The following is a 288,358-nucleotide window of genomic DNA, read 5'->3' as shown; positions in this document are numbered from 1 at the left end:
CAGCAACAAGGAAATTTCACTGGAAAAATCCAGCAATGAGTTTAAATAGTAGGCTAAGTACGTAACGTTTATTTATATTTACCAATGTCAAGCAGATGTCATAAAGTGTTTTACAATAATACACAAAAGCAACACAGCTATATAAAATACAGCTATTGGGCCAGTGTAAACAGGTGGGTCTTCTCTGCTTTTTAATGGTGTCAACAGTGTGCACAGACCAAAGAGTGAGTTCAGGAGCCACAAACTTAAAAGCAGACTCTCATTAGTTGTCAGCCTGGAGGGTTGGAACAACCAACAAGCCCTGAGCAGTGCTCAATGGCATTTTAACAGAGGTGTGCCTGCATGGTATACATTGCTTGTCTGTCTATTCTATATGTTTTATGTCTCTACTCCTGTCTTTGTTTACATATTTCCACTTTACAGCAGTTAGAAAAAAAGCTGAAGAAAACAAGGAAACTTAAGAGTAATTTGAAGAGAGGAAAAGTCTGAAACCAATTGTAAATATTAATAATAATAATAATGTCAAGAATAAAATCATTACCCTCAGGCTAACTCTATCATTTACATCATTCAGCGCTTCATTGGCTTCCTCATTTCTTTATTCCTTCCAACCACATCTCACATATCTTTGATGTGGGGTGGGGCTGCTTTTACCCACAATATGCTTTGATGGTATGTGCTGTGCTGCTGTGTGTTGCGCAAAGCAACTTAAAGGAATTATTTTTCTTGCCATAATCATTCCTCCTGTTCATATTGGCTATTAGAAGATCCCCTCATAATACACTCACAATGTAAGTGATGGGGGACAAAATCCACAGTCCTCCCTCTGTGCAAAAATGCACTTAAAAGTTTATCTGAAGCTAATATGAAGCTTCATCCATCCAAATTCCAGTCAAATCAAGTAGATATCTTTCAACATTACAGTGTTTTTGTGCCAAATCCCTCTTTTTCATACTATACTTCCACCACAGATCAACTTTACAGTGCATTTTTGCACAAAATGTCTGTGAGGACACACCATGGATTTGATCTTTTAATAGCCAGTATAAACAGGAGGAATGATTACAGCGAGGAAAACCTCTTTCAGTCTTTATATGGACACCTGACTTGACCTGTTTTCAGACAGACTTGAAAAACTGTGAATCTATCCTTTAATGACAAAAGTTGCAATTAAGACATGACTAAAATTAAATACTACATAAGGACCAGACATCTCAGCTCAGCCCAGGTTCATCCTCAGTCTGAACATTGGTCAGTATTTATCTGACTCTTGTCCACCGTCATGCTCTTTCCCTTGTTAATGTAAATAGTTATTCATGAATAGCATGAACGCAAACTGTGCTACACGCCCAGATATGTACTCAAGAGTTAATTAATATTTAATGAATCGCAGATGGACAGGTTATGATGTGGATAACATACCTGGCCATTCCTTCTTGGCACATAAATGTAATGTTAGTTAATTTTTTAAGATTTATAGCTTTAATTATACCTACAGCTGACCTTGATAAGTCATATGAAAAAGAGAAAAATATCTTGAAATACATCATATTGCTTGTTTTTCACTTGATATAAGAAAACTGTTCGAATTGGAAAAAAGATGAAAAGAATGAAATGTTCCTGTCCTACTAGCTTGTGATTAAATAAAAGGAAACATTAGCATAAGACACACAAAAACAGCAAAAAAGGGTTTTCTCATTTTAGAGCTATTTTCCTTATTTGTAATGAACATACAGTATATTTTATACTTAATTAAACCAGGGAAACCCATGTTTACATTTGCATCACAGATTTGGCCTTTAACACATGAAACCTGTTTTTTTTTAATATAACAAAATGTGTTTCTTTGCTGTGAAGAGTCACTTTCTGATTTATGTGCCATGACCCAGATAGATCTGCAGGATTGTTGTCTGTCAGGGTTGGGTTGATGTCTGTAATTACATGGTGGAGATATTATTTAAAATTCTTTGTTGTAACATAAACAAAACAATGTCACACCTCGTTAGCTCTGAAAAACAACTCATGTCACCTGGGCTGGTGGTGGACAGGTTAGCAAAGTCATTTGTTTGCATGCAATGGCATTTTATTTCTTGAAGATGATTTTCAACTTGCATAAGTCATGTGAAACCCCCATCACTTCAAAGCATGACCTCCTTAAAAGAAAGAGTTCCTCATTGTTTAGCTCAAACACGAGGCATTTTTCATTTCCTGAGTATCTGGGCCTTGAAACGTGCCTCAACCTGAAGAATAAAATGTGAATATAGTGGCAATATTAAAGTAACCAAAACAGGAGCTGAATCACGTTTAGCAAGTATGCCACTGTAATTTTACAAGTAAAATGTAAAATTGGATGCTCTCATTGGGCCTCCCTGTATGAATGAAGGTTGAATGAATGAATGTACAAAGATATGAAACCTCACATACTGTATACTGTATATATGTAAATGCCATGTTTTTACAGTCTGTATACTTTGTGTTTTAATTTTAGTTATTCATGAGCCACATCAAAGACAAACTTACATCACATTGTTTGAACAGTGTGATGTTTCGAGTTTATTTTGTCATTTCAGGCGATCACCAGGAGGCGCATCCACATCTGTAAATTATTATTATCTGCACAAGAATATGAAAAAAAAAGCATGCAGGTTGCTGTCTTGTTCCTATTTCTTCTTTAATTCTACATGGACATGATACTGATTTGACCAAAAATGGTCTTCCTCAGGTAAAGGTGAAGATTTTAGTACACAAGGGCTACAGCTAGAGATTATTTTCATCATTGAATAATCTGGCAATGATTTTCTCAATCAGTTTGTCTATAAAATGTCAGAAAATAGTGTTATAGTTATATAACTTATACTTATACTTAACTTATAGTTATATATAGTTATAATTTTCTAGAGTCAAAGGTTCAAATGTCAGTTCAAAACCTCAAAATATTGAATTTACTAGAACTTTGAGACTTTGAGAAAGAAAGCATTATATCATCACATCTGAGACACTGAAACCAGTTTTTCTGGGGTATTTTTGCTTAAAAAATGCCTAGAACAATTAATAATATATATAAAAATTAATAAAATATATAAATGGGATGACACATGCACAAAGTCCCTCAAGAAGTACAAATAATTTACACACATAAAAACAATCTAAAAATACAAATGGCATTGTTCGAAAGTAAGAGTAAAAACGAGCCAGTTTGTGGCTGGCAAAAGTCTACTGACCATTTCTTGTACTGTGGCTGTTCATAAGTCTAATGGCTTCTGAAATAAAACCAAATTTTCTTCTTTTTGATTTACATACAGCGCAATCTAAAAGACAATAGCATCGCATAATAATAGCAAGAGGACGAGTGTGAGCTTTTTGATAATATTTCCTCATAAAGTTTTTTTGAGGACTTGTTCAGTATTAAGCTGTATAAGGGATCTGTGTGTTTTGTCAAGAATTTCAGAGCTGAGGTTAACAATATTATTCATTCATATAGAGGCTGTGTGTCAATTAAAGTTTTTATTCCATTTACATTGGAAAAGTAAAATATAAATAGGTTAGCAAGCAGGAAACATTGTGAATATGACAACTCTTACCTATCTGTTGGGTCAGTAAGACACCACAAGATGGCAACAATCAACTTAAAAACTGCTTCACTCAGTGTTGCTCTGCACTGCCCACACAGGGCACTGGCACTCCTTAAGGCAAATATACTGATGATTATTTATTACATTGTCATGTCAAGTCAAGTTTCTTTATCAAGCAAATTTAAAAACAACAGGAGATGACCAAAATGTGTTACATAAAAATACTAAATACAGTTAAAATAATTAAAACAAAACAAAAATAAATAGATAAGTAACTATAATAGACAAAGTTAACAATTTTATCACTCTATTAAAAATTAAGGGGACTCAAAGATGATTCTGCAGAGGTGTATCTTTAGCTGAGATTTGAAAGTGGGGATAGATGTGGAAGACCTGACAGCGAGGGGCAAACTAGTAACTGATCAGAGGATCTGAGTGGTCTGGATGTGGAATATGGACTGAAGAGATCAGAGTTATAGGTTCCTGCCAAACCATTCAGAGCTTTAAAACCAAAGCAGCATTGTGATGGAGCCTGTCAATTTGTTTTAGTATTTGTGGACAAAGACATTGATAGAACTGAAAATATCACTTGTCCTCTCAGTTTCATCCTGAATCATGTGTTTACCTGTTCACATTTGTACTGTATGCATCAGCTGCTTTGGTGTATATTAATGACACATGTTAAATTGTTTTCTGAGTGCTTGATAAAGTCGAGGAACACCTTAACAATGTGGACATTAAAAATCAAGACTACAACGATTTGTGTCTGAGCAATTCAAGAAGCTTTTTTTTAGCACTTAACTGTGCCATTTAGGTGTGCCAGTAGTCCAGTATGCACAATACCAGAACACTGGAAATGGAACAATTACAGTGAATGGCCACCATTAGGAAAACCCCTAAACCTGTTTCTGACAAGTCAAAACAACCACCATGAAGACCATGAAGTGTTTTTTTTCTCTGTGAAGTCACTTGAGCCAACAGGAAAAACAGAAACATTTGTGGCTTTATTCTTTTACCATACCCAAACAGATTTGGTTTCTGGAAGGTTCTCAGGTTTTACAGTATATAACCAAGTCATCCGCAGAACTTTATAATGGGCCATGTGGTTATAAATGTAGTTATGTAATTTATTAAGGGTTCTCCACACCATTTATCTACCAAATAAAGAGTTGTAAATGCTATGCTTCAACAACAGGATTTTGGTGAAACTGTGCATTGGGGTGGTCTTTCTGATGAATTGAAGAGTTGAAAAAAAAAAAAAAAACAGAAAATCATGGGATAATACTAATCAAATCAAAAGATTTTTTTCATAACCTGGAAATCCAAACCTTCTAAAAAATGGTTTCTTGTGTAAAAGCCACAAAACTTCTTAACCCATTTTGAAGTATGCCTCATGAAAAAGTATCACTGTGACACAAATGTGACTTTTTGTCTGGGTTGAGAGAGGATATTGTAGCAGTCTTCAAATCAATGTTAATGGGCTTGTTTTTAAGTCAGCAGGTTGTCTATTGCAATAGGATTGGGATCAGGACCTCGCCCGATCCATTGCTGAACCATTTACTACTACAAAATGAGCAGCATTTATTTGTGTGCAGTATTTGGAATTAACCAGCTAAAAAACACTTGTTTAGTTATTTAAAAAAAAAAAACTTCACAAAGTGCTTTATTGAGGAACAAGGACACAATATAAAGCACAACAAAACAAACAAAATTCTTACAGTAGTATTGCATAAAATGGTAAAATTACACATGAAGCATAAAAATATAATTTGACTTTGGTTCATTTGATTGTTTTGTCTCTTTCATTCAAAAATAAATACAAACAAAGATCAGGATCTAAGCTTAGCTATTGTGCCTCCTCATACACATGACACCAGAGAGATCCGTCCAGGCACTCAAAACTTAACTTAACATATTTATTATTTAGCTTAATTACATATCCACATATTACAATGACAGTAATAGTACAACAATATACTTAAATCTCCCATGTTAAGCAACAGATGATAAGGACAAGGGGTGTGCCCAAATACAAATACGTTATTCGGCAAAGCACAAATAGAGGGGTTTTTTTTACGAATATTTATTTCATACAAATATTTTTAAAATTATTTGTTTTCGGGAAGAAAAAAAACATGTCAAATACCAGTGTGCAGGTCGGTTACATTGCTATCTCAATCTCTCTCCTCTGCTCCACTATTAAGTACATTTCCTAATTTGGGTGTTCCCCAGAGATAAATATTGGGCCCTCTCCATATCCCTAATAAGGAAACAACACAGCAACTATGGAATTTAACATTTCATTTATTGACTGTCTTGGGACAAATCTCATGTTGTCTAGTGCAATATACAAACACTTTCAGAAAATCATAAAAAGTAGTTTTTTGATATTTCGGATCCAAGATTATTTAAAAACATACAAATAGTGCAAATAGTGCATTATTTGTGCTGTCCTCACCATACAACACTTTACAGTTTTTAATGCTGCAAAAATCTGACAGTTTATCAGTTATTGACTTTGATTTACATTTTTTAAATCCCTGATTTTTGACATATGCACACAATCATGATTCAAGTGATATTTTGCCCAACATCCCACCACATTTTCTCATTTTTATTCACCACAAAAAGATCAGTTTCATCCTTCTTTACATTTTCTAAACTTCATTCATTCCTTTTCACATTTCAGTGCAATAAATACTTTAGTGTAAACACACAAGAGGCAAGTGCAAAGAAAACTATAAAATATTTGAGATGTATAAGGTAACTTCATATCCCTCATAAGCAGCCATTGTCACACCATGATTCATGTCAAGTGTAGTGACCTGGTGTTGCTTATGCACACACACAAATTACTGTTTTTAGGAGTTGTGTTCTTTTTGTTCTGTCCCTGAGTTGTTTTCTTTTATAATGTATTTTGTTTCCTCTGAAGCACTTTTTGATGAACTGGTTCATCAAAGGCTTTTTTTAATGAATAAATAAATGAATAAATAAATAAGTAAACTTGATTAAACATAAACATAAATAATATACAGTACATAATAGGACATTTTTTGGTAAAATCTCACGTGCAGTTGATATTTCAAAGTGATCAAAAGTTTGGGTGGTGCACAGAAAGTCTGTGTTTACACCAGAGTGCCAACGTCGTGACGTCTGTACAACATGACAGGCATCTCATCATCACTGTCCTCTGGCTCAGAGTCTGAGTTGGAGTTGGAGATGGACTTGACATGGGAGGAATTTGAATGAACATCAGTACATGTAAATACCACCACACATACCACATACCACACCTGGAATACTTCAAGCAGGTGACTAAACCATTTGTTCTAGTCTAATGACAGTAGCATAAGGGTGCAGTTTGACGTATGTCAGTAAATTAAGTCTCCACTGGCTTTATTATTGAAAGAAAAGTATCTATAGGACAATTGAATGTTCAGTACTGTGATTAGTGTCTTACATAGCACAACCCTGAATAATTGGTGGGAGGTACATCCTAATCAAGCTGTCCTTATAATCAATTCTATGAATAACAACAAATGCTGTTTGATATAGGACATATCAGCTCAGCCGCTCACTGTGCAAATGTGGATAGAATTACCAGTAGAAAGCATGATTGGTGACCCTTGTTAAATTGGTAGAAAACAAAGATGTGTCTGATTGTCCTGTCGGTTTCCTGTTTTTTAAATGTTATTTTTTGTTGTTTTTTATTGTCACTTTGAGGCCTAAATGATTGCTTTATTGGACTTCATTTGCAGGAGTTTCTCAATACTCAATCTAAGTATTTGGAACAACATTTCAATATGGCCTGAATTGAAAGTGTACGTCTGAATCTTATCTTTAAATAACTGAATAGTAGAGATGGCACAGCTTTGTGCCATTTGCCAGCAGTACTATAAAACCAAAGACTATAGATAATTATTATTACTGGTAATTCTAGTATCAGTACAAGTGTTTGTTGTAGTAACTGTAACTATAGTAACAGTGAGTGTTGAATAGAAGTCAAAAAAGTAGCAACTGTAGTAGTAGTAATAACAGTAACACTTTTTTAGTTATAATATCAGTAGTAATTTACCTTTTTGCCTGGTAGGTATGAATCTTGGCTCTCAGGCTTTGATTCTCTGGGCTCTGTGTCCATAAAGGCTATATAATGGATCAGGGTGTATATTCTGGATAAAAACAGAACAGAAAAGTTATATTTTTAACATTTTTAACATTATGAGCATCAAAAACATGTTGATAACTGAATAGTGACTTGGTGTTTTGTACCTGTGGTACAGCATGGCAAGGAACTGGATCACAACTGACACAGCGAAGCCCAGAATGAACATGAAGGAAATGGGATCGATCACAATGTTTTCTCCAGTGTATTGCAGTTGGAGGTCGAATTTGGGGATCTGGATGGACAAGGACATGTTGAAGAGCTGGAGGGTAAAGGTCGCCACCAGCCACATGGCATTCACGGTGAAGAAGACGAAGTTTATCTGTGTGTTATGACAAAGATAAGATTCATTTAATTACATTGCACATTGGTTTCCTGTTAAGTATGTAACAGTTCCTCACACTGACTGTACCTTGTTTCTCAGCTCTCTCAGGTCACTGGCGATTTTTTTCTGTCTCTCTTTGTCATCAGGCAGAGGTTTCAGGTACTTTTCCTGCAGCTCTTTCCAGAATGCCTCCTCTTCCTGCAGAGAAACACACAGCTCAAATCATTACTCTGAACATACATCATATTTAAGCTGCGTAGTGATATAGGTAGGGCAGGGAACTAGCTTTGTGTATTTATTTACTGGTATTCCCAAAGATATACTATCGTTGTCACTGTTTGAGTTTAGCAGCAACAGTATAAAATACATGTCAAATGAATGAAGCATACCACAGAAGAATAACATAAGGCAGTTAGGGTAATTTTAATATTTGTGCATGCATGTACAGTCAGTTTTTGCCTGCTGTACTGAAACTGAATACGATGAGCATCATTTAGACATTAGACAAAGGTGATTAAAATATAATTTGAGGCAGATAATCATACTTAAATGATAAAACAAGACATACGCACCTGGCTGAGCGTGTCCTCCTGCAGGTGCATGTCAACAGACAAAGTCTGTAAGTCTGTGACCCAACCTGAAGAGAAGAGCAACACAGGAGAATATTAGACAACGTGACATCTGAGAGTGTGTTTGAAACCAACATTTTTGCAGCAGATTCAGACTTTTACAGATTTTTGCCAAATCCTCAGGACTTACACTGGGCAGGATAATTGAAAGAAGGCTCCTCTTGCCTGAAACGCAATTGGAAAGATAATCAGTATCATCTCACACTTTTTATAGGTGACACGTTATATTTCAATCGCTGTTTCAACTTAAGAAAAATACTTCTGCTCTTCCTCAAGGATCTTTATGTCCTCCACAATGGTGTTTTGAGGATGAGGTTCAGGCTGTGTGGGCTTGGGGACCAGGTTGTCCTGGCTGACAGTGAGCTGTTCTCCATTAGTTCTGTGGCTGGATTTTTTACATTTGGCCCACGAGAAGAAACGTGCGAAGGTGCTTTTGGCTGCAGGCATGAAAATTTGTTTAAGTTCAGTCAGCTCAAGCACTAATACTTGTTTGGTGTTACTCTATGAATGTAATAAACTTGTGTCTTTTTTATGTTATCTTATCCTAGTTTAATCTGCTATCTACCTTTCTGGGCTGGTGTTTGTGGCTTTGTGGTTGTAGGAGGGGCGGCTCCAGCGGCAGGCTTTGTCTCCCTGGTGCCCCAGGAGACGTTGTTCATGTTGACCATGGAGTAAATAGTGAGCAGGAGGTAGGCACTGGGGATACAGATGATGTAGAGAAAGCCGTGGAACACCAGTGGAAATTCCTGTGGATGCATTATCGCAGTGATGATGTAAATGATCGCCATGGACACGACAAAGATGCTGTTGGGTGTCAAGATGGTTTTGTCCTTCACCATTGAGCCTGATGGAAAGTAGATGGGTGGAGCAATCTTAAGGTTAAAGCAGCTTAAGGTAGGTCTTCATGTGCAACTAAAGTTGCCACATAAATTTCTACATAGTCTATTTATGTTTAACTCACTTATAATGGTCATTGACACCACCAACATTAGAAATGCATATATGACACTCATGACTTCTGCAATAATGATCTGAGTGTCTGTCTTGAGCTTGAAGCAAAGACCCAGGTAGATGGCAGGAGGTATCACAGACAGGACCAGAGCGCTGTTCGCATTGATGTTGAAGATGAAGGTCAAACCTCCTGAAATACACAAAAGACGGGCCTGAGTTTTACATATTCTACTTTCATTTTATTTGCATACATTTCAATAGAAATTCAGTTGATTTCAAAATTATAGTTTACAAAGGATTATGTCCTCATCTACAAAAATGAACCTAACCTGCGATCAAAAGGCAGATGGTTGCGGGCGCCAGTATAGCTGATGCCAGGGCAAAGAGCTGGTAGAACATGAAGAGTTTGGATATGGACTGGTTCCTCTTTGAAATCAGGCTGGTGGCTCCCAGAAGATCCACAACGTTGGCCATTGTGGATGGTCCCCAACGCCGACGCTGATGGTGCAAAGAGCCATTAGCATGTGATAAAATGATGTGAAAAAATACAAGCACTGCATAGGAGCACAGTTTTGATCTTGATCAGTCCCAGCACTCACCTGGTTGTAGAGTTCTTTGAAGTCCTCCGGGGCGTTCGTGTAGGCATCAGATGCTGCATTGTACTCCACTCTCCATCCCTGCTTCAGCAGAAGCGTACACAGCCAGCGGTCCTCACCTGCAGGGTACAGAGACTTTGTTTAAATAAAGGAAGGAGAGACGAATCATGAGGGATGACATCAGGACTGAGTTCCGAGACAGGAAGTCTAAGAAATGGCATCCATTACCTTGGTCATATTGAATGTAGTGGCTCGCCTCCATGGACTTGGTAGAGTATCTCTTCATCACATTGTCGTCCATAAGTGCCTCTGCTCTGAACAGGCTGAAGCAGCCGGGGCTGCATAGCACGCAGCCAATAACATGCTCCGCCGTCTTCTGTAGCCAGTGGCTGACGGCATACTCAAACTTCTGAAACCATACTGCAGGACCTGCCCAGGAAATACAGAAGCTTTATTAACCTCAGTGCAACGGTGCTAGTCACTGTTAGCTTTTCAGGTACAATGGTTGCTATTAGAGATATTTGTTATTTGTGCTTAAAGCTTTACCTTAACCCCTGTCTGTTAAACCTCTCAACTGTTTTTTGTTTTATTGTACTATGTGCCAACCTGAACCAGTGGGGTGAATCCTGCCACATGCTGCCCCAACACGTGGGTACATTTTCAGACGATCGATGAGCAGCATCACAGCAGCCGGCTGGAAGTCTGTGTCCCCGTCCAAAGCAAGGAGGTAGGTGTTGTGCTTCTTTTTCTGGATGAAAATGCACAGTTTGCTCTGTCTTACATTTATACCACAGCCATTTAATTGAGGAATACTGCCCATACATGTAAATGCTCATTAAAAAGTCCACAAAATATATACACAACATTTACAGTGTGTCAAAAGTTGGCTGTGTGTTCTTCTGTGTATATGTGCCTTTCTTCTTTTCTCACCTGGACCTCTGCTTGCAGTTCTTTCTCATCCTTTCCTCTCTGCCAGCATCCGTAGTATTTGCTTGTGAGTTTCCAGCCCAAAAGATAGTAAAGGTACATGACCTAGGAAATATTAAATAACAGTTAAAACAAATACATCTAACAGTGCATTGTAGTAGAAAATATTTCATAAAGGGTTGAGTCTCCAGCAAGTCAGTTTCCTACCTGAGACCACCTCTTCTTGTGGCGGATGAGCTCTTTGTTCTTGAAGTGGACCACAATGATGTTGCCATGAGGCATGGTGACCACAAGACGACCTCCATACGGCGTCCTTACGATCTTCTGATCAGGGATCTGCTGCTGCTCTCTGAAGAACTTCTCATCAATGTTCATGAAGTTGCTGATAACAGAGAACAGGTAATAGTGATTTGTACTTTGTACTATGAAAAATGTGTTAACTACTACTTTTGTTAAGCTACAATTAATAACCTGTGGTAATCTTTAAGACTTAAAGCTCAATGCACCATCATTGTAGATAATTTTTAAGATGGTTCTTACCCATAAACTTCTGTGAGGATTTTCACAAGGTTTATTGCATATTCATTGAGTTCAGACCCATGATGCCCCTGATGCCCTTCAACAGCATTGAATGCATCATCAAAGTAGATATGAGCCTCAAAGGTGAAATCATTGATCTTTGGCTCTTTCTTTGGTCTGTACTTGTCCAGTCTGCAGTGATCAGAAAATGACAAAGAGGAACTGTGAGGAAATCCACTGTGAGGAAGTTAATGATGAAGTTGTTACCAATGTACTGCTGAAACTGGGTGAGCTGAGACCTTAAACTTTAGTAGATGAAATCTGTGACAAAAACATCTTTGATATCCAAAATGGTAGGTTAACTCATTTAACAGACTTTTCCTGCTTTTACATTAGACAAACTTCTAACTATAAGTAGCATTTCTTCAACTGAACTACAGGACTCAAACTCTCTTGGTAATATCCTTAAGTGTTCTAAATCATGAAACTGTATACATGTAATCTCTAGCAGTTTATTCTCTTCTCTTACATCTCTTTGGTGTGAGGGAATTCAAAGAATAATTGGCCTCAAGGAATCAACAGAGAAAGAAAGTAATGAAAATGAAGGTAATATTACATAAGAGAGACAGAGCATAGAGTCTGCATAACTCACCTGAAGATTGAAATAATGATACTAATCATCTCATCGTAGGTCTCGTGCCACATGGTTGCACACAGATATACCATTACTGGCTCAAAGACTGCATAGTCTCTGAAATTAAAAGATTTGCAAATTTGAGATTTTTTTGTTTAGAGGACACACAATTCAATCCCATCTCGATAAACTTCTTCAAGGTCCAAACACACCTTGAAGGCTGAAAGATCTGACTTTTGATGATTCTTGCGAGGACCAAAAGTGGAGGATTACTCCTATGCAGACACCACACACTTACCTCTTCATTCTGTCTTTGGTCTGAATGTCAAATCGGGTGTTGAAGAGTAGGGACTGCTCAATAAAGGTTCCTTCATATAGCCTCCTGATGAACAGGTCCTGGGTCCTCTGGATACGATACACGTTGAGATACCACAAGTGGAGGGTGGCCAACACAAGACCGAGCCACCAAGCCACTGCTGAACCTGAGGAAAGATCAACAAAAAATTTAAGGAAAATTTCAGCTTCTGACATGATGAAATATTTTAGCATATTTAGAAAAGTGCAGAGCTTTCTGACATATCAGTGGTAATTTTAATATCAAATCTGCGACAATTATGAACATGCAGCACTATATAACAAAATAATCCTGCAGGGTTACTTGGTGATAACTGTTGCTTAACTGTGTTTAGTTGCTTAAATTGTGTATGATAAGAGTTTTGGGTCATTTCCATTTCTGTTTAAAAATAACTTCATCATGATGCAAAGATACTGAGGCTAGATTTTTTTCTTTAAAGCAATGGTTCCTGCACACACCTGAGCACTGTGGCTGACAGGTATGTAGAACAAGGTGTGGTGGCCTTAAGAACCTCCACATTGAGCCACATGTAAATTTAAAAAAAAGTTTTGGTCTGGTGACCCTCTTATGTGACCCTCATATTTATAATTTGTGCTAAATTACATTGTAGGTAATACCAGGCTCTAGTTTATTACCTGATAGTAGGCCGATGTCAGTTATACTAGACATGTCCAGGAAGCACAGAGTGTGTGTAACATCTAAAACCAGATGTGGGAACACATTGCCATTCAGGCTTTGGTTTCTTGCATACACAACTTCAGTGCAGTAGCCTGTGAAGTTGACGCTTTCAGTCCCATTCAGACTTATTCTGTAGTCCTGATAGTAAACAATAACAGGGATGATCAGCAGAGCCATCACAGCCAGAGAAGCCAGGTACAGAGGCAGGATGAAGCATCGTCGCAGGGCGTGCATCTTGCAGGCTGCAACTGCAAACCAGTGGCACAGTGCTGAGGAGATGAGCTGGACCCCGATGATGATGGCTATAATCCTTGTCTCACGACTCGGGATGGAGGTCACTATGCCCCAGTCCATCTTGGACAGAGGGACGTAGGCGCCAAGCACACAAGCAGTCACCACGATTCTGAGCAGGCTGGAGAGGATTTGCAGCATGTTCTGACACTTTGTCATGTCTCTGCAAAGCATCTTGAGGGAGACAGAGCCACTGTTCTCACTGATCAATCTGAAGTAGTTATCCCACCAGTTGAAAGACACCAAGAATGACCCACCAACAGCTAGACCGACCCAAATTGCCATCTTGGTATCATTTGGATCCTTCATAATGTATAAGACAAGGAACAGGATGTAACCAAGCAAAATGAGGATGAAGGCAGTGATGGATGGCAGCAGGAAGCGGTTTCTTTCTTTGGCAGTGCACTGGGCTACCACCTGCAGGAGTGCAGACAAGACGCCCACACCGTTCAGTATGGTTACATTGGTCACAATGTCCAAGTGTGGCATGGCCACTATGGTGAGAACTGCTGCACCCAGAGACACCAGGAACTCAAAGAACAGAACCTGAAGAAGAGGCAGAAGAAAGAGATGAAATTCAACTTGGTAAAGAAAAGGGCCAATATATCTGCTAGGCTCTGTCTTTGGCATCAGCTAAAGAGAAAAAAGATTTAGGAAAAGTAGTTGGACTTTGTCTCACCAGGGCAGCAGTTGCTTTCTTTGGCAGCTTTGATGTTTTGTAGCACGCTTTCCAGAAGCTTTTGAGGAAAAGAAGGACGCTGGAAGTGATGAGAGAGCAGCCGATACACAGCAGAGCGACAGGTTTCTGGTCAGCTGGGAGGGTCTTAGTGCCTTCATTGGATAAGGTGATCAGGAGGAGGAAAGAAGTCTAAAAACGAGTAAATGAAAAAATGGTTATGATTAAATCAGTTCATTAATACTTCATTGTGAAATGAGCAGCTGCTACATAGACAATGACTGGGTATAGTACTTTGTGGAATTGAGTTATTAGGACAAAATTAAGTTTATATTCTAGACTTGAAAACAGGTATGGACAACAATTTATTTATTAATAAGCATCTTAGAGTACCTTGAAATGTGCTTTATAAATAAAACGTATATATATATATATATATATATATATATATATATATATATATATGAAAAATTAGTTAATGAAAATAACAAACCTTGCTACATAGCGCCAATCCGAAGACAAGCACAGCGACTACACATAAAGAGATTAACTTCAGCAGCTTTATTAGTTTCCAGGGCGTATGTTCATCTTCAATGACTGGGACCTCTCGACAGGTATCCCACAGCCTCCTGATTAAAGATACCAAAATGTCAAAGTCCAAGGTAATCTGACGGAAGTAGGAAAGTAGTAACATAACAATATATATATATGTATATATATTATATATATATATATATATATATATATATATATATATATATATATATACACACACACACACACACACACACACACACACATATATACATACATACATATACACACACACACACACACATATATATATATATATATACATATATATATATGTATACACATTAGGGATGTGCAGAGAGCGCAGTACAAAATTATTTGTATTTGTATTTGTATTCGAATAAAATTGGACAGAGGCTTAAAAAAAAAAGTGTTACAACAAGTGTTCATGAAGCTTGTTCATGAAGCGTGTGTCAGTAGCTCAGCTTTATCTCTAGGGAACACTCCCAACTCTGGAAGTGATGTCCAAATTAGGAAATATGCATCATGTAGCAGGTGGATGTGACTCCCGTCACTGAGGCCTACTAATAGACATCACAGCGGAGCAGAGGAGAGACACTGAGATAGCGATATAACCAACCTGCACTCTGGTATTTGACATGGTTCATTTTTCTTCCTGAAAACAAATAATTTTTGAAATATTTGTATGAAACAAATATTCGTAAAAAAAAACAAACCAAAAAAAAACACTATTTGTGCTTTGCCAATAATGTATTTGTATTTGGGCACACCCCTACTATACATATATATATATATATATATATATATATATATATATATATATATATATATATATATATATATATGTAAATTGATAGATATAAATAAGCACGTAGATGTAGATATATATGAAGTGGAAACCATACTAATGCTTAAAAATAGAAAGGGCCCTATCTTACGCTAAGCGCAGCACAAGTGTCTTCGTTATTTTAAGACCGACACAATTGTCATTTTCCCGTCCAGCGCCCACTTTTTTAAAATAGCATTTGGCACTTGCGCCCATCAGAGCGCCCATGGGCGTGTTGGTCTAAAAGTAAGGTGTGGTCAGGTGCATTATCGGCGCATTGCTATTTTTGAGGCAGCGGAGAGCGATTGCGCTATTGACCAACAAAAACCTGGTCTAAAGTCAATGGCGCGGTGTTTCACTGTTATTTTAAGGGCGCATTATCAAGACAGTAATGTGCGCCTACACAGGCGGCCGCACAACATACACTCTGCTTGTTACATACACAGGACGCGCAGCAGTGCACAAACATGCAAAAGGTAACAAATTAAAGGAATACAATGTGAACGATTATCATTGTGTATATTAACACATTTCAAAATACATGTCATAATGCTTAGTCATAATATTTATCAGAATTAACTAATCATAGTAATGATGGATTAAATTGTTTAATTATTTGACCAAATCATGGTAATACATGTAGGTATTTAAACAACGGATCAGACACAGATCGACTCTCCTGCTGCATCAATACATGATGACATGAGGAACACATGAGGAAATAAATGAGGTGGAAACAAGTATTAAACTGAGGAAGGAAATAAATCTGGACAGCTCCTAGTTGCTGCCAGCAGCAGGATCAGCACCTTGTAGAGCTGATCAAGCCCTGATAACTGTGTTGATGATTCTTTACATGATTACAATCAATGATTTAATTTTTGAACAATATTTAACAAATATTCTTTAACATTTTTGAGAGTACAGTGATCAGGTTTCCATACTTTCAGCAATTAAAACCCTGCTGATTTGACCTGTTACTCCATGACTGAACAAAACGATTTTAAAGAAATCAAAGCTGTAATTAAAAAAATAAACCTTTTCAAAAACCAAACGAAGATAAATTTGCAACAAATTAATGAGCAGGATCTTAAACTGGTGGTCTGTGGCCACGGGAGGGTCCAGGAGCAGCAGAGGCAAGTGTGCTCGTTATGGATCGTGCGCTTTCACTTTGCGCACGAGCAGATCCGTTTCCTCTGCAGAGAAGCGCTCCTTCTTACTACTTGGCAAATGAGCCATCATAATAGCAATCCGCCAAGGTGGAAGCGCACCTGGCTCTTAAAGGGAATGGGAGATGACACTGTGATTGGTTTATTGCATGTTACGCCGAAAATTATTAATTAATTAGGAAACTATGGACAACCGCTTTGAACCTTGCGCCTGACGCAGCGACCATTTTTCCGCCGTTAAAATAGCAAAAGTGGATTTGGACGCACCCTAAATGCAAGTGCGCCGTGCACTTCAGACCGTGCGCTTTAGATCGTTAAAATAGGGCCCAAAGTTTTTAAAAAGTGTATTATTTGAAAATCCTGCAGATGATTTGTATGCATAAATGTAACTATAAAATTTTACTCTCCATATCTGCAATTACTTTTTTCCCATTGTGAATTCCTCAAAATAACAAATATCTAAATTAAAAAGTAATGAACGGAGCAGCTTTTGACATTTTCTACTTAAAAACATGCATAACTTATTTATATTACATTAAAACTTTGAATAATTGCAAATAATAAAAAAATATTAAATTACAACATTAAAAGAATGAAGTGAATGAGGTGTTACTCAAAGCAACTATTAACAACCAAAATTAATAATATTCCATTATTTTAATATGTTGAATATTTCATTATTATTTTCATGATTTTTAGTTAAATAAATTGCTTTTTTGCAATATATATATATATATATACATATATATATATATGTACAATTGGAGTGAATTACCAGCTATTGCCAAACGCATTTTATTTAATTTTTTTAAATTATTTTTCTAATGAGCGTATACTTACTTGGGCATATCTCTTTCTTCCTCCATGATGATTGTTGCAAATGCATGAGTACCTTTGACAGCTTATAAAGGTTAGCACCTGTAGCTATGACTCATCACACCTGAGCACCAGCCAGGTATTTCATCAATGGGGAGCCAGGAAACAGACGTAGGTGAATGAAGGTGATGGGCAAGTTGTTGGAAAGAAGGAGGGACAATTCCATCTTTTATACTACCTATTTTATGGTCTTTATGCTTCCTTGTTGTGCTCTTGTGAAGCAAGATGTTCCCATATCTGTCCATGCTCTCAGTTGACACAGTACAGCATTATAAATACTTACGACTTTGGTTAGGAGGCAGATTGTCCCACAAAACTCATGTTGAACATCTCATTCAAAAACTAAAAATTTATATTGGATTCTTGTACCGGAACAGGGCTTGTTTCCCTTTTTTTAAAAAAACAAAAAAACAAAAAACACATTATACTATCTACCATCCAGTCCACATTGGATTGTAGAGATATCCTGTATGCTCATGCTGCTGCTACCACCCTTGTTATACCACCCCGCTAGACGCTTTCTACCACAGTGCCATTCGATTCATTATCGCAGACAGCTATCGCACTCACCACTGTAAATTATGTGAAAAGGTCAGAGGTCATCACTGACATATAAAAGGCACCAGCGTACCTGTGTCTTTATTTTTAAGGCCTTGCTATCTAAGTTGCTTGAGTTATTTAACATCCTTAGTTGAGCTAAGAGTTAATAACCATGACATGAAGCCACAGAGCAGGTTGGCTTCAAAAGTTCTTCATACAAAGTCGGAACAGGAGAAGACTGGTTTCAGGTATGCAGGTAAGCAGTGTGTCTGTGAGTGTGTGTAATGATGTAACTTCTTCTCAGCTCTCTCTTGCAAAAGAGATCTTGAGCCCAATTAGATTTTCTGAATAAATAAAGCTTAATAAATAATATATTTTTACTTTTTAACTGATCTTTTTCTCATTATTTTGCATTATGTAAAGCACTTTCCTACACAATTTCCTGCACAAAATGTGCTATATAAATAAACGTGCCTTGCCTAGACCAAAGATCAGGCCACCAAAATCATTAGGAATCACCATCTGGGGAGAATAAATATTTATAAGACATTCCATGTAAATCTAGTTAGTAGTTGTCTGGATATCTTGCTCTGGATCAAAGTGTTCAGATGAAACAATGAGCAAACACATCAGAGTTTCTTGATAAGAGCGTAATTCACCGGAGCATGTTTGGAGCCTAAGTCCAGCAGAAAACTTGTGCCGTCTGGACCTTCTGAAAAGTACAACTAATGGGGAAGCAATTTTACTTCTAAATCAAGGGGAAGATATCTATTATTTAGTTGCAACTTGGAGAAACATGGAGCTTTTTCCCTTTTAGCAACACACAGTTACACAACCAAAGTCGAGTCAAGTCCATTTAATTATGGAGCACATTTAAAAACAACAAATGTTGACCAATGTGTTTTACAAAGAGAGATGATAATCACAATCAAATAAAAACACAGATATAATTATGAGGATCAAAAGAAAATGAATAAAATGTGAGATGGGTGAGCTGTCACATTTCCTTGATGACGATTAAAATGCAAAGAAAATATGGATCATATATATATCATCATATGGATCACCCCTGGGTTTTAACTGGGAACATGGTTTGCAGATCTCCAGTGCACTGGAACAAACTTGCCTTGCTCGACGGCATTTTAACAGAGGTGTGCCTGCATGATTTACTTTGTCTGTCTGTCTGCGTTAATGTATTTTCACTTTGCACCTGCTGGGAAAAAAAAAAAAAAAAGATGTCCTGCACAAGGAAACTGAAGAGTAATTTGAAGAGGGGGAAAGTCTGAAACCAACTGTAAATAATAACATCATGAATAGCATGATCAACCCTCACGCTAACTTACTATCTTTTACATCTGACATCATTCAGTGCTTCACTGGTTTCCTCATGTCTTTATTCTTACTCGCCACACCTCACATATCTTTGATGTGGTGTGGGACAATTTAAATACATTTAATGGAAACACTGTGGACTTTGGCCCCCATCACTCACACTGAAAGCACATTTGGTATTTTAATAGCCAGTACAAACAGGAGGAATGATTACAGCGAGGAAAACCTCTTTCAGTTCATATGGACACCTGACTGTTGTTTTCAGACAAACTTGAAAAACTGTGAACCTGTCCTTTAATGACAAAGGTTGCAATGATGACATGACTAAAATTAAACTACAGTATTTCTATTTTCTTTTTACTTTACTCCCATTGTTCAGTTATGATGTGTATTTAGCGGCTGTGGCACCATTATCAGGCGTTGCAGCGCCCCTCCGTTGGGTTGTGTGCAAACAATTAGAAAACAACATTTTATTCCTATCATTCACCGGCTTTCTCGCTAACACTGCTCGCTCTCCTCGTCCACTCTCTAGCTCGCTTGACCACTACTTCACTATCTCTTTCTCTCTCTCTCTCTCTTTCTCTCGTCTTTGTTAAAATGAGTCAGGAAGCTGTCAGCAAAAACGTTATTGAAACGAAGATAAATGTCCTCCCCTCTTCCAAGTAATTTTTTTGTCTTCCCTCATGGCAGGGTTGTACAGTGTTACAGGTTGCGTTTTTCCAAAAGTTGTTTCTGGTTCAACTTTCTTGCTGCGGCACCCCTGCAACCCCTACCCCTGCAGCCTAAACGCACAACGCACAACCATCTGCTTCTGGCTGGGAGGTTTCGTGCACATTGATATCATGATGGGAAAAAGAAAAGGAAAAGTCATTGACATTCAATGAAAAATGGAGTTAAAGCTTATAACAAACTTGCCAAAAGAGAGCCAGTGAGATGCAGCAGTGAAACAACAAACAGCTGTTCTGTATTTTGAAACAGTCAATAAAATTCAGTGAATAGTGAAGCTGTTTCATTACTTTATATTCATGTAATAAATATACAAATGTCATTTAGATGGTAATCTGCATGAGAAATTAAGGAAGAGAAATTTCTTAATTAATTTTCTATATGTCTATTATAGTGTTCCCCTCAAGGCCCTGCCGTCAAATACATACATACATATGACCATATCTACTTAACTAATACATTAATTTTTCTATCATTTCCCTCCTGTTTATACTTTGTAAAACAAATGAATGAAATCAAAAACATAGAAAAATGTATAGTGAAAACTAAATGTGTAATTGATTAGGATATTCGTAATACAGGATACAATCAAATCAACATCAAATCATCATGAATGAACATAGTTTTTTTTTTTTAAACGATTACATGGATAAATGATAAAAGATAACAGTCCTCGTAAAATCAATCAATTTTCTTAAAAGGCCTGCGGTTTGTCGTGTTCAACTCCCACATGTGGCGGCTTGAATGTGAAGCAGATGGAGACAAGCGCGCTTACTCACTCTCCATGAGGATGCACCATCTCTAAATCATTGCACTTACACTACATGAACTCAGATGACTTACTGTTACTGTTAGCTTTATGCTGCAGCAAAATGTGTTATAAGTAAATGAGAAACCTGGTTTTCTTAATCAGGGTTAAGGTTACGATTAGGGTTGGGGTTAGGGTTCTTTTATTTTTATTTTTTGTGGAAATCTGGGAGTTTTAATGATTTGAAGAGGAGTTAATGTTCTACAGTACATAGTAATGTACTTTTTAAAGCTGGTCTTTAAATATGATTGATGTTAGGCAAAGAAATATGTTAAATTAAAATAAATGTTCATATTTTCCCCACCACAGTTATGTTCCTGACAGTGTGGAAAATTCTTTGAAATAGCATTGAAACCACCGTGTAGGGAGATAACATTTACAGAAAATATAACTCAACTGATAAATGAATAAATATTATCAAAAAAATACAATAAAATTTGCTTATTTTTTGTGAAACATTTCTTAGAGGGTTGGAGTCGAGCTCTGGGAATCGTTAGTATTTCTTTCTGGCTAGGGCCCTTCCAAGTTCTTACACTTGGAGTTTTTACACGTACATTTGCATCACAGATTTGGACTTTAAAACATGAAACCTGTTTTTTTAATATAACAAAATATGTTGCTTTGCTGTAAAGAGTCAGTTTCTGCAGGTTTAATCCAGCAATTTGATTTGATTTATCTGCCATGACCCAGATGTGTGCAAAGGCATTTTAATTCTTGAACATGATTTTCAACTTGCGTCATTCATGTAAAAACCTCATCACTTCAAAGCATGACCTCCTTAAAAGAAAGAGTTCCTCATTTTTTAGCTCGACTATAAGGCATTTTTCATTTCCTGAGTATCTGGGTGTTGAAATATGCCTCCACTGGGAAAACGTCACAGTAACCATCTTTAGTCATCTTTAGAGAGTATGCCACTGTATGCCACTGACCAGAAGTAAAGTCACAGTGACTAGTCTTGATTAAAAAAAACATGAAAAACGTGTCCTACATCTTTTCAGTCATGCACGGATGATATCAATTTAGTGAAGTGTAAATTTTACAGTTAACTTGTTTTTTACTCTAAATTGTTGCACTCAAATGTGTTTACTGCTGGTTTACTCCTGTTCTTATACTCTTACCCTTTTATTTTTATGTTTTATTTGCAGTTTTAATGTTTCTCTAGGGTTACTGGTCCTGCACAAGGAAACTGAAGAAGAATTTGAAGAGGGGAAAAGTCCAAGTCCAACTGTAAACATTAATAATGATATTGATCCCTCAGGCTAACTCACAGGTTTCCTCATGTCTTTATTCTTACTCACCACACCTCACATATCTTAAATGTGGTTTGGGACTCTTTTTACCCACAAAGGACGGGCTCACAATCATTTTTCTTTCCATAATGATTCCTCCTGTTCATATTGGCTATTAGAAGATCCACTAATAATGCACTTACAATGTAAGTGATGGGGCCAAAAACCACAGTCCTCCTTCTGTGCCAAAATGTATTTAAAAGTCTATATTGTTGTATTCAAATGTGTTTACTGCTGGTTTACTCCTGTTCTTATACTCTTTACCTTTATATTCTTATGTTTTATTTGCAGTTTTAATGTTTCTCTAGGGTTACTGGTCCTGCACAAGGAAACTGAAGAAGAATTTGAAGAGGGGAAAAGTCCAAATCCAACTGTAAACATTAATAATAACAGCAATCAACCCTCAGGCTGACTCACAGGTTTCCTCATGTCTTTATTCTTACTCACCACACCTCACATATCTTAAATGTGGTTTGGGACTCCTTTCACCCACAAAGGACGGGCTCACAATCATTTTTCTTGCCATAATGATTCCTCCTGTTCATATTGGCTATTAGAAGATCCACTAATAATGCACTTACAATGTAAGTGATGGGGCCAAAAACCACAGTCCTCCTTCTGTGCAAAAATGTATTTAAAAGTCTATATTGTTGTATTCAAATGCTTTAACTGCTGGTTTACTCCTGTTCTTATACTCTTTACCTTTATATTCTTATGTTTTATTGGCAGTTTTAATGTTTATCTAAGTGTTTAGCTTTTGCTTTTGTGACACTTGTCCTGTGTACAGAGGGCACCCATGCAAAAAGGAGGGATTCTGCTCTCATTGGACCTTCCTGTATGAATTAAGGTTGAATGAATGAATATACAAAGATATGGAACCTCACATACTGTATACTGTATATGTAAATACTGTGTTTTTACTGTCTGTATACTGTGTATTTTAATCTTAGTTATGAGCCACATCAAAGACAAACTTCCATCACATTGATTGAATGTTTCAAGTTGCACAGTTTTTTCATGATCGGAAGGCAGAGAGAAGGTGGAGTGAAATCCACACCTACACGTATGTTGACTTGCAAGGAAATAACACAACAATTAATCAATGCTGAATAACAGCTGTGCAAACTCATGAACAAACCGCAAACAGTCCTCTGCATTTTGTGTAGTCATTTAACCGCAATTAAAGTAGTTTGTTTCCTCTTTGGAATGAGAAGCCTGAAACAATAGATGACACAAGACTGAAATATGATTCATAGTTAAAACATCTGCCTACTAGTCCACCATCTTTAGGCCAGCGGTTCCCAACCTTGGGCTTGAGACCAATGAATCTAAGGGGTCTAAGTTCTGCAGCAAAAAAATGTGGATCATTTGACTCTTGGGGCCTCTACAAATTATTCAAATGAAACTTTCTAAGAAGAGAAAATCTGTTTAACAGATATGGCTAGCCTATTATCGCTAGTTTGCTACATATTATAACCTCCTGACATTGTACTGCATTGTACACTACAAATAACTTTAGTATTAAGTCAAGAGGTTGTGGTGTAGCACAACAAGCTAGTGAAGCACCTGTAAACAGAACCGCATTCCCACACATGTACAGTGGTATCTGCCTTAAGGCGCCTTTAGACTTTGCAACAACAGCAATCATGTAATTTACTGCATGTCACATTGCAAATTGTGCATCATAAAATCTTGGACTGAATCCATGTCAGACTGTAAGCTATCAATTTGTGGCTGTCAATTTGTGTACTGAATGTGCAGTGAATATTAGCGCTATGATGTGAAAAGAAAAAATGAAAATGAAAGCAGCTCTGAAGTTGTCTGATGCAGCAAATTCACACAAACTTCTTTATTTCACCTCCTACGTATTGCTTTTTGCGTGTGATATGGACGCATTAAGGAGAACAAGTGTGTTTTCCCTCTAAACTTTATTCAAAAAACTGCATTTACAAAATGCCACACAGGTGTTTTTATATTTATTCCGTGTCATTTCATGTCGTATTCTGATGGTTTATTTGTAGACGAGGATCGTAACAGCACTCACATAGTGAGAATTTGGTCTTGTCAGAATCTTGTCAGAATTTAGTCTCAGGCTGTCTTTGGTCGCCAAAGCTTCAAATTAGTCATCGATGAACGAGTCTCACAGTGAGATAGGACACTGTTTGACATGTTTCTCTCTCTATTGTCAACTATCATCTCAGGCAGGCCTTTACACAGAACTACTCTACGGACACTGAAAATGTGGTCGCTGTTATTAGTCTGTTTCTGAAAAAACTAACATGACTGTGACCTTAGTGGCAAAGGAACATGTCACACATTGCAGCAGTGTGGTTCACTCATGTGTTTTTAATAGTTTTTGGATCGCCAGCTATATCCTTCAATTGAACAGCTTACAACTTATAGACATGCACTGTGGTGTGGGGTTCCAAGTAGACATTGCTTTGTTTTTTAAAGGGTAACAAGTTGAAAAAAGGTTGGTAACCAGTGCGTTACACCCAACTCTTAACAAAACATGTCCACTCGGGTCTACCAGAGTCTACTGTTTTTTGAAACTACAGCCCTTTTTCTTCTTTTAAACACATTTTCGAGTCCATTCAAGTTTATTTATACAGCCCAGAATCACAAATCAAGTGTCTCGAGGGGCTTTACATCTGTGCAACATACGACACCCTCTGAAAAGGAAAAGGTTCCTTTTTTTTTTTAAAATCAGTAACTCCTTAGATAAATATCAATTGGATTAATTAAGTAAATCAGTTGCATCTTTTCCATTTGATCACAGATATGAAGTAGATATTCACGTAGACATGGAAGTTGTAAAATGTGTGCAGAGCAGCAGGAACCAATTCACTATCAACACATTAGTGTGATTCTTGTCAGCAAGATCGGTATCAGGTGACACGTTTTCAGACTTCTGTACTGTTTCTGTCAATCTATCTGTCGTGTCTTTCCCAGGGAGCTATTGAGGCCATTAAAAAAAAACAAAAAAACATCTTTATTTCCACAGGCCTCTGGCTCCCTCTTGTGGTCAGCTCTGTTAATAGCAGATTATGTCACAAAACCTGCTTCAACTCATCTGTTAAATTAAAACAGCCATTTACAGATTAATCATCACAGCACAGTCACGTTTTACATTTTCAAGTACGTCTTTAATTACAGGATATTCAGAAAATCATTCACCACTTTGAAAATTATGAAGCTTTACTGGGAATGTTCATCTCAGCCGCAAGTGTTTAACAATTTTTAACCATCAGTTGGGGGGAAAAAAATGATTGTGCAGGAATGTCTAAAAGCAAACATAAAAAAAACAAAAAAAAAACAACAAAAAAACATAATTCCTTAGTAAATACAGCTGAAACACCACAACGGTTTATTTATATTTAGTTTTATTCTGTGGAATGTAAAAATATTAACATTCAGCATTTCCAGACAAAGCAACATTAAATGTGTAAAACTGACGTGACCTAGATCAGTCCTGCAGTGAACACTAATGAACCAGGCCATCCATTTCTTTGCTTTTCACTGGCCAAACTATGAAATGTTTAATGATTTAAAAAGGAACATTCACTTGCCAAATGACAGGAAATTTGGTCTTATTGTTAGAAAATTACATGAATTTCAGTGCCGTTTGGAAGGAGCAATTTGTCAGTTTAAGCTATAAGCAAACTCTAAAATGTAGCTGGATGGTCCATGTAGTGAAAGTGTTGACCAGCGAACAGATAGAATGAATCTTCCTGTCCTGACAAAGGCCCTCAGTGAACAACACAGCAGTCCTCAAAGGGTTTTTTTTTTTCCTTCCAGCTCTCAAGTCTCTGCTGATGAACAGTTTTTAAAGACACCTTTCCTTTCAAAAAAAGAAACCGTAACATAAATCAGGGATGAGACCATGAACTGCTAAGAAAACGAAAATCACCCATTAGGTGGCGTTTGTCCCAAAACAGAACGTAATAAAAAACAAGAGATCACACCCCTGACAAAAAAACTTGAACTCTATGTAAAACCGCCTTTTTTTTTTTTTTAACCTTCCTCCTCTCTGTCTCTCTGTTCCCTCCCTTCCTGTTTCACTTTAAGTCGTTTCTGTCCGTTCTGCTGCATCTCACTCGTACTCAGCGATCAGCACCATCATGCCGACTCCGAACAGCAGGGCCAGAATCTCCATCAGAGACTGGCCGAAACTGGAGCGACCCGCTAGCAGTTCTGGGAGCACGGTCACCGTAGCGATGTAAACAAACCCGCCGGCTGTGAAGGGCAGGATCCAGGCCGTCGCCGCGGCGCCCACTCCTTCAGCCAATAGGGAGCAAGCTGTGCCGGCCAGAGCTCCCAGGGCAGTCAGCAGCTGTAGACACATGGCCTGATGGGAAACAGAAAGAAGATTTTTGACTGATTGTCAACATTTTAACACAAATTACAGATATTAATTAATTTATAACATTTTCTTTGGTGTTAAGGGTTCATTAAGGCTGCAAATAACGATTATTTTCATTATCGATTAAGCTGTTGATTATTTTCTCGATTAATCGATTAGTTGTTTGTTCAATAAAATGTCAAAAAAATGGTGAAACACAACCATCACTGTTTCAAAAGCCCAAGATGACATCTTTAAATGTCTTGTTTTGTCACGACCAACCGTCCAAAACCCAAAAATATTCAGTTTACTGTCATGGAAGACTAAAGAAACCAGAAAATATTCACATAGAGAAGCTGGAAACAGAGAATTTTGACATCTTTTCCTAAAAAAAATGACTCAAAACATTTAATTGATTACCAAAATAGTTGGCGATAGAGCTGTAACTAACTATTATTTTCGTTATCACTGAACCTGCTGATTATTTTCTCGATTAATCGGTGAATGTTTTGGTTTATAAAATGTCAGGAAAAAAAAAAAAGAACAATGCCATGACAGTTTCACAAAACCTAATTTAACATATTCAAAAGTGTCTTTTTATTTGTTTACTTTCATATATGACAAACAAAAGCATCAAATGGTCACACAAAGTGAAATTTTGGCACTTTTGCTGGAATAATGGCAAAACAATTATTAAATTATCAAAAAAGTTGTTGATTCATGTTTTGATGATCGATTAATTGTTACAACTCCAGTGTTCGTGTCATGAAACTTTCTGCGTTTTGCTTTGACCTGTTTCTATTTTAATTTGCCGTACTTGTGAGTCAAACTGTGAGCTATCAGAAGAGAAAATAACGACATAAAAGAAAAAGATGAAGAATTCATGGCATCATGTTTCTTTCTTAGTCCTCTTCAACACCATTATGCAAATTTTACAGTTTAATAAAAACTAAATTCCTATGAAAATAAACCTGCATAACATAGTGAACAATTAAGATTAATGACCGGTAATTACACCCTGATTTGCTTGCAGCTCATTCTTGAGGTTTGAAAAAATAACGTTGAATTTCTTGACATCAACAGTGACGTTCAAGGACTTTGGGACTCAAACAAACAAAATCAAAGAGGGAAACTTTAAATATAGCTGGCTGCAAAGTACATTTACCAGCTTTTATATACACCAAAGGGTTTCCCGCAGTGTGGTGGACCACCTCCACCAACAAAGACCACTTCTGGTAACATCAGAAAAATGTTTTCACTTTAATTAAGTAGAATATTAACCTCAGAGGGCAAAGTTCACACAGTAAAGACCATTTCTAAACACTACTGTTCCTGTGGAAAACTCTGTTTCCCTCCTGTATGTTTGTTCTTGGCACAGTGTGTAATTACACTCTTTTATGTTTTACATAAAGCACTTTGAATTGCCTTGTTGTTGAAATGTGCTATGCAAATAAACTTGCCTTACGCTGAGAGCCTGTGAGAACCAAAGGCAAATTCCTTTTAAGTGACAGCAGGATATCGGGCCAATAAACAGATTCTTTCTAAGATGATGGAAATATTCTTTATTATATTTGACTCTTGACTAAATCTACCTTCCTCTTGGTGCAGCCAGACTGGACGAGGATGGCGAAGTCTCCGATCTCGTGCGGGACCTCGTGCAACAGGATGGTGAGGGTGGTGACGGCACCGACTGCTGGACCAACCAGGAACGATGCTCCGATTGCCAGGCCGTCGGTGAAATTATGTGTGAAGTCAGCTGCCAAGTTCAGGTAACCTGACACCTTGATGTCTGCGTTAGAGGACAAAACGGAGAAAAGTTGTAGCAAACACTTTTGAGAGTGGATAAATGCACTGTTTTTCAGCCAGACTGCATCTGGAACACTCTTCTCGTAAGTGGGTCAGGGATTAAGATTCAACAGTGGCACATCTCTGTGCTAAAAGGATCACTAGTTTGTGTTGAAAAGGAGAGGTCACAATGTTCTGAGGGAGATTTCCACAATGCCAACAGCACATATCTTCCCTGACGTGACTGACTGAGGTGAAGCCAAAAGAACAAGTTTCAGCTTCACGGGAAGCAGCACAAAAACTGTTTCCAGCCCCTGCAAGCAAATGGACTTGATACACAAGATGTTGACGCTAAATAATTGATTGATAAAGATCTTCATAACAACCAAGAAAACCTGTTTATGGCTCCAGCAAAACATGACTTGGGCTGAGTACAAAATCAGTCCCTCATATTTTATTCCCTGCATCCAGTAAAAACAGCTTAACGCCGAGTAAGTTCGTAAATTCTAATTACGAATCATCATTTTGCAGGACCATTGGTGTGGTGTGAAAACTACACATTTTTTCAAAAGTAATGAGTAGGGTTTTCAGAAAGTAGTGAGCATGCATTGAACACAACTTTATTCATTCGATTGTGGGATTTTTTTTTAGGGCAATAGTGCACACGTGATACATTACACACTTAAAATTCAATCATTAACGCACTAGGTAACAAACAGGGAGACAGTGCAAGTAAGACTCGCTTTTAACATAAAAAAAGTAATCAATCATTCGATTAATCAGTTGGTCAATCGACAGAAAATTTTACTATTTTGATTATCGAATAATCGTTTAAACATTTGCTGGTTGCAGCTTCTTTTGTGTCATACATGATAGTAAACTGAATATCTTTGGATTTTGGAGTGCTCACATTTTATAGACAAACCGCTTAATTGATTAATGGAGGAAATAATCGTCAGATTAATTGATAATGACAATAATCTTTAGTTGCAGCCCTGATAAGTGTTGTGTCAGTATTCGCAGTATGAAACTAAATGTAAAAAAACGCATCACTGACCAAAAACTTGCATTATTAAGGTAAAACATCATTTTTGATTTTGCAACGCAAATACTGGGCCATCATACAGTATCAGGAAACCAGTATAGTTTGAGTTTGAGTTACTTTTGGTCCATCCAGAGTGGGATGTTTTTTAATACCAGCAACCAAAACTGAACTCTTTGTGGTATTTCACTTCCCATGTGAACACTGATTTGATTATTTGGTGGTCAAAAGAGGTCAGAGCATCAAGGTTAAAAGTAGGCAAAATTCTGTCTAAAAGCATTAGTTTCAGTGCATTATAATTCAACTCATAGTCAATAAAATGCTGCTAAAACAATCGTTATACAGTAACAGTCAACGTTTGACTGGTACTGTGTAACCATTGTTTGTAGGGATCTGTTCATCTATTTTGTTTCCAAAAATCTCATCTTCTAATCTAATCTTTGTGTTTCTTGCTCACCTGTGCTCGTCTCCTCTTTCTTAGACGCCTTCTTGTCTTTTTTGTCTTTCTCCTCTTTCTTCTTCTCCTCTTCCTTCTCTTCTTCGCCATCGCTGACCTTTTCCTTGGGAGCAGCTGAAAATGTTTATTTATTTAAAAAAAATTATTAGTCAATCGACAGATAATAAACCTGCGAACTATTTTGATAATCGATTAATGATTTCAGTTATTTTTCAAGCAAAAATACCAAAACATTCTCTAGTTCCATCTTCTGAAATGTGCAAATTTTCCTGTTGTTCTTCAACGTATGTTGGACAAAACAAGCAAATTAAAGGCATCACTGAAAGCTTTAAGAAATCTCTAGTTTTTAACATTTCACAAACAAACAATCTGTCGATTAATTCTAACACTAGATCAGCGTCTACCGGCATACCATGCGAGTGGCTGTGAGAATGTCCGTGGCCGTGCCCTCCCTTCAGCAGACGCACAAATTTCTCTACAACCAGGAAGGCGATGATCCCACCGAGAACCCACAGACCCACTGACATCATGTGACCGTGGGCAGCTCCTGTGGAGAGAAGAGAGGCAACACTGGTTGGAAATGATGAACAGAGTTTGATCCAGAGTTTACTGGTTTTGGTAAATTACTTTGGTTTAACACCTGTCAATAACCAGATTACCAGGTGACACTTGAACTAAGAGAAAAAGACGTCGTTTTTTTTTTTGTATTCTGAGATGCAAACATGTCACAACTCATCTGCTCTGCTGTCTAATAACTTCATCGCATACCGTGAGAGTGTCCGTGGTCATGTGATTCTTCGCCGGCGTGCGAGTGGCCGTGATCTTCGTCTCCATGGTGAGAGTGGGGCTCTGTGCAGAACAAACATGACACAGGAAACAGACTTTAATCTCAAAAGGCCAAACTGAAGAGACTGACGACACTTTCGCTTGACGTATCTGTGTTGTCGGGGAGCGTCTGTTCGTTGTCATCGGTAGCTGACAGAAAATACTGTGTGTATGTTTAGTACGTTAAGGTTTCGCAGGAGTGTTTTATCTGTTCACATTCACAAATCACTGACAGAGAGGCAACATCAAATATTAGAAAACAGTGAAAAGTCGTAAAACTTGTAGTTAAACTAAGTAACTTCACACTTTCATAGCTCTATGTAAATAGAAAAAATAATTATTTTTATCTCTATTGTTGCTGGAAGCCTAAGCTGAGCTGCTCCTTACACTCAAAGGGTCGAATGATTACGGTTGAGTATGAAACTGAGCTAAAAAAGTCATTAAAAAACAGATTTATGGATCAACTACCTACCCAGAGCATGCGGTATGAGGTGGAGGAAGGCGTCGCCCAGCAGACCACCGGAGGCGAAACTGAGCAGCACCTTGAGCAGGTTCTGGTGCTGGTCGCTGTTGGACTGAACGGGGATCAGGAACAGGATGAGGAAAGGAGCTGCGCTGATCAGCAGGGTGGCTCCAATAGCCTGCGGACAGAGACGGAGGGAAGTTAACGAGTCATTAGTGTCGTCACCCGGCAGGAAAGAATCATCAGTTCATTTAGCAAAAAAACATGTCTGTGGATGTGTGGAACATCATTTATAAAGAACAAATCTGTTTGGATTTGATATTGTTATTGATAAGTAAAAAGATGAGATGCTACTTGGTGGTGTTGTCAATGAAAAACAGATAACTCGATGATGCTTTAAGAGCTTAGATAATGAGCTTAAGGCTGGCTGTTGTGAGTCCATATGATGTGTTTGTGAGCTATGATGGGAAACAGACAGGACTCACAAGTTCCTCAAAAAAGAAGCAGCAAAAGAAGTTTTACATGAACTAGTGAAACTAGTGGTAGTAAACTGAAAACACAAAGCACTGATGAAAAGTTGCAGGCTGCACACATCGCTGACATCGACGGCCCAAAATTAATCTTGCATCCAGAGAACTGCTGACTTTACAACAGTCATGACCTCTGATTTACCTCTGGTGACAGAGATGAATCAGCAATAGTGTTGAGAAAAATTTTACTCAACTGCATTAAACTATAAGGTTCAGGTTGACAAAATAACATGAACACTTACAACAGAATTCAACAGTAAAACAACACACCAAACTACAGCTTTTAAATGTCAATTTCTACAGAAAACCTTTAGTATGTTGATTAAACAGAATAAACCGGCTCTTCTTCCAGCTTTACGCCCATATTTACTGTGGCAGGTTGACATATTTTTATTTGAAATGTGAAAGAGGAAAAGAGGAAACAGACTTTCACAACTGTGAGGCCGCTTACTACAGAGTCAGCGTGACCCTGCCAAACACCCATGACAGTATCTTGCTCATGACAGGACAAAACACTGAATATCTCCTTCCTGTGTCTAACACGGATATATTCCCAGACAGAATTAAAACCCATTGTGTCAGTTGTAACCTGCGTCCAGAGCTCCACCGTGCTCCTCTTCTCTCCCTCCGCCTCCCTCTTCACCCTCTCCCCTCCGTGCGCGTGCCCGTGTCCACTCTCCTCCTTGTGCACCCGAACGATATCCTCATGATGAGCGTGCCCATGTCCGTGATCATGAGAGTGTGCGTGTCCGTGGTCGTGAGAGTGCGCGTGTCCGTGGTCGTGAGAGTGGGCGTGTCCGTGGTGCTCCTCTTCTTCTACGGGAATGTTGGCCTCGGCGCTCCACTTGCTCGCTCCGTGGAACATCTTCACCTCAGGGCCGTGAGAGTGGCCGTGGTCGTCGTCCTCTCCGTGGGAGTGACCGTGGTGATGGTGGCCGTGGTGATGGTGGCCATGATGGTGGCCGTGGGAGTGGGCGTGTCCGTGGTCGCCGTGAGAGTGGCTGTGAGCGATGGCTGAATGGGAGGCTAACAGCAGTGCTGCAGATGTGGCCAGTGTCAGTACCAGCAGACGTAAACAGCCCATATTATTCCCTTTGACGAAAAGAGAAGGGAAGAAGAAAACATAAAATAAATGAAAAGTGGCTGATGATTAAACTCAGAGGTCCTGTTTACATCTACACCCTAAGCTACATCATGTGTCTTGGGTGCAGGTGCTGAATAATAAAGGAAACATTTTCTGTATTGGTATATTGTACAATAACTTTTCATGGTGGGTTGAAAATAACAGAACATGCAGTAGAGCTAAAAGGAACCATCCAGAGCTGCAACAATTAGTCAATAAATCAGTTAATTGCAAACTATAAAATTAATCATCAACTAAGAAAGACAAGAAGTCCAAATTCTCTGGTTCCAGCTTCTTAAATATGAATATTTTCTGGGTTTTTTTTAGTCGTCTAAGATGGTGAACTGAGTATCTTTGAGTTTTGGACTGTTGGTCGAGACAAAAGAAGACATCTGAGGAAGTCATCTTGATCTTTGGGAAGGAGTGATCAATATTTTTCACCATTTTCTGACATCTTATGAGCCGAACAACCAATCGATCAATCGAGTAAAGCATCCCTGTGTGATTTGTGTGACATGATGATCGTTTTTGACACATTATGCTTTTACCGTAGACACATAACACACAACAGCCTCCTTAAAGCGCAGCAGCCTCCCCGGCTGTGAGTGTGAGCGCAGAGCGACACTACATAGTGAAGCGCTTGTGAGTAGGGATCAGTTTGGGAAGGAGCCTAAAATGATCCATCTTTCTCCCTGTGACACATAAATGAAGTGTATATTCACATTAAAAAGCCGACAAGGTGGACACCATATGGTCAAAGTTGCATTTCTACTCACACCATAGCACACCCTGTATGTAGTCAGATGTGTTGCAGATTATCACCATCAGTGAGCTATCCATTCTTCAACCGGTCAGCCAGTTTGCATTTTTAGTGCCAACATGGAAAATATTCATATTGCACTGGAATCAGGCCACTGCGCTGACTGAATATGAGGCTTTTCCAGTAAAATATGATATGATTATTTCCTCAATTAATCCATTAGTTGTTTCGTCTATAAAATGTAAGAAAATGGTTAAAAGTGTCGAATCACTGTTTCCCAAATCACATTTGAGAAGTAGGAATCAGAGAATTTGGACATTTTTTTCTTCAAAAACGACAAACAATTAACCGATCATTAAAATACTTGGCGATTGATTTAACAGTTGGCAACTCATCTATTAATCGATGAATCATTGCGGCTCTTCTGTGCAGCACACGTGGCGATCTTTCTGTGCTGCATTAAAAGGATGAGTTTACAATTTTTCAAGCTTATCTTAAAACAACAGTGAGGTGACCTAATGAACATTGAAACAGGTTTTTCTTGCCGTAATCATTCCTCCTCTTCATACTGACCATTAGAAGATCCCTTCATAATGCACTTACAATGGAAGTGAAAATCCACAGTCCTCCTTCTGTGCCAAAATGTATTTACAAGTTTATCTGAAGCTAAAATGAAGCTTCAGCATCCAAATGAGTCAAATCAAGTAGATATCTTTCAACTTTTTAGTGCCAAAGTCCCTCTTTTTGTTACTATACTTCCAGCTCAACAGGGAAACACAAAGAGGGAATTTGATGCTAAAAAGACTGTAAATGTGTCAGATATCCACTTGATATGATTAACTCAGACTGCTGAAGCCTCATAAAAGCTTCAGATCAACTTTTAATCACATTTTTGCACTAAATGACTGTGTGGACACACTGTGGATTTTGGCCTCCATCACTTACACTGAAAGCACATCTGAAGGGGATCTTTTAATATCCAGTATGAACAGGAGGAAAGATTACAGCGAGGAAAACCTCTTTCACTGTTCATATGGACACCTGACTGTTGATTTGAGACACAGTTGAATAACTGAAAACCTATCCTTTAAGATTATGCTATGCTAGACATAGATGTCCATTAATACTGTTATAAAACAATGCAATGTTATAGTATTTAATACAGCAGTAGCAGGTATCAATGCCTACTGATGTAACATCATGCAGACTGTGTTCACGTTAAAACCGTAAGGAGACATTCATTGTTAACTACCCATGTGAGTTTGACTCAGTTTAAGCTAAATTGTCTTGTGATTGTTTATTTGCTTGCGGCTTCACACGTCGGATGTAAAGCGGATTGATAATCTCTTAACTACAGAAAAGCGTGAACTTTAATCTCACAGTAAACAGTAAAAGCCAGTCATCAAACAGTGACTACTGATCACCGGTTTCCCTAAAGTTGTAAAGAAAGCCTGCTAGCTGGCTAGCTAGCTACAATTCAACTTGCTAACATGTCGCTGCAGCCGGAGCAATATCACTGCAATAACAATGAAAAGCACAAAAGTTAATTCTTACCAGATTGTGCAAATTATCACTGCCTGTTGGGCCGCTGGGTGCCTCTGCTCGGTAAACTGCTGATATTTCTGTCTACGCTGATACTACTTGTAGCTGTGTATTAAGACGTGGCATTTACTCAACTGAACTAACCGAAATCTCGCGAGAACGTGTCCAATTCCAAGTGTGGCTCCTTCTGGCGCTCCCTCGTCGTTGCTACTAGTGAGATGAAAAAAATAGATGTTTTATTTTTTATGAGACGATTATCGTGACACGTGGAGGATTTTATAATACTCCGAAAACAAGTTTAGTCACGAATAAAGTAAAAAATGGCTTTAGATTAAAGGACGGGTAAAGCGGTCTAGACAGAAATCTCGCGAGAAGAAGCTATTATTTTGAATCATCCGAGACAGCATCCTGGAGGACAGTAGGATGCAGATCCGTATGTCCGTTGCCTCGACACTCTTGCTGCAGTTAACAATGTAAATAATTAAATAACAGTCAGGTGTCCATATGAACAGTGAAAGAGGTTTTCCTCGCTGTAATCTTTCCTCCTGTTCATACTGGCAACTAAAAGATCCCCCTCAAATGTGCTTTCTGTGTAAGTGATGGGGGACAAAATCCACAGTGTGTCCACATAGTCATTTTGTGCAAAAATGATCCCTTATATTGTAAGTGCATTATGAAGGGATCTTCTAATGGTCAGTATGAACAAGAGGGATGATTACATGATGAAAAAAAACTATTTAAATGTCCATTTAGGCACCTAAGACACTCTGAAAAACTGTGAATGCATCCTTTAAATAAATAAATATGCGCAGCAGGTTAAAATTAACAGTAGAGAAATGGGTTGTCAGCATTAATAACAGCTGCATAATACCTACATTATATTTTGTAGAAATGTATGTAAAACGTAGATTTGTTTTGGAAAATAAAATCATGAACTACAGTATACTGTAAAAACATTGTTTTACAATGCATTATCATTCCCGGAACTGGAAAGTTATTTTTGTAGTAGGCTTCCTGTAACTTCTTATAACGTAATAAAGTCTGACTTAGCAACTTTTGAGTTTTTCATTACTTCATGAAGTCAGGCTTAAGACGATTTTGTGTTTACTTTGGGGAAAGCAGCACTGGGCAGTCTATGTTGACCTGTTCTGGACAAATGGCGGGCGATTTCTCGTTTCAGATTAAAACAGATAAATATAATATATAATATATAATATATAATATATAATATATGGTGACTGATTTTTTTAAGAACAATATCATCGGTATTCAGTTTGTTATGTCACATTCATACTGGACAAATTACAAAGTTGGATTTGATAGTCCTGTTGAAAAATAATAATACTTATTATCATAATTAGCCTAGTAGAATATTTCCCTTTAACAACATTGGTCTCCTTATTGGTCACATCTGAACTGTGACTCTTCACTGACAGACACGCCCCACGTACCTGTCAGTATAAAAGACACATTTAACATCAGCTGACTCTGGCTCTGGAGCTCTGCCTACTTATCCAAACAAGATGAGGAAATTAATTGTGTTGCTCCTCTTCTCTCACGTTGTCTCATCAGGTAAAATCACATTTATAATTCTAAGTGTTATTCCTGTTGTTGCTGTAAAAGTTGTTTGTTTTATTCCTCTATCTATCTTCGGTATTGCACCACTCTGTCACTGCACACTTTCACTTTCACTTTTTTTCAATCATATCACTGAACTAACGATAATGAAAATGACATACGATTATATTATTATTAAGTCGGTGCATTATGAGTTATTATGAGTTTAGACTTTGTTTGTAAAATGTCAATGTCATGATCACATGTTGAAAAAAGCTTGACGATAGGAAACCACCGCTCACTGTTGCTAGGAGACCGCAATGTATGTTGAAACGACCAATGCTGCTCATTCTGATGTATTAGAGTTACATTAATTAATGCGCAATAACATTCCTACAGTATAATAGGCCTATTTTTCTGTTGCAACTTAGCAAATCCTTGCTGCAACGAGTGTGCTGTAATTGCTTGTTTGTTTAAAAAAATATTGTATACTGGCCATTTACATCACTTGTTGCTCAACATTTACATTCAACAAAAATATTACGTTTGATTTATTTGTGATTTAACAGAAATTAAAAGTTTAGTGGGGGGGGGGGATTGACAACCAATTATCCAATCAAACAAAACTAAACAAAAAAATTGTATAAAATACCATTCACATCCTGAAAACCTTCTTTATCCTACAGTGAAACACTCCCTGAAATATTTCCTCACTGCAACTTCTGGAGTGCCAAACTTCCCAGAGTTTGTGGGCGCTGCGATGGTTGATGAAGTTCAGGTGGGTTACTGCGACAGCAACATCAAGACAGCAGAACCTAAACAGGACTGGATGAAAAGATTGATAAAGGACGACCCACAGCATCTGGAGTGGTATGCTCTGAAGTGTTTAGGTAATCAGCAGGTCTTCAGAGCCAACATTGACAGCTTGAAGCAGCGCTTAAACCAAACTGGAGGTACAATATCTTTATGTTCATGTTTGACTTCTACTGCTCAAATGTGCACACACACATACCTTCTCCATGTTTTTGATAAGGAACCCTAATAATTCACATACTTGAGTGAAACATAAATTACTGCTACCTTTGGTCTAAGTCCACATCCCAAAAACCTAGTCAGCATCTGCAGGTAAAAATGCTGGTGGCTTTATGAAATTATTTACTGATGGATGGACCAGTTTAAGGACATGGCTCTTTTCTATATTTTTCTTATTGTCAACACATCTCATGCACAGAGCCAAAGCAACAATGAACTTATCCTACTTACAAGTATTGTGTGTGTATCCAAAGCCTGATATATGTGCCGTAGACATCCGTTGTTGTCCAGAAACTATTAAAAACACATCAATGAGCCACACTTCTGCACTGTGTGACATGTTCCTTCGCCAGCTATCAGTAGTCTTCGGAGCAGTTTCTAAACAAACTACAGTAGTCATTGTCTTAATGGCAAAGGAACATATCATCCAGTACAGCAGTGTGGCTCACTGACATGTTTTCAATAACAACAGTAGAGGTCTTCGGTACAGAGGAATAAGATATATCAGGCTTTGGATAATCACAATACTTGTTAGTAGATCAATCTATTGTTGGTTTGGCTCTGCACATGAGATTTGTTGACAATAAGAAGAATATAGAAAATCACCAGCCTTATCCTTTAAGAAACACAGACCACCACTCAGCCATGATAACAGTCTTGTTGGTGACAGTGACTCTCCATGACTGTTGGGTTGTTATGTTTCCCTGCTATTTCTCTCCTGTCTACCGGTAGTCATTAGGGTGTTCCTGCCTTTGACACTAAAGTTGTGTTTAGACTGAAATCAGCCCTGCATTGGGTAGATCTCACTCTGTTTCCCAGCAGTCTCTGCTTTCTCTCTCTCTCTGAGTCGTCCACACTGTCCAGATGATGATTGGCTGTGAGTGGCTTCCATGCAGCCAATAACAGTGTAGATCTTCTGTTTTGATGTCTGTGGATATGTGTGCCCATGTGGTGAAGATGTGATATCAATGCTGACTATTCTGCCATGTCTCTCTCTCTCTTAGGCTCCCATATTTTACAGAGGATGAACGGCTGTGAATGGGACGACGAGACAGGAGAGATTGTTGGTTTTAATCAGTACGGTTATGATGGAGAAGACTTCATAGCACTGGACCTGCAGACACTGACATGGATCGCTCCAAAACCACAAGCTCTCATCACCAAACTAAGATGGGATACTGAGAAAGCTCGATTAGAATACAATAAGAACTACTACATTCACAAATGCCCTGAGTGGCTGAAGAAATATGTGCACTATGGGAAGAGCTTTCTGCGGAGAACAGGTGGAATAACTGTACATGGCCAGATGTAATATTGTATATGGACACAACATTCAAGTGCCTTTTCTGTTTTGAATGCATATTAACATTCCTATGAAAATAAAACAATATATAGACACACAACTCAATTATTATGTGTCCCAGTTTAAACCCATCTGTTTCTGTCTGCCTCTCTCCAGAGTTTCCCTCAGTGTCTCTCCTCCAGAAGACTCCCTCCTCTCCAGTCAGCTGCCACGCTACAGGTTTCTACCCTGACAGAGCCATGATGTTCTGGAGGAAAGATGGAGAGGAGCTTTATGAGAATGTTGAACATGGAGAGATCCTCTCCAACCATGACGGATCCTTCCAGATGAGCATTGAGCTGAAACTTTCATCAGTCCCGCCTGAAGACTGGAGGAGGTACGAATGTGTGTTTCAGCTCTCAGGTGTGAAGGACGACATCGTCACTGAACTGAACAAAGCAGTGATCAGAACCAACTGGGGTAAGACCTGCTACCTCTGCCTATGTCTTGTTTATTTTGTTTGTCTGTTACCTAGCAGGATATCTCAAGAAGTGCAAAACAGTTTTCTGTGAAAGTTGATGGAGTGTTAGATCATAGACCCATGAATCAGATTTTGTTGTATATAGTGCCACCATGTGGCTATTTATAAATCACTACCTCTTGGCTTGAGGCTTCTGTTTCTGTTATGCTACGTTTTTCCAGGAATCTGTGGTTCAAGACAAATCTTTTAGTGAGGACAAATGATCCACCAATTTGAAGTTGCATATCAGACTTGACCTGGGGATGTTTACAGTTCATGGTTGCACCAAGGAAAAGGGGAACCCCCTTCAAAAAAGTTTCTTATATTAAGTACTATTAGTTTACAGCTTCACTATCTGTGAAGCTTTCCAAGTTGTTAGTTGACATAATCAGCATTAACACATTGTGCAACTGCAACCAAATTTAGATGACAGGTGCTGACATCTACTCCGTGAGGTCCTGCAAAGTTTGATGGCTTTTCACATCTAGAGATGGAGCTACTGAGTCCATGGTACATAACTTGGTTGCCTTGTGCAGGATAAGGTTCTATATAAATAAATTTGCCTTGCCTTGCCTTATAAACTACTTTAAATTTTTGCTTTTCTGTCCTGAACTTTGAGGTGTAGAAAGTTATTTCCTTGTGAATTCTTTGGTTCGTCGAAAATAAGGCATATTCACTTTTCTCATGAAGGGATTTCTGCCAGTGAACAACTGTACCCATTTAAAACAAAACACTGATGTGCACCTCTTTACTGAAAGTGTATTTGATTTTTATTATTTACAACACATTTGCTTGAGTAATATTGATTGACAATGCTGCTAACTCTGCCTGAATGAACCCAAACTGGGAATGTTCTGTTCCGGTTCCAGTTTATCCCTCAGACTTCCCTGCTGTCGCCGTCATTGGAGGTGTTGCAGGACTGTTGCTCCTGCCTGCTGTCGGCATCGCTGCATTTTTCATCTGGAGCAGAAACTGTCAGGGTGAGAGACATTAATGTTTTACTCCACTAATGAATTTAAAAGGAATACATGTGATAGTCTAACATAAAGAGTAGCTGCATATTTTGTGTGGTACTTTCGGTAAGTGAATCCATTTGTTTGACATTTCAAATGATAATAAAGTGCAAAGAAGGTTTTTTCTGAAATATTTATCATTTTGTAACATTGTTATCTCATCTATATTTCAGGGTTTCAGCTTGTTAACAGTAAGTATTATATCTTGAAATATTTTAATTGATCTTTTTCACCTTGTAGATGAACAAATCATTTCCTGTTCACTTTAAAAGCAAATGTTCTGCATAATGTGGGCACAGTTTTGGGCCAAGGTTTTACTGTTGATGTTTATTAACTATTTGTCTTGACAGGGGAACAGTGAAGATTAGAAGAGGATTCTGAACTCCACTGAATGAAAAGTCAACAAAATCAAAGAGAGAGCATTTTCTCTGAGAGATCAAACATCGAGTACTAAAGTTTCTGAATGAGGTGAAACACTTCTGCCCAGGAACACACAGCCTTCATAAAGAGAGGTAAAGCTAATGACTTCCAGCTAACTGTTGGTCATCAGTCCCCCTCAGTGGAGCTCTGACCCACCAGCATGTTGATGCTGAGTACCTTGGACAGCTCCAGGATCAGGACTCTGGACAGCAGCCATGAGAGTCAACACATCATTGTGTAAACTCTTCAGACTCTGACTTTCTTGACTCTGAAGCTGCAGTGACAAAAACTTGTCAAACCTACAAAACAACCATGGAGACAGTTTGTAGGAAGCAGGGAAATATACAATTTGCATTTGTTTCCAGTGTGTTTGTCACATTTACTTGGCTAAATATCCACCTGTAGAATTTCATCTTTTTCCATCTGTTCAAGCAAGTTTGCTCTCATGTGATCAAGGATCTATTCTCCATGACGTCTGGCAGAGACAGCTACAGTGTGTAGTGAGACAGAAAATGCATTGTGTTGAAAGTTTAATATGCGTCATGACTTATTTGATAGAGTGTGTGTGAGCAAGAGGGACACTGAGAAATAAAAAAAGACGACATTTTCTGATATTCTGATATTTTCATCATACTGGTGATGCCCTCTCTAGTCTCAAAAAAAGTGTCAATGCAGCTTCAAACCGTCACTCTTTAAACTAATCAAAACATCACTTCCACAAGTCTGTTTGCTTCATTTTATTGTAAGACTTGGAATTGAATCAACTTTTGACTTAAATTGTTTAAACATGTCTATTTTCTATTTATAATTTAAGTGTTGAGTAAGTTGTGAGTGAGTTATGATCTAATTATAATTGCTTATTAAGGCAGCATCTAATAAATATTTTCATTATCAATTAATCTGCCAATTGTTTTCTCTATTACTTGATTAATCACTTTGTCTGTAAAATGTCAGAAAATAATGATGATGATCGTTATAATTCCCCAGAGTCAAAGGTGACGTCCTTAAATGTCTTATTTTGTCAGAACAGCAAGACAAAAACCCAAATATATTCAGTTTACTATTATATATGACAAACAAAAGCATTAAATCATCACATTTCAGAAGCCAAAGGCAACAAATATTTTGGCATTTCTGCTTTAAAAATGACAAAAAGGATTATTCAATTATCAAAATACTTGCTGATTAAGTTTCTGTTGATCGACTATTTGATTAATCAACTAAACCTTGCAGCACTATTGCTGGTAGGATGTTTTTGATTCAAATGTTAGCAGTCATTCAGTGTTTGATCTCAGGGCAAAGACTGTGCTGTGGTTTACTGATGCTGACAGCTGGTATGACTGCACTGCAGTATTAGTGAGAGACAGGAAATTATGAGGCCGAACCCTCAATCTTGATCACAACTTAGTCAGATGTTGTTCACCACTCACAGTATGTATTAGACACAAATCAAATAAAAAGTGTCATTATTAGTGTGTGGTTTTGCCACAATGCAAGACAGAATGTCGCATACTTTATGATAAAAAGACATTGGTCTCTTAAGGAATCAGGAAACACAGGTTTGGTACATTCTGTTCATAGTTACATATAGTTCCAGTGTATGGCAGTGTAGTCAGTCGAGTAGCCTGCCCTGAGATGGGTACATTACTATAAAAAATAAAATAAAAATACAATTTATTTGTCTTAAATTAAAATTTTCTCTGTGAGAAAATAACTAACTTTCTAAACCCATCAGACACAAAAACTGGGCAGGTCACATGCTTCATTATTTTTTTCATACAGGTTCTATCTTTGGTTCATTCACTGCTGAGCACCTGCCGCACGAGGTTCATCTGTTTTGGTCACCTCGACTTTTTTTATTGGAATAAGATGAAGACGTTATTTTTATTGCTCCACTTCTGTCACGTCGCCTCTTAAAGTAAGATCACACTTTAATTCTTTCCTTTATATCCCTTTCTGTAACATTAGTTCTACCTTCTTCTCAACTTTAAGACTGCACAAATCGAAATACTGACATTCTCACACAGAAACAGTAAATGATTAATCTCACGTATCACAAAATGAACTGTAGGCCATACACCTGACTTCATTTTAATGCTGTTACTGTAAACCAGAGAATTACCAAATTACCATGCAGCCTGTGAGATTGTCATCAAAGTCACAGCATCTACACAGAATTTCAGATTTCTTCGTTCACCCAAAAGCTGTATATTGAATTACATTTACTTGCACACTCAGCAGCTCATTTGAGTTCTTTCCTAATTTTTTCTCTTTACATTCACGTAAGTGAAGCATGTTATAAAATGTTTGTCAAAAGACGTTTCATTTCCTGTAATCTGTGGTGAACTGTGTATATCAGCAACAGGAAATGTTAAACCACTGTATGGGGGGAGACGAAACTTCAATTAAATTAAAAAAAAAATCCAGCAACTGTCCAGCTCTTAAAGGGAACTGTGAAAGAGGTTTCCCTCACTGTAATCATTCTTCCTGTTCATACTTGCTACTAAAAGATCCCCTTTAAATGTGCTTTCACTGTAAACGATGGAGGCCAAAATCCACAGTGTGTACACAACAATCATTTTGTGCAAAAATGCATTTAAAAGTTTATCTGAAGCTTATATAAGGCTTCATTTACAGTCTTCTTAGCATCAAATTCCTTCTTTGTGTTTCCCTGTTGAGCTGTGGTGGAACTATTTGGCACTAAAAAGACTATACATAGAAAAACGACTGAAGCTTTATATTTGCTTCAGGATAATAAATAATAATAATAAAGAATAATGCAACAACAATAAATAATATATAAATAAATAAAATAAAATGAACACATGACAGTAGGACTGAGCAGCAGCAAAATATTTTTGAAGAGAAAGACATAACAGTAATCTTGATGTCAGAGAGGAGTGGCTGGTTGTAAAAAAAATCCTTGACTGACTGGGAGCTTTGCAGCGATCAACCTCAGATACGTAAATTTCTGGCTTTATCTTTATCACCAACAAACATCTTATTCCTTCTTGTTTCCACTGAAGAACAACAAAAATTAAACTCTGATAGCTGAAGAGCTTTTTACACATGACTTTTTTCTTTCATTTACTTGGTAATTACATTACATTGGAACACTGTGAGACTGATTTGGAGATGAAAATCAAAAGACAGAAAAACATAAAATAAAACGTATTTTTCTTTTGTCTCTGCCTTGACTACCATTAGTGCACATTAGATAAATAAATATGTGCAGCAGGTTAAAATTATCAGTGGGGAAAGGTGCTGTCAGTATTAATAACAGCTGCATAATACCTACATTATATTTTGTTGAAACGTATTTAAAACTTAGATTTGTTGTGTAAAATAAAATCATGAACTACAGTATACTGTAAAAACATTGTTTTACAATGCATTATCATCCCTGGGACTGGAAAGTTATTTTTGTAGTAGGCTTCCTGTAACTTCTTATAATGTAATAAAGTCTGACTTAGCAACTTTTGAGTTTTTCATTACTTCATGAAGTCAGGCTTAAGTAGATTTTGTGTTTATTTTGGGAAAAGCAGAACTGACCAGTCAATGTTGACCTGTTCTGGACAAATGGCGGGCAATTTCTCATTTCAGGTTAAATAAAAAGACCACCGCACGCTGTTGAGACCGCAATGTATGTCCAAACGACCAGTGCTGCCCCCCAATAATATTATTTATATTTTGATATGACTGTCAACATTACATATTTTTTTGTATTTGTTAATATTTGTAAATTTGTATTTGTATCTGTATTTGTTGAGGCAGCAAAATTATTTGTATTTGTATTTGTATTCGAATAAAAGTGGAAAGAGGCTTAAAAATCCTGTTTTTGTATTTATCACGCTTTTAATTTTAGAAAATTAAAGTGTTACAATAGGTGTTCATGAATAAACTACCTTACGAAGGAGGTCCCCACACCAGGTCTTGAACTGGAGTCTCCCAGATCATACACGACTGCGCTGACTACTGAGCTAAAACTTTACTCATCAACTCATTGCAGACAGACCTCTACCTATCTATACACCAACATCACAGAGACAGTACACCATGTAACATGTAGTAGAACTTCAAAGGTGATTCTTGCTTTGCACTTTTCATTTATTGCCTATTTTTTACAACCTAACTTTGTGGAAAGGAGAAGTGGAATAACAGGTTATGGAGAGTTGCTTACCCCTGATAGATGTAACAGTGGAGCAGAGGGGAGAAACTGAGATAACGATTTAACCGACCTGCAAACTGGTATTTGACATGTTTTTTTTTCTTCCCAAAAACAAAAAAAATTTAAAATATTTGTATGAAACAAATATTCATAGAAAACCCACTATTTGTGCTTTGCCGAAAACAAGGACACACCCATGTAAGGTAGTTTATTCATGAACACTTATCATTCTAAAATTAAAAGTGTAATAAAAACAAAAATAGGATTTTTAAGCCTCTTTCCACTATTATTCAAATAAAAATAATTTTGCTGCCTCAACAAATACAGATACAAATACAAATACTGGACTCCCTGCACATTCCTACTGTAATACTATACCTACATTACAAACAATGATGCTGCATTGGTTTAGGAAGGGAATGTATTTCTGATGTTCCGATTAATAGCAAAGAGAGTAATAAGTAAATATGTAAGTAAAGTAATACTTTGATTTCAGGTAATTTTGGTGTATGGGAACTGTTCTCAGTGTTCACTGCAGTGGGTGCCTGAAAACGAAGACACTGTTCACCAAAGTTGACGGGAAGTAGTCTGCTTGCAACAAAAACAGCTGCTTCACAAAAAAGAAAGTAAAGAGAATAACGCTTTAAGTGCAGTTTGCTGCTGCAATTTTCACCTGGATTTTCATATCACTGACTTTTCAAAATACAATTTTCACCAAGTAAAGAACTCATAGCCTATGCTATTATTAAATTATTATTAATACTTAAACATCTAATCATCAAAATTATACATGACTCCAATTAAAGAAAAACTTTGTTAACTATCATTAAGTTTTCTTAATGATAGTTGTTGCACCAACGAAATAAAATCCAAATTATTGCAAATGAAGAGTGCTGTCAGATGGTGTGAGTTCAAGTATCAGTTATACCATAGTGTCCTGTCAAATTCTAGCCATTTATTATCATTTTACGATGTAACAACACTATGGTTAAGGTCTGGTTAGGTTTAGGCACAAAACCCACTTGGTTAGGTTTAGGGAAAGATCATGGTTTGGGTTAAAATGATCACTTTGTTAATATCATTTTAACCTAAATTTATATTGTATTTATTGTATAGCCACCTGCATTAGTTTAGATTACTTAGATTGAGGGTGTTATGAAACCTGGAATGCATTAAGAACAGTATATAATTGGGTGGATGAGGACAGGAAGTGATTATTAGAAGAATGGCAATCATATTTTAAATTATATTCATAAAAACATTATGTAGCCTAAAAATGTTAGTAGGTTGCAGGCTGCTAGGCCATCTTCATGATTTAAAAAAAGGACAAACAATTTATATAAATGAAATAGTCTTACAACACATCACCATATGATTTATATAATTAAACCTGGTTAAACAATGTTAAACCTGAGTGTTGATATTCTCAAAACTCACAATCATCTTCAAAGTCTAACAATTGCAACAAAGTAAAAACAATTTGGATGAATGAAATGGCTTCACAACAACTATCTAATTCCAATCCCACACAGGTTCTAATAGGAGCTATTAGCACCACTAGCTGATGTAGTTGTTATGTTATAAGGAATAATTAATCATAACTTCAAAAGCAGATTATCTCAAATCAAGGACTATTTTAATGGACAACTCAGAAGGTTATTTTTGCTCCTCAAGACTTTTAGTTGAGGACTAGACCTTACTTCCCCTTAGAGTAAACTTGCAGCTCTCATTTATCCTAAAAAATAACTAAAAACGAGAGAATAATCATAATAATGAAAGCACAGCAGAGAGCACGAAGTGATGTGTCATCATTTTTAAAAATAATTCCGTCCAAAGTCTGACTAGAACTGAAACTAAAGCAGAGTATTTTACAGAAGTCTGAACAAGTTACTTTCTATTACTGAACATTTGACTGTTTGTTAATCCAGACACTGAGGAGGAAAAGCTTCACTCTGTCTGACTGTCTCTACCCACGGGCTGGACTGAATCATCTCAAAGGGTGGTCCGGAAACACTTTTTTATTGGAACAAGATGAAGATGCTATTTTTATTGCTCCTCTTCTGTCACGTCGCCTCTCCAAGTAAGATCACACTTTAATTCTTTCCTTTATACCCTTTTCTGTGACATTAGTTCTACTTTCTTCTCACACAGAAACAGTAAATGATTAATCTCATGTATCACAAAATTAACTATAGGAGCTCAGCAGCTCATTTGAGTTCTAACTCAATTTTTCTCTTCACATTCACATATTTGAATCATATTCTAAGGTGTTTGTCAAAAGGTTTCATTTCCTGTAATCTGCCGTGAACACTATATTTCTGCCACAGGAAATGTTAAACCGCTGTATGGGTAACAGCTTGAGTTAAAAACACCACAGCGACTGTCCAGCTGTTAAAGGACAGATTCACAATTTTTCAGGTTCATCTTAAAACAACAGTCAGGTGCCCATATAAACACTGAAGGTGAGGTTTTCCTCACCGTAATCATTCCTGTTCATACTGGCTATTAAAAGATCCCCTTTAAATGTGCTTTCAGTGTAAGTGATGGAGGCCAAAATCCACAGTGCGTCCACACAGTTATTGTGTGCAAAAATGTATTTAAAAGTTGATCTGAAGCTTATATTCAGCTTCAGCAGTCTGAGTTAGTCATATCAAGTGGATATCTGCCACATTTACAGTCTTTTTAGCATCAAATTCTCTCTTTGTGTTTCCTCTGACAGTGTTTCCCTGGTGAGCTGTGGTGGAATCACAGTAACAAAAAGAGGAACTTTGGCACAAAAAAGACTCTAACATTGAAAGATATCCACTTGATTTGACTCATTTGGACACTGAAGCTTCATATCAACTTCAGATAAACTTTTAAATACATTTTTGCACAGAAGGTGGACTGTGGATTTTAGCCCCCATCACTTACATTGTAAGTGCATTATGAAGGTCAGTATGAACAGAAGGAACGATTATGGTAAGAAAAATCTATAAATCTATTTTAATGTTCATTTATGCAGCTGACTTGTTTTAAGGCAGACTTAAAAAATGATGAACATGTCCTTTAAGGCAGTGTATTTATGACTGAGGCAGACCTACGTGTAGGCTATGTAATGGGAGTGACATCACCGACTAAATACTGAGCCTCCCCTTTCTGTTTTAATCAAAATAAAACAATAAAACAGTAAGCAACATGAACCTTACAATGCACATAACATAAAACTCATGCTTTGTTTGTATACTACCCACAACATGGTGTTGACAGTATCTGGGAACATAAAATCTGGGTGAATATCTGATAAAACAGATCTCCTCTAAAAATACTGATTATTACAATAGTATGAAAATTGCTATAATATATTCCTTTTTGGCATACGGTGGTTAGAAAAGGATACAAAAGGATGTAAAACATGTAATTACTAAAAACTGAAAACCTCTTTTTCCTACAGTGACACACTCCCTAGTATTTCTCTTCACTGGATCTTCTGGAGTTCCAAACTTCCCAGAGTTTGTGGGTTTTATGATGGTTGATCAAGTTGAAGTGGTCTACTGTGACAGCAACATCCAGAAAGCAGAACTCAAACAGGACTGGATGAAAAATTTAATAGAACATGATCCAAACCATCTAGACTCTGTATATACTGCAGAGTGTCTGGCAAGTCAAAACTTCTTCAAAGACAACATTATAAGTTGGATGCAGCGATTTAACCAAAGTGGAGGTATATTTACTGTTTTTTTTTTCCAACTGTGCAATAAACACATGGTTTAGTGAACAGCTATCAGTGGAGCCATCATGACTAACTGAATGAACAAAGTGCAGTTTTTGGGGTTTTTATTTGTTTTTTTTTCATGTCATTTTCACTACTTGACTTTTATGGTGCTTGTATTTTCTCTTACTTTGTATATTTTGATTGTTATGCACCGTATCACCAAGGCAAATTCCTCGTATGTGCAAACAGTCCGTGCACCTTTGAGAACACGCGAAATGACCCGTGTACATCCAAAGCTGTGTTCAATTTGTTTGATAACAAGATAAACAAATAGACAATGCATTACTTTGTTTTTACTGCTTTCAGTAATTTTAGCAACATTTCCATTTTTTTAATTCACATTGTGACGACAGTATAAAAACAAAATAATACATTGTATATTTGTTTATCCTGTTATCAAGGAGGGTTCATGAACCGCTAACCTACTTGGCAATAAACCTGTCTCTGATTCTGATTCTCACTGAAAAACACCCTGAAACAACCATAACAACCAGTGTTGCCAGATGAATGATAATTATCATAATTGTACGATTATTTTTTTTTTGTACGATGTAATGCCAAAAGTCCCATAATGAGCGATCATTTTGTGACACTTAGTATTAGTCTAAGCCATCCCATTTTAGCTCAATTCCTGACAGGATCAGGATAGTAAAATATGCATATATATATATATATAGTGTGTATATATATAGTGTATATGTATATGAGTGTTTGTGTATGCCAAACATTTCAGATTCTTTCACACTGTTTCTGCCAGCAGTCTCATTCTGGTTTACTACAGTCTCTGTCTTTGTCTCTCTCCCAGGTGTTCACACTCTCCAGAGGATGTATGGCTGTGAATGGGATGATGAGACTGAAGAGGTTAATGGTTTTGATCAGTATGGTTATGATGGTGAAGACTTCATATTATTTGACCTGAAGACACTGACATGGATCGCTCCAAAACTACAAGCTGTCATCACCAAACACAAGTGGGACAATGACAAAGCAGCAATAGTAAAGCAACGTCATTACCTCACCCAGATTTGTCCTGACTGGCTGAAGAAGTATGTGAACTATGGGGGGAGCTCTCTGCTGAGAACAGGTAGAATCACATGATCCAAGATAGATTCATGTATAGTCTATCCTGTCTCCAATGTACAGTAACATTACAATGAATATGAAGCAACATCACTCTCTCTCAGGTCAGTGTCCTCTGTCTCTTGGTGGAGTGTTGTCTAATCCAAAAACATATTTCCAAAGCATTTTTGGGCAAAAACCATGCAGTTTACCATGGGTTTCAGGTTTGTATGAAAGTGATGTGTTTTGATTCAGTTTTACTCAAAAACTGGAAAGTGGCTCCATGTTTTTGAGCAGCTATTTGAAAGAGGCAACTGTAAGGGTAAGTGTAATGGAAGTATGACACTTTATAGCCAATAAATAAAACTTAAATAAAGTGATATAAGTATATTATGACATTATCAGCTCCAGTTATTATATTTTTTATGATTTTTTTAAATCCAGCTAATAATGTAATAACCAGCCAATAATTTAATAACTTATTACATTATGTGTGAAAAGTTATGTTATTGGTTTAGAAATTTTATTACATTATGGACTTTTATTACATTAATAATGGAAAAATGATTAAAAATGGTTATTGGCAGTTATTACATTAACATTAGTTATTCTATTATTGGCTGCTACATCGGTCCAGTGCATTTAGAAAGATCTCACACACTCATACAGTGAGCGAGTATGTTAGGAAGACACTGTCAGTGAACTGCGTGTGTGTGTGTGTTGTGGGTGAGGGGGAGGCATCAGCGTTCTGGCTGAGTGGGCGTTTCCATTTGAAGAACCCAGAAAGGAATGCAGGTGGAGTCGCCCTTTAAAATGCGTAATGAAAACAGGGGAAATGACAAGAAATTGTTGTGGTATTCATACAGCAGTTGGTGAGATCAGACTAGCCTGCCAGTTCTGCCACATGAACAACTTAACAATGAAAGTTTGAGCAAGCTTTTTTCTTGGAAGGGGAACAAATACTAGAAATTTGGAGAAATTTTCATTTGAAATCCATATTTTGGCCACTGTATAAAGAAAATGACTTTTTTACTTTTCTACTTTTTCTGATTTACACTGGGCACACAAACTCTCTCACTTTCTCTCTCTGCAGACCTTCCCTCAGTGTCTCTCCTCCAGAAGACTCCCTCCTCTCCAGTCAGCTGCCACGCTACAGGTTTCTACCCTCACAGAGCCTCACTGTTCTGGAGAAAAGATGGAGAGGAACTTTTTGAGGAAGTGGAATATGGAGAGATCTTCCCTAACAACGATGGATCCTTCCAGATGAGTGGTGACCTGGACATTTCATCAGTCCCACGTGAAGACTGGAGGAAGTACGAATGTGTGTTTCAGCTCTCTGGTGCAAAGAAAGACATCATCATCAATCTGGACAAAGCAGTGATCAGAACCAACTTGGGTAAGACTGGAATCAGAAGTGATGTGGGAAATGCACACCTGATTTTTACCTCCACCAAGGAGGTCATGTTGTTTGGTTACACAACTCTGTTGGTATTTGTTACTAATAGCAAAGTATGTCAAAAAAACATCTGATAGTTGAAGCAGGTGCACTGCACTTCATGCTTCGGGGTGAACGGCTGGTCTGTTGTGTTGGCTCTCTGTATAAACACTTATCTCGTGCACACGAAGTAACAAAAACGCGGGAACGAATTGTATCTTGTGTGCACACAATAGCATTTCAAGCACTCTATGAGTTAAAATGTGGCCTTAGTATATATATATTTTCTCTCTATGGCCTTTCTGTGGCTCTGTACATTTGAAACAAAGAGGTCCTGCAACTCTTTGTCCAAATTATTTTTTTCATTTTTTTCCAGTTTTGAGAAATGATGATTGTAATAGAAGTAGTAGAATGGTAGCAGTGTATCTTGTAATAAGTTTGTTCATACAGTATTCATGTGTGACAACACATTTGTTGGACCAATAATGATTAAGAACATCGCCAGCTCTGTCTGGAAAATTACTACCTCCTCAGCAGGACTGAAATTTGTCAGCACTGAGCTGTTACCCATGAAAACACATTCAGAACCACACAACATGACTTGTGACGTTCCACAAGAACGATCTAAATGAGCCCAAACTGAATGCTCTGTTGTTTTGGTTTCTGGTTCTCTTTCAGACTTCCCTGCTGGTCCAGTCATTATTAGAGTTGTTGTAGTACTGGTCCTCCTGGCGTGCTGCATCGCTGCATCACAAATCTTCATCTGGAAAATGACAAACAATGGTGAGTGACAAAAATGTAACTCCATATTTTGTGTGGTTTTTCTGGTAATATAGAGCCCATAAAATATAAATATCTCAAATGCACTGACATTTCTAGTGATTCTTCCTTCTCTCTTTTACTATATTTCAAAATCTCACTAATAATAATTTCTCATTATTATTTTGTGGTTTCAACCTGCAAACACTAAGTTTTTCTTTTTTTGCTCTTGTGTACGAGCTACTAATATACCACAAACTCTAAAAGCAAATTCCCTACATATGTGGACACCAGTTAGGTCAGTAATTCACTTTGACTGTCTGTTCCTTTGTCAGCTTGAAGATGAGACGAGGATGCTGAACTCTACTTACTGAGGAGTCAACAGAATCAAACACTGTCTCTGAGAACGCTTCTCTCTACTGACAATCATCTGGAGAGAGTTGATGCTTCTAAATGCTGCATAAAGCTTATGCTTATTCATGCAGATGTCTCCCACCCAGGACTGACAGTACTGGTGGTTGCTCAGCAGAAAAAAAAAATCATTAGCAGTATCATTATGTGAGTGTGTAGAAGAGTTAATGTCTGTATATGTTTTCTGTGCTTTTTAAAAAAAAAATCACATATGTGCATCCAGAGATCCAAGAACAGTGTCTGTTTCTACAAAATGTTTTTAAATGTTAAATCAAATGAATGCTTCACACATTGCACACAATAGGAGGACTGATGGCGACACACACTGTACAAAGTTTATGTCACAAATCATGTTTTATTGTGCTTTTATTAAAACACTGACTGCAATTAGATTTGAGGCTGGGTTTCAGTAACTTTCCACTAGAGAGCAACATAATCTTGAAAACTCTCATTCTGAAATTCCTCTGCTGTGAGAGAGAAGCATGTTATCAAAGAGAAACTACACGTTTTATTTGTTCATCTCCTCATGCAGGTTTGTTCTCATGTGATTAAGGATCTATTTTCCATTTGGTGTTTTAACCAAGACAGTTGCAAATCTGTAGTGAGATACATTGTGTTGAAAATGTAATATTCAACATTCAATTCAATTCAGTTTCCTTCATTATAACTAAGAGATGGTGACTGAGGAAGGATAAAATAAGTGTGTGAGAGAGATATGAAAAATGATTAAATTCCACTATATTTTCAGGAAATTTTACAATGTCTACATAGATACAGTAAATAAATGGCATTTTGTTGTTGCCATTTTTGTCAGAAAAAGAAATAAACGCAGTAAAGTAATTTGTGAAAATTCATAAGAGGCCAATTTTAAGTTAGAATTTAATAAATAATAATAAAGAATGATGCAACAGCAAAAAAACAAACAAAAAAAATGAACACATGACAGTAGGACTGAACACATGTCAAAGATTTTAGAAGAGAAAGACATTATAGTAATCTTGACTGGGAATTCATCAGAGATCAACTGCAGATACATAAAAGCAATTTTTTGTTCCTGGCTTTATCTTTATCTTTAGCTTTAACAAACATCTTCTTCCTTCTTGTTTCCACTGGAGAAGAACAAATGGAAACTCTTTGATAGTTGAACAGTTTTTAACTCATGACATTTTTCTTTCATTTATTTGACTGAGATGGAGATGAAAATCAAAAGACAGAAAAGTATAAAATAAAACATATTTTGCTTATGTGTACCTTGACTACCATTAGTGCACATCTTCGTCGGTGTAGCTCTCACAGGGTACAAGAAGAAACTAGAAGAATCCTAGTTCTAGGATTATAAGGATATAAATAATAATTGCCCGAACTATTGTTGTGCTGCAGGTATTACTGCCTTTTGTAAAGCACTTGATAATCACTGATTTTAAGTCTGTCTCAGAACAACAGTCAGGTGCCCATATGAACATTTAGATTTCCTTCAAATGCCGATGGGGGATGAAAGTCCTTGTTTTGCGCAAAAATGTACCTAAAAGTTTATCTGAAGATAATGTCAGGCCTCAGCAGTTAGTCAAATACAGTGTAAATCTGCAGTTTCAGTCTATCTCAAAAAGAGCCGCTTGTGTTTCGACAGACAGTGTTTTTCTGTTCAGCTGCAGTGGAAGGATCGTAACTAAAAGATGGACTTTGGCACGAAAATGACTAATTTTGAAAGATATTGATTCGACTCACTTGGGCAACTGAAGCTTCATATTAGCTTCAAATAAACTTTTAAATACATTGTTGCACAGAAGGAGGACTGTAGATTTTGTCCTCCATCTCTAACGTTGTAAGTGCATTATAAAGTGATCTCTTAATGGTCAGTATGAACAGGTGGAATGATTACAGCAAAAAAAATGTGTCAATGTTCATTTGGGTGTCTGACTGTTGTTTTAAGACAGACTTGAAAACTGTGAACCTATTCAACAATTGCTTCAGAAATAAAGTTTATTATTATTATTAGTATTATTAGCTCTTCAAGTGAGGAATTGCATCATGTCCAATGTTTCAAATTCTGTGTCACATGACACAATGTGTTTTGGACTTGGAAGCCAGACAAGCAGAGGCAAAGAGCTCTGTTGGAAACAGGCAGGAACAGGTAACAGCCTCAATTCAAACAGAAAATGTATCAAGTTCATGTTGAACACAGTGTGAATCTTATTCAAATAGGCTTTAAAAATATTGATTATAACAACATGTCCTCATAATTAAATGACCGCATAGGTCGATTGTTCCACTCCAGAATGACCTATGGGAGCGTTTCCTAAAGGGCCGCCTCCATGTCTGGGCTTTCCAAAACTGTTACAAATCACTGTTAAAAAATAATTATGGCGTGACAACACAGTGGTTAAGGTCTGGTTAAGTTTGGGCACAAAAAAACACTTGGTTAGGGAAAGATCATGGTTTGGGTTAAAATGATCACTTGAAATGTTGTGTGGGTTAAAGTTACTACCATAGACATAAAATATATATCTATGGTTACTACTTTCTTAAAGTTAGGCAGCCTTCGTCGTCATGACAACAGTAAACACCACAACAGTTGCAGGTACAGTTTTAAAAAAACCTGGATACAGGGAGTGAACAGTGGTCTCATGCAGCCAGATCCACTTTTTGCCATCTACTTAGCCATCCATCCAACCCACATCCGCCGGATATGGAAGTTTGTCACTTTATATAGACGTCATCTGAACTGCGTCCACTACATGGCGTCTGTCACTTAAAAGAAACTATAGGTCATTTTTGGTGACTGAATTTACAACCTATGCTGTTGTTTTACTTGGGAGAACAAGCTGGATTATAGATGTGGCAGAGAAGTTGAATTTGTATCTGTCAAAGTTGAGTCCTTGTTCACCTGTGATGAGTCTCTAACCTTTACTCCAGAATGTAAACATAACCAAGAAACATCTTTGGACCAAACAAAAAGATAAAACCAGCTGACTCTTATTGGATCTTCACCTCTTTATTTCTCCTTTATCTAAACAAGATAAAGGATCTAATCATACTGCTCCTCATCTGTCTGTTGAGATTGTTCTCTCAAGAAAACAACATGGATCATAATGTCATCCAAAAATGACCTATAGTTACATTTGAGTGACAGATAACATCTAGAAATTATGACCAAGAGGAGGGGTGGATGAGGGCAACTGCAAGTCGGGACAGTTTTTTAAGTAACATAAATCCCATAATTTTAACCCAGTGGTTATTATTTTAGCCATGACAACAAAGGTGGTCTAGCTTTGTGTTGAGACAGAACACGACAATGTTTCAGCTCAATTTCCTTTGTACTTGAAGACACGAGTAGTGACTTCAACCCACACCATGTTTCTCTAACCTTAACAAAGTGATCATTTTAACCCAAACCATGACCCTAACCCAGTCTTTTTTGTGTCTAAACCTAACCAGACCTTAACCACAGTATTGTCGCATCATAAATAATAAAGTTTTGTTAACAGTGATTTGTAATGGTTTTGGAAAGCACAGCCAAATGATGTTGTCCTGCCAATTACCGCCAGTAAAGGCACCAGATTAGAAAACAATCCTATGTGTCATTCTGGAGTCACATAGTCAAACAACGTATTTGGTCGTTTAATTACCAAATTTCCAACAGTCTTTGTTCACTATCTCATTCAATAACTCAGCATTGCAGAAACCTTGGTGTCTTTTTTAACAAAACCTCACCCTATAGATAAACATGTTAATTCAATGGTTCAATCCTGTTTTCATCAGCTCAGAAACATTTCAAGGATTAGATATTTCTTTCTACCAAAAATCTTGAAACTGTTATTCGCGCTTTCATAACCAGTTGATTGGATTCACTGCTCTCTGGCATCAGCAAAAAATCCCTCTCCTGCCTCCAGCTCATCCAAAACTCTGCTGCCAGGATTTTAACTCGGTCTAGGAAACATGGTCACATTTCACTGATCCCGGCTTCCTTTCGCTGGCTACCTGTTGCTTTTAGAATAAATTTTAAGACCTTATTGATTAACTACAAAGCCCTGAGAGGCCTTGCCCTAAGCTATCTATCAGATCTCTTATTGCCGTGTGTCCCTTCCTGCTCCCTGAGATCATCGGATGTGTCACTTCTTGTTGTTCCAAGGCCCAGATTGATACATAAAATGGATACAGCCTTTACAGTCAGGGCTCCTAAACTTTGGAATTACCTGAGGAGATCAGGGCTGCCAACTCTGTCTCGTCTTTTAAATCACTGTTAAAAACCCACTCGTTTGTTGCATCTACAGGTAAGATCACGATACACATCATGATCAAGATGTATGATCATGATCTTTTATTGTTTAAATTTGCTTTGCTTTTCTTTTGCACAGTGACTTCTTTAAACTGCTTGTTTTGTTCAAACAACAGTCCAAAATCAAAACTTACTTAATTTACTATCATATATGAAGACATGCTGCAAATCATCAAACATAAGAAGCTGAAACCAGCAAATGTTTGGCATTTTTACATCAAAAATTATGTTTCTTCAAAGGGAGAGCAGTGAATTGGACCTGGGATCCTCTCGGTTCATCTACATTACCTGGAATTGTTAGTTGTCCATCTGTCACTCAAACATTTCCCCCCCCATTTGTTAGTCCGGACAGACAACACCACAGTATATATCAACAGACAGGGGGGCCTGTCTTCAGTTACACACACACAGACTGATTGTCTGGAGCGGCAAACATTTTCTGTCACTGAGTTCCACCCATGTGCAGGAATACTGAGCTGTGGAGCAGATCTGTCCAGGGGAAACCCTCTTTATTTGTGGTGAATGGAGACTTCATCCAGGAATAGTGAGCCTGGTTTGGGAGTGTTACAAACAGCTGTCTGTGGACCTCTTTGCAACATGGGAGAACTCCTCTGTTCTTCTCCCTTCATGACCAGGATGTGCCCCTGGGGGTGGATGCACTGGTTCCTCAGTGTTCTTGTGTTCTTCTGTATGCATTCTTCCCAATAGCTTTGATTCCCCTCCTGACTTACAGGAAGTTCCCTTTCACTGTTCTGTGGCTGTGTTCTTGGCTTTCTTGCAAGACATGGTGGATAAAGGGAAGACTTTCCTCCTTGTCAGGATTTGAGTGTTCTAGTAGTCTAATCTATCCCCTTTTTGAGTCAAAAATATATATATATAAAAGTATATATATGTGTGTGTTTGTGTGTGTGTGTGAATGCGTGCATGTCCCTCAGCTTATGACATGTTGATACATACTGGGCAGTAAGATATGCCCTGTATTTTTGAGAGGTCATTAAGCTCTTTGAAATCTGATATCACAGAGTTGAACTTGTTAAAGTAAATGTTCCTCAGTTGTTTGGTTAGTGACGTGTGAAAGCACTAAAAGTAATATTTGATACTGCCAGTGACGCACACACACAACAAAATTGAAACGGCGACTGGTCTGTCACTGAGCAAGACTCCCCCAAAATCATACCATGAAGACGATGAAGCTTGTTTTTCTGCTCATCTTCTTTTCTGTTACACATTCAGGTAAAATGAACTTTTATTTCAATTTGTTTGACTGTAGTGTGTGTAGAAGGCAAATATAATTCAATTTCACTTTCACACTGGGCAGTTTTACGCAGTTAAGATAAAACTTTATCTGTGCCCTTTTTTCATAAGCCATTAGTTAGGCTTTATTAATAGTAAATAAGTCATTAGCTTATGCTTTATAGATGTTTTTCCCCAGCAGCACACTTGTGTAGTATGGGCAGCGTGCTGGCAAAAATGTAGCCGAGACATTTACTGCTGTGATGTGGACATCTCACCGCTCTCCGCGTGACCAAAGCCAATATTATAAGCCAAAAAACTGTAGCAACAAGAGCTATATAAATAAACAATTAATCTTATTATTATTATTATTATTATTATTATTATTATTATTATTATTATTATTATTATTATTATTATTATTATTATAACTTCAAACACACAGTCTACTGTCAAAAAACTGCTTTTACCATCCTATAACTTACTATGTAAATAAATAAATGCATGCTTTCACAGTTAAATTGCCAGTCACTTGAAGTAATCTGCAATACCACCAAAAATCAAAATACTTCAGAACCATCCACAAAATCCTGCCCATACCTGCTCTACCTAAGCCTGATTCTGTTTGTTTTCCGGTTGTGTTTGTGTGTGTTTCAAATAGAAATTGCGGTTAAAGAGCATTTGCTTAGCCAACCTACTCTAAATATGTATTTATTTATGTATAAATAAAGGTTTCAAAAATATATACAATAATCTTCATTATTATTTGGATTGAAGAAGAATTTAAAGTCTGTTGTGATCATTGACTCAAGATTGAGACTGATTATATTTGATTTTTTTTTAATTGTTAAAACTTTGTTTGTTCTACAGTGAGACACTCCCTGACATATTTGCTGACTGCATCCTCTGGACTCCAAACCTTCCCAGAGTTTGTGGCTGTTTCAATGATTGATGAAGTTCAAGTGGGTTACTGTGACAGCAACAGCAAGAGACCAGAACCCAAACAGGACTGGGTAGAAAAATTTGTCAAAGATTATCCTCTGCACTCAGAGTGGCACACTGATTCCTGTGTGTCTAACTATCTGATTCTAAAAGCCAACATTGCTGAATTGAAGCAGCACTTTAACCAAACTGGTATATTTATTTTTAAATCTGCAAAACCATCCCCACCACCCCAACTGAAGGGCAAGAAATATGATATACTATTAATATTATATATATTGAACATATGCAACATAACATAATATGAACTATGTTCCCAACATCTAGAGGAGTATCTACACACAAAGCTATCTATAAATACATATACAGACATTCAAAGTAACTTTTTGCATGTACCATATACCATATACCATATACAAGCACAAGTCCACAACATCTATTGAAGCATGTGTGCTAGAAGGTCTTGGATTGAGGAAACAACACTGCTTGATGTTTGTCTAAAAGTATCAGGACATATGTGTACCTACACACACACACACACACACACACACACACAATCAAAGTGACCAGAACAGTGTTTTATTTACACATTGTTAACTGTTTAACTAGGTACTACTGTGCTCCACCTCAGTCTCTGTGTGTGTGCAGCTCACATGAAGTCACCACACCTTCAACAGTGTAGATAAAGTGTGTGTTGGTCTCAGTGGAGGCAGTGTGTCTCTGTGGTAAAGACAGGAAATGGACTCTGTTTCCCAGCAGTCTCTGCCTCTCTTTCTCTCTCTGAGTTGTCCACACTGTCCAGATGATGATTGGCTGTGAGTTTCCATCCAGCCAATAACAGCTGAAGGTGTAGATCTTCTGTTTTGGTGTGTGTGGATCAGTGTGTCTCTGTGGTGAAGATGTGATATCAACTGATGATAACTGACTGTGCTGAGATCTCACTCTGGTTTACTGCAGTCTGTGTCTCTGTCTCTCTCTCAGGTATCCACATTTTACAGGAAATGGTTGGCTGTGAATGGGATAATGAGACTAAAGATGTTATTGGTTTTGATCAGTTTGGTTATGATGGAGAAGACTTCTTAGTATTTGACCTGAAAACACTGACATGGATCACTTCAAAACCACAAGCTGTCATCATCAAATACGAGTGGGATAATTACAAAGCTGGATCAGACAACAAGAACTTCCTCATCAACATTTGCCCTCAGTGGCTGAAGGAGTATTTGGACTATGGAAAGAACTCTCTGATGAGAACAGGTAGAATCACATGATGTGATGTAGTTTCATGGACACAATGATATTTATATGCTCTTTTGTTGATAACATGCAGTAACAATATAATCAAAACAACCAACATGTAGAGAATTTTTGCACATAATGAACTGTAACGTTTCTGTTTGTGATGTTTGGTTTCTAAGTTTCTCTCCACCATTCTCTGTCTGTCTTTCTCTCTCTCTCTCTCTCTCTCTCTCTCTCTCTCTCTCTCTCTCTCTCCAGACCTTCCCTCAGTGTCTCTCCTCCAGAAGACTCCCTCCTCTCCAGTCAGTTGCCACGCTACAGGTTTCTACCCTCACAGAGCCGTTCTGTTCTGGAGGAAAGATGGAGAGGAGCTTTATGAGGACGTGGAACACGGAGAGATCCTCCTCAACCATGATGGATCCTTCCAGATGAGTGTTGACCTGAACCTTTCATCAGTCACACCTGAAGACTGGAGGAGGTACGAATGTGTGTTTCTTCTCTCTGGTGTGAAGGACGACATTGTCACCAAACTGGACAAAGCAGTGATCAGAACCAACTGGGGTAAGACTGGAATACTGAATTTGCAATGTTTTTGCCTCAAAACATTTGTTGCCCAATTAAATATACACATGTGATTGCTGTGAATATTCTAAAGATGTTAACTCTGGGTTCTGATTTTACAATTTGAATGAGTTTGAAACAAGTTTATCAGTCCTGAGCATTCTGGAGCTGAGGGTTAGTCCAGGGTTAATAAACAAAACTACTGTTCTGCTCACTGAAACAAATGTAATTTCTTACCTGTTACCTTATGCACATGACCTACTGAAAGTATCTAAGTGGATGCAATAAAATGCAATTCAGTGGTTGTGACAAAAGTGCCAGCACATAGTTAGGAGTGCAGGTTTGCACCGGCAAGCTGACATTTACTTGAGGTAATTTCCTCACCTGCACCAGCCTGGTATCTGGGTAAATTTCCATGCGCTCTATTGGGCGGAAAGGTGCAGTTGAGGGTGCCGTTGACAATCTAGCAGTGCACTGCAAACTCAGTGCGAAGAATGAGTTAGTTTTGTACAGTCACCTGCCCAACTGCTCAGGAAAAGGCTGCTCTTTAATATTTTTGTTACTTTATTTGGTGAGGGCTCACCCAAATAAACCTCACTAAAATAACACAAACACCTTTATCCATGCTTTGCATGTAAAGCACATAAATCTAACCAAATTAAACATAAAAAAATAATTTCAGAAAAAAAATACAACATGTGTTGTGGAAATTCTTTGCTGCTGGTGAAGAACGAAATATAGACTTCTGCCGGCCGACAAAGTTTTATTTTCTTTGCAAAGAAAAGGTAATTCAACATGCAAGCGGTTAATGAAGAAAGACCCCGAGCATATGGAGAGCTAAACATTTATACCTGAGGAACGTCCCCCCCTATCCAAACATGTGTTTTCACACCTTCTGGTCTGCTGTGGGTATCGGAGCCAAACCCCTATAGTGTGTTTCGCACCGGAGGCATCCTGCAGGTGTGTAAATTTGAAGAGGTCCAGACATCATAATTAAAAACACAAAGGGGAAGGTGGGCTGTCTCAAGTGGACAAAGAAATGAAATTACAATTACACATGCAAAATGCTAGACTGCGTTTTTAATTTCACTTGTATTTGATTTATTGTACTGTCATGGAATTACTCACAAGACCATCTACTTGTTGTATGTGAAAGTAAGATTCATTAAACAAAGTAAGAACAATATAGATCTGTTGCTGATCTGAGGAAATGTGTGACCACACGGGAGAGAGCAAGAGCAGGGGCATCCTGTGAGGGCCCCTGCCTAGTGTCCCCACATGGCTGATATACTCAGCCCCAGCTGATAATCATGATGTGACAAAGAACAGGGTGATCATCTCAAAGATGACAGGATGAAAAATGTAAAAAAAATAAATAAATAAATAAACAAAGTGTTAACATTACAATAATAAAGACACAAGAAGTGTAATACAACAAAGACAGGGGATAGGTTCAACATAGATGCAGGATGGACACACAGAGGTCAGATGATGTGATAAAATTCTTCCACAGTAATTAGACTTTTGAGTGCAGATGGTAATTGTATGGATTATTGTGAGCTGCTGCACTCCCAACACACTGTAAATGTTTTGTTCTGGTTCCAGTTTCTCCCTCAGAGTTCCCTGCTGGTCCTGTTATTGGAGGTGTTGTAGGACTGCTGCTGCTCCTGGCAGTCTGCATCACTGGAGTCTTCATCTGGAGAAGGAAAAATAATGGTGAGAGACAAACATACTTTTATTCATCATGAAGCCATTTTAACTACAAATAACAGTGTAACCTGGCTGATGTTCAGTAACTTGACCTCAAACTAAAGACTAAACTAAAATAAAAGCAGGAATCAATCAAGTTAATACAGTGTTTCTTTAAAACATGTATTAGTGTTTGCTTTGTTTGCTTCCATTGATTCTGACATTTTATATTTTGAAATGTTGTAATCTCTCATCTGTATTTCAGGATTCAGGCCTGCAAACTGTGAGTATTCTGTCAGTTTATTTGTCTCTCTCTCTTTATGTACAAATAAATGCAGTTAATACTTTTTTTTTTCGACTACTGACACTTTGTTTTTCTTTTATAGCTTCATACATGTTATCCCTTGAAAGTTCTTCAGTCAGAGATGCAGCTCTTAGCTGATCACAGTGAGTATTTCATCATGTCATCAACAATGTGCAGATAATGTATGAAGAATTTCTCCTTTGTTGTTCCTCCTTAAACTATACTGATATAATACTCTCATAAATATACTGAAAGTCTGTCTTTAAAAAAAAAATTAAAAAAACAGTTATGCTGATTTGACAGAATTTCTCAGGATACATCAAACTAAAGTGTGAATTCATAGATAAGATTTATGAGTTTCAGGTCGTCAGCGGATGCAGTGAAGAATGATATCTGTGAAGATTATCTGAGAGCTGATAGAAGCATTGATGTTGATGTGAATCCTCCACTGCAGGAGTAACAACATCTGGAGAGAACTGATGCTGCTGTCCAGCTGTTTCCTCAAACCTTTGGTGGAGATGAATCACTGCAGCAGCTACCAGACACCAAAGAGCCACAGCATTTAACCTCTAAAGCTGGAACTAAACATCTTAGAACTTCAAATGTTCAACTGCTCATGACAGTTGCATTTTAGAAACACTAATGAAGATTCTGCACTAGGCCACGATTGAAAAAACATTTTAATGTTTTTGTTTCTCTGTGTGTTTCATTGTGATTACTTCCATAGTTTGACCACTGTATACTAACTTCTCTCACTTTAACCAGTGTTAAATATATGTAACTTATGTCTTAGTCTTCCAACACATGTTGCTCCTCCACTCCATGTAGTAGCTTTAACTCTTTTAAACATAAAATTGTAGACGTTTTCAAAATTGTACACTATACAAATACATTTTTGAATATTTAGACACTCCTCCTTTCATTGAAACTTGCATATTAAAGCAATAACACTTCTCAGAGCTTATATTTGTTTTTGGTTTTTTTATAATTGCCATCTTCGCGTGTCCTGTATTTGTCATGTGGATGATAAATGCTAATGGTAATTGTAAGGTTTTTGTGAATGCTTTTTTGTTAATTTGTGTCAGAGGATTAATTAGGGTTTTAGCTTTAGTACTGACTGCAATACTTCATATTGCAAAATGGCAAAACTGATTTGTCTACATGACAGTATACATCTTCTCTAAGGTCATATGATCTGTTTTTGGCTAAATGTGTTCACTTCAGTTAAAGTTTGTCTCTACATCATCTACAAGTTAACTACTGAATTATGAATTCTTAATCAATCATCCTTTCACTTGTGATTTGTAAAACATAATTTTTTGGGGGTCACAGCTCTCAGACGTGTCTCATACAGTAGGTGTAGAAATGATCTCTAGTCTGTACATAAGGTCAAATGAGAATTAGAAAAATATTTTTGATTTATCTTTATCTTTATTTCTATCTTTTATTTTCTTTATCTTTTCTTTGGTGAACTTCATTTTTTCTATAGGAGCTGCTACTTTTTCTAGTGTCACTTTTGTTCAATTTGTTCAATTAATAAATAAAATTCTCCTGAAAACCTGCTTAAGAGGTCTTCCTGTTACATCATACCTGTGTCTACCTCAAATGTTCAGATGTGTAGGCTTAAAGGTTTTGTCCCAAGTTTTGGGAAACACTCTAGTGAAGCTTGTCCCCGATACCTGGAGAGCATGAGCTTACTTTTTAAAATTTTATCAGTTGTCAAAATGTGTGAGGTAAAAGAAAGAGAAAAAGTTTACACTACTACGAAAACACAAACTTACCACAAATTTTGGTTTATTTAAGAATGAGTACTATGACTCTTATGACTGTGAGTGTGTCTTTCCCTATATCACCACTAGAGAGCAATACAACTCTGAAATGTCTCAGCTGTGAGGTCACCACAGAGAAACAGCCGCCAGAGCATTTCCACACCTCCAACATTACAAAAGGTTTCCTGACATAAAGTTTTCAACAATTAAAGCAAGATTCTCACAAACAACCTGTTTTCATGGAAGATCAGACCAATAAAGTTAAAGTGAAAATTAAACTTTAACTGCAACTTTTCCACTGTGTTACTGAAGATTTAAGTATTAAATTATCATCAAATAAATACAAAAAAGGTCTTTATTAACACTGCAACAGATATATAGCAAATTACTTTTGGAAATGGTCACCTGCATAGACCTCTGTACTGTAAATGATAGTCATGATGTCAGAAAAGAGGTTGGTAGTTAAATTTCCTAGACAGGCTAATAGATTTATATTTTCTTATTTCCCTAATGTCAGTGTTGTGTTGATGACAACAGTCTTGGACTTTACCACTTCCTTCTGAAGTCCCCACAGTTGGGTTAATGATATAAAGTGTAACTCAGCACCTATTTGACATCCATGTCAATACAAACACACTATTTTCAGATTAATAAATTTGCTACAATGTGAAAAACTTGATAAGGGCAAACAGGAGAAAATGGCTCAGTCAGCTAGAAAATAGTAAAAGCTACAACTTTGAAGCCAGGGCTTCAGCATGAAAGCCTTATGAAATATAATGCATGGTTTTATGCTATAATGACCATGGGATGTCATCTTTGAGAAATGTATTCATTGTCAGCACAGTGATTTCCCTTCTAGGTGGTTTCATATAAATTTATTTAAATGATGCAAAAAGAGGTACAACAACTTATAAAATTATAGAAAGTATCAAAAAATACCTACAAAATTGTGTATCAGAACTTTGTTTTTTTCTTCTTTCTTCTCCCATTAATCATCTCACGACTTCTCAGATATATCTTGCGACCCTTTCGAGGCACCCAATTAATCAGTTACTCAATTACTTACTTCAATTACTCTGTAACTTATGCTATTTCTGTTCATTTTGGCATGTCAGCAATCCAGAGAAGTCTGTACGTGACCTATCACACAGAAATCTAATTTATGAGGAAGAAAGTAAGAATAAATAAAAAAATAGAAACACGTTTAGCAGGTTGCTTGTTGCCAAGGAAAGATGGGTGACTGAGACAATACTAATGCAGTAGGGTGAGGCCTTTCAACAGTACCTGGTCCGGTTGCTTGTGCATCTGTATCACACCATGATCACTGTAACTTAACCATGTCTACTGTATTGCGTGTATTAGCTGTGTAGCTTTCACAGCATAAAATGAGAAACTCACTGAGGTAGACAAACCCAGTGCTTGATAATCTCCAGCCCCAAAGATTGTACAGATGATATTAAAAATAATATCTAAAATCTCCGGCAATCTGCAGCTGGACACATTATTAGCTCTTCAGGTGAGGAATTGCATCATATCTGATGTGTCAGATTCTGTGTGTTACATGACACGGTGTGTTTTGAACTTTAGCAGCAGACAAGCACAGACAGAAAACCTTAGCAGGCAGGATCAGGTATAACTTTTAGTTTGAATTCTTAAGCCCTTGTTCACATTCACAGGTCTGTGGATATAATTTCATCTCAGTAAAGCACTTTAATGTCTGCTCACAAGTTTTTCAACAAAAAATGGATCAGACCTAATATTTATTAGGAAAAATTGACACTTACACATGCATATCTTTATTCCTAATATATTCATAGGTCCACTACAAAGCAATTTCATTTGATTTTTAGGATTTCAGATGTGCATATGGTGCTGTTTTTGCTGTCCAATCAGAAACACTTTTGGCCAGGGACAGGAACATGTTGAATTGAGCTGTTGTTCAGGAGCCTCTCCCAGGTGAACATACCTTAAATACTTCAGAATGTAAACACAACCAGGAAACAACTTTGCAACTTGAACAAAAGATAAAACCAGCAGACTTTTCACAGATCAGTGTTATAGGACACATTGTGTTTTGGACTTTAAAGGCAGACAAGCAGAGGCAAAGAGCTTTAGTGGAGGCAGGCAGGAACAGTTAACAGAGACTCAAATTAAACATTGTAATGTATAAAGTCCCTTTTGATCGCATTGTGGAGCTAACTAAAATGGGATGTAACAAAAATATAATTATGGTAGTTGTTAAGAGTTGAGTTGACCTGTTGTTAACCTGGGAGGAGTCTCTCCCAGGTTAACACACCTCAAATATTCCAGAATGTAAACACAACCAGGAAACAACTTTGGACTGAACAAAAAGATAAAACCAGCAGACTTTTCACAGATCTTCAGCTCTGGCCGTTTATCTAAACAAGATGAAGACGTTAATGATGTTACTCCTCTTCTGTCATGTTGCATCTACAGGTAAGATTATGGTAATTTATTAGCATGATCATAATTCATTATATATGTGTTTAGTTTTTTTCATATACCAAAAACACTGAAAGAGCACTGTATGTGTTCTCAGTTATTAATGTCAGTTATAACTGTATGCTGTCACCTACTATTCAAAATGATGTATTCAGCAAGATTTGGTTAAATTGCATAGACTAATCTTTAAAATTATATACAACAGCATTTTAAATGCATTAATGTGGTTTTCTTACTCATAGTTATTGTAGGCAATTCATATGTACAGTGAATATAATTTGGTGCAAGTCAGCAAGTTTCTTGTGTGAGCAAATGAAATCACTTTTCAGGAATACAATTCTGTGTCATTGATATGTTCAGTATGTATCAGTATAATTGTTGTTGAAAACTGGCTACATAATTCACATTACGCAAGGCATGAATCTACAATAAATAAAACTAGTAGGGCTTTGTATCTTCTTTTGTGTTAAGGGAACTGACAACTTGTCAAACAATAAAATAATGTAAACAAATAAATAGAAACATTTCTAACCACTGAAATCCTTTTTGTCCTACAGTGAAATACTCCTTGACGTTTTTCGTCACTGCGTCTTCTGGAGTACCAAATATCCCACATTATATCGGCATATTAAACATTGATGAAGTTCAGATGACTTACTTGGACAGCAACATCAAAAGATTACAACCCAGACAGGACTGGGTGAAAAAATTAATGGAAGATGATCCACAACACTGGGAAATTAACACTCAGAACTTCTTTCAGTATCAGCAGAAGTTCAAAGTTGAAATTGACACTTTTAAACAGAGCTTAAACCAAACTGCAGGTACGTGACTACCAAAATGTTTTCCTGTTTTGCTGTCAAGTCAAGCAGATATCACTTTTGTTATAAGTAATGGTACCCTTAAGTGGTGATACCCTTAAGTCTCATCATCAGGTCAAAAGTTCAATACTTTGGTTTATGACCATATCTGAAAATTATGTCATAACTGCTGGATGTGTTACTCATTGGTCATTAGTTAGTGCAAATACAATTTATGCTCCCTCCACAAAAAACTGAGTGGTGTCAATTCAGTCAAGATGTGATATCAACTCCTACAGCTGACTGTGCTGGTATCTCATTCTGCTTCACTGCGGTCTCTGTCTCTTTCTCTCAGGTGTCCAAATTGACCAGCTGATGTTTAACTGTGAATGGGATGATGAGACAAAAAAGGTTGATGGTCATAAAAAGTATGGTTATAATGGAGAGGACATCCTTACATTTGACCCGAAGACAGAGACTTGGATCACTGCAACACCACAGGCTGCAATGACTAAACAGAAGTGGGATGGAGATAAAGCTAATAATGGCTTTTGGAGGAACTTTCTCATCACCATTTGTCCTACATGGTTGAGGAACTATTTGAAAGTTGGGAAGAGATTTCTGCAGCGCAAAGGTAGAGTCACATGACCTGATCTTTTTAATTAAAACATGAAGGTGTTCATACTCCTCTTCTGTTTTTAATGTACAGTAACATTACATACCAACATAGAGACCCACTGTACATATGACTAGCGTACTCTCTTGCTCCCTCCTTCTGTCGTTCTCTTCCCTTTAACCGGTCATTTCATCACATTTTCTTCTTCACATATATTATTAACATTTAACTCACGGTACATCATCAAGTTGGAATTATATTATCAAGATAAATGATAAGTAGAATTTTATGCCTTTATGAGAGAGCTGACAGAAGAGAAATGATAGGAAATGAAAAGAGATTGAGATGAGGAATGACATTCAACAAAGGCCCCCCGTCGGATGCAAAACTGGGCACATTGCAGTTAACCCCTAAGCCACCAGGACATCCCATGACTATTATCAATAAGAAATGTGGTTGAGTAATCCTACCCCTAATAAGGTACAGTATCTCACTAATAATAAGTAGACTACTGTACTGTGCATCATCATGCATAAGACTTTGGCACCCCCTGGTGGTACAGGTAAACTGCATGATGTGAATTTTAATTGATCTACACAGGATGTACTGTTTCCATATCAAAAGTGAGGAGTATCAATAGTTATAATAGTTATATAGTTATAATAGATAATATTGACCTGATTTAAAAATGTTTTTGTAAATCATGCCAACCTAATCATTAAATATAAATATAAATTTCTCTATATTTTTTCTCTCTCCAGAGCTTCCTTCAGTGTCTCTCCTCCAGAAGACTCCCTCCTCTCCAGTCAGCTGCCACGCTACAGGTTTCTACCCTCACAGAGCCGAGATGTTCCGGAGGAAAGATGGAGAGGAGCTTCATGAGGATGTGGAACACGGAGAGATCCTCCCCAACCATGATGGATCCTTCCAGATGAGTGTTGACCTGAACCTTTCATCAGTCACACCTGAAGACTGGAGGAGGTACGAATGTGTGTTTCATCTCTCTGGTGTGAAGGACGACATCGTCACCAAACTGGACAAAGCAGTGATCAGAACCAACTGGGGTAAGACTGGAACACTGACTTTACAATGTTTATTTGCTAGACCACATTTTTACTTTACTTGTATTTTATTTATTGCACTGTCATGGGATTACTCACAAGACAATCTACTGTTTGTATGTGAAAATAAGATTTATTAAACAGTAAGAACAAACTAGAACTGCTGCTGATCATGTGACCATGCAGGAGAGAGCAAGAGCTTTCAGGGAGGACAGGGTGATCAACTCAAAGATGACAGGATGAAAAACATAAAGAACAAAGCTTTAGTATTACAATAACATAAACACAAAAGGTGTAATACAACAAAGACAGGGAACATGTACAACATAGACACAGGATGGACACACAGAGGTCTGAAGCACTAAAGTGGTTTTCACCTGCAGATGATCATTGTATGGATTATTGTGATGCCAAATTAAACCATCACATCAACATGTCCAGTGTCATTAATTTCACCTAGAAAGAGACATCATCTGTTTTTGGCAGTATAATTGAGCTGCTGTATTCATATTAACAACTCTGCACATCCTGGACAATAATAAGTTTCCTCAGTAGAAAACTCTCACAGGATTCCCAAACTGTCTGTGTGTCACGATGGGAAAGTCCTGTGTTTTAAGGGGATGAAAATAACAAACGTGATCGTCAATAATGATGTATGATTATCATACATTATTATAGTAGAAAATAACAAAAATGCATTGGCATACCCTTGATGCACTGTGAATTTTTTGCTTTTGTTCCAGTTTCTCCCTCAGAGTTCCCTGCTGATCCTGTTATTGGAGGTGTTGTAGGACTGCTGCTGCTCCTGGCAGTCTGCATCACTGGAGTCTTCATCTGGAGAAGGAGAGATAATAGTGAGGGAGAAACATACTTTTACTCATCATCAAGTCATTTTAACAACAAATAACAGTGTAACCTGGCTGATGTTCAGTAGCTTGAAAAGCAGAAATGAGTGAAATTAATACAGTGTTTCTATAAAACATTTATTAGTGTTTTCTTTGTTTGCTTTCAAAATTCTGACATTTTAAATTTTGAAATATTGTAATCTCTCATCTGTATTTCAGGATTTAGGCCTGCAAACTGTGAGTATTATGTCAGTTTATCTCTCTCTCTGTGTACAAATAAATGTAGTTAATCGTTTGAATTGAATTACTGACACCTTGTTTTTCTTTTATAGCATCAGACCCATCATCCTTTGAAATTTCTGAGATCAAAGATGCAGCTCTTAACTGATCACAGTGAGTATTTCATCATGTCATCAACACTGTGCAGACACTGTATGAAGAATCTCTCTGTTGCTCCTCCTGAAACTAGCTACAGTATACTGATATAATACTCTCATAAATATACTGAAAGTCTGTCTTTGTTAAAAACTGTTTGGCTGATTTGACAGAATTTCTCAGTCAAGTGATCCAGTATAGTTACAGAAAACAGTTGACACTGAGGTTTTAATGTAATAGTGATTGAATGTTTTACATTCTGGACCAAAATCAAACATATTGCATATAATATGAAATCAAATACTGTATAATATGACCACTAATAATTCCAGGTCCTTTTCTATTTGTTACTCTGTCTTTGCAGCTTTCCAGTAAAGATTTAGAGGAGAATAGTGAACTCAAATAAAGATGCTGTGGCTTCAATATTTTATTCTATTTTGCAACATAAATGTTTATTAACAAAACTTGTTTTAATGAATATTGAGATGTGACGTCACAGGACCCGTCAGAAAGTCACAGGATACATCAAACTAAAGTGTGAATTCATAGATCAGATTTATGAGTTTCAGGTCATCAGTGGATGCAGTGAAGAATGATATCTGTGAATATTATCTGAGAGCTGATAGAAGCATTAATGTTGATGTGAATCCTCCACTGCAGGAGTAACAACATCTGGAGAGAACTGATGCTGCTGTCCAGCTGTTTCCTCAAACCTTTGGTGGAGATGAATCACTGCAGCAGCTACCAGACACCAAAGAGCCACAACGTTACTCCAGTGGGGCATCTTTTGTCTTCAGACATCAAATTCATGTCAGTTAGTCATGTGATGTACTGTCTTTGATGATGATTAACATTAAGTCAACTTATGGGAGACATGATGATACTCAGCACTTTAACCTCTGCTTCTAACGCGAGTCAAACCTAAAACTTTAAATGTTCAACTACTCATGCTTTCACTAACAATTAGTTTGACAGTTTCATTTCAGAAACACTAATGAAGATTCTGCACTAGGCCACGATTGAAAAGACTTAGTTTTTGTTCCTCTGTTTGTTTTATTGTGGGGGCGGCTAGGAGGTCCACTAATTGGAAAATCAGTGTGTTATATTTTCAACAGATCAGCAGTAGGAGACAGTTAAAATTTCTGGACAGGCTAATAGATCAATATTGTCTTATTTCACTAATATCAGTGTTGTGTTGATGTCAGCAGAAACTGTCATTCATATCATTCAGGAACTTTTAATGCAGTTGTTGCATCTGTCAGCAAAAACAAACATCTCAGACAGTCTTGGACTTCACCACTTCCTCTTGAAGTCCCCACAGTCAGGTTACTGATATAAAGTTTAACTCAGCTCAGATGTCAAATGAAGATGAGAAATCATTCATATTACAGAATGTGAAACACACATAAAATGTGCAAATGGATTTACGTAACATATTACCTAAATAAGCAAAAACATCAAAACTACCTAGTGTGAGATGGAGAACATGTCTGGACCAGACAACCTACACCAAACACAGACTAACTGAAGGCTTTTCAGTATAAAAACAGAGGCGTCAAGACAAAAACTTACTGACAGAGACAGACAGACATATGATTACATTACTGCAGAAAACTACAACCCCATAATTATGACACATAAAACATAACTACATAAAAATGATCGTCATAAAAACATGTTTTTTGTGTGTGTTGGTGTTAGTTGTTAGTGATACACCAGTGTGACACACTGGGTCAATATCTGCACTGATATTGATCTTATTCAATGCAATTCAACACAATTTTATAAACCTTCTGGAATAGTATAATTAAGATTTGTCTGAAAAGTGTAAAGAGTGTCAGTTTTGAACATCTCAACATGTAGTGAAGTTATGTGTAGCTACAGCCTCATGTTATCATACAGAAGAATAGAAGAATGAACCTACTCAGTGAGGTTTCCAGATGTTTAACTGAAATACAGATAGAAGTACTGGTAGTGGATCAGCACTCTGTATCAGCCAATATCCTGAGTTTAGGTATCAGAAATGGCATCAGGAGATTAAAAGTAGGATTACTCCATCAATAGTTATATAAATCACTTGCACCCAAGATCAACACACAAAGAGACAGAACCTGTACAGAGTACCTGGAGGAATGAAAAAAAAAGATTGGTCTGATAAATAGATTTAATTTATACTAAACTTGAATATGTCTCTGTATGTCTCTGTCCTCTGTTTACAAAATGTTACCAAATCATGAATATTTCACCTATTTTGTTGGTAATGTGACGGCTCCTCTGCTTTGCTTGCTGCTGCTGTGCTCTGTTTGCAGGGGCGGAAACCTGAGGGCAGGCTGATTAACATGATGGGACACATGTGGGCCAGATGTGCCTCATGTATATATATAAGCTGGAGAAGCTGCCAGTTCAGTCTCTTTCTTCTCTCTCCTGTGTTGTTTAATTGTTTTTTTTTTATTTTAAGTGTGTGTGTACAGATAGTTTGGCTTTTTATTTGTTGAGGCTTCATGATACATTCCTCCCTCATCCCAATACAAAGGAAGTGGATGAAACTGAATTTGTTGTGCTCACAGCATCAATATTTTTGAATAACTTAATATGTATTGTACATTGTATAACTAATTATAAAATGTAAGAAATGTATTTTGTATAATTTGAGGTACAGATAATCTTGTGTATGTGATTTACATGCAAAGTTTTTCTCTTTTATTCTTATCACATCCATACAGTGTTCTTCAAAATATTTGTATATACATTTATCTTATGTAAATGTTTATAAAAACTGCATGAATTTAAAGATGAAATACTTCTTTTCTTTAAACAAGTAGATGTTGAATAGAAAAGCTCAAAATCACTTCCTGTGTTGAGATACATCACTGACTGTCAGATTCATTTCTCTTCATTACATTTCTTTTGTAACAAAGTTTTTTTTTAATAAAGTTCTCATTATTTCAAGCATATGTTTGTCAACTGTTGTTACAGTAAGATAAATATTCTCATAGACTAAATGAACAGAACTCCGTTGTAAAGATGCTGAACTATAAAGAAAGGAAAAAAGTCTGTTGTGCAGACAAAATAAATAGAATTACTCATGGTCAGTAGTCTACAGCAGAGGTTCCCAATGTTTTGTAACTTGAGGCCTACTTCTGATTGGACCACCTTCCCAAATAAACGAAAAAAATCCCCAAAAAACTGGATTTTGCTGCTGTCAGCTGTAATGTCCAAAATAAATATTATGCTCACCCTCAGTGAGACACTTGGGCTTGCTTCTGGGAAACAATGAGATCAAGTCATGGTGGTTTGGGTAAAAGGCTGACATGCAGAGTAGCATTCCAAGTTGCTTTCAGTTTGTTCCTTGCCTTTGATTTAGTGACAGTCACAATGGAAACCCCTGACTCACATAAATAGCAGGTGGTGAAAAACAACAGAAATTTGATTGCTCATTTTGACAGAGAGGGATATTGATTGGCAGCCAGTATCCAGAATGAAGCTTCAGGCTGCTGTCTGCATCCATCGGTTCATTTTCCAACACAGTTGATGGAGCCATATCTTCTGAAGCAGGATACACAGAGAAAGCTAGCTAGCTAACAGTGGCAAAACACGTTTGTGGCATGATTGGATATGCAAATGTAACTGGTCATTTAACACAGTTATGCATTTTAATTCTACGTTTTTTATTTATGTGAATTCTTGAGTACATTTAGATATAAAAATAACTAGTTTGGTAAATTACCAAAAAAGTCATTTTAAACATTTGGCAGTACCACTGCCTCCATGACCCACTATATGGCAATCTGGGGCCCACTTGTGAACTGCGGTCTACTGGTTGAGAATGGCTGATTTAGAGTAGTAGCTCCCAGTCTTTTTGGCTTGTGACCATTTAAATAGCAGAGTGTAGTTGTCGTGTTTCAGAACAAATGTTCAGAACATTAGTTGTCAGCACAGTGATTTCCCTTTTATACGGCTTCAAATAAATTAATTTAAATTGTGCACAAAGAGGTACAACTCATAAAAAAGAAAAGATTATATAAAAGTAAAAAAAAATACAAAATTGTGTATCAGAACTTTGTTTTTTCTTCTTTCCTCTCCCATTAATCATCTCATGACCCCTCAGATTTATCTTGTGACCCTTTGGAGGGGCCTGACCCCTAGGTTGGGAACCACTGGGCTAGAGGATTAAGCCCTGAAAGTACATTATTAATGTTAAGCACCATTATGTATTATTATTCCATGTTATCTAACATTAACTGACTGTAGAAGATTTTAAACTTCATTCATTAAAACTTTGGAGGAAGGATGACATCTGGACACACTCTCTAATTTCTCATTTTAATTACTCTGTAATGTAAACTTATGCTATAAGCTGCGTAGCTTTTACAGTGTAAAAGGAGAAACTCACTGGGGTAGAAAAACTTGCATCAAATAAACTCCAACCCCACAGATTGTAAAGATTAATATTTAAAAAAGAATAATTCTCTGGCAATCTGCAGCTGGACACATTATTAGTTCTTCACGTGAGGAACTGCATCATGTCTGATGTCTCAGATTCTGTGTGTTACATGATACAGGGTGTTTTGGACTTTAGCAGCAGACAAGCACAGACAAAGAGCTTTAGCAGGCAGGAAAAGGTAACAGATTTAAAATTAGAAATTTAGAAATTAAAGAGTTCACACAGAAGCAAAAGATATTTAAATTCACTTTGAGCTTGAATTCTTAAGCCCTTATTAACATGTAAAGAGTCATTCACAGGTTTTTTGAAAATAATTCCTTCTCAATAAAGCACTTTGAAACTGCCTCATTGTATGAATTGTGCTATACTGTATATTATAGATACACTTGTGTGTCTCGCTTTACCTGCTGGTGCATTTTCCTTGAGCTGTTGTTACAATTTCTTAATTGTGTCACTATTTTTGTTTCCACCATGTGTCATTTTAATCAACATTTACTAATCAATTTTTTTCTTGACTTCAAACAGCTACTCATGTTACTACATGATATTAAACTTCTGGTAAAACACACACACATTTCGTGCATTTTCCTGTTGAATGCAATCAGCCAGTCAGATCCTGAATTTACTCCCGGTAACACATGATGCACAGCTATTTATAATTTCTATTGGTCGCTCCATGTGACGGTACACACTGTTGACAGTCTTTCCTCCACCACAGAGTTTATTCTAACGTCTGTCTCAAAGCAAGATGAAGGGGATTCTGTTGTTGCTTCTCTTTTGCCATGTTGTATCTTCAGGTGATGTAATAATCTTTTTTAAACAGTTGTGTAACTTCTATTTCAGCATTCATATTTCTATTTTAAAATATAAATGTATAATATTCATAAACTGTACATTTACTGCAGAGCTTAACATACCTCAGATTTTAATGTCTATTCACTGCCAGTTTTATTGTGCTTTTAACAATTGAAACTTGTAAAACACAACTCTCAACATTAGAGGACATACAAAATATAAAATTTTAAATTAGACATTTATAACAAACAATACGTACATATACACGTCCTACAACTCAAAGATACCACTGCCAATTAATTCTTGATTAAAGTGGAGAAAACTAACCAACGTCTTCCAGAAGGGAGAAATGTGAAGTTGGCATCCTTCCATTAGAGAATGGTTAATTATCAGTCAGAAGCGTTCACTGTCATGTTACTGTGAAAGTATGAAAGCAAGTTGCTGGAAAAAAACTCTGAAGTGAACTCTGAAGCCAGTCACACTCTGCCCTCACAACAATACTGTAGAAAGTTAACAACAAGGATAGTTACCTTGTTTGTCAGTGTCAAATGCAACAAATGCAGCGGGACATTAAATATGACATAATTCATCTCAAAGAAAGAAGAAGTTAGATAATGTGAGTCAGATATGACCTCTCTGTCCCTTTGGTCGCTAGTTTCTTTCATGGTGGTTAAATGTTTCTCTGCAGCTGTTGTGCGTGTTTATCTTCTTTGAAAATAGTAACGCCTGCACACTTACACTTACTTACTTCAACACAGCAAACACTGACATGTTGAATGAACATCATGTCGTCCTGTTATGATTCAAAAAAAGTTCCGAGACGTTACCTGACCGTCAGCTAGATGTCTCTTCTGGGCGTTCCAGCAACATCAAAATATGTTGTTACCATCATAAACAGGCTATTTAACTATTCTGCTGAAGTTCATATGTACAGTGTGCAATCTACAGCTTTATACATCCTGCATGTCCAGATTAGCAACTTAATATCTTCAAAAATTGTCCAACCAATGTCCTGTCTGACCCAGACTTCTGTTATACATCTTAACAATATGTTACTTTCAAGATAATCCTGATAATAAATTATATGAAACCAAACACATTTAGTGTCTTAGTTATTACAAGACATGCAATCATTTTTACAGAAACACACTGAGTACCAAAGTGAAACTGCATTCTTTAACAGTTAAATTTCCAGTCACTGGGAATAATCTTGCATGCCATCAAAATACTTCAAAACCATCCACAAAATCTTGCCCATACCTGCCAGGAACTGCTCTACCTAAGCCTGATTTTGATTGTCTTTCTGTTGTGTGTGTTTCAAACAAACATTGCTTTTAAAGAGCATTTATGCTAAGTCAGTATACTCTAAATATGTATTTATTGATGTAAAAATTAAGGTTTAAAAAGTAAATGCAATAATCGTCATTATTCTTTGGATTGAACAGAAGTTCAAAGTCTGTTGTGCTTATAAAATCAAGATTGAGACTGGTCATATATGAAAATTATTCCTGAAAAAAAAACGCTATTTATAACTTTGTTTGTGCTACAGTGAAACACTCCTTGACATATTTAATGACTGGATCCTCTGGACTCCAAACCTTCCCAGAGTTTGTGGCTGTTGCAATGGTTGATGAAGTTCAGGTGGGTTACTGTGACAGCAACAGCAAGAGAGCAGAATTCAAACAGGACTGGATGACAGAATTAATCAGAGATCATCCTCAGCACTCAGAGTGGTGCACTTATTCCTGTGTGTTTGCCCATCTGAACCTAAAAACTGACCTTGTCGTTTTGAAGCAGCACTCAAACCAAACTGGAGGTACGTATTTCCTTTTCATTTTTTACTTCTTTAATGTTTTTGTGTGTTTAATTAATGTTTCTTTATTTATTTGTGCATCTACGTGAACAACAGTTCATTTGAATACACTAGGTGAATACATGTTAAGCAACTCTATACATCATAATGACAATACAGATAATTACTCACCCCATCTGCAAAACCATCCTCACCACCACAACTGAAGGGCAAGAAATATTGTATTATATTATTAATATTATATACATTGAACATATACAACATAACATAATATACAGGCATGCATATCTTCCCCACATCTAGAGAAAGCAAGCTCAAGCTCAAGTCTACTACTAAAGCATGTGTGCTTTCCTACTAGAAGGTCTTGGAATGAGGAAACAACACTGTTTGATGTTTGTCTAAAAGTATGAAGTATCAGAACATATATATATATATATATACACACACACACACACACACATACTCAAAGTGACCTCTCTCCCACTCCCTCTTTATCTATCAACTATTTTAGTTTATTTTATTGTCAACTGTTTAACTAGGTACTTCTGTGCTGCACTAACGCAGTGAATCTACCTAAATAATTAACAGGCATTATGTAAACAATGATGCACAAGGACATGACAAGAAGATAAAAGTGGAGGTAAAAAATGCCATGACCAGTGTTTTCTGTATCAGGAAACCATGGAGTATATTATGGCTCTTATACCTTTACCACCAAGTTAGTTTATGTGTTTAAATTGTGGCACAAAAGAACTTTGTTAAGATCTGTTGTCAGTTTAACCCAAATTTAGCTTTGTTTTCCCACTAACAGAACATACTGCAGAATTCATGTTTGTACAAACCCCCAATATCCCTTCACTTAATTTAAATATTCTTCAAAAACCATGGCTGCCTATTATTAAACTAATGTTAGCAATTATAATATCCATGTGTAGTAACACATGCTATTGAGTCTAGTGACTAACCTGAATAAAACTCTCCTTCAGTGGAATCTTCTGGAGCAGCTTCAGGATAGTAATGTTCAGTCCAGGATCAGGTTAAATCTGTGTTCGTTAGTCAGGACTCCATCTCAATGTGTGTGTGTGTGTGTGTGTGTGTGTGTGTGTGTGTGTGTGTGTGTTACTGCAGCTCACACCACCTTCAACAGTGTAGATAAACTGTGTTGGTCTCAGAAGAGGCAGTGTGTCTCTGTGGTAAAGACAGGAAATGGACTCTGTTTCCCAGCAGTCTCTGCCTCTCTGTCTCTCTCTGAGTTGTCCACACTGTCCAGATGATGATTGGCTGTGAGTGGTTTCCATCCAGCCAATAACAGCAGAAGGTGTAGATCTTCTGTTTTGGTGTGTGTGGATCAGTGTGTCTCTGTGGTGAAGATGTGATATCAACTGATGATAGCTGACTGTGCTGAGATCTCACTCTGGTTTACTGCAGTCTGTGTCTCTGTCTCTCTCTCAGGTGTCTACATTTTCCAGTGGATGGCTGGTTGTGAATGGGACAATGAGACCAAGGAAGTTATTAGTTTTGTTCAGACTGGTTATGATGGAGAAGACTTCTTAGACCTTGACCTGAAGACACTGACATGGATCGCTTCAAATCCACAAGCTGTCATCATCAAACATAAGTGGGAGAGCTCCATAGCTGGATCAGACTACCTGAAGGACATCCTCACCAATATTTGCCCTCAGTGGCTGAAGAAGTATGTGAACTACGGGAAGAACTATCTGATGAGAAGAGGTAGAATCACATGACCTGATGTAGTTTCATGGACACAATGATATTTATATTTCTGTTGATAATGTGCAGTAACATTATAATCATGATGAACCAACATATAGAGAATTATTGCATATAATGAACAGTAATGTTTCTGTCTGTGATGTTCGGTTTCTGTCTTTCTCTCCACCATTCTCTGTCTGTCTTGCTCTCTCTGTCTCTCTCTCTTTCTCTCCAGACCTTCCCTCAGTGTCTCTCCTCCAGAAGACTCCCTCCTCTTCGGTCAGCTGCTTCGCTACAGGTTTCTACCCTCACAGAGCCGATATGTTCTGGAGGAAAGATGGAGAGGAGCTTCATGAGGACGTGGAACGCGGAGAGATCCTCCCCAACCATGATGGATCCTTCCAGATGAGTGTTGACCTGAACGTTTCATCAGTCTCACCTGATGACTGGAAGAAGTACGAATGTGTGTTTCAGTTCTCTGGTGTGAAGGACGACATCATAACCAAACTGGACAAAGCTGTGATCAGGACCAACTGGGGTGAGACTGGAATCAAATGTTACACATGTGAGATAAAAAAAGACAAATTTAGTTTACTTTATTACTCCTGCACTTCATGCTTGTTTTTTGTCTCCTTTTTGGTGCTGGATTGGACAAATAGCTTAAACTGCCAGTTAGCGTGTCAGCTAGCTACCTCGGATGATAAATTAATTCCAGAGTAAAATCCTGTCTCACGACTGACTGCAAACCGTCTTTTTTGTGGGGCAGTTATACAGCGATGAGCGCTTCCTCATCTTGAATTTTCCCCCTCTCTATTCTTGCAAAGGTCAGCACTGTCAAGATGGTTTACAGTTGGTCAGTCGTTCAAATTTGTGTGTGAAAGTTGAAGCTGAATTCTCTGTAAATGTGTAATTTTGTTGTTAGTTTAGCTTTTCTGTCCTTACTTCTGGAGATAGATGGATAGATGTCCAACAGTTTTAACCTGCTTCTAGTCATTTTTTGTTTGTTTTTTGCTTAACAGAGATACTTACAGATATGACCATCCCCATCATTGCTGCAGTGGTTGCTTTTGCTGTCATCCTCATAGCTGCTGCTGGATTCATGTTTTACAAAAAGGGGAAAGGTGAGAGACCTAAACTGAGAGATTTTCTTAATAAATGTTTTGTGTGCTTAGATTGACTTTGAGTTATCCAGCTTATAAAGGTAAAACAAGAATGAATTAATAGTCTGAACTATCAACAGTAAGACAAATTTAATGATAATAGAGAAATGTAATAGGCAAAGGGTAGAAGGGCAAAATATTATATTTATTTTATTCATTTAGGAGAGCAAGTAAGGGAGGCAATCACATTCAGTGGTGAGAGGTTGATATACTGGCATTTATAACTGTGTAAAATGATATTCTTTGTGTTTTTTTCTTAATGCAGCCAAATGCCCTCCATCTCGTAAGTACTTGTTTTTTTCTCTATTTTATCTGGTCTGACATGTACTTACATCAGGATGTGTTACTAGAAAATAAAGTTAAGTAAATAGAAGTATTAACTGCATCCTCTGGGCATCACCAGTAGCAATTTAGATCAAAATTCTAGTGTTTTTCATCCTGGATCTTATTTTCATAATTATGACCATTCTGACTATGGGTTAAGCTAATTTTACATATATGATTTAAAACCCTTGTCTCTGAGATTGATGGAAACTGGTGAGGATGTTGTATTTATGTCAGGGAAATGTTGTTTTATACTCAGTCTTTTAGCATGATATCATGTATGAAGCCATTAACTGTAAATTGTAAAGACCCTCTATCTCCAAAACCAAGTCAGTCTGAGATGGACTTTTCAACAAACTCATGAAGTTAATTGGCTAGCCAGCTACAGCTGATCAAATTTGTCAGCAACTTATCATTTCAGCCTGCAAAGTCAATGATCACCAATTAAAAATGCTTTTTTCTACTTCTGTCTGAAATCAGTAATGTTACTGTTATCATTATAAACTGCCTACGTGCCATGCTAAAATTAAAAGCTCGATGGGCATAGCAACAGTATCTAGTGATGTAATGTTGGCATAAAACTCTTTGCAGAAATAAAAGACAGATTATGTTATTCTTTTGCTGTTTAGTCTGAAGCTCATGGGGTTGGATGCTGCAGGTTGCAAATGTCACATTCAATTTGGTGAGCCAGGTCATTGATTCTGACAGATGAAGCGTTTCACTTGGTTCTGGATGAGATGTCAGACGCTGGGCATACCGTATATAAAAAGCAGTTCAGTGCAGGATAAATGAACTAACAGTGTGTTTCTGACCTTTCAGCTCCTGACAACATCTCTGAGCTCTCTGAGCAGCTGAATCCAGAAGCCTGAGCACAGTGAGAGATTCCATGTGGGACGACGAAAAATGAAATATTATTTATTCACACTTCCAGTTAAACAAAGCTTCTCAGTTGTGTACACACAATACAGATTGTTTCCTCATTCAGTTATTACACTTCTGTGTCCCATTCTAGCAGAAAAAGTTATTTAACAAATGATGATGATAGCACATTAAAAGCATAGTAGATAAATTAAGTGTTTGGTTACCAGTATGTTCCAAAATTTGATATTTAGATCTAAATCAATCAATAAATCAAATCAGTGTTTAAGTGATGGTTAAAGGGTCACTTCACTCAAATTGCAACAATATGATGTTTCCCACTATAAAAAGAGTTAAAACCAAAAATCTTTCCATGTTAAAAACAATGAAAGTGGCCTCGTCTATGTGGGCAATCCGGGAAGTCCAGATTAAGTGATAGATCATGGGGCGACTGTGGCTCAGGGGGAAGAGTGTGTTGTCCACTAATCCAAAGGTTGGTGGTTTGGTCCCCAAATCTTCCTGTCCATGTGTCGAAGTTTCCTTGGACCAGATAACGAACCCAAAGTTGCTCCTGATGGTCGGCCAACACTTTGTATGCTAGCTTGCCACTATCAGTGTGTGCGTGAGTGTGAAAGGGTGAATGAGCAGCAGAAACACCGTAAAGCACTTTAGATAAAAGCACTATATAAAAGAAGCCATTATTAGACTCAGCAGATGCCAAAACACTGCACACTGGTTTACTTTGACACACTTTGACAATGGACTTTACAACTCAAATTTATTATGACATTAATTCTTTTATCAACCATCTTGACGAAAGTAACATAATCAAAGTAATCTACCAGAAACATGGGCTTGCACATATTCAATTGGGTTCAACAAGCAGGTCAAACTTTTTTGTGGGGTGACCCTACTTCTGTTTAAGTGCACAGTGGTGAAATGACCATGGAGACTGAAGTTTTCACATAGTATTGTTGTCTGCCTGAACATATATATTTGTATTTTATATTTGTACTATTGTGTTTTTATATTGTAAGCTTCCAATCTACTATAAATGGGATGGCAAAACAGTTTGACGGTGTAACTTCCCATCACTTACCATGTAATTTCCCTGAACTTACGATGTAACTTCCTCATATGAATCCGTACATATAAAATACTTTCCAGTTCTTACTGATACTTAAATGTAGGTACAGCGGAAGAAAACAAAACAATGAGAAACAAGGGAGTAACAATTGGGGTTTTAAAGTGTAACTTCCCACCATTTTCCATGTAACTTCCCAGAATTTATTTCCTCATATGAATCAGTACGTTACATGTGTATATGTGTACTAAAATCAAATGTTTTTGCTTGTGGCAGTTATGACAATCATTTTTTTATACATGTTTCTTTGACAGGCAAGCTTCACCCACACTCGAGATTTGTTATGCTTATGTCTTCTACTTCATTGTATGAATTTGAATAGAACAAGTCGAGAAATTGGTTTATACTTTTGAAAATTGGCTCCTAGCAGCCATGTTGGTCCAGCACTGCAGCAGCTCATAACAGGCAATCTTACCTCTCTCCAGTGCACAGCTCTGAATGTCTTGTATTGTCATCCGAGGATGAAAAAATAACAATACAGTAATGTAATAATATACATAGTATATCTTTAATTACACAATAATAAGGTACGCAGGAAATTATGAAAAATGGTTTTATTCCTTAATTACACATAAACCACAACATATGTTCTGTTCTCCCAGTCCTTACCCTGTAAGTACAGACTAGTTACCCTGTAAGTACATGGTAACAACGGGGAGCGGGCTGTATTATTAAGTTCACACTGTTCTCCAGTCCTTACTCTGTAGGTAGGTACAGGCTAGTTACCCTATAAGTACATGGTAACAACAGGGAGTGGGCTGTATTATTAAGTTCACACTGTTCCCCAGTCCTTACATTCGACATTTCAACATTTCATTGTCGAAAATTACTTGTTTGGTTTTAAGTGAGAGTGTAAAAGGCCTAGTGTAATACAGTTCACTTTCACTTTCAAATTGGGCACTTTTACACAGTTTAGTTCAAGCTTTACCTATATCATTTTTGATATGTCATCAATAATAAAGGGTTTAATCAATGGCTTTAGCAATGGTAAATAAATTATTTACAAATCGCAGTAACACTTTATAATACAGCCCACGTTTTACGGTGTAACTTCCCATCACTTACCATGTAATTTCCCGGAACTTATGGTGTAACTTCCTCATATGAATCCGTACATATAAAATACTTTCCGTCTCTTACTGATACTCAAATGTAGGTACACTCAGGAGATTTATTATGCTTATGTCTTCTATTTCATTGTATGAATTTCAATAGAACAAGGCGAGCAATGCATCTATACATTTAAAAATTGGCTCCTAGTAGCCATGTTGGTCCAGCACTGCAGCAGCTCATAACAGGCAATCTTACCTCTCTCCAGTGCACAGCTCTGAACGTCTTGTATTGTCATCCGAGGATGAAAAAATAACAATACAGTAATGTAATAATATACATAGTATATCTTTAATTACACAATAATAAGGTACGCAGGAAATTATGAAAAATGGTTTTATTCCTTAATTACACATAAACCACAACATATGTGCTGTTCTCCCAGTCCTTACCCTGTAAGTACAGACTAGTTACCCTGTAAGTACATGGTAACAACAGGGAGCGGGCTGTATTATTAAGTTCACACTGTTCTCCAGTCCTTACTCTGTAGGTACAGGCTAGTTACCCTATAAGTACATGGTAACAACAGGGAGCGGGCTGTATTATTAAGTTCACACTGTTCCCCAGTCCTTATTCTGTAGGTACAGACTAGTTACCCTGTACGTACATGGTAACAACAGGGAGCAGGCTGTATGGATTTACGTAACATATTACCTAAATAAGTTTGGTAAATTGGATCAATAAAGACATTCACCACAAAAACATCAAAATTACCTAGTGTGAGATGGAGAACATGTCTGGACCAGACAACCTACACCAAACACAGACTAACTGAAGGCTTTTCAGTATAAAAACAGAGGCGTCAAGACAAAAACTTACTGACAGAGACAGACAGACATATGATTACATTACTGCAGAAAACTACAACCCCATGATTGTGACACATAAAACATAACTACATAAAAATGATCGTCATAAAAACATGTTTTTTGTGTGTGTTGGTGTTAGTTGTTAGTGATACACCAGTGTGACACACTGGATCAATATCTGCACTGATATTGATCTTATTCAATGCAATGCAACACAATTTTATAAACCTTCTGGAACAATATAATTAAGATTTGTCTGAAAAGTGTAAAGAGTGTCAGTTTTGAACATCTCAACATGTAGTGAAGTTATGTGTAGCTACAGCCTCATGTTATCATACAGAAGAATAGAAGAATGAACCTACTCAGTGAGGTTTCCAGATGTTTAACTGAAATACAGATAGAAGTACTGGTAGTGGATGGGCACTCTGTATCAGCCAATATCCTGAGTTTAGGTATCAGAAATGGCATCAGGAGATTAAAAGCAAGATTACTCCATCAATAGTTATATAAATCACTTGCACCCAAGATCAACACACAAAGAGACAGAACCTGCACAGAGTACCTGGAGGAATGAAAAAACAGATTGCTCTGATAAATAGTCTCAATTTATACTAAACTTGAATATGTCTCTGTATATCTCTGTCCTCTGTTTACAAAATGTTACCAAATCATGAATATTTCACCTATTTTGTTGGTAATGTGACGGCTCCTCTGCTTTGCTTGCTGCTGCTGTGCTCTGTTTGCAGGGGCGGAAACCTGAGGACAGGCTGATTAGCAGGATGGGACACACCTGGGCCAGATGTGCCTCATGTATATATATAAGCTGGAGAAGCTGCCAGTTGAGTCTCTCTCTTCACTCCTGCATAGTTGTTTTTCCTTTGTTCCACCCTACAACACCCGTACAGCATACACTCACCCATCCACTCCCTACATCACTGATCTTACAGACTCACCCCATCAATGTGTTACTTTGGCAAAAAAGGGAAGTCAAACGGGTATTCCATATTTTAAAAAGTAATTTTATTTAAAATAAAGTAATCAAAACAAACCACAGTCCAGAGCTGTGACTAATCTTTGTGTATTTTAAGTGTGTGTACAGATAGTTTGGCTTTTTATTTGTTGAGGCTTCATGATGAATACCTGAGGTGCAACTCATAAAAAAGCAAAGATTAAAAATAAATACAAAATTTGTATTTTTTGAATGTGCAGATAATTTTGTGTGTATGTGATTAACACTCAACGTTTTCTCTCTTTTATTCTCAGCACATCCATACAATGTTCTTCAAAATATTTGTGTATACATTTATCTCATGTAAATGTTGCAGCCTGGTTGCCAGAATAAAACGTTGGCATTGTACGTTTCTGCAAACCACAGAAACGTTGAATATCTACGTTTCAACACGTGAAACACGTAGCATATTAACATTTCAACAAAACGTATCATATCAAAATATCAGCTGACTTTCCTATCAGGAGGAGGAGTCGGTGGATGGATAGTAAGTTTCCTCGACCATCTCGAAACCAATACCCATTTCCCGTTTCAACCGACAAAGCTGGGTGTTTTTAGTGAGACGTCACTACAATTGCATCCGTTTTTATTTTATTTTTTATTTTATTTTAAGCCGAACCATGATCTTTTCCTAACCCCAACCAAGTGGTCTTTGTGCCTAAACCTAACCAGACCTTAACCACAGCGCTATCACACCATAAAACATCATTATTCAACGGATAGAAATGTTAATATGATACGTTTTGTAGAAATGTTGATATGATACGTTTTGTTGAAATGTTAATATGTTAAATATTACACGTGTTGAAACGTATATATTCAACGTTTCTGTGGTTGGGTTGCACAGTATAGACTAGTGATAGTCAGTGGGCTGGAAGCTTTCACGCGTCAGGCGCAATATGATACTGGTGGCCTAGTTTGGTCCCTCCTTTCCACACAACACACGAAGACGCACAACAACATTAAAACGACTGTTTGTGTACTGCAGTGGTCACTCAACTCCCCAAAAAGTCATGCCATGAAGACGATGGAGCTTGTTTTTCTGCTCATCTTCTTTCCTTTCACACTTTCAGGTGAGATTAATTTTAAAAAATGTAAAAGGCGTAGCAATTACACACGATTCACTTTCACTTTCATATTGGGCACCTTTGCGCAGTTTAGATCAAGCTTTACATGTACCATTTTTGATAAGTTGTCCATTATAAAGGGTTTAATCAATGGCTTTGGCAAGGGACAGGCGCATAATCGCGGGGGGGGGGGGGGGGACATAAAAGACGCATATCTTCCATGGGTGCGCACACATCGTTCTGTTGAACATAAACAACCAGTCCAAAGTTTAAACACACCCTCCCATTCTGACTAGTACTGTATTTTGCTTCTTTTATTCATTTCTAGTAGCTATCACATTATCTATGATGATGTTCAGGTGTCACTGAAACTGAATAGATCCGGGATTTTGCAGAAATAACAGTTTCTGTACAGTACTGATGTTCTGGGCGTTATTAAAATCTGGCTGTGTGTCAGATTATTTCCTTTGACTTTATTAAATAGTGTCATTGATTGAAATGAAATAAAAGATAAAAGATAACACTGTAACAGATTGTTTTAAAATGTGTACTCATACTGTAAACTCAGATTAGTGATACTGTAATGCAGTGTAATTTAATATAATCTAGGTATGATCAAATATGTTCTCATATAATGTAGCATCTCCTATAGTAGGATTAAATGTACAACTATTAGCTATATTGTGTTTAAGATATTTACCTCATTATTTAGAGGAAATATCTCTATTTTTGAATTCATCAGAAACTATTTTGTAATTACGGGGTCTTTATCTTGTAATCATTACTGACCTAGGCCTGATTTAGTTTGCTTTTGTTCCCTCTTGGTTTGAGGTTTTTGATACTGATGTCACTGAACATTATTCACCAGAGTCATCATTCTGAAAATATTTCATCAGGTTTTTAGTGTTTTTTTTTTTTTCCACCAGACCGACTAAACACAGATCAGGTTTCTGGGCTCATATCATAGCAGCTTCCTACTGTACTAATAACTCATATTAATTATTATGATTATATACAGATTTTTAAAAAATGTGATTAATAACATTAGATAATATAATAAAATCACAAAATTTCTAAAGATTAAGATATTTTGTCGCTATTCAAGCAAAATAAGGCACAGTAAGGAAGACAGTGATAAATACTTGTAATTCATATGCTTTGCTCACCATATGTTGTTCCACTTTCAGGAATCTCATATCAGTGTACAGATATTTATATCAAGATTTAACATTTTGATTAGATTTACACTTGAATGTATATGTAGTCATTACTAACCTTATATAAAATGATGATCAGTAAGGCTAATAAAGCTGTCTTAGTCATTATGGCAAATGTGCCAACAAAAAATTACCTATTAACATATCCAGCATTCATTTGTGTTTTGAGTTGTGTTTTTGGCTGCCTGGCCAATGGAAGGTCAATATTCACTCTCCTTTTAGCTTTTGTTTAGTCTCAATCATTCCAAGTATAATATCTGGCTCTTAGGTTGGTAGATGTTCTACTTTCATCACCAGCACATCACTAATTTTGTGTGTCTGAGGTTTCATGCTGGACAAAATATTGAATGTAATTAATTGTAATTGTCATAAATATGTATAAATGCATGTTTATGAAAACTGGACTTCAAAACCCTTCAAACCTCTTTCTCTTACAGTGAAACACTCGCTGAAGTTTTTCTTCACTGTGTCCTCTGGAGTCAAAAACTTCCCAGATTTTGTGGCTGTTGGGATGGTTGATGAAGTTCCAATGGGTTACTGTGACAGCGTCAGCAAGAAAATAGAAGGCAAACAGGACTGGTCACAAAAAATGTTAGATGATGATCCACAACTCTTGGAGTTGTACACTGAGGAGTGTTTGACAAGCCAACATAAATACAAAGCTCAAATTGACATTTTGAAGCAGCAACTGAATCAAACTGTAGGTAAGTAAAAGTACTGTAAAAATGTAAAGTTGTGTTTTTTGTCAAATAGCAAACAGATATAGTTCCATTATAAACACACATGTTTACATGTTCAAACATATACACAGTTTGCTAAATGTGCATATATTCTTCCCTCATTTCCTTCCCTCTATTACCGGCCATGTAATGTGAGGGACTCTTTCAAAATGGGTTGTCAGTATTAATATTATATATATGGTAGCTATGTGATGGGTTCACTGAAAAACTGAGCAATAGGGTTCTACAATTGCATTCCGCACTTTGTGTGTGTGTGTGTGTGTGTGTGTGTGTGTATGTGATCTTCTCATGTTTGGTTTCATCTGGATGCTTAAAAAGTTCAGTTTAGGTAAGCTTTGGTTGGAAAGTTTACATCACCCCTTGATGTCACTTTGTGTATTTCTGTGTGTTGGTCTTGCAATGAAGAGGTGACTCTTCCACATGTTCAACCTTCTCTAAATGCGGGCTCACATAGGCTCCAGCCACCTGTAACCCTCTGTGGGATCTCACTCTGCACTCTGTCTCTCTCTCAGGTGTTCACGTCTTCCAGAGGATGCATGGCTGTGAATGGAATAATGAGACTGGAGAGGTTAATGGTTTTGTTCGGTTCGGTTATGATGGAGAAGACTTCATAGCATTTGACCTGAAGACACTGACATGGATCGCTTCAAAACCACAAGCTGTCATCATCAAACACAGGCGAGACAGAGAGAGACCCAAGAATGAAAGGTGGAAATACTTCCTCACCCAGCAGTGCCCTGAGTTAGTGAAGAAATATTTGGACTATGGGAAGAGCTCTCTGCTGAGAACAGGTAGAATCACATTTCTCCTCTTCTCTAAATGATTCCTACTTTCACACATTCCTTCTCTGAACCTTATAGTCACATTTGGAGTGTTGCTTTTTTTTGACGTGCTGACGTGCTACGGTAAGCGTATTGTATCATTTACGGTTGCCGACTGTGTCTACTGATAGCGTTGTTGCTGCTCTCATCTCAGTTGATTTTCCTATATATATCACATTACTGTGGATTAATTGTGGATTAATATCTGCTGTATATTTAAAACTTTCGCTAGTTTTACACAAGCACTCTCAGCGCTTTTCTCTTAGCGACTTTTCTCGCTAATCGCACAAGTTGTTAGTCACTTTAGCTCTGCAGCTAGCATTAGAAGCTAACTTAAACTAAGTAGTTAGCGATGGCTTCTCTCTCTCCCTCTCGTTCTCCTGCTCTCTCTTGCTCGGTGTGTCAAATGTTTAGTTATTCCTCTGCCTCCTTTAGTGATAGTGGTAAGTGTAATAAGTGTAGTTTATTTGCAGCACTGGAGGCAAGGCTTAGTGAATTGGAAGCGCGGCTCCGCACCATGGAAAAACAATCAGCTGCTAATATAGTTAGCCAGCCCCTAGTATCCGGTGTGGGCCGACCTAGCGTAGCTCCCACTCCCCCGGTAGCTCCCGAGCAGCCGGGAAGCCAGGGCGGCTGGGTGACTGTCCGAAGGAAGCATAGCCCTAAGCAGAAGCCCACGGTTCACCACCAACCAGTTCATGTTTCTAACAGGTTCTCCCCACTCAGCAACACACCCGCTGAGAAACAAACTCTGATTATTGGCAGCTCCATAGTCAGAAACGTGAAGTTAGCGACACCAGCAGCTATAGTTAAATGTATTCCTGGGGCCAGAGCGGGCGACATTGAGTCAAATTTAAAACTGCTGGCTAAGAATAAGAATAAACGTAAATATGGTACGATTGTCATCCATGTCGGCGGTAATGACTCCCGATTACGCCAATCGGAGATCACCAAGATTAATGTTGAGTCGGTGTGTACATTTGCAAAAACTATGTCGGACTCCGTAATTTTCTCTGGACCGCTGCCTAATCTGACCAGTGATGACATGTATAGCCGCATGTCACAATTCAACCGCTGGTTGTCGAGGTGGTGTCCAGCAAACGATGTGGGCTTCATAGATAATTGGCAGACTTTCTGGGGAAGACCTGGTCTGATTAGGAGAGACGGCATACATCCCACTTTGGATGGAGCTGCTCTCATATCCAGAAATATGGCCCAGTTTATTAGTAAACCAAAACCATGACAACCCAGAGTTGAGACCAGGAGGCAGAGCTGCAGTCCTACACGCTTCTCTGCGCTTCCATTAGAGCAGTTACCCACCCAAAACCACATAGAGACTGTGTCTGTCCCCCGACCACATAAATCAATTAAATCCAAAGTAAACAAAAGAAGAGTCATTCATGAAAATCTAGTAAAAATTAAAACCACTACTGCAATAGTACAACAAAATAAGATAATTAAATGTGGACTCTTGAACATTAGATCTCTTTCATCTAAAGCCGTTTTAGTAAACGATTTAATTTCAGATCATCATATTGATTTATTTTGTCTCACTGAAACCTGGCTGTGTCATGAAGAATATGTCAGCCTTAATGAATCCACTCCCCCCAGTCATATTAATACTCATATTCCTCGAGACACTGGCCGAGGAGGAGGAGTTGCGGCCATTTTCAGCTCAAGCCTGGTCGTCAACCCTAGACCTAAATTTAATTATAACTCATTCGAAAGCCTTGTTCTTAGTCTCTCTCAGCCAACCTGGAAAACTTTACAGCCAGTTCTATTTGTTATAGTGTATCGTCCTCCTGGCCCGTACTCTGAATTCCTATCTGAATTCTCAGAGTTTTTGTCGTATTTAGTCCTTAGTACAGATAAAGTAATTATAGTAGGTGAGTTTAATATTCATGTGGACGTTGATAGTGACAGTCTCAGCACTGCATTTATCTCATTATTAGACTCAATTGGCTTCTCTCAGTGTGTAAATAATCCCACTCACCGTCTTAACCACACCCTAGACCTTGTTCTGGCTTATGGGATTGAAATTGAACATTTAATAATTTTTCCACAAAATCCTATTTTATCAGATCATTTTTTAATAACTTTTGAATTCCTATTACTGGATTATACACCACTAGACAAAAATGTCCTCACTAGATGTCTCTCTGATAGTGTTGTAGATAAATTTAAGGAAGCCATTCCGTCAGTACTGAATTCACTGCCATGTCTCAATACTACAGAGGACTCTTATGTTAACTTCAGTCCCTCCCAAATTGATAATCTTATTGATAGTGCTGCAGGCTCACTAAGACAAACACTCGACTCCATTGCCCCCTTAAAAAAGAAGATAATAAAACATAAGAGGTTAGCTCCATGGTACAACTCCCAAACCCGCAAATTAAAGCAAACATCGCGAAAATTGGAAAGGATTTGGCGTTCCACCAAAGTAGAAGAATCTCGCTTAGTCTGGCAAGATAGTCTTAAAACATATAGGAAGGCCCTCTGTAATGCCAGAGCCGCCTATTACTCAGCATTAATAGAAGAGAATAAAAACAGCCCTAGGTTCCTTTTCAGCACTTTGGCCAGGCTGACAAAGAGTCATAACTCTACTGATCCATGTATCCCTATAGCTCTCAGTAGTAACGACTTTATGAGCTTCTTTAATGATAAAATTCTAACTATTAGAGACAAAATTAACCACCTCCTGCCCTCAACAAGCACCGTTCTCTCCCCAAACACAGGAACCTTGGTAACGGCAGTAAATCCTGACATATATTTGGACTGTTTTTCTCCAGTAGACTTGTCTGAACTAACTTCAACAATTTGTTCAGCTAAACCATCAACCTGTCTCTTAGATCCCATCCCAACTAGGCTGCTTAAGGAAGCCTTACCCTTAGTGAGCACTTCTTTACTAGATATGATCAATCTGTCTTTAGTAACAGGCTATGTACCACAGTCCTTTAAAGTAGCTGTAATTAAACCTCTTCTTAAGAAGCCTACTCTTGATTCAGGTGTTTTAGCCAATTATAGACCTATATCTAACCTTCCATTTCTATCTAAGATCCTTGAGAAAGCAGTTTCTAATCAGTTATGTGACTTTCTACATAACAATAGTTTATTTGAGGATTTTCAGTCAGGATTTAGAGCGCATCATAGCACAGAGACAGCACTGGTGAAAGTCACAAATGACCTCCTAACTGCATCGGACAAAGGATTTGTCTCTATACTTGTCCTGTTAGATCTTAGTGCTGCATTTGACACAATTGACCATCAAATCCTTTTGCAGGGACTGGAACATTTAATTGGCATTAAAGGAACTGCATTAAGCTGGTTTAAGTCCTATTTATCAGACCGATTTCAGTTTGTACATGTGAATGATGAATCCTCCGTGAAGGCAAAAGTTAGACACGGAGTTCCACAAGGTTCTGTACTTGGACCAATTCTATTCACCTTGTATATGCTTCCTTTAGGTAATATTATTAGGAAACACTCCATAAATTTTCATTGTTACGCAGATGACACCCAATTATATTTATCAGTGAAGCCAGATGAACCCAATCAGTTAAACAAACTCCAAACATGCCTTAATGACATAAAGACCTGGATGACCTGCAATTTTCTACTACTAAATTCAGATAAAACTGAAGTTATTGTGCTTGGCCCTAAACACCTTAGAAACACATTATCTAATGATAAAGCTATTCTGGATGGCATTACCCTGGCCTCCAGCACCACCGTAAGGAATCTGGGAGTTATCTTTGATCAGGATATGTCCTTTAACTCCCACATAAATCAAATTTCAAGGACTGCCTTTTTTCACTTACGTAATATCACAAAAATCAGGCACATCCTGTCCCAAAAAGATGCAGAAAAACTAGTTCACGCATTTGTTACTTCTAGGCTGGATTATTGCAATTCCTTATTATCAGGCTGCCCTAACAAGTCTCTAAAGACTCTCCAGCTGGTCCAGAATGCAGCTGCACGTGTTCTGACTAAAACTAGAAAAAGAGACCACATTTCTCCCATTTTAGCTTCACTACATTGGCTTCCTGTTAAATTTAGAATAGAATTTAAAATCCTTCTCCTAACTTACAAAGCCCTTAATGGTCAGGCACCATCATATCTTGAAGAGCTCATAATACCGTATTATCCCACTAGAACACTGTGCTCCCAGTATGCAGGCTTACTGGTGGTTCCTACAGTCTTTAAAAGTAGAATGGGAGGCAGAGCCTTCAGCTATCAGGCTCCTCTTCTATGGAACCATCTACCGGATTCAGTCCAGGGTGCAGACACCCTCTCTATGTTTAAGAGTAGGCTTAAAACTTTCCTTTTTGATAAAGCTTATAGTTAGGGCCGACCAGGCTCGCCTTGGATCAGCCCTTAGTTATGCTGCTATAGGCCTAGACTGCTGGGGGACTTCCCATGATGCACTGAGCCCCTCTCTCCTCCTCTCCATCTGTATGCATTCATGTAACATCAATGCATGTCACTAACTTTGCTTCTTCCCCGGAGTTTTTTGTGCTTTCTCATCTCACAGGAAAAGCTGAGTCCCGGGCCGAACCTTCGCGGTCCTTCACAGTCCTGATGGCGTCCTTCCCTGGCTGTTGCTGCTCATGCTTGTTGTTGTTGTTGTTGTGATTTTTTTTTTCTTCTGTCCCCCCTCCCCCTTTCCCTCTCTCTTTCTCTCTCTCAACCCAACCGGTCAAAGCAGATGGCCGCCCACCAAGAGCCGGGTTCTGCTTGAGGTTTCTACCCGTTAAAGGGGAGTTTTTCCTTACCGCTGTCGCCAAGTGCTTGCTCATGGGGGAATTGTTGGGTCTCTGTAAATTAAAGAGTACGGTCTTGACCTGCTCTATGTGAAAAGTGCCTTGAGATGACTTCTGTTGTGATATGGCGCTATATAAATAAAAATTGATTGATTGATTGATTGATTGACTTAATGTAGTTTCATGAACACAATATAAATATCCCTCTTCTGTTTCTAACATCTATCCCTCATCCCCTGCCCCCTCCCCTTTGTCTCTCCAGACCTTCCCTCAGTGTTTCTCCTCCAGAAGACTCCCTCCTCTCCAGTCAGCTGCCACGCTACAGGTTTCTACCCTTACAGAGCCATGATGTTCTGGAGGAAAGATGGAGAGGAGCTTCATGAGGACGTGGAACACGGAGAGATCCTCCCCAACCATGATGGATCCTTCCAGATGAGTGTTGACCTGAACCTTTCATCAGTCACACCTGAAGACTGGAGGAGGTACGAATGTGTGTTTCATCTCTCTGGTGCCAAGAACGACATCGTCACCAAACCGGACAAAACAGTGATCAGAACCAACTGGGGTAAGACTGGAATACTGACTTTACAATGTTTATTTAATGTATACATGAAATTTGCCATGAACATTTAGAAGATGTTAAACCTGAGCTCTGATTTTACAATTTGAATGAGTTTGAAACAATCTTGACTTTCTGGAGCTGAAGGTTAGTTAAGCACAGGGTTAACAAACAAAACTGCTGTTCTGCTCATTCAAATAAATATTGTTTCTTACTTGTTACATTATGCACATGACCTACTTAAATACCTTAAGTGGATGCAATAAAAGGCAGTTCAAAATTAGTGGTGTGCCATCACACGGTTAGGAGCACAGGTCTGTCACAAATCTAACCAAATTAAACATGAAGAATAATTTCAGAAAAAAGAAACATAACATGCAAAATGCTAGACCACATTTTTAGTTTATTTGTATTTATTTATTGCACTGTCATGGGATTACTCACAAGACAATCTACTGTTTGTATGTGAAAATAAGATTTATTAAACAATAAGAACAAAATGGAACTGTTGTTCTGGTTCCAGTTTCTCCCTCAGAGTTCCCTGCTGGTCCTGTTATTGGAGGTGTTGTAGGACTGCTGCTGCTCCTGGCAGTCTGCATCACTGGAGTCTTCATCTGGAGAAGGAGAGATAATGGTGAGAGACAAACATACTTTTACTCATCATGACGCCATTTTAACAACAAATAACAGTGTAACCTGGCTGATGTTCAGTAACTTGATCTCCAACTGAAGTTACTCTTGCCTTTCAAAATAAAAGCAGAAATCAGTGGAATTAATACAATGTTTTTATAAAACATGTATTAATGTTTTCTTTGTTTGCTTTCATAAATTCTGACATTTTACACTTTAAAATATTGTAATTTCTCATCTGTATTTCAGGATTCAGGCCTGCAAACTGTGAGTATTCTGTCAATTTCTCTCTCTCTCTGTCTCTATGCAGTTTATAGTTTAAATTACTGACACTTTGTTTTTATAGCTTCAGACTCATCATTCTCTGATCCATCTTCAGTCAGAGATGCAGCTCTTCACAGTGAGTATTTCATCATGTCATCAACACTGTGTAGATACTGTATGAAAAATCTCTCTGTTGCTCCTCCTGAAACTAGCTACAGTATACTGATATAATACTTTCATAAATATACTGAAAGTCTGTCTTTGTTAAAAAGACTGATTTGGCAGAATTTCTCAGTCAAGTTTATATTTTGGACTAAAATCAAACATACATATAATATGACCACTAATAAGTCCAGGTTCCTTTCTATTTGTAACTGTGAATTCATAGATCATATTTATGAGTTTCAGGTCATCAGTGGATGCAGTGAAGAATGATATCTGTGAAGATTATCTGAGAGCTGATAGAAGCATTAATGTTGATGTGAATCCTCCACTGCAGGAGTAACAACATCTGGAGAGAACTGATGCTGCTCTCCAGCTGTTTCCTCAAACCTTTGGTGGAGATGAATCACTGCAGCAGCTACCAGACACCAAAGAGCCACAACGTTACTCCAGTGGGGCATCTTTTGTCTTCAGATATCAAATTCATATCAGTTAGTCATGTGATGTACTGTCCTTGATGATGATAAGCATTAAGTCAAGTTATGGGAGACATGATGATACTCAGCACTTTAACCTCTGCTTCTAACATAAGTCAAACCTAAAACTTTAAATATTCAACTACTCATTCTTTCACTTACAATTAGTTTGACAGTTGCATTTCAGAAACACTAATTAAGATACTGCACTAGACGACGGTTGAGAAAACACGATTTTTTTTCCGCTGTTTGTTTAATTGTGGGAGCGGTTGTGGCTCAGGAGGTAGAGCGGGTCGTCCACTAATTGGAAAATCAGTGGTTCCTGATGGCTGTGCCATCAGTGTGTGAATGTGTATGAATGATTTGATTTCCTCTGATGTGCAGGTTGGGACCTTGCGTAGTAGCCCCTGTACCATTCAGCGTATGAATGTGTGTGAATGTCATTCATAGTGTAAAAGTGCTTTGAGTGGTCAGAAGACTAGAAAGGTGCTATACAAGTACAGTCCATTTACCATTCCCATGGTTTAAACACTATACCAACTTCTCCCACTTTAACCAAAGTATAAATATCTGTGACTTATGTCTTAGTCTTAAGACACACATCGCTCCTCCACTCCAAGTAACAGCTGTTACTCTTTTTACACATACATTTATAAATGTTTCCACAGTTTCACACAACATAAATACATTTTTGAATATTTAAATACTGAAACTTGCATATTGAAGCACGAACACGTTTTAGAGATTATATTTGTATCTTATACATTTGTCATCTTCACATGTCCTGTATTTGTCATGCGGCTGATAAATGTTGATGTCATTGTAAGGTTTTTGTTAATGCTCAGATTATTGGTGTTGGAGGATTAATTAAGGTTCCTCTGACACCTAATTAATCTGACAGATGTACTTTATTGCAAAAATGGCTAAATTGATTTTATATATATGAACTTTTACATATAAATGAACATCTGTTACTTTCAAGCCTTTGCCAACAAGTTCACACAATGCTGACTGAGCATTGTCACCGCCAAATAAATCTCTCTGTATTTCACAGTCAACAGAGGTTTTAAATCTCATGTCAGGCGCAACATTCCCACTCTGGCCATTTGGCCTTTAATCGTTTGGCTCTTCCAGAGGTTGTGATGCTCGAAACAATTTATTCACTGTTTTACAACTGCAACAGTAGGTTATGGCCAGTGGTGTACTGGCGTACTGGGACTGTGGACCGTTAAAACATATCTGTTTTTACCGGCCCTCTCTGTGTGCCTGTCATCCAGGTTTGACATGAGAGCGTGCTGCATGCCTGTGTCAGGCAGTCACAGCCAAGTGCCTCCCTTTACTCTCACTGCCAGAAGGGGGAGTCAGAAGTCCCGCACTCAAGTTTTAATGATTCAGTATAAATTGTCAATCAATCATGTTTTCGTTATTGAATTGTAAAACATTTGTGACCTGTGACCCCCCCCCAACATTGATGTTGTTGTTAGGGGGGGGTCACAGCTCTCAGATGTGTCACATACAGAAGGTGACATTTAGGTCAAATGTAAATTAGAAAAATATTTTTTTTTTGTTTGCTACATTTTCTTGTGTCATTTTTGTTCAATTTGTTCAGTTATTATTAAATAAAAGTCTCCTGAAAACCTGCTTAAGCTTCATCCTACCAACATATTAAACATACAAGGACTACCGACTGGTAGAATAAACTGCTGTAAGAAACAACCATCATAGCAAAATGTTTACTTATTTCTTCTCAAAACATTTTTAGTTACATATGTAAATTATGTTATCTGAAAAAAAAACAGATTATTATTATTTTTGGAAAGTTACAGTTGATTGCATACTGTGTAAAAAGAAATGAGGAAATCTGTCTGCTGCATCTGCGTGATACTTTAAATTAGGACCCATGACAAACATGAACTCAATAAATATTTCCATTTATTAAAACTGCATAGGTGGAAATGAGTGCTTTTGACTGAAGACCCCAATACATTGGTATTTTTAAAACAGGTGATATGAAGTCATTAGAAACAAATTGATTGACAAAGTCATGAAAAACTGGAATGATAGAATAAAACACCTGTGAGATATGACAAGAACATCATACCTGTGTCTACCTCAAATGTTCAGATGTGTAGGCTTAAAGGTTTTGTCCAAAGTTTTGGGAAACACTCTAGTGAAGCTTGTCCCTGATACATAGAAAGCATGAGCTTACTTTTTAAAATTTTATCAGTTGTCAAAATGTGTGAGGATAAAAGAAAAGTTTACACTATTACTACAAAAAAAGGAGTACGCTGGACCTGAAGTGTAGAGTGTTGTGTTTCCCTATATCACCACTAGAGAGCAACATAACTCTGAAATGTCTCAGCTGTGAGGTCACCACAGAGAAACGGCTGCCAGAGCATTTCCACACCTCCAACATAACAAAGAGTTTCCTGATTTAAAGTTTTCAACAGTTAAAGCAAGATTCTTACAAACAGCCTGTTTCCATGAAAGATCAGACCAATACAGTTAAAGTGAAAACTAAAATTAAAATGTAAGACTAAATAACTTTCCCACTGTGTTACTGAAGATTTAAGCACTTGCAAATTATCATCAGACAAATTTTAAAAAAATCTTTATTTGCAACAGATCAGCAGTAGGAGACAGTTAAAATTTCTGGACAGGCTAACAGATCAATATTGTCTTATTTCACTAATATCAGTGTTGTGTTGATGTCAGCAGAAACTGTCATTCATGTCGTTCAGAAACTTTTAATGCAGTTGTTGCATCTGTCAGTGAAAACAAACATCTCAGACAGTCTTGGACTTCACCACTTCCTCTTAAAGTCCCCACAGTCAGGTTAATGATATAAAGTTTAACTCAGCTCAGATGTCAAATGGAGATGAGAAATCATTCATATTACAAAATGTGAAACACACATAAAATGTGCTAATGGTAGGGAGAGAAAAAAAAACAAACAAAAAAAACAAAAAACAAAAAAAACAAACAAAAAAACCCATACTTCTATGCACTCAATGCACTCTAATCATTGCCTTGTTGCACTGCCTGTTGGCATCTACGTCCTATCAGGCCCAAACTTAAGCTTTATGGCACTTACTGGTGTTGTTGTCTCCTGACTAGATCCCTGCTTGTGTTGTATCAGTCTCATATGTACGTCGCTTTGGATAAAAGCGTCTGCTAAATGAAAAATGTAAATTTAAATGTAAATGTAAATGGATTTACGTAACATATTACCTAAATAAGTTTGGTAAATTGGATCAATAAAGACATTCACCACAAAAACATCAAAACTACCTAGTGTGAGATGGAGAACATGTCTGGACCAGACAACCTACACCAAACACAGACTAACTGAAGGCTTTTCAGTATAAAAACAGAGGCGTCAAGACAAAAACTTACTGACAGAGACAGACAGACATATGATTACATAACTGCAGAAAACTACAACCCCATGATTGTGACACATAAAACATAACTACATAAAAATGATCTTCATAAAAACATGTTTTTTGTGTGTGTTGGTGTTAGTTGTTAGTGATACACCAGTGTGATACACTGGATCAATATCTGCACTGATATTGATCTTATTCAATGCAATGCAACACAATTTTATAAACCTTCTGGAACAATATAATTAAGATTTGTCTGAAAAGTGTAAAGAGTGTCAGTTTTGAACATCTCAACATGTAGTGAAGTTATGTGTAGCTACAGCCTCATGTTATCATACAGAAGAATAGAAGAATGAACCTACTCAGTGAGGTTTCCAGATGTTTAACTGAAATACAGATAGAAGTACTGGTAGTGGATGGGCACTCTGTATCAGCCAATATCCTGAGTTTAGGTATCAGAAATGGCATCAGGAGATTAAAAGTAGGATTACTCCATCAATAGTTATATAAATCACTTGCACCCAAGATCAACACACAAAGAGACAGAACCTGCACAGAGTACCTGGAGGAATGAAAAAAAAGATTGGTCTGATAAATAGTTTCAATTTATACTAAACTTGAATATGTCTCTGTATGTCTCAGTCCTCTGTTTACAAAATGTTACCAAATCATGAATATTTCACCTATTTTGTTGGTAATGTGACGGCTCCTCTGCTTTGCTTGCTGCTGCTGTGCTCTGTTTGCAGGGGCGGAAACCTGAGGACAGGCTGATTAGCAGGATGGGACACACCTGGGCCAGATGTGCCTCATGTATATATATAAGCTGGAGAAGCTGCCAGTTGAGTCTCTCTCTTTTCACTCCTGCATAGTTGTTTTTCCTTTGTTCCACCCTACAACACCCGTACAGCATACACTCACCCATCCACTCCCTACATCACTGATCTTACAGACTCACCCCACCAATGTGTTACTTTGGTTTGTTTTGATTACATTATTTTAAATAAAATTACTTTTTAAAATATGGAATACTTGTTTGACTTCCCTTTTTTGCCACAGTCCAGAGCTGTGACTAATCTTTGTGTGAAATTGAATTTGTTGTGCCCACAGCACTGATATTTTTGAAGAACTTAATGTTTAATGTATATTGTATAACAGATTGTAAAATGTAAAAAAAAGTATTTTGTATAATTTGAATGTCAGATAATTGTGTGTGTGTGATTTGCATGTGACTTTTTTCTCTTTTATTCTCATCACATCCATATAATGTTCCTCAAAATATTTGTATATACATTTATCTCATGTAAATGTTTATAATAACTGCATGAATTTAAAGATGAGGTACTTCTCTGTTTAGTTTCTATAAACAAGTAGATGTTGAAAAGAAAAGCTCGAAATCATTTCTTATGTTGACTTACATAACTGACTGTCAGACATATTTGTCGTCATTACATTTCTTTGTAATAAAGTTGTTTCTTTTAAATAAAATCCTTGATATTTCAAGCATATGTTTGTCAACTGTTGTTACAGTAAGATGAATATTCTCATAGACTAAATGAACGTGGCTCCAATGTAAAGATGTTGAACTATGAATGCAGGGAAAAAGTCTATTGTGCAGATGATATAATTATAATTACTCATGGTCAGTAGTCTAAAGCATTGAATTTAGAATATTTTAAACTTCATTCATTAAAACTTTGGAGGAAGGATGACATCTGAACAAACTTGCTAATTCCTATTTTTTATTTCTCTGTAATATAATCTTATATAAATACTAATATTTCTGTTAATTTTGGCATGTCAGCAATTCAGAGAGATCTGGTGACCTATGACATAGAAATCTAATGTATGAGGAAGTAGGAGAGAGTAACTTAAAAAAGGGAAGTTGAGAGACTGAGATACAACAATGCAAATGCAGTAGAGTGAAACCTTTCAACAGAAATTAGTCCTCAGGTTGAAAATCTAAATGGATCTAAGTGGTTGTTTGTGCATCTGTGTCACATCATGATCACTGCATCTTGACCATGTCTATTGTATTGCAGGTATTAGCTGTGTAGCTTTCACAGCATAAAAGGAGAAACTCACTGAGGTAGAAAAACCCAGACCTGATAACCTCCAGCCCCACAGATTGTGAAGATAATATTGAAGATAATAACTGGACACATTATTAGCTCTTCAAGTGAGGAGATTCTGTGCGTTACATGACACACATATTGAATTCTTAAGCCCTTTTTCACATGTAAGGAGTCATTCGTGGGTTTTTGAATATAATTCCTTCTCAGTAAAGCACTTTGAAACTGCCTCATTGTATAAATTGTGCCATATACAATCTAGTCTTACCTTGCTTTGCCTACTGGTCTTTTAAGGAGCATTTTCTTTCACCTGAGTTGTTACACTTTCTTAATTTTGTCACTTTAATTGCTGATTTTTAGGATCAATTTTATTCTCGACTTTAAACAGCTGCTCACGTCATTACATGCTATCTAAGCGTCTGGTAAACACACACACACACGCACACATTTCCTGCATTTCTATTGGTCATTTCACTTGCACCGTGTGCACTGTTGACAATCTTTCCTCCGTCGTGAAGTATTTTTTTAACGTCTGCATCAAAGCAAGATGAAGGGGATCGTGTTGTTGCTTCTCTTTTGCCATCTTGCATCTGCAGGTAACGGAATAATCTTTTTAAACAGTTGTGTAATTTCTATTTCAGCATTCATGCTTATATTCGGTAACACTTTTTAATACAGTTGAACTTCGTGTAACTTCCAATGGTAAGTTCCGGTCACTAATTTCCCAAAGCTTACGGTGTAACTTCCTCACATGAATCCGAACATATATGTGGTATTTAAATGTAAATACAGCGGAAGAAAACAAGACAATGAGGAGAGAGGGAGAAATAACTGGGCATTTAGAGTGTAACTTTACCGCATAATTAAAAGGTGTTGTGGAATTTTCCTTTCCTCCCCGCAGAATCTGACTCCTCTTCGCGTGCACGCGCACACACTTCACGCAACAAGCTACTCGCGATCTCCGCCTCTGTTTAAATAAGTTTATTGGAAACAGTCGTATTATCTTTACTGCAGGATTAATGACTAATGAAAGAACAGTAAATCTGGAGGGAGGTGGTTTTATGAGGGAGTTCGTTTCACTTAGTTTCGTTACGCAAGTTTCACTATCGAAATCCAGGTAACCTCTTATGTTACATTAAACAATTTATTCAAAAGAAATCTCTTTGCTCACATATTTGGACCTATTTGTCACTAGTGGCAACGGGGAGAGACTGAGGAGGGAGTCATATTTTATTGTGTTAGTTTTTACATCAACCAAAATCTGACTCCCCTCTTATGTTAAAAATGCAAGATGTGACACACACCAAATTCTCTCAGTTGGCTTATCTGGACCTCTACTACTTAGCCTTTAGTATTAAGTCATTTGTAACCATTGGCAACAGGGGAGAGGTTGAGGGGGGCAAAATTTTTGTCGTTCCCCTTTTTGGTGTGCGTCACATTTTGCATTCTGAACATAATATATATATAAATATATATATATATATATATATATATATGTGTGTGTGTGTGTGTGTATGTGTGTGTGTCTGTGTGTGTGTGTGTGTGTGTGTGTGTGCAGTACACAGTGCTGGAGATGACATATTGGAAACTGTCTATACATTTGATGAACTATGTGTCGTTTAGGCTTCACTTCCTGTTGCTCATAGGCAATACAACATAAGTGAAACAATAAAGCAATACATCAACCATAGGGGAACTGACATGGATATACATTTTCATAAATATTGGACATTTCATGTAGGAGATAACTATCACTTCTTGTATCCACTATGTGGTGCTAGAGAACACCCACTAATTATATGTGATGTTGCTCTATAGCATGTGTAGACCACACCATGTAAATTTCATGTAAATTGGATGATGTTTGTCACATTACGCTGACTTCCTGTTGTCAGTATGTGGTGCTATGACTATGACTCCATATTGACATGTGTTCAGTATAATATCACATGGTAGGAACTGCCAGTCTGTGCATCATGTCCAGAGTCTCTTGAGATTTGTCTGCCAGTCACAGGTGCTGCTGTAGCAACCAAAGTTGAACGGAATAGACAGAATATACCCACTTCAGGATCTCCACACTCAGCCTGCAGTTATTGGCCTTTACAACTGTTTACCACTGTGAAACTAAAGGCCATGCAAGGCAATAATCCACAAAATAATCGAACAAATAACAACACTGACACGTCAAATGTATTCTGCATATAATAAAATAATAATAAAAGTAAGCATTTTTGAAAAATATTTATATCACTCAATGTTTTTGAAGTTAATATAAAAGATAAATTACCAAGTCCAGCAAAACAGCAAAACAAAACAAAGCTCAAGGGGCCCCATCCAGGGGTTAAAGACAGACAACAGTGCAGCAACATGACAGAATAAAGGGGTACAGGAAAATGGAAAATGCATACTGTAATCGACTTTATGTTATTAAGTCTGATTTTTATGTTTTCTGCCTTACAGAATGCAGTAATACATGTTTTACACTAGTAAAAAAAAACAAACAAAACAAAAAAATTAAATTCATGATCAAAAAAAGGCAAAAACAACCAATAATCCCAGACCTGCTATTGAGAACTTGCCTTTAATATGTTCTCTGCTCTTTGGCCTATTAGTCTTTAAACTGAAATATAACTTTTCTTTTGTGCAGAATGCTGAAAATAAGATCTGAGGTTCATATAAATTTAAAACAATTCACATTCACATTACACATTTTAATGTAAGACTTAAATGCATCCATTAATATCTAAATAGCCTCATACATTTTGAAGCTGTAAAATGTTCCGTGTCTATCAACTGTGGCTCATATATGTTGAAAGTATGTTTTAATTTGTGGAGATAATTATGTAGATAATTAGTATACATGGGCGTAAGGCCACAATTTTGACTTTGGCGCCCTCATGGTAGTATCACAGAGGACACTCTGGCCGGCAGTAAGACATGCCACAGTGTCCAAAAATAGCTACTATAGACCTTGTGGTGTAATTGTTTTGTGAAATATCATGTCCAGACTACTGAATTGAAAACCAGTCAAACAGGACATATTAACAAATTTGTCTAATTCATAAATGTGTTTGTCCTACAGCAAGACACTCCCTGAAGTATTTTCTAACCGCTACGGATGGGGTCTCAAGTTTCCCGGAGTTTGTGGCTGTTATAATAGTTGATGAAGTTGAAGTGGGTTACTGGGACAGCAACAGAGCAAGTCCAGAAACTAAAACGAGCTGGGGGAAAAAAATAATAGAAGATGATCCTCAGCATCTTGAACTGTACATTCAACGGGTTTTACATAACCGGGAATTCTTCAGATCCAAAATCAAGAGTTTGAAGCAGCGCTTTAACCAATCTGAAGGTACGTTACAGTTTGTTTTGTTTTTTTCAGTTACTTAAGTACATTTTCTGGGACACTAGCCCTTTCTCCATCAAGGTATTTTTATGCACATGTTGAAAAGTTTGATGAAAATGGCAAAATTGGACAAAACTCAATTACGCAAAAAAGTTTTTGATGTGCTAAATAGGAGATGGATACACCATCTGACATAGCAAACATTTAACTTACATGACGGATCAGCTTTTTCTGGTGTCAGCGTCTTCCCAGATATTCTCATAATGCACGAAAACATGGCTGGTAGACGTAACAACAGCATGAACATGAAAGAATAATTACAACTTGTCCAGTTGAAACAAATTCCTTAAGACCTCTCTCCATTTTTCTATCATAGACGGCCAAGGTGACTGGTTTTATTTCCAATCCACAACCTTTACTTCTTCTACTCTGTTTATTACACCCATGCATGACGTAGCCTATACCGCTAACTTCTGACAAAACAACACTGTGTAGTCTAGTTTATTCACTCCAAACCAGTTCATGGAAACTGGCATACTTTGCATTTTCTTTTCTTTTTTTTTTTTTTTCCTTTTTTGCGTCATTTCAAAAGTTTGCTTAAAATATGCTTAACAGTTAGATGGAAAAACAGCTACTGTTGCAGCTCTGAAAACATTAAAGGCTCCCTGTTGAGCTTTATGTAAACAAACAAAAGTTATGTTTACATTCAGTGTTATTCACCAAAATGTTGAATGCATTGCCTTCCTCATAAAACATTTTAAAAGCTGATTAAAAAATGATAATAATGATAAAATTTTGAAACCTGCATTGTTTACATCCATGTTTACTTAGTGTGTTACTGCCACCTGTACACTATTGGCAGAAGAGTGTGTCGCATTACCCATGTACAACACAACACTTAATTTGTCTTAAGTTAAGTTGTGTCAAAAGTAAAAAAAAATACAGTAATCACCACTGCAGGTTTCAATAGAATCTCAACTGTACCCATCCCAAGGTCTATATAAGGTCGATATAAGTAATCGTTATAAATTGCACAAAAATTTGTGTGAAAAAAAAATGTAATTTTGAAACGTGTCTGTTTGACAGGTGATTACAGTTGGCTTCAGTATTGTGAGGATTTACTCAGTGAACATGCTGAAAAATGCACCTGTTCATTACCCATATAGTTCATTAGAAAAGCAGTGAAATCCATTTTTAATCCCAAAGACTAACTCAGTGCAACTAGATGATTGTATTTAAACAAGCAATATAGAAACGTTGGTAGTGTTTATTTTCGATTACTTAAATTGTTCATACTGATACGCTGTAAAGAAGCATTTGTAGCTTCCATTTTGAACATCCATGCAGGTCATCCACACTGTCCAGATGATGATTGGCTTTAAGTGGTTTCCATATATCCTCTGTTTTAGTGTCTGTGGATCACTATGAGTCTCTAGTGAGGATTTGATACCAATCAATGCTGCTGCAGTTTCTGTCTTTGTGTCTCTCTTTCAGGTTCCCACGTGTTTCAGAGGATGAATGGCTGTGAATGGGATGATAAGACTGGAGAATTCACAGGTTTTAATCACTATGGCTATAATGGTGAAGACTTCATAATATTTAACATGGAGACAATGACATGGATTGCTCCATCACCACAAGCTGTCATCATCAAACACGAGTGGGACAGTGATATGGATAGAAATGTTCACTGGAAGAATGCCCTCACCAATGAGTGCACTCATTTCCTTAAGAAGTATGTGAACTATGCAAACAACTCCCCACAAAAATCAGGTAATCACATAACATGATGTAGTTTAATGTACATAAACATGTTTGTATGCCTCCTCAATTTCTAAAGGAGCCCCAGAGTAATATTTGGAGGAATATATATTATATATTAGGGACATCTTGATCCGAGTCCTTTAAAGGTGCTCTGTGGGTTTGTTTTTTTTACCCCTAGCTGACCTTTTTTAGGAAATTCTCTCAGTTGCAAAAATCTCAGCAGTTACTCACTTGTGCATCAATTAACCCAATGTGATGGCAAATGAAACTTCCCTTAACGGTAGGCCATCCATTATTTATATTCAGAATCCCTATTCATGAGTCACTCTCATCAAAGTTGCCATGCCCAGGTTGATTGTGTTTAATAGTGCAAACATGTGAGCACACTGCAGCGTCATTGGTTGTTAGTTTACTGCATTGAAACTAGAGACCTAAGTGTAAAGACATGCTAGTTTGCAAGTCAACTTCACAGGCTTCCTTTAAATTGACTGTGTATTGAAGGCAAACTTCCATTAGTACAAGACAACACACCAATCATCCTTTATTAGTACAGCAGTCCTTATGCTGTGTGTAAACCTTCAGAAACTAAATATCAGAACAAAAAAATTAGTCTTATACTGCACAGTTGGAGTGCATGGAGATCCTCAGGAGTAGCTGAGTAATTGTTAAAGAAAATCTCTCTCTCTCTCCAGAACTTCCATCAGTGTCTCTCCTCCAGAAAACTCCCTCCTCTCCAGTTAGCTGCCACGCTACAGGTTTCTATCCTCACAGAGCCGAGATGTTCTGGAGGAAAGATGGAGAGAAGCTTCATGAAGACGTGGACCATGGGGAGATTCTCCCCAACCATGATGGATCCTTCCAGATGAGTGTTGACCTGAACCTTTCATCAGTCACACCTGAAGACTGGAGGAGGTACGAATGTGTGTTTCATCTCTCTGGTGTGAAGGACGACATCGTCACCAAACTGGACAAAGCAGTGATCAGAACCAACTGGGGTAAGACTGGAATACTGACTTTACAATGTTTATTTAATGTATACATGTAATGTATACATTAAAGACTGAAGACTGGAAGAAGTACGAATGTGTGTTTAAGCTCTGTGGTGTGAAGGACAACATCATCACCAAACTGAACAAAGCTGTGATCAGGACCAACTGGGTTAAGACTGGAAACAAATGTTACACACGTGAGACAAAAAAAGACAAATTTAGTTTACTGTAGTACTCCTGCAGTTCATGCTTGTTTTTTTGTCTGGCAAAAAAGGGAAGTCACACAGGTATTTAATATCAAAAAAGTAAACTTATTTAACACAAAGTACTCAAAACAAACAACAGATAACGATAGGTAGGGTTAGTCTGTAAAATCAGTTATGTAGGGAGTGGATGAGTGAATATATGCTGTGTGATCTGAGCTGGCCGCTTCTGACTTTATATATATGGGGCACACCGGGCCCAGGTGTGTCCCATCCTACTAATTAGTGTGCTCAGGAACCTGTCCCTGCAAACAAAGAGCACAGCAGCAGCGAGCACAAAGCAGAGGGGCCGTCACAAAACCAAGCCCTTTTTTATGGGACAGTTATACAGCTATGATCGCTTCCTCATCTTGGATTCTTCTACTCTCTGTGCTCTCAAAGGTCAGCACTGTCCAGATGGTTTGCAACCACAGATGCAGTTTGTGTTAGTTCAGTTGGCTCACTGAACCCCCTAGTGGACATAGCCAAAAATGCATGTAAGGATATTGTATGTATATTACGTTATCTGTATTTTTGGCTAGACCAGCCATGGACCAGCCCTACAACTCATCTGGTTGTCTGTGATTAACTGACTGACTGACTGACTGAGTAGCTGAGTGAGTCAGCCTGCCCAGTGTTGGAGTTTCCCCATTGGCTGTTCTTTCAAAATGAATCAGCACAAGATGATGGAAGTGGAGGACAGCAGCGCAACACAGAGTGACTGTTTTTCCTGCTCCTGCCCTGATGCTCTCAGCTCTAGTGTTAAATGCAGCAAATTTGGCTAAACTCCTGTTTAAGCAGACACGTACCAGCATCTCTGCCATCTCCTCCTCTACCGTTCAGTGTGATTAACTCATCAGCTAACAGCGCTGTTAGCAGCTGCTAGGAGAGACGCTCTGTGCTGCGCTTGCATTTTATAACTGAACTAATACTAGGATGCAAGCTTTTTATTTCTCTGATGTTTTCACATCACAAATAATGAACAACAGTACTAAAACACGAGTCTTGCAGGTAAAACATACGACTCATATAACTGTTATATCAGTTTAGTCTGGGGCGGCTGCTCTGCAGGTGTGCTTGATTTTCGGTAACTGGGCAGAGATAAGTTTCCTGAATTTGCACCCAAAATGTTGTCAAAACTTTCATTTACAATTTCCACCACAGCCTCCACGATCATCTACTGGGAAAGAGGCAGAAAAAAGGCACATAGAGGCATGAGGGAGAGCGCACAGTTAAAGCACCCCAAATAACCATCACTCTGAAAAAAAGCTCAATGCAGAGTGAAAAACAAGACATCCACAGAGTAAAAAAATGAAAGTGCGTGGGAACTTAAAAGATAATTAGACTTGTTATAATTAAAATTAAAGTAAGTTCTATTTCAAATCAAACATCTTAAGATATGAGTTGAAAGTATTGCTCTTGCAACTGCATCTACCACCTTTTTTGACTCAAACATAGCTTAACCATGTCATGTGTTATGCTACTTCAGTATACTATACCAGCAAATATTACTGGGACCAACAGGAAAAATTGCAGATGAACATTTAATATCCAGGAATTCACATTATAGACACTACCCCTATCACTGTAACACACTGGCCGCAATTTCACACTTTGACCGTACACAGTCCAGCCATATACTAGGTTTTGACCTAGTCTTGTTTATAATAACACAGAACTAATATTTTATTGTAATGTCTTGCTCTATAATAATAAATACAAAGAGTAAACTAATTGTATGACTGTGATTATTTTCATAAAACATTTGGTTCTGGTCTAATCCAGTGGTGTGGTATGGTAGCCTGCATGGGCACTTTCACACTCTTCCTTGCACACCCATGAAAGGCAGCTCACCACCACCAGTGCCTTGAAAGAAGACTTTTTGACATGATCAAATAATGGATATACAATGTTTCTTTGAAAAAAAACAAACAAAAAAAAAAAAACACCAGCCAGGCTCAAAGACTGCCAGTGCAGAGACTTTTCGTTTCATCTAAACGAAGCCTCTGTTGTACACAACATTTCCTCTATCTTTATTTTGTGAACCCCCAAGTTCAGTGGTTTGTTTGTTTACTTGTTTGTAGCTGCTCTTATCCTAAAGTGTAGTTTCTTTATCTCTTTCATCGTCTATGAATTAATGTATTCATTTGTTTTTTTGTCTGTTTTATTAATATAATTATGACACATCTAGTATTACTAAATAGATGTATGGATGAACGTCTGTTTTAACCTGCTTCTAGTCATTTTTTTCTTTGTTTTTTGCTTAACAGAGATACTTACAGATATGACCATCCCCATCATTGCAATGGTTGCTCTTGCTGTCATCCTTATAGCTGCTGCTGGATTCATGTTTTACAAAAAGAAGAAAGGTGAGAGACCTAAACTGAGGGATGTTCTTATTAAATGTTTTGTATGCTTAGATTGAGTTTGAGCTGTTGCTTTTACTCAGATGATAAAGGTAAAACAAGCCCCAATTAATAGTAGAAAGGCAAAATATTATATTTATTATAATATTTATATAGGAGAGAAAGAGAGAGAGACAATCAGATTCAGTGGTGAGAAGCTGATATACTGGCATTTACAACTGTGTAAAATGATATTATTTGTTTTTTGTTCTTATTTCAGCCAGATGCCCTCCATCTTGTAAGTACTTGTTTTTGTTCATAATTGTGACTATTCTGACTATGAATGAACTAACAGTGTGTTTCTGACCTTTCAGCTGCTGACAACATCTCTGTGCTCACTGAACTGAATTCAGAAGACGGAGAGACTTGTGGGACGACGAAAAATTAAAGACTAATTATTCACACTTCCAGTTAAACAAAGCTGCACAATAGTGTACACAAAATACAGATTGTTTCCTAATTCAGTGTCAAACTTCTGTGTCACATTCTAGCTGAAGTACTAGGGGTGTGCCCTAATACAAATACGTTATTCGGCAAAACACAAATAGTGTTTTGTTTGTTTGTTTGTTTGTTTTTACAAATATTTGTTTCATACAAATATTTTTAAAATTATTTGTTTCATACAAATATTTTTTTAAATTATTTCTTTTTGGGAAGAAAAAAAACCCATGTCAGGTACCTGTGCGCAGGTCGGTTACATCGTTATCTCAGTATCTCTCCTCTGCTGCACTTAGATTGTAAAAAACAGGCAATAAATGAAACGTGCAAAGCAAGAATCACCTTTGAAGTTCTTTCCTACTCGTTACATGGTGTGCTGTCTCTGTGTTATGGGTGTATATATAGGTAGAGGTCTGTCTGCAATGAGGCGTTTAGTAAAGTTTTAGCTCAGTAGTCAGCGCAGTTGTCTATGATCTGGAAGACTCCAGTTAGAGAACCGTTGTGGGGACCTCCTCCATAAGATAGTTAATTCATGAATACTTATTGACACACTTTAATTTTCTAAAATTAAAAACATAATAAAAACAAAAACAGGATTATAAAAGCGTCTTTCCACGTTTATTCAAATTCAAATACAAATTGAAATAATTTTGCTGCCTTAACAAATGTAGATACAAATACAAATACTGGGCTTTCTGCACATCCCTACAGAGTACCCTTTAAAGTAAGTTCCTGTTGTTTCACTTTCACCTCAAAAATGCTTTGTCATTAAGTTAAAAAACAATGGGCCGTATAACTTATTTTGTAGTTCTGTTATGTTTACTGCTGAGTTGATCAAAAAAACAGAATTACCAGTTTTAGTCACAGGAATCACAACATCATAACAGATTTTCAGACACTGTTCACCTGCTGTTTTTAAGCATGGCATGTTGTCTAAAGGGCGCCACCAGCTGGAGGAGCACCAAAGAGGAGGAAGAAATATTTAGTAATTCTTTTCAGATGGAGATCTTGATAGTCTGTCACACTGACATTCAAGTCACCCCATACATAAAGCACTGAATGGTTTAGGACCAAAATACATTCTTGATCTTTTGCTACGGTATGAACCATCCAGACCAATCAGGTCTGCTTTCTGTCCCCAGAGTCAAGACTAAACCTGGAGAAGCAGCGTTCAGTTTTTATGCTCCACATATCTGGAACAAACTCCCAGAAAACTGCAAGTCTGCTGCAACTAAGCAAATAGCTTAATTATTCATATCTTACACTTTACTGTAACTTTTATTCTTGTACTTTTATTCTGGTTACATTTTCCAGAGGATGAATGGTTGTGAATTGGATGATGAGACTGGAGAGGTTAATGTTTTTGCTCAGTTTGGTTATGATGGAGAAGACTTCATAGCATTTGACCCAAAGACACTGACATGGATTGCTCCAAAACCACAAGCTGTCAAGTTTTGGGAAACACTCCGTTGAAGCTTGTCCCTGACATCTAGAAAGCATGAGCTTACTTTTTTATCAGTTGTCAAAATGTGTTAGGATAAAAGAAAACTTTTACACTACTACTACAAAAGAAAAGAAAATATGTACCACAAATTTAGTTTATGAAGGGGTACACTGAGTCTGAGGTTTAGAGTGTGTCTTTCCCTATATCACCACTAGGGAGCAACATAACTCTGAAATGTCTCAGCTGTGAGGTCACCACACCGAAACAGCTGCCAGAGCATTTCCACACCTCCAACATAACAAAGGGTTTCCTGACTTAAAGTTTTCAATAGTTAAAGCAAGATTCTTACAAATAGCCTGTTTCCAGAAGATCAGACCAATACAGTTAAAGTGAAAACTAAAATTAAACTGTAGGTCTAAATAACTTTTCCCCAATGTTACCGAAGATTTGAGCACTTGTAAATTATCATCAGATAAATTTTAAATAATCTTTATTTTTAATACAACAACAAATCTACAGTAGGAGACAGTTAAAATTCCTGGACAGGCTAATAGATAGATTTTTATTGTCGTATTTCACTAATATCAGTGTTGTGTTGATGACAGCAGAAACTGTCATTCATGTCATTCAGAAACTTTTAATGCATGTTTTGCATCTATCAGTGGAAATAAACGTCTCAGACAGTCTTGGACGTCACCACTTCCTTTTCAAGTCCCCACAGTCAGGTTAATGATATAAAGTGTAACTCAGCACCTATTTGATCTCAAATGAAGATGCAAAATCATTCATATTACAGAATTTGAATCACATAAAGTGTGCAAATGGGTTTAGGTAAAATATGACCTAAATTTGAACCTTAAAGACATTCACCACAAAAATGTCAAAATTACCTAATGTGAGATGGAGAACAAAAATTGAAGGCTTTTCAGTGGAAAAACAGGTGTAAAGACAAAAAGTCATTGACAGAGACAGACAGACATATGATTACATAACTGCAGAAAACTACAACCCCATAATTGTGATACAGAAACTACAGAAAAACTTTATTACTTGGCAGTGATACACCAGTCTGATACACTGGATCAATATCTGCACTGATATTTATCTTATTCAGTGTAATGCAATCAACTCTACTTGTAGTGATGAGGTTATGTGAGTTATGTGTGTGTGTGTTTTTTGATAAAGTTAAAAATATTTCAAACATGTTTGTCAACTGTTGTTTCGGTAAGAAGAATTTTCTTACAGACTACATAAACATAGCTCCAACTTAAAGATGTTGAACTTTAAAGTAGATTTTTGTGCAGGCAAAGTAATTATAATTACTCATGGTCAGTAGTCTAGAGCAGTAGTTCCCAACCTTTTTGGCTTGTGTTCCCAAAAAATCAGCATGTAGTTGTTTTCTGAAATGAATTAGTTGTCAGCACAATGATTTCCCTCCTAAATGGTTTCATATATATTAATTTAAATGAGACACAAAGAGGTACAAGAAGTACAATGAACAAAAGTTTTTGTTTGTTTTTGCGGGGTTACAATATGTAAATTATAACAACATAAATACACAAAGCAATATTAATGCAGTCGGGTGAGACCTTTCAACAGAAATTAGTGCTTAGGTTGAAAATATAAATGGATCTAAAGTGGTTGTTTGTGCGTCTGTGTCACATCCTGATCACTATATCTTGACCCCGTCTACTGTATTGCATGTACTGTATTATACTGGAACAAATTTCCCTGCAAAATTACAGTAAACTACCTGCAGCTGTAGTTGCCAACATTTTACAGTTTTTTTTAGTGTCACTGCTGTAATTTACTTTAACAGTTAAGTGCTGTAAAATTTATTACAGTATTCTGCAGTAGAATATGAAGTTTACAGTTTGATACTGTAGCTAGACCTGCAGTAATATACTGTATTTTTACAGTGTTTCTAGTGTAATCTACATGAACAGTTTCTTACTGTAAATGTTATAGTAAACAACTGAAAAGTTTTCTTCTTATTCGTATTAATAAAAACAACTATAATTTGCAGATATATACTGTAAATAACAATGTGTCTTCAATCTTAATGGTCCAGTAATGAGATCAGCTCAGTTTTACATTTAAAAATGTGCAACCCAAAACTCACTAAGGAAGAAAGATAGATAAGGCTTTGAATGAATAGAAGGAACATTGTGCATTAATTAAAAGACCCCTGTCAGGATGACATATATGGGATGTTCTGTGACGAGATGCCTGTATGAACAAATACCAACACTGAACTTCATACAGTATCTTTCAGCTTTGCAAACTGGGAGATCCTCATTTGCAAATGTGTATTCTGGATATTGCAATAAACATCTGAAAGACAACTTGCTCTCTTTGAAGTCATCTTAAATTTCCACCACATAGACAAACCCAGACCTTGATAATCCACAGTCCCACAGATTGTAAAGATAATATTAAAAATATTAATTTTCTGGCAAGCTGCAGCTGGACACATTATTAGCTCTTCAGGTGAGGAACTGTATCATGTCTGATGTCTCAGATTCTGTGTGTTACATGATACGGTGTGTTTTGGACTTTAGCAGCAGACAAGCACAGACAAAGAGCTTTACTGGAATGCAGGCAAAAGTAAAAGAGATTCAAATTATAAAGTTCACATGGAAGCAGAAAATGTTTAAATTCCCTTTTAGTCCCTCATTGTATGAATTGTGCTATACTGTATATTGTAGATACACTTGTGTGTCTTACTTTACCTGCCGGTGCACTTTTTCTTTTAAAGAGCATTTTCTCTGTTGTTACACTTTCTTAATTGTGTCACTTTAATTAACATTTACCGATCAATTTTATCCTCGACTTTAAACAGCTACTCATGTTACTACATGCTATTAAACTTCTGGTAAAACACACACACACAAACGCACACACACATTTCCTGCATTTTCTTGTTGAATCTGATCAGCCAGTCAGATAATGCATTGACTCCTCCTGGTAACAAATGATGTACAGCTATTCATAATTTCTATTGGTCATTCCATTTGACTGTACTCACTCATTTGACTGTCTTCCTTCCATTATGAAGTGTTTTTTAACATTTGTATCAAAGCAATATGAAGGGGATTCTGTTGTTGCTTCTCTTTTGGGATGTTGTATCTTCAGGTAACGTAATAATCTTTTTTAAATAGTTGCGTAACTTCTATTTCAACATTCATATTTCTGTTTTAAAATAGAAATGCATAATATTCATAAAATGTACATACACCGCACAGATTAACATACTGCTTTTAACAATAGAAACTTGTAAAACACAACTCTCAACATTAGAGGACATACAAAATATAAAATTTAAAATTAGACATTTATAACAAACAATACGTATATATACACGTCCTACAACTCCAATATACCACTGCCAAGTAATTCTTGATTAAAGTGGAGAAAACTAACCAACGTCTTCCAGAAGGGAGAAATGTGAAGTTGGCATCCTTCCATTAGAGAATGGTTAATTATCAGTCAGAAGTGTTCACTGTCATGTTACTGTGAAAGTATGAAAGCAAGTTGCTGGAAAAAAAACTCTGAAGTGAACTATGAAGCCAGTCACACTCTGTCCTCACAACAATACTGTAGAAAGTTAACAACAAGGAGAGTTACCTTGTTTGTCAGTGTCAAATGCAACAAATGCAGCGGGAGATTAAATATGACATGATTCATCTCAAAGAAAGAAGGTGTTAGATAACGTAAGTCAGATATGACCTCTCTGTCCCTTTAGTCACTAATTTTTTTCATGGTGGTTAAATGTTTCTCTGCGGCTTGCATGTGTTTATCTTCTTTGAAAATAGTAACGGCTGCACACTTACACTTACTTACTTCAACACAGCAAACATTGAGATGTGAATGACTGTCATCTGAACATCAAGACGTCCTGTTATGGTTCAAAAAAAGTTATACCTGACCATCAGCTAGACGTCCCTTCTGGATGTTCCAGCAATATCAAAATATGTCATTACCATCATCAACAGGCTATTTAACTATTCTGCTAAAGTTTATGTTTACAGTGTGCAATCTACAGCTTTATACATCCTGTATGTCCAGATTAACAATTTAATATGCTCTCTACCTAATATGTCTGACCCAGACTTTTGCTATACGTTTTAACAATGTGTTACTTTCAAGATAATCCTGATAATAGATTATATGAAACCAAACACATTTAGTATCTTAGTTAATACAAGACATGCAATAATTTCTACAGAAACACACTGAGTACCAAAATGAAACTGCATGCTTTAACTGTCAGTCTCTTGGAGTAATCTGCAATGCCACCTAAAAATCAAAATACTTACTGAACCATCCACAAAATCCTCCCTATACCTGCCCATACCTGCTCTACATAAGCCTGATTCTGTTTGTTTTTCTGTTGTGTTTGTGTGTCTTTCAAACAGAACATTGCTGTTAAAGAGCATTTATGCTTAGCCAACCTACTCTAAATATGTATTTATTAATGTATAAATAAAGGTTTAAAAAATAAATACAATAATCTTTATTATTCTTTGGATGAACAGAAATGTAAAGTCTGTATGTCACATTCAAGTTGGTGAGCCAGGTCATTGATTCTGACAGATGCAGTGTCAGTTGGTTTTGGATGAGATATCAGATGTTGGACGTGTTGCAGACACTGGGCATACTGAAAATTAAAGCCAGTTCAGTGCAGGATAAATGAACTAACAGTGTGTTTCTGACCTTTCAGCTCCTGACAACATCACTGAGCTCTCTGAGCAACCGAATCCAGAAGCCTGAGTACAGTGAGAGACTTCATGTGGTACCAAGAAAAATGAAAGACTATTTATTCACACTTCCGGTTAACCAAAGCTGCCCAGTTGTGTACACAAAATACAAATTGTTTTCTAATTCAGTGTTAAACTTCTGTGTCACATTCTAGCTGGAAAAAAAATCTTTAACTAATGATGATAGTACATTGAAAGCATAGTAGATAAATTAAGTCTGGTTATCGATATATTCCAAAACGTGATATTTTAGACCTAAATCAATCAGTCAATCAATCAAATGTGTGTTTTTGTGATTGTGTTTTATGCCTCATTATACCATGGAGACTGATGCTTTCACATAGTGTCATTGTCTGCCTGAATATATACATTTATATTTTACTAGTGCAGTGCTCATTCAAAACATGCCTATTTGGAACGGGCAAATTTCTAAAGAGTTGTGCCCCTCCCCTATACACCTCTCATGCAGACTGTTGGTAGACACTACAATCTACCAATGCTCCCTAAACACCTAATATGCAGGCTATCGGTAGACCCTACAATTTATCAATGCTCCCTAGACATCTCATACGCAAGCTATTAGTAGACACTATAATCTACCCATTTTCCCTAAACGCCTCACATGCAGGCTATCAGTAGACGCTATAATTTACCCATGTTCCCTAAATGCCTCACATCTCTATCAGTACAATTTACCGATGGTCCCTAAACAGCTCACACGCAGAATATCTGGAGACTACAATTTTGAGTTGAGCGGAAGTTACATCATGCACTATTTCTTAAACATACATATCGTTGGCCAATTTCACTTTGGATGATGAGAACAAGGAAGGCTGCTCATATTCAGTCTGTCTGCAAGATAATCCTGCCCTTCGTTGTGACAGAAAAGTCACACAACAAAACAAAAACACAACGCAGAGTCCCTAGGTGTGTAGAGAGGCTACAGCACAAGTGGGTTACACAATCACTGAACATTCATTTCCAGTGGACAAGGAAGCAAACACACTGATTTTAAGGAATTTCCCTCTTAAAGAATTCTGACCCAAGTATACTACAATGTAGTAACTATTACATTTACTACATCTTTTTACCTGAAAACAAACTTAATTTTATTTTTAATTTAATTTTAATTATTAACTTAATTTAGAGCATCGTTCTGTAGAACCTTTCCCTACTTGCACCAAGTGCAAAAGCTCCTATCTGCACTTTGCAAGGCATTAATATCTAGTCGGTATTGTTAACACATAATATAATAATATAGTCCAAAGACAGTGTATTATGTATTGGGTATCCTTAACAAATAGCATTCTGCAAGAAAACAAGTGTTTTTTTAGTTTTCTCAAAAAAGTGCATTTTTCAGATAGGAGGTTATGCTCTTTGACCATCGATATAAAGTTCTCATGTGTGAGGATCAGGAATAGAGCATTACTCTAAACTTTTTCAATTCAATCTCTATGGTAGTTCTTATCACTACGGATGTAATTCCATCTCAAACCACAGAGTGGCGCTGTCTGTATTTCTACTCGTTGAATCCATGTGCAGAAGAAGTAGAAGCAACGTTATTTATGAGGTATTTTTACATATTTCTGAATGTACCCGAGACATCCAGCTCTAAGTCTTGAATGTACATGCCAAGATATAGGCCTTGAATACACACGCAATACTTGTAAGTAGATCCGTTCATTGTTGGTTTGGCTCTGCACGTGAGATTTGTTGATGAGAAGAAATATATAGAAAATTGCTGGCCATATCCTTTAAGCATTGTGACAACATTTTTTTTGAAATACTACTGAATGATCTTAAATCACCCTGGGATTACAAAGAAGAAACAGAAGCAACTGAGACAGCCTAAATCCACAGAAGAACAGTTCTCCAAGATGCTTGGAACAACCTACGTGTGAAGTATCGTGACAAACTGTGTACAGGTGTACCGAGGAGAACTGCTGATGTTTTAAAGGCAAAGTGTGCTCGCACCAAATGTTGATTTCATGTAGGTTTTTCTCTGTTTACTGAACTTTGCATGAAGTTAATTGATAAATAAAAACTATTTATCTATTTTTGAAAGCATCGTCACTTTACTTTTAGTGCCTCAAACTTTTACACAGTACTGTACATACAGTACATAAAAAATAGCAGCATTTCAGTATAGCATAAGTGGACTAACAGTGTGTTTCTGACCTCACAGCTCCTGACAACAGCTCTGAAGTCTCCATGAAACTGAATCCAGAAGCCTGAATGAAATAAACACGCAATCCTGCATACAGTTAGTTGCAACACATGAGACGACAAAACACTAAATGTTGTGATGTGAACTATTTACACCTCTTGTTAAACAAGAACCTTCTTTGTTTGTGTCTTAATTCACGTGTAAAACTGCTGTGTCACATTATAGCTGAAAAGAAAATGTTGTAGCTGAAGATGAGTGAAATTATTGAGAGAAAAAATATGCTGCATGGAACATCAGATCTTATAAATATTATTATTACACATATTCGTACTTTAAAAGCACTATAGACAAATGAAGTCTTCTGTTTCTAAAATGTTACCGATTCATGAATATTTTAAGGTTTTTTGTTAGTAATCTTTTTTGTATTTTAAATGTGTACGTACAGATATTTAATGTATATTGTATTAAAGTAATTATAAAATGTAAGAAATGTATTTTGTATAATTTGAGTGTGCAGATAATTTTGTATGTATGTGGTTTACATGGAAAGTTTTTTTCTTTTATCCATGTCCTTTAAAATATTTGTAAATACACTTATGTACATGTTTATAATAACTGCATGAATTTAAAGATGAGGTACTTCCTTTCTGTTTCTATAAACAAGTAGATGTTGGATAGAAATCCTATTTTTTGTTGCTCTTTCTTTTGTAACAAAGTTTTTTTTTTATATAAAGTCTTTTTATATAAAAGATGAATATTCTTACAGACTAGAAGATGTTGAGCTATAAAGAAAGGGAAAAGTCTAGATCAAAAAATAAATACAATATTGTGTATCAGAAATTTGTTTTTTCTTCTTTCTTCTCCCATGAATCATCTCACGACCCCTCAGATTTATTTTGTGACCTTTTAGTGGGGCCCGACCTCTAGGTTGGGAAACACAAGGCTTGAGGGTAAAACCCTGTAATATTGCTTACCAGTATTACATAATGATAAGCACCATTATGTCATATCATTCCATATTATCCAACATTCAAGATTTTAAACCTCATTAAAACTTTGAAGCAACAATGACATCTGGACACACTTTCTAATTTCTAATTTTTATTACCCTGTAATGTAAACTACTTATATTTCTGTTAATTTTGGCATGTCAGCAATCCAGAGAGATCTGTACATGACCAATCACACAGGAATCTAATCTATGAGGAAGAAGGTGAGAGTAAGTTAAAAATAGAAACAAGTTTAGCAGGTTGCTTGTTACTGTGGGAAGGTGAGAGACTGAGATACAACAATACTAATGTAGTAGTATGAAGCCTTTCAACTGAACTTATTACCCAGGTTGAACATCTAAATGCATCTAAATTGTTTTTGTCCATCTGTGTCACATCATGATCACTGTATCTTGACCATGTCTACTGAATTGCAGGTATTAGCTGTGTAGCTTTTACAGCGTAAAAGGAGAAACTCACTGAGGTAGAAAAACCCAGTGCTTGATCATCTCCAGCCCCACAGATTGTAAAGATAATATTAAAAATATTAATTTTCTGGCAAACTGCAGCTGGACACATTACTAGCTCTTCAGGTGAGGAATTGCATCATGTCCGATGTCTCAGATTCTGTGTGTTATGACACGGTGTGTTTTGGACTTTAGCAGCAGACAAGCACAGACAAAGAGCTTTATTGGAAGCAAGCAGGAAAAGGTAACAGAGATTCAAATTATAAAGTTCACACAGGAGCAGAAAATGTTTAAATTCCCTTTTAGTTTGAATTCTTAAGCCCTTGTTAACATGTGAGGAGTCATTCACTAGTTTTTGTATATAATTCCTTCTCAATAAATAGAAATAAATAGAAACTGCCTCATTGTATAAATTGTGCTATACTGTATATTGTAGATACACTTGTGTGTCTTGCTTTACCTGCTGGTGAATTTTCTTTGAGCTGTTCTTCACTTTCTTAATTGTATCAATGTAATTAATGTTTACTGATTTTAGGATCAATATTATTCTCAACATTAAACAGCTGCTCATGTTACTACATGCTATTAAACTTCTGGTAAAACACATACACACACGCACATACACACACACATTTCCTGCATTTTCCTGTTGAATCTGATCAGCCAGTCAGATATTGAATTGACTCCTCCTGGTAACACATGATGCACAGCTATTTATAATTTCTATTGGTCACTCCATTTGACGGTACACACTCTTGACAGTCTTTCCTCCGTTTTTTTTAATATCTGTATCAAAACAAGATGAAGGATTTCGTGTTGTTGCTTCTCTTTTGCCATGTTATATCTCCAGGTAACGGAATAATCTTTTTTAAACAGTTGTGTAACTTTTGTTTCAACATTCATACTTCTATTTCTATTTCTAATAACATAACATTTACTGCACAGCTTAACATACCTCAGATTTTAACATGTCTATTCACTGCCAGTTCTTTTTTAAAAGTATTTACTGTGCTGTGCAACAGTGCTGTAATCAATAAATACTGCAACACTGTAGCAACAAGAGCTATATAAATAAAAATTATTATTATTATTATTACTTCTTCTTATTATACTGATTATTACAATGCCACATAAAAATCAAAATACTTCAGAACCATCCACAAAATCCTTCCCATACCTGCTCTACCTAATCCTGATTCTGTTTGTTTTTCTGTTGTGTTTGTGTGTCTTTCGAACAGAACATTGCTGTTAAAGAGCATTCACACTTAGCCAGCCTTCTCTAAATATGTATTTATTAATGTATAAATAAAGGTTTAAAAAATCAACAATAATCTTCATTATTCTTTGGACTGAACGGAAATGTAAAATCTGTTGTGCTCATAGAATCATATATGGAAAATATTAATGTTATTTAAAACTTTGTTTGTCCTACAGTGAAACACTCCATGACATATTTGCTGACTGAATCATCTGGACTCCAAACCTTCCCAGAGTTTGTGGCTGCTTTAATGGTAGATGAAGTTCAGGTGGGTTGCTATGACAGCAACAGCAAGAGAGCAGAAACCAAACAGGACTGGGCAAAAAAAATAATCAAAGATGATCTTCAGCAGTTGGAGTTTTACACCGTGACCTGTTTGTCTGCCCATCTGATTCTAAAAACTGACCTTATCAATCTGAAGCAGTACTTAAACCAAACTGGAGGTATATTTATCTTTATTTTTTTAACTTTCTTAATGTTTTTAGTGTGTTTAAGTAATTGTTTCTTTATTTTTTTGTACATCTAGGTGAACAACAATTCACTTGAATACACTAGGTGAATAAATGTTAAGCAACTTTATACATCATACACACAATACAGATAAATTGTCTCACCCCATCTGCAAAACCATCCCCACCACCCCAACTGAAGAGCAAGAGATATTATACTACCAACATTATATACATTTAACATATACAACATAAAATAATATACAGACATGAAAACGTTCCCTCTAGAGGGGTATCTACATACAAATAGATTCATTCATACATTCAAAGTAACTTTTTGCATGTGCACATGCACACCAGAAAACTCATATATCATATACAAGCTCAAGTCCACAACATCTATTGAAGCATGTGTACTTTCCTACTAGAAGGTCTTGGAATAAGGAAATGACACTGTTTGATGTTTGTCTGAATGTATTATCAGAACATATATGTATCTACATACACACACAAACACACTTAAAGTAACCTCTCTCCCACCCCCTCTTCATCTGTCAACAATGTTTTATTTACACATTGTTGACTATTTAACTAAGTACTGCTGTGCTGCACTTTTGCAGTGTTTCCGTCATGGTAAATAACAAATATTATGTAAGCAATAATGCACAATGACAAAACGAGAAGATAAAAGTGGAGGTAAAAAATGCCATGACCAGTGTTTTCTATATCAGGAAACTATGGAGTATATTTTGGCTCTTATACCTTTACCACCAAGTTAGTTTATGTGTTTAAATTGTCGCACAAAAGATCTGTTATCAGTTTAACTCAAAATTAGGTTTGTTTCTCTGACTAACAGAACATACTGCACAATTCATGTTTGTACAAAGCCCCAATATCCCTTGACTTATGTTAAATATCCGTCAAAAACCATGGCTGCCTATTATTAAACTAATGTTAGCAATTATAATATCCATGTGTAGTAACACATGCATAATAGGACACAATGTCCTGGCTGAGCAGGTGGAGTCTAGTGACTAATCCTGAATAAAACCCTCCTTCAGTGGAATCTTCTGGAGCAGCTTCAGGACAGTCTAGTCTGTAGTTTCTCACAGGAGAAGGATATTGTTGGACTGATCCACTGGCTGCAGGGTTTCAGTGAATTTAATCTTCAGTCCAGGATCAGGTTTTATCTGGGTGTGTTGGTCAGGACTCCACCTTAGTGTGTGTGTGTGTGTGTGTGTTCCTGCAGCTCATATGAAGTCACACCACCTTCAACAGTGTAGATAAAGTGTGTGTTGGTATCAGTGGGGGCAGTGTGTCTCTGTGGTAAAGACAGGAAATGGACTCTGTTTCCCAGCAGTCTCTGCCTCTCTGTCTCTCTCTGACTCGTCCACACTGTCCAGATGATGATTGGCTGTGAGTTGTTTCCATCCAGCCAATAACAGCTGAAGGTGTAGATCTTCTGTTTTGGTGTCTGTGGATCAGTGTGTCTCTGTGGTGAAGATGTGATATCAACTGATGATAGCTGACTGTGTTGAGATCTCACTCTGGTTTACTGCAGTCTGTGTCTCTGTCTCTCTCTCAGGTGTCCATATTTTACAGGTTATGGCTGGCTGTGAATGGGATGATGAGACTAAAGAGGTTAATGGTTTTGTTCAGTTTGGTTATGATGGAGAAGACTTCTTAGTATTTGACCTGAAGACACTGACATGGATCGCGTCACAACCACAAGCTGTCATCATCAAACACAAGAAGGATAATGACAAAGCTGGATCAATCTTCATTAAGAACGTTGTCACGACTATTTGCCCTCAGGGGCTGAAGACGAGTCTGGACTATGGAAAAAGCTCTCTGCTGAGAACAGGTAGAATCACATGATCTGATGTAGTTTCATGGACACAATGATATTTATATGCTTTATATTAATGCACTGTAATGTTTCTGTCTGTGATGTTTGGTTTCTGTCTTTCTCTCTACCACTCTTTGTCTGTCTTGCTCTCTCTCTTTATCTCTCTCTCTCTCTCTCTCTCTCTCTCTCTCTCTCTCTCTGAGTGCATGCTGGGAGTGAGCGTGGTGAGTGCGGTGGTGAGTTTGCGTTGTGAGTGACTGAGTTTTTCTATCTTTTTATGTGTATTTTCTTGTGTATGTAAAGTCACTGTGAATCGTGTTGTTTTGTGAGTCTTTCACTGTGTGTGGGTGAGGTTTGGGTGGTGTAGGTGGCGTCAGCTGCCAGCTTTGCTGGTCAGCATGACAGCAGGTGGAGGCTCCGGCTTGGAGAAGCTAACTCGCCGGCACGCCATTAAGTTGGCTCCGGCGGTTAGATGCAGTGTGGAGGAGTGTAGTCTGGCTGTTGGGGAGGTTGTTGGGTATGGCAGCATTAAATCTGCCTCCCGGATGAACAACTCTGTGGTTGTATTTCTGGACAGCGTGGACAAAGTAAACCGTGTGGTTGAGAGCGGCGTGGTTATTCAGGACACCTTCACTCCGGTGTTTTCGTTGGTGAACCCCGCTAAAAAAGTCATCATTTCAAATGTTCCACCTTTCATTAGAAATGAAGTGCTGGCGAAAGAGTTGTCCAGGCACGGGCAACTCGTATCGCCCATAAAACTGATTCCTCTGGGCTGTAAATCCCCTCAGTTAAAACATGTCATGTCTTTTCGCAGACAAGTTTTCATGATTCTCAACAGAAATGAGGAAGACTTACACCTAACTTTCAAGTTCAAGGTTGATGACTTTGATTACACGTTACACGTTACAACTGACAATATGAAGTGCTTTGGTTGTGGTATGGAGGGGCACCTCGTTCGCTCATGCCCAGAGAGGGGAGGGGCGGCCGGTCCGGCACCTGGCGCGGAGCCGCCGGGGCCGCCGGTGCAGCCGGGTCCGGCTCCTGCTGCGGAGCCGCCTGGGTCGCCGGTCCGTGCTGCGTCGAGCGGGGCAGCGTCTCAAGATGAAAACATACAAGGTGATACAAACATAAAGGAGACAGCTGACGGGGGGTCACCTGATTCACAAACAGATTTGGAAGCTGAGACAGGTGTTAAACAGGGAAATGATAGCAGGAATCAGGAGGAGGAAACTGTCAGGAAGGAAATGAGCAGGATGGGACAGACTGCTGCCAGGGTGGCAGAGTCTGTGCTAGAGGAGGAGGAGGAAGAGTGCATGGATGAGGATGTGGTGAAATCATCAGTGAAACGGAAGAACACAGAAACCAAACAAGTTGAAGGCAGAATAAAAAAGGTGTCAAAGTCAGTGACAGAGTGTCCATCCTCTCAACCAGAGGAAAGGTTCCACTCTGACTGTGAAAATGAGACCTCTGAGAACTTAGAGAGTGGATATTCTTTCATTAGAGTACAAAAGTTCTTACAGGACACAAAGGGGCTGAGACAAGTCAAGGTGGACAACTATTTTCCAGACTTGCAACTTTTTCTGGACTCAGTAAAAGGTTACATGAAAAACACAGAAGAGTTTGGGCAGCCTGTTTTCTCTGATCAAGAGATCTACAGACTGAAAAAAATAGTTCTGAGGGTGACAACTCAAATACGCACTGATGAATAATATGTTTGTAAGTTTTCCATTTTGTGTGCTTTTATCCCACGTTTGGCCCATTTTGCACATGTGCACTTTAAATATTGGCACTTTAAATGTGAATGGAGCGAGGGATATCACCAAGAGAGCCTCTCTGTTTAATCTGATTGGTATGAAACATTTGAATGTTACTTTTGTTCAGGAAACTCACAGTACTGAAGAAATTGCTGCTGAATGGAGGAGAGAGTGGGCAGGGGAGGTTTTTCTCAGTCATAAGAGCAGCATGAGTGGTGGGGTTGGAATTTTATTTAACCAAAATTTTAATCCCATTAACATTGATGTTGAGGAAGTTGTGGCAGGAAGAATTTTAAAAGTAAGAGCTGATTTTGGAAAAGTTAAAATGGTATTTATCAACCTTTACGCACCAACTGTAGGGTCTGAAAGACTTCACTTTTATGACATTTTAAGTGATGTAATTAAAAAATGTAATTCTGATGAGTTTCTGTTCCTTGGAGGGGATTTTAACTGTACGGAAAACCCAAAAATGGACAGGAACCATCCAGAGCCACACGTGGCTTCTAAAAATTGCATTTTAAAGTTAAGTGAAGCTCATGAGCTGAGTGACGTGTGGAGAGTTTTTAATAAAAGCCACCGTCAGTACACCTGGGTCCACACTAAGGACAACCTTTTGTCCATGGCCAGGCTCGATAGGTTTTATTGCTTTAAACATCACTTAAATGTTTTTAGAAGTTCTTTTATAAGTCCAGTTGGTTTTTCCGACCACTCTTTGGTTCAGTGTTCTGTTTTTATCAAGCAGATACAATCTGGCAGTGCTTATTGGCATTTTAACACATCGCTTTTATCAGATGGAAATTTTAAAGATGTTTTTAATTTCTTTTGGAAAAATTTTAGAGAAACAAAATCCCTCTACAGCTCCTTGCAACAATGGTGGGATATTGGGAAAAGTCAGATCCAGAAACTATGTCTACAGTACACTTTCAATGTCTCCAAAAACATGGCCAGGTCTATAAGAGCTCTGGAGAGAGAAGTGGTGGAGTTGCAGGCTTTTGCAGACTCCACAGGAGAAAGAGGACACTTTGAGAACCTCAAGACTAAAAGGTCTGTCTTGGCTGACTTGCTGGGTACCTCTGCAAGGGGCGCTGTGGTGCGCAGTAGGTTTCAAAATGTGGCTTTGATGGACGCTCCCTCTCACTTTTTCTTTGGGTTGGAGCGGAAAAATGGGCAGAGGAGGCAGATGATGTCACTACGCTCACATACTGGGCAGCTGCTGCAGGAGTCGGCTGACATTCGCAGGTTTGCAGCGAGTTTTTATGGTGACTTGTTCAGGTCGGAGTACACCGAGAATCCGGAGGTGTCTCGTTTCTTCTATGCAGATCTGCCAAAGGTCTCGGAGGACGCCAACGCAGAGCTGGGGAATGAGATATCTTCTGAAGAACTGTATGCTGCACTGCAGGGTTTGCGGGGTGGAACATCCCCGGGCATTGATGGTCTGCCTGCCGACTTCTATAAGACTTTCTGGTCGGTGCTTGGTGGGGACCTCCTGATGGTCCTCAATGACAGTGTGAAGAAGGGCCGGTTGCCTCAAAGTTGCAGAAGAGCAGTCCTGACTCTCCTCCCTAAAAAAGGAGAGTTACAGGATATTAAAAACTGGCGTCCTGTTTCTCTCCTCTGCACCGACTATAAGCTTCTGTCCAAGGTTCTGGCCAACAGGATGAGGAAGGTGATGGAGCAGGTCATTCATGTGGATCAGACCTACTGTGTACCTGGCAGGTTGGTAACAGACAACATAGCATTAATTAGAGATGTTGTGGACCTCTCCAGTTCTTTGGGGTTAGATCTTGGGCTGATATCCATAGATCAACAAAAGGCTTTTGACCGGGTTGAACATATGTACCTGTGGCAAACACTCAGTGCTTTTGGTTTCAATCCAGGTCTGATAGCCCAGATCCAGGCTTTGTATGGAGACATTGAAAGTGTACTTAAAATAAATGGTGGTTTAAGTGCTCCTTTTAAGGTGGGGAGGGGGGTTAGACAAGGTTGCCCCCTCTCAGGCATGTTGTACTCATTGGCCTTAGAGCCTTTTTTACACAAACTAAGAACACGACTCTCTGGTTTTAATCTCCCTGGTTCCAACTCTGTTGTTAAGCTTTCTGCCTATGCTGATGATGTCATAGTGCTGGTCCAAAAACAGAGTGACATTGACTCTTTAGCTGACAGTGTGGAAAACTTTGGTCTGATCTCTTCTTCAAAAGTTAATTGGGAAAAAAGTGAAGCTCTGATGGTAGGTGATGGTTTAAAGCAGCTCAGCTTACCTGGGAGGCTCACCTGGAAAAAAGGAGGCATCAAATACCTCGGGGTATACCTCGGAGATCCCACCACTGTCTCTAAGAACTGGGAAAATGTTTTAGAGAAAGCTGAAGGCAAACTGAAAAAATGGAAGTGGATTTTACCAAAGTTGTCTTTTAGAGGTCGTGTTCTGGTTATTAATAATCTGATTGCTTCTATGTTGTGGCACCGTTTGTACTCTGTTGATCCTCCAGCTAACCTTCTGTCAAACATCCAGAGGGTGATCGTGGACTTTTTCTGGGATCATCTCCACTGGATCCCACAGAGTGTATTGTTCTTAGCTAAAGACGACGGAGGACAAGGACTGATTCACCTGGCCAGTAGGGGTGCTGTTTTCCGCCTCCAGCACATTCAGAGACTGCTGACCGGCCCTGCTGATCTGGTGTGGAGGCCTGTGGCTCGGGCGATCCTGGGCCAAGGTGGAGGTCAAGGACTGACTGAGAATTTGTTTTTAATGGATCTACAGGACCGCAGACTGAGTGGGCTTTCTGATTTTTATCAGGGGCTGTTCAAGGTGTGGGGCATGTTTAAGAAGCGCAGGCCGCTGAGTGAAAGCTCATTGTACTGGATTTTAAAGGAACCTGTCGTCTATGGACTACGTTTTAAAACACTCTGTGGACTGGGAACCTCAATGATGGAGAGGTTTGTCTCCTCCGGAGTCGTCACACTGGGTCAGCTGGTGAGACTGTGTGGACCTAAGCTAGAGATGGTTTCTGCTCTGGCTTCTCAGCTAGGAGTATTTTCAGAGAGACTACTAGCCAACCAGCTCAGAGTGTGGAGAGACCAGCTCTCACAGACTGAACAGAACCTCCTGGTCTCATACTGCCAGGGCTCTGTTTTACCCACCGACTCTGATCCTTTTCCAGCAATCACACTGACTCCTGATTTTAAAGACTGTTCTGGTGTTTTGTTGAACTGTGCTGTACCTGGAGGTGCAAACTTGAATGGTTTAACTGGAAAAATGATGTACCAGCTGTTGGTAAAGATGGTGAACAAAGCCAAGTTGGGGGGGCGTACTGACACACCATGGAGGTCTCACCTGGGTCTGAGTGCTGAGGTGAGGCCTCAATGGAGAGCACTTTATAAAACCCCGTTAACCAGGAAAGTGGGAGACTTACAGTGGAGGGTTTTACATGGCGTCCTGCCTGTAAATGCTTTTATTTCTATTTTAAATCCAAGTGTTTCTGAGTGTTGTCCTTTCTGTCCTCAGAGAGAAACTGTTTTTCACTGTTTTTTGGAATGTGTGAGGTTAACTCCTCTGTTTTTGTTCTTGGAGAGGCTCTTTGGTGAGTTTGGGGAAGTTTTCTCCAAACAGGTTTTCATCCTGGGTTATAAATATTCGAGGAGGACTCGCGACAAGTGCCAGTTGTTCAACTTTCTGTTGGGCCAAGCTAAGATGGCCATTTATATCAGCAGAAAGAACAAGATAAATGGTTCTTCTGCTTTTGATGTTATCACCGTACTGATCAGAATGATAACCAGCAGACTAAAAATTGATCACAACTATTACAGGTTGATGAATGATCTGGACTGTTTTGTTTCTGTGTGGTGTTATAAAAATGTTCTGTGCTCCATTGATGAGGAGGAGCTCTGCTTTGGACACATGCTGGGCTGAATCTGTTGTTGTTTTTTAATGCTTGTTGATCTGACGACTAGATAAATAAAGGTGTTTTAAAAATTCAATTCTCTCTCTCTCTCTCTCTCTCTCCCTCTCTCTCTCTCTCTCCAGACCTTCCCTCAGTATTTCTCCTCCAGAAGACTCCCTCCTTTCCAGTCAGCTGCTTTGCTACGGGTTTCTACCCTGACAGAGCCGATATGTTCTGGAGGAAAGATGGAGAGGAGCTTCATGAGGAACGTGGAGAGATCCTCCCCAACCATGATGGATCCTTCCAGATGAGTGTTGACCTGAATGTTTCATCAGTCTCACCTGATGACTGGAAGAAGTATGAATGTGTTTTTCATCTCTCTCGTGTGAAGGATGACATCATCACCAAACTGGACAAAGCTGTGATCAGAAGCAACTGGGGTGAGACTGGAATCAAATGTTACACACATGAGACAAAAAAGACAAATTTAGTTTACTTTAGTATTCCTTCAGTTCATGCTTATTTTTTGTCTCTTTTTTGGTGCTGGATTGGACAAACAGCCTAAACTGCCAGTTAGCGAGTCAGCTAGCTGCCTCAGTTGATAAATTAATTTCAAAGTTTTGTACTGTAGACTCCTGTTTCATGACTGACTGCAAACTGCCTTTTTTAGCTTTCTCATTTTGGATTCTCCTACTCTCTGTTCTCGCAAAGGTCAGCGCTGTCAATTGGTCAGTGGTTCAAATTTGTGTGTGAAAGTTGAAGTTGAAGTCTCTGCATGTGATTTTGTTGTTAATTTAGTTTTTCTGTCCTTACTTCTGGTTCTAGTTTGTTGACGGTTTGTTTGTTAACTTGTTTATAGCTGCTCTCATCCTAAAGCAGTTTCTTTATCACTTTAATGTTTGTTTCTTTGTCTGTTTTATTAATATAATTATGACACATATAGTCTTAATAAATAGATGGATAGATGTACAACAGTTTTAACCTGCTTCTAGTCATTTTTTTCTTTGTTTTTTGCTTAACAGAGATACTTACAGATATGACCATCCCCATCATTACAGCGGTTGCTCTTGCTGTCATCCTTATAGCTGCTGCTGGATTCATGTTTTACAAAAAGAGGAGAGGTGAGAGACCTAAACTGAGAGATGTTCTTATTAAATGTTTTGTGTGCTTAGATTGACTTTGAGTTGATGCTTTTAACCAGATTATAAAGGTAAAACAAGCCTCAATTAATAGTCTGAATCCATCAACAAGACTAGTATAATGATGATAGAGAAATGTAATAGGCAGAAGGCAGAAGGGCAAAATATTATATTTATCATAATATTTATGTAATTTATGTATTCAGTGGTGAGAGGTTGATATACTGGCATTTACAAATGTGTGAAATAATATTTTTTGTCTTTTGTTCTTATTCTATCTAATCAGACATGCACTTCTATCAGGATACTTAAAGTTTACTGGAAAATAAAGTTAAGTAAACAGAAAAATTAATTGTATTCTCGGGGCACCACCAGTAACAATTTAGAGGAAAATTCTAGTGTTTTTCATCTTGAGTCTTATTTTCATAATTGTGACTATTCTGACTATGGGTCAAGCTGAACTTACATAAATGATTTAAAACACTTGTCTCTGAGTTTGATGGAAACTGGTGAGGATGCTGGATTTATGTCAAGTAAATGTTGCTTTATACTCTTTTAGCATGATATCATGGATGAAGCCATCAATTGTAAATATAAAGACCCTCTATCTCCAAAACCAAGTCAGTCTGAGATGGACTTTTCAACAAACTCATAAAATTAATTGGCTAGCCAGCTACAGCTGATAAAATTCGTTAATCATTTCAGCCTGCAAAGTCAATGATTGTCAGTTAAAAATGCTTTTTTCTACTTCTGTCTGAAATCAATCATCATTGTTATAAAATCTGCCACTGTTATCATTATAAACTGCCTATGTGCCATGCTAAAATTAAAAAATGTTAGCATCAAACTCTTTGCAGAAATAAAACACAGACTATGTTATTCTGCTGCTGTTTAGCCTGAAGTTCATGGGGTTAGATGCTGCAGGTTGCAAATGTCACATTCAAGTTGGTGAGCCAGGTCATTGATTCTGACAGATGCAGAGTCACTTGGTTCTGGATGAGACGTCAGATGTTGGACGTGTAGCAGACACTGGGCATACTGAAAATTAAAGCCAGTTCAGTGCAGGATAAATGAACTAACAGTGTGTTTCTGACCTTTCAGCTCCTGACAACATCTCTGAGCTCTCTGAGCAACTGAATCCAGAAGTCTGAGTACAGTGAGAGACTTCATGTGGTACCAAGAAAAATGACTAATTACTCACACTTCTAGTTAACCAAAGCTGCTCAATAGTGTACACAAAATACAAATAGTTTCCTCATTCAGTGTTAAACTTCTGGGTCACATTTTAGCTGAAAAAAAAAAAAAATTCTTCAACTAATGATGACAGTAGTACATTAAAGGCATAGTAGATAAATTAAGGCTTTGGTCACTAATATGTTCCAAAATGTGATATTTTAGATCTTAATCAATCAATCAATCAAATGTACATTTTTATGATTGTGTTTTATGCCTCAGTAATCCATGGAGACTGAAGTTTTCACATAATATTGTTGTCTGCCCGAATATATACACTTATATTTTATATTTGTACTTTTATATGTTTTTATTGTAAGCTTGTAATCTATATTTTGAAACGGTTTTAATAATCCGATCATTTTCTCAACTTTTTTATATATTTTATAATTTTTTTTTAAATAAATATTTATAAATATTTTATAAATGTTCTCAATTCTGTCTGTTATTTTACATTGGCACAATGTCTCTGTTTGGTTTCTCAGCATGCAAACATTATTGATTATCCTTCCTAATGTGTTAGAAAAGGGTTTACATGTTTAGTGTTCATGTGTCAATTTTGACCCATGTTTGAATTCATTTACAAGCACTGAAAAAAACACTAACTATCATCCAGTAAAATGTTTTACCTGCTAAGTGACTTATTATTCATCAATAAACATAATATATATATACTTACTTTGGTATTTTATGTACCTGAGGCAACATTTAACTTAACAAATTGTTTTTAATTTAAAATAGGCACAATTTATCTGTTTTATCGCTTATGATGAACAGAACAGGCAAATAAGGCCACGAGATGATGCAATAATAAACAAAATAATTCCCAAAATAACGTGTTTATATTTTCTTACACATTAAAAATGTGCATGCTCTGCCATGTGTGTGGTGAGATGTGAGAAATAAAGCATGAGAAAGCCCTAGCCTATGTACTGCTATACAGCTGGGAAACAGTATCTGTGTCTGTGTCTGTGTCTATGTGTGCATGTGTCTATCATAGGCTACTTTTGTTATTTTACATGTAGGCTACTTCAGGCTCACATCCATTTTGTCTGGGCCAGAAATGGCCCACTTTCGTATGGGTCCTGTTGTATGCAAAGATCATAATATGATCCACACCAGGATAATTCAAACCGATATATGTGCAATATAGTATGCCTGTGTAGCTATGCGCAGGTGGGCCAACTCGGGTCATGTTGAACCTTCTAGAAGTAAAATAACTGATGTCCCGAGCCAGACAATTCAAAACAGTCACCCGCTGTCAAAATCACCCCATTTTGCTAAAATACTGAATGCACACTATTGTTAATCAATGAACTTTTTGTCGTACATTGAGCTATCAAATATGTCTAATTATTACATTTGCTCTGTCTGTATAGATTAGTGATAGTCAGTGGGCTGGACGTCTTTACGCGTCAAGTGAAGTGTGATACTGGTGGAGTACGTAGGTTTCACTGTCACACACAACACACAAAGACGCACAGCAAAATTAAGACGGCGACTGGTTTGTCTACTGCAGTGGTCACTCGGCTCCTCAAAGAGTCACACCATGAAGACGGTAGAGCTTGCTATTCTGCTGATCTTCTTTCCTGTCACACTGTCAGGTGAGATTAACTTTAAGAATGTAGAAAGCCTAGCGTTATACAATTCACTTTCACTGTAATATTGGGCACTTTTACGCTGTTTAGATCAAGCTTTACCTGTACCACTTTTTAAAAAGTCGTCCTTTACATAGGGACGACTAATGGCTTTAGCAATGTTAAATAAATCATTTACAAATCATTTCTAGACAGGCGCGTAATCGCCGCGGAGGAGACATATCAAGACGCATACCTGCCATGAATGCTCACCCATAGTTCTGATGAACACAAAACAACTTTCATGTACAGTACCAGTCCAAGGTTTGTACACATCTTCCCATTCTCTTGAATGAGAAGGTTTGTCCAAAGTTCTTACTTGTACTGTATTTTGCTTATTTCATTTATTTCTAGTATCTATTATTTAACCTGTTGATGTCCGTCGAAATACAGCTAATAGAGATCAATTTACGTCTGAAACGTGTTAGATTAATCTATGAATTTTACCGATAAACTCGTTCACGTGTCACTGAAACTGAATATTTTCGGGATTTTGCAGAAATAACAGTTTCTGTACAGTACTGATGTTCTGTATGTTGTTAACATCTGGCTGTGTGTCAGATTATTATCTTTGACTTCATTGAATAGTACCATTCATTGAAATTAATTTAGATATAAAAGACAAAACTGTAGCAAATGGTTTTCAAATGTTCACTCATGCTGTAAACTCAGATTATAGATTCTGCACTGCAGTATAATATAATCTAGGCCTAATATGATATAATATGTCATAATAATATAGTATTCACAGAACAACAATTAAGTTGAAACCTCAAAGCACATACCTCAAGTATTACTTTAATAAAGGAGTTTTTACATTCTGTATCTGGATTAGTTTTAAATACACAGTGAATGACACCAATGAATTTAATGTTTCATAAGAGGACCTTTGTGACTGTAACTGTGATTTCAAGGCAATATTCTTATTACATTTAATAATAATAATAAAAATAATAATAACAATCTACATACTGTATATTACAAGAGTGTTGCAAGACAGGAATACAACATTAAATTATAACAAAATAATGTGAAAACTATAAACCAAGGCATGAATCATGGGCTACATCATGTCTCAGTGTGTTTTAAAAGATCGACTAATCACAGATCAGGTTTCAGGGCTCATATCATAGCAGCTTTCTACTGTACTAATAACTCATATTAATTATTATGATTACATACAGATTTTTTTTTTACAAATGTGATCAATCAAATTAAATATAACAAAACAACATAATTTCTAAAGATTAAGATATTTTGTCACTGTTCAAGCATGATAAGGCACAATAAGGAAGTAAGTGATAGTTGTAATTCATGCTTTGCTCACCATATGTTATTCCACTTTCAGGAATCCCATAGCAGTGTACAGATGTTTATATCAAGATTTAACATTTTGATTAGATTTACACTTGAATGTATATGTAGTCATTACTAACCTTATATAAAATGATGATCATTAAGGTTAATAAAGCTGCCTTAGTCATTATGGCAAATGTGTCAACAAAAAATTGCCTATTAACATATCCAGCATTCATTTGTGTTTTGAGTTGTGTTTTTGGCTGTTTGGCCAATGGAAGGTCAATATTCACTCTCCTTTTAGCTTTTGTTTGGTCTCAATCATTCCAAGTATAATATCTGGCTCTTAAGTTGGTAGATGTTCTACTTTATCACCAGCTCATCACTAACTTTGTGTGTTTGAGGTTTCATGCTGGACAAAATACTGAATGTAATAAAATGTGATTATCATACATATGTATAAATGCATGTTTATGAAAAGTGGATTTCAAAACCTTTCAAACCTCTTTCTCTTACAGTGAAACATTCACTGAAGTTTTTCTTCACAACGTCCTCTGGAGTCAAAAACTTCCCAGATTTTGTGGTTGTTGGGGTGATCAATGAAGCTCCAACGGGTTACTGTGACAGCATCAGAAAGATACCAGGAGTCAAACAGGACTGGGCAAAGAAACTGATGATCCACAACATCTGGAGTGGTACACGCAGCAGTGCTTGTCAACCCAATATGACCACAAAGCTGACATTGACATTTTGAAGCAGCAACTGAACCAAACTGAAGGTAAGTAAAAATACTGTAAAAATGTAAAGTTGTGTTTTTGTTGAATAGCAAACAGATATATTTTTATTATAAACAGGCATGTTTACATGTTCAAACACTTACACAGTTTGTTAAATGTGCATATATTCTTCACTCATATCTCTCACTCTATTACCAGCCATGTAATGTGAGGGACTCTTTCAAAATGGGTGGTCAATATTAATATTATATATAGTTTCCCTGGTAGTTATGTGCTGAATTCACTGAAAAACTGAGCAACATGGTTCTGCATTTGAGTCTGGGCCTTGCTTTGTGTGTGTTTGTTTGTGTGTGTGTGTGTGTGTGTGTGTGTGTGTGTGTGTGTGTGAGGCCCTTTTTGTCATTTATGGTTTGATCTGGATGTTTAATTCAATTAATTAATTGCAAGTCAGGTAAGTTTTGGTTGGAAAGTTTGACCGCTTGATGTCAGTTTGTGTATTTCTGTGTGTTGGCCTTGCAATGAAGAAGTGACCCTTCCACATGTTCCTCAACCTCTAAAAGTAGGCTCACATAGGCTCCAGCCACCTGTAACCCTCTGTGGGATCTCACTCTGCACTCTGACTCTCTCTCAGGTGTCCACATCTTCCAGAGGATGAGCGGCTGTGAATGGGATGATGAGACTGGAGAGGTTAATGGTTTTGGTCAGTTTGGTTATGATGGAGAAGACTTTTTAGCATTTGACCTGAAGACACTGACATGGATCGCTCCAAAACCACAAGCTGTCATCACCAAACTCAGATGGGACGGAGATAGAGTTCACAATGAATGGTGGAAAAACTTCCTCACCCAGCATTGCCCTGAGTTAGTGAAGAGATATTTGGACTATGGGAAGAGCTCTCTGCTGAGAACAGGTAGAGTCACATGACCTGATGTAGTTTCATGGCCTCAATTTTAAAATGATAAAATTTTTCTAACCTCCCTCCCTGCCCCCTCCCCCTTGTCTCTCCAGAGCTTCCCTCAGTGTCTCTCCTCCAGAAGACTCCCTCCTCTCCAGTCAGCTGCCACGCTACAGGTTTCTACCCTCACAGAGCCATGATGTTCTGGAGGAAAGATGGAGAGGAGCTTCATGAGGATGTGGAACATGGAGAGATCCTCCCCAACCACGATGGATCCTTCCAGATGAGTGTTGACCTGAACCTTTCATCAGTCACACCTGAAGACTGGAAGAAGTATGAATGTGTGTTTCATCTCTCTGGTGTGAAGGACGACATCGTCACCAAACTGAATAAAACAGTGAACAGAACCAACTGTGGTAAGACTGGAATACTGACTTTGCAATGGTTATTCCCTAAAAACATCTGTTGCCCAATAAAATATATACATGTCATTTGCTGTAAATGTGGTGGTAATTCTGGCTTCTGATTATACAATTTGAATGAGTTTAAAACAAGTTTATCAGTCCTGAGCATTCTGGAGGTGTGGGTTAGTCCAGGGTTAACAAACAAAACTGCTATTTTGCTCACTGAAATAAATGTAGTTTCTTACTTGTTACATTATGCACATGACCTACTTAAATTACAAGTGGATTCAATAAAATGCAGTTCACTGGTCGAGACAAAGGGCTCTCTTTTGCCACCAGCGTACTGGCATTTACCTGAAGTTATATCCTCACCTGCACCAGTCTGGTGTCTGGGTGAGTTGCCATGTGCCTCGTGGGAGGAAAGGTGCAGTTGAAGATGTGCTGTTGCCAATCCAGCAGCACACTGCAATCTAGGTGCCAAGAATAAGTGAGTTTTGCGCAGTCCACTGTCCACTTGCTCAGGAAAAGGTTGACAGCACAGTGAACCTGTGATCTTTAATATTACTGTCATTTTCTTTGGTGAGGGCTCACTCAAATAAATCTCACCAAAATAACACAAACACCCTTATTCCTGCTTTGTATTTTAAACAAACCAATCTAATCAATTTAAACTTTAAAAATAATTTCATAAAAAATAAATACAACATGCAAAACCAGGATGTTCATCCCTCCAGTAGCGTTCAGAGACTGTAGAATCAATGCAAAGGCTGAAGAACACCATTATTTAAAAAAGATATTTTCTCATTTGGTGTTCTGATGATGGTGGTGGAGAGCGCTGTCTTACATGTCAGTCCAAAGTCTCCCATAGGTTTTCAATTGGGTTGAGCTTTGGTGACTGTGAAGGCCATAGCATATGATTCACATCATTTTCATACTTATCAAACCAGTGACCCCTCATGCCCTATTGTCATCCTGGAAGAGACTCCTCCCATCAGGATAGAAATGTATCAGGCAATCACTCAGAACAGCTTTGTATTGATTTGCAGTGACCCTTCTCTCTAAGGGGACAAGTGGACCCAAACCATGCCAGCAAAATGTCCCCTACAGCATAACAGAGCCACCAGATCCCCTCACTGTAGGAGTCAAGCATTCAGACCTGGACCAGTTTGTCACCTGTCTGTATCTTGTGCGCACAAGATAATAACTTATTATCTGGTGCATAGAAGGTATTATCTTGTTCTCACAAGATAATACTGTTATTATAACGCTAGAAGTCACACTTTACAAATAATGAGCTAGTAATACACCCACAGTATAAAACTATCAGCAACTAATAGCAAAAATAAACACAACTGATTTGACACAACATTTACAGCAATAAAACAATGGCTCTTACACAAAGCAAGAACAAACTAGAATTGTTGCTCATCTAAGGAAACGTGTGACCACGTGAGAGAGCACGCTACGGTTTTTTTTGTGAAATGTGTGCTTATTATGACCTTTTGGACTACCAACAAGAAAAACAAAAGTGGTGAGCTATGTTCTGCTATCGCTCTGGAGCTTGTTTTCTGCTCCTTTTTTGAGGAAATAATGTTTTAGCTGTGTGTGCTCAGCAGTGGGCGTCATTGCAGGTGTGTTTTGTTGTGAAATGTGTAGTGGTTGACAGCGGCAGCTAGCTGTCTTATTAGCATGAGAGCTAATATCTGCAGGGTGTTTCTAGTCAGATAGCACAGTTTTTGTTGTGTTGTTGTGTCATTATGCCGGTCATTTGTTGATGTTAGCAGGATAGAGGTAAGGCACTTGGGAGCACACAAAAACGTCACTTTTGTTGGATTTACGTGGAAAATCCAGCCCAGGGCCTTCACATAGAAATCAGTCCACAGGCAACCGAGAAAGTCAGGGAAGGACTCTATTTTTACATTACATTACTACCTGTTCACTCACTGGCAATAAAAAAACATTAAGATATGTAAAGTGCTTCCCAATTCTATATATAGAACCTTTAAAAAGAGATATCACCTGCTCTTGGCAGTGTAGTTGAACTACTGTACTTATATTTTCAACTCTGCACATCCTGGACAATAATGAGTTTCCTCAGCGGAAAACACTCGCAGGAAAAAAGCCCTTGTAGAAAGTCCTGTGTTTTGGGGGGATGAAAGTAACAAAAGTGGTTGTAAATACTGTTGTATGATTATCATACATCATTATAGGTGAAAATACCAAAAATGCATTGGCATGCACTTGATGCACTGTGAATGTTTTGTTTTGGTTCCAGTTTCTCCCTCAGAGTTCCCTGCTGGTCCTGTTACTGGAGGTGTTGTAGGACTGCTGCTGCTCCTGGCAGTCTGCATCACTGGAGTCTTCATCTGGAGAAGAGGAGATAATGGTGAGTGACAACAATACTTTTACTCATCATGAAACCATTTTAACTCCATTGTTTTAGCATATTTCAGCAACATTTCAGGAAAATATTTATTCTGAATGAATAAAACAAATAACAGTGTAACCTGGCTGATGTTCAGTAACGTGATCTCCAACTGAAGAGTTACTCTCATCTTTTACAATAAAAGGGGAAATCAGTGAAATTAATACAGTGTTTCTATAAAACATGTATTACTGTTTTCTTTGTTTGCTTTCATAAATTCTAACATGTTAAATTTTGAAGTATTGTAATCTCTCATCTGTATTTCAGGATTCAGGCCTGCAAACTGTGAGTAATCTGTCAGTTTATCTCTCTCTCTCTCTCTCTCTCGCTCTCTCTCCAAATAAATGCAGTTAATAGTTTAAATTGAATTACTGACACTTTGTTTTTCTTTTATAGCTTCAGACTCGTCATCCTCTGATCCATCTTCAGTCAGAGATGCAGCTCTTAACTGATCACAGTGAGTATTTCATTATGTCATCAACACTGTGCAGATACTGTATGAAGAATCTCTCTGTTGCTCCTCCTGAAACTAGCTACAGTATACTGATATAATACTCTCATAAATATACTGAAAGTCTGTATTTGTTAAAAAGACTGATTTGGCAGAATTTCTCAGTCACGTTTATATTTTGGACAAAAATCAAACATATATATAATATGACCACTAATAAGTCCAGGTTCCTTTCTATTTGTAACTCTGAATTCATAGATCAGATTTATGAGTTTCAGGTCATCAGCAGATGCTGCTGTCCAGCTGTTTCCTCAAACCTTTGGTGGAGATGAATCACTGCAGCAGCTACCAGACACAAAAGAGCCACAACGTTACTCCAGTGGGGCATCTTTTGTCTTCAGATATCAAATTCATGTCAGTTAGTCATGTGATGTACTGTCTTTGATGATGATGGGAGACATGGAGCACTTTAATCTCTGCTTCTAAAGCTGGAGTCAAACTTAAAACTGTAAATGCTCAACTACTCATGCTTTCCCTAACAATTAGTTTACAAATAGATTTTTGAATATTTAGACACTCCTCCTTTCATTGAAACTCACATATTAAAGCAATAACATTTTTTAGAGCTTATATTTGTATCTTATACATTTGTCATCTTCACATGTCCTGTATTTGTCATGCAGGTAATACATGTTAATGTCATTGTAACATTATTGTTAATGCTCAGATTATTGGTGTTAAAGGATTAATGAGGGTTTTATCTGTGGTACTGACTGATGCACTTTATTTCATATTGCTAAAATGGAAAAATTGATTTGTCTACATGACAGTATGCGTCTTCTCTAAGGTCATGTGATCTGTTTTTGGCTAAATGTGTTCACTTCAGTTAAAGTTTGTCTTTACATCATTTACAAGATAATGATTGATTATGAATTGTTAATCAATCATCTTTTCACTGGAGAATGTAAAACATGATTTTTTGGTGAACTTCATTTTGTCTAGAGCAGCTACAACATTTTCTAGTGTCATTTTTGGTCTTATTTGTTCTAATAGTGTTATATTTACCTTAAATTGATAAATAAAATTCTTCTGAAAACCTGCTTAAGAAGTCCTCCTGTTACATCATACCTGTGTTTACCTCAAATGTTCAGATGTGTAGGCTTAAAGGTTTTGTCCCAAGTTTTGGGAAACACTCTAGTGAAGCTTGTTCCTGATACCTGGAAAGCAGGAGCTTACTTTTTAAAATTCTTCGTTGTCAACATGTGTGAGGATAAAAGGAAAAGTTTACATTACTACAAAACACAAACACACACACACACACACACACATACCACAAATTTTCATTTGTTAATGAAGGAGTACACTGAACCTTGTGACTCTGAGTGTGTATTTCCCTATTTTACCACTAGAGAGCAACATAACTCTGAAATGTCTCAGCTGTGAGGTCACCACAGAGAAACAGCTGCTAGAGCATTTCCACCATCACCACTTCCTCCCCCACAGTCGGGTTATAAAACACTTTAAACTGCCTCATCGTATAAATTGTGTTATATGACTTTAAACAAATGCTCATGTTACTACATGTTATTAAATTTCATGTAAATAACAAAACAACAAAACACATTTCCTGCATTTTCCTGTTGAATCTGATCAGCCGGTCAGATATTGAATTTACTCCTCCTGGTAACACGTGATGCACAGCTATTTATAATTTCTATTGGTCATTTAATTTGACTGTACACACTGTTAACAGTCTTTCTTTCATCACAGTGTTTTTTAATGTCTGTATTGAAGCAAGATGAAGGATTTCATGTTGTTGCTTCTCTTTTGCCATGTTGTATCTCCAGGTAACTGAATAATCTTTTTTTAAACAGTTGTTTAACTTCTATTTCAGCATTTATGCACATAATATTCATAAACTGCACATTTACCAACATACCTCAGATTTAAACATGTCTATTCACTGCTAGTTCATTTTTTTGTGCTTTTAACAAGTGAAACTTGTGAGAGGTCTTCTCATTCTCTTGAATGAGAAAGTGTGTCCAAACTTCTGACTAGTACTGTATTCTCTTCTTTTACTTCTCTCTCATATCTATTACATAAACTATTGAGATGTCCAATGAAATACAGCTATTAATGAGATTAATTCAGGTCCGAAACGTGTTAGATTAATCTATGAATCTAACCAATAATGCTGTTCAGGTGTCACTGACACTGAATATATTCAGGGTTTTGCAGAAATAACAAAATAATAAATAATAAGTTTCTGTACAGTACTGATGTTATGTATGTTGTTAACATCTGGCTGTGTGTTTGATTATTTCCTTTGACTTTATTGAACAGTGTCATTCATTGAAATTAATTTAAATATAAAAGACAAAACTGTAACAAATGGTTTTCAAATGTTTACTCATGCTGTAAATTCAGATTATAGATTCTGTACTGCAGTATAATATAATCTAGGCCTTATGATATAATATGTTATAATAATATAATATTGACAGAACAAGAATTAAGCTGAAACCTCAAAGCACATACCTCAAGTATTGCTTTAATAAAGGATTTTTTACATTTTGTATCTGGATTTGTTTTAAATACACAGTGAATGACACCAATGAATTTAATGTTTCATAAGAAGACCTTTGTGACTGTAACTGTCATTTCAAAGTAATATTCTCATTACATGTACACCTTCTAATGGCCAGTGCTGTACTGTAGATTACAAGAGTGGTGCAAGACAGGAATGCAACATTAATTTATAACATAATAATGTTAAAACATTAAAAAATGTGCCAACAAAAAATGACCTATTAACATATCCAGGATTCATTTATGTTTTGAGTCGTGTTTTTGGCTGCCTGGCCATTTATGTATGTGTAATTAAATGTAATTATCACAAGTATGAAGAAATGTATGTTTATGAAAACTGGATTTCAAAACAATTCAAACCTCTTTCTTTTACAGTGAAACACTCGCTGAAGTTTTTCTTCACAACGTCCTCTGGTGCCAAAAACTTCCCAGATTTTGTGGTTGTTATGTTGATTGATGAAGTTCCAACAGGTTACTATGACAGCATCAGTAAGATACCAGAAGCCAAACAGGACTGGTCACAAAAAATGTTAGAAGATGATCCACAACACTTGGAGTGGTACACTCAGAAGTGTTTGTCAACCCAATATTCCTACAAAGCTCACATTGACATTTTGAAGCAGCAACTGAACCAAACTGAAGGTAAGTAAAATACTGTAAAAATGTAAAGTTGTGTTTTTTGTCAAATAGCAAACAGATATATTTTTATTATAAACATGTTTACATGTTCAAACACATACACAGTTTACTAAATGTGCATATATTCTTCACTCATATCCCTCCCTCTATTAACAGTCATCTAATGTGAGGGACTCTTTCAAAATGGGTGGTAAATATTAGTATTACATATAGCTTCCCTGGTAGTTATGTGCTGGATTCACTGAAAAACTGAGCAACTTGGTTCTGCGTTTCAAACTCGCCCTTGTTCTTTGTGTGTGTAAGGCCCTTTTTGTCATGTATGGTTTGATCTGAATGTTTAATTCAATTAATTAATTGCAAGTCAGGTAAGTTTTGGTTGGAAAGTTTGACGCCTTGATGTCACTTTGTGTATTTCTGTGTGTTGGCCTTGCAATGAAGAAGTGACCCTTCCACATGTTCCTCGATGTCTAAAATGCAGGCTCACATAGGCTCCAGCCACCTGTAACCCTCTGTGGGATCTCACTCTGCTCTCTCTCTCTCTCAGGTGTCCACATCTTCCAGAGGATGGATGGCTGTGAATGGGATGATGAGACTGGAAAGGTTAATGGTTTTATTCAGTTTGGTTATGATGGAGAAGACTTCTTAGCATTTGACCTGAAGACACTGACATGGATCGCTCCAAAACCACAAGCTATCATCACCAAACACAAGCGAGACAGAGATAGAGCTCACAATGAAAGATGGAACTATTACCTCACACAGGGTTGCCCTGAGTTATTGAAGACATATTTAGACTATGGGAAGAGCTCTCTGCTGAGAACAGGTAGATCACATGACCTGATGAAGCTTCATGGACACAATGCTTTTAAAATGCCTCTTCTGTTTCTAACCTCCCTCCCACACCCCTCACCACTTGTCTCTCCAGAACTTCCTTCAGTGTCTCTCCTACAGAAGACTCCCTCCTCTCCAGTCAGCTGCCACGCGACAGGTTTCTACCCTCAGAGGGCCATGATTTTCTGGAGGAAAGATGGAGAGGAGCTTCATGAGGACGTGGAACACGGAGAGATCCTCCCCAACCATGATGGATCCTTCCAGATGAGTGTTGACCTGAACCTTTCATCAGTCACACCTGAAGACTGGAGAAGGTACGAATGTGTATTTAAGCTCTATGGTGTGAAGGACGACATCGTCAACAAACTGGACAAAGCAGTGATCAGAACCAACTGGGGTAAGACTGGAATACTGAATTTGCAATTGTTATTCCTAAAAACATCTCTTGCCCAATAAAATATATACATGTCATGTATATACTGTAAATGCTCTGATGGTGGTAACTCTGGTGTCTGATTACACAATTTGAATGAGTTTAAAACAAGTTCATCAGTCCTGAGCATTCCTGAGCAGAGGGTTAATTAAGTCCGGAGTTAACAAACAAAACTGCTGTTCTGCTCACTGAAATAAATGTAGTTTCTTACTTGGTACATTATGCACATGACCTACTAAATTTCCTAAGTCGATGCAATAAAATGCATTTCAGTGGTCCAGACAAAGGGCTCTGTTTTTTGTGCCAGCACATAGTTAGGAGCGTATCTGCACCGGTGAACTGGCATTTACCTGAAGTTATATCCTCACCTGCACCAGTCTGGTTTCTGGGTGACTTGCCTCACGGGGGGAAAGGCACAGTTGAAGATGTGCTGTTGCCAATCTAGCAGCACACTGCAATCTAGGTGCCAAGAATGAGTGAGTTTTGCAAGGGCTCACCCAAATAAATCTCACTAAAATAACAAACACCCTTATTCCTGCTTTGTATTTAAAACAAACCAATCTAATCAATTTATTGACGCTCTGTGAATGTTTTGTTTTGGTTCCAGTTTCTCCCTCAGAGTTCCCTGCTGGTCCTGTTATTGGAGGTGTTGTAGGACTGCTGCTGCTCCTGGCAGTCTGCATCACTGGAGTCTTCATCTGGAGGAGGAAAAATAATGGTGAGGGACAAACATACTTTTACTCATCATCAAGCCATTTTAACTCCACTGTTTTAGCATATTTCAGCACCAAATTCAAACTAACATTTCAGGAAAATATTTATTCTGAATGAATAAAACAAATGTAAAAACAGTTTGACATGGCTGATGTTCAGTAATGTGACATCCAACTGAAGAGTTACTCTCCTACCTTTTACAATAAAAGCAGAAATCAGTGAAACTAATACAGTGTTTTTATAAAACATGTATTAGTGTTTTCTACATTTGCTTTCAAAATTCTGACATTTTAAATTTTGAAATATTGTAATCTCATCTGTATTTCAGACTCATCATCATCTGATCCATCTTCAGTCAAAGATGCAGCTCTTAACTGATCACAGTGAGTATTTCATCAACACTGTGCAGATACTGTTTGAAGGATCTCTCTGCTCCTTCTCCTGAAACTAGCTACAGTATACTGATATAATACTCTCATAAATACATTGAAAGTCTGTCTTTGTTAAACAACTGTTTGTCTGATTTGGCAGAAATTCTCAGTCAATAGATCCAGTATAGTTACAGGAAACAGCTGGCACTGAGGTTTTAATGTAATAGTGATTAAACCTTTTACATTCTGGGCCAAACTCAAACTCAAACATGTTGCACACAATATGAAATCAAATACCGTTAAATGGCCGCTCATAATTTCAGGTCCCTTTCTATTTGTTACTCTGTCTTTGCAGCTTTCCAGTAAAGATTTAGAGGAGAATAGTGAACTCAAATAAAGATGCTGTGGCTTCAATATTTTATTCTATTTTGCACCATAAATGTTCATTAACAAAACTTGTTTTAATGAATATTGAGATGTGACATCACAGGACCCGTCAGAAAGTCACAGGATACATCAAACTAAAGTGTGAATTCATAGATCATATTTATGAGCTTCAGGTCGTCAGTGGATGCAGTGAAGAATGATATCTGTGAAGATTATCTGAGAGCTGATAGAAGCATTAATGTTGATGTGAATCCTCCACTGCAGGAGTAACAACATCTGGAGAGAACTGATGCTGCTGTCCAGCTGTTTCCTCAAACCTTTGGTGGAGATGAATCACTGCAGCAGCTACCAGAAACCAAAGAGCCACAACGTTACTCCAGTGGGGCATCTTTTGTCTTCAGATATCAATTTCATGTCAGTTAGTCATGTGATGTACCGTCTTTGATGATGATAAGCATTAAGTCAACTTATAGGAGACATGATGATACTCAGCACTTTAACCTCTGCTCTTAACATGAGTCAAACTTAAAACTTTAAATGTTCAACTACTCATGCTTTCACTAACAATTAGTTTGACAGTTGCATTTCAGAAACACTAATGGAGATTCTGCACTAGGCCATGATTGAAAAAAAACATTTTTAATGTTTCTGTTTCTCTGTTTGTTTCATTGTTATTGCTCCCATAGTTTGAACACTGCATACCAACTTCTCCCACTTTAACCAAAGTGTAAATATCTGTGAGTTGTGTTTTAGTCTTCCAACACACATTGCTCCTCCACTCCAAGTAACAGCTGTAACTCTTTTTAAACATAAATTTGTAAATGTTTCCACAATTTTACACAACATAAATACATTTTTGAATATTTAGATACTAGATATTTAGATGATATTTAGATACTACCTTTCATTGGAACATATTTAAGCAATAACACTTCTTAGAGCTTATATTTGTATCTTATACATTTGCCATATTCAAATGTCCTGTATTAGACATATGGATGATAAATGTTAATTTGATTGTAAGGTATTTGTTAATTCTCGGCTTATTGGTGTTAGAAGATTAATGAGGGTTTTACCTGTGGTACTGATGGATGTGTTTCATTTCATATCGCAAAAATGGAAGAATTGATTTGTCTACATGGCAGTATACATCTTCTCTAAGGTTATATGATCTGTTTTTGACTAAATGTGTTCACAGTTTGTCTCCACATCATCTACAGGTTGATAATTAATTATGAATTGTTGATAGATCATCTTTTCACTGGTGATTTGTAAAACATGATTTTTTGGAGGTCACAGCTCTCATATGTGTCACATACAGTAGGTGTAGAAATTATCTCCTGTCTGTACATAAGGTCAAATATTTTTTTTTATTTATCTTTGTTCATTTGGTGAACTTCATTTTGTCCAGAGGGGCTACTACATTTTTTACTGTCATTTTTGTTCTCATTTGTTCTAATAGTATTTCTATTTACCTTCAATTAATAAATAAAATTCTCCTGAAAACCTGCTTAAGAGGTCTCCCTGTTACGTCATACCTGCATATACCTCAAATATTCAGATGTATAGGCTTAAGGGTTTTGTCCCAAGTTTTGAGAAATTTTCTGCAGGGTGAGACATGTCTGTCTTGCTCACCCCTGTGTCATCAAAATTATGCAAGTTTTGGGCCCATTCACTTTAATTTCAAAAAATAAATTGAAAACTTTTGATGAGTTTCTGTATAAAAGAAATTAACTTCCTAATTTTCAGCAAGTCTATTTTTAGAAAAGTAAGGACTTTTAACCCACATCACCTGGTCAAAGTTTGATTTAAATGTGTACTGTCAGGTGTGTAGAGACAATAAGTAACTGCAGCTGGACACAGAAAAATACTCATATATTTGAAGGGAGAGTGTGAGTGAACCGCTAGGTGCTCGGGCCTTAATAAAGGAAAAACTTCAGTACAGAGCTACAAAATTTAGTTATGATTTTATTTTTCTACTGCGCTTTATCACTTAACAGTCACCCTCACTCCATTTTTTCCCTTCCTCTCATAGGTCATCCCCACTACTGATTATACATGTAAGACCTACAATTATTGTAAAATAAAATAAATGATAATATCCCCAAAGTTCATACAAAGTTTGTATATAATGTACTGTAAGTATAAAGACCTTGCTGCTACATTCAACTGTCACACCCATCCCCTGCCTTTCTTCCCTCCTTCTCCCTGTCAGATTGAGAGCAGGATTTCAGAGCAGTCTTCTAGTGAAAATATTTTCATAAATCCCGTGACTTTGGCCAAATCTCACATTAAAACTCACAGTTTAGTAGGAATTTTCGTCGCGAATCCATTGACACAGGTTTGAAAGTGGTCTTACTTATAGTTTAGATGTCAGACGCCTCAGTTTGGCACAAAGTCCATGCCCAGAGATTGCCTCCCTATCCGTTTACATTGTAAGGTGCACTGTGGCACTTCAATTTTCGGGGCTTATAATATTTAAACCATTCGAGTTATTACAAAGTTTTTAATAGCTTCTGTTCAGCACAGTGTGATAAGTCATGTATTTAAGTTTGAAGCTGATATCATTAATGCCCTAGGAGGAGATAGCGTTTGGTCAAGGTCCAAAATTGGCACAAAGTCATACTTTCATGGGTGTATTGTGGACTTCCTGTTGAATCTAGGTCAGGGGTGTCAGGATATGATTTGTAGATCTTGTTGAGACAAATAATTGAGTTTCAGTTTGATCTCTCTACAACATTCCTACAGGCCGTGGCGGCCATTTTAGATACATAGGTGGTGCTATAGAGCATATTTTGGCACTTATGGGGGATAATTTTTACATTTTATCAAATTTTTCACCAGACCTGATGTGTATGCCAAATTTGGTGAGTTTTTGAACATGTTTAGGGGGTCAAATTAAGGGTTTAAGTGGCGGAATAATAAAGAACAAACAAACAAACACACGAAATACAATAGGGTCTTCGCCCCTTTGGGGCTCAGGCCCTAATTAAAGCTGCAAGCAGTGTTGGTTGGGACCTTGCACTCTGGCCCATCAGGATCAGATCATTTTGCTTTTTAAAAATGAGGGATATTTCTTACAAGTGTGGTGTGCTTTTATTTTGAAAGTTTGATTGAAATGTGTACTGTCAGGTGTAAAGAGACAATAAGGAACTGCAGCTGGACACAGAAAAATACTCATATATTTGAAGAGAGAGTGCGAACTAACCCACTCTTTTTTGAACATTTACTGTTTCCACATAGTTTTAGATACAAACTTTGTTTGAATTTTACATGAATCACGAGACATTGACCTACAAATCTTGAATTTACATGTGTTTTCTATCTTTTACTGTTTTTGAGATATTAGAGTGTGAGTTGTAAAGTCTTTTTTTGCTCCTCCTGTGATTTTATAATGAGTGTGTTATGCAGAATGTTTCACAGCACTGAGGGAGTGACATCACCAGCAGCAGTTGGAGAGCAGGATTTTAGAGTACGCTTTTTGTGAAATATCTTCATAAATCCCATGACTTTGGCCAAATCTTCCACTTAAAAATCATATTTTTGTAGAAAATTTTGTTGCAAATCCATTGATACAGGTTTGAAAGTGATCAGACTTATAGTTTAGACATCAGAAGCCTTTGTTTGACACAAAGTCTGTGCCCATAGATTGCCTCCTCATTGCTTTACATTGTAAGGGTGATGTGGCACTGCAACTTTCAGGGCTTATAAAATCCAAACCGTTCGAGTAATTTAATTAATTTAATTGTAATAATTACAAAGTTTTTAATGATTTTTTTTCAGCACAGTATCATAAGTCACCTATTAAAGTTTGAAGCCGATACCATTAATGCCCTGGGAGGAGTTAACGTTTGTTTGAGGGCCAAAATTTGGGCAAAGTCTTATTTGGAAAGGCTAATTGCGGACTTCCTGTTGGATTTAGGTAGGTCTTGATGAGATGAATAATTAAGTTTTGATTTGATCTCTCTACGACATTCCTATAGGCTGTGGCGGCCATTTTAGTTACATAGGTGGCGCTAGTGAGCACATTTTGGCACTTTAGGGGTTAATTTTTACATTTTATCAAATGTTTCACCAGACCTAATGTGCGTGCCAAATTTGGTGAGTTTTTGAGCATGTTTAAGGGGTCGAATTTAGGATTTAAGTGGCGTAATAAGAAAGAAAGAAACAAACAAACAAACACACGAAAAACAATAGGGTCCTCACCCTTAGGCGAGAACTACTGTTTTACAGTAGTCCTCTGCGTTTTGGGTCCCTAATTACTCATGGTCAGTAGTCTAGAGTAGTAGTTCCCAACCTTTTTGGCTTGTGACCCCAAAAAAGCAGTGTGTAGTTGCTGTGTTTTCAAAAAATAATTATTTGTCAGCACAATGATTTCCCTCCTAAATGGTTTCATATAAATTCATTTAAATGAGACACAAAGAGGTACAACAACTCATAAAAAAGCAAAGCTTATAGAAAAGTAAAAAAAAAAAAATGCGTGTCAGAACTTTGTTTTTTCTTCTTTCCTCTCCCATTAATCATCTCATGACCCCTCAGGTTTATCTTGTGACCCTTTTGAGGCACCTGACCCCTAGGTTGGGAACCACTGGGCTAGAGGGTAGAGCCCTGAAAGTACAGCATTAATGGTAAGCACTAAGCACTATTATGTAATATTATTTCACGTTATCTAACATTAACTGAATCTAGAAGATTCTGAACTTCATTGATTAAAACTCTGGAAGAAGGATGACACCTGAACACCCTTTCTAATTGCGTATTTTAGTTACTCTGTAATGTAAACTTATGCTATTTCTGCTCATTTTGGCATATTAGCAACCCAGAGAGATCTGTAGATGACCTATCAAACAGAAATCTAATCTATGGGGAAGAAGGAGAGAGTAAATTAAAAACAGATGCATGTTTAGCAGGTTGCTTGTTACCAAGGAAAGAGATGTAACTGAGATGAAAACAAAAATAAAAAGGCCATGAAGTACAGTGAACAAAAGCTTTTGTTTGTTTTTGTGGATTCACAACATGTAAAATATAACAACACAAATACACAAAACAATACTAATGCAGTAAGGATGTGCAGAGGGCCCAGTATTTGTATTTGTATCTGTATTTGTTGAGGCAGTAAAATTATTTGTATTTGTATTTGCATTTGTATTTGTATTCGAATAAAATTGGAAAGAGGCTTAAAAATCCTGTTTTTGTTTTTATTTTGCTTTTAATTTCAGAAAATTAAAGTATTACAATAAGTGTTCATGAATAAACTACCTTACAAAGGCAGTCCCCACACCAGGTCTCGAACTGCAGTCTCCCAGATCATAGACAACTGTTCTGACTACTGAGCTAAAACTTTACTCACCGCCTAATTTCAGACAGACCTCTACCTATTTATACACCCATAACACAGAGACAGCATTTCATGTAAGAAGTAAAAAAGAACTTCAAAGGCTTTGCTTTGCACTTTTCATTTATTGCCTATTTTTTACAGCCTAAGTTCGTGGAAAGGAGACAGGGAACAGCAGGTTATGGAGAGTCCTTTGGGAGCACTTTGCGTGTGTCAGTAGCTCAGCTTTATCTCTTGGGGAACAACCTCAACTACAGGAGTGATGTCCAAATTGGGAAATGTGCGCCATGTAGCAGGTGGATGTGACTTCCCTTGTTGAAACCTACAGACAGACGTAACAGCAGAGCAGAGGAGAGAGACTGACATAATGATGTGACAAACCTGCACACTGATATTTGACATGTTTTTTTTTTTCTTCCCAAATACAAATAATTCTTAAAATAGCCTATTTGTATGAAACAAATACTCATAAAAAAACCCCAAAAAAAAAACACTATTTGTGCTTTGCAGAATAATGTATTTGTATTCGGGCACACCCTTATAATGCAGTAGATTGAGGCCTCTCAACAGAAATTTGTGTTCAGGTTGAAAATCTAAATGGATCTTAAGTCATTGTTTGTGCATCTATGTCACATCCTGATCACTATATATTGACCCTGTCTACTGTATTGCATGTACTGTATTACACTAACAAATTTCCCTGCAAAATTAAAATTAAAATATTGTAATAATCTACCTGCAGCTGTAGTCGCCAGCATTTTACTGTTTTTTTAGTGTCACTGCTGTAATTTACTTTAACAGGTAATTGGTGTAAAAAATATTACAGTATTCTGCAGCAGCAGAATGTGAGGTTTACAGTTTGATACTGTAGCTAGACCTGCAGTAATATACTGTATTTTTACAGTGTTTCTAGTGTAATCTACATGAACAGTTTCTTACTGTAAATGTTACAGTAAACAACTGAAAAGTTTTCTTCTTATTCATATTAATAAAAACAACTATAAATTGCAGACATATACTGTAAATAACAATGTGTCTTCAGTCTTAATGGTCCAGTAATGAGATCAGCTCAGTTTTACATTTAAAAATGCCCAACCCTTGAAATTTAGCACAGAAGAGGATAAGGCAAGTGACAGCTTTATGGAACTGAACATTTATTCAGAAGCTTTAACATATGCCAAGTATATTCAAGTATGTTTGAAAAAATCATTTTTATGGTTCATGCCCCTCCAAAGGGGGTCAATGTAAATCTGTTAACTATAATATCCTGAGCTGCCAGCAAAACTTGGTGATGAGTCTAAACAGAAACTGCTGTGCAAACTACTGTTTAAAAAATATAAAAGCACAAATAAACAGATTGCAGGATAACACAGTTTGTAATGTGTTCAAATGTCCTGTGTTATAATTGGCAGACAGTCGACATCCAGGCTTCCAGGCTCACTGAGTGAGAAAGAAAAAAGAATGAAATCAAGCACAGAGTGAGAGAAAGAGAAGTGAAACAATTGCATGGCAGAGATTTTACACAAGATGGAAACCTAACTTCCCTTTATGAAGTGACATCAAGTTCTTCAGAAGAGTGATGACAAGGATTCACTGTGAGCTTGTTTGTCCTCTTAGGAATTACTTTCCCCGGCTGGCCTCTGTTCCCCTCTCAGGGTTAATCACATTGAACAACATGTAACAAATCACCTATTATGTCCCTGGTTTTAGTACACCTTGGCAACAAACTACAGTATATTTGAAGCAACCTAGCTACAGCTTAGAAACACACTTCAGTTGAGCTAAGATAACCGATACAACCATACTGTAACACATTTTCCTGTAAAATTACAATAAAGTCCTGGCAGCTGTAGTTGCCAGCATTTTACTGTTTTTTTACAGTGTCACTACCATAATTTACTTAAACAGTTAATTGCTTTTAAAAGTTATTACAGTATTCTGCAGTAGAATGTGAGGTTTACAGTTTGATACTTTAGCTAGATCTGCAGTAATATACTGAGACGTCAAGTGCTTCAGAAGAGTGGTGACGAGGATTAACTGTGAGCTTGTTTCTTAGGAATTACTTTCCCCAGCTTGGCAACAAACTATAGTATATTTGCAGCAACGTAACTACAGCTTAGAAACACACTTGGGTTGAGCTAAGACAACCAATATGACCACTGTCTTTTGGGGCTCAGCTGCAAATATATCTTAATCAACTTTGCTACATATGTGCTTTAGATAGTAGGCTATTATTAATTATGAAATGTAAGTGGGATAAACAAGGTGTAGGTATAGACCAGGCCAGACTAATGTTCATTCACTGGATTCACTGATGTGTAGTTCAAGAGAAAACAATCATCCTAAAATAATCTTTAAACTAGACTTGCAAGCAGCAGTGAAAATAATGTTTAAACTAGTAATTCAAACTTCCAACTGAAGAGCACTACCTGAAACAGTCCCAAAGATTGTAAAGATAATATTAAAAATATTAATTTTCTGGCAAACTGCAGCTGGACACATTATTAGCTTTTCAAGTGAGGAATTGCATCATGTCTGATGTCTCAGATTCTGTGTGTTATGACACGGTGTGTTTTGGACTTTAGCAGCAGACAAGCACAGACAAAGAGCTTTATTGGAAGCAAGCAGGAAAAGGTAACAGAGATTCAAATTATAAAGGTCACACAGAAGCACAAAATGTTTAAATTCCCTTTTAGTTTGAATTCTTAAGCCCTCGTTAACAAGTAAGGAGTCATTCACAAGATTTTGTATATGATTCCTTCTCAATAAATAGAAATAAATAGAAACTGCCTCATTGTATAAATTGTGCTATACTGTATATTGTAGATACACTTGTGTGTGTCTTGCTTTACCTGCTGGTGCATTTTCTTTGAGCTGTTCTTCACTTTCTTAATTATATCAATGTAATTAATGTTTACTGATTTTAGGATCAATTTTATTCTCAACATTAAACAGCTGCTCATGTTACTACATGCTATTAAACTTCTGGTAAAACACATACACACACGCACATACACACATTTACTGCATTTTCTTGTTGAATCTGATCAGCCAGTCAGATATTGAATTGACTCCTCCTGGTAACACATGATGCACAGCTATTTATAATTTCTATTGGTCACTCCATTTGACTGTACACACTCTTGATAGTCTTTCCTCCATCCTTAAGTGTTTTTCTAACATCTGTATCAAAGCAAGATGAAGGATTTCGTGTTGTTGCCTCTCTTTTGCCATGTTGTATCTCCAGGTAACGGAATAATCTTTTTTAAACAGTTGTGTAACTTTTGTTTCAGCATTCATATTTCTGTATCTATTTCTAATAACATTTACTGCACAGCTTAACATACCTCTATGTCTATTCACTGCCAGTTCTTATTGGTTTTTATTGTCCTGTGCAACAGTGCTGTAATCAATAAATATTGCAATACTGTAGCAACAAGAGCTACATAAATAAACAATTATTATTATTATTATTATTATTATTATTATTATTATTATTATTATTATAACTTCAAACAAACAGTCTACTGTCAGAAACTGCATTTACCGACAAATAATTGTAAATAAAAGAATTACAAGCTTTAACAATTACATTGCCAGTCACTTGGAGTAATCGGCAACTCCACATAAAGATCAAAATACTTCAGAACCATCCACAAAATCTTTCCCATACCTGCTCTACCTAATCCTGATTGTTTGTTTTTCTGTTGTGTTTGTATGTGTCTTTCAAACAGAACATTGCTGTGAAAGAGCATTTATGCTAACTCAACCTACTCTAATTATGTATCTATTAATGTATAAATAGAGGTTTAAAAAATAAATACAATAATCTTCATTATTCTTTGGACTGAACAGAAATTTTAAGTCTGTTGTGCTCATAGAATCATATATGAAAAATATTCATGAAAAATTGTTATTTAAAACTTTGTCCTACAGTGAAACACTCCGTGCCACATTTGCTGACTGAATCAACTGGACTCCACACCTTCCCAGAGTTTGTGGCTGTTGTTGTGGTTGATGAAGTTCAGGCGGGTTGCTATGACAGCAACAGCAAGAGAGCAGAACCCAAACAGGACTGGGCAAAAAAATTAATCAAAGATCATCCTCAGCAGTTGGAGTTTTACACTCAGATCTGTGTGTCTCTCCATGTGAGTCTAAAAACTGACCTTATCAATTTGGAGCAGTACTTAAACCAAACTGGAGGTATATTTCTTTCTTCTTTTTTTTTTTTTTTTTTGCTTCTTAATGTTTTTTTGTGTGTTTAATTAATGTTTCTTTATTGTTTTGTGCAGCTTGGTGAACAACAGCTCACTTGAATACACTAGTAGAATACATGTTAAGCAACTCTATACATCATAATGACAATAAAGATAATTTCTCTCACCCCATCTCCAAAACCATCCCCACCACCCCAACTGAAGGGCAAGAAATACTATATTATACTATTAATATTATATGCATTTGACATATACAACATAACATAATATACAGACATCTAGAGGGGTATCTACACACAAATCTATCTATAAATAAATGCACAGACATTCAAAGTTACTTTTTGCATGTGCACATACACATCAGAAAACTCATATACAAGCTCAAGTCCACAACATCTATTGAAGCATGTGTGCTTTCCTACTAGAAGGTCTTGGAATGAGGTAACAACACTGATGTTTGTCTAAAAGTATGAAGTATCAGAACGTAAGTGTATCTACATAAACACACACACACACATACACACAAACACTCAAAGAGACCTCTCTCAAACACCCTCTTCATCTATCAACAGTGTTTTATTTACACACTGTTAACTGTTTGACTAAGTACTGCCAGTTAAGGCAGATGGCTTCCCACCTAGCATTCGGTTCTGCTTGAGGTTTCTTCCCGTTAAAGCAGAGTTTTTCCTTGCCGCTGTCGCCAAGTGTTTGCTCATGGGGTAATTGTTGGGTCTTTGTAAATTAAAGAGTACTTGACCTGCTCTATGGGAAAAGTGCCCTGAGATGACTTTTGTTGTGATTTGGCGCTATATAAATAAAATTGAATTGAATTGCTGTGCTGCACTATTGCAATGTTTCCATCATGGTAAATAACAGATATTATATAAGTGATAATGCACAATGACAAAACAAGAAGATAAAAGTGGAAGTAAAAAAATGCCATGACCAGTGTTTTCTGTATCAGGAAACCATGGAGTATATTATGGCTCTTATACCTTTACCACCAAGTTAGTTTATGTGTTTAAATTGTCGCACAAAAGATCTGTTATCAGTTTAACTCAAAATTAGGTTTGTTTCTCTGACTAACAGAACATACTGCACAATTCATGTTTGTACAAAGCCCCAATATCCCTTGACTTATGTTAAATATCCTTCAAAAACCATGGCTGCCTATTATTAAACTAAGGTTAGCAATTATAATATCCACGAGTAGTAACACATGCTATTGAGTAGTGACTAATCCTGAATAAAACTCTCCTTCAGTGGAAGCTGCTGGAGAGGCTTCAGGACAGTCTAGTCTGTAGTTTCTCATAGAAAGAGGATATTGTTGGACTGATCCACTGGCTGCAGGTTTTTGGTGGATGTAACGTTCAGTCCAGGATCAGGTTTAATCTGGTGTTAGTCAGGACTCCACCTCAGTGTGTGTGTGTGTGTGTGTGTGTGTGTGTGTGTGCGTGTGTTTTCCTGCAGCTCACATGAAGCCACACCACCTTCAACAGTGTAGATAAACTGTGTTGGTCTCAGTGGAGGCAGTGTGTCTCTGTGGTAAAGACAGGAAATGAACTCTGTTTCCCAGCAGTCTCTGCCTCTCTCTGAGTCGTCCACACTGTCCAGATGATGATTGGCTGTGAGTTGTTTCCATCCAGCCAATAACAGCAGAAGGTGTTGATCTTCTGTTTTGATGTGTGTGTGGATCAGTGTGTCTCTGTGGTGAAGATGTGATATCAACTGATGATAGCTGACTGTGCTGAGATCTCACTCTGGTTTACTGCAGTCTGTGTCTCTGTCTCTCTCTCAGATGTCCACATTTTACAGGTTATGGCTGGCTGTGAATGGGATGATGAGACTGAAGAGGTTATTGGTTTCGCTCAGATTGGTTATGATGGAGAAGACTTCTTATCATTTGACCTCAAGACACTGACATGGAACGCTTCAAAACCACAAGCTGTCATCATCAAGCACAAGTGGGATCATGAAAAAGTTGAATTAAACTTCATTAAGGACATCCTCACCAATATTTGCCCTCAGTGGCTGAAGATGAGTCTGGACTATGGAAAGAGCTCTCTGCTGAGAAGAGGTAGAATCACATGATCTGATGTAGTTTCATGGACACAATGATATTTATATGCTTTATATTAATGCACTGTAATGTTTCTGTCTGTGATGTTTGGTTTCTGTCTTTCTCTCTACCACTCTTTGTCTGTCTTGCTCTCTCTCTCTCTCTCTCTCTCTCTCTCTCTCTCTCTATCTCTCTCTCTCTCTCTCTGTCTCTCTCTCTCTCTCTCTTCCCCCCCTCCCCCTCCCTCCCCAGACCTTCCCTCAGTATTTCTCCTCCAGAAGACTCCCTCCTTTCCAGTCAGCTGCTTTGCTACGGGTTTCTACCCTGACAGAGCCGATATGTTCTGGAGGAAAGATGGAGAGGAGCTTCATGAGGAACGTGGAGAGATCCTCCCCAACCATGATGGATCCTTCCAGATGAGTGTTGACCTGAACGTTTCATCAGTCTCACCTGATGACTGGAAGAAGTATGAATGTGTGTTTCAGCTCTCTGGTCTAAAGGACGACATCATAACCAAACTGGACAAAGCTATGATCAGGACCAACTGGGGTGAGACTGGAATCAAATGTTACACATGTGAGAAAAAAAAGACAAATTTAGTTTACTTTAGTATTCCTTTAGTTCATGCTTGTTTTTGTCTCCTTTTTGGTGCTGGATTGGACAAATAGCCTAAACTGCCAGTTAGCGAGTCAGCTAGATACTTCTGATGATAAATTAATTACAACGTTTTGTACTGTAGACTCCTGTCTCACGACTGCAATCTGCCTTTTTTTAGCTTCCTCATTTTGGAAACTCCCACTCTCTGTTCTCTCAAAAGTCAGTGTTGTCAATTGATCAGTGGTTCAAATTTGTGTTTCAAGTTGAAGTTGAAGTCTGCAAACTTGATTTTAGTTTAGTTTTAGTTTTCTGTCCTTACTTCAGGTTCTAGGTTGTTGATAGTTTGTTTGTTAACTTGTTTGTAGTTGCTCTTATCCTAAAGCATAGTTTCTTTGTATATTTAATTGTCAATTGTGTTTCTTTGTCTGTTTTATTAATATAATTATGACACATATAGTCTTAATAAATAGATGGATAGATGTACAGCAGTTTTAACCTGCTTCTAGTCATTTTTTGTTTGTTTTTTGCTTAACAGAGATACTTACAGATATGACCATCCCCATCATTGCAATGGTTGCTCTTGCTGTCATCCTCATAGCTGCTGCTGGATTCATGTTTTACAAAAAGAAGAAAGGTGAGAGACCTAAAATGAAAGAGCTCTTATTAAATATTTTGTGTGCTTAGATTGACTTTAAGTTGATGCTTTTAACCAGATTATAAAGAAAAAACAATAGTTAATAGTCTGAAGCTATCAACAGTGAGACTAGTTTAATGATGATAGAGAAATGTAATAGGCAAAGAGTAGAAGGGCAAAACATAGTAGTAACAAGTAACAATTTAAAGGAAAATTCTGGTATTTTCCAACCCGGGTCTTATTTTCATAATTGTGACCATTCTGTCATTGGGTCAAACTGAATTTACATACATGACTTAAAACACGTGTCTCTGAGTTTGATGGAAACTGGTGAGGATGCTGTATTTATGTCAAGGAAATGTTGCTTTATACGCAGTCTTTTAGCATGATATCATGTATGAAGCCATCAATTGTAAAGATTGTAAGACCCTCTATCTCCAAAACCATGTCAGTCTGAGATGGACTTTTCAACAAACTCATAAAATGAATTGGCTCGCCAGCTATAGCTGATAAAATGTGTTAGCAACTTATCATTCCAGCCTGCAAAGTCAATGATCACCAGTTAAAAATGTTTTTTTCTACTTCTGTCTGAAATCAATCATCATTGTTACAAAATCTGCCGCTGTTATCATTATAAACTGCCTATGTGCCATGCTAAAATTAAAAGCTTGACAGACATAGCAACGGTATCTAATGATGTAATGTTGGCATCAACCTCTTTGCAGAAATAAAAGACAGATAACGTTATTCTGCTGCTTTTTAGTCTGAAGCTCATGGGGTTGGATGCTGCAGGTTGCAAATGTCACATTCAAGTTCATGAGCCAGGTCATTGATTCTGACAGATGCAAATGTTTCACTTGGTTCTGGATGAGACGTCAGATGTTGGGCAAAAATAAAAGGCAGTTCAGTGCAGGATAAATGAACTAACAGTGTGTTTCTGACCTTTCAGCTCCTGACAACAGCACTGAGCTCTCTGAGCAACTGAATCCAGAAGCCTGAGCACTGTGAGAGACTTCATGTGGGATGAAGAAAAATGAAAGACTATTATTCACACTTCCAGTTAACCAAAGCTGCCCACTTGTGTACACAAAATACAAATTGTTTCCTAATTCAGTGTTAAACTTCTGTGTCATATTCTAGCTGGAAAAAAAATCTTTAACTGATGATGATGATAGTACATTGAAAGCATAGTAGATAAATTAAGTCTGGTTACCAATATATTCCAAAATGTGATATTTTAGATCTAAATCAATCAATCAATCAATCAATCAAATGTGTGTTTTTGTGATTGTGTTTTATGCCTCATTATATCATGGAGACTGAAGTTTTCACATAGTATCTATGTCTGCCTGAATATATACATTTATATTTTACTAGTGCCTGTTCGGAACGGGCCAATCTCTCAATACCTAGAGAGAGTTGTGCCACTCCCCTAAACGCCTCTCATGCTGACTATTGGTAGACACTACAATTTACCGATGCTCCCTAAACATCTCACAAGCAGAATATCTGGACACTACAATTTTGAGTTGAGCTGAAGTTGATCGGATGAACTGTAAAGCCCGATCAAAACCTGCCTGAGACTTGGAGTGTGTGTTTAAATTCATTCTCTATGGTAGTTCTTATCACTACAGATGTAATCCCATCTTGAACCACAATGTGGATTGCAATGGCAGAGTGGCACTGTCCGCATTTCTACATGTTGAATCCATGTGCAGAAGAATAAGCAGAAGCAATGTTGTTTATGAGTTATTTTTTACATATTTCTGAACGTACCTGAGACATCCAGCACTAAGTCTTGAATGTACATGCCAAGTTTCATTCACAATTACGTTACACAGTTCAATGGTAGAGTTTTTTGAACGTTTATCGAGTCATTATCACTACAGATGTAATCCCACTTCCGACTACAGTGTGGGTTGCAATGGCAGAGTGGTGCTGTCCATATTTACGCTCGTTGACTTCACAGGCAGTTGAAGAAGCAAATCTTTGTAAAAACAACATTGTTTCTGAGGTATTTTTTATATATTTCTGAACGTGCCTGAGACATCGAGCACTAAGTCTTGCACGGTGGAACAGTTCTCGAGATATGTGAAGGACAAACCCACAAACATACATACATACATACATACATACATACAGACAGATTCCTTGCTTTATATAGAGAGATATTTGTACTTTTAAACGTTTATAATGTAAGCTTGTAATCCATATTTTGAAATGGGTTTAATAATTTTGATCATCTTATCTTTCCAAATTTTCTCAATACTGTCTGTTATTTTATTGTTTTTTTTTTTATTGGCACAATGTCTCTGTTTGGTTTCTCAACATGCAAACATTGTTGATTACATAAATGACTGTCAAAATCTGATACACTGCTGTTTCACTCCTTTTGTGCTGTTTTTTTTTTCTGCTTTTGCTTTTCAATAATAGAGGCCTTGCCTGGCAGATTCACATGTCAGAGTTCACCTTTGTTAAACTTTACCAGGCAGATGTGCTCGGTTGGTCAAATGAAACACTGTTGCACTGTGTTTGGAAATAAAAAAGTTATTATGTTATTATTCTAGTGTGTTTCATCACCGTTTTTAGTACCAGACTATCACTAACAAACAGTAGCATTGCTCTCACCTGCTGTCTACAGTCTACAGATATTTATTACCTGCATCAGAAACATGACATCACATACTTTTTCAGGGCTGAATGCAGGAAAATGAAATGGAAACCTGACTGACAGACACACTTTGTATGTTGTGAATTACTTCAAATGGGTTGGCAAAACAGTAAATGCTGTGATGAACTATTCCTATCTTCAATTATAACAACACCTTAAATTATAAAAAAAGAGACCCAGTTGTTTCCTGACTCACTTTTCAATGTTAAGCTTTAAATAAATCTTAGCTAAAAGTTGATATCCTACTAAAAAGTAACTTTTTCACTTTCAGAAACCGTTACATCAAGGGATGATTAAGCATTTACTTTGTGATAAAACTGTGACACTTCTATAAAATAATGAAGACATATGATTAAAAGAAATGATGGTACTTTAAAAGCATAATAGATAAATGAAGTTCAAATCTTTTGAAATAATCAATATTATTTATATTATTTGCTGAGGTGAAACTACAATTTCCACCAGTCCAGTAAATTGGGGCTTTAAAAAATCCTTTCTGGTGTTCAAATCATTAAAAAGATACATTTGATGGCAATGTTCTGGTTACACTGCATAATTCGTAGGTTTAAAAAATGGTTTAAAAGAGTGTAAAAGGTGTATATTTCTGTGTATTTTGCTGGAATCACAACCAGCACTCAGCATATTAAAACTTTTGTTTGGTAGCCTAATATTTTTTATTTAATTTTAGATTCATTGTTACAAAGTAAAACCACTCAAAAATGTGTGGGACATCTTTCTGCAATGTAGCAGTAGCAGTAGCAGACAGAGGAAAAGTTTTAAAGGTAGATAGCAACAAGACAATTGGAGGTCTGACAAAGTCTGAGTGGGTAAAGTGGGAAATCAGTCAGATGATTGATGTGGAAGCATGAAAGTAAAAAAATAAATAAATGAAGCAAGCATGAATAAAGTGTAATAAAGCTTCAGGAGTCAAAGTTGGGAAAAAGTCAAATGATGTTTTTTGACCCATTTTCTAATCTTTTAACTGTCTGTTAGAGCCCTCTATAGGGGAAATAAAACAGCACAGAGCCTGTTAAAGTTTAGTAGTAGAGTTATTGAAGCAGCAGGAACAAAATTAAAGTAGTCACATGCAAGTTATAAGGAAATGAAGGCACAAAGGAAAAGCACCAGCACATATTTCCCAAACCAAACAAGGAAAATTATCATTAAGAGGGCTCCAAAACTACCTGCTTGTCTAAATACAGGTAGCATGATGACTCAGTGGTTAGCACTTCTCACAGGAAGAAGATCCTGGGTTCAAACCCTCGCCATCCCGGGTGGAGTTTGCATGTTCTCCCTGTGTTTGCATGGGTTTCCTCCCACCATCAAAGACATGTATGTTAGGGTTAATGCCCCTATGGCAAGCTGATTTAATAGCTAGACTGGTTGACAAATAAAAACTATTTATTCCATTATTTTTGAAAGCATCCCCACTTTACTTTTAGTGCCTTAAACTTTTGCACAGTACTGTACATACAGTACATAAAAAATAGCAGCAGTATAGCATAAGTGGACTAACAGTGTGTTTCTGACCTTACAGCCCCTGACAACAACTCTGAAGTCTCCATGAAACTGAACACAGAAGCCTGAATGAAGTAAACACATCATCCTGCATACAGCGAGTTGCTACACATGAGACAACGAAACAGTAAATGCTGTGATGTGAACTATTTACACCTCTAGTTGCTGTAAAACTGCTGTGTCACATTATAGCTGAAAAGAGAATGTTGTAGCTGACGATGAGTGGAATTACTGAGAGAGAGAAAATATGAGTCATCGGAGCGTGTAAATAAATACACTGTTTACTAGAAGGAAATATTGGAGATGTATTTTATTAAACTGGCACAAAAACAACACATATTAGTACTTTAAAAACACTGTAGATAAATGAAGCCTTCTGTTTAGAAAATGTTACTGACTCATGAATATTTTAATGCTTTTTGTTTGTAATCTTTTTGTATTTTAAGTGTGTGTGTACAGATAGTTTGGCTTTTATTTGTCAAGTTATTATGATAAATTCCTCCCCCAAAACCAATAAGGAGGTGGATGGAATTGAATTTGTCATGCTTACAGCGTCGACACTGTAGAAAAACTTAATATTTAATGTATATTGTATAAAAGCAATTATAAAAAGTAAGAAATTTATTTTGTATAATTTGAGTGTGTGATTTACATGCATTTTTACATTTTTCTCTTTTATCCATGTTCTCTAAAATATTTGTACAAAAATTAAGATACTTTCTCTTTGCTGAATTTCTATAAACAAGTAGATGTTGAATAGCAATGCTCAAAATGTTTTTTTTGTCATAAAGTCCTCATTATTTCAAACATATGTTTATCAACTGTTGTTATAGTGAGATGAATATTCTAGCAGATTAAATGAGCGTGGCTCCTATTTAAAGATGTTAAACTGTAAATACAGGGGAAAAAAATTGTTGTGTAGATGAAATAATTATAATTACTCATGTTCAACAGGTCAGTGCAGTCGCTCCCAACCTTTTTGGCTTGTGACCCTTACAAAAACTTATATAGTTGAGGGCTCCCTTCTAGATGGCTTCATATAAATTCATTTAAATGAGGCACAAAGAGGCACATCTCATAAAAAAGCAGATTATAGGAAAATTCAAAAATTAAATACAAAGTTGTGTATCAGAGCTTTGTTTTTTCTTTTTTCCTCTCCCATTAATCATCTCACGACCCCTCAGATTTATTATGTGACCCTTTGGAGGGGTGTGACCCCTTCGTTGGGAACCATCAGGCTAGAGGGTAAAGCCCTGAAAGTACTACGATAATGGTATGCACCATTATGTAATATTATTCCATATTAACATTCAACATTTTAAACTTAATTAAAACTGACTAGATCCCTGCTTGTGTTGTATCAGCTCTCAGATGTACATTGCTTTGGATAAAAGTGCTAAATGAAATTGTAAATTATAAATTATAAAATTTGAGGACAGAAGACACTGTCTTACTCCTAATTTTTATTAATCTGTAATGTGAATTTATATAAACACTTATATTTCTGTTAATTGTGGCATGTCAGCAACCCAGAGAGATTTGTAGATGAACTATCACACAGAAATCTGACATATGAGGACGAAGGAAAGTGTAAATGGGTTGCTTGTTACCATTAATAATACTTATGTAGTTGGAAACAGAAATGATTACCCTGGTTGAATATCTAAATGGATCTAGAGTGGTTGTTTGTGCATCTATGTCATGATCAATTGACCATGTATCTACTGTATGCATGTGCTATAACCTGGCTCAAGTGGCCATAACAAAAACCATGTCAAAATTTAACATAAGATATTTATTCAGACAAAATAAACCGAATTAAAGGAAATAAGCAGGATAAGTATTGTATGTGATGCATGGGTGGTGAGGGTGTATGTGTGTGTTGAAAGGTGCATGAAAGCAAAATAAATAACTAAAGCAGCATAACTAAACCAAACCAAAACAGGTACCTGAAGGGAGAAGTGAAAAGCTGCAAACAGCAGCAGCAACAAACAGTCAGAGGAGAGACGAGCTGCTATCTGTGGCCAGGCTTTATCAGCTGGGAGCACCGGCACCAGGTGTCTCCGTTTGTCTCCACCTGTGTAGTCTGTAGACAGACAGATGAATATACAGCAAACCAAAGATGACAGGCTTCCACGGTGTCAATTTTTTAGTTTTAAGCCCTTGTTCACATGTAAGGAGTCATTCACAGGTTTTTATATTTAACTCCTTTTCAATAAAGCAATTTGACTCATTGTATGAATTGTGCCATTTACACTCTTGTCTTACCTTGCTTTGCATACTGGTCTTTTAAATCGCATTTTTTTGAGCTGAGTTGTTACATTTTTTCATTTTGGCACTTTAACTTTTAAGAATTTTAGGATCAATTTCATTCTGGACTTTAAACAGCTGCTCATTTTACTACATGCTATCAAACTTCTGGTAAACACACATACACACACACACACACACACACACACACACACACACACACACACACAAATCCTACATTTTCCTGTTGAATCTGATTAGCCAGTCGAATATTGAATTTACTCCGCATGGTTACACATGATGCACAGCTATTTCTAATTTCTATTGGTCATTCCATATGCCTGTACGTATTAGTTACAGTCTTTCCTCTTTCCTCGTTTTTTAATGTCGCTATCAAAGCAAGATGAAGGGGATCATGTTGTTGCCTCTCTTTTGCCATGTTGTATCTCCAGGTAATGGAATAATCTTATTTAAACAGTTGTGTAACTTTTGTTTTAGCATTCATATTCATATTTGGTAACACATTATAATACAGCCTGCATTTAACTTTGTATAACTTCCCGTCATTTAATTTCCCGGAACTTCTGGTGTAACTTCCTCGTATGAATCCGTGCATATAAAATACTTATCGATTGCTACTGGTAGTTAAATATAGACAAGGTGTCAAAACAAGACGGTGAAGGACAAGGGAGAGACAATTGGGGATTTAGACTGTAATTTCCCATAACTTACGGTGCAACTTCCTCGTATGAATCACTATATACATATATGGATAAAGTAGGCTACAATAAAATCAAATGCTTTTGCCCTTTGCTGTGACAAACATTTTTTATACATGTGAGTTTGGCAGCCAAGCTTAACCCACACCCCAGGGATTTATTATGTTTATGTCTTCGACTTCATTGTATGAATTTGAATAAAAACAAATTAAAAATGGGTCTATACTTTTGAAGATTAATTTGTAATAGGCATGTTGGTCCAGCACTGCAGCATCTCATAATAGGCAAACTTACCTCTCTCAAGTGCACAGCTATGGAAGAGTTGTCGTGGATGAAAAACTAACAATACAGTAATATAATAATATATATATGTATATCTTTAGTTACACAACAATATGGTATGCATGGAGTTATATATATATATGTATGTATATGTATATGTATATGCGCATGTGTTTGAGTGTGTATATATATATATATATATACATGATATGTTATAATATATAATAATATAATATTCACAGAACAAGAATTAAGTGTAAACCTCAAAGCACATACCTCAAGCAAGTATTACTTTAATAAAGGAGTGTTTACATTTTGTATCTGGATTTGTTTTAAATACACAGTAAATCACACCAATTAATTTAATGTTTTATAAGAAGACCTTTGTGACTGTAAATGTGATTTCAAGGCAATATTCTTATTACATTTACCTGCTAATGGCCATTGCTGTACTGTAGATTACAAGAGTGTTGCAAGACAGGAATACAACATTAACTTATAACATAATAATGTGAAAACTATAAGCCAAGGTGTAAATCATACCTAAAAAATCTGTCTAAAAAAATGTAAACCTTGATAACTGCATGTGTGGAGTCTATGTGACACAAGAGGAGATACTTCTGTAGACTCTCTGCTTCAGACAATGTTGGTCTTTCATTAAGTGTAATGATTCTCACTTAGACTATTAACTGCAGCTTAATGTACCAGCATCATGTAGTAAAGCACAATTTCACAAATATTTATCATATTGCAGTACCTGTTTTTAATTAGGCTTAGTTTTTGTTTACTGAATACTACACTTTTGTTAACCAAATCTTTATTTATTGTGTGATTGCTGGAAGCAATTGTTCTTCTCAGTCTTTATTCTTATTCCGTCTTCTGTACGTTTTTTGCCACGTTTCAACTGCTGCATACTTTGTGCTATAAAAACCATTCAACTGTCAATCTGTGCTACTCATTCAGCAGATGTGTGCTTGTACTTTTCTGAAATGTAACATGTTTCAGTGATTTTATATAATTTTTTAAAACATTAAAATTTATAATGGCAGTCTATGGGACGAACCATCCAACAGAGTTGGATGGTTTGTCCATTCAAACTGTAAAATGTTCACAAAACTGTAAAATGTTCACAAAACTTTGAACTTGCAAAGTTATCAGATTGTTTAGTGATATCTTTTGTAGTTTTTCAGCAATTTAGTTTCAGGACTTTTTTAGGTCTCACCAGTGTGTCATGTGATCAGGCACAGTGGCGAGCACAGATATTTTTAGATCAGAAATGTTTTTCTAAACTGCTGTCACTCCCACAATTTTAACTCCTCAAGCACATATCTTGCCTCAGTATGTTGCCACAAGCCTCCTCTCTCCCAAAATGTAAATACATTTCACATAGGACTTATAGTTTTTTGAGATCTGAACCTTAATTGATACAGAGTCCCTGTCATGTTCTCATTGACTGCAATACAGTCTGCAGGATGTGTCTCCTCTCACTGCAGTTTCTTAAACTTACAGATTCTCTCTTCCTTCAAACACTTTTTACACATATCATTTATTCTCATGTTAAACAAGTCTTGCTTTCACTATTGATGTACAAATCTCTGGGCTTCAAGCTCTAGTTCGAGACAAATACATTTTCATCATCAAAATGGAGATTTTTTCCTCTCATTTTTGGGAATGTCTGTTGGCTCAGTGGTTTAGAACACTGCTTCTGTAATGTGCTGTTCCTTAGATGACAAGGTTGTGTGCTCAATACCTGCTCTCTGCAGTGCTACTCATAATATTACTGTCATGTACAAAGTTGCTTTCCATCTCTATCATGTACCATAAGTCAATTCCTCTCTAGCTCACTTTAACATTATTACCCAAAATGTGGATTGCTATTCTTATTAAATACATCTTTTCCAGTTCTACAGATCCTGTCTGAGTAATCCAGTGGTTTAAGTTCATGTTGCTTCTTAACTTCTTTTAGATCCAAAGGTTGTGAGTTCAAGCCTCGCTTAGGGCAGAACTCAGTAGAGTTGAAGGATGAAGGAGTCCAGGTGGTGTCAATCGCTGAGCTGAGCTGAGCTGAGCTGAGCTGCCTTTTTGTCAATTTCATGCAATTGACAGACTAAATACCAAAATCTGGCCTGGTACTTCTATGTGACATGTTAGCTCAGTGCATAGCACATCTGTCTTACAAGCATGAGGTTGTAGGTTCAATTCCACCCATTGCCGATTTTAATCTTGGTAGATTTTTCAATACTTTTCAGACTCCAGTTATGCAGTCTAAATCCGCTTTCAGCAATCACACGCAATTTCTATAGAAATTGCATTTTCTAGTTTTTTTTAATATTAAAATTTATAATGGAAAGTCTATGGGAGGAATGTTTGAAAGCTAATATCTCAAAAACTAAAAGTGCTAAACCGCTCATATTTTATATACAGATGTCCTATCTGGAAAGGCTTAACATATTAAAACATGGTATCAATAGCACCACCATGTGGTCAGTAATTAAATGTTTTGCGTTTTGGCTAATAACTCATGATAGATAAGACCTATCAAAAAAAATATTTGGTGAGCATCTTCCTTGGATTATCCTGAGTAGACTGATATAGGCCACGCCCATTTGCACCTATAAAATTTTTCTGCCATTTGTTTTTTTTTAATAAACATATGTTTTGCTTCTGTTGACACATATTTCATCCAATCTTGACCAAACTTGGAACATACCATGTTTAGAGGACCCCAAACACAACTTATTTATTTATTTTAAAATATCACTTACGGTTTGTCTGTTATTGGTTAGCAAACTTTTGAAGGTGTGGCCTAATGCACTTAATGGTCAATAACTCCTCAATACTGAATTGGATTGTTACCAAATTTGGGAATGCTGTACACAAGGTGACCTTACAGAAGTGTGTCACATTTCATAAAATTCTGCCCAAAGGGGGCGCTAAAGTAACCTTATAACATGTTATTTCAGCAATTCTGTTGTCTTTAATGAAATGAAACTCGGTACACAGGTTTTCCATGAGAATCTGCACCACATACTGAATCATGGCACCAATAGCCCCACCTTGTGGTCATAAATGAAACTCTGCCATACTACTTATTAGCTACCAAATCTCTTAAATGTAACATGCCATGGTAATCACATTGTATTTGTACAGATGGGGATCCTAAACAAGTGTTTAGTATTTTCAGCAATGCTTTGCAATTTCTTCCAGTTTTAAGCATTCACACGAATTTTCCGCAGGAAATGTATTTCTAGTTGCAATTTAATGTACCAGCATCATGTAGTCATTAATATAATCTTTAAATCAGTTGGTGTAACTTCTATTTCAGCCTTTATATTTTTCTTTTTAAATATAATTGTACATTTATTGCAGAGCTTAACATACCTTAGATTTTGACATGTCTGTTCACTGCTGATTAATTACTGATTAAAGTGAATAAATGGTATTGATTAGTATGGAGGTACATTGCATTATTAGAGAAAAAAATATTCAGAGATATTTTCTTCAAATAATTTGTTCTAATGATAATGTAGCATATAGTAGGTCCAAATGTATAACTATTAGCTATATTATGTTGAAGATATTTACCTCATAATTTAGAGGAAATATCTCTCTTTCTGAATTCATCTGAAACTATTTTGTAATTATGAGGTCTTTGTCTTGTAATCATCACTGACCTAGGCCTAATTTAGTTGGCTTTTGTTCCCTCTTGGTTTGAGGTCATTGATACTGATGTCATCAAACATTATTCACCAAAGTCACAATTCTGAAAATATTTCATCAGATTTGTACAATGTTTTGTTTTTTCTACCAGAACGACTAAACACAGATATCATAGCAGCTTCCTACTGTACAAATAACTCATATTAATTATTATGATTATATACAGATTTTTAAAAATGTGATTAATCAAATTGAAAAATATAATAAAATACTTAATACTTAATAATTTGTGACACTACTATGTCACAAAATAAGGCAAACTGGAGAAAACACTGATAACTAGTTCTTATTCATATGCTTTGCTCACCATATGTTGTTCCACTTTCAGGAATCCCATAGTAGTGTACAGATAATTATATCAAGATTTTGATTAGATGTACACTTGAATGTATTTGTAGTCATTACTAAATACTATAGCTGCCTTAGCCATTATGGCAAATGTGCCAACAAAAAATTGCCTATTAACATATCCAGCATTAATTTATGTTTTGAGTTGTGTTTTTGGCTGACTGGCCAATTGAAGGTCAATATTCACTCTCCTTTTAGCTTTTGTTTAGTCTCAATCATTCCAAGTATAATATCTGGCTCTTAGGTTGGTAGATGTTCTACTTTCATCACCAGCTCATCACTAACTGTGTGTGTTTGAGGTTTCAGGCTGGGTAAAATATTGAATGTAATTAAATGTAATTATCATAAGTATAGATAAATGCATGATTATAAAAAAAAATGACCTTAAAAACCCTTCAAACCTCTTTCTCTTACAGTGAAACACTCGCTGAAGTTTTTCACCACTGCGTCCTCTGGAGTCAAAAATGTCCCAGATTTTGTGGCTGTTGGATTGGTTGATGAAGTTCCAATAGGATACTGTGACAGCATCAGAAAGACACCAGAAGCCAAACAGAACTGGACACAAAAAATGTTAGAAGATGATCCACAGCACTTGGAGTGGTACACTCAGAAGTGTTTGTTAACCCAATATGACTACAAGGCTCACATTGACATTTTAAAGCAGCAACTGAACCAAAGTGACGGTGAGTAAAAGTACTGTAAAAATGTATAGTTGTGGGGGGGGGGGTTTGTTTGTTTGTTTTGTTTTTTCAAATACCAAACATATATAGTTCCATTATAAACACACATGTTTACATGTTAAAACACATACACAGTTATATCCCTAACTCTTTAACTGGCCATGTAATTTGAGGGACTCCAAAATTTGTAGTCAATATTAATATTTCATTTGGCTTCCCTGGTAGCTATGTGCTGGATTCACTGAAAAACTGAGCAACATGGTTCTGCATTTGAAACTCGCTCTTGTTCTTTTTTTGTGTGTGTGTGGCCCTTCTTGTCATGTTTGGTTTTATCTGGATGCTTAAAAATTGCAGGTCAAGTAAGTTTTAGTTGGAAAGCTTATATCACCTCTTGATGTCATTTTGTGTATTTCTGTGTGTTGGCCTTGCAATGAAGAAGTGACCCTTCCACATGTTCCTCGACGTCTAAAATGCAGGCTCACAGGCTCCAGCCACCTGTAACCCTCTGTGGGATCTCACTCTGCACTCTCTCTCTCTCTCAGGTGTCCACATCTTCCAGAGGATGGACAGCTGTGAGTGGGATGATGAGACTGGAGAGGTTAATGGTTTTGTTCAGTTTGGTTATGATGGAGAAGACTTCTTAGCATTTGACCTGAAGACACTGACATGGATCGCTCCAAAACCACAAGCTGTCATCACCAAACACAAGCGGGACAGAGATAGAGCTCACAATGAAAGGTGGAACTACTTCCTCACCCAGTATTGCCCTGAGTTAGTGAAGAGATATTTGGAACTTGGGAAGATCTCTCTGCTGAGAACAGGTAGAATCACATGACCTGATGTAGTTTCATGGACCCAATATTTAAATGCCTCTTCTGTTTCTAACCTCATCCCCTGCCTGCCGCCCCCTTGTCTCTCTAGAGTTTCCCTCAGTGTCTCTACTCCAGAAGACTCCCTCCTCTCCAGTCAGCTGCCACGCTACAGGTTTCCACCCTCACAGAGCCATGATGTTCTGGAGGAAAGATGGAGAGGAACTTCATGAGGACGTGGAACATGGAGAGATCCTCCCCAACCATGACGGATCCTTCCAGATGAGTGTTGACCTGAACCTTTCATCAATCACACCTGAAGACTGGAGGAGGTACGACTGTGTGTTTCACCTCTCTGGTGTCAAGGACAACATTGTCACCAAACTGGACAAAGCAGTGATCAGAACCAACTGGGGTAAGAGTGGAATACTGACACAACTGACTTATGTTTTTTTTATTAAACATATGCATGTTATTTGTTAATAATTATCTTTGATAATCATTAATTATTGCTGATAGCCAAACTTGAAGCCAAATCCAACAAAATGGTGCCTCATGTGAGGTAGAGTATTGTTGGCAATTATTCATAATTGTGCAATATTAATTTCAGCATAATTTTGGCCAGTACCAAAATTTTGGAATCTAAAACTTTAGACTATCCAAAGCCCTTATATTGAACACAACTAGTCTGCCACAGGAGTAAATATCTAGCTGTACATACAAATTAATGCATTGTGGTGAAAATAGATTCATTCACCAAATTTAGATGACCCAAATCTTGGGTTATTGATAACTAACACTGTAGGTATTTACAGTGTTCCTCATAGTGTTACCTTATGCACATGACCTACTTAAATTATGTAAGTGGATGCAATAAAAAGTAGTTCTAATCTAGTTGTGTGCCAGCACAAGGTTAGTAGCACATGTCTGCACTGGCAAACTGGCATTTACCTTCGTCACCTGCAGCAGTCTGATCATCAGAACATTAGGAGATGACAAATGAGTGAGTTTTGCACAGTCAGCCAGCCATCTGCTCCGGAAAAGGCTGAATGAGTTTTGTGCAGAAACCTCACTAAACTCACACAAACCCCATTATTCATACTTTGCATGTAAAGCAAAGCAAATTCAACCAAATTAAACATAAAATATTTTCATAAAAAAGAAATATAACATGCAAAATGCTAGACTACAAGATTTTAAGATTTATTAAACAAAGTAAGAACAAAATAGAACTGTTGCTGATCTGAGGAAACGTGACCATGCAAGGGAGAGTAAGGGTGGACAGGGTGATCAACTCAAAATATTACAATAACAAAAACACAAGAGGTGTAGTACAGCAAAGACGGGATAGGTACAACATAGACACAGGATTCAACTGCAGATGTAACATTAATTTCACCTAAAAAGAGACAGTATAATTGAGTTGCTGTACTCTGTACTGCTGTATTTGCAACTCTGCACATCCTGGACAATAATAAGTTTCCTCAGAAGAAAACTCTCACAGGATTACAGGATTCCCAAACTGTCTGTGTTTCATGACGGGGAAAGTCCTGTGTTTTAAGGAGATGAAAGTAACAAATGTGATCGTCAACAATGAAGTACGATTATCATACATCATTATAGGTGAAAATACTAAAAGTACATTGGCATACCCTTGATGCGCTGTGAATGTTTTGTTTTGGTTCCAGTTTCTCCCTCAGAGTTCCCTGCTGGTCCTGTTATTGGAGGTGTTGTAGGACTGCGGCTGCTCCTGGCAGTGTGCATCACTGGAGTCTTCATCTGGAGAAGGAGAGATAATGGTGAGGGACAACCATACTTTTACTCATCATGAAGCCATTTCAATTAGGAGAGACTTCAGTTTTATAAGTGATAATAATTTTATTGAACATGCATGATAAGATCAAAATGTGAAAAGTCTTTAGACCCCATCGTGATGTCATTATATTTATACGGGGGAAGTGAAGGCAAGAGTAGAATAGGATATCTCCCATTGGAGTGTAGACACTGGTGGTCATGATGAATAAAGGAATATTGGCATATGGATTATGAGAACAGGAGCAGGCTTCTAGCAATCTGGGATCTGCGCCGATGTGATGAGGTGGAGGTGAATGGGATGATGGAGGGTTGCGACGATTATTCACACTGAAATGACAGCTGACATCAAGGAGAAATCATGGTGGAATAAAAATAAAAGTGGAAATCAGTCAAATTAATACAGTGTTTCTATGAAATATGTATTAGTGTTTTCTTTGTTTGCTTTCATAAATTCTGACATTTTACATTTTGAAATATTGTAATCTCTCATCTGTATTTCAGGATTCAGGCCTGCAAACTGTGAGTAATTTGTCAATTAATCTGTCTGTCCCCCTGTCTCTCTCTATACAAATAAAAACATTTAACAGTTTAAATTGAACTACTGACACTTTGTTTTTCTTTTATATCTTCAGACTCGTCATCCTCTGATCCATCTTCAGTCAAAGATGCAGCTCTTAACTGATCACAGTGAGTATTTCATCATGTCATCAACACTGTGCAGATACTGTTTGAAGAATCTCTCTGTTGCTCCTCCTGAAACTAGCTACAGTATACTGATATAATACTCTCATAAATATACTGAAAGTCTGTCTTTGTTAAAAAACTGTTTTCTGATTTGACAGAATTTCTCAATCAAGTGATCCAGTATAGTTACAGGAAACAGCTGACACTGAGGTTTTAATGTAAAACTGATTAAAATTTTTATATTTTGGACTAAAATCAAACATATATTTACTGCATAATATGACCACTAATAATTCCAGGTTCCTTTCTATTTGTTACTCTGTCTTTGCAGCTTTCCAGTAAAGATTTAGAGGAGAATAGTGAACTCAAATAAAGATGCTGTGGCTTCAATATTTTATTCTATTTTGCACCATAAATGTACATTAACAAAACTTGTTTTAATGAATATTGAGATGTGACATCACAGGACCTGTCAGAAAGTCACAGGATACATCAAACTAAAGTGTGAATTCATAGATCAGATTTATGAGTTTCAGGTCATCAGTGGATGCAATGAAGAATGATATCTGTGAAGATTATCTGAGAGCTGATAGAAGCATTAATGTTGATGTGAATCCTCCACTGCAGGAGTAACAACATCTGGAGAGAACTGATGCTGCTGTCCAGCTGTTTCCTCAAACCTTTGGTGGAGATGAATCACTGCAGCAGCTACCAGACACCAAAGAGCCACAACGTTACTCCAGTGGGGCATCTTTTGTCTTCAGATATCAAATTCATATCAGTTAGTCATGTGATGTAGACATGCAGTACTTTAATCTCTGCTTCTAATGCTGGAGTCAAACCTAAAACTTTAAATGTTCAACTACTCATGCTTTCACTAACAATTAGTTTGACAGTTGCATTTTAGAAACACTAATGAAGATTCTGCACGAGGCCACGATTGAAAAAACACAATTTTTGTTTCTCTCTTTGTTTCATTGTGATTACAGTTTGAACACTGCATCTCAACATCTCCCACTTTAACTAAAGTATAAATATCTGAGTTATGTTTTAGTCTTCCAACACACATTGCTCCTCCACACCAAGTAACAACCGTAACTATTTTTAAACATAAACTTGTAAAAGTTTCCACAATTTTACACAACATAAATACATTTTTGAATATTTAGACACTCCTCCTTTCATTGAAACTCACATATTAAAGCAATAACACTTCTTAGAGCTTATATTTGTATCTTATACATTTGCCATCTTCACGTCCTGTATTTGTCATGCGGATAATAAATGTTATTGTCATTGTAACATTATTATTAATGCTCAGATTATTGGTGTTAGAGGATTAATGAGGGTTTTACCTGTTATACTAACAGATGTACTTAATTTCATATCGCAAAAATGGAAAAAATGATTTGTCTACATAACAGTATACGCCTTCTCTAAGGTCATGTGATCTGTTTTTGGCTAAATGTGTTCACTTCCGTTAAAGTTTGTCTTTACATCATCTACAAGATAATGATTAATTATGAATTGTTAATCCATCATCTATTTATTGGTGAATGTAAAACATGATTTTTTTGGTGAACTACATGTTGTCTAGAGGAGCTGCAACATTTTCTAGTGTCATTTTTGTTCTTATTTGTTCTAATAGTGTTATATTTACCTTAAATTAATAAATAAAATTCTTCTGAAAACCTGCTTAAGAAGTCTTCCTGTTACATCATACCTGTGTTTAACAGGTAGAGTGTGTGAAACACTCTAGTGAAGCTTGTCCCTGATACGTGGAAAGCAGGAGCTTACTTTTTATCAGTTACCAAATTTGTGAGGATAAAAGAAAAAGTTTACACTACTACAATAAAAAACACACGCACACAAATTTTGATTTGGTTATGAAGGGTTTCTTGACTTGATATTCTCAAAATATGTGAGGATAAAAGAAAAAGTTTACACTACTACAAAACACACACACGCGCACACACACACACACACACACACACACACACACACACACACACACATACACATACCACAAATTTTCATTTGTTAATGAAGGAGTACACTGAACCTTGTGACTCTGAGTGTGTATTTCCCTATTTTACCACTAGAGAGCAATATAACTCTGAAATGTCTCAGCTGTGAGGTCACCACAGAGAAACAGCTGCCAGAGCATTTCCACCATCACTACTTCCTCCCCCACAGTCGGGTTATAAAGCACTTTAAACTGCCTCATTGTATAAATTGTGTTATATGACTTTAAACAAATGCTCATGTTACTACATGCTATTAAACTTCTTGTAAATAACAAAACAAAAAAACACATTTCCTGCATTTTCCTGTTGAATCTGATCAGCCAGTCAGATATTGAATTTACTCCTCCTGGTAACACGTGATGCACAGCTATTTATAATTTCTATTGGTCATTTCATTTGACTGTTCACACTGTTAACAGTCTTTCTTCCATCACAGTGTTTTTTAATGTCTGTATCAAAACAAGATGAAGGATTTCATGTTGTTGCTTCTCTTTTGCCATGTTGCATCTCCAGGTAACTGAATAATCTTTTTAAACAGTTGTTTAACTTCTATTTCAGCATTTATGCACATCATATTCATAAACTGCACATTTACTGCAGGGACCAACATACCTCAGATTTAAACATGTCTATTCACTGCCAATTCATTTTTAACACTGTTTTTATTGTGCTTTTAACAAGTGGAACTTGTCAGAGGTCTTCCCATTCTCTTGAATGAGAAAGTGTGTCCAAACTTCTGACTAGTACTGTATTCTCTACTTTTACGTGTCTCTCGTATCTATTACATAAAGTATTGAGATGTCCAACAAAATACAGATATTAATGAGATGAATTCAGGTCTGAAACATGTTAGATTAATCTATGAATCTTACCAATAATGCCATTCAGGTGTCTCTGACACTGAATATATTCGGGATTTTGCAGAAATAACAGTTTCTGTACAGTACTGATGTTCTGTATGTTGTTAACATCTGGCTGTGTGTCGGATTATTAAACACCTGCAGCATCACACAGCAGCTGAAACAATAAGTGCGTCTTTAAATTGAGAGAGTGATGTGAGCATTTACACACATGACACAGCTTCATAAACAAGCCAACAGGATATATCAGGATCTTAATTAATGTTTTGTGTTCTGCTGCACATCAAACAGGTCAGCTGTTACACAGATTTCAGGTTCATACAATAGAATTGTTGGTAATAAAACAGCCTTTCTCTGCATGAATCCTGAGCTCCATCAGAGCTGTCTGGACATTTTTATTTCAAGTAGCTAAAAGTCCATGATAAGCCTATCATTATGCACAAAATGGAATTTCAGTGTTTTAATTGTCTTCTGGGACTGGAGTTGCTGAGGTGAACTTTTAAGCTGCTCAGATAAACCTGAGCCTCTTTCCTACTGGTCCACTTAGGGTCACTTCACCCCTTTTTTCTCGCATATGTCTAGGTTTATTTATCCAGGTTTGGAGATTTGAGGGTTTGAGGTTTTTGATACTGATGTCATTGAACATTATTCACCAAAGTCACCATTCTGAAATTATTTAATCAGATTTGTACAGGTTTTGTTTTTTCCACATCGACTAAACACAGATCAGGTTGCTGGGCTCATATTATAGTAGCTTCCTACTTATGATTATGTATAAATGTTTTTAAAAATCTGAATAATCAAATTAAATAATATGATAAAATCACATAATTCCTAAAAAGTAAGATATTTTGTCACTCTGAATGACACCAATGAATTAAATGTTTTATAAGAAGACCTTTGTGACTATAACTGTGATTTCAAGGCAATATTCTCATTACATTTACACCTTCTAATGGCCAGTGCTGTACTGTAGATTACAAGAGTGTTGCAAGACAGGAATACAACATTAACTTATAACATAATAATATGAAAACTATAAACCAAGGCATAAATCATGGGCTAGTCCACGTTTCAGTGTATTTTAAAACTACAGATATCAGTTTTGTACAATGTTGTTTTGTTTTTTTCCACCAGACTGACTAAACACAGATCAGATTTTTTTAAAATGTAATTAATCAAATTAAACAATATAATAAAATAACAAAATTTCTACAGATTAAGATATTTTTCATTATTCAAGCAAAATAAGGCAAATTAGAGAAAACACTGATAAATAGTTGTAATTCATATGCTTTGCTCACCATATGTTGTTCCACTTTCAGGAATCTCATAGCAGTGTACAGATAATTATATGAAGATTTAACATTTTGATTAGATTTACACTTGAATGTATATGTAGTCATTACTAACCTTATATAAAATGATGATCAGTAAGGTTAATAAAGCTGTCTCAGTCATTATGGCAAATGTGCCAACAAATATTGCCTATTAACATATCCAGCATTCATTTGTGTTTTGAGTTGTGTTTTTGGCTCCCTGGCCAATGGAAGGTCAATATTCACTCTCCTTTTAGCTTTTGTTTAGTCTCAATCATTCCAAGTATAATATCTGGCTCTTAGGTTGGTAGATGTTCTACTTTCATCACCAGCTCATCACTAACTTTGTGTGTCTGAGGTTTCAAGCTGGACAAAATATTGAATGTAATTAATTGTCAATATCACAAGTATAGATAAATGCATGATTATAAAAAAATGAACTTAAAAACCCTTAAAACTTCTTTCTCTTACAGTGAAACACTCGCTGAAGCTTCTCGTCACAACGTCCTCTGGAGTCAAAAACTTTCCAGATTTTGTGCTTGTTGGGTTGGTTGATGAAGTTCCAATAAGTTACTATGACAGCATCAGTAACACAGTGGAAGCCAAACAGGACTGGGCACAAAAAATGTTTGAAGATGATCCACAACACTTGGACTGGTACATTCGGATTTGTTTAGTACACAAATATTTCTACAAAGCTCAAATTGACATTTTGAAGCAGCAACTGAACCAAACTGAAGGTAAGTAAAAATACTGTAAAAATGTAAAGTTGTGTTTTTTGTCAAATAGCAAATAGATATAGTTGCATTATAAACACACATGTTTACATGTCCAAACATACACAGTTTGCTAAATGTGCATATATTCTTCACTCATATCTCTCCGTCTATTACCAGCCATGTAATGTGAAGGACTCTTTCATAATGGGTCGTCAATATTAATATTATATATAGTTTCCCTGGTAGTTATGTGCTGGATTCACTGAAAAACTGAGCGAAAGGATTCTACATTTGAATCTTGGTGTGCGTGTGTGTGTGTGTGTGTGTATGCGTGCGTGTGTGCGTGCGTCTGTGTATGTGTGTGTGCATGTGCGCGTGCGTGTGCGTGTGTAATGTCTGTGTGTTTGTATGTGTGTGTGCGTGCGTGTGTATGTGTGCGTATGTGCGTGCGTGTGTGCGTGCGTGTATGTGTGCGTGTGTGTATGTGTGTGCGTGCGTAATGTCTGTGTGTGTGTATGTGTGCGTGTGTGTGCGTGTGTATGCGTGCGTGCGTGCGTGTGTGTGTGCGTGTGTGTGTGTGCGTGCGTGTGTGCGTGTGTGTGTGTGTGTGTGTGTGTGCGTGTGTGCGTAATGTCTGTGTGTGTGTGTGTGTGTATGTGTGTGTGTGTGTGTGCGTGTGTGTGCGTGTGTGTGTGTGCGCGTGTGTGCGTGTGCGCGTGTACGCGTGTGCGCGTGTGTGTGTGTGCGTGTGCGTGTGCGCGTGCGTGTGTGTGTGTGTGTGCGTGTGTGTGTGTGCGTGTGCGTGTGTGTGTGTGTGTGTGTGTGTGTGTGTGTGTGTATGTGTGTGTGTGTTGCCCTTCTTGTCATGTTTGGTTTGATCTGGATGCTTAAAAACTGCAGGTCAAGTACGTTTTGGTTGGAAAGTTTGACCCCTTGATGTCAGTTTGTGTATTTCTGTGTGTTGGTCTTGCAATGAAGAGGTGACTCTTCCACATGTTCCTTGACATTTTCTAAAATGCAGCCTCACATAGGCTCCAGCCACCTGTAACCCTCTGTGAGATCTCACTCTGCACTCTGTCTCTCTCTCAGGTGTCCACATCTTCCAGAAGATGTTTGGTTGTGAATGGGATGATGAGACTAGAGAGGTTAATAGTTTTACTCGGTTTGGTTATGATGGAGAAGACTTCATAGCATTTGACCTGAAGACACTGACATGGATCGCTCTAAAACCACAAGCTGTCATCACCAAACACAGGTGGGACAGAGATACAGCTATCAATGAAAAAAGGAACTACTTCATCACCCAGCAGTGCCCTGAGTTTGTGAAGAGATATTTGGACCTTGGGAAGAGCTCTCTACTGAGAACAGGTAGAATCACATGACCTGATGTAGTTTCATGGACACAACAATATTTAAATGCCTCTTCTGTTTCTAACCTCCCTCCCACACCCCTCACCATTTATCTCTTCAGACCTTCCCTCAGTGTCTCTCCTCCAGAAGACTCCTTCCTCTCCAGTCAGCTGCCACTCTACAGGTTTCTACCCTCACAGAGCCATGATGTTCTGGAGGAAAGATGGAGAGGAACTTCATGAGGACGTTGAACACGGAGAGATCCTCCCCAACCATGATGGATCCTTCCAGATGAGTGTTGACCTGAACCTTTCATCAGTCACACCTGAAGACTGCAGGAAGTACGAATGTGTGTTTCATCTCTCTGGTTCCAAGAACGACATCGTCACCAAACTGGACAAAAAAGTGATCAGAACCAACTGGGGTAAGACTGGAATACTGACTTTACAATGTTTTTTTTTATTAAACGTAGGTTGAGGCTGAAGGTTAGTTAAGTCCAGGGTTAACAAACAAAACTACTGTTCTGCTCATTCAAATAAATATTGTTTCTTACTTGTTACATTATGCACATGACCTACTAAAAATTACTTTAGTGAATGCAACAAAAAACAGTTCAAATCTAGTGGTGTGCCAGCAAATGATTAGGAGCACAGGTCTGTCACAAAGGTAACCAAATTATACATAAAACATAATTTCAGAAAAAAGAAACATAACATGCAAAATGCTAGACCACATTTTTACTTTACTTGTATTTTATTTATTACACTGTCATGGAATTACTCACAAGACATACTACTGTTTGTATGTGAAAATAAGATTTATTAAACAGTAAGAACAAACTAGAACTGTTGCTGATCTGAGGAAACATGTGACCATGCAGGAGAGAGCAAGAGCTTTCAGGGAGGACAGGGTGATCAACTCAAAGATGACAGGATGAAAAACATAAAGAACAAAGCTTTAGTATTACAATAACAAAGACAGGGAACAGGTACAACATAGACACAGGATGGACACACAGAGGTCTGAAGCTCTAAGGTGGTTTTCACCTGCAGATGGTCATTGTATGGATTATTGTGATGCCAAATTAAACCATCACATCAACATGTCCAGTAACATTAATTTCACCTAGAAAGAGACATCATCTGCTTTTGGCAGTATAATTGAGCTGCTGTACTCACATTAACAACTCTGCACATCCTGGACAATAATAAGTTTCCTCAGTAGAAAACTCTCACAGGATTCCCAAACTGTCTGTGTGTCACGACGGGAAAGTCCTGTGTTTTAAGGGGATGACAATAAGAAACGTGATCGTCAATAATGATGTATGATTATCATACATCATTATAGTAGAAAATACCAAAAGTACATTGGCATACCCTTGATGCACTGTGAATGTTTTGTTCTGGTTCCAGTTTCTCCCTCAGAGTTCCCTGCTGGTCCTGTTATTGGAGGTGTTGTAGGACTGCTGCTGCTCCTGGCAGTCTGCATCACTGGAGTCTTCATCTGGAGAAGGAGAGATAATAGTGAGGGACAAACATACTTTAACTCATCATCAAGTCATTTTAACAACAAATAACAGTGTAACCTGGCTGATGTTCAGTAGCTTGAAAAGCAGAAATAAGTGAAATTAATACAGTGTTTCTATAAAACATTTATTAGTGTTTTCTTTGTTTGCTTTCATAAATTCTGACATTTTACATTTTGAAATATTGTAATCTCTGGTCTGTATTTCAGGATTCAGTCCTGCAAACTGTGAGTATTATGTCAGTTTATCTCTCTCTCTGTGTACAAATAAATGCAGTTAATCGTTTGAATTGAATTACTGACACCTTGTTTTTCTTTTAGCTTCAGACTCGTCATCCTTTGAAATTTCTGAGGTCAAAGATGCAGCTCTTAACTGATCACAGTGAGTATTTCATCATGTCATCAACACTGTGCAGATACTGTATGAAGAATCTCTCTGTTGCTCCTCCTGAAACTAGCTACAGTATACTGATATAATACTCTCATAAATATACTGAAAGTCTGTCTTTGTTAAAAAACTATTTGTCTGATTTGACAGAATTTCTCAGTCAAGTGATCCAGTAAAGTTACAGGAAACAGCTGACACTGAGGTTTTAATGTAATACTGAGTGAATTTTTTTTTATTTTGGACTAAAATCAAACATATATTTACTGTATAATATGACCATTAATAATTCCAGGTCCTTTTCTATTTGTTACTCTGTCTTTGCAGCTTTCCAGTAAAGATTTAGAGGAGAGTAGTGAACTCAAATAAAGATGCTGTGGCTTCAATATTTTATTCTATTTTGCATCATAAATGTTCATTAACAAAACTTGTTTTAATGAATATTGAGATGTGACATCACAGGACCCGTCAGAAAGTCACAGGATACATCAAACTAAAGTGTGAATTCATAGATCAGATTTATGAGTTTCAGGTCATCAGTGGATGCAGTGAAAAATGATATCTGTGAAGACTATCTGAGAGCTGATAGAAGCATTGATGTTGATGTGAATCCTCCACTGCAGGAGTAACAACATCTGGAGAGAACTGATGCTGCTGTCCAGCTGTTTCCTCAAACCTTTGGTGGAGATGAATCACTGCAGCAGCTACCAGACACCAAAGAGCCACAATGTTACTCCAGTGGGGCATGTTTTGTCTTCAGATATCAAATTCATATCAGTTAGTCATGTGATGTACTGTCCTTCATCATGATGGGAGACATGCAGTACTTTAACCTCTGCTTCTAACGCTGGAGTCAAACCTGAAACTTTAAATGTTCAACTACTCATGCTTTCACTAACAATTAGTTTGACAGTTGCATTTTAGAAACACTAATGAAGATTCTGCACTAGGCCACGATTGAAAAAACACAGTTTTTGTTTCTCTTGTTTCATTGTGATTACAGTTTGAACACTGCATCCCAACTTCTCTCACTTTAACCAAAGTATAAATATCTGTGAGTTATGTTTTAGTCTTCCAACACACATTGCTCCTCCACACCAAGTAACAACTGTAACTATTTTTAAACATAAACTTGTAAAAGTTTCCACAGTTTTACACAATATAAATACAATTGTGAATATTTAGATACTCCTCCTTTCATTGAAACTCACATATTAAAGCAGTAACACTTCTTAGAGCTTATACATTTGTATCTTATACATTTGTCATCTTTACATGTCCTGTATTTGTCATGCAGATGATAAATGTTAATGTCATTGTAACATTATTGTTAATGCTTGGATTGGTAGTGTTAGAGGATTAATGAGGGTTTTACCTGTGGTACTGATGGATGTACTTTATTTTATATTGCAAAAATGGCAAAATTGATTTGTCTACCTGACAGTATACCTCTTCTTAAAGTTATGTGATCTGTTTTTGGCTAAATGTGTTCACTTCAGATAAAGTTTGTCTTTACATCATCTACAAGTTAATAATTAATTATGCATTGTGAATCGATCATCTTTTCACTTGTGAATGTAAAACACGATTTTTTGGTGAACTTCATTTTGTCCAGAGGAGCTACTACATGTTTTAGTGTAATTTTTGTTCTCATTTGTTCTAATAGTGTTTATATTTATCTTCAGTTAATAAATAAAATTCCCCTGAAAACCTGCTTAAGAGGTCTCCCTGTTACATCATACCTGTGTTTACCTCAAATGTTCAGATGTGTAGGTTTAAAGGTTTTGTCCCAAGTTTTGGGAAACACTCTAGTGAAGCTTGTTCCTGATACCTGTAAAGCAGGAGCTTACTTTTTATCAGTTACCAAATTTGTGAGGATAAAAGAAAAAGTTTACACTACTACAATAAAAAACACACGCACACAAATTTTGATTTGGTTATGAAGGGTTTCTTGACTTAAAGTTTTCAACAGTTAAAGCAAGATTCTTACAAACAGCCTGTTTCCATGAAAGATCAGACCAATACAGTTAAAGTGTTATTTAGACTGTAGGTCTAAACTTTTCCAATATGTTACTGAAGATTTAAGCACTTGCAAATTATCATAAGATAAATTTTTAAAAAAAATCTTTATTTTCTATACAACAACACATCAACAGTAGGACACAGTTAAAATTTCTGGACAGGCTAACATATAGATTAATATTGTCTTATTTCCCTAAAATAAGTGTTGTGCTGATGATGGCAGAAAGTGTCATTCATGTCATTTAGAAACTTTTAATGCAATTGTTGCATCTATCAGAGGAAACAAACATCTCAGACAGTCTTGGACTTCAACACTTCCTCTTAAAGTCCCCACAGTCAGGTTAATGATATAAAGTGTAACTCGGCACCTATTTGATGTGGAGATGGGAAATCATTCATATTACAGAATGTGAAATACACATAAATTGTGAAAATGGATTTAGGTAAAATATTACCTAAATTTAAACCGTAAAGACATTCACCACAGAAATGTCAAAATTACCTAATGTGAGATGGAGAACATGTCTTGACCAGACAACCTACACCAAACACAGACAACCTGAAGACAAACTGAAGGCTTTTCAGTGGAAAAACAGAGGCATCAAGATAAAAACTTACTGACAGAGACAGACAGACATATGATTACAGCAGAACTGCAGAAAACTACAACCCCATAATAGTGACACATAAAGCATAACTACATAAAAAAACAATCTTCATAAAACATTGTTTTTGTGTGTGTTGTTAGTTGGCAGTGATACACTAGTTTGATAAACTGGATCTGCACTGATATTAATCTTATTCAATGCAATGCAACACAATTTCATAAACCTTCTGGAACAATATAATCAAAATTTATCTGCAAAGTTAAAAAAAGTGTCAGTTTTGAACATCTCCATTTGTAGTGAAGAAGCTGTGTGTGTTATGTGTGTGTGTTTTTTTAATAAAGTCCTCATTATTTCAAACATATGTTTGTCAACTGTTACAGTAAGATGAATATTCTCACAGACTAAATAAACGTGGCTCCAACTTAAAGATGTTGAACTTTAAAGTATTATCTTGTGCAGGCAAAGTAATTATAATTACTCATGGTCAGTAGTCTAGAGCAGTAGTTCCCAACCTTTTTGGCTTGTGACCCCAAAAAAGCAGCGTGTAGTTTTTGTGTTTTCAGAAATGAATTAGTTGTCAGCACATTGATTTCCCTCCTAAATGGTTTCATATATATTAATTTAAATGAGACACAAAGAGGTACAACAACTCATAAAAAACAAATATTACAGAAAAGTTAAAAAAAAATACAAAATTGTGTATCAGAATATTTTTTCATTTCTCCTCTCCCATTAATCATCTCACGACTCCTTAGATTTATCTTATCTTATCTTGTGACCCTTTTGAGGTGCCTGACCGCTAGGTTGGGAACCATTGGGCTAGAGAGTGGAGCCCTGAAAGTACAATAGTAATGGTAAGCACTAAGCACTATTATGTAATATTATTTCACTTTATCTAACATTAACTGAATGTAGAAGATTTTAAATTTCATTCATTAAAACTCTGGAGGAAGGATGACATCTAAACACTTTCTAATTTCTTTCTGATTTCTCATTTTAATTACTCTGTAATGTTAATGTGTGCTATTTCTGCTCATTTTGGCATATCAGCAATCCAGAGAGATATGTAGGTGATCTATCACACAGAAATCGAATCGAAAAGGTTGATTACCTTTTAGCACTAGCATGGGTATCAGTAACTCTTCATCATCAGCAGTAAGTTTAAAGCTTACCTCAAGCCACCCAATGTATGGCATTTCTGTTCCATTGGCTGCTTCAATGTGCAAAGGGTCAAGTGGATCAATTAGCTCTGCTACATCCCTTAGTTTTGCATCAGGTAAGTGGCTCTCTTTCCAGACCTCATCTATAGCACAATTTTGTGAACCTGTGTCCCAAAGTGCCTGAATTCTCTGTTTGTGCAGAAAACATCTGATGACACATTTCTTTCCTACCAACTCCCTTACAGTGAGTGTTTTCACTGGTTCGTTAATTTTTCTACACTTGGACTTCTCACATGACTGTACTTCCTGTTTCTTAATACCTGAACATATGTATGGCTTACAGTGTCTTTTGTGAGCCTGCCAGTGGGTCTCTTGGCATTCTTTTGAACAGTACAGTGTTGTTTTACAAACAGAACAACATTTTAGTTCCTTCCTTTCTTTCTCTTCTTCACAGCTAGCACAACAGGGGGACTTATCTGTACTGCAGGTTGCCCCATGTCCCGTGGGAGCAACCCCTCTTAGTTTAAAGGGATCTCTCTAGCTGGTTTTGTCAGTCTCTGCGCTTTACATCCTGCACGAAAATGCTCACTACTTCCGCACCTAAAGCAGTGTTGACAGTAGTCCTCACCTGCCTGGATACAAGCAAAACACCTAGGGCGGGGGCGTGGTGCTGGGTAATATCGCTGTGGTGCAAATCTTTGCTGGAACTGTGCTGTTTCCCTCACATATCCAGGTCCAAGCGCTGGTCGGTACTCCTGCACCGTTGCTGGTGGCTGCTGGTGGTAAAACTGCATACAGTTTTGTTCAGCCTTAAAGGAGGAGGGCTGTGGGGTTGCAGGTGCTGACTTTTGGATGGTTTCTCTAATCTGGGAAACTTCAGCTCTCAGATCTTTCAGCAGCGCCATGTCAGAACGCATTTCTTTCATTTCTGAGAGGAGGTCCGGGGGTAGAGTGGCTGTACTTTGCTGGGTGGTACTTTTCTTTTCCACTGGGGATTCACTGGGCTGGACAGTGTTTACATGAGTCACTCGTGATGGGGCTGAATGTTTCTTTTTGTCCTGTCTCTCCTTTTCATTGGCACATGCGATGTTCACCTTCTCCAGCAGTAGCTCATCTGATGTATTCGTTTGCAGGAGGTAAGGCTGCAGGTCACTTTTAATATTATCATTCTGCAGACCAGTCAGGACAGTATGCATGAAAAGACTCTGGACTAGTGCCGGGTCGTATTTGAGACTTGATTCAACTTCCTGAGAAGCAAACAGAATTTTCTGTCTCAGGTCCATTGCTCTTATCAGGAAATTTTGGGGTGTTTCTTTACTACTCTGGACCTCAGAGGTGAGTTGTTTATATAACTCTGTGGCACTTCTTTCCTGGTAATGGGACCTGAGGATTCTCCTAAGAGCAGGCAACGTGAGGTTTTCTTTTCCTTCAAGGTAAGTCCTTAACTGCAGGCCTGGTGTGATGGCACGGATTACAGCATCAGTGATCTCTGAGTCTGGGTAGCCTTTGCTGAGCCCATTTTCAATTTGCCTAGCCAGACTGGAAAAGGTGAGCCTATCTTTTTGTCCGGGCTCCCCTATTTGGCCTGATATCTTAAATTCTTTGCGCCACATAGAGCCATTTGGCAGTGCTGAAGCCATGTTCTTCACTGGGATGCTAGAACTCAAAGGTAGGTTCATGCTATTTTTCATCAGATCATGCATTGCACTCTCTTTTTCACGTAATGACAGCCTTAATACCTCTACCTCCTTCTGGAGGCTCTCCTGTTCCTCAATTTGATTTAGAAGTTCATTTGCACTATGTTCTTTGTCCATTTTTATTTTGTCTATGATGTCCTGAGCGTTAAGGAGTTCAGACATACCTTCATCCTCTAGGTTGGCCAACTCTTCCTGTTCAAGGTACCTTATGACATGTGAGACTAACTGACTGCGTGTCTTTCCAGTCACATGCTCTTTCCCTGGTCCTGAGATTTGAAGTGCATCACATACTTTAATCAGCTGCTCTACAGTCAGTTTATACAGTGCTCCTTTAATCTCCAGCTGCAGTTTCTCTAATTCAGATTCCATTTTATCAGAGGAGTTGGCATAAACAGTCAAATGAGGGTTTATCAAGCTTAATTGGTTTTCGCTGCTCCCTAGTGGTCACGTTGCTCACTTCAGGACACAAACCACCAATATTGGTCTGAAAACCACCTCTGCTGCTTTGCTGAGCTCCTTTCTGGTGCCTGGGTAGTTTGGGGGGATGATCGACAAGAGGATTTCTCTTACAGGTTAGGGATGGTCCTCCAGCCAAACATCCCAGCGGTGCCTCCAAATGTTGTGCCCTTAAAACAGGGAAAATAGTGAGGGAAGAGGGATGAAGAAACCCGCACACTTCTCTCGTTTTCATTCGTTTGTATTGAGTGAGGCAGAGAGCGCGATTCCCCCTACTGGAGTCATGAGGCATTACCAATAGATCGACGCACAATCAACCCAGAAAAAGAACACACATTACCTATTTGTACGGTTTACATTCTGGCTGGATATTCTCCACAGTAATAACCTTAGCAAAATAACCAAATAACAATAAAATTATGTATTAAGGAAATAGAATATATAAGACATATAATTGCATAACTCTGAAAAGAAATAAAATCATGTTTCTGAAAAATCTAATTATTTTCAAATTCTTAACTACCACATATGCAGGATGGTGTGTTTATTTCATTCAGGCTTCAGGTTTCAGTTTCATGGAGACTTCAGAGCTGTTGTCAGGAGCTGTGAGGTCAGAAACACACTGTTAGTCCACTTATCGTATACTGAACTGCTACTATCTTTTATGTATTGTAGGTACGTATACTCTGTTAAGATGTGTATGGGCAGTAATTCTGATGGCGGGAACTATAAACTATGTTTGGACACTAAAATAAATTATTAATTATTATTTAGCAGTAGGACCAGGCTGCCAAGCTAAACACCAGCATTTCAAAGAAAAAACTCTTCAAATTGTAAATGCGCTTTGATAGTTGTCATTTTATCCATCTGTCTGAGGTAAACTGGACATTTCAATCAAGTCATTGCTTCCAGTGTTTCTGCCAAATATAAGAAAACGTACTAGATTCAGATCAGCTAACTGTTGTGTTTCTAAGTTGCTCCTGGCAGTGTCCTGAGGATAAAATTAAGCTTTTTTTAATCAACTTTTGTTAGACAACAAACACTCATCTGAAATGATCCGTCGTGGTTGGGGAGGATCTCTCCATGTTCCACGTCCTCATGAAGCTCCTCTCCATCTTTCCTCCATAACATCTCGGCTCTGTGAGGGTAGAAACCTGTAGCGTGGCAGCTGACTGGAGAGGAGGGAGTCTTCTGGAGGAGAGACACTGAGGGAAACTCTGGAGAGAGAGAGAGAGTCGAACCATATATTTAGTGAAATACAATACTTAGTTAGCCTTTCAAAAAATTATTATAGTTGTTATTATAATAATTATTATAAATTATTACAAATAATCATTGTCCCGATGTCTAAAGGATAAGCCTGGCAATTTTCTATATTTTTCTTATTGTCAACAAATCTCATGTGCAGAGCCAAACCAAAAATTAACTAATCCTACTGACAAGTATTGTCTGTATCCAAAGCCTGACATATCTTATTCCTCTGTGCTGTGGACCTCTGTTGTTGTCCAAAAACTATTAAAACACATCAGTGAGGCTCATCGCTGCACTGGGTGACATGTTCCTTCCTTACGAAGTGTTTGGGTACTACAGTTTGTTTAGAAACAGCTCCAATGACTGATAACAGCAATCATGTTTTCAGTCTAAGGAGAACAGTTCCTTGTAATGTGCCACTGAGCGTGTGCATGTGTGTACATTGTATAGAGAAGTGAGATAAAGAGAGAATAAAAGATTCCATGTTGGTTCATATTCACTGCACTATAAAAACAGAAGAGGCATGAAAATTGTCCATGAAACAACAGTTAATATGAATCTACCTGTTCTCTGCTGAGAGCTTTTCCAAAAGTTCAGATACTTCTTGAGTTTCTCAGGGCAACGCTCTGTGACAAAGTTTTTCCAGAACTCATTTCTAGATTCATCTTTGTCCCACTCGTGTTTAGTGGTGACTGCTTGTGATTTTGGAGCAATCCATGTCAGAGTCTTCAGGTCCAAAGATATGAAGTGTTCTCCATTATAACTGTACTGTTGATAACCATTAATCTCTCCAGTCTCATCATCCCATTCACATCCAGCTATCTGCTGGACAACATGGACACCTGAGAGAGAGACAGTAAATCATAGTGAATGCCTAGCAAGTCAACTATTAGTTGTTGAAACAAATATTGATTTACAACAATTTAACACGTTTGCATGTCTGTTACAAGTTATTATATGTCAATATCCCCTCCAGTAAAAAATGTGTTGTCCTTTTTGTTCCTTCAGTTGGATGTTTGAGCTTCACTGTGCAGAATGATGTCTGTGCAGACATTAAATCTGAGTTTAAGCCGTGTACTTACGAGCATGATTTTTGACATCACAACTACTTTGAAACCAAACATGGTTCAATATGCAACTTACACAAGTGGATATGTCTTATGTCCAGCAGGTAATCAATGACAAATATTTGCATATTCACAAAGTCTTGGGGAGAAGAAGTAAATGTGTTTTCAGGAATGTTTGAACCTGAATTAACTGATTTTTTGGCCACTTGTTTTCAGCAGAAGCAAGTAATGAACACAACACTGACATATTGTCACCTTTAAAATTGATATGTTGAATTTGTTAGCAAACAGTTGCTTATTTCCACACCCAGCAGTTACGGAGCAACATTATCATTCATGTGGAGTCGTGTTTCTGTCCACCTGGTGAATGTAAGTCCAATATTCACTCTCTTTTATCTCTGTTTTTGCTCTCTACCAACTCCTGAGGGAAATATCTGCCTCTTTAGTTGGTAAATGCTCCACTATGTTCACCAGCTAGTCTACAGCTGTCTGTTAGTCGTTTGGTGCTGAACAGGTAGTGTACAGTGGCTTTTTAGAGCTTTGTCTCTGAAAACAGCTACCTGCTGTGGCCGGAAACAACACTATGAAAGCACTGAGAGTGAACCAAAACAGTAAAGTTGCAGCCGGACAGCTAAACAATGAGCTGAAACTCTCCATAAACCCAAGGGGAGTTTCAGAGTCGCTGATAATTCTCTGTAGCTTCATTGTAGAGGTGAAAATATGGTGAACGTGTGTAATCGTACTAAGTAATACACAAAACATTAAGGGTTGCACAATACCAATCAATCTCCTTTAAAGGAGTTGTTTTCAAAAGTTCTGGTTACAATCTCTGGGAAAACAAAACTTTTACCGGATCAGCTTGACCTATGCCAGTCACTGACTCATCCAAAAAGCATTAGGCCACCAGCCAAACAGGAAGAGGAAAGGAGGGGCGCAAAATACACCACACACACACAGCAGAAATTAAGAAATGTCCAAATGGTGTAGAGACATCTACACCCATTGGTCAAAGTCCAAGTGATCATTTTCCTCACGAAAGTGCCAAAAACAAAGGCAGGATGTCACGTCCACTTTTGGTATAAATAAGTGTGGGTGTGAAGTTGAGGTAGAGCTGCATTGGTGATTTTCTGAATTCTGTATGTTTGTGTGTAATGAAATAAACTCCCAAATTTGACTGCTGAAGCTTTATTACACTTTATTCATGCTTGCTTCACTCAGACTTTGTCAGACTTCCAATCGTCTTGTTGCTATCTACCTTTAAAACTTTTCCTCTGTCTGCTACTGCTACTGCTACATTGCAGAAAGATGTCCCACACATTTTTGAGTGGTTTTACTTTATAACAATGATTCTAAAATGAAATAAAAAATATTAGGCTACCAAACACAGAAGTTTTAATATGCTGAGTTTTGTTTGTGATTCCAGCAAAATACACAGAAATATACACCTTTTACACTCTTTTAAACCATTTTTAAACCTACCAATTATGCAGTGTAACCAGAACATTGCCATCAAATGTATCTTTTCAGTGATTTGAACACGAGAAAGGATTTTTTAAAGCCCTAATTTACTGGAGTGGTGGAAATTGCAGTTTCACCTCAGCAAATAAAATGACCAGATAACAAAATACAATATACTGAAAATATTCTGTTGAGTTTTAAAATATTGATTATTTCAAAAGATTTGAACTTCATCTATCTACTATGCTTTTAAAGTACCATCATTTCTTTAATCATATGTCTTCATTATTTTATAGAAGTGTCACAGTTTTATCACAAAGTAAATGCTTAATCATCCCTTGGTGTAACAGTTTCTGAAAGGGAAAAAGCTACTTTTTAGTAGGATATCAACTTTTAGCTAAGATTTATTTAAAGCTTAACATTGAAAAGTGAGTCAGGAAACAACTGGGTCTCTTTTTTATAATTTAAGGTGTTGTTATAACTGAAGATAGGAATAGTTCATCACAGCATTTACTGTTTTGCCAACCCATTTGAAGTAATTCACAACATGCAAAGTGTGTCTGGTCAGGTTTCCGTTTCATTTTCCTGCATTCAGCCCTGAAAAAGTATGTGATGTCATGTTTCTGATGCAGGTAATAAATATCAGTCAGAGCAATCACAGACTGTAGACAGCAGGTGAGAGCAATGCTACAGTTTGTTAGTGATAGTCTGGTACTAAAAACGGTGATGAAACACACTAGGATAATAACATAATAACTTTTTTATTTCCAAACACAGTGCAACAGTGTTTCATTTGACCAACTGAGCACATCTGCCTGGTAAAGTTTAACAAAGGTGAACTCTGACATGTGAATCTGCTAGGCAAGGCCTCTATTATTGAAAAGCAAAAGCAGAAAAAAAAAACAGCACAAAAGGAGTGAAACAGCAGTGTATCAGATTTTGACCATCATTTATGTAATCAACAATGTTTGCATGTTGAGAAACCAAACAGAGACATTGCGCCAATGTAAAATAATAGACAGTATTGAGAAAATTTGGAAAGATAAGATGATCAAAATTATTAAACCCATTTCAAAATATGGATTACAAGCTTACATTACAAACGTATAAAAGTACAAATATCTCCCTATATAAAGCATATAAAGTGTGTGTGTGTACATATATACATATATATATATATATATATATATATATATATATATATATATATATATATATATATATATATATATATATATATATATATATATATATATATATATATATATATATATATATATATATATATATACGTATTGTTTATTATAAATGTCTAATTTTAAATTGTATATTTTGTATGTCCTTTCATGTTGAGAGTTGTGTTTATAAGTTTCAATTGTTAAAAGCACAATAAAAACTGTTAAAAAAAGAATTGGCAGTGAATAGACATTAAAATCTGAGGTATGTTAAGCTCTGCAGTAAATGTACAGTTTATGAAAATTATGCATTTATATTTTAAAATAGAAATATGAATGCTAAAATATAAGTTACACAACTGTTTAAAAACATTATCACGTTATCTGAAGATACAACATGGCAAAAGAGAAACAACAACAAAATCCCCTTCATCTTGCTTTGAGACAGATGTTAGAATAAACTCTGTGTTGGAGGAAAGACTGTCAACAGTGTGTACCGTCAGATGTAATGACCAATAGAAATTATAAATAGCTGTGCATCATGTGTTACCAGGAGTAAATTCAGTGTGTTTTGCCAGAAGTTTAATAGCATGTAGTAATATGAGTAGCTGTTTAAAGTACAGAATAAAATTGATTATTAAATGTTAATTAAAGTGACACATGGTGGAAACATAAATAGTGACACAATTAAGAAAGTGTAACAGCAGTTCAAAGAAAATGCTCTTTAAAGGACAGAGTGCACCAGCAGGCAAAGCAAGACACACAAGTGTATCTATAATATACAGTATAGCACAATTTATACAATAAGGAAGTTTCAAAGTGCTTTACTAAGAAGGAATTATTTACAAAAAACCTGTGAATGATTCATTACACGTGAACGAGGGCTTAAGAATTCAAACTCAAAGTGAATTTAAAAATTTTTTAATGTTCCATTTTTCCTGCCTGCTTCCAGTAAAGCTCTTTGTCTGTGCTTGTCTGCTGCCAAAGTCCAAAACACATCGGGCATGATGCAATTCCTCACCTAAAGAGCTAATATTGTGTCCAGCTGCACCTTGCCAGAAAATTCATATTTTTAATATTATCTTTCTAAATCACATAACAATTGAAGTTTATTATGTGCAAATATGTAGCAAAGTTGATTAAAATATGTTTGCTGCTGAGCCCCAAAAGACAGAGTAGTCATATTGGTTGTCTTAGCTCAACCCAAGTGTGTTTCTAAGCTGTAGCTCGGTTGCTGCAAATATACTATAGTTTGTTGCCAAGCTATACTAAAACAACAAAGTAGGTGATTTGTTACATGTTGTTTTCAGATACTTCTTTGTGATTAACGCTGAGAGGGGAACAGAGGCCAGCTGGGGAGAGTAATTCTTAAGAAGCAAACTCACAGTGAATCCTCGTTAGCACTCTTCTGAAGAACTTGATATCACTTCATAAAGGGAAGTTGGGTTTCCTACTTCTGCAAAATGTTTATTTCTGCCATTCAGTTGTTTCACTTCTCTTTCTCTCACTCTGTGCTCAGTTTTCATTCTTTTTTCTTTCTCACTCAGTGAGCCTGGAAGCCTGGATGTCGACCCACTGCCAATTATAACACAGGACATTTTAATGCATTACAAACTGTGTTATCCTGCAATCTGTTTATTTGTGCTTTTATATTTGTTAAACAGTAGTTGGCAAAGCAGTTGCTGTTTAGGACTGTTTAGGGTGAGGCCTTTCAACTGAACTTAGTGCCCAGGTTAAATATCCAAATGGATCTAAATTGGGTTTTTTGTGTATCTGTGTCACATCATAATCACTATCTTGACCATGTCTACTGTATTGCATGTTTTAGCTTTCACAGTGTAAAAGGAGAAACTCACTGAGGTAGAAAACCCCAGTGCTTATAATCTCCAGACCCACAGATTGTACAGGTAATATTAAATATAATAATTCTTTGGCAAGCTGCAGCTGGACACATTATTAGCTCTTCAGGTGAGGAATTGCATCATGTCTGACGTGCCAAATTCTGTGTGTTACATGACATGGTGTGTTTTGGACTTTAGCAGCAGACAAGCACAGACAAACCTTTAGCAGGCAGGAACGGGTAAAACTTTAATTTGAATTCTCAAGCCCTTGTTCACATGTAAGGAGTCATTCACAGGTTTTTGGATATAATTCTTTCTCAATAAAGCACTTTGAAACTGCCTAATTGTATGAATTGTGCCATATACATGCTTGCCTTACCTAGGCAAGTAAGTTGTTTGTTACCGTGAAAAGGTGAGAGACTGAAATGAAAACAAAAATAAAAAGTACAATGGTAAATGGACTGCATTTAAATAGCACTTTTTTAGTCTTCTGACTACTCAAAGCACTTTACAACACATGCCAACATTCACCCAATCACATACACATCATACATTGATGGCAGAGGCTGCCATGCAAGGTGCCAACCTGCTCATCAGGAGGAGTATCTAATCATTCACACACACTCCGATGACACAGCCTTTGGGAGCAAGCAGCATCTTGCCCAAGCACACTTCAACATGCTGACTGGAGGAGCCGATTGAAATGCCGATCTTCCCATTAGCGGATGACCCCCTCTACCTCTGAGCCAGTGAACACAAGCTTTAGGTTCTCTTGTGGGGTTACAACATGTAAAACATGAATCCACAAAACAATACTAATGCAGTAGGATGAGGCCCTGCAACAGAAATTATTGTCCAGGTTGAATATCTAAATGGATCTAGAGTGGTTGTTTGTGCATCTATGTCACATCATGATCATTTGACCATGTCTACTGTATGCATGTGTTGTAACCTGGCTCAAGTGGCCATAACAAAAACCATGTCAAAGTTAAACAAAAGGTATTTATTTTAACAAAATAAACCAAATTCAAGGAAATAAGTGGGATAAGTATTGTATGTGATGCATGGGTGGTGAGGGTGTATGTGTGTGTTGAAAGGTGCATGAAAGCAAAATAAATAACTAAAGCGGCATAACTAAACCAAACCAAAACAGGTGCCTGAAGGGAGAAGTGAAAAGCTGCTAACAGCAGCAGAAACAAACAGTCAGAGGAGAGACAAGCTGCTATCTGTGGCCAGGCTTTATACCGGCACCAGGTGTCTCCATTTGTCTCCACCTGTGTAGCGCAGAGCAGACAGACAGATGAATATACAGCAAACCAAAGATGACAGACGTAATCACACATGTATTAGCTGTGTAGCTTCCATGGTGTCAAATTTATAGTTTTAAGCCCTTGTTCACATGTAAGGAGTCATTCACAGGTTTTTGTATTTAACTCCTTTTCAATAAAGCAATTTGAAACTGACTCATTGTATGAATTGTGCCATTTACACTCTTGTCTTACCTTGCTTTGCATACTGGTCTTTTAAATAGCATTTTTTTGAGCTGAGTTGTTACAGTTTTTTATTTTGGCACTTTAACTTCAAATAAGTTAAACACACACACACACACACACACACACACACACACAAATCCTACATTTTCCTGTTGAATCTGATTAGCCAGTCAAATATTGAATTTACTCCGCCTGGTTGCACATGATGCACAGCTATTTCTAATTTCTATTGGTCATTCCATATGCCTGTACGTATTAGTGACAGTTTTTCCTCTTTCCTCGTTTTTTAATGTCGCTATCAAAGCAAGATGAAGGGGATCATGTTGTTGCTTCTCTTTTGCCATGTTGTATCTCCAGGTAATGGAATAATCTTATTTAAACAGTTGTGTAACTTTTGTTTCAGCATTCATGTTCATATTTGGTAACACATTATAATACAGCCTGCGTTTAATTTTGTATAACTTCCCGTCATTTAATTTCGGATCTTCTGGTGTAACTTCCTCGTATGAATCCGTGCATATAAAATACTTATCAGTTGTTACTGATAGTTAAATATAGACAAGATGTCATAATAAGACAGTGAGGAACAAAGGAGTAACGATTGGGGGTTTGGACTTTAATTTCCCATAACTTATGGTGCAACTTCTTCGTATGAATCAGTATATACATATATGGATAAAGTTCATAAAAATCAAATGCTTTTGCCCTTTGTTGTGACAAACATTTTTTATACATGTGAGTTTGGCAGGCAAGCTTCACCCACACCCCAGGGATTTATTATGTTTATGTCTTCGACTTCATTGTATGAATTTGAATAAAAACAAGTTGAGAAATGGGTCTATACTTTTGAAAATTAGCTCATAGCAGGCATGATGGTCCAGCACTGTAGTATCTCATAACGGGCAAACTTACCTCTCTCAAGTGTACAGCTATGGAAGACTTGTCATGGATGAAAAACAGTAATATAATATTATACATGTGTATTGTGTTAATTACACAATAATATGGTATGCATGGAGTTTTAAGGGAGTTATATGTATATGTGTGTGTGTGTGTGTGTGTGTGAGTGTGTGTGTATATATATATATATATATATATATATATATATACATACATACAAATACATTATTCAGCAAAGCACAAATAATGTTGTTTTTTTTAACGAATATTTGTTTCATGCAAATATTTTTAAAAATATTTGTTAGTTAGAGGTCTGTGTGCAATGAGGTGATGAGTAAAGTTTTAACTCAGTAGTCAGCACAGTCGTCTATGATCTGGGAGACTCCAGTTCAAGACCCAGTGTGGGGACCTCCTTCATAAGGTAGTTTATTTATGAACACTTACTGCAACACTTTAATTTTCTAAAATTAAAAGCGCAATAACAACATAAACAGGATTTTTAAGCCTCTTTCCACTTTCATTCAAATACAAATAGAAATACAAATAATTTTGCTGCCTCAACAAATACAGATAAAAATACTGGGCTTTCTGCACATCCCTAATATATATATATATATATATATATATATATATATATATATATATATATATATATATATATATATATATATATATATATATATATATATATATATATATATATATATATATATATATATATATATATACACACACACACACACACACACACACACACATGCATACATATACATACATACATATATATATATGATATGTTATAATGTATAATAATATAATATTCACAGAACATTCACCTCAATTATAAAATACCACAGGGGCAAAGAGAATAACATCAGTGAAGGGTCAAAGCTCTTAATGTGTGTTTGAGTAATTTAGATGCAACTTTGCCCCTCAGACATGAGTGCCTATAATTAATATTTTTTTAAAATAACATTGTATCAAATGTCTGTGTGTAATGGCAGAGCCGTGGCTGGTAGTGATGAACCTACAGAGAATTATCAGCGACCCTGAAACTCCCCTTGGCTTTATGGAACTTTCTAGAGAGTTTCAGCTCATTGTTTAGCTGTCTGGCTAAAACTTTATTGTTTTGGTTCACTCTCAGCACTCTCATAACATTGTTTTTGGCTGCAGCAGGCAGCTGTTTTCAGAGCCAAAGCTCTAAAAAGCCACTGTACACTACCTGCTCAGCACCAAACAACAGACAGACACAGTTAGCTGTAGACTAGCTGGTAAACATAGTGGAGCATTTAGCAGCTAACAAGCCAGATATTTCCCTGGTAGTTGGTAGAGAGCAAAAACAGAGGCACTATGAAACTGCTTCATTGTATAAATTGTGCTATACTGTATATTATAGATACACTTGTGTGTCTTGCTTTGCCTGCTGATGCACTCTGTCCTTTAAAGAGCATTTTCTTTGAGCTGATGTTAACCTTTCTTAATTGTGTCACAATTTGTGTTTCCACCATGTGTCACCTTAATTAACATTTACTAATCAATTTTACTCATGTTACTACATGCTATTAAACTTCTGGTAAAACACACCAAATTTACTCCTGGTAACACATGATGCACAGCTATTTATCATTTCTATTGGTCACTCCATTTGACGGTACACACTTGACAGTCTTTCCTCCACCACAGAGTTCATTCTAACGTCTGTCTCAAAGCAAGATGAAGGGGATTCTGTTGTTGCTTCTCTTTTGCCGTGTTGTATCTTCAGGTAATGTAATAATCTTTTTTAAACAGTTGTGTAACTTCTATTTCAGCATTTATATTTCTATTTTAAGATATAAATGCATAATGTTCATAAACTGATTTTTACAGAAACACACTGAGTACCAAAGTGAAACTGTATTCTTTAACAGTTAAATTGCCAGTCACTGGGAATAATCTTGTATGCCATCAACATACTTCAGAACCATCCACAAAATCCTGCCCATATCTGCCAGGAACTGCTCTAACGAAGCCTGATTCTGATTGTTTTTCTGTTGCATTTGTGTGTGTTTAAAACAAACATTGCTGTTAAAGAGCATTTATGCTAAATCAATCTACGCTAAATATGTATTTATTAATGTATAAATAAAGGTTTAAAAACTAAATTCTTTGGATTGAACAGAAATGTAAAGTCTGTTGTGCTCATAGAATCATATATGAAACATTAATGAAAAACTGTTATTTAAAACTTTGTTTGTCCTACAGTGAAACACTCCTTGACATATTTACTGACTGGATCATCTGGACTCCAAACCTTCCCAGAGTTTGTGGCTGTTGCAATGGTTGATGAAGTTCAGTTGGGTTACTGTGACAGCAACATCACGAAAGCAGAACCCAAACCAGACTGGGCGAAAAAATTCATCAAAGATCATTCTCAGCTGTTGGTGATTTACACTTGGACCTGTGTGTCTCTCCATATGATTCTAACAGCTACCATTGTTGAATTGAATCAGCACTTTGACCAAGCTGGAGGTACATATTTTCTTTTTAATTTTTTACTTCTTTAATGTTTTTTTTGTGTGTTTAAGTAACTGTATCTTAATTTATTTGTGCATCTTCATGAACAACAGTTCACTTGAATACACTAGGTGAATACATGTTAAGCAACTCTATACATCATAATGACAATACAGATAATTTCTCTCACAGCATCTCCAAAACCATCCCCACCACCCCAACTGAAGGGCAAGAAATATGATATTATACTATTAATATTATATACATTTAACATGTACAACATAACATAATATACAGACATGAATATCTTCTCAACATCTAGAGGGGTATCTACACACAAATCTATCTATAAATAAATGCACAGACATTCAAAGTTAGTTTTTGCATGTGCACATACACACCAGAAAACTCATATACAAGCTCAATGCAGTGTTTCCATCATGGTAAATAACAGATATTATGTAAGCAATAATGCACAAAACAAGAAGATAAAAGTGGAGGTAAAAAATGCCATGACCAGTGTTTTCTGTATCAGGAAACCATGGAGTATATTATGGCTCTTATACCTTTACCACCAAGTTAGTTTATGTGTTTAAATTGTTGCACAAAAGAACTTTGTTAGGATTTGTTCTCAGTTTAACCCAAAATTATGTTTGTTTCTCCCACTAACAGAACATACTGAACAATTCATCTTTGTACAAAGCCCCAATATCCCTTGACTTAATTTAAATATTCTTCAAAAACCATGGCTGCATATTATTAAACTAAGCTTAGCAATTTTAATATCCGTGTGTAGTAACACATGCAGAAAAGGACACAATGTCCTGGCTGAGCAGGTGGAGTCTAGTGACTAATCCTGAATAAAACCCTCCCTCAGTGGAATCTTCTGGAGCAGCTTCAGGACAGTCTAGTCTGTAGTTTCTCACAGGAAGAGGATGTTGTTGGACTGATCCACTGGCTGCAGGGTTTCAGTGAATTTAATCTTCAGTCCAGGATCAGGTTTAATCCATGTGTGTTGGTCAGGACTCCACCTTTGGTGTGTGTGTGTGTGTGTGTGTGTGTGTGTGTGTGTGTGTGTTCCTGCAGCTCACATGAAGTCACACCACCTTCAACAGTGTAGATAAAGTGTGTGTTGGTCTCAGTGGAGACAGTGTGTCTCTGTGGTAAAGACAGGAAATGGACTCTGTTTCCCAGCAGTCTCTGCCTCTCTCTGAGTCATCCACACTGTCCAGATGATGATTGGCTGTGAGTTGTTTCCATCCAGCCAATAACAGCAGAAGGTGTAGATCTTCTGTTTTGGTGTGTGTGGATCAGTGTGTCTCTGTGGTGAAGATGTGATATCAACTGATGATAGCTGACTGTGCTGAGATCTCACTCTGGTTTACTGCAGTCTGTGTCTCTGTCTCTCTCTCAGGTGTCCACATTTTACAGCTTATGGCTGGCTGTGAATGGGATGATGAGACTGAAGAGACTACTGGTTTTGTTCAGGTTGGTTATAATGGAGAAGACTTCTCATCATTTGACCTGAAGACACTGACATGGAACGCTTACAAACCACAAGCTGTCATTATTGAACGCATGTGGGATGCTTTCAACACTGGATCAAACAACATGGAGAGCATCCTCACCAATATTTGCCCTCAGTGGCTGAAGATGAGTCTGGACTATGGGAAGAGCTCTATGCTGAGAAGAGGTAGAATCACATGATATGATGTAGTTTTATGGACACAATGATATTTATATTTCTGTTGATGATGTGCAGTAACATTAAAATCAAAATGAACCAACATATAGAGAATTATTGCATATAATGAACTATAATGTGTCTGTCTGTGATGTTCGGTTTCTGTCTTTCTCTCTACCATTATCTGTCTGTCTTGCTCTCTCTCTCACTCTCCAGAGCTTCCCTCAGTGTTTCTCCTCCAGAAGACTCTCTCCTCTACAGTCAGCTGCTTCACTACAGGTTTCTACCCTTACAGAGCTGATATGTTCTGGAGGAAAGATGGAGAGGAGCTTCATGAGGAACGTGGAGAGATCCTCCCCAACCATGATGGATCCTTCCAGTTGAGTGTTGACCTGAACCTTTCATCAGTGTCACCTGATGACTGGAAGAAGTACGAATGTGTGTTTCATCTCTCTGGTCTAAAGGACGACATCATCACCAAATTGGACAAAGCTGTGATCAGGACCAACCGGGGTGAGACTGGAATCAAATGTTACACATGTGAGACAAAAAAGACAAATTTAGTTTACTTTAGTATTCCTTCAGTTCATGCTTGTTTTTGTCTCCTTTTTGGTGCTGGATTGGACAAATAGCCTAAACTGCCAGTTAGCAAGTCAGCTAGATACTTCTGATGATAAATGAATTGCAGAGTTTTGCACCATAAACTCCTGTCTCACAACTGACTGCAAACCATCTTTTTTGGGGCAGTTATACAATGAGGATAGCTTCCTCATCTTGGATTTTCCCGCTCTCTGTTCTCTCAAAAGTCAGTGCTGTCAATTGGTCACAAATTTGTGTGTCAAAGTTGAAGTTGAAGTCTGCAAACGAGTGATTTTGTTGTTAGTTTAGCTTTTCTGTCCTTACTTCAGGTTCTAGTTTGTTGACGGTTTGTTTGTTAACTTGTTTGTAGCTGCTCTTATCCTAAAGCATAGTTTCTTTATCTATTTCATTGTCAGTGAATAAATGTATTCATTTGTTTCTTTGTCCATTTTATTAATATAATTATGGCCTGTCTAGTCTTATTAAATAGATGGATAGATGTACATCAGTTTTTACCTGCTTCTAGTCATTTTTTGTTTGTTTTTTGCTTAACAGAGATACTTACAGATATGACCATCCCCATCATTGCTGCAGTGGTTGCTCTTGCTGTCATCCTTATAGCTGCTGCTGGATTCATGTTTTACAAAAAGAAAAGAGGTGAGAGACCTAAACTGAGAGATGTTCTTATTAAATGTTTTGTGTGCTTAGCTTGACTTTGAGTTAACCAGATTATAAATGTAAAACAAGAATTAATTAATTAATTATTAATTAATCTGAAGCTATCAACAGTGAGACTAGTTTAATGATGATAGAGAAATGTAATAGGCAAAGGATAGAAGAGCAAAATATTACATTTATCATAATATTTATTTAATGTATGTAGGAGAGTTGATATACTGGCATTTATAACTGTGTAAAATTATATTATTTGAGTTTTGTTCTTATTTCAGCCAAATGCCCTCCATCTCATAAGTACTTGTTTTTTCTATGTTTTATCTGATCTGTCATGCACTAATACTAAGGTGTGTTACTGGAAAATAAAGTTAAGTAAATTGAAACATTAATTATATCCTCTGGACATCACCAGTAACAATTTAAAGAAAATTCTGGTATTTTTCAACCTGGGTCTTATTTTCATAATTATGACCATTCTGACTATGGGTCATGCTGAATTTACACAAATGATTTAAAACACTTGTCTCTGAGTTTGATGAAAACTGGTGAGGATGTTGAATTAATGTCAGGGAAATGTTGCTTTAGACTCAGTCTTTTCACATGATATCATGTATGAAAGACAGATTATGTTATTGTGCTGCTGTTTAGTGTGAAGTTCATGGGGTTAGATGCTGCAGGTTGCAAATGTCACATTCAAGTTGATGAGCCAGGTCATTGATTCTGACAGATGCAGCGTTTCACTTGGTTCTGGATGAGATGTCAGACACTGAGCATACCCAATATAAAAGGCAGTTCAGTGCAGGTTAAATGAACTAACAGTGTGTTTCTGACCTTTCAGCTTCTGACAACAGCACTGAGCTCTCTGAGCAACCGAATCCAGAAGCCAGAGTACAGTGAGAGATTTCATGTAGGATGAAAAAAATTAAAGACCGATTATTCACACTTCCAGTTAACCAAAGCTGCCCAGTTGTGTACACAAAATACAAATTGTTTCCTAATTCAGTGTTAAACCTCTGTGTCACATTCTAGCTGGGAAAAAAATCTGATGAGGATGATAGTACATTGAAAGCATAGTAGATAAATTAAGTCTGGTTACCAATATATTCCAAAATATGATATTTTAGATCTAAATCAATCAATCAATCAAATGTGTGTTTTTGACATTGTGTTTTATGTCTCATTATATCATGGAGACTGAAGTTTTCACATAGTGTCATTGTCTGCCTGAATATATACATTTATATTTTAATATTGCAGTGCCCGTTCAAAATGTGCCTGACTATCAGTAGATGCTACAATTTACCGATGCTCCCTAAACACCTCACATGCAGAATATCTGGAGTCTACAATTTTGAGTTGAGCTGAAGTTGATTGGATGAACTGTAGTGCCTTTTCAAAACCTGCCTGAGACATCCTGCACTATGTTTTGAACATACATACAAAGTTCTTGTGTGTGAGGATCAGGAATAGAGCTTAACTCTCTAAACTTTTTCAATTCATTCTCTATGGTAGTTCTTATCACTACAGATGTAATTCCATCCCTGACCACAATGTGACTTGCAATGGGAGACTGTCAGTATTTCTGCCTGTTGAATCCATGTGCAGAAGAGGACGCAGAAGCAACGTTGTTTATGAGGTATTTTTACATATTTCTGAACGTACCTGAGACATCCAGCACTAAGTCTTGAAAGTACATGCCAAGTTTCATTCACAGTTACACATTTCAATAGTAGAGCTTAAGTCTCTTAAACGTTTTCAAGTCACATAGCAACACTATGTATGGAATCCCACCTCTGACCACAGTGTGGATTACAATGGCAGTGTCGCGCTGTCCATATTTCTGCTCATTGACTCCACAGGCAGAAGAAGAAGCATATCACCATTATCAACGTAATTTATGAGGTATTTTTATATATTTCTCGAGAACCGCTCATCCAAACAACTTCACACATCGACATTGCACTTCCTCGTTTCCCCAGCAATCCACCTGCCAGGTATGAAGTAGATTGGATGAACAGTTCTCAAGATATGCGAAGGACAAACCCACAAACCCATACATACAGACAGACAGACAGACAGATTCCTTACCTTATATAGAGAGATATTTGTACTTTTATACGTTTATAATGTAAGCTTGTAATCCATATTTTGAAATGGGTTTAATAATTTTGATCATCTTATCTTTCCAAATTTTCTCAATACTGTCTATTATTTTATATTGGCACAATGTCTCTGTTTGGTTTCTCAGCATGCAAACATTGTTGATTACATAAATGATTGTCAAAATCTGATACACTGCTGTTTCACTTTTTTTTTCACTGCTTTTTGTTTTTTTTGCTTATTCTTTAATAAATAGAGGAGCCTGTCAGATTCACATATCAGAGTTCACCTTTGTTAAACTTGACCAGGCAGATGTGCTCAGTTGGTCAAATGAAACACTGTTGCACTGTTTGGAAATAGAAAAGTTATTATGTTATTATTCTAGTGTGTTTCATCACCGTTTTTAAGAACCAGACTATCACTAACAAACTGTAGCGTCACTCTCACCCGCTGTTTACAGTCTGTGATCGCCCTGATTGATATTTATTACCTGCATCATAAACATGACATCACATACTTTTTCTGTATCTGCCAGTATTCTGAATGCGGGAAAATAAAACGGAAACATAATGTGACCAAACTTTCACAGTGTGTTTGTACTTTCAGGTCTTGACAATAACTCTGAGCTCTCTAATGAACTGAATCCAGAAACCTGACTGCCAGGCACACTCTGCATGCTGTGTATTACTACAAATGGGATGGCAAAACAGTAAATGCTGTGATAAATTATTCACATCTTAATTTATAACAACACTTTAAATTATAAGTAAAGAGACCAATTGTTTCCTGACTCACTTTTCAATGTTAATCTTTAAAGAAAATCTCAGCCAAAAGTAGATATCCTACAACCAAGGTCAAGTAGCTTTATCACTTTCACAAACTTTTACATCAAGGGCTGATTAAGTGTTTACTTTGTGATAAAATTGTGACACTTACAACAAGGAACAATGTCATTAAGAGGGCTCCAAAACTACATACCTGTTTAAATGCAGGTAGCATGTTGGCTCAGTGGTTAGCGCTGTTACCTCACAGCAAGAAGGTCCTGGCCATCCCAGGTGGAGTTTGCATGTTCTCCCTGTGTTTGTGTGGGTTTCCTCTCACCATCAAGGACATGTATGTTAGGGTTAATGCTCCTATAGACTGGATATCTATTGCAGATATCTGTAATTCAGTTCTTCCTAGTCAAAATTAACATTTCAGAGATCAAAAATGCAATTGTGGATATCTGAAATTGAAAGCCCAATACACACGAATGGCAAAAGTGACGTCATTTGTCCTAGGAAGAATGACGTTGTGGATATTTGAAAAGACAACTGTGGATAAGAAGAATGTCATTGTAGGTATCTGAAATGTTCATTTTGAATGTTGAGTTGAATTGAATTAGAGATATCTGCAATACATATCCAGCCACTTATACTTTTTAAAGATTTTTAGATATCCTAAATTTATTTTTGACTAGTACAATAAAAGTTCTAGATAGTAAGATAGTAAGACTGTTGTTGTGGATATCTTTAATAACGATTCTGACTAGTGACAATACAAGTTTGACTAGGAGAAATGCTATTAATGTGGTTCGATTAAATGTTAAAACAGCTTGCAATAATAGTCCTGTCATTGCCCCTGACCATTGGCGCTGGCAAAAGAACTGGAGTTGGTCCCTGGGTGCTGCACTGCAGCTGCCCTCTTCCCCTAATGTGTGTGTATAGGATGGTTCAAATGCAGAGGATCAATTTCCCCACCGGGATCAATAAAGGTTTAAACTAGTTCAAAATACAGACATTGTGAGGACCAATCACAGTTGGGGAATCGCACAGCATTTGTTGCATACTAGGCCCTAACATTTTCTTATTAATAATATCAGGAAGACGATGGAAACAGGTGTTTTGTTGTAAAACTAAGAAGGACAAGTTGTAAAACGGCTTATTCTCTGTGTGTGTGGGGTTAGAAAACTTCTAACAACAAAAACAAACACAGTCCTACGGTGAAACAATCCTTGAAGTTTTACCTCACTGCATCATCTGTCTCAAACGTTCCAGACTTTGAGGCTGTTGCAGCGTTTAATGAAATTGAGGTGGCCTAATATGACAGCAACATCAAGCAAAGAGAACCTAAACAGGACTGGATGAGTAAATTAATCGGGGAAGATCCTCAACGCTGGGAAAGAAAACAGACTCAACTGTATGGATTACCACCAAATCTTCAAAGAAGAAACTGACACATTCAAGCAGCTCCTCAACCAAACTGGAAGTAGACCACAGCTAAAATGTTTTACCTGGTTTACTGTCAAGCCAATCAGATGATGTCAACCAAACAGATGTAGATATGTTAGTGTACTCTTCATCTACACACCTGACTGAAGAACACAGCAGGACTCAACACACACATCACTGAGACATACTGGATGCTGCCAAAGTGCAACAACAGAGGCAAAGAGAGTAACATCAGTGAAGGGTCAAAGCATTTAATGTGTGTGTGAGTAATCTCTCTCTCTCTCTCTACATCCTTTAAAATTTCTTATATCAAAGATGCAGTTCTTAACTGATCACAGTGAGTATTTCATTATGTCATCAACACTGTGCAGATACTGTATGAAGAATTTTTCCTTTGTTGCTCCTCCTGAAACTAGCTACAGTATACTGATATAATACTCTCATAAATATGATGAAAGTCTGTCTTTGTTAAAAACTGTTTGGCTGATTTGGCAGAAATTCTCAGTCAAGTGATCCAGTATAGTTACAAGAAACAGCTGATACTGAGGTTTTACTGTAATAATGATTGAAATTTTTATATTTTGGACTAAAATCAAACATATACTTATGTATAATATGACCACTAATAATTCCAGGTCCCTTTCTATTTGTTATTCTGTCTTTGCTGCTTTCCAGTAAATATTTAGAGGAGAATAGTGAACTCAAATAAAGATGCTGTGGTATCAATATTTTATTTTATTTTGCACCGCAACATATTACGATAAGACACACAGTGTTGCACATCATAAATATGACACCTAACAGGAGAATATGACAGAAAGAGGGTGATTTGAGGTTAGTGAATGCAGAGATTGCGCAACTGGCTGTCACAGGCCTGCGTTATGGTAAAGTCTTAACAACCAAATTCATGTGTATTAGCATGCTAATCGCAAATTATGCTAATCGCTAATTAGCCACCATGCTAGGCGGGCTTTGGCAAGGAGGTTGTACAAGTTACTTCTGTGTCCAGAATGTAAACTCACATGGTCCATGCTGTTTTAAATTAAATGCTGAAGGAATATGTCACTTTAGATAACATATTTTACTCTATTTTAGGGAGTAATATCTGTTTTTTATTTAATATATAGTGAGTAATAGTTTGTACTGTGTATTAAACCTAGAGCACAGTACTGTTTATTACCTAACACCTAGCAAGTACGGGAAAGAAATATAACACTTGACTACACCTGAGTGGGTCATACACAGGTACAGTATGTGCACTGCATGTGAAAATGTCATACCTGCATTTGTGGTGCCATCGTGCTTGTTTTTTAAACTGTTATTCACCACTACAAATTACGTAATATCAGAAGAAAACTTGTAACTATCACTTTTACTTGTGGATGGGGGGGTGGGGTTAATGTAATGAATGCTGTTATGTAACAATTGTGTGCATGTGTGTTTTAGACTTCACTATACTGTAATACACTTCAATAATTGTGATTACAGGTGGATATAGCTTCAGGAGGGGAAAACTTAAGTGTCTCCACCCCCACTGAAGGGACAACCCTAAAAGATTTCACATTGCACTTTAAAGGATTTGTGGATTCCTGCCCTGAGCTGAAGAACAAAATAAAAAAGACTGCAAAGAAATGATGAACTCCTCCCACTACAGTGGCGATGTAGAACATAAGAACAAAGTACCTGAAAATTGTTTTTGTTGTTGTTGTTGTTGTTGGTCTGTTACATTTACAATTTAAACATAGTTTCCTGTTTTGTTCTTGTTTTTTTTTACTAAAATTAATCATTTTATAACTACATTTTGATAGATTAGTTAAGATAGATAGATTAGTTAATAAATATTTTGTTGTTTAAGTTTTATATATAGTTTTATATATAGTTTTTATTAAGTTATACATAGTACAATTTATATAGAATATTTATATTGTATAATAGTAGTTTATATAATTAAGAAGTTACAAATGAAACATATTCTATTTAATCATGTTCAATAATGTTTTCTCATTGTCTGTTCAAAATGTTGGTCTGGTGTGTTGTTAATGACACGTTGCATGTTGTTAGATTGTGACATGTAAGGTAACAGAACCAAACAGCTAAGTAAGGATGGGAGAACATAATCCAGCCCACTCCCTGTTGTTACCATGTACTTATAGAGTAACTAGCCTGTACCTACAGAGTAAGGACTGGAGAACAGTGTGAACTTAATAATACAGCCCGCTCCCTGTTGTTACCATGTACTTATAGAGTAACTAGCCTGTACCTACAGAGTAAGGACTGGAGAACAGTGTGAACTTAATAATACAGCCCGTTCCCTGTTGTTACCATGTACTTACAGGGTAACTAGCCTGTACCTACAGAGTAACAACAAAAAAAATTGCATGCCAAGTGCCTTACATAAAAAAGACATAAAAAGAACATAAAGCATGTAAAAAAACAGTCATGTAACATAAGATGGAAAATAAAACCCACTTGATAACATTAATAAAAAGTAAGAATATAATAATTCTTCTACAGCACTAAGGTGGTATTTAAGTGCAGATGGTAATTGTATGGATTATTGTGATGCCACATAAAACACCAACACTAAAAAATTCACTATACACAATGAAAACACAGTGACTGTCGGATCAACATGTCCAGTGATTTTCACTTAAAAAGAGACATCAGCTGCTTTTGGCAGTATAACAGAGCTGCTGCACTCCCAACACACTGTAAATGTTTTGTTCTGGTTCCAGTTTCTCCCTCAGAGTTCCCTGCTGGTCCTGTTATTGGAGGTGTTGTAGGACTGCTGCTGCTCCTGGCAGTCTGCATCACTGGAGTCTTCATCTGGAGAAGTAAAAATAATGGTGAGGGACAAACATACTTTTATTCATCATGAAGCCATTTTAACTACAAATAACAGTGTAACCTGGCTGATGTTCAGTAACTTGACCTCCAACTGAAGTTACTCTCTTATCTTTTAAAATAAAAGCAGTGGAATTAATACAGTTTTTCTATAAAACATTTATTAGTGTTTTCTTTATTTGCTTTCATAAATTCTGACATTTTAAATTTTGAAGTATTGTAATCTCTCATCTGTATTTCAGGATTCAGGCCTGCAAACTGTGAGTATTCTGTCAGTTTATCTCTCTCTCTATGTGCAGATAAATGCAATTTATAGTTTAAATTAAACACTTTGCTTTTCTTTTATAGCTTCAGACTCATCATCCTCTGATCCATCTTCAGTCAAAGATGCAGCTCTTAACTGATCACAGTGAGTATTTCATCATGTCATCAACACTGTGCAGATACTGTATGAAGAATCTCTCTGTTGCTCCTCCTGAAACTAGCTACAGTATACTGATATAATACTCTCAAATATACTGAAAGTCTGTCTTTGTTAAAAAACTGTTTGGCTGATTTGGCAGAAATTTTCAGTCAAGTGATCCAGTAAAGTTACAGGAAACAGCTGACACTGAGGTTTTATTGTGATAATGATTAAAAGTTTTACTTTCTGGACCAAAATAAAACATATTGCATACAATATTAAATCAAATACTGTACAATATGACTACTAATAATTCCAGGTTCCTTTCTATTTGTAACTCTGTCTTTGCAGCTTTCTAGTAAACATTTAGAGGAGAATAGTGAACTCAAATAAAGATACTGTGGCTTGAATGTTTTATTCTATTTTGCACCATAAATGTTAATTAACAAAACTTGTTTTACTGAATATTGAGATGTGACATCACAGGACCTGTCAGAAAGTCACAGGATACATCAAACTAAAGTGTGAATTCATAGATCAGATTTATGAGTTTCAGGTCATCAGTGGATGCAGTGAAGAATGATATCTGTGAAGATTATCTGAGAGCTGATAGAAGCATTAATGTTGATGTGAATCCTCCACTGCAGGAGTAACAACATCTGGAGAGAACTGATGCTGCTGTCCAGCTGTTTCCTCAAACCTTTGGTGGAGATGAATCACTGCAGCAGCTACCAGACACCAAAGAGCCACAACGTTACTCCAGTGGGGCATCTTTTGTCTTCAGATATCAAATTCATATCAGTTAGTCATGTGCAATGTGGGTTAACTTGCACCTGTTTTTTAGCTTTAACAACCATTAGTGAGTGTATCCTTATAGCTGTCCTCTTTTAAATTAGTAATGTTATGTGTGTGTGTGTGTGTGTGTGTGTGTGTGTGTGTGTGTGTGTGTGTGTGTGTGTTTGTGTCTGTGTCTGTGTGTGTGTGTGTATGTGCAGTCACATTAAATGTTAGTCTATGCAATGCATATATATTCAAAGACTCAAACCTAAAACTTTTAATGTTCAACTACTTATGTGTGACTTATGTCTTAGTCTTCCAACACACATTGCTCCTCCAGTCCAAGTAATAGCTGTAACTCTTTTTACACAGAAATTTGTAAATGTTTCCACAATTTTACACAACATAAATACATTTTTGAATATTTAGATACTCCTCCTTTCATTGAAACTCACATATTAAAGCAATAACACTTCTTAGAGCTTATACATTTGTATCTTACACATTTGTCATCTTCACATGTCCTGTATTTGTCATGCAGATGAAAAATGTTAATGTCATTGTAACGTTATTGTTAATGCTTGGATTGCTAGTGTTAGAGGATTAATTCAGGATTTATCTGTGGTACTGACTGATGTACTTAATTTCATATCGCAAAAATGGAAAAAGTGATTTGTCTACATGACAGTATACGTCTTCTCTAAGGTCATGTGATCTGTTTTTGGCTAAATGTGTTCACTTCAGTTAAAGTTTGTCTCTACATCATCTACAAGTTAAAGATTAATTATGAATTGTTAATTGATCATCTATTTATTGGTGAATATAAAACATGATTTTTTGGTGAACTTCATTTTGTCTAGAGGAGCTGCAACATTTTCTTGTGTCATTCTTGTTCTTATTTGTTCTAATAGTGTTATATTTACCTTCAGTTAATAAATAAAATTCTCCTGAAAACCTGCTTAAGAATTCTTCCTGTTACATCATACCTGTGTCTACCTCAAATGTTCAGATGTGTAGGCTTAAAGGTTTTGTCCCAAGTTTTGGGAAACACTCTAGTGAAGCTTGTCCCTGATACCTGGAAAGCAGGAGCTTACTTTTTTTTAAAATTTTATCAGTTGTCAAAATGTGTGATGATAAAAGAAAAAGTTCACATTACTACAAAACACACAAAACACACACACACACACACACACACACACACACACACACACACACACACACACACACACACATACCACAAATTTTCATTTGTTAATGAAGGAGTACACTGAACCTTGTGACTCTGAGTGTGTATTTCCCTATTTTACCACTAGAGAGCAACATAACTCTGAAATGTCTCAGCTGTGAGGTCATCACAGAGAAACAGCTGCCAGACCATCTCCACCATCACCACTTCCTCCCCCACAGTCGGGTTATAAAGCACTTTAATCTGCCTCATTGAATAATTTGTGTTATATGACTTTAAACAGCTGCTCATGTCACTACATGCTATTAAAATTCTTGTGAATAACAAAACAAAAAAACACATTTCCTGCATTTTCCTGTTGAATCTGATCAGCCAGTCAGATATTGAATTTACTCCACCTGGTAACACATAATGCACAGCTATTTATAATTTCTATTGGTCATTTCATTTGACTGTTCACACTGTTAACAGTCTTTCTTCCATCACAGTGTTTTTTAATGTCTGTATTGAAGCAAGATGAAGGATTTCATGTTGTTGCTTCTCTTTTGCCATGTTGTATCTCCAGGTAACTGAATAATCTTTTTTGAATAGTTATGTAACTTCTATTTCAGCAGTTATATTTATATTTTAAAATATAATTGCACCCTATTCATAAACTGCACATTTACTGCAGAGATCAACATACCTCAGATTTAAACATGTCTATTCACTGCTTGTTCATTTTTTTGTGCTTTTAACAAGTGAAACTTGTGAGTGGTCTTCCCATTCTCTTGAATGAGAAAGTGTGTCCAAACTTCTGACTAGTACTGTATTCTCTACTTTTACTTCTCTCTCATATCTATTACATAAACTATTGAGATGTCCAATGAAATGCAGCTATTAATGAGATTAATTCAGGTCTGAAACATGTTAAATTAATCTATGAATCTAACCAATAATGCCGTTCAGGTGTCACTGAAGCTGAATATATTTGGGGTTTTGCAGAAATAACAGTTTCTGTACAGTACTGATGTTCTGTATGTTGTTAACATCTGGCTGTGTGTCGGATTATTTCCTTTGACTTTATTAAACAGTGTCATGCATTGAAATTAATTTACATATAAAAAATAAAACTGTAACAAATGTTTACTCATGCTGTAAATTCAGATTATAGATTCTGTACTGCAGTATAATATAATCTAGGCCTATTATGATATAATATGTTATAATAATATAATTATTCACAGAACAAGAATTAAGTTGAAACCTCAAAGCACATACCTCAAGTATTACTTTAATAAAGGAGTGTTTACATTCTGTATCTGGATTTGTTTTAAATACACAGTGAATGACACCAATGAATTTAATGTTTCATAAGAAGACCTTTGTGACTGTAACTGTGATTTCAAGGCAATATTCTCATTACATTTACACCTTCTAATGGCCAGTGCTGTACTGTAGATTACAAGAGTGTTGCAAGACAGGAATACAACATTAACTTATAACATAATAATATGAAAACTATAAACCAAGGCGTAAATCATGGGCTGGTCCACGTTTCAGTGTATTTTAAAACTACAGATATTCCAAACCTGTTTAAAAAAAATGTATTAACACCTTAATAACTGCATGTGTGGAGTCTATGTGACACAAGAGGAGATACTTGAGTATGACCTTCTGCTTCACATGATGTTTGTCTTTCATTAAGTGTAATGATTCTCACTTAGACTATTAACTGCAGCTTAATGTACCAGCATCATGTAGTAAAGCACAGTTTCACAAATATTTATCATATTGCAGTATCTCTTTTAAATATAACTGTAGATTTACTGCAGAGCTTAACATACCTCAGATTTTGACATGTCTGTTCACTGCTGGTTAATTATTGATTAAAGTCAATAAATTATATTGGTTGGTATGGAGGCACATTGCATTACGAGCAGAAAAAAACTGGAGAGATATTTTCTTCAAATAATTTGTTCTCATAATAATGTAGCATCTCCTATAGTATGTATCTCACCATATGTTGTTCCACCTTCAGGAATCTCATAGCAGTGTACAGATATTTATATGAAGATTTAACATTTTGATTAGATTTACACTTCAATGTATATGTAGTCATTACTAACCTTATATAAAATGATGATCAGTAAGTTTAATAAAGCTGTCTTAGTCATTATGGCAAATGTGCCAACAAAACATGGCCTATTAACATATCCAGCATTCATTTTTGTTTTGAGTTGTGTTTTTGGCTGCCTGGCCAATGGAAGGTCAATATTCACTCTCCTTTTAGCTTTTGTTTAGTTTCAATCATTCCAAGTATAATATCTGGCTCTTAGATGTTCTACTTTCATCACCAGCTCATCACTAACACAAGTATAGATAAATGCATGATTATAAAAAAAAAAAGAACTTAAAAACCATTAAAACTTCTTTCTCTTACAGTGAAACACTCACTGAAGTTTTTCACCACATCGTCCTCTGGAGTCAAAAACTTTCCAGATTTTGTGGTTGTTGCATTGGTTGATGAAGTTCCAACAGGTTACTGTGACAGCATCAGTAACACAGTGGAAGGCAAACAAGACTGGTCACAAAAAATGTTTGAAGATGATCCACAACTCTTGGAGTGGTGCACTCAGGAGTGTTTATTAGACCAATATGACTACAAAACTCACATTGACATTTTGAAGCAGCAACTGAACCAAACTGAAGGTAAGTAAAAATACTGTAAAAATGTAAAGTTGTGTTTTTTGTCAAATAGCAAATAGATATAGTTCCATTATAAACACACATGTTTACATGTCCAAACACTTACACAGTTTACTAAATGTGCATATATTCTTCACTCATATCTCTCCCTCTATTACCAGCCATGTAATGTGAGGGACTCTTTCAAAATGGGTCATCAATATTAATATTATATATAGTTTCCCTGGTAGCTATGTGCTGGATTCACTGAAAAACTGAGCAAAAGGGCTCTACATTTGAATCTTGGTGTGCGTGTGCATGTGTGAGTGTGTGTGTGTGCGTGCGTGAGTGTGTGTGTGCGTGCATGCGTGCGTGTGTCTGTGCGTGCATGTGTGCCATGATATATATGCAGACCAAATGTGATTGTTGTACGATGATCTCTATTTTTGTAGGTGGCGCTGTGGAGCCGTTTTTGGCCGCATTTCGGGGGCGGGGCCCTCAACGGGTGCCCCGAGAGGAGGAGGAGGAGGAGGAGGAGGAGGAGGAGCTGTTGCTGTTGCTGTTGCTGTTGCTGTTGCTGTTTCTTCGGCCGTCTGTACACTTATATGCAAGTGATTTGACTTTCAAGGGTATTTAGTAGCTGTCGTTACTTGAAACTCACTGTAGTCCTCACTGTTAGTAGTCACTTACGCAATAGTGTGTTGAGTAGTATGTCATCCATTTTGCAGTTTACAATAAAAATCTGTAAATATGCCACTTGTGAAAATTCAGCTAAAAGCAGTGTAAATTTGCACTTTTCACAAGTGGCATACTTACAGATTTGTACCATAAAGAGCAAAATGTACAATTCGACACACAATTGTGTAACCGACTACTAACCGTGAGGACTACAGTGAGTTCCAATTAACCACAACTACTGAATACTCTCTAAAGTCAAATCACTTGCATGTAAGTCTACAGTCTTGATTGTTTGGGGGCCAAGGTCAGATTCCTCGTGTGTGGTGCATTGTGGGCTGTTGCATGAGTGAGAAGACTGGGCCACGTTCAAGGTCCTGCCGCCCTGGACCACCACACCCTGCGTGCTGCCCTATAGTCGGGACACAGGGGGGCCGAATACTTACCACCTGACCGCCGCAGGCTATTTGTTAACACCGCTAGGTTGCCCTAGCCTGGCTAGTCAGGTCTGAAGATCCTAGGTCTCGTGACTTTTAAAACCAAGTTGTGGAGCCTATGTCGCTTGTGTTCCGTACACCGCACGACCCCGGGAATGGCTGGTTTTAAGCTAGAAAATAAGCCAAAGTGGTGGTTTTTAAGGCAATTTCCTGTGCCCCGTACACCGCATGACCCCAGGACATGCCATTATACTGCAGGAACGGAAACCAGTGTCATGCTTAAATTCAGTTTGTAGGTGCCTTTATAAATAGAGCTTAAAACTGTTATTTTCTACTTTCACAGCAAAACACTGTTACAAGCAGTGTAAGTTAACAGTAACTTGTGTATTACTGTTAATTTGAACTTTTCACAAGCGGCATACTTACAGATTTTTACCGTAAACAGCAAAATCTACGACATACTACTCGACACACTATTGTGTCACTGACTACTAACAGTGAGGACTACAGTGAGTTTCAATTAACAACAACAACTGAATACTCAACAACTGGTCAAATCACTTGCATGTAAGTGCACAGTCTATTGGCAGAAACAAACACATTACTGTTCTTGGTTTCATTACATGATGTTTGTGTGGTACCTGTCGTAGTGAGGAGCTTGGTGGCCTTCGGTACCTTCTCTGTGTAGACTCTGAGTTCATAATTATCCATTTCAGAAGTGACCAGGTGGAAAACTCTGGCAGCACGGCCTCAGATAGCCTCAGCAGTGCGATCCAAACCGTCAACATCTTTCTCCTGCAGAGCGATGACACTTTTGACACGTCCTCTAGCATGTGGTTCTCTGGGACATAAAACAATGATGCAGTCAGTTGTACATATTTTTTTAGTCAACCACCTTGTTGCAAACATGCCACGTGCCTGCCTGGATACAAAGGTCAGAAGGTAGTGCGGGAATATATTCATTTTTTTTAACCTGAGACATGCTTTAACCAAAGATGGAACATGTCACTGTTGAGTAGATTTGCTCTGTCAAAGACACTAGTAGAGCAATAACATCAGCGCGGCAGAAACGTCAGTTCGGACCACTGTGTTTAACTAACTGACTGCTGACAGTGAGGACTACGGTGAGTTTAAATTTTAAATATTTTTTCCACAAACCTTGTTACTTGACATAATTACTCAGACAGTATTTACAACAGTGAATAAACAGCCGTTTGAATTGTGACTTCAAATGTTAAGACAAATTATACAACTTCAAAGTGTTTCCTTCAAACCGCGTCTCACTTTATTAACACTATAAATGAATGATGCTAAACATTTGTACACAATTAGAGAGTACTAGAACAAAGCATGGAGTTTATTCAGGTAGCTAAACATTCAAAAGTCATTTAAAGTGACAAAATATATCAACATGCTCCTCTAACTGTCGCATGTCAAAAAATGCTGGGAAGACTGAACTAGAAAAATGATATGGTTAAAGAACAATGGGACAGCTTTAGTGGGTGTATGTCTGTAGCCTAAGAATCTGATGGTTTGGTACAGTACATCTGTAATCGTTGCCATGTACTGATTCTCACCACATTATTGTAACCAAATAACTGCATCTAATATCAGTGCCTGTTTGTTTTTTTTTAATTGGTATTTTCCATTAAAAAACCCTAATTAATGTCCCTCTAATGCAAGTTGTAACCAGACTGTCCAAGTGTGTGTTTATATAAAAGTTTGTAATGAGCGAATGACTGACTGAGAAAGTGACTGAGTCACTATGAGTAACCAAGACTAACTCAGTGAGTAACTGAAAAGTGTGGCTAACAAACTGATTGTATGGGTGGGTGAGAGGGTTCTCTGTCCCATTCAAGAGTCCATTAGTTTCTTTAGGAGACTGAACACACAAGGGTTGACTGATGTCATCTTTCTCCATCTCCAGTGAAAGGACAGGGTGCCTCTCAGTGTTTATCCCTGTGAACCACCTGCAAAACAAAAACAGTGTATCATAAACTGTAGTAGTATAAATAGCACACTGTTCCAGTCCTTCAGTGTTGCATTCCCAGATGGATGCAACACTGAAGGACTGGGATATTGCTGATGTGTTTCATATAGGCTACTAGAGTAATAAATCTACAAGTACACTACACAGACAGCGATGGGATATTGTTGACATAATATTAAGTCATTTGGGCATGTTGTCATATAAAAACAAAGTAAAATGAAACTCACTGTGTAATTTGGAGCATCAGAATCACAAGTCCAGCTCCGCTCCCAGACATGTTGACTTGCTGCTGAAACAAGGCATTATTTTAGCAACAGTACAGATGTAGTAGTTAGCAAGACTGATTTCAATACTTAACTCCTGCATCTTCAGTCCCATGCCTTTTACATTTCAACGGTTCAGGAGAACAATTTGAGCAAAAAGTAAATCGTCAAGATTGGTCAGTAAGTCAGAAAGAATCTCAAAGAATAGATCACAGGCTTAAGGGAAAAAATATGTACCAGTAAAATAGCTTTTTGTTTGATGTTGTGATTGGATGACACGGTACCAAATCATTATCATGACAAAAGCAAGAACATATAGCACAATTCAAACTGATTGGAAATGTAATGTATTTTGACAATGCTACCAAGCAAAGCAAAAAGGAACTCACCTGGTGATTTGCTGAATGAAGATGGGTGAGAAAAAAAAAAAAAAAAAAAAAAGTCATATGCCGCTGTCAATCAATCAATCAATTTTTATTTATATAGCGCCATATCACAACAAAAGTCATCTCAAGGCACTTTTCACATAGAGCAGGTCAAGACCGTACTCTTTAATTTACAGAGACCCAACAATTCCCCCATGAGCAGCACTTGGCGACAGCGGTAAGGAAAAACTCCCCTTTAACGGGAAGAAACCTCAAGTAGAACCCTGCTCTTGGTGGGCGGCCATCTGCTTTGACCGGTTGGGTTGAGAGAGAGAAAGAGAGAGGGAAAGGGGGAGGGGGGACAGAAGAAAAACAATCATAACAATAACAATAAGTATAAGCATCAATAGCCAGGGAAGGATGCCATCAGGACTGTGAGGGACCGCAAAGGCTCAGCCCAGAACCCAGGGTTTCCTGTGAGATGAGAAAGCACAAACGGTATTATGAGCTCTTCAAGATATGATGGTGCCTGACCATTAAGGGCTTTGTAAGTTAGGAGAAGGATTTTAAATTCTATTCTAGATTTTACAGGAAGCCAATGTAGCGAAGCTAAAAAGGGAGAAATGTGGTCTCTTTTTCTAGTTTTAGTCAATACATGTGCAGCTGCATTCTGGACCAGCTGGAGAGTCTTTAGAGACTTGCTAGGGCAGCCTGATAATAAGGAATTGCAATAATCCAGCCTAGAAGTAACAAATGTGTGAACTAGTTTTTCTGCATCTTTTAGGGACAGGATGTGCCTGATTTTTGCGATATTACGCAATGTTGCATATTTATTTCAATATGTTTCTACAGAAATTAAAATCAAATTCACTTAACAGTAAAATATAGAAAATATAATGACACTCAGTTGATGTCAGAGAGCCGTGTCTCTCTACAGTGAGAGGTTTTTGTACAGCATCTCAATGAGTTTGTATCACTGTGGTGGACTTTTGGTGGAGGAACCAGACTGGATGTTGGTTTCTCTGCAAATATTACATATAATTTTCCATGTAATACTTAAATGTGTTTTTGTTTAAATAAGCTTTGCCTTGACTTATATGAAAGATCTTCTGTTTTAATTTCAACACTTTGGTCATTTAGTTTAACTCAGACCACCTTCAATGAACTGGTCTTTACACATTATTGTCAAACTGAAATGTGAACAGCTTGAAATGAAAAAAAAAAAATACAATTTAAAAATGATTATCAAATTTACTTTTACATTTTACAGTTAAATTGAAATTAATTTCAACAATGTACATTTAAATTAAAAATGTGTTCAAATCTCTGATCCACTTACTGTAATTAGTTTCTTACTGTAAGATAATATTTAGTGTGATTTATATTTTTTGGTGGTGGGAGCTGTGATTATGAAAGATTCTGATGCTGATTTGTGTCTTCATAATTTCATTCTTCAACAGGACATATTTGAGATAGATGTGATCCAATATGAGGATGAGGTCAAAGGTCATGAGGAAGACATTTCTTACCAGTCAGGTCAGGAAATGGATTCGTTATCATTAAAAAACATTGGATCAAACCATAACAGGGTGATGAGAAGCTGTGATGAAGAACTTTGTTGGTTTCCACCAAGACGATCATTGTCCAGAAACTGTTTTCCTGAAAAGGTTTTGACATATTTTCATTTATCTTAAAAGCTACAATGTGAGTTGTTTAATCCATTTAATGAAATGTGTGTGTGTGTGATTGTGTAACGCGTGTGTTCAGTGAATTGTATCAGTCTCTGCAGTAGCTTCCAGCTGCAGCAGTCAGTTCAGTTTCTGTTCAGTCTGACTGAGGGAGGTTTTTGTACGACGCTTTTTCACTGTGTGAACACCCACTGACTGTTGGGATAGTGGAGACTCTGACAGTAGTAAACTGCTGCATCTTCAGCCTGAACTCCACTGATGGTCAGAGTGAAGTCAGACTTTGATCCACTGCCTGTAAAACGATCTGGAGTCCCTGATGCTCGAGTGGTAGCATAGTAAATGAGAAGTTTAGGAGTTTCTCCATCTCTCTGTTGGTACCAGGCTAAACGGTGGTATGTGCTAAAATAAACATCCTGACTGGTCCTACAGTTGATGGTCGTGGAGCCTCCCAGAGCAGATCTCACTGCTGCAGGCTGAGTCACTGTGATCTGGCCTCTGGACTCTGAGGATACAGAGACAAAAACATAAAGCAGCATCATGGTTTTGTGGGCTTCATTTCAGAGGGACGGATGTTCATAGAGGAGAGGAGTTTGATTCTCTGGACTTTACCTGTGAAGCAGCAGCAGAGGAGAGTCCAGATGAGGACGGAGATCAAAGTCATGTTTTTGATGAGGAGGATTTCTGTGGCTTCTGTTGTGATGAAGGACAGCTGTCAGTCATCCAGTGTTCAACTCTCAGGACTATAAACTCTCCCAGAGCACTGGAGCATGGTGCTGCTGATGCAAAGTGGCTCTCTATGGAAATGCTCTGACTGACTCCAACAGGGACTTGTTTTCTGTTATTTGCACAGTTCTGCATGTACAATGATTTGTGTAAGAGGACAAAATGAAAGTTAAGGCTGCAAGTTCACCAAATGCTTTTAGAAGGCACAGGGTTACATTCTTTTTTACTTTTCATTAAAATGTTCTCAGAAGATTTTAAAGAGAGGAGAGCCACTCTTCAGATAGGATGACAGGCGTCATGGCAAAAAGAAAATCATGATGAGAATTTTATAAGTTTAATTGCTACATACTCAGCCATAAAGATAACAATAGAAATGATTCCTTCTTTCCAGAACATCTTTTATCTACAGGAAGAGGATATAATTGATTGTAAATAACCAATTAAATATTTAATATGAGTTCAGTAAAATTACTTTAGTAGACTGCAAACCTGGCAACACCTTTTGTACATTAAAAGGGAAGGGAGAGGAGCCAGATATCCTGCTTTAATTCCTGATCAGATTATGGGCTAAAAGAAGAGAAACTAAGGGTATTTGTGTCCTCTGTAGTGGACATTCTGGTTTTGCATCTCTCCTCTTACACATACGAGTTATTCTATTAATTACTGCTGTACTCTAAAGAGGACATCCTGGGCTTTCCAGTGATACCACATGGGTAGGGGTGGGATGGTGACAACTTCATCTTCCTTTCAGCACAAAATGGTTTCTATATCAACAAGCACATTTCATGGAAAGAGAAAGAAGAAGTCAAATATTGTTTTGTTATTGATCTTTTATGATGATATTAATGTATTTTCTTGTTTATCAACATGTCAGGAATTATGTAGTGAGGTCTGAGAGAAGTTTATTTATTCGTGAGTGGAAATAATAGCCCATTTATGAATGCCCTCTATAGTGGACACCAGGATGTCAGATGAGGAAAACGCTGAGGATGAGTTTGAGCCTGTTGATGAAGAGGTAGAGAGCTGTGAAGAAGAGGCAGGAGGCTCATCAGATGAGCTGACAGTCACAAAGCAAGGTGAAAGGTGTCGGCCAATGTGGGCCAGGACTGGCACATATGTTTTATTATTTCCAGGACAACCATAAATAATGTTTATCCCAGTAAAAATATATCAATACCACATTGTTGATGGCAGCATATTAATGGCAGCTCAGTATTCCAAATTGAATTTTTACACTCAATAACATAACTACGATACACATTTCATTGTTATCAGGCTTATTCAATTGATTACATATGAAAAATGAATGACTTAATTAAATTTAATTACATTTCTTGGCATTTTTCATCATCATAGATTCACACCTGTGCTACCTGGGCCTCCTGGTTACCAAGATGAACCTACAACCTGTGAAAATTGGAGTCCAACTCAATACTTTTCTCAGTACATCAACATCAAAGTCTTTGAAGACCTGGCAGCATTCACAAATCAAAGGAATATTCAGATTAGAGGAGTGTCTCTGAATACCACAATTTACCTCAAAAATCTACAAACAAGTAAAACAAATACAGAATGAAATGAAGTTAAATATGTTGTTAGTTTAAGGTGGTTGTATAACTGGAAAACTATAAATTTTGTAATGACAAGTTTGACTGTTTTTCCCACATTAAAATCATCCCGCTGTCTGCTACAGTGGACATGCTGTAAAAAAAACAACAACATTTGAATACGTCTGAAGTGTAAGATGTTTCTTTTACTTGAAACATATAGAAAATAACACAAAAACAAAATCGGAAGTCACATTTTTACTTTGGTTTTCAGGATGCTGTTTACAAACAAGCTTATTTTATGGTGGTGGGACTCTGAGCAGAAGCTTGAAGTGCTGAATAATTTCCTAATGGAAGCAGCTGAGGAGTTAATGACAAATGATATGAGTAGTGGAGAAAGAGGAAATGTGGTTTCCATACAATGTAAAAGATTTGCTGTATATTTAAAATGGGATTGAGATTATCCAGAAAAGCTGCACTACATTCTGACCTGATTAACAGAGAGAGACTTTGGAAGGAGATTTATGAGATGTATGATGTGTAGCATGTGATTGACTGATGTAATGCTGTATTGATGCTGATTTATACCTCTGTGTCTGAGTGTCTGTATTTACACCATCACATGTTTGTGGTTCATCTGTTGGAGCTCAGAGGATCATAGTGTAACTTTTGTGCAACTTTTCAAACAATAATCATGTAGCTGTGATTCACAAACTGTAGACACCACAAGAGCTTTGATCAGTCTGCAGCTGCTTCAACATGTTCAATGGTCTCACTGAATATCTGCTCTTCCAGTGGATCTTTTTCTTCTGATTAATGCTGACAAAATGATATTATCCTCATCTAACAGATCCACTACTGCCAGTCCAAACTTTCTCTTCAGCAGCGTTGTTACTGCTCTGTATAACAAAGTGAATATGAGAGAAAGTAAACACAGCTAGAACAGGTAACAGGTAGAGTCTACACAGAACTGTCAATCACCTGCTGAGCTGTGGAGACACCTTGATACAGAAGATTATTCCAAACTTTAAGATATCTGATGTTCTTAATGCATAACTTCATATCATATTTAATATGATTTTAAAGAAATAACAAATAACTGTTTACATCTTTCTTTCATTTAGTTAAATGAAACTACATTTTTTTCATCAGTCATCAGTACAAAGTTGTCACTGTGCTTGTACCACTGTGAGACTAATCATGAGAAATATTGTGATTATTATCTGTAACAGATTCATATTCGTTAGTACTGATATATGTGTACATTGTTTACTAATTTAATCTAAAAGTTTGTGTGTGTGAGATTGTGTAACGTGTGTGTTCAGTGAACTGTATCAGTCTCTGAAGTAGCTTCCAGCTGCAGCAGTCAGTTCAGTTTCTGTTCAGTCTGACTGAGGGAGGTTTTTGTACGACGCTTTTTCACTGTGTGAACACATACTGACTGTTGGGATAGTGGAAACTCTGACAGTAGTAAACTGCTGCATCTTCAGCCTGAACTCCACTGATGGTCAGAGTGAAGTCAGACTTTGATCCACTGCCTGTAAAACGATCTGGAATCCCTGATGCTCGATAGGTAGCAAGGTAAATGAGAAGTTTAGGAGTTTCTCCATCTCTCTGTTGGTACCAGGCTAAACGGTTTGAGCTATAAACATCCTGACTGGTCCTACAATTGATGGTTGTGGATCCTCCCAGAGCAGATCTCACTGCTGCAGGCTGAGTCACTGTATACTGGCCTCTGGACTCTGAGGATACAGAGACAAAAACATAAAGCAGCGTCACGGTTTTGTGGGCTTCATTTCAGAGGGACGGATGTTCATAGAGGAGAGGAGTTTGATTCTCTGGACTTTACCTGTGAAGCAGCAGCAGAGGAGAGTCCAGATGAGGACGGAGATCAAAGTCATGTTTTTGATGAGGAGGATTTCTGTGGCTTCTGTTGTGATGAAGGACAGCTGTCAGTCATCCAGTGTTCAACTCTCAGGGCTATAAACTCTCCCAGAGCACTGGAGCATGGTGCTGCTGATGCAAAGTGGCTCTCTATGGAAATGCTCTGACTAACTCCAACAGGGACTTGTTTTCTGCTATTTGCACAGTTCTGCATGTACAATGATTTGTGTAAGAGGACAAAATGAAAAGAGAAGTTAAAGCCCAAAGTTCATCAATTGCTTTTAGAAGTTGCAGAGTTAAATTTACTCTTCTCTTTTTCATTAAAATCTCCTCAGTACATTGTACAGCCATTCTTGGCTGGGATGACAAGCGTTAAGGCAATAAGAAAATTATTTTGGACAGTATGTTCATTTTGATTGCTAGATACTCAGCCATAAAGATATAAATAGAAATTATTCAGTCTTTTCCATCTGTCTTTTATTTCAAAGAGGAGGAATTATAATTGAATTTAAATACCTAATTCAGTGGCTTATGTGAGTTAAGTAAAATTTGTTGAGTGGATTATAATGAGGACCACAGTGGAAATGCACTTTTAACCTTATTGTGTTTTTATCCTCAGCAATTTAATTGTGTGTTTAAATGTCAGAACTGGGTGACTTTAATCTTGTTATTACTTTTATTTTCGCCAAATAAATCTACCTATACAACACACTTTTTTACAATTAAAAAGGGACTTGAGAGTAGCCAGAAATCCTGTTTTAAGTTCTGATTAGACTGTGGGCTAAAAGAGGGGGAAATAAGGCCATTGTATTTCCTAATAGGATGTCATCTACAAACAAACTTATTCTGTGGTGGTGGGATTCTGAACAGATGCTTGAAGTGCTGAATCATTTCCTAATGGACGCAGATGAGGAGTTAATGAGAAACGCTATGAGTAACAGACATAGAAGAAATGTGGCTTTTAAACAATGTAGAACATTTAAAATGTGACAGAGTATCCAGAAAACCTGTGCTACATTATGCCTCGATTCATAAATCAAAGAAAGAAAGTGTCAGGTAGTGAGTGGAGCAGGTGGACCCAAACGCAGGAGACGGCAGGCAGGCAGGATCAGATGCAGAATATTTAATAATAAAAATGAGACACCAAGACACTGAGACTCAGGAACAGGGAACACTAACCATAACCACAGATGATTCAACAAAGGCTGAACTGAAAATTGGACTATAAATACACAGGGTCTGACTACAAACTGAACACAGTTGAGTGAGACAAGACACAGGTGAAACACATGAGGCAATCAACAAAGGCGAGAAAACACAGGAAATAAAGGTAACAAAACACAAGGAGAAAACATTTTCAAAATAAAACAGGAACTAAAGTAATCAGACAAGGAACAGGTGACACAACACAAGGGCAGTCTGTGAGCTGATGAACTGGGGAAGACACAAGGAGCAGGGCTGGGCTAACAAATGTGATGCAGGGCAGTTGAGAGGAGGAGCACATGAGCACAGGAAGAGTTAAAGAACACACAAGGGAAACACAGACAAAACCAAATCCAGGCAACATAATGGCAACGCAGAAAACCCAAGAGAACAAAAACACAAAGAGTCCAAAAACAGAAAGTCCGTTCAGGATGTGACAGAAAGTTTGGGGATTTAGTGATGTATAATAGGGTGTCTGTATACAAGCTGATTTTACGATGACGACGGTAAAATGATTCCTGGGGCGCTGATGCATTTTCTAATAGAAACAACCAGGGTTTCAAGACAAAATTAAAGACGAGTGGAGAAACAAGTCATCCATGTTGTGATGTCCCTCTCTCTGCCTTTTGCTTAAGAGGTTGCTTTGGCTTCTTGGCTCAGGAGCCAGTGGGCGGGGTTGGAGAGGATGTCAGGGAACTACTTGCACCTGGGTAGTTTAGGCCTCCAGCCTATTTATGTGTCTTCTTGTTAACCTCTTTCTCTCTCTTCCTTCCAGGCCTCAACCAGCCACTTTGGTTTTGTTTTGTTTTGTTTTGTTTTTGCTTGCACGCATCACATACTTCACTCATCCATACTTTGCATTCATGACTGATTTAGCTTACTAACATTATTATATTTTATATTAAGTTAATAACAAATCTCATTTTTAGAAGCTTTATTCATGTGTGATTCCCTTCTTTGTCACTGACTTGAATTAGTATTGATATACATTGACATGTATCATGATAGATAAAGTGACCGATCTGTATAACTTGTACAATATGTGTCCTCAGTGAACTGCATCAGTCAGTTTTCTTATAACAGGATATACTTGAGATAGCTGTGATCCAGTATGAGGCTAAGGTCAAAGGTCATGACCAAGCCAATTCTTACCAAAAGTCCAATGGAAAAAATAGAAGAATGGATGGTTAGAAACTGTGATGGAGAACTTCAGTGATTTCCACCAAGATAATCATTGTCGAGGAATTGTCTTCCATGAAAGTTTTGACATATGATTTATGCTGAAAGCTGCACTGTGCAAAATGTTTAATCCATTTAATGAAATGTGTGTGTGAGATTGTGTAACGTGTGTATCTGGACACATTTTCTCTCAGAATATTCCATGTTTATTGACATATATTTCTACAGAAATTAACATTAGTTTCATGTAAAAAATACAAGTTTGTGTGTGCGTATGTGTGTGTGTGAGGTTGTGTAACGTGTGTGTTCAGTGAACTGTATCAGTCTCTGCAGTAGCTTCCAGCTGCAGCAGTCAGTTCAGTTTCTGTTCAGTCTGACTGAGGGAGGTTTTTGTACGACGCTTTTTCACTGTGTGAACACACGTTGACTGTTGGGATAGTGGAAACTCTGACAGTAGTAAACTGCTGCATCTTCAGCCTGAACTCCACTGATGGTCAGAGTGAAGTCAGAGTTTGATCCACTGCCTGTAAAACGATCCGGAATCCCTGATGCTCGAGTGGTAGCATAGTAAATGAGAAGTTTAGGAGTTTGTCCATCTCTCTGTTGGTACCAGGCTAAGTAGTGGGTTGAGCCACTAACATAAACATCCTGACTGGTCCTACAGTTGATGGTTGTGGAGCCTCCCAGAGCAGATCTCACTGCTGCAGGCTGAGTCACTGTATACTGGCCTCTGGACTCTGAGGATACAGAGACAAAAACATAAAGCAGCGTCATGGTTTTGTGGGCTTCATTTGAGAGGGACGGATGTTCATAGAAGAGAGGAGTTTGATTCTCTGGACTTTACCTGTGAAGCAGCAGCAGAGGAGAGTCCAGATGAGGACGGAGATCAAAGTCATGTTTTTGATGAGGAGGATTTCTGTGGCTTCTGTTGTCATGAAGGACAGCTGTCAGTCATCCAGTGTTCGACTGTCAGGACTATAAACTCTCCCAGAGCACTGGAGCATAGTGCTGCTGATGCAAAGTGGCTCTCTATGGAAATGCTCTGACTGACTCCAACAGGGACTTGTTTTCTGTTATTTGCACAGTTCTGCATGTACAATGATTTCTGTAAGAGGACAAAATGAAAGTTAAGGCTGCAAGTTCACCAAATGCTTTTGAAGGCGAAGGGTTAAATTCATTTTTTCTTCTCATTAAAATGTTGCCAGAAGATTGTAAAGAGAGGAGAGCCACTCTTCAGACAAGATGACAGGCGTCATGGCAATAAGAAAATCATGATAAGAATTTTTTAAGTTTAGTTGCTACATACTCAGCCATAAAGATAACAATAGATATGATTCATTCTTTCCAGAATCTCTTTTATCTACAGGAAGAGGATATAATTGATTGTAAATAACCAATTAAATATTTAATATGAGTTCAGTAAAATTTCTTTAGTAGACTGCAATCCTGGCAACACCTTTTGTACATTTAAAGGGAAGGGAGAGGAGCCAGATATCCTGCTTTAATTCCTGATCAGATTATGGGCTAAAAGAAGAGAAAATAAGGGTATTTGTGTCCTCTGTAGTGGACATTCTGGTTTTGCATCTCTCCTCTTACACATATGAGTTATTCTATTAATTACTGCTGTACTCTAAAGAGGACATCCTGGGCTTTCCAGTGATACCACATGGGTAGGGGTGGGATGGTGACAACTTCATCTTCCTTTCAGCACAAAATGGTTTCTATATCAACAAGCACATTTCATGGAAAGAGAAAGAAGAAGTCAAATATTGTTTAGTTATTAATTTTATATGATGATATTCATATATTTTCTTGTTTATCAACATGTCAGGAATTATGTAGTGAGGTCTGAGAGAAGTTTATTTATTTGTGTGTTGAAATAATAGCCCATTTATGAATGTCCTCTATAGTGGACACCAGGATGTCAGATGAGGAAAACGCTGAGGATGAGTTTGAGCCTGTTGATGAAGAGGTAGAGTGCTCTGTAGAAGAGGCAGGAGGCTCATCAGATGAGCTGACAGTCACAAAGCAAGATGAAAGGCGTTGACCACTGTGGGCCAGGACTGGCACATATGTTTTATTATTTCCAGGACAACCATAAATAATGTTTATCCCAGTAAAAATATATCAATACTACATTGTTGATGGCAGCATATTAATGCAAATTATAGTTTTACACCCAATAATATAGTTACTATACACATTTCATTGTCATAAAGGGAGTTGAAAGTTAAATGCTTATTTAATAGATTACATATGGAAAATGAATAACTTCATGAAATTTAATAACATTTCTCTGTTTTTCATCATCATAGATTCACACCTGTGCTACCTGGGCCTCCTGGTTACCAGGATGAACCTACAACGTGTGAAATATATATATGTATATATATATTCAGATTAGAGGAGTGTCTCTGAATACCACAATTTACGTCAAAATCAACAAACAAGTAAAACAAATACAGAATGAAATAAAATTAAATATGTGGTTAGTTTAAGGTGTTTGTATAGCTGGAAAACTTTAAATTTTGTATTGACAAGTTTGACTGCTTTCCACATTAAAACCATCCTGCTGTCTGCTACAGTGGACATGCTGTAAAAATAAAAATAAAAATGATTTTGAAAAAGTCTAAACTGTAAGATGTTTCTTTTACTATAAACATATAGAAAATAACACAAAAACTAAATCAGAAGTCAAACTTTTTCTTTGGTTTTCAGGATGCTGTTTGCAGACAAGCTTATTTTATGGTGGTGGGACTCTGAGCAGAAGCTTGAAGTGCTGAATACTTTCCTAATGGAAGCAGTTGAGGAGTTAATGACAAATGATATGAGTGGTGGGGAAAGAGGAAATGTGGCTTCCATACAATGTAAAAGATTTGCTGTATATTTAAAATGGGATTGAGATCATCCAGAAAAGCTGCACTACATTCTGACCTGATTAACAGAGAGAGACTTTGGAATGAGATTCATGAGATGTATGATGTGTAGCATGTGATTGACTGGTGTAATGCTGTATGGATGCTGATTTATACCTCTGTGTCTGAGTGTCTGTATTTACACCACCACATGTTTGTGGTTCATCTGTTGGAGCACAGAGGATCATAATGTAATTTATGTGCAACTTTTCAAACAATAATCATGTAGCTGCGATTCACAAACTGTAGACACCACAAGAGCTTTGATCAGTCTGCAGCTGCTTCGACATGTTCAGTGGTCTCACTGAATATCTGCTCTTCCAGTGGATCTTTTTCTTTTCATTAATGCTGCAAAAATGATATTATCCTCATCTAACAGATCCACTACTGCCAGTCCAAACTTTCTCTTCAGCAGGGTTGTTACTGCTCTGTATAACAAAGTGAATATGAGAGAAAGTAAACACAGCTAGAACAGGTAACAGGTAGAGTCTACACAGAACTGTCAATCACCTGCTGAGCTGTGGAGACACCTTGATACAGAAGTTTATTTCAAGCTTTAAGGAATCTGATGTTCTTAATGCATAACTTCATATCATATTTAATATGATTTAATGAAAGAACAAATATCTTTTTACCTCTTTCTTTCATTTAATTACATGTAACAAAGTTGTCACTGTGCTTGTACCATTGTGAGACTAATCATTACAATAATGTGATTATAATGTCTAATAGACTCATATTCATTGTTAAAGATATGTGTGAATTGTTTAATTGCTTAATATAGAAGGTGTGTGTGTGTGTGTTGAGTGAACTGTATCAGTCTCTGCAGTAGCTTCCAGCTGCAGCAGTCAGTTCAGTTTCTGTTCAGTCTGACTGAGGGAGGTTTTTGTACGACGCTTTTTCACTGTGTGAACACATACTGACTGTTGGGATAGTGGAAACTCTGACAGTAGTAAACTGCTGCATCTTCAGCCTGAACTCCACTGATGGTCAGAGTGAAGTCAGAGTTTGATCCACTGCCTGTAAAACGATCTGGAATCCCTGATGCTTGAGTGGTAGCCCAGTAAATGAGAAGTTTAGGAGTTTCTCCATCTCTCTGTTGGTACCAGGCTAAACAGTGGTTTGAGTTATAAACATGAACATCCTGACTGGTCCTACAGTTGATGGTTGTGGAGCCTCCCAGAGCAGATCTCACTGCTGCAGGCTGAGTCACTGTATACTGTCCTCTGGACTCTGAGGATACAGAGACAAAAACATAAAGCAGCATCATGGTTTTGTGGGCTTCATTTCAGAGGGACGGATGTTCATAGAGGAGAGGAGTTTGATTCTCTGGACTTTACCTGTGAAGCAGCAGCAGAGGAGAGTCCAGATGAGGACGGAGATCAAAGTCATGTTTTTGATGAGGAGGATTTCTGTGGCTTCTGTTGTGATGAAGGACAGCTGTCAGTCATCCAGTGTTCAACTGTCAGGACTATAAACTCTCCCAGAGCACTGGAGCATGGTGCTGCTGATGCAAAGTGGATCTCTATGGAAATGCTCTGACTGACTAACAGAATCATCACATTTCTCAAGTGTAACGCTGATATTCTCTTTATATTAAAACAATAAAGACATATTCATCAAATCATGTGTGTCCAAGGCAACATATTATTTAAAGAATGACTGCTGTCACATGTTACTGTGTTCAATGAATCTACAGACACTGAGTTTGTCTCTGGGTATATTCACAGGGATTTTATCATTTTTTGTCACCATTTTACACATAAATGATGGTATTTTTTTAAAGCCTGTCAAAGTAAAGGATGAAAGGAGAACATTTTAACAGAAGTATTGAATCTGTTCTACACGGTGTCTTTCACATCTGTCCTGCTGTGTACTACTACAGGGGACATGGATTACTCTGATGATGCTGTTTGATCAATGGATCAATCAACTTTCAGAATATTGATATGGATGTGTTTATATTCATTTTTATGAGGTTTGGGCTTTTTCAGAAAGTAATTTCTTCCATCTTAATGTATTACCACAAAATACATCACACCAATTAAATTTAAAATGGATATGGATCAATCAAGTTATGACATTATTGCACAGAATGTTTTTTATTGTTTCAGCTTCTTCTCTCTGAAAGAAAGTTCTATTACAATGTTGCATATTTATTTCAATATATTTCTATAGAAATTAAAATCAAATTCACTTAACAGTACAATATATAATGACACTCAGTTGATGTCAGAGAGCCGTGTCTCTCTACAGTGAGAGGTTTTTGTACAGCAGGTCAATGAGTTTGTATCACTGTGGTGGACTTTTGGTAGAGGAACCAGACTGGATGTTGGTTTCTCTGCAAATATTGCATATAATTTTCCTTGTAATACTTAAATGTGTTTTTGTGTGTTTAAATAAACTTTGCCTTGACTTATGTGAAAGATCCTCTGTTTTAATTTCAACACTTTGGTCAATTAGTTTAACTCAGACCACCTTCAATGAACTGGTCTTTACACATTATTGTCAAACTGAAATGTGAACAGCTTGAAATGAAGAAAAGATAAAAGAAAAATAAATACAATTTAAAAATGATTATCAAATTTACTTTTACATTTTACACTTAATATTTAACTATTATTAAGTTAAATTGAAGTCAATTTCAACAATGTACATTTAAATTAAAAATATGTCCAAATCTCTGATCCACTTACTGTAATTAGTTTCTTACTGTAAGATAATATTTAGTGTGATTTATATTTTTTGGTGGTGGGAGCTGTGATTATGAAAGTTTCTGATGCTGATCTGTGTCTTCATATTTTCTTTTAACAGGACATATTTGAGATAGATGTGATCCAGTATGAGGCTGAGGTCAAAGGTCATGAGGAAGACATTTCTTACCAGTCAGGTCAGGAAATGGATTCGTTATCATTAAAAAACATCGGATCAAACCACAACAGGGTAAGAATGGATGATGAGAAGCTGTGATGAAGAACTTTGTTGGTTTCCACCAAGGCAATCATTGTCCAGAAATTGTTTTCCTTAAATAATTTCACATATTTTCATCTTAAAAACTACAATGTGCAAGTTGTTTAATCCATTTCATGAAATGTGTGTGTGATTGTGTAACGTGCGTGTTCAGTGAACTGTATCAGTCTCTGCAGTAGTTTCCAACTGCAGCAGTCAGTTCAGTTTCTGTTCAGTCTGACTGAGGGAGGTTTTTGTACGACGCTTTTTCACTGTGTCAACACCCACTGACTGTTGGGATAGTGTTGACTCTGACAGTAGTAAACTGCTGCATCTTCAGCCTGAACTCCACTGATGGTCAGAGTGAAGTCAGAGTTTGATCCACTGCCTGTAAAACGATCTGGAATCCCTGATGCTCGAGTGGTAGCACCGTAAATCATCAGTTTAGGAGTTTCTCCATCTCTCTGTTGGTACCAGGCTAAGTAGTTCCCATTATAAACATTCTGACTGGTCCTACAGTTGATGGTTGTGGAGCCTCCCAGAGCAGATCTCACTGCTGCGGGCTGAGTCACTGTATACTGGCCTCTGGACTCTGAGGATACAGAGACAAAAACATAAAGCAGCGTCATGGTTTTGTGGGCTTCATTTCAGAGGGACGGATGTTTATAGAGGAGAGGAGTTTGATTCTCTGGACTTTACCTGTGAAGCAGCAGCAGAGGAGAGTCCAGATGAGGACGGAGATCAAAGTCATGTTTTTGATGAGGAGGATTTCTGTGGCTTCTGTTGTGATGAAGGACAGCTGTCAGTCATCCGGTGTTCAACTGTCAGGGCTATAAACTCTCCCAGAGCACTGGAGCATGGTGCTGCTGATGCAAAGTGGCTCTCTATGGAAATCTGACTGACTCCAACAGGGACTTGGATTACTCTGATGATGCTGTTTAATCAATGGATCAATCAGTTTATCAGAGTATTGATTAGGTTGTGTTAGTGATTATTTTTATGTGGTTTGGACTTCATTTGTATTGACAGCTGATTTTTTCAGAATGTATTTTTTTATAATTAAATGTATTACAACACAAATTTAACATTTACTTAATTAAATTAATTTAAATGAAATAAAATGACACATTCATAAATTGGTGGCTCTGTGTTGTTGTCAGTTTTCAAATCAGTTTAGAAATTTTACAAACAAGAGACTAATTTTGGTGAGTTTGTTTGTCTCAAAGTCAGAGAGCCGTGTCTCTCTATAGTGAAAGGTTTTTGTACGACGACTCAATGAGTTTGTATCACTGTGGGCCACGTTCGGTGGAGGAACCAGACTGGATGTTGGAAGTAAGTCAAATCTTTAAAATATTTATCATTTTAGGAGTTATTTTTCCTTTTTGTTGAACATTTTTGGCCTGTTCAATTTCATGTAAAACATTTTTCAACAATAATTTGCACTAAGAGACAAAGTTCAAAGTTCAATTTTAAATTTAAAACTGAAAAATTATTGTAAAGAAAAGAAAATATTAATTTAGAGGATAAAAAATTATTATAACTTTATACTTAAAGTTGCATTTTGAGAGCTTGTAGTTTTAGTTCAGTCTGACAAAGTCAGAGAGTCGTGTCTCTCTACAGTGAGAGGTTTTTGTACGACAACTCAATGAGTTTGTATCACTGTGGTTGACTTTTGGTGGAGGAACCAGACTGGATGTTGGAAGTAAGTTTCTGCTCAAATATTAAATGTTGTATCATCAATTAAGTTTATAATTTCTATATCTGAACATTTGTAGTAGATATAAGTTTCCACTGGACTGATCTAAAGCACTTTAAAGTCTCAATTTTATTGTTTGTTCCTCCTCTTTAACCTTGAAGTTGAACTTAAAGCAGCTTTACTGCAATTTTCTTTACATGTTCAAGTTAATTTGTTAAATGTGAACAGCTTGAACTGCAGGACAGATTAAAAACTACAACTGTACTTTAAAAATGATTCTAATATGATCCTTTAATTCTGCCTTAAATTGATTTGAGGTTGAGTAAAAGTTAAGATAAAAAATGTAAAATGCTGTAGAAACTCTGATCATTTAAATTGCCTCTAGTTGTCTTTTAACCTCAGTTTGAAATAATTTTGATAGTTTTTTTGAGGGTATTTTGTTTTTTGAATGTGTCTTAACATTTTCCATATATTACGGTCATCTGTTGGTTTTGGCTGATAAATTCGATTGACTGTTGCTCTTTTGATAGTGTTGAAAGTAAATATGTTGTTATAAATTCTAACTAAATCATAGGTGTCTGAATTTTATATTCAAACTTTATGTCCTTATTTATATATAGTATATAGTGTAAAATGAAATACAGTAAACAGTCATATAAACTACTTAAAGGAGTTTCTGTCAGATGTTTTTTCTGCTTCACCAGTCACTCACTGACACATTGTTTCACTTCCCTTTAAGAAACCTCTCATGCATATCAGCACAGAAAGAGTCCTCATATGACTCCACTTTCACACAGTAACAGTGTCCAAGTGTCTGGTGTTTAACTGACAGTTGTGTAGTTCCTGTCCTCTAATGTGATTGGTGTCTTCTAGGTGATGTCCGTCCCACCCTGACGGTGCTGCCCCCCTCCAGCGAGGAGCTGGAGCACGGGAAGGCCACGCTCATGTGTCTGGCCAACAAGGGCTTCCCCTCAGACTGGAGTCTGGCCTGGAAGGTGGACGGCAGCAGCATCAGCAGCAGCTGCAGCTGGGAGGAGAGCAGGAGCCCCGCGGTGCTGCAGAAGGACGGCCGCTACAGCTGGAGCAGCACCCTGAGGCTCCCTGCAGACCAGTGGAGGAAGGTGGGCTCTGTGACCTGTGAGGCCACCCAGGGCTCCCAGACTCCAGTCTCAGAGACACTGAGGAGAGACCAGTGTTCCCAGTCCTGACCTGACTCACTGGGACTCTGATACTGGTTTTACTCTGCTACTGCTCTCACTCTGATCTCTGCAACTCTCTTTCTGTCACTCACTCTCTGATTACATTTTTCATTGATAGTTTCATTGCTTGTGTATTTTGTATTATTTCAAGACAATAAAAACCTGTTCATCAAATCAGTTGTTTTCATTTATGTTATTGTATAAGTAACAGATGTTGCTGTCCTAATGGTTTCCTTAATCCATAACAAATTTAACTCAGCTGAGTTTAATATTTTACAATCGCATTGAAATACCTTAAGAAAGAAAGTTTGAGGTGATATAATGTAGTGTTGAATATACCTGATATTTTGCGAACAAAAATCAAAAAGATATAATAATTAAATGATAGAAGTAAACTCATCTGTTGTTCCAGATTTCTTGAAGCTTTTGTGACTGCAAACAATCCCTTTATTACACTTATCACTAATTAGGTTTTTGGCAACAAACACAATTGTCAATATTTTTTAAGGAAATGAGTCATGTGTGTCCTATCAATGATGTGTGCCACTGATTAAAAACTCTCATGTTGAAACAGTTTTAGAAGTATCCAGAAAGTTGAATGAATCTGAGTAAATGTATAAAATCTGAAAATAATTTATAGCATTAGAATTATAAAGTAGGATATCATCAGCATATTATATCATCATAGTATCAGTATCAGCAGTACGATCTCAAAATATAACATAACCTGTGTTTTTCTATGAACACAAACTCATCAAAAACATGATGAGTTAAGCTTTGTAGAAAACAAAACTGTATCATTTAAACATAAATCATATCAATTCCAAAAATAAATGTGATTTACATGAAAATAACCTTAAAAAAACAAGGAAATTAATATTCTTTTCAAATTATTATCTAACTAACTAGTGTTACTGTGTTGTAACCATAAGCTTAACTACATTCAATCTAGTTTGATGAGACATTACATATATTACTTAATATTCTATTTAAATGAAATTATTATTATAATTTTATAAGTTATAAATAGTATTTCCTGACTGTATCCTGTTAGATGGATTTCATCATCAGTCAGACTTCTAAAATGTGTCTATCTCAGTGCAGCTGTTGAGTCACATCAGTTCCTCTCCAGCTGAGGGAGGTTTTTGTACAACGCTGTATCACTGTGTGAACGGGAAGCTGTAATCCTGCTGACAATAATAAACTTCTGAATCTTCAGTCTGAACGTGACTGATAGTCAAAGTGAAGTCAGTCCCAGATCCAATTCCATTAAAACAATCTGAAATGCCAGACTGATGGTTTGAAGCCCAATAAATCAGGAGTTTGGGAGCTTTTCCAGGTTTCTGAAGACACCTCATTGCTAACACTTGAACTGGTTTTACATCTGATGGAGACAGACTGTCCTGGAACAAAAGACTGAGATCCAGGAGATGGAAAAACTCTGACTAATTAACATAATCAGCACATTCTCAAGTGATACCTTTTATTGCTTGCTGTAATGCTGACATTTTTTGTATGTATGAACAATAAAGAAACGTTGATCAAATCATCTGTGTACAAACATATTATTACAATAATAAACTGCTGTCACATGTTAATGTGTTCAATGAGCCTACAGACACTGAGTGTGTCATTTGGTATTTTATCATTTTGTGTCACCATTTTACTCATAAATTATGCTATATTTTAAAGCATGTCAAAGTAAAGGATGAAAGGAGCCTGAACTCCACTGATGGTCAGAGTGAAGTCAAAGTTTGATCCACTGTGTCATGGTTCTGTCACTGACTCTAGAGACTCTTGAGAGTCTGGCTCTGTATTCCTTAGTTGCCATTGTCCACCAGATGCCCTCTGACTTTTCTGTTTTGTGAAGATTGGACTGTGTAGGACAGGCTTGTTTTGAGTTGGACTTTTTGAGGGACTTTAAGAATTCTGGCTTTATGTCACATACCGTCCAAGTTGTCACATACTGAAGCTTGGTCAGGACTCCGTGGCGTCACTTTTTAACACATTGGATTCCTCTTTAGCGTTATTTTTCAATGTGTAGCATCATGGCAGTCACAGCAGAAAGTCAGCTTATATAGATGTCACGTGAAGTACGTCACTTCAGAAATGTTGATATGCTACGTATTTCAGGTGATCAAATGTAGTTATTCAACATATCTGTGGTTTGCAGAAACGTACAATGCCAACATTTTATTCTGGCAACCAGGTTGAAATTTGTCACTGTATATAGATGTCATTGATCTAATGGCGTCTATTTTAGACGTTATGGGAGTTCAACAGAAATTTTTTGGACTACCCTGCACATTGAAAAATGATGCTAAAGTGGTACCCAGTGTGTTAAAAAGTGACGCCACGGGGTCCTAACCAAGCTTCGATATGTGACGAGTTGAGAATGAGCACAGGCTGGTCATTTGGGTTACTTTTATTATTTGGACTCTGCTCATTGTGTTTAACCTCATGTGTTCATGTATTCCTCCTTACACGTGCCCTGTATTCATCTTTGTTAGTCCTGCCCTTGTCTCAGTGTTCTTCTCCAGTCTGCTGTCACCTTCACACCTGCTCTATATCAGTCTCGTCAGCCCTGCTCTGCTCCCAGTGTCTTCACAGCCTATCAGCTCCCAGCCTGCCCTTGTGTTGTGACACCTCTTCTTTGTTGTCTCATTAGTTTATTGTATTTAAGGTCTGGTTTTCAGTTCAGTCTTGTTGGATCATTTGTTTGGTTTAGTTGCCTGCTTGCACTCACTCTTTCCTGTTCCTGTGTTAGTCAATAAATATATTCTTCAGTTCCTTTTGCTTGCTGAGTTTCTACATTTGGGTTCATCTGCTCTGTAATCCATGACACACTGCCTGTAAAATGACCTGGAATCTCTGATTCTCGTTGATTATCTAATTAGCAGTTTAGAAGTTTCTCCATCTCTCTGATGGTACCAAGCTGAACAGTTTGAACTATAAACATTCAGACCGGCCCTATCTGATGGTTGTGGAGCCACAGATCTCAGTTGATCCATCAAATCTAAAAAGACAGTACTGTGTCTCAGTGAAAGATTCCAATGATTTTAAGATGTCAGCTTATGATTTTCTTCAAAAGTTGTCTCAATGTCTCGTCCTTTTCACTGCTGATAGCTCAATCAGTAAAACTTAACAGTGTCTCTGTTTTATTAAAGCAGAAGTTGGTCCCAAAGTTCTCTCACAGATGAGATCTGCTCTTCAAATATTATCCTCTCAATGTCAATAATGCTGCACAAATTAGATTAATGTCATCTAATAAATCCAGAACTATTAATTAAAATTTTCTTTTCACACCAATGTTGAGGTTTTTTAAAACAAAGTAGTGTGTTAAACACTACGTAACTGCTTTCTTTGTTTTGTCAGAAGTGTTCGTCACCTGCTATTAGATGTTCCTAATCCTGCACAAATATTACAGATAATCTTACCATTAAATGCTTTAGTGTGTTTAAAGTGTTTAAATGTTTGTAGTAGATTTAAATATCCTGTGTGATTATTTATTTATTATGTCACTTAAATTCTCTTATGTTTTAATTTCACCACTTTAATCATTGACCAGCTGTCAAAATGAAAAGTGAATGTGAATCTTACTGTAATTAGATTCTTAGTGTAAAATAACATTTTGTGATTTATATTTTTTGGTGGTGGGAGCTGTGATTATGAAAGTTTCTGATGCTGATCTGTGTCTTCATATTTTCTTTTAACAGGATATAACTGAGATGGATGTGATACGGTATGAGGCTGAGGTCAAAGGTCATGACCAAGACATTTCTTACCAGTCAAGTCAGTAAATGGGTTCATTATCATTAAAAAACATTGGATCAAACCATAACAAGGTAAGAATGGATGATGAGAAGCTGTGATGGAAAACTTTGTTGATTTCCACCAAGGCGATAATTGTCCAGAAATTGTCTTCCATGAAAGGTTTTGACATATTTTCATTTATCTTAACAGCTACAATGTGCAAGTTGTTTAATAAATTTAATGAAATGTGTGTGTGTGTGAGATTGTGTAACGTGTGTGTTCAGTGAACTGTATCAATCTCTGCAGTAGCTTCCAGCTGCAGCAGTCAGTTCAGTTTCTGTTCAGTCTGACTGAGGGAGGTTTTTGTACAACGCTTTTTCACTGTGTGAACACACGTTGACTGTTGGGATAGTGGAAACTCTGACAGTAGTAAACTGCTGCATCTTCAGCCTGAACTCCACTGATGGTCAGAGTGAAGTCAGACTTTGATCCACTGCCTGTAAAACGATCTGGAATCCCTGATGCTCGAGTGGTAGCACGGTAAATGAGAAGTTTAGTAGTTTTTCCATCTCTCTTTTGGTACCAGGCTAAGAGGTGGTAGCTGTTCCAAACATGAACATTCTGACTGGTCCTACAGTTGATGGTTGTGGAGCCTCCCAGAGCAGATCTCACTGCTGCAGGCTGAGTCACTGTGATCTGGCCTCTGGACTCTGAGGATACAGAGACAAAAACATAAAGCAGCGTCATGGTTTTGTGGGCTTCATTTCAGAGGAAGGGATGTTCATAGAGGAGAGGAGTTTGATTCTCTGGACTTTACCTGTGAAGCAGCAGCAGAGGAGAGTCCAGATGAGGATGGAGATCAAAGTCATGTTTTTGATGAGGAGGATTTCTGTAGCTTCTGTTGTCATGAAGGACAGCTGTCAGTCATCCAGTGTTCAACTGTCAGGACTATAAACTCTCCCAGAGCACTGGAGCATGGTGCTGCTGATGCAAAGTGGCTCTCTATGGAAATGCTCTGACTGACTCCAACAGGGACTTGTTACTGTTATTTGCACAGTTCTGCATGTACGATGATTTGTGGGGACAAAATTTAAATGAAGCCTGCAAGTTCACCACATGCTTTTAGAAGGCGAAGGGTTAAATTCATTTTTCTTTTTCATAAAAATGTTCTCAGAAGATTGTAAAGAGAGGAGAGCCACTTTTCAGACAGGATGACAGGCGTCATGGCAAAAAGAAAATCATGATGAGAATTTTATAAATTTAGTTGCTACATACTCAGCCATAAAGAGACAAATAAAAATGATTTATTCTTTCCAGAATCTCTTTTATCTACAGGAAGAGGATATAATTGATTGTAAATAACCAATTAAATATTTAATATGAGTTCAGTAAAATTACTTTAGTAGACTGCAAACCTGGCAACACCTTTTGTACATTTAAAGGGAAGGGAGAGGAGCCAGATATCCTGCTTTAATTCCTGATCAGATTATGGGCTAAAAGAAGAGAAAATAAGGGTATTTGTGTCCTCTGTAGTGGACATTCTGGTTTTGCATCTCTCCTCTTACTCATATGAGTTATTCTATTAATTACTGCTGTACTCTAGACTAGCCACTCTCGACTTGGCAGCATTCACAAATCAAAGGCATATTCAGATTAGAGGAGTGTCTCTGAATACCACAATTTACCTCAAAAATCTACAAACAAGTAAAACAAATATAGAATGAAATGAAGTTAAATATGTCGTTAGTTTAAGGTGGTTGTATAGCTGGAAAACTTTAAATTTTGTATTGACAAGTTTGACTGTTTTTCCCACATTAAAACCATCCTGCTGTCTGCTACAGTGGACATGCTGCAAAAATAAAAATAAAAATGATTTTGAAAAAGTCTGAATTGTAAGATGTTTCTTTTACTCTAAACATATAGAAAATAACACAAAAACTAAATCAGAAGTCAAACTTTTTCTTTGGTTTTAAAGATGCTGTTTGCAAACAAGCTTATTTTATGGTGGTGGGACTCTGAGCAGAAGCTTGAAGTGCTGAATAATTTCCTAATGGAAGCAGCTGAGGAGTTAATGACAAATGATACGAGTAGTGGACAAAGAGGAAATGTGGCTTCCAAACAATGTAAAAGATTTGCTGTATATTTAAAATGGGATTGAGATTATCCAGAAAAGCTGCACTACGTTCTGACCTGATTAACAGAGAGAGACTTTGGAATGAGATTTATGAGATGTATGATGTGTAGCATGTGATTGACTGGTGTAATGCTCTATTGATGCTGATTTATACCTCTGTGTCTGAGTGTTTGTATTTACACCACCACATGTTTGTGGTTCATCTGTTGGAGCTCAGAGGATCATAATGTAACTTATGTGCAACTTTTCAAACAATAATCATGTAGCTGTGATTCACAAACTGTAGACACCACAAGAGCTTTGATCAGTCTGCAGCTGCTTCAACATGTTCAATGGTCTCACTGAATATCTGCTCTTCCAGTGGATCTTTTTCTTTTCATTAATGCTGCCAAAATGAGATTATCCTCATCTAACAGATCCACTACTGCCAGTCCGAACTTTCTCTTCAGCAGCGTTGTTACTGCTCTGTATAACAAAGTGAATATGAGAGAAAGTAAACACAGCTAGAACAGGTAACAGGTAGAGTCTACACAGAACTGTCAATCACCTGCTGAGCTGTGGAGACACCTTGATACAGAAGATTATTTCAAGTTTTAAGAAATCCGATGTTCTTAATGCATAACTTCATATCATATTTAATATGATTTAATGAAATAACAAATAACTGTTTACCTCTTTCTTTCATTTAGTTAAATGTAACTACATTTTTTTCATCAGTCATCATTACAAAGTTGTCACTGTGCTTGTACCACTGTGAGACTAATCATGAGAAATATTGTGATTATTATCTGTAACAGATTCATATTCGTTAGTACTGATATATGTGTGAATTGTTTACTGATTTAATCTGACAGTTTGTGTGTGTGTGAGATTGTGTAACGTGTGTGTTCAGTGAACTGTATCAGTCTCTGCAGTAGCTTCCAGCTGCAGCAGTCAATTCAGTTTCTGTTCAGTCTGACTGAGGGAGGTTTTTGTACGACGCTTTTTCACTGTGTGAACACATACTGACTGTTGGGATAGTGGAAACTCTGACAGTAGTAAACTGCTGCATCTTCAGCCTGAACTCCACTGATGGTCAGAGTGAAGTCAGACTTTGATCCACTGCCTGTAAAATGATCTGGAATCCCTGATGCTCGAGTGGTAGCAAGGTAAATGAGAAGTTTAGGAGTTTCTCCATCTCTCTGTTGGTACCAGGCTAACTGATTAGAATTGTAAACATCCTGACTGGTCCTACAATTGATGGTCGTGGAGCCTCCCAGAGCAGATCTCACTGCTGCAGGCTGAGTCACTGTATACTGGCCTCTGGACTCTGAGGATACAGAGACAAAAACATAAAGCAGCATCATGGTTTAGTGGGCTTCATTTGAGAGGGACGGATGTTCATAGAGGAGAGGAGTTTGATTCTCTGGACTTTACCTGTGAAGCAGCAGCAGAGGAGAGTCCAGATGAGGACGGAGATCAAAGTCATGTTTTTGATGAGGAGGGTTTCTGTGGCTTCTGTTGTCATGAAGGACAGCTGTCAGTCATCCAGTGTTCAACTCTCAGGACTATAAACTCTCCTAGAGCACTGGAGCATGGTGCTGCTGATGCAAAGTGGCTCTCTATGGAAATGCTCTGACTGACTCCAACAGGGACTTGGATTACTCTGATGATGCTTTTTAATCAATAATTCAATCAAGTTATCAGAATATTGTACATAATTCACTAGAATTGTTTTTTTTTATAGTTTCAGCTTTTTCTCTCTGGACACATTTTTTTTCAGAATATCTCATGTTTCTTTAAATGTATTTCTACAGAAATTAACATTAGTTTCATGTAAAAAATACAATACCTGAAATAAAAGTGTACATTCTGGAAATTTGTGGCGCTAAGTTAATGTTGTTTTTACTTTTACAAACAGAGACTAATTTTGGTGAGTTTGTTTGCTTCAATGTCATAGAGCCGTGTCTCTTTACAGTGAGAGGTTTTTGTACGACGACTCAATGAGTTTGTATCACTTTGGTGGACTTTTGGTGGAGGAACCGGATTGGATGTTGGAAGTAAGTTTCTTCACAAATATTACACGCAATTTTACCATTTAATAGTTTAACGCTCTTAAATGTGTTTAAATGTTTGTAATAGTTACAAATATCCTCAGTGTGGATTTATATCACTGAAATTCTCTTCTGTTTTGATTTCACCACTTTAATCAAAGACTGTAAAGAAGAGGTAACAGCAGTAATCAGCAAGAACAGAAGAGGAAATATCATCTTTGGATATATTTTTTAAATCAAAGCAACTAGCTAGCTGTCAACTGCTAACCGCTACCTGTCACTGTTACCAACCTTCCAAAGGAGAAACTGCACTGAGGAAGCTAACAGAAGTGTTATTTTGTGAAGATAAGAAGAGAAATGAAGGGATCCTTGTTGGTGGTATTCTCTCTCTCTCTCTCTCCATGAACGATGTGATGCTGGTGTGACCAACGTTTGTGGCGGCCTCTCCTAGTTCCGACTAACTATCTTTGTCCATGTCTACGTCTACATCTGTGTCATCGTGTGGAGTGCAAGGGAAATATGTCTATGATTGTCAGTTTCTTTTGGACATTGATAACAAAGACTTTTGCTATGAGAAATACTGGCTGGGAGCTAAATCAGCTGAGCGTGCTTGGTCTGCTACGCCCAGTGGACCCAAAAGAGGACCACGTCCTCGCCTGGAGCTGCGCCGGAGAGGAAACATCGGAAGCAGTGCGACAGGAAGTGGAAGAGCGGCAAGCGCAGAGGTACTTTTCTTTCTAAATGCACTTTAAAGCACTGTGCTGCAAACTACTCGTTCTTTTTTTTGTTTTGTTTTGTTTCTCTTGGGATTTCTATGTTTTCATCATTTTTTAAAGAGAGTTTTTAGATAGACAGTATATCTTTATCCTTTCTCTTGTTGCTCTGCTATGGCTGGAAGAAACATTTTGTTTTTTTGGGTTTGCATATACACAAGAAAGAGACAATAAACTAAATTTTGAATCTTGAAGAAGAATAATTATTCTTTTACAATGTAAACCAATTTGTCATTCAAATTTTCCTCTTAATTGAAATTAAGTTCATGTGTTCTAATCTTTGATCATCTTACTATAATTAGTTACTTACTGTGACGCAACATTTTGTGTGATTTATATATTTTGTTAGTAAGAGCTGTGATTAAGAGAGTTTCTGATGCTGATTTGTGTCTTTTTATTTTAACAATATATATATTTGAAATAGATGTGATCAGTATGTAGCCGAGTTCAAAGGCCATGACCAATACATTTCTTACCAAAAGTCCCCAACTAATCTCTGTCCTCATTAGTCAGGAAATGGGTTTATTAACATATAAAAACATTGAATGAAACAATAATAGGGTAAGAATTGATGGTGAAAAGCTGTGATGGAGAACTTTGTGAGCACAAAGTTAAATCCATTTAATGAAATGTGTGTGTGTGAGATTGTGTAACGTGTGTGTTCAGTGAACTGTATCAGTCTCTGCAGTAGCTTACAGCTGCAGCAGTCAGTTCAGTTTCTGTTCAGTCTGACTGAGGGAGGTTTTTGTATGACGCTTTTTCACTGTGTGAACACATCCTGACTGTTGATATAGTGTTTACTCTGACAGTAGTAAACTGCTGCATCTTCAGCCTGAACTCCACTGATGGTCAGAGTGAAGTCAGAGTTTGATCCACTGCCTGTAAAACGATCTGGAATCCCTGATGCTCGAGTGGTAGCATAGTAAATCATCAGTTTAGGAGTTTCTCCATCTCTCTGTTGGTACCAGGCTAAAATGTGGTAGTTGTTCCAATATTGAACATCCTGACTGACCCTACAGTTGATGGTTGTGGATCCTCCCAGAGCAGATCTCACTGCTGCGGGCTGAGTCACTGTGATCTGGCCTCTGGACTCTGAGGATACAGAGACAAAAACATAAAGCAGCGTCACGGTTTTGTGGGCTTCATTTCAGAGGGACGGATGTTCATAGAGGAGAGGAGTTTGATTCTCTGGACTTTACCTGTGAAGCAGCAGCAGAGGAGAGTCCAGATGAGGACGGAGATCAAAGTCATGTTTTTGATGAGGAGGATTTCTGTAGCTTCTGTTGTCATGAAGGACAGCTGTCAGTCATCCAGTGTTCAACTCTCAGGACTATAAACTCTCCCAGAGCACTGGAGCATGGTGCTGCTGATGCAAAGTGGCTCTCTATGGAAATGCTCCAAATGACCCTAACAGGGAGTTGTTATCTGTTAAATCAGTATGTAATGTACAATTATTTGTGTAAGGGGACAAAATGAAAAGAAAAGTGAAAGCTAAGTTTAAGATCATAAAATGTGTTTAGAAGATGCAGAGTCAAATTTACTGTTTTCTTTTTCATTGAAATCTTCTCAGTACATTGTACAGCCACTTCTGGGCTGGGATGACAGGCAGTAAACCAATAAGAAATGTATTTTGAAAATTACATTAATTTTGATTGCTAGATACTCAGCCATGAAGATATAAATAGAAATGATTCCATTTTTTCAGTCTGTCTTTTATTTCAAAAAGGATGAATTGTAATTGAATTTAAATACCTATTTCAGTGGCTTTTGTGAGTTAAGTAAAATTTGTTGAGTGGATTACAATGAGGACCAAAGTGGAAATACACTTTTAACCTTATTGTGTTTTTATCCTCAGCAATTTAATTCTGTGTTTAAATGTCAGAACTGAGTGACTCTAATCTTGTAATTACTTTTATTTTTGCCAAGTACATCTACTTATATAACACACTTTTTACATTTAAAATGGACTTGAGAGTAGCTAGAAATTCTGTTTTAAATTCTGATCAGACTGTGGGCTAAAAGAGAGGGAAATAAGGGCATTATGTTGTCTAATAGGATGTCATCTATGAACAAACATATTCTGTGGTGGTGGGACTCAAAACAGATGCTTGATGTGCTGAATCATTTCCTAATGGAAGCTAATGAGGAGTTAATGAGAAACACTATGAGTAACAGACATAGAGGAAATGTAGTTTTTAAGCAATGTAGAACATTTATTTAAAATAGGATCGAAAGTATCAAGAAAACCTGTAATACAATCTGGCTCAATTCATAACCGAAAGAAAGACAGCTTGGGTATTTAGTGATGTATGTTAGGGTGTCATCTGTATATAAGCCAATTTTATGATGATGACAGTAAAATGATTCCTGGGGCGCTGATGTATTTTCTAATAGAAACAACCAGGGTTTCAAGACAAAATTAAAGACTAGTGAAGAAATAAGTCATCCATGTTAATTTAACATTTATCATGATACATTGACATGTATCATGATAGATAAAGTGACTGATCTGTATAGACTTGTACAATATGTGTCCTCAGTGAACTGTATCATCTGTTTTCTTACAACAGGATATGACTGAGATAGATGTGATCCAGTATGAGGCTAAGGTCAAAGGTCATGATCAAGCCATTTCTTACCAAAAGCACCTAGGCCAATCTCTTTCGTCATTGGTCAGGAAATTGGTTCATTATCATATAAAAACATTGGATCAAACTATAACATGGTAAGAATTGATGATGAGAAGCTATGATGGAGAACTTTGTTGATTTCCAACAAGACAATCATTGTCCAGAAATTGTCTTCCATGAAAGGTTTTGACATATTTTCATTTATCTTAAAAGCTACAATGTGCAAGTCGTTTAATCCATTTAATGAAATGTGTGTGTGTGAGATTGTGTAACGTGTGTGTTCAGTGAACTGTATCAGTCTCTGCAGTAGCTTCCAGCTGCAGCAGTCAGTTCAGTTTCTGTTCAGTCTGACTGAGGGAGGTTTTTGTACGACGCTTTTTCACTGTGTCAACACCCACTGACTGTTGATATAGTGTCTACTCTGACAGTAGTAAACTGCTGCATCTTCAGCCTGAACTCCACTGATGGTCAGAGTGAAGTCAGACTTTGATCCACTGCCTGTAAAACGATCTGGAATCCCTGATGCTCGAGTGGTAGCATAATAAATGAGCAGTTTGGGAGTTTCTCCATCTCTCTGTTGGTGCCAGGCTAAAAGGTGGGATGAGCCACTAACATGAACATCCTGACTGGTCCTACAGTTGATGGTTGCGGAGCCTCCCAGAGCAGATCTCACTGCTGCAGGCTGAGTCACTGTGATCTGGCCTCTGGACTCTGAGGATACAGAGACAAAAACATAAAGCAGCATCATGGTTTTGTCAGCTTCATTTCAGAGGGACGGATGGTCATAGAGGAGAGGAGTTTGATTCTCTGGACTTTACCTGTGAAGCAGCAGCAGAGGAGAGTCCAGATGAGGACGGAGATCAAAGTCATGTTTTTGATGAGGAGGATTTCTGTGGCTTCTGTTGTGATGAAGGACAGCTGTCAGTCATCCGGTGTTCAACTGTCAGGACTATAAACTCTGCCAGAGCACTGGAGCATGGTGCTGCTGATGCAAAGTGGCTCTCTATGGAAATACTCTGACTGACTCCGACAGGGACTTGGATTACTCTGATGATGCTGTTTAATAAATGGATCAATCAAGTTATCAGTACTGTGTCTCAGTGAAAGATTCCAATGATTTTAAGATGTTAGCTTATGATTTTCTTCAAAAGTTGTCTCAATGTCTCATCCTTTTCACTGCTGATAGCTCAATCAGTAAAACTTAACAGTGTCTCTATTTTATTAAAGTAGGAGTTGTTCCCAAAGTTCTCTCACAGATGAGATCTGATCTTCAAATATTATCCTCTCAATGTCAATAATGCTGCACAAATTAGATTAATGTCATCTAATGAATCCAGAACTATTAATTAAAATTTTCTTTTCACACCAATGTTGAGGTTTTTTAAAACAAAGTAGTGTGCTAAACACTACACAACTGCTTTCTTTGTTTTTGTTTTTGTTTTTCCTGAAGGCATTATTGCTCACCACCACTATCTAAAGTTGTCAGAAGTGTTCGTCACCTGCTATTAGATGTTCCTAATCCTGCACAAATATTACAGATAATCTTACCATTAAATGCTTTAGTGTGTTTAAAGTGTTTAAATGTTTGTAGTAGATTTAAATATCCTGTGTGATTATTTATTTATTATGTCACTTAAATTCTCTTCTGTTTTAATTTCACCACTTTAATCATTGACCAGCTGTCAAAATGAAAAGTGAATGTGAATCTTACTGTAATTAGATTCTTAGTGTAAAATAACATTTTGTGATTTATATTTTTTGGTGGTGGGAGCTGTGATTATGAAAGTTTCTGATGCTGATCTGTGTCTTCATATTTTCTTTTAACAGGATATAACTGAGATGGATGTGATACAGTATGAGGCTGAGGTCAAAGGTCATGACCAAGACATTTCTTACCAGTCAAGTCAGTAAATGGGTTCATTATCATTAAAAAACATTGGATCAAACCATAACAGGGTAAGAATGGATGATGAGAAGCTGTGATGAAAACGTTGATTTCCACCAAGGCGATAATTGTCCAGAAATTGTCTTCCATGAAAAGTTTTGACATATTTTCATTTATCTTAACCGCTACAATGTGCAAGTTGTTTAATAAATTTAATGAAATATGTGTGTGTGAGATTGTGTAACGTGTGTGTTCAGTGAACTGTATCAGTCTCTGCAGTAGCTTCCAGCTGCAGCAGTCAGTTCAGTTTCTGTTCAGTCTGACTGAGGGAGGTTTTTGTACGACGCTTTTTCACTGTGTGAACACACGCTGACTGTTGGGATAGTGGAAACTCTGACAGTAGTAAACTGCTGCATCTTCAGCCTGAACTCCACTGATGGTCAGAGTGAAGTCAGACTTTGATCCACTGCCTGTAAAACGATCTGGAATCCCTGATGCTCGAGTGGTAGCATAGTAAATCATCAGTTTAGGAGTTTCTCCATCTCTCTGTTGGTACCAGGCTAAATAGTGGTATGTGCTGTAATAAACATCCTGACTGGTCCTACAGTTGATGGTTGTGGATCCTCCCAGAGCAGATCTCACTGCTGCAGGCTGAGTCACTGTGATCTGGCCTCTGGACTCTGAGGATACAGAGACAAAAACATAAAGCAGCGTCATGGTTTTGTGGGCTTCATTTGAGAGGAACGGATGTTCATAGAGGAGAAAAGTTTGACTCTCTGGACTTTACCTGTGAAGCAGCAGCAGAGGAGAGTCCAGATGATGACAGAGATCAAAGTCATGTTTTTGATGAGGAGGATTTCTGTGGCTTCTGTTGTCATGAAGGACAGCTGTCAGTCATCCAGTGTTCAACTCTCAGGACTATAAATTCTCCCAGAGCACTGGAGCATGGTGCTGCTGATGCAAAGTGGCTCTCTATGGAAATACTCTGACTAACTCCAACAGGGACTTGTTTTCTGTTATTTGCATAGTTCTGCATGTACAATGATTTCTGTAAGAGGACAAAATGAAAGTTAAGGCTGCAAGTTCACCAAATGCTTTTAGAAGGCGAAGGGTTAAATTCATTTTTTCTTCTCATTAAAATGTTGTCAGAAGATTGTAAAGAGAGGAGAGACACTTTTCAGACAGGATGACAGGCGTCATGGCAAAAAGAAAATCATGATGAAAATTTTATAAATTTAGTTGTTACATACTCAGCCATAAAGAGACCAATAAAAATGATTTATTCTTTCCAGAATCTCTTTTATCTACAGGAAGAGGATATAATTGATTGTAAATAACCAATTAAATATTTAATATTAGTTCAGAAAAAGTACTTTAATAGATCGCAAACCTGGCAACACTTTTTGTACGTTAAAAGGGAAGGGAGAGGAGCCAGATATCCTGCTTTAATTCCTGATCAGATTATGGGCTAAAAGAAGAGAAAATAAGGGTATTTGTGTCCTCTGTAGTGGACATTCTTGTTTTTGCATCTCTCCTCTTACACATATGAGTTATTCTATTAATTACTGCTGTACTCTAAAGAGGACATCCTGGGCTTTCCAGTGATACCACATGGGTAGGGTTGGGATGGTGACAACTTCATCTTCCTTTCAGCACAAAATTGTTTCTATATCCACAAGCACATTTCATGGAAAGAGAAAGAAGAAGTCAAATATTGTTTTGTTATTGATCTTTTATGATGATATTAATGTATTTTCTTGTTTATTAACATGTCAGGAATTATGTAGTGAGGTCTGAGAGAAGTTTATTTATTTGTGTGTTGAAATAATAGCCCATTTATGAATGTCCTCTATAGTGGACACCAGGATGATCTTAATGTCTTTCACATTTCCACTTTGTTGTGGGACACAGAACAGGCAGAGAGGGTTTTGTTCAAAATAATTCAAGGAGATTCAGATGTAGATTTGTCAGATGAGGAAGATGCTGAGGATGAGTTTGAGCCTGTTGATGAAGAGGTAGAGTGCTCTGAAGAAGAGGCAGGAGGCTCATCAGATGAGCTAACAGTCACAAAGCAAGATGAAAGGTGTCGGCCAATGTGGGTCAGGACTGGCACATATGTTTTATTATTTCCAGGACAACCATGAATTATGTTTATCCCAGTAAAAATATATCAATACCACATTGCTGATGGCAGCATATTAATGGCAGCTCAGTATTCCAAATTGAATTTTTACACTCAATAACATAACTACGATACATATTTCATTGTCATCAGGCTTATTCAATTGATTACATATGAAAAATGAATGACTTAATTAAATTTAATTACATTTCTTGGCGTTTTTCATCATCATAGATTCACACCTGTGCTACCTGGGCCTCCTGGTTACCAAGATGAACCTACAACTTGTGAAAATTGGAGTCCAACTCCGTACTTTTCTCAGTACATCAACATCAAAGTCTTTGAAGACTTGGCAGCATTCACAAATCAAAGGCATATTCAGATTAGAGGAGTGTCTCTGAAAACCACAATTTACCTCAAAATCAGCAAACAAGTAAGACAAATACAGAATGAAATGAAGTTAAATATGTCATTACTTTAAGGTGGTTGTATAGCTGGAAAACTATAAATTTTATATTGACAAGTTTGACTGTTTTTCCCACATTAAAACCATCCTGCTGTCTGCTACAGTGGACATGCTGTAAAAATAAAAATAAAAATGTTTTTGAAAAAGTCTAAACTGTAAGATGTTTCTTTTACTTGAAACATATAGAAAATAACACAAAAACTAAATTGGAGGACACACTTTTGCATTGGTTTTCAGGATGCTGTTTACAAACAAGCTTATTTTATGGTGGTGGGACTCTGAGCAGAAGCTTGAAGTGCTGAATAATTTCTTAATGGAAGCAGCTGAGGAGTTAATGACAAATGATGCGAGTAGTGGAGAAAGAGGAAATGTGGTTTCCAAATAATGTAAAAGATTTGCTGTACATTTAAAATCCTCATCTAACAGATCCACCACTGCCAGTCCAAACTTTCTCTTCAGCAGCGTTGTTACTGCTCTGTATAACAAAGTGAATATGAGAGAAAGTAAACACAGCTAGAACAGGTAACAGGTAGAGTCTACACAGAACTGTCAATCACCTGCTGAGCTGTGGAGACACCTTGATACAGAAGATTATTCCAAACTTTAAGAAATCTGATGTTCTTAATGCATAACTTCATATCATATTTAATATGATTTAATGAAATAACAAATAACTGTTTACCTCTTTCTTTCATTTAATTACATGTAACAAAGTTGTCATTGTGCTTGTACCACTGTGAGACTAATCATGAGAAATATTGTGATTAATATCTCTAATAGACTCATATTCATTCTTACAGATATGTGTGAATTGTTTAATCGCTTAATATGAAAGGTGTGTGTTTGTGTGTGTGTGTGTGTGTGTGTGTGTGTGTGTGTGTGTGTGTGTGTGTTCAGTGAAGTGTATCAGTCTCTGCAGTAGCTTCCAGCTGCAGCAGTCAGTTCAGTTTCTGTTCAGTCTGACTGAGGGAGGTTTTTGTACGAAGCTTTTTCACTGTGTGAACACCCACTGACTGTTGGGATAGTGGAAACTCTGACAGTAGTAAACTGATGCATCTTCAGCCTGAACGCCACTGATGGTCAGAGTGAAGTCAGACTTTGATCCACTGCCTGTAAAACGATCTGGAATCCCTGATGCTCGAGTGGTAGCACCATAAATGAGAAGTTTAGGAGTTTCTCCATCTCTCTGTTGGTACCAGGCTAAACAGTGGGATGAGCTATGAACATAAACATCCTGACTGGTCTTGCAGTTGATGGTTGTGGATCCTCCCAGAGCAGATCTCACTGCTGCGGGCTGAGTCACTGTGATCTGGCCTCTGGACTCTGAGGATACAGAGACAAAAACATAAAGCAGCATCATGGTTTTGTGGGCTTCATTTCAGAGGGACGGATGTTCATAGAGGAGAGGAGTTTGATTCTCTGGACTTTACCTGTGAAGCAGCAGCAGAGGAGAGTCCAGATGAGGACGGAGATCAAAGTCATGTTTTTGATGAGGAGGATTTCTGTGGCTTCTGTTGTGATGAAGGACAGCTGTCAGTCATCCAGTGTTCAACTCTCAGGACTATAAACTCTCCCAGAGCACTGGAGCATGGTGCTGCTGATGCAAAGTGGTTCTCTATGGAAATGCTCTGACTGACTAATAGAATCATCACATTTCTCAAGTGTTGATTTTCATTGCTTGCAGTAATGCTGATATTCTCTTTATGTTAAAACAATAAAGACATATTCATCAAATCATATGTGTCCAAGGTAACATATTATTAAACAATGACTGCTGTCACATGTTACTGTGTTCAATGAATCTACAGACACCGAGTTTGTCTCTGGGTATATTCACAGGGATTTTATCATTTTTTGTCACCATTTTACACATAAATGATGGTATTTTTTTAAAGCCTGTCAGAGTAAAGGATGAAAGGAGAACATTTTAACAGAAGTATTGAGTCTGTTCTACATGGTGTCTTTCACATCTGTCCTGCTGTGTACTACTACAGGGGACAAGGATTACTCTGATGATGCTGTTTGATCAATGGATCAATAAACTTTCAGAATATTGATATGGATGTGTTTATATTCATTTTTATGAGGTTTGGGCTTTTTCAGAATGTAATTTCTTCCATCTTAATGTATTACCACAAAATACATCACACCAATTAAATTTAAAATGGATATGGATCAATGAAGTTATGAAGTTATTGTACAGAATGTTTTTTATTGTTTCAGCTTCTTCTCTCTGAAAGAAAGTTTTTTACAATGTTGCATATTTATTTCAATATATTTCGACAGAAATTAAAATCAAATTCACTTAACAGTACAATATAGCAAATATAATGACACTCAGTTGATGTCAGAGAGCCGTGTCTCTCTACAGTGAGAGGTTTTTGTACAGCAACTCAATGAGTTTGTATCACTGTGGTGGATTTTTTGGTGGAGGAACCAGACTGGATTCTGGTTTCTCTGCAAATATTATGTATAATTTTCCATGTAATACTTAAATGTGTTTTTGTGTGTTTAAATAACCTTTGCCTTGACTTATATGAATGATCTTCTGTTTAAATTTCAACACTTTGGTCATTTAGTTTAAATCAGACCACCTTCAATGAACTGGTCTTTACACATTATTGTCAAACTGAAATGTGAACAACTTGAAATGAAAGAAAAAAATACAATTTAAAAATGATTACCAAATTTACTTTTACATTTTACACATAATACTTAACTATTATTAAGTTAAATTGAAATCAATTTCAACAATGTACATTAAAATTAAAAATATGTCCAAATCTCTGATCCACTTACTGTAATTAGTTTCTTACTGTAAGATAATATTTAGTGTGATTTATATTTTTTGGTGGTGGGAGCTGTGATTATGAAAGTTTCTGATGCTGATTTATGTCTTCATAATTTCACTCTTCAACAGGACATATTTGAGATAGATGTGATCCAGTGTGAGGCTGAGGTCAAAGGTCATGACCAAGACATTTCTTACCAGTCAGGTCAGGAAATGGATTCGTTATCATTAAAAAACATTGGATCAAACCGTAACAGGGTAAGAATGGATGATGAGAAGCTGCGATGAAGAACTTTGTGGATTTCCAACAAGACGATCATTGTCCAGAAAATGTTTTCCTGAAAAGGTTTTGACATATTTTCATTTATCTTAAAAGCTACAATGTTTACCAAAAGTCCCACGGAAAAAATGGAAGAATGGATGGTGAGAAGCTGTGATGGAGAACTTCATTGATTTTTACCAGGACAATCAGTGTCCAGAAATCGTCTTCCATGAAAGGTTTTGACATATTATCATTTATGCTAAAAGCTACAATGTGCGAGTTGTTTAATCCATTTCATGAAATGTGTGTGTGTGATTGTGTAACGTGTGTGTTCAGTGAACTGTATCAGTCTCTGCAGTAGCTTCCAGCTGCAGCAGTCAGTTCAGTTTCTGTTCAGTCTGACTGAGGGAGGTTTTTGTACGACGCTTTTTCACTGTGTGAACACATACTGACTGTTGGGATAGTGGAAACTCTGACAGTAGTAAACTGCTGCATCTTCAGCCTGAACTCCACTGATGGTCAGAGTGAAGTCAGACTTTGATCCACTGCCTGTAAAACGATCTGGAATCCCTGATGCTCGAGTGGTAGCAAGGTAAATGAGAAGTTTGGGAGTTTCTCCATCTCTCTGTTGGTACCAGGCTAAATAGTGGTTTGAGTTATAAACATAAACATCCTGACTGGTCCTACAGTTGATGGTTGTGGAGCCTCCCAGAGCAGATCTCACTGCTGCAGGCTGAGTCACTGTGATCTGGCCTCTGGACTCTGAGGATACAGAGACAAAAACATAAAGCAGCGTCATGGTTTTGTGGGCTTCATTTCAGAGGGACGGATGTTCATAGAGGAGAGGAGTTTGATTCTCTGGACTTTACCTGTGAAGCAGCAGCAGAGGAGAGTCCAGATGAGGACGGAGATCAAAGTCATGTTTTTGATGAGGAGGATTTCTGTGGCTTCTGTTGTGATGAAGGACAGCTGTCAGTCATCCAGTGTTCAACTCTCAGGGCTATAAACTCTCCCAGAGCACTGGAGCATGGTGTTGCTGATGCAAAGTGGCTCTCTATGGAAATGCTCTTACTGACTCATGGTTTTTTTTTTCAGAGCTTTGACTATTTAAATGAATGATTGGGGTTGTGAATGGATACAAAAAGCTGTGCACTGAGAACTTGAACTGAACTCTGTTTCTCAATAAGATTGGTATTGATTTTGTTGCTTAGGATTTCTGAGGCCTATTAAACCTGATAACTTAAAAGTATTGAGATATGTTTGATTTTGTTATATTTTATACTACTTTTACAGTATTTAAAATGAGTGGTGTGAAATGAAATATTGGAACACAAGGATTATCAAATAACAAAGACACATTAAGCATTTCTGAAGATAGAGTTTAATGCATTTTTGTCCCATTAAAAAGTTATTAAAACACAATTTGTGGAGTTGAAGCAGTCTCAAGGTGGGATGATGGATGCCATGGCTAAAAGACAATTGATTCTGGAGATGTTGTTGTTTTTGAGTGAAGATAGTCTGACAGGTAGAAATAAGAACATATGATTACATTTATACAGACTTTCCTTCATCTATACAATGAGTGAGGAAACATAATTCAGTTTAACTTCTTAATATAAGTTCAGTGTAATATGGACACTAATGTTAGGAACATACTTTGCTCTACATTTTTAAAGGGCCCAACAGCTTAAGTTACTAATAAAATGAAGAAAAGAGAGGAGATGATAGTATTCTAATATATAAAAGGACATCATCTGCAAACAAGCTGATTTTGACTGTGATTTTGACTGTCACATAGCACTTTGTTATGTGACAGCACTGTGTTCATAAACAAAGTGTCTGTGAGCAAATGTTTGAACTACTGTATGTAAAAATGTATTTCTCAATATAAACAGCCAAGAGGTTGATTCAGAATTGAAAAGCGATGGAGGCAGAAATCACAGTTTGAGTGGGCACAGAGAAAATCAGGTGGGCCTAGTCCGTCCATGATCAATCATACTTAATAGGTTCTGAAATAGGCCATTACAACCATGCTTGTCTGAATGCACCACAGTTTAACCAAACAAGCCTTATTCATCATCAGAGGTAATGTTTCAGACATCAAGACGAACACTAACAGCATATCATTGTCTGACACGGCAAGCACATATTCACACACACACACAGACACAGCTGACGGAAGCAACAGCATCATTAATCAAGCGTATGAATAGAGGTAAACTGGCAGCAACATGCTCAGTAACATTAAAAATGACACCTGAACATAGTCTGGCACGGCAGCCACATAAACCACACACATGCACGCACACACACACACACACACACACACAGATAGCAAATGCAGCAACATCAGCATAAAATCCAGTTGTACACCCAACAAAAACTACCCAATAAACAAATAGGCTAAATGCTACTACAGTCCGAAATTGTAAATTAGCTTACTTTTGATGACAACAGCAGGAGACGGAGGGACTTGGCATTGAATACTGAAAATATTTCATTATAATCCAACAATTCAGTCCGTTCTCTTTCAAAGGAGAGCAGGATCAAAGACTTCAGTCTGTATATCATCTATCATCATTGATGCCCTGATGTCACTTTTTATCCGACAGACAGTTGAAAAGAGTCTTTCATAGGATGACCATATTTTCAAACCCCCATACCGGGACCCTTAAGTGTACTACATGATCGTGCACGCACACATGTATACACTTATGCATGCACCATAGGCATTTTCATCATGATGGGGGACAATTCCTTCAGCACTTAGCACACCTACCGAGAGTATTCAGATGGCTGTCACCAGCGTTTGCCCCGCTGGTGTAGGTTGCCATGGTGCTACTTCTCGTTTGTAGGCACCGCTTATGTTTGGCCCTCTTAATATGATCTTTTATATCCACATTTCCACACAACCAAAACTGTACTCTTGCAGAGTGTGCAGAACACAGCATTTTTGTTGCCAGGTACTTAACGAAGGAAGGAGTAAACATCCTGGAGCTCTTTAGAAAAGACTGACTATCTCTTCGGCATGACAGCTAACCGTTAGCATACTGATAAGTTCTGTCAGAAAGAGCCACAGGTGTCTTAGGCTAGCAACAGCCTTGGCAATGACACATTGATTAATTTACACACATACTGACGAATCAGTGTTGAATTCAGAGGTTTGAAAACAAGTATAACTTTATAAATATTATTTTAATTGTGGTGAAAACCTGGACAATTTGGTAGTGCAGCTGCTAAAGCAGCTGGCTAGCAGAAAGTAGGCTTCTCTTCCTCTGTTTAATGCACAAGCTGTACACTGAGTGAAGGAGGAGGGGCTGCTTGAATTTCTGGCATTTGCAAAATTCACTGCCACTCAAAAGATCTGACCTATCAATATCATCATATGGTTAACATGAAGCAAGAAACAAGACTTTTATTTTAAATGGTTGCATAGTCACATAGGAAACAGTATCGATTGACTGCTGATGACTGTATGATCAAGCAAAAAAGGAAGGCCTCTGATTGGGTGTGTCTGAGTGTCAATTGGCCAGGCCCACCCACAGTAACGTGCCACATTTTAACATATTTTAATTTATCTTAAAAGCTATAATGTGCAAATTGTTTAATCCATTTAATGAAATGTGTGTGTGAGATATTGTGTGATGTGTGTGTTCAGTGAACTGTATCAGTCTCTGCAGTAGCTTCCAGCTGCAGCAGTCAGTTCAGTTTCTGTTCAGTCTGACTGAGGGAGGTTTTTGTACGATGCTTTTTCACTGTGTTAACACACGTTGACTGTTGATATAATGATAACTCTGACAGTAGTAAACTGCTGCATCTTCAGCCTGAATTCCACTGATGGTCAGAGTGAAGTCAGACTTTGATCCACTGCCTGTAAAACGATCTGGAATCCCTGATGCTCGATAGGTAGCACGGTAAATGAACACTTTAGTAGTTTCTCCATCTCTCTTTTGGTACCAGACTAAATGGTGGTAGCTATCAATATAAACCTGTGGACTGGTCCTACAGTTAATGGTTGCAGATCCTCCCAGAGCAGATCTCACTGCTGCAGGCTGAGTCACTGTGATCTGGCCGCTGGACTCTGAGGACACAGAGACAAAAACATAAAGCAGCGTCATGGTTTTATGGGCTTCATTTCAGAGGGATGGATGTTCATTGAGGAGAGGAGTTTGATTCTCTGGACTACCTGTGAAGCAGCAGCAGAGGAGAGTCCAGATGAGGACGGAGATCAAAGTCATGTTTTTGATGAGGAGGATTTCTGTGGCTTCTGTTGTCATGAAGGACAGCTGTCAGTCATCCAGTGCTCAACTCTCAGGACTATAAACTCTCCCAGAGCACTGGAGCATGGTGCTGCTGATGCAAAGTGGCTCTCTATGGAAATGCTCTGACTGACTCCAACAGGGACTTGTTATCTGTTATTTTCACAGTTCTGCATGTACAATGATTTTGTGTTTTATGACTGTAATCTTGTAATTACTTTTATTTTCACCAAATAAATCTACTTATATAACACACTTTTTTACAATTAAAAAGGGACTTGAGAATAGTAGCCCAAAATCCTGTTTTAAATTCTGATTACACTGTGGGCTAAAAGAGGGGGAAATAAGGGCATTGTATTGTCTATTACGATGTCATCTACAAACAAACTTATTCTGTGGAGGAGGGATTTTGAACAGATGCTTGAAGTGCTGAATCATCTCCTAATAGAAGCAGATGAGGAGTTAATGAGAAATGCTATGAGTATCAGTTGTGAGCTGATAAACTAGGGAAGACACTAGGAGCAGGGCTGGGCTAACAAAGGTGATGCAGGGCAGTTGAGAGGAGGAGCACATGAACACAGGAAGAGTTAAAGAACACACAAGGGAAACACAGAGAAATACAGGCAACATAACGGCAACACAGAAAACCCAAGAGAACAAAAACACAAAGAGTCCAAAAACAGAAAGTCCGTTCAGGATGTGACAGAAAGTTTGGGGATTTAGTGATGTATAATAGGGTGTCATCTGTATAAAAGCTGATTTTACGATGACGACAGTAAAATGATTCCTGGGGTGCTGATGCATTTTCTAATAGAAACAACCAGGGTTTCAAGACAAAATTAAAGACGAGTGAAGAAACAAGTCATCCATGTTGTGATGTCCTTCTCTCTGCCTTTTGCTTAAGAGGTTGCTTTGGCTTCTTGGCTCAGGAGCCAGTGGGTGGGGTTGGAGAGGATGTCAGGGAACTACTTGCACCTGGGCAGTTTAGGCCTCCAGCCTATTTAGGTGTCTTCTTGTTAACCTCTTTCTCTCTCTTCCTTCCAGGCCTCAACCAGCCACTTTGGTTTGGTTTGGTTTGGTTTGGTTTGGTTTTGTTTTGTTTTGTTTTGTTTTTGCCTGCATGCATCACATATGTCACTCATCCATACATTGCATTCATGACTGATTTAGCTTACTAACATTATGATATTTTATATTAAGTTAACGACAAATCTCTTTTTTAGAAGTTTTATTCATGTGTGATTCCCTTCTTTGTCACTGACTTGAATTAGTATTGATATACACTGACACATATCATGATAGATAAAGTGACCGATCTGTATAACTTGTACAATATGTGTCCTCAGTGAACTGTATCAGTCTGTTTTCTTATACCAGGATATACTTGAGATAGCTGTGATCCAGTATGAGGCTAAGGTCAAAGGTCATGACCAAGCCATTTCTTACCAAAAGTCCCATGAAAAAAATGGAAGAATGGATGGTTAGAAACTGTGATGGAGAACTTCAGTGATTTCCACCAAGATAATCATTGTCGAGGAATTGTCTTCCATGAGAGTTTTGACATATTATTTATGCTGAAAGCTGCACTGTGCGAAATGTTTAATCCATTTAATGAAATGTGTGTGTGAGATTGTGTAATGTGTGTATCTGGACACATTTTCTCTCAGAATATCCCATGTTTATTTACATATATTTCTACAGAAATTAACATTAGTTTCATGTAAAAAAAATACAAGTTTGTGTGTGTGTGTGTGTGAGATTGTGTAACGTGTGTGTTCAGTCTCTGCAGTAGCTTCCAGCTGCAGCAGTCAGTTCAGTTTCTGTTCAGTCTAACTGAGGGAGGTTTTTGTTTATATTCATTTTTATGTGGATTTGGGCTTTTTCAGAATGTAATTTCTTCCATCTAAATGTATTACCACAAAATAAATCACACCAATTAACTTTAAAATGTATATGGATAAATCAAGTTATGAGGTTATTGTACAGAATGTTTTTTATTGTTCCAGCTTCTTCTCTCTGAAAGAAAGTTCTTTTACAATGTTGCATATTTATTTCAATATATTTCTACAGATATTAAAATCAAATTCAGTTAACAGTACAATGTAGAAAATATAATGACACTCAGTTGATGTCAGAGAGCCGTGTCTCTCTACAGTGAGAGGTTTTTGTACAGCATCTCAATGAGTTTGTATCACTGTGGTGGACTTTTGGTGGAGGAACCAGACTGGATGTTGGTTTCTCTGCAAATATTACATATAATTTTCTATGTAATACTTAAATGTGGTTTTGTGTGTTTGAATAACCTTTGCCTTGACTTATATGAATGATCTTCTGTTTTAATTTCAACACTTTGGTCATTTAGTTTAACTCAGACCACCTTCAATGAACTGGTCTTTACACATTATTGTCAAACTGAAATGTGAACAGCTTGAAATGAAGAAAAGATAAAAGAACAATAAATACAATTTAAAAATGATTACCAAATTTACTTTTACATTTTACACGTAATACTTAACTATTATTAAGTTAAATTGAAATTAATTTCAACAATGTACATTAAAATTAAAAATGTGTCCAAATCTCTGATCCACTTACTGTAATTAGTTTCTTACTGTAAGATAATATTTAGTGTGATTTATATTTTTTGGTGGTGGGAGCTGTGATTATGAAAGTTTCTGATGCTGATCTGTGTCCTCATATTTTCTTTTAACAGGACATATTTGAGATAGATGTGATCCAGTATGAGGCTGAGGTCAAAGGTCATGAGTAAGACATTTCTTACCAGTCAAGTCAGGAAATGGGTTCATTATCATTAATAATCATTGGATCAAACCATAACAGGGTAAGAATGGATGATGAGAAGCTGTGATGAAGAACTTTGTTGGTTTTCACCAAGACAATCATTGTCCAGAAACTGTTTTCCTTAAAATAATTTCACATATTTTCATCTTAAAAGTTTTTTACATATTTTCATTTTTCTTAAAAGCTACAATGTGCGAGTTGTTTAATCCATTTAATGAAATGTGTGTGTGAGATTGTGTAACGTGTGTGTTCAGTGAACTGTATCAGTCTCTGCAGTAGCTTCCAGCTGTAGCAGTCAGTTCAGTTTCTGTTCAGTCTGACTGAGGGAGGTTTTTGTACAACGCTTTTTCACTGTGTGAACACACGCTGACTGTTGGGATAGTGGAAACTCTGACAGTAGTAAACTGCTGCATCTTCAGCCTGAACTCCACTGATGGTCAGAGTGAAGTCAGACTTTGATCCACTGCCTGTAAAACGATCTGGAATCCCTGATGCTCGAGTGGTAGCAAAGTAAATGAGAAGTTTAGGAGTTTCTCCATCTCTCTGTTGGTACCAGGCTAACCAGTGGGATGAGCCACTAACATAAACATCCTGACTGGTCCTACAGTTGATGGTTGTGGAGCCTCCCAGAGCAGATCTCACTGCTGCAGGCTGAGTCACTGTGATCTGGCCTCTGGACTCTGAGGATACAGAGACAAAAACATAAAGCAGCATCATGGTTTTGTGGGCTTCATTTCAGAGGGACGGATGTACATAGAGGAGAGGAGTTTGATTCTCTGGACTTTACCTGTGAAGCAGCAGCAGAGGAGAGTCCAGATGAGGACGGAGATCAAAGTCATGTTTTTGATGAGGAGGATTTCTGTGGCTTCTGTTGTCATGAAAGACAGCTGTCAGTCATCCAGTGTTCAACTCTCAGGACTATAAACTCTCCCAGAGCACTGGAGCATGGTGCTGCTGATGCAAAGTGGCTCTCTATGGAAATGCTCTGACTGACTCCAACAGGGACTTGGATTACTCTGATGATGCTGTTTAATCAATGGATCAATCAATTTATCAGAGTATTGATTAAATTGTGTCAGTGATTATTTTTATGTGGTTTGGGCTTCATGTGTATTGACAGCTGATTTTTTCAGAATGTATTTTGTTGTATTTAAATGTATTACAACACAAATTTAACATTAATTTAAGTTAAATTAATTTATTTGAAATAAAATCACACATTCATAAATTGGTGGCTCTGTGTTGTTGTCAGTTTTCAAATTAATTTAGAAATTTTACAAACAAGAGACTAATTTTGGTGAGTTTGTTTGTCTCAAAGTCAGAGAGCCGTGTCTCTCTACAGTGAGAGGTTTTTGTACGACGACTCAATGAGTTTGTATCACTGTGGTACACGTTCGGTGGAGGAACCAGACTGGATGTTGGAAGTAAGTCAAATGTTTAAAATATTTATCATTTTAAGAGTTATTTTTCTTTTTATTTCCTTTTTGTTCAACATTTTTTGCCTGTTCAATTTCATGTAAAACATTTTACAACAATAATTTGCACTAAGAGACAAAGTTCAACTTTAAATTTAAAACTCAAAAACTTATTGTAAAGAAAATAAAACATTAATTCAGAGGACAAATCATTATTTACAACTTTAATGGTAAAGTTGCATCTCCAGAGTTTGTAGTTTTAGTTCAGTCTGACAAAGTCAGAGAGTCATGTCTTTCTACAGTGAGAGGTTTTTGTACAACGACTCAATGAGTTTGTATCACTGTGGTGGACTTTTGGTGGAGGAACCAGACTGGATGTTGGAAGTAAGTTTCTGCTCAAATATTAAATATTGTATCATCGGTTAAGTTTATAATTTCTATATCTGAACATTTGTAGTAGATATAAGTTTCCACTGGGCTGATCTAAAGCACTTTAAAGTCTCAATTTTATTGTTTGTTCGTCCTGTTTAACCTTGAAGTTGAACTTAAAGCAGCTTTACTGAACTTTTCTTTACATGTTCAAGTTAATTTGTTAAATGTGAACAACTTGAACTGCAGGACAGATTAAAAACAACAACTGTACTTTAAAAATGATTCTAATATGATCTTTTAATTCCCGTTTAAATTAATTTGAATTTGAGTAAAAGTTTTTTCAAAGATAAAAAATGTGAAATGCTGTAGAAACTCTGATCATTCAAATTGCCTCTAGTTGTCTTTTAACCTCAGTTTGAAATCATTTTGACAGTTTTTTTGAGGGTATTTTGTTCTTTGAATGTGTCTTAACATTTTCCATATATTACGGTCATCTGTTGGTTTTGGCTGATGAATCTGATTGACTGTTGCTCTTTTGATAGTTTTGAAAGTAAATATGTTGTTATGAATTCTAACTAAATCATAGATGTCTGAATTTTATATTCAAACTTTATGTCCTTATTTATATATAGTGTATAGTGTATAATGAAATACAGTAAACAGTCATATAAACTACTTAAAGGAGTTTCTGTCAGATGTTTTTTCTGCTCCACCAGTCACTCACTGACACATTGTTTCACTTCCCTTTAAGAAACCTCTCATGCATATCAGCACAGCAAGAGTCCTCATATGACTCCAGTCTCACACAGTAACGGTGTCCAAGTGTCTGGTGTTTGACTGACAGTTGTGTAGTTCCTGTCCTCTAATGTGATTGGTGTCTTCTAGGTGATGTCCGTCCCACCCTGACGGTGCTGCCCCCCTCCAGCGAGGAGCTGGAGCACGGGAAGGCCACGCTCATGTGTCTGGCCATCAAGGGCTTCCCCTCAGACTGGAGTCTGGCCTGGAAGGTGGACGGCAGCAGCATCACCAGCAGCTGCAGCTGGGAGGAGAGCAGGAGCCCCGCGGTGCTGCAGAAGGACGGCCGCTACAGCTGGAGCAGCACCCTGAGGCTCCCTGCAGACCAGTGGGGGAAGGTGGGCTCTGTGACCTGTGAGGCCACCCAGGGCTCCCAGACTCCAGTCTCAGAGACACTGAGGAGAGACCAGTGTTCCCAGTCCTGACCTGACTCACTGGGACTCTGATACTGGTTTTACTCTGCTACTGCTCTCACTCTGATCTCTGCAACCCTCTCTCTTTTTCTGTCACTCACTCTCTGATTACATTTTTCATTGATAAAGTTTCATTGCTTGTGTATTTTATATTATTTCAAGACAATAAAAACCTGTTCATCAAATCAGTTGTTTTCATTTATGTTATTGTATAAGTAACAGATGTTGCTGTCCTAATGGTTCCCTTAATCTATAACAAATTTAACTCAGCTGAGTTTAATATTTTACAATCGCACTGAAATACCTTAAGATAGAAAGTATGAGTTGATATACTGTAGTGTTGAACATACCTGATATTTTGCAAACAAAGATCAAAAAGATATAATAATTAAATGATAGAAGTAAACTCATCTGTTGTTCCAGATTCCTTGAAGCTTTTGTGACTGCAAACAATCCCTTTATTACACTTATCGCTAATTAGGTTTTTGGCAACAAACACAATTGTCAATATTTTTTAAGGAAATGAGTCATGTGTGTCCTATCAATGATGTGTGCCACTGATTAAAAACTCTCATGTTGAAACAGTTTTAGAAGTGTCAAGAAAGTTGAATGAATCTGAGTAAATGTATAAAATCTGAAAAGAATTTATTGCATTAGAATTGTGAAGTAGGATATCATCAGCATATTATATCATCATAGTATCAGTATCAGCAGTACGATCTCAAAATATAACATAACCTGTGTTTTTCTATGAACACAAAGTCATCAAAAACATATGATGAGTTAAGCTTTGTAGAAAACAAAACTGTATCATTTAAACATAAATCATATCAATTCCAAAATAAATGTGATTTACATGAAAATAACCTTAAAAAACAAGGAAATTAATATTCTTTTCAAATAATTATCTAACTAGTGTTAATGTGTTGTAACCATAAGCTTAACTACATTCGATGTAGTTTGATGAGACATTACATTTATTACTTAATATTCTATTTAAATGAAATTATTATTTTACTTTTATAAGTAATAAATAGTCTCTCCTGACTGTATTCTGTTAGATGGATTTCATCGTCAGTCAGACTTCTAAAATGTGTCTATCTCAGTGCAGCTGTTGAGTCACATCAGTTCCTCTCCAGCTGAGGGAGGTTTTTGTACAACGTTGTATCACTGTGTGAACGGGAAGCTGTAATCCTGCTGACAATAATAAACTCCTGAATCTTCAGTCTGAACGTGACTGATAGTCAAAGTGAAGTCAGTCCCAGATCCAATTCCAGTAAAACAATCTGAAATGCCAGACTGACGGTTTGAAGCCCAATGAATCAGGAGTTTGGGAGCTTTTCCAGGTTTCTGAAGACACCTCATTGCTAACACTTGAACTGGTTTTACATCTGATGGAGACAGACTGTCCTGGAACAACAGACTGAGATCCAGGAGATGGAAAAACTCTGACTAATTAACATAATCAGCACATTCTCAAGTGATACTTTTTATTGCTTGCTGTAATGCTGACATTTTTAGTATGTATGAACAATAAAGAAACGTTGATCAAATCATCTGTGTACAAACATATTATTACAATAATAAACTGCTGTCACATGTTAATGTGTTCAATGAGCCTACGGACACTGAGTGCGTCATTTGGGATTTTATCATTTTGTGTCACCATTTTACACATAAATTATGGTATATTTTAAAGCATGTCAAAGTAAAGGATGAAAGGAGCCTGAACTCCATTGATGCTCAGAGTGAAGTCAAAGTTTGATCCACTGTGTCATGGTTCTGTCACTGACTCTAGAGACTCTTGAGAGTCTGGCTCTGTATTCCTTATTTGCCATTGTCCAACAGAGGCCCTCTGACTTTTCTGTTTTGTGAAGATTGGACTGTGTAGGAGAGGCTTGTTTTGAGTTGGACTTTTTGAGGGACTTTAAGAATTCTGGCTTTATGTCACATACCGTCCAACTAGTCACATACCGAAGCTTGGTCAGGACCCCGTGGCGTCACTTTTTAACGCATTGGGTTCCCCTTTAGAGTAATTTTTCAACGTGCAGTATCACGGCAGTCACGGCAGAAAGTCAGTTTGTATAGATGTCACGTGAAGTACGTCAACTCAGAAATGTTGATATGCTACATATTACAGGTGTTCAAACGTAGATATTCAACATATCTGTGGTTTGGAGAAACGTACAATGCCAACGTTTTATTCTGGCGAGCAGGCTGAAATTTGTCACCTTATATAGACGTCATTGATTTCATGGCGTCTATTTCAGACGTTATGGGAGTTCATCAGAAGTCTATTGGACTTTCCTGCACGTTGAAAAATGATGCTAAAGTGGTACCCAGTGTGTTAAAAAGTGACGCCACGGGGTCCTGACCAAGCTTCGAAATGTGACAAGTTGGGAATGAGCACAGGCTGGTCATTTGGGTTGCTTTTATTATTTGGACTCTGCTCATTGTGTTTTTCCTCATGTGTTCATGTACTCCTCCTTACACCTTCCCTGTATTCATCCTCCATAGTCCTGCCCTTGTCTCAGTGTTCTTTCCCAATCTTCTGTCACCTTCACACCTGCCCTATATCAGTCTCGTCAGCACTGCTCTGCTCCCAGTGTCTTCCCAGCCTATCAGCTCCCAGCCTGCCCTTGTGTTGTGACACCTCTTCTTTGTTGTCTCATTAGTTTATTGTATTTAAGGTCTGGTTTTCAGTTCAGTCTTGTTGGATCATTTGTTTGGTTTAGTTGCCTGCTTGCACTCACTGTTTGCTGTTCCTGTGTTAGTCAATAAATATATTCTTCAGTTCCTTGTACCTGCTGATTCTCTGCATTTGGGTCCATCTGCTCTGCAATCCATGACACACTGCCTGTAAAATTACCTGGAATCTCTGATTCTGGTTGATTATCTAATTAGCAGTTTAGAAGTTTCTCCATCTCTCTGATGGTACCAAGCTGAACAGTTTGAACTATAAACATTCAGACTGGCCCTATCTGACGGTTGTGGAGCCACAGATCACAGTTGATCCATTAAATCTAAAAAGACAGTACTGTGTCTCAGTGAAAGATTCCAATGATTTTAAGATGTTAGCTTATGATTTTCTTCAAAAAATTTGTCTCAATGTCTCGTCCTTTTCACTGTTGATACCTCAAGCAGTAAAACTTAACAGTGTCTCTGTTTTATTAAAGCAGGAGTTGGTCCCAGAGTTCTCTCACAGATGAGATCTGCTCTTCAAATATTATCCTCTGAATGTCAATAATGCTGCACAAATTAGATTAATGTCATCTAATGAATCCAGAACTACTAATTAAAATTTTCTTTTCACACTGATGTTAAGGCTATTTGAAGCAAAGTAGTGTGTTAAACACTACACAACTGCTTTGTTTTTTTCCTGAAGGCATTATTGCTCACCACCACTATCTAAAGTTGTCAGAAGTGTTCGTCACCTGCTACTAGATGTTCCTAATCCTGCACAAATATTACAGATAATCTTACCATTTAATGCTTTGATATGTTTAAAGTGTTTAAATGTTTGTAGTAGATTTAAACATCCTGTGTGATTATTTATATCACTTAAATTCTCTTCTGTTTTAATTTCACCACTTTAATCATTGACTTACTCAGACCAGCTTCAATAAACTGCTCTTTGCACATTACTGTAAAACTGAAATGTGAATCTTATTGTAATTAGTTTTTTAGTGTAAAATAATATTTTGTGATTTATATTTTTTGGTGGTGGGAGCTGTGATTATGAAAGTTTGTGATGCTGATATGTGTCCTCATATTTTCTTTTAACAGGACATATTTGAGATAGATGTGATCCAGTATGAGGCTGAGGTCAAAGGTCATGAGGAAGATATTTCTTACCAGTCAGGTCAGGAAATGGGTTCATTATCATTAAAAAACATTGGATCAAACCATAACAGGGTAAGAATGGATGATGAGAAGCTGTGATGAAGAAGTTTGTTGATTTCCACCAAGACAATCATTGTCCAGAAACTGTTTTCCTGAAAAGGTTTTAACATACTTTCATTTATCTTAAAAGCTACACTGTGGAAGTTGTTTAATCCATTTAATGAAATGTGTGTGTGTGTGTGATTGTGTAACGTGTGTGTTCAGTGAACTGTATCAGTCTCTGCAGTAGCTTCCAGCTGCAGCAGTCAGTTCAGTTTCTGTTCAGTCTGACTGAGGGAGGTTTTTGTACGACGCTTTTTCACTGTGTGAACACCCACTGACTGTTGGGATAGTGGAGACTCTGACAGTAGTAAACTGCTGCATCTTCAGCCTGAACTCCACTGATGGTCAGAGTGAAGTCAGACTTTGATCCACTGCCTGTAAAACGATCTGGAATCCCTGATGCTCGATAGGTAGCACGGTAAATGAGAAGTTTAGGAGTTTCTCCATCTCTCTGTTGGTACCAGGCTAAATAGTGGTTTGAGTTATAAACATGAACATCCTGACTGGTCCTACAGTTGATGGTTGTGGAGCCTCCCAGAGCAGATCTCACTGCTGCAGGCTGAGTCACTGTATACTGGCCTCTGGACTCTGAGGATACAGAGACAAAAACATAAAGCAGCATCATGGTTTTGTGGGCTTCATTTCAGAGGGACGGATGTTCATAGAGGAGAGGAGTTTGATTCTCTGGACTTTACCTGTGAAGCAGCAGCAGAGGAGAGTCCAGATGAGGACGGATATCAAAGTCATGTTTTTGATGAGGAGGATTTCTGTGGCTTCTGTTGTCATGAAGGACAGCTGTCAGTCATCCAGTGTTCAACTGTCAGGACTATAAACTCTCCCAGAGCACTGGAGCATGGTGCTGCTGATGCAAAGTGGCTCTCTATGTAAATGCTCTGACTAACTCCAACAGGGACTTGTTACTGTTATTTGCACAGTTCTGCATGTACAATGATTTGTGGGGACAAAATTTAAGTGAAGCCTGCAAGTTCACCAAATGCTTTTAGAAGGCGAAGGGTTAAATTCATTTTTTCTTCTCATTAAAATGTTGTCAGAAGATTGTAAAGAGAGGAGAGCCACTTTTCAGACAGGATGACAGGCGTCATGGCAAAAAGAAAATCATGATGAGAATTTTATAAATTTAGTTGCTACATACTCAGCCATAAAGATAACAATAAAAATGATTTATTCTTTCCAGAATCTCTTTTATCTACAGGAAGGGGATATAATTGATTGTAAATAACAAATTAAATATTTAATATGAGTTCAGTAAAATTACTCTAGTAGATTGCAAACCTGGCAACACCTTTTGTACATTTAAAGGGAAGGGAGAGGAGCCAGATATCCTGCTTTAATTCCTGATCAGATTATGGGCTAAAAGAAGAGAAAATAAGGGTATTTGTGTCCTCTGGAGTGGACATTCTGGTTTTGCATCTCTCCTCTTACACATATGAGTTATTCTATTAATTACTGCTGTACTCTAGACTAGCCACTCTAGACTTGGCAGCATTGACAAATCAAAGGCATATTCAGATTAGAGGAGTGTCTCTGAATACCACAATTTACCTCAAAAATCTACAAACAAGTAAAACAAATACAGAATGAAATGAAGTTAAATATGTCGTTAGTTTAAGGTGGTTGTATAGCTGGAAAACTTTAAATTTTGTATTGACAAGTTTGACTGTTTTTCCCACATTAAAATCATCCCGCTGTCTGCTACAGTGGACATGATTTAAAAAAAAAAAAAATTTTGAAAACGTCTGAAGTGTAAGATGTTTCTTTTACTCTAAACGTATAGAAAATAACACAAAAACAAAATCGGAAGTCACATTTTTACTTTGGTTTTCAGGATGCTGTTTACAAATAAGCTTATTTTATGGTGGTGGGACTCTGAGCAGAAGCTTGAAGTGCTGAATAATTTCCTAATGGAAGCAGCTGAGGAGTTAATGACAAATGATATGAGTAGTGGAGAAAGAGGAAATTTGGTTTCCATACAATGTAAGAGATTTGCTGTTTATTTAAAATGGGATTGAGATTATCCAGAAAAGCTGCACTACATTCTGACCTGATTAACAGAGAGAGACTTTGGAAGGAGATTTATGAGATGTATGATGTGTAGCATGTGATTGACTGGTGTAATGCTGTATGGATGCTGATTTATACCTCTGTGTCTGAGTGTCTGTATTTACACCACCACATGTTTGTGGTTCATCTGTTGGAGCACAGAGGATCATAACTTTTGTGCAACTTTTCAAACAATAATCATGTAGCTGCGATTCACACACTGTAGACACCACAAGAGCTTTGATCAGTCTGCAGCTGCTTCAACATGTTCAATGGTCTCACTGAATATCTGCTCTTCCAGTGGATCTTTTTCTTTTCATTAATGCTGCCAAAATGAGATTATCCTCATCTAACAGATCCACTACTGCCAGTCCAAACCTTCTCTTCAGCAGCGTTGTTACTGCTCTGTATAACAAAGTGAATATGAGAGAAAGTAAACACAGCTAGAACAGGTAACAGGTAGAGTCTACACAGAACTGTCAATCACCTGCTGAGCTGTGGAGACACCTTGATACAGAAGTTTATTTCAAGCTTTAAGGAATCTGATGTTCTTAATGCATAACTTCATATCATATTTAATATGATTTAATGAAAGAACAAATATCTTTTTACCTCTTTCTTTCATTTAATTACATGTAACAAAGTTGTCACTGTGCTTGTACCATTGTGAGACTAATCATGAGAAATATTGTGATCAATATCTCTACTAGACTCACATTCATTCTTACACATATGTGTGAATTGTTTAATCGCTTAATATGAAAGGTGTGTGTTTGTGTGTGTATGTGTTCAGTGAACTGTATCAGTCTCTGCAGTAGCTTCCAGCTGCAGCAGTCAGTTCAGTTTCTGTTCAGTCTGACTGAGGGAGGTTTTTGTATGATGCTTTTTCACTGTGTGAACACACGCTGACTGTTGATAACATGGAAACTCTGACAGTAGTAAACTGCTGCATCCTCAGCCTGAACTCCACTGATGGTCAGAGTGAAGTCAGACTTTGATCCGCTGCCTGTAAAACGATCTGGAATCCCTGATGCTCAATGGCAGCATTGTAAATGAGAAGTTTAGGAGTTTCTCCATCTCTCTGTTGGTACCAGGCTAAACGGTGGTATGTGCTAAAATAAACATCCTGACTGGTCCTACAGTTGATGGTTGTGGAGCCTCCCAGAGCAGATCTCACTGCTGCAGGCTGAGTCACTGTGACCTGGCCTCTGGACTCTGAGGATACAGAGACAAAAACATAAAGCAGCGTCATGGTTTTGTGGGCTTCATTTCAGAGGGACGGATGTTCATAGAGGAGAGGAGTTTGATTCTCTGGACTTTACCTGTGAAACAGCAGCAGAGGAGAGTCCAGATGAGGACGGAGATCAAAGTCATGTTTTTGATGAGGAGGATTTCTGTGGCTTCTGTTGTGATGAAGGACAGCTGTCAGTCATCCAGTGTTCAACTGTCAGGACTATAAACTCTCCCAGAGCACTGGAGCATGGTGCTGCTGATGCAAAGTGGCTCTCTATGGAAATGCTCTGACTGACTAACAGAATCATCACATTTCTCAAGTGTTGATTTTTATTGCTTGCAGTAATGCTGATATTCTCTTTATATTAAAACAAACACATATTCATCAAATCATATGTGTCCAAGGTAACATATTATTTAAAGAATGACTGCTGTCACATGTTACTGTGTTCAATGAATCTACAGACACTGAGTTTGTCTCTGGGTATATTCACAGGGATTTTTATCACTTTGTCACCATTTTACACATAAATGATGGTATTTTTTTAGAGACTGTCAAAGTAAAGGATGAAAGGAGAACATTTTAACAGAAGTATTGAGTCTGTTCTACATGGTGTCTTTCACATCTGTCCTGCTGTGTACTACTACAGGGGACATGGATTACTCTGATGATGCTGTTTGATCAATGGATCAATCAACTTTCAGAATATTGATATGGATGTGTTTATATTCATTTTTATGTGGTTTGGGCTTTTTCAGAATTTAATTTCTTCCATCTAAATGTATTACCACAAAATACATCACACCAATTAAATATAAAATGGATATGGATCAATCAAGTTATGAAGTTATTGTACAGAATGTTTTTTATTGTTTCAGCTTCTTCTCTCTGAAAGAAAGTTATTTTACAATGTTGCATATTTATTTCAACATATTTCGAGAGAAATTAAAATCAAATTCACTTAACAGTAAAATATAGAAAATATAATGACACTCAGTTGATGTCAGAGAGCCGTGTCTCTCTACAGTGAGAGGTTTTTGTACAGCATCTCAATGAGTTTGTATCACTGTGGTGGACTTTTGGTGGAGGAACCAGACTGGATGTTGGTTTCTCTGCAAATATTACATATAAATTTCCATGTAATACTTAAATGTGTTTTTGTATGTTTAAATAACCTTTGCCTTGACTTATATGAATGATCTTCTGTTTTAATTTCAACACTTTGGTCATTTAGTTTAAATCAGACCACCTTCAATGAACTGGTCTTTACACATTATTGTCAAACTGAAATGTGAACAGCTTGAAATTAAGAAAAGATAAAAGAAAAATAAATACAATTTAAAAATGATTATCAAATTTACTTTTACATTTTACACTTAATAGTTAACTATTATTAAATTAAATTGAAATTAATATCAACAATGTATATTAAAATTGAAAATGTGTCCAAATCTCTGATCCACTTACTGTAATTAGTTTCTTACTGTAAGATAATATTTAGTGTGATTTACATTTTTTGGTGGTGGGAGCCGTGATTATGAAAGTTTCTGATTCTGATTTATGTCTTCATATTTTCTTTTAACAGAACATATTTGAGATAGATGTGATCCAATATGAGGATGAGGTCAAAGGTCATCAGGAAGACATTTCTTACCAGTCAGGTCAGGAAATGGGTTCATTATCATTAAAAAACATTGGATGAAACCATAACAGGGTAAGAATGGATGATGATATGCTGTAATAAAGAACTTTGTTGATTTCCACCAAGACGATCATTGTCCAGAAACTGTTTTCCTGAAAAGGTTTTAACATATTTTCATTTATCTTAAAAGCTACAATGTGGAAGTTGTTTAATCCATTTAATGAAATGTGTGTGTGTGTGAGATTGTGTAACGTGTGTGTTCAGTGAACTGTATCAGTCTCTGCAGTAGCTTCCAGCTGCAGCAGTCAGTTCAGTTTCTGTTCAGTCTGACTGGGGGAGGTTTTTGTATGACGCTTTTTCACTGTGTGAACACCCACTGACTGTTGGGATAGTGGAGACTCTGACAGTAGTAAACTGCTGCATCTTCAACCTGAACTCCACCGATGGTCAGAGTGAAGTCAGACTTTGATCCACTGCCTGTAAAACGATCTGGAATCCCTGATGCTCGAGTAGCAACATTGTAAATGAATAGTTTAGGAGTTTCTCCATCTCTCTGTTGGTACCAGGCTAAAAGGTGGTTTGAGTTATAAACATAAACATCCTGACTGGTCCTACAGTTGATGGTTGTGGAGCCTCCCAGAGCAGATCTCACTGCTGCAGGCTGAGTCACTGTATACTGGCCTCTGGACTCTGAGGATACAGAGACAAAAACATAAAGCAGCATCATGGTTTTGTGGGCTTCATTTCAGAGGGACGGATGTTCATAGAGGAGAGGAGTTTGATTCTCTGGACTTTACCTGTGAAGCAGCAGCAGAGGAGAGTCCAGATGAGGACGGAGATCAAAGTCATGTTTTTGATGAGGAGGATTTCTGTGGCTTCTGTTGTGATGAAGGACAGCTGTCAGTCATCCAGTGTTCAACTGTCAGGACTATAAACTCTCCCAGAGCACTGGAGCATGGTGCTGCTGATGCAAAGTGGCTCTCTATGGAAATGCTCTGACTGACTCCAACAGGGACTTGGATTACTCTGATGATGCTGTTTAATCAATGGATCAATCAATTTATCAGAATATTGATTAAATTGTGTCAGTGATTATTTTTATGTGGTTTGGGCTTCATGTGTATTGACAGCTGATTTTTTCAGAATGTATTTTGTTGTATTTAAATGTATTACAACACAAATTTAACATTAACTTAATTTAAATTCATTTATATGAAATAAAATCACACATTCATAAATTGGTGGCTCTGTGTTGTTGTCAGTTTTCAAATTAGTTTAGAAATTTTACAAACAAGAGACTAATTTTAGTGAGTTTGTTTGTCTCAAAGTCAGAGAGCCGTGTCTCTCTACAGTGAGAGGTTTTTGTACGACGACTCAATGAGTTTGTATCACTGTGGTACACGTTCGGTGGAGGAACCAGACTGGATGTTGGAAGTAAGTGAAATGTTTAAAATATTTATCATTTTAGGAGTTATTTTTCTTTTTATTTCCTTTTTGTTCAACATTTTTTGCCTGTTCATTTTCATGTAAAACATTTTACAACAATAATTTGCACTAAGAGACAAAATATTAAAATTAAATTTAAAACTCAAAAACTTATTGTAAAGAAAAGAAAACATTAATTCAGAGGACAAATCATTATTTACAACTTTAATGGTAAAGTTGCATCTCCAGAGTTTGTAGTTTTAGTTCAGTCTGACAAAGTCAGAGAGCCGTGTCTCTCTACAGTGAGAGGTTTTTGTACGATGACTCAATGATTTTGTATCACTGTGGTACACGTTCGGTGGAGGAACCAGACTGGATGTTGGAAGTAAGTCAAATGTTTAAAATATTTATCATTTTAAGAGTTATTTTTCTTTTCATTTCCTTTTTGTTGAACATTTTTTGCCTGTTCAATTTCATGTAAAACATTTTTCAACAATAATTTGCACTAAGAGACAAAGTTCAACTTTAAATTTAAAACTCAAAAACTTATTGTAAAGAAAAGAAAATATTAATTTAGAGGATAAATAATTATTACAACTTTTTACTTAAAGTTGCATTTTGAGACCTTTTAGTTTTAGTTCAGTCTGACAAAGTCAGAGAGCCGTGTCTCTCTACAGTGAGAGGTTTTTGTACGACGACTCAATGAGTTTGTATCACTGTGGTTGACTTTTGGTGGAGGAACCAGACTGGATGTTGGAAGTAAGTTTCTGCTCAAATATTAAATATTGTAATCAGTTAAGTTTATAATTTCTATATCTGAACATTTGTAGTAGATATAAGTTTCCACTGGGCTGATCTAAAGAACTTTAAAGTCTCAATTTTATTGTTTGTTCCTCCTGTTTAACCTTGAAGTTGAACTTAAAGCAGCTTTACTGAACTTTTCTTTACATGTTCAAGTTAATTTGTTAAATGTGAACAGCTTGAACTGCAGGACAGATTAAAAACAACAATTGTACTTTGAAAATGATTCTAATATGATCCTTTAATTTTGCTTTAAATTGATTTGAAGTTGAGTAAAAGTTTCTTTCCAAGATAAAAAATGAAAAATGCTGTAGAAACTCTGATCATTTAAATTGCCTCTAGTTGTCTTTTAACCTCATTTTTAAATAATTTTGATAGTTTTTTTGAGGGTATTTTGTTCTTTGAATGTGTCTTAACATTTTCCATATATTACGGTCATCTGTTGGTTTAAGACTGTTGAATCTGATTGACTGTTGCTCTTTTGATAGTTTTGAAAGTAAACATGTTGTTATAAATTCTAACTAAATCATAGATATCTGAATTTTATATTCAAATTTTATGTCCTTATTTATATATAGTATATAGTGTAAAATAAAATACAGTAAACAGTCATATAAACTACTTAAAGGAGTTTCTGTCAGATGTTTTTTCTGCTTCACCAGTCACTCACTGACACATTGTTTCACTTCCCTTTAAGAAACCTCTCATGCATATCAGCACAGAAAGAGTCCTCATATGACTCCACTTTCACACAATAACGGTGTCCAAGTGTCTGGTGTTTAACTGACAGTTGTGTAGTTCCTGTCCTCTAATGTGATTGGTGTCTTCTAGGTGATGTCCGTCCCACCCTGACGGTGCTGCCCCCCTCCAGCGAGGAGCTGGAGCACGGGAAGGCCACGCTCATGTGTCTGGCCAACAAGGGCTTCCCCTCAGACTGGAGTCTGGCCTGGAAGGTGGACGGCAGCAGCATCAGCAGCAGCTGCAGCTGGGAGGAGAGCAGGAGCCCCGCGGTGCTGCAGAAGGACGGCCGCTACAGCTGGAGCAGCACCCTGAGGCTCCCTGCAGACCAGTGGAGGAAGGTGGGCTCTGTGACCTGTGAGGCCACCCAGGGCTCCCAGACTCCAGTCTCAGAGACACTGAGGAGAGACCAGTGTTCCCAGTCCTGACCTGACTCACTGGGACTCTGCTACTGGTTTTAATCTGCTACTGCTCTCACTCCGATCTCTTCAACTCTCTCTCTTTTTCTGCCTGTCTCTCACTCACTCTCTGATTACATTTTTCATTGATAGAGTTTCATTGCTTGTGTATTTTGTATTATTTCAAGACAATAAAAACCTGTTCATCAAATCAGTTGTTTTCATTTATGTTATTGTATAAGTAACAGATGTTGCTGTCCTAAGGGTTCCCTTAATCCATAACAAATTTAACTCAGCTGAGTTTAATATTTTACACTTCCATGGAAATACCTTAAGAAGAAAGTTTGAGTTGACATAATGTAGTGGTGATCATACCTGATATTTTAAGAACAAAACCAAAAAGATATAATAATTAAATGATAGAAGTAAACTCATCTGTTGTTCCAGATTTCTTGAAGCTTTTGTGACTGCAAACAATCCCTTTATTACACTTATCGCTAATTAGGTTTTTGGCAACAAACACAATTGTCAATATTTTTTAAGGAAATGAGTCATGTGTGTCCTATCAATGATGTGTGCCACTGATTAAAAACTCTCATGTTGAAACAGTTTAAGAAGTGTCCAGAAAGTTTAATGAATCTGAGTAAATGTATAAAATCTGAAAAGAATTTATTGCATTAGAATTATAAAGTAGGATATCATCAACATATTATATCATCATAGTATCAGTATCAGCAGTACGATCTCAAAATATAACATAACCTGTGTTTTTCTATGAACACAAACTCATCAAAAACATATGATGAGTGAAGTTTTGTAGAAAACAAAACTGTATCATTTAAATATAAATCATATCAATTTCAAAATAAATGTGATTTACATGAAAATAACAAAAAACAAGGAAATGAATATTCTTTTTAAATAATTATCTAACTAACTAGTGTTAATGTGTTGTAACCATAAGCTTAACTACATTTGATGTAGTTTGATGAGACTTTCCATATATTACTTAATATTCTATTTAAATGAAATTATTATTATACTTTTATAAGTTATAATTAGTATTTCCTGACTGTATCCTGTTAGATGGATTTCATCGTCAGTCAGACTTCTAAAATGTCTCTATCTCAGTGCAGCTGTTGAATCACATCAGTTCCTCTCCAGCTGAGGGAGGTTTTTGTACAACGCTGTATCACTGTGTGAACGGGAAGCTGTAATCCTGCTGACAATAATAAACTCCTGAATCTTCAGTCTGAACGTGACTGATAGTCAAAGTGAAGTCAGTCCCAGATCCAATTCCATTAAAACAATCTGAAATGCCAGACTGACGGTTTGAAGCCCAATGAATCAGGAGTTTGGGAGCTTTTCCAGGTTTCTGAAGACACCTCATTGCTAACACTTGAACTGGTTTTACATCTGATGGAGACAGACTGTCCTGGAACAACAGACTGAGATCCAGGAGATGGAAAAACTCTGACTAATTAACATAATCAGCACATTCTCAAGTGATACTTTTTATTGCTTGCTGTAATGCTGACATTTTTAGTATGTATGAACAATAAAGAAATGTTGATCAAATCATCTGTGTACAAACATGTTATTACAATAATAAACTGCTGTCACATGTTAATGTGTTCAATGAGCCTACAGACACTGAGTGCGTCATTTGGTATTTTATCATTTTGTGTCACCATTTTACTCATAAATTATGGTATATTTTAAAGCATGTCAAAGTAAAGGATGAAAGGAGCCTGAAATCCACTGATGGTCAGAGTGAAGTCAAAGTTTGATCCACTGTGTCATGGTTCTGTCACTGACTCTAGAGACTCTTAAGAGTCTGGCTCTGTATTCCTTAGTTGCAATTGTCCAACAGATGCCCTCTGACTTTTCTGTTTTGTGAAGATTGGACTGTGTGGGAGAGGCTTGTTTTGAGTTGGACTTTTTGAGGGACTTTAAGAATTCTGGCTTTATGTCATTTCGACATGTTCTCACTTCCAACTTGTCACATACTGAAGCTTGATCAGGACCCTGTGGCGTCACTATTTAATGCATTGGGTTCCCCTTTAGCGTTATTTTTCAATGTGCAGTATCACGGCAGTCACAGCAGAAAGTCAGCTTATATAGATGTCACTTGAAGTACGTCACTTCAGAAATCTTGATATGCTGCGTATTTCAGGTGATCAAACATAGATATTCAACATATCTTTGGTTTGCAGAAACGTACAATGCCAACGTTTTATTCTGGCAAGCAGGCTGAAATTTGTCACCTTATATAGACGTCATCGGTCTAATGGTGTCTATTTCAGACATTATGGGAGTTCAACAGAAATCTTTTGGACCACCCTGCACATTGAAAAATGATGCTAAAGGGGTGTCCACTGTGTTAAAAAGTGACGCCACGGGGTCCTGACCAAGCTTCGATATGTGACGAGTTGGGAATGAGCACAGGCTGATCATTTGGGTTGCTTTTATTATTTGGACTCTGCTCATTGTGTTTTTCCTCATGTGTTCATGTATTCCTCCTTACACGTGCCCTGTATTCATCTTCGTTACTCCTGCCCTTGTCTCAGTGTTCTTCCCCAGTCTGCTGTAACCTTCACACCTGCCCTATATCAGTCTCGTCAGCACTGCTCTGCTCCCAGTGTCTTCCCAGCCTATCAGCTCCCAGCCTGCCCTTGTGCTGTGACACCTCTTCTTTGTTGTCTCATTAGTTTATTGTATTTAAGGTCTGGTTTTCAGTTCAGTCTTGTTGGATCATTTGTTTGGTTTAGTTGCCTGCTTGCACTCACTCTTTGCTCTTCCTGTGTTAGTCAATAAATATATTTTTCAGTTCCTTGTACCTGCTGATTCTCTGCATTTGGGTCCATCTGCTCCGCAATCCATGACACAATGCCTGTAAAACCCCCTGGAATATCTGATTCACAATGATTATCTAATTAGCAGTTTAGGAGTTTCTCCATCTCTCTGATGGTACCAAGCTGAACAGTTTGAACTATAAACATTCAGACTGGCCCTATCTGATGGTTGTGGAGCCACAGATCTCAGTTGATCCATCAAATCTAAAAAGACAGTACTGTGTCTCAGTGCAAGATTCCAATGATTTTAAGATGTTAGCTTATGATTTTCTTCAAAAGTTGTCTCAATGTCTCATCCTTTTCACTGCTGATACCTCAATCAGTAAAACTTAACAGTGTCTCTGTTTTATTAAAGCAGGAGTTGTTCCCAACGTTCTCTCACAGATGAGATCTGCTCTTCAAATATTATCCTCTCAATGTTAATAATGCTGCACAAATTAGATTAATGTCATCTAATAAATCCAGAACTATTAATTAAAATTTTCTTTTCACACCAATGTTGAGGTTTTTTTTTTAAAACAAAGTAGTGTGTTTAACACTACACAACTGCTTTCTTTATTTTTGTTTTTGTTTTTTTCCTGAAGGCATTATTGCTCACCACCACTATCTAAAGTTGTCAGAAGTGTTCGTCACCTGCTATTAGATGTTCCTAATCCTGCACAAATATTACAGATAATCTTACCATTTAATGCTTTAGTGTGTTTAAAGTGTTTAAATGTTTGTAGTAGATTTAAATATCCTGTGTGATTATTTATTTATTATGTCACTTAAATTCTCTTCTGTTTTAATTTCACCACTTTAATCATGGACCAGCTGTCAAAATGAAAAGCGAATGTGAATCTTACTGTAATTAGATTCTTAGTGTAAAATAACATTTTGTGATTTATATTTTTTGGTGGTGGGAGCTGTGATTATCAAAGTGTCTGATGCTGATTTGTGGCTTCATATTTTCTTTTAACAGGATATAACTGAGATGGATGTGATACAGTATGAGGCTGAGGTCAAAGGTCATGACCAAGACATTTCTTACCAGTCAAGTCAGTAAATGGGTTCATTATCATTAAAAAACATTGGAACAAACCATAACAGGGTAAGAATGGATGATGAGAAGCTGTGATGGAAAACTTCATTGATTTCCACCAAGGCGATCGTTGTCCAGAAATTGTCTTCCATGAAAGGTTTTGACATATTTTCATTTATCTTAACAGCTACAATGTGCAAGTTGTTTAATAAATTTAATGAAATATGTGTGTGTGTGTGTGAGATTGTGTAAAGTGTGTGTTCAGTGAACTGTATCAGTCTCTGCAGTAGCTTCCAGCTGCAGCAGTCAGTTCAGTTTCTGTTCAGTCTGACTGAGGGAGGTTTTTGTACGATGCTTTTTCACTGTGTGAACACATACTGATTGTTGGGATAGTGGAAACTCTGACAGTAGTAAACTGCTGCATCTTCAGCCTGAGCTCCACTGATGGTCAGAGTGAAATCAGTGTATGATCCACTGCCTGTAAAACGATCTGGAATCCCTGATGCTCGAGTGGTAGCAAAGGAAATGAGAAGTTTAGGAGTTTCTCCATCTCTCTGTTGGTACCAGTGTAAATAGTTATAACTATAAATCTGCCCACTGACCCTACAGTTGATGGTTGTGGATCCTCCCAGAGCAGAACTCACTGCCGCAGGCTGACTCACTGTATACTGGCCTCTGGACTCTGAGGATACAGAGACAAAAACATAAAGCAGCGTCATGGTTTTGTGGGCTTCATTTCAGAGGGACAGATGTTCATAGAGGAGAGGAGTTTGATTCTCCGGACTTTACCTGTGAAGCAGCAGCAGAGGAGAGTCCAGATGAGGACGGAGATCAAAGTCATGTTTTTGATGAGGAGGATTTCTGTGGCTTCTGTTGTGATGAAGGACAGCTGTCAGTCATCCAGTGTTCAACTCTTAGGGCTATAAACTCTCCCAGAGCACTGGAGCATGGTGCTGCTGATGCAAAGTGGCTCTCTATGGAAATGCTCTGACTGACTCCAACAGGGACTTGGATTACTCTGATGATGCTGTTTAATCAATGGATCAATCAATTTATGGTTTTAGAGTATTGATTAAATTGTGTCAGTGATTATTTTTTATGTGGTTTGGACTTCATGTGTATTGACAGCTGATTTTTTCAGAATGTATTTTGTTGTATTTAAATGTATTACAACACAAATTTAACATTAACTTAATTTAAATTCATTTATATGAAATAAAATCACACATTCATAAATTGGTGGCTCTGTGTTGTTGTCAGTTTTCAAATTAGTTTAGAAATTTTACAAACAAGAGACTAATTTTAGTGAGTTTGTTTGTCTCAAAGTCAGAGAGCCGTGTCTCTCTACAGTGAGAGGTTTTTGTACGACGACTCAATGAGTTTGTATCACTGTGGTACACGTTCGGTGGAGGAACCAGACTGGATGTTGGAAGTAAGTGAAATGTTTAAAATATTTATCATTTTAGGAGTTATTTTTCTTTTTATTTCCTTTTTGTTCAACATTTTTTGCCTGTTCATTTTCATGTAAAACATTTTACAACAATAATTTGCACTAAGAGACAAAATATTAAAATTAAATTTAAAACTCAAAAACTTATTGTAAAGAAAAGAAAACATTAATTCAGAGGACAAATCATTATTTACAACTTTAATGGTAAAGTTGCATCTCCAGAGTTTGTAGTTTTAGTTCAGTCTGACAAAGTCAGAGAGCCGTGTCTCTCTACAGTGAGAGGTTTTTGTACGACGACTCAATGAGTTTGTATCACTGTGGTGGACTTTTGGTGGAGGAACCAGACTGGATGTTGGAAGTAAGTTTCTGCTCAAATATTAAATATTGTATCATCAGTTAAGTTTATAATTTCTATATCTGAACATTTGTAGTAGATATAAGTTTCCACTGGGCTGATCTAAAGCACTTTAAAGTCTCAATTTTATTGTTTGTTCCTCCTCTTTAACCTTGAAGTTGAACTTAAAGCAGCTTTACTGAACTTTTCTTTACATGTTCAAGTTAATTTGTTAAATGTGAACAGCTTGAACTGCAGGACAGATTAAAAAACATCAATTGTACTTTAAAAATGATTCTAATATGTTACTTTAATTCTGCTTTAAATTGATTTGAAGTTGAGGAAAAGTTTTTTTCAAAGATAAAAAATGTGAAATGCTGTAGAAACTCTGATCATTTATATTGCCTCTAGTTGTCTTTTAACCTCAGTTTGAAATCATGATAGTTTTTTTGAGGGTATTTTGTTTTTTAAATGTGTCTTAACATTTTCCATATATTACGGTCATCTGTTGGTTTTGGCTGATGAATCTGATTGACTGTTGCTCTTTTGATAGTTTTGAAAGTAAATATGTTGTTATAAATTCTAACTAAATCATAGGTGTCTGAATTATATATTCAAACTTTATGTCCTTATTTATATATAGTGTATAGTGTAAAATAAAATACAGTAAACAGTCATATAAACTACTTAAAGGAGTTTCTGTCAGATGTTTTTTCTGCTCCACCAGTCACTCACTGACACATTGTTTCACTTCCCTTTAAGAAACCTCTCATGCATATCAGCACAGAAAGAGTCCTCATATGACTCCACTCTCACACAGTAACAGTGTCCAAGTGTCTGGTGTTTGACTGACCGTTGTGTGGTTCCTGTCCTCTAATGTGATTGGTGTCTTCTAGGTGATGTCCGTCCCACCCTGACGGTGCTGCCCCCCTCCAGCGAGGAGCTGGAGCACGGGAAGGCCACGCTCATGTGTCTGGCCAACAAGGGCTTCCCCTCAGACTGGAGTCTGGCCTGGAAGGTGGACGGCAGCAGCATCAGCAGCAGCTGCAGCTGGGAGGAGAGCAGGAGCCCCGCGGTGCTGCAGAAGGACGGCCGCTACAGCTGGAGCAGCACCCTGAGGCTCCCTGCAGACCAGTGGAGGAAGGTGGGCTCTGTGACCTGTGAGGCCACCCAGGGCTCCCAGACTCCAGTCTCAGAGACACTGAGGAGAGACCAGTGTTCCCAGTCCTGACCTGACTCACTGGGACTCTGCTTCTGGTTTTACTCTGCTACTGCTCTCACTCCGATCTCTGCAACTCTCTCTCTTTTTCTGCCTGTCTCTCACTCACTCTCTCATTACATTTTTCATTGATAGAGTTTCATTGCTTGTGTATTTTGTATTATTTCAAGACAATAAAAACCTGTTCATCAAATCAGTTGTTTTCATTTATGTTATTGTATAATTAACAGATGTTGCTGTCCTAATGGTTCCCTTAATCCATAACAAATTTAAATCAGCTGAGTTTAATATTTTAGAATCGCATTGAAATACCTTAAGATAGAAAGTTTGAGTTGATATAATGTAGTGTTGAACATACCTGATATTTTGCGAACAAAAATCAAAAAGATATAATAATTAAATGATAGAAGTAAACTCATCCGTTGTTCCAGATTCCTTGAAGCTTTTGTGACTGCAAACAATCCCTTTATTACACTTATCACTAATTAGGTTTTTGGCAACAAACACAATTGTCAATATTTTTTAAGGAAATGAGTCATGTGTGTCCTCTCAATGATGTGTGCCACTGATTAAAAACTCTCATGTTGAAACAGTTTTAGAAGTGTCCAGAAAGTTGAATGAATCTGAGTAAATGTATAAAATCTGAAAAGAATTTATTGCATTAGAATTATAAAGTAGGATATCATCAACATATTATATCATCATAGTATCAGTATCAGCAGTACGATCTCAAAATATAACATAACCTGTGTTTTTCTATGAACACAAACTCATCAAAAACATATGATGAGTTAAGCTTTGTAGAAAACAAAACTGTATCATTTAAACATAAATCATATCAATTCTAAAATAAATGTGATTTACATGAAAATAACCTTAAAAAACAAGGAAATGAATATTCTTTTTAAATAATTATCTAACTAACTAGTGTTAATGTGTTGTAACCATAAGCTTAACTACATTTGATGTAGTTTGATTAGACATTACATATATTACTTAATATTCTATTTAAATGAAATTATTATTATACTTTTATAAGTTATAAATAGTATTTCCTGACTGTATTCTGTTAGATGGATTTCATCATCAGTCAGACTTCTAAAATGTGTCTATCTCAGTGCAGCTGTTGAGTCACATCAGTTCCTCTCCAGCTGAGGGAGGTTTTTGTACAACGCTGTATCACTGTGTGAACGGGAAGCTGTAATCCTGCTGACAATAATAAACTCCTGAATCTTCAGTCTGAACGTGACTGATAGTCAAAGTGAAGTCAGTCCCAGATCCAATTCCACTAAAACAATCTGAAATGCCAGACTGACGGTTTGAAGCCCAATAAATCAGGAGTTGGGAGCTTTTCCAGGTTTCTGAAGACACCTCATTGCTAACACTTGAACTGGTTTTACATGTGATGGAGACAGACTGTCCTGGAACAACAGACTGAGATCCAGGAGATGGAAAAACTCTGACTAATTAACATAATCAGCACATTCTCAAGTGATACTTTTTATTGCTTGCAGTAATGCTGACATTTTTAGTATGTATGAACAATTAAGAAACGTTGATCAAATCATCTGTGTACAAACATATTATTACAATAATAAACTGCTGTCACATGTTAATGTGTTCAATGAGCCTACAGACACTGAGTGCGTCATTTGGTATTTTATCATTTTGTGTCACCATTTTACTCATAAATTATGGTATATTTTAAAGCATATCAAAGTAAAGGATGAAAGGAGCCTGAACTCCACTGATGGTCAGAGTGAAGTCAAAGTTTGATCCACTGTGTCATGGTTCTGTCACTGACTCTTGAGACTCTTGAGAGTCTGGCTCTGTATTCCTTAGTTGCCATTGTCCACCAGATGCCCTCTGACTTTTCTGTTTTGTGAAGATTGGACTGTGTAGGAGAGGCTTGTTTTGAGTTGGACTTTTTGAGGGACTTTAAGAATTCTGGCTTTATGTCACATACCGTCCAAGTTTTCACATACTGAAGCTTGGTCAGGACCCCGTGGCGTCACTTTTTAATGCACTGGGTTCCCCTTCAGAGTAATTTTTCAATGTGCAGTATCAAGGCAGTCACGGCAGAAAGTCAGTTTATATAGATGTCACATGAAGTACGTCAACTCAGAAATGTTGATATGCCACATATAACAGGTGTTCAAACGTAGATATTCAACATATCTGTGGTTTGGAGAAACGTACAATGCCAACGTTTTATTCTGGCGACCAGGCTGAAATTTGTCACCGTATATAGATGTCATTTGTCTAATGGTGTCTATTTCAGACATTATGGGAGTTCATCAGAAGTCTATTGGACTTTCCTGCACGTTGAAAAATTATGCTGAAGGGGTGTCCACTGTGTTAAAAAGTGACGCCACGGGGTCCTGACCAAGCTTCGATATGTGACGAGTTGGGAATGAGCACAGGCTGATCATTTGGGTTGCTTTTATTATTTGGACTCTGCTCATTTGGTTTTTCCTCATGTGTTCATGTACTCCTCCTTACACCTTCCCTGTATTCATCCTCATTAGCCCTGCCCTTGTCTCAGCGTTCTTTCCCAGTCAGCTGTCACCTTCACACCTGCCCTATATCAGTCTCGTCAGCCCTGCTCTGCTCCCAGTGTCTTCCCAGCCTATCAGCTCCCAGCCTGCCCTTGTGTTGTGACACCTCTTCTTTGTTGTCTCATTAATTTATTGTATTTAAGGTCTGGTTTTCAGTTCAGTCTTGTTGGATCCTTTGTTTGGTTTAGTTGCCTGCTTGCACTCACTCTTTGCTCTTCCTGTGTTAGTTGATAAATATATTCTTCAGTTCCTTGTACCTGCTAATTCTCTGCATTTGGGTCCATCTGCTCTGCAATCCATGACACACTGCCTGTAAAATGACCTGGAATCTCTGATTCTGGTTGATTATCTAATTAGCAGTTTAGGAGTTTCTCCATCTCTCTGATGGTACCAAGCTGAACAGTTTGAATTATAAACATTCAGACTGGTCCTACCTGATGGTTGTGGAGCCACAGATCACAGTTGATCCATTAAATCTAAATAGATAGTACTGTGTCTCAGTGACAGATTCCAATGATTTTAAGATGTTAGCTTGTGATTTTCTTCAAAAGTTGTCTCAATGTCTCATCCTTTTCACTGCTGATAGCTCAATCAGTAAAACTTAACAGTGTCTCTGTTATATTAAAGCAGGAGTTGTTCCCAAAGTTCTCTCACAGATGAGATCTGCTCTTCAAATGTTATCCTCTCAATTTAACTAATGCTGTGCAAATAAGATTAATGTCATCTAATAAATCCAGAACTACTAATTAAAATGTTCTTTTCACACCAATGTTAAGGCTCTTTGAAGCAAAGTAGTGTTTTAAACACTACACAACTGCTTTGTTTGTTTTCCTAAAGGCATTATTGCTCACCAACTATCTAAAGTCAGAAGTGTTAGTCACCTGTTACTAGATGTTCCTAATCCTGCACAGATATTACAGATAAACTTAACATTTAATGCTTTAATATATTTAAAGTGTTTAAATGTTTGTAGTAGATTTAAATATCCTGTGTGATTATTTATATCACTTAAATTCTCTCCTGTTTTAATTTCACCACTTTAATCATGGAGTAACTCAGACCGGCTTCAATAAACTGCTCTTGCACATTATTATAAAACTGGAATGTGAATCTTACTGTAATTAGTTTCTTACTGTAAAATACTACATTGTGATTTATGTTTTTTGGTGGTGGGAGCTGTGATTATGAAAGTTTCTGAT

The 288,358-nt window shown here is 37.2% G+C and overlaps 14 protein-coding genes and 5 gene segments (V, D, J or C); 15 read left to right on the top strand and 4 right to left on the bottom strand.

Moving 5' to 3' along the window:
* Nucleotides 1-6,697: 6,697 nt before the first annotated feature.
* LOC137198595 (chitin synthase chs-1-like) lies at nt 6,698-17,904 on the bottom strand. The gene is made up of 20 exons (XM_067612443.1): nt 17,803-17,904; nt 14,319-14,507; nt 13,306-14,185; nt 12,614-12,797; nt 11,703-11,873; nt 11,370-11,544; nt 11,166-11,267; nt 10,842-10,983; nt 10,464-10,664; nt 10,239-10,354; nt 9,969-10,137; nt 9,650-9,829; nt 9,254-9,532; nt 8,948-9,125; nt 8,819-8,853; nt 8,632-8,696; nt 8,147-8,257; nt 7,842-8,056; nt 7,648-7,741; nt 6,698-6,796 (listed from the first exon to the last, which is right to left on the bottom strand). The coding sequence occupies exons 1-20, from the start codon at nt 17,902-17,904 to the stop codon at nt 6,698-6,700; spliced, it is 3,687 nt and encodes a 1,228-aa protein (XP_067468544.1).
* A 7,653-nt stretch (nt 17,905-25,557) lies between these two features.
* Nucleotides 25,558-35,471, bottom strand: slc39a7 (solute carrier family 39 member 7). Its single transcript, XM_067611948.1, has 8 exons — nt 35,315-35,471; nt 32,467-32,969; nt 31,357-31,525; nt 30,828-30,908; nt 30,472-30,606; nt 30,060-30,173; nt 28,368-28,564; nt 25,558-26,781 (listed from the first exon to the last, which is right to left on the bottom strand). Exons 2-8 carry the CDS (start codon nt 32,959-32,961, stop codon nt 26,527-26,529), a joined length of 1,446 nt encoding a protein of 481 aa, XP_067468049.1. The 5' UTR covers nt 32,962-32,969; nt 35,315-35,471; the 3' UTR covers nt 25,558-26,526.
* A 1,207-nt stretch (nt 35,472-36,678) lies between these two features.
* Nucleotides 36,679-41,956, top strand: LOC137198250 (major histocompatibility complex class I-related gene protein-like). The gene is made up of 7 exons (XM_067611967.1): nt 36,679-36,874; nt 37,546-37,812; nt 38,896-39,174; nt 39,351-39,653; nt 40,563-40,673; nt 40,880-40,897; nt 41,057-41,956. Exons 1-7 carry the CDS (start codon nt 36,826-36,828, stop codon nt 41,065-41,067), a joined length of 1,038 nt encoding a protein of 345 aa, XP_067468068.1. The 5' UTR covers nt 36,679-36,825; the 3' UTR covers nt 41,068-41,956.
* Nucleotides 41,957-46,983: 5,027 nt separating this feature from the next.
* Nucleotides 46,984-61,113, top strand: LOC137198242 (major histocompatibility complex class I-related gene protein-like). 2 transcript variants are annotated; one of them, XM_067611952.1, is made up of 6 exons: nt 46,985-47,374; nt 48,728-48,997; nt 49,854-50,132; nt 51,201-51,503; nt 52,221-52,325; nt 52,637-53,104. In XM_067611952.1, the coding sequence occupies exons 1-6, from the start codon at nt 47,326-47,328 to the stop codon at nt 52,639-52,641; spliced, it is 1,011 nt and encodes a 336-aa protein (XP_067468053.1). In that variant the 5' UTR covers nt 46,985-47,325; the 3' UTR covers nt 52,642-53,104. The 2 variants fall into 2 exon arrangements, with proteins under 2 accessions (XP_067468052.1, XP_067468053.1); XM_067611951.1 differs by lacking the exons at nt 52,221-52,325; nt 52,637-53,104 and adding an exon at nt 60,661-61,113 and having other exon boundaries at nt 46,984-47,374.
* Nucleotides 61,114-67,133: 6,020 nt separating this feature from the next.
* LOC137198594 (BOLA class I histocompatibility antigen, alpha chain BL3-7-like) lies at nt 67,134-70,572 on the top strand. Its single transcript, XM_067612442.1, has 5 exons — nt 67,134-67,182; nt 67,746-68,012; nt 68,344-68,622; nt 69,366-69,668; nt 70,421-70,572. Exons 1-5 carry the CDS (start codon nt 67,134-67,136, stop codon nt 70,570-70,572), a joined length of 1,050 nt encoding a protein of 349 aa, XP_067468543.1.
* Nucleotides 70,573-75,965: 5,393 nt separating this feature from the next.
* LOC137198247 (major histocompatibility complex class I-related gene protein-like) lies at nt 75,966-83,281 on the top strand. Its single transcript, XM_067611963.1, has 7 exons — nt 75,966-76,126; nt 77,674-77,940; nt 79,390-79,668; nt 79,886-80,188; nt 80,670-80,771; nt 81,076-81,093; nt 81,954-83,281. Exons 1-7 carry the CDS (start codon nt 76,078-76,080, stop codon nt 82,001-82,003), a joined length of 1,068 nt encoding a protein of 355 aa, XP_067468064.1. The 5' UTR covers nt 75,966-76,077; the 3' UTR covers nt 82,004-83,281.
* Nucleotides 83,282-86,695: 3,414 nt separating this feature from the next.
* Nucleotides 86,696-161,995, top strand: LOC137198246 (major histocompatibility complex class I-related gene protein-like). Of its 6 annotated transcripts, none has more exons than XM_067611955.1 (7): nt 86,703-87,137; nt 88,786-89,052; nt 89,601-89,879; nt 108,015-108,317; nt 110,824-110,922; nt 111,179-111,196; nt 111,273-111,809. In XM_067611955.1, exons 1-7 carry the CDS (start codon nt 87,083-87,085, stop codon nt 111,344-111,346), a joined length of 1,095 nt encoding a protein of 364 aa, XP_067468056.1. In that variant the 5' UTR covers nt 86,703-87,082; the 3' UTR covers nt 111,347-111,809. The 6 variants fall into 6 exon arrangements, with proteins under 6 accessions (XP_067468063.1, XP_067468059.1, XP_067468060.1 ...); XM_067611956.1 differs by lacking the exons at nt 86,703-87,137; nt 88,786-89,052; nt 89,601-89,879 and adding exons at nt 102,680-102,811; nt 105,298-105,564; nt 107,053-107,331 and having other exon boundaries at nt 111,273-111,784; XM_067611958.1 differs by lacking the exons at nt 88,786-89,052; nt 89,601-89,879; nt 108,015-108,317; ... (1 more) ...; nt 111,179-111,196; nt 111,273-111,809 and adding exons at nt 143,593-143,859; nt 144,401-144,679; nt 158,456-158,752; nt 159,336-159,434; nt 160,384-161,995 and having other exon boundaries at nt 86,698-87,137.
* LOC137198253 (uncharacterized) lies at nt 89,967-92,409 on the top strand. Its single transcript, XM_067611969.1, has one exon. The coding sequence runs from the start codon at nt 90,262-90,264 to the stop codon at nt 91,150-91,152; it is 891 nt and encodes a 296-aa protein (XP_067468070.1). The 5' UTR covers nt 89,967-90,261; the 3' UTR covers nt 91,153-92,409.
* LOC137198249 (major histocompatibility complex class I-related gene protein-like) lies at nt 121,957-132,363 on the top strand. Its single transcript, XM_067611966.1, has 5 exons — nt 121,957-122,073; nt 122,658-122,924; nt 124,516-124,794; nt 130,555-130,851; nt 131,434-132,363. The coding sequence occupies exons 1-5, from the start codon at nt 122,025-122,027 to the stop codon at nt 131,586-131,588; spliced, it is 1,047 nt and encodes a 348-aa protein (XP_067468067.1). The 5' UTR covers nt 121,957-122,024; the 3' UTR covers nt 131,589-132,363.
* Nucleotides 136,385-138,245, top strand: LOC137198268 (major histocompatibility complex class I-related gene protein-like). Its single transcript, XM_067611976.1, has 3 exons — nt 136,385-136,494; nt 137,085-137,363; nt 137,462-138,245. The coding sequence occupies exons 2-3, from the start codon at nt 137,105-137,107 to the stop codon at nt 137,872-137,874; spliced, it is 672 nt and encodes a 223-aa protein (XP_067468077.1). The 5' UTR covers nt 136,385-136,494; nt 137,085-137,104; the 3' UTR covers nt 137,875-138,245.
* Nucleotides 161,996-166,232: 4,237 nt separating the features above from the next.
* On the top strand, nt 166,233-173,820 carry LOC137198251 (major histocompatibility complex class I-related gene protein-like). The gene is made up of 4 exons (XM_067611968.1): nt 166,233-166,325; nt 171,359-171,625; nt 172,165-172,443; nt 172,544-173,820. The coding sequence occupies exons 1-4, from the start codon at nt 166,277-166,279 to the stop codon at nt 172,912-172,914; spliced, it is 966 nt and encodes a 321-aa protein (XP_067468069.1). The 5' UTR covers nt 166,233-166,276; the 3' UTR covers nt 172,915-173,820.
* On the top strand, nt 173,691-182,781 carry LOC137198592 (major histocompatibility complex class I-related gene protein-like). Its single transcript, XM_067612441.1, has 6 exons — nt 173,691-173,814; nt 174,120-174,230; nt 179,610-179,876; nt 180,945-181,223; nt 181,327-181,656; nt 182,618-182,781. The coding sequence occupies exons 1-6, from the start codon at nt 173,691-173,693 to the stop codon at nt 182,779-182,781; spliced, it is 1,275 nt and encodes a 424-aa protein (XP_067468542.1).
* Nucleotides 182,782-189,167: 6,386 nt separating this feature from the next.
* Nucleotides 189,168-191,503, bottom strand: LOC137198591 (major histocompatibility complex class I-related gene protein-like). The gene is made up of 4 exons (XM_067612440.1): nt 191,452-191,503; nt 190,872-191,150; nt 190,099-190,274; nt 189,168-189,227 (listed from the first exon to the last, which is right to left on the bottom strand). The coding sequence occupies exons 1-4, from the start codon at nt 191,501-191,503 to the stop codon at nt 189,168-189,170; spliced, it is 567 nt and encodes a 188-aa protein (XP_067468541.1).
* An 8,350-nt stretch (nt 191,504-199,853) lies between these two features.
* On the top strand, nt 199,854-206,121 carry LOC137198248 (major histocompatibility complex class I-related gene protein-like). 2 transcript variants are annotated; one of them, XM_067611965.1, is made up of 6 exons: nt 199,854-200,004; nt 200,484-200,750; nt 202,150-202,428; nt 202,636-202,932; nt 203,554-203,655; nt 203,949-206,121. In XM_067611965.1, exons 1-6 carry the CDS (start codon nt 199,956-199,958, stop codon nt 203,996-203,998), a joined length of 1,044 nt encoding a protein of 347 aa, XP_067468066.1. In that variant the 5' UTR covers nt 199,854-199,955; the 3' UTR covers nt 203,999-206,121. The 2 variants fall into 2 exon arrangements, with proteins under 2 accessions (XP_067468066.1, XP_067468065.1); XM_067611964.1 differs by having other exon boundaries at nt 199,861-200,004; nt 204,512-206,121.
* Nucleotides 206,122-233,947: 27,826 nt separating this feature from the next.
* Nucleotides 233,948-234,307, bottom strand: LOC137198590 (Ig kappa chain V region 3381-like). The segment is given in 1 exon segment: nt 233,948-234,307. A coding segment is annotated over 1 exon segment (360 nt).
* Nucleotides 234,308-235,303: 996 nt separating this feature from the next.
* LOC137198260 (Ig kappa-b4 chain C region-like) lies at nt 235,304-236,747 on the top strand. The segment is given in 2 exon segments: nt 235,304-235,380; nt 236,248-236,747. A coding segment is annotated over 1 exon segment (264 nt).
* Nucleotides 236,748-264,203: 27,456 nt separating this feature from the next.
* LOC137198266 (Ig kappa-b4 chain C region-like) lies at nt 264,204-265,663 on the top strand. The segment is given in 2 exon segments: nt 264,204-264,282; nt 265,156-265,663. A coding segment is annotated over 1 exon segment (264 nt).
* Nucleotides 265,664-276,442: 10,779 nt separating this feature from the next.
* On the top strand, nt 276,443-277,933 carry LOC137198262 (Ig kappa-b4 chain C region-like). The segment is given in 2 exon segments: nt 276,443-276,544; nt 277,418-277,933. A coding segment is annotated over 1 exon segment (264 nt).
* A 5,381-nt stretch (nt 277,934-283,314) lies between these two features.
* LOC137198259 (Ig kappa-b4 chain C region-like) lies at nt 283,315-284,794 on the top strand. The segment is given in 2 exon segments: nt 283,315-283,406; nt 284,279-284,794. A coding segment is annotated over 1 exon segment (264 nt).
* Nucleotides 284,795-288,358: the final 3,564 nt, after the last annotated feature.

This window comes from Thunnus thynnus, chromosome 15, assembly GCF_963924715.1.
Source record: "Thunnus thynnus chromosome 15, fThuThy2.1, whole genome shotgun sequence".
In the NCBI taxonomy this organism is placed as follows: Eukaryota; Metazoa; Chordata; class Actinopteri; order Scombriformes; family Scombridae; genus Thunnus; species Thunnus thynnus.
Note: the sequence above shows the minus strand (reverse complement) of the source record. Positions and strands in the feature narration are given on the sequence as shown.

Coding starts and splice junctions, on each gene's coding strand:
- LOC137198595 (XM_067612443.1), bottom strand. CDS start 17,904: ATGGAATTGTCCCTCCTTCTTTCCAACAACTTGCCCATCACCTTCATT. Junction 10,665..10,841: donor GATTCACCCCACTGGTTCAG/GTTGGCACATAG, acceptor TTTCCTGGGCAG/GTCCTGCAGTATGGTTTCAG. Junction 6,797..7,647: donor CATACCTACCAGGCAAAAAG/GTAAATTACTAC, acceptor TCCCATGTCAAG/TCCATCTCCAACTCCAACTC.
- slc39a7 (XM_067611948.1), bottom strand. CDS start 32,961: ATGGGCTGTTTACGTCTGCTGGTACTGACACTGGCCACATCTGCAGCA. Junction 30,909..31,356: donor CCTCATACCGCATGCTCTGG/GTAGGTAGTTGA, acceptor TGTTCTGCACAG/AGCCCCACTCTCACCATGGA. Junction 30,607..30,827: donor TGACCACGGACACTCTCACG/GTATGCGATGAA, acceptor TTCTCTCCACAG/GAGCTGCCCACGGTCACATG.
- LOC137198250 (XM_067611967.1), top strand. CDS start 36,826: ATGAGGAAATTAATTGTGTTGCTCCTCTTCTCTCACGTTGTCTCATCA. Junction 37,813..38,895: donor GCGCTTAAACCAAACTGGAG/GTACAATATCTT, acceptor TCTCTCTCTTAG/GCTCCCATATTTTACAGAGG. Junction 39,175..39,350: donor GAGCTTTCTGCGGAGAACAG/GTGGAATAACTG, acceptor GCCTCTCTCCAG/AGTTTCCCTCAGTGTCTCTC.
- LOC137198242 (XM_067611951.1), top strand. CDS start 47,326: ATGAAGATGCTATTTTTATTGCTCCTCTTCTGTCACGTCGCCTCTCCA. Junction 50,133..51,200: donor GAGCTCTCTGCTGAGAACAG/GTAGAATCACAT, acceptor CTCTCTCTGCAG/ACCTTCCCTCAGTGTCTCTC. Junction 51,504..60,660: donor AGTGATCAGAACCAACTTGG/GTAAGACTGGAA, acceptor CTCTCTCTCCAG/ACCTTCCCTCAGTGTCTCTC.
- LOC137198594 (XM_067612442.1), top strand. CDS start 67,134: ATGAAGACGTTAATGATGTTACTCCTCTTCTGTCATGTTGCATCTACA. Junction 68,623..69,365: donor GAGATTTCTGCAGCGCAAAG/GTAGAGTCACAT, acceptor TTCTCTCTCCAG/AGCTTCCTTCAGTGTCTCTC. Junction 69,669..70,420: donor AGTGATCAGAACCAACTGGG/GTAAGACTGGAA, acceptor TTTCTCCCTCAG/AGTTCCCTGCTGATCCTGTT.
- LOC137198247 (XM_067611963.1), top strand. CDS start 76,078: ATGAAGGGGATTCTGTTGTTGCTTCTCTTTTGCCATGTTGTATCTTCA. Junction 77,941..79,389: donor GCACTCAAACCAAACTGGAG/GTACGTATTTCC, acceptor TCTCTCTCTCAG/GTGTCTACATTTTCCAGTGG. Junction 80,189..80,669: donor TGTGATCAGGACCAACTGGG/GTGAGACTGGAA, acceptor TTTGCTTAACAG/AGATACTTACAGATATGACC.
- LOC137198246 (XM_067611955.1), top strand. CDS start 87,083: ATGAAGACGATGGAGCTTGTTTTTCTGCTCATCTTCTTTCCTTTCACA. Junction 89,053..89,600: donor GCAACTGAATCAAACTGTAG/GTAAGTAAAAGT, acceptor TCTCTCTCTCAG/GTGTTCACGTCTTCCAGAGG. Junction 89,880..108,014: donor GAGCTCTCTGCTGAGAACAG/GTAGAATCACAT, acceptor CTCTCTCTCCAG/AACTTCCATCAGTGTCTCTC.
- LOC137198253 (XM_067611969.1), top strand. CDS start 90,262: ATGGCTTCTCTCTCTCCCTCTCGTTCTCCTGCTCTCTCTTGCTCGGTG.
- LOC137198249 (XM_067611966.1), top strand. CDS start 122,025: ATGAAGGATTTCGTGTTGTTGCTTCTCTTTTGCCATGTTATATCTCCA. Junction 122,925..124,515: donor GTACTTAAACCAAACTGGAG/GTATATTTATCT, acceptor TCTCTCTCTCAG/GTGTCCATATTTTACAGGTT. Junction 130,852..131,433: donor TGTGATCAGAAGCAACTGGG/GTGAGACTGGAA, acceptor TTTGCTTAACAG/AGATACTTACAGATATGACC.
- LOC137198268 (XM_067611976.1), top strand. CDS start 137,105: ATGAGCGGCTGTGAATGGGATGATGAGACTGGAGAGGTTAATGGTTTT. Junction 137,364..137,461: donor GAGCTCTCTGCTGAGAACAG/GTAGAGTCACAT, acceptor TTGTCTCTCCAG/AGCTTCCCTCAGTGTCTCTC.
- LOC137198251 (XM_067611968.1), top strand. CDS start 166,277: ATGAAGGGGATCATGTTGTTGCCTCTCTTTTGCCATGTTGTATCTCCA. Junction 166,326..171,358: donor TTGCCATGTTGTATCTCCAG/GTAATGGAATAA, acceptor TTTCTCTTACAG/TGAAACACTCGCTGAAGTTT. Junction 171,626..172,164: donor GCAACTGAACCAAAGTGACG/GTGAGTAAAAGT, acceptor TCTCTCTCTCAG/GTGTCCACATCTTCCAGAGG.
- LOC137198592 (XM_067612441.1), top strand. CDS start 173,691: ATGCAAGGGAGAGTAAGGGTGGACAGGGTGATCAACTCAAAATATTAC. Junction 174,231..179,609: donor CTGGAGAAGGAGAGATAATG/GTGAGGGACAAC, acceptor TTTCTCTTACAG/TGAAACACTCGCTGAAGCTT. Junction 181,224..181,326: donor GAGCTCTCTACTGAGAACAG/GTAGAATCACAT, acceptor TTATCTCTTCAG/ACCTTCCCTCAGTGTCTCTC.
- LOC137198591 (XM_067612440.1), bottom strand. CDS start 191,503: ATGCAAATATTTGTCATTGATTACCTGCTGGACATAAGACATATCCAC. Junction 191,151..191,451: donor CATAAGACATATCCACTTGT/GTAAGTTGCATA, acceptor TCTCTCTCTCAG/GTGTCCATGTTGTCCAGCAG. Junction 190,275..190,871: donor AAGCTCTCAGCAGAGAACAG/GTAGATTCATAT, acceptor CTCTCTCTCCAG/AGTTTCCCTCAGTGTCTCTC.
- LOC137198248 (XM_067611964.1), top strand. CDS start 199,956: ATGAAGGGGATTCTGTTGTTGCTTCTCTTTTGCCGTGTTGTATCTTCA. Junction 200,751..202,149: donor GCACTTTGACCAAGCTGGAG/GTACATATTTTC, acceptor TCTCTCTCTCAG/GTGTCCACATTTTACAGCTT. Junction 202,933..203,553: donor TGTGATCAGGACCAACCGGG/GTGAGACTGGAA, acceptor TTTGCTTAACAG/AGATACTTACAGATATGACC.